This window comes from Pomacea canaliculata, linkage group LG14, assembly GCF_003073045.1.
Source record: "Pomacea canaliculata isolate SZHN2017 linkage group LG14, ASM307304v1, whole genome shotgun sequence".
Taxonomy (NCBI): domain Eukaryota; kingdom Metazoa; phylum Mollusca; class Gastropoda; order Architaenioglossa; family Ampullariidae; genus Pomacea; species Pomacea canaliculata.
Window position 1 is genome coordinate 5,934,147 of NC_037603.1, and position 242,060 is coordinate 6,176,206.

A 242,060-nucleotide genomic window follows, 5' to 3' on the forward strand; every position below is an offset into this window, starting at 1 on the left:
GAGAGTATGAGGCCAAGAGCCAAGCCAAAGAGCAAAGCCAAGACCAGAGCCAGGGGGAGAGCACGAGCAAGAGGCCCCAAGAAAAGCCCAGAGCAAAGAGCCAAAGAGCCCAAAAGAGCCCCCCAAAGGAAGGCCCCCAAAGGGAGGCCAAAGAGGGCCCACGGGAAAAAAGCCCCCAAAGGGAGCCCAAAAAGAAAGCCCAAAGGAAAGCCCCCCAAGAACAAAGGGGGGCCCCCCCCAAGAAAAGGCCCCAAAAGAGCCCCCCAAGAAGGGCCCCAAGAGGCCCAAGAGCCCCCCCAAGGAGGCCCAAAAGGGGAAAGGCCCCAAGAGGGCCCCAAAAAGAGGCCCCCCCCCAAGGAGCCCAAGGGGAGCCCCCAAAGGAGCCCCAAAAGGAGGCCAAAAGGAAGCCCCCAAGAAAAAGGCCAAGAAGCCAAAGAGGGCCAAAAGGCAGCCAAGAAAGGCCAAAGGAAGCAAGGGGAGCCCAGAAAAGGCCCAAAGAAGCCAAGAGGCAAAGAGCCCAGAGGCCAAGAGCCAAGAGCCAAGAAGCCCAAGCGGCCAAGAAAGCCAAAGAGCCCAAGAGCCACAGAAGCCCAAAAGAGCCAAGAGCCCAAGAGCCCAAGAGCCCCCAAGAAGCCAAGGAAGCCAAGAGCCCAAGAGCCAAAGAAGCCCAAGAGCCCAAGAGCCAAGAGCCAAGAGCCCAGAGCCAAGGAGCCCAAAGAGCCCAGAGCCAAGAGCCAAAGAGCCAAGAGCCAGAGCCCAAAGAAGCCAAAGAGCCAGGGGCGTCTGGTGCTCAGAATCCCCGCCCACCTGCCTTCCACCAGGGTGGTGCGACCTGGCCGGGGGGAGGTGCCATGCCAGAATCCCCAGCCTGCCTTCCAGCCAGGGTGGGTGAGCTCTGGACCTGGCGAGGGTGCCGGTGCCATGCCAGACCATCCCCAGCCCCTGCCTTCCCAGCCAGGGTGGTGCTCTGGACCTGGCGAAAGAGGGTGCGGTTGCCATGCCAGAATCCCCAGCCCTGCCTTCCAGCCAGGGTTGGTGCTCTGGACCTGGGCGAGGGTGCGGTGCCATGCCAGAATCCCAGCCCTGCCTTCCAGCCAGGGTGGTGCTCTGGACCTGGCGAGGGTGCGGTGCCATGCCAGAATCCCCAGCCCTGCCTTCCAGCCAGGGTGGTGCTCTGGACCTGGCGATGGGTGCGGTGCCATGCCAGAATCCCCAGCCCTGCCTTCCAGCCAGGTGGTGCTCTGGACCTGGCGAGGGTGCGGTGCCATGCCAGAATCCCCAGCCCTGCCTTCCAGCCAGGGTGGGTGCTCTGGACCTGGCGAGGGGCGGTGCCATGCCAGAATCCCAGCCCTGCCTTCCAGCCAGGGTGGTGCTCTGGACTGGCGAGGGTGCGGTGCCATGCCAGAATCCCCAGCCCTGCCTTCCAGCCAGGGTGGTGCTCTGGACCTGGCGAGGGGGCGGTGCCATGCCAGAATCCCAGCCCTGCCTTCCAGCAGGTGGTGCTCTGGACCTGGCCGCCGGGGTGGAGGTGCATGCCAGAATCCCCAGCCCTGCCTTCCAGCCAGGGTGGTGCTCTGGACCTGGCGAGGGGAGGTGCGCAGCCAATCCCCAGCCCTGCCTTCCAGCCGGTCTTGCCCATGGTGCCATGCCAGATCCCCCCAGCCCTGCCTCCACAGGGTGGTGCTTTCCTGGGAGGGTGCGATGCCCCAGCCAGAATCCCCAGCCCTGCGGTTCAGCCAGTGCTCTGGACCTGGCGAGGGTGCGGGGTGCCATGCCAGAATCCCCAGCCCTGCCTTCCAGCCAGGGTGGGTGCTCTGGACCTGGCGAGGGGGAGGTGCCATGCAGAATCCCCAGCCCTGCCTCCAGCCAGGGTGGTGCTCTGGACCTGGCGAGGGTGGAGGTGCCATGCCAGAATCCCCAGCCCTGCCTTCCAGCCAGGGTGGTGCTCTGGACCTGGCGAGGGGCGGTGCCATGCCAGAATCCCCAGCCCTGCCTTCCAGCCAGGGTGGTGCTCTGGACCTGGCGAGGGGGAGGTGCCATGCCAGAATCCCCAGCCCTGCCTTCCAGCCAGGGTGGTGCTCTGGACCTGGCGAGGGTGCGGTGCCATGCCAGAATCCCCAGCCCTGCCTTCCAGCCAGGGTGGTGCTCTGGACCTGGCGAGGGTGCGGTGCCATGCCAGAATCCCCAGCCCTGCCTTCACCAGCCTGTGGGTGGTGCTCTGGACCTGGCGAGGGTGCGGTGCCATGCCAGAATCCCCAGCCCTGCCTTCCAGCCAGGGTGGTGCTCTGGACCTGGCGAGGGTGCGGTGCCATGCCAGAATCCCCAGCCCCTGCCTTCCAGCCAGGGTGGTGCTCTGGACCTGGCGAGGGGCGGTGCCATGCCAGAATCCCAGCCCTGCCTTCCAGCCAGGGTGGTGCTCTGGACCTGGCGAGGGTGCGGTGCCATGCCAGAATCCCCAGCCCTGCCTTCCAGCCAGGGTGGTGCTCTGGACCTGGCGAGGGTGCGGTGCCAAATGCCAGAATCCCCAGCCTGCTTCCAGCCGGGTGGTGCTCTGGAGGCGATGGGGGAGAGTGCCAGTGCCCCCAGCCCTGCCTTCCAGCCAGGGTGGTGCTCTGGACCTGGCGAGGGTGCGGTGCCATGCCAGAATCCCCAGCCCTGCCTTCCAGCCAGGGTGGTGCTCTGGACCTGGGCGAGGGTGCGGTGGCCATGCCAGAATCCCCAGCCCTGCCTTCCAGCCAGGGTGGTGCTCTGGACCTGGCGAGGGTGCGGTGCCATGCCAGAATCCCCAGCCCTGCTTCCAGCCAGGGTGGTGCTCTGGACCTGGCGAAGGGTGCGGTGCCATGCCAGAATCCCCAGCCCTGCCTTCCAGCCAGGGTGGTGCTCTGGACCTGGCGGGGTGCGGTGCCATGCCAGAATCCCCAGCCCTGCCTTCCAGCCAGGGTGGTGCTCTGGACCTGGCGAGGGTGCGGTGCCATGCCAGAATCCCCAGCCCTGCCTTCCAGCCAGGGTGGTGCTCTGGACCTGGCGGGGGGCGGTGCCATGCCAGAATCCCCAGCCCTGCCTTCCAGCCAGGGTGGTGCTCTGGACCTGGCGAGGGTGCGGTGCCATGCCAGAATCCCCAGCCCTGCCTTTCCAGCCAGGGTGGTGCTCTGGACCTGGCGAGGGTGCGTGGCCATGCCAGAATCCCAGCCCTGCCTTCCAGCCAGGGTGGTGCTCTGGACCTGGCGAGGGTGCGGTGCCATGCCAGAATCCCCAGCCCTGCCTTCCAGCCAGGGTGGTGCTCTGGACCTGGCGAGGGTGCGGTGCCATGCCAGAATCCCCAGCCCTGCCTTCCAGCCAGGTGGTGGACCTGTGCGGTGCCATGCCAGAATCCCCAGCCCTGGCCAGGTGGTGACCTGGCGGGGGTGCGGTGCCATGCCAGAATCCCCCAGCCCTGCTTCCAGCCAGGGTGGTGCTCTGGACCTGGCGAGGGGTGGGTGCCATGCCAGAATCCCCAGCCCTGCCTTCCAGCCAGGTGGTGCTCTGGACCTGGCGAGGGGTGCGGGTGCCATGCCAGAATCCCCAGCCTGCCTTCCAGCAGGGTGGTGCTCTGGACCTGGCGAGGGTGCGGTGCCATGCCAGAATCCCCAGCCCTGCCTTCCAGCCAGGGTGGTGCTCTGGACCTGGCGAGGTGCGGTGCCATGCCAGAAATCCCCAGCCCTGCCTTCCAGCCAGGGTGGTGCTCTGGACCTGGCGAGGGGAGGTGCCATGCCAGAATCCCAGCCCTGCCTTCCAGCCAGGGTGGTGCTCTGGACCTGGCGAGGGTGCGGTGCCATGCCAGAATCACCCAGCCCTGCCTTCCAGCCAGGGTGGTGCTCTGGACCTGGCGATGGGTGCGGTGCCATGCCAGAATCCCCAGCCCTGCCTTCCAGCCAGGGTGGTGCTCTGGACCTGGCGAGGGTGCGGTGCCATGCCAGAATCCCCAGCCCTGCCTTCCAGCCAGGTGGTGCTCTGGACCTGGCGGGTGCGGTGCCAGAATCCCCAGCCCTGCCAGCAGGTGGTGCTCTGGACCTGGCGAGGGTGGGTGCCATGCCAGAATCCCCAGCCCTGCCTTCCAGCCAGGGTGGTGCTCTGGACCTGGCGAGGGTGCGTGCCATTGGCTGGAGGAATCCCCAGCCCTGCCTTCCAGCCAGGGTGTGCTCTGGACCTGGCGAGGGGTGCGGTGCCATGCCAGAATCCCCAGCCCTGCCCTTCCAGCCAGGGTGGTGCTCTGGACCTGGCGAGGGTCGGTGCCATGCCAGAATCCCCAGCCCTGCCTTCCAGCCAGGGTGGTTGCTCTGGACCTGGCGAGGGTGCGGTGCCATGCCAGAATCCCCAGCCCTGCCTTCCAGCCAGGGTGGTGCTCTGGACCTGGCGAGGGTGCGGTGCCATGCCAGAATCCCCAGCCCTGCCTTCCAGCCAGGGTGGTGCTCTGGACCTGGCGAGGGTGCGGTGCCATGCCAGAATCCCCAGCCCTGCCTTCCAGCCAGGGTGGTGCTCTGGACCTGGCGAGGGGCGGTGCCATGCCAGAATCCCCAGCCCTGCCTTCCAGCCAGGGTGGTGCTCTGGACCTGCGAGGGGTGCGGTGCCATGCCAGAATCCCCAGCCCTGCCTTCCAGCCAGGGTGGTGCTCTGACCTGGCGATGGGTGCGGTGCCATGCCAGAATCCCCAGCCCTGCTTCCAGCCAGGGTGGTGCTCTGGACCTGGCGAGGGTGGGTGCCATGCCAGAAATCCCCAGCCCTGCCTTCCAGCCAGGGTGGTGCTCTGGACCTGGCGAGGGTGCGGTTGCATGGCCATGCTCTGGAGCAGCCAGAATCCCCAGCCCTGCCTTCCAGCCAGGTGGTGCTCTGGACCTGGCGAGGGTGCGGTGCCATGCCAGAATCCCACCCTGCCTTCCAGCCAGGGTGGTGCTCTGGACCCTGGCGGATGGGTGCGGTCCCAGCCCTGCCTTCCAGGGTGCCAGAATCCCCATGCCAGAATCCCCAGCCCTGCCTTCCAGCCAGGGTGGTGCTCTGGACCTGGCGAGGGTGCGGTGCCATGCCAGAATCCCCAGCCCTGCCTTCCAGCCAGGGTGGTGCTCTGGACCTGGCGAGGGTGCGGTGCCATGCCAGAATCCCAGCCCTGCCTTCCAGCCAGGGTTGGTGCTCTGGACCTGGCGAGGGGTGCGGTGCCATGCCCGCCAGAAATCCCCAGCCCTGCCTTCCAGCCAGGGTGGTGCTCTGGACCTGGCGATGGGTGCGGTGCCGCATGCCAGAATCCCCAGCCCTGCCTTCCAGCCAGGGTGGTGCTCTGGACCTGGCGAGGGTGCGGTGCCATGCCAGAATCCCCAGCCCTGCCTTCCAGCCAGGTGGTGCTCTGGACCTGGCGAGGGTGCGGTGCCATGCCAGAATCCCCAGCCCTGCCTTCGCAGCCAGGGTGGTGCTCTGGACCTGGCGAGGGTGCGGTGCCATGCCAGAATCCCAGCCCTGCCTTCCAGCCAGGGTGGTGCTCTGGACCTGGCGAGGGTGCGGTGCCATGCCAGAATCCCCAGCCCTGCCTTCCAGCCAGGGTGGTGCTCTGGACCTGGCGAGGGTGCGGTGCCATGCCAGAATCCCAGCCCTGCCTTCCAGCCAGGGTGGTGCTCTGGACCTGGCGAGGGGCGGTGCCATGCCAGAATCCCCAGCCCTGCCTTCCAGCCAGGGTGGTGCTCTGGACCTGGCGAGGGTGCGGTGCCATGCCAGAATCCCAGCCCTGCCTTCCAGCCAGGGTGGTGCTCTGGACCTGGCGATGGGTGCCAGGTGCCATGCCAGAATCCCCAGCCCTGCCTTCCAGCCAGGGTGGTGCTCTGGACCTGGCGAGGGTGCGGTGCCATGCCAGAATCCCCAGCCCTGCCTTCCAGCCAGGTGGTGCTCTGGACCTGGCGAGGGTGCGGTGCCATGCCAGAATCCCAGCCCTGCCTTCCAGCCAGGGTGGTGCTCTGGACCTGGCGAGGGTGCGGTGCATGCCAGAATCCCCAGCCCTGCCTTCCAGCCAGGGTGGTGCTCTGGACCTGGCGAGGGGCGGTGCCATGCCAGAATCCCCAGCCCTGCCTTCCAGCCAGGGTGGTGCTCTGGACCTGGCGAGGGTGCGGTGCCATGCCAGAATCCCCAGCCCTGCCTTCCAGCCAGGGTGGTGCTCTGGACCTGGCGAGGGGCGGTGCCATGCCAGAATCCCCAGCCCTGCCTTCCAGCCAGGGTGGTGCTCTGGACCTGGCGAGGGTGCGGTGCCATGCCAGAATCCCCAGCCCTGCCTTCCAGCCAGGGTGGTGCTCTGGACCTGGCGAGGGTGCGGTGCCATGCCAGAATCCCCAGCCTGCCTTCCAGCCAGGTGGTGCTCTGGACCTGGCGAGGGTGCGGTGCCATGCCAGAATCCCCAGCCCTGCCTTCCAGCCAGGGATGGTGCTCTGGACCTGGCGAGGGTGCCAGGTGCCATGCCAGAATCCCCAGCCCTGCCTTCCAGCCAGGGTGGTGCTCTGGACCTGGCGAGGGTGCGGTGCCATGCCAGAATCCCCAGCCCTGCCTTCCAGCCAGGGTGGTGCTCTGGACCTGGCGAGGGTGCCATGGTGCCCCAGAATCCCCAGCCCTGCCTTCCAGCCAGGGTGGTGCTCTGGACCTGGCGAGGGGGATGCGGGTGCCATGCCAGAATCCAGCCCTGCCTTTGCAGCCAGGGGTGGTGCTCTGGACCTGGCGAGGGCGGTGCGTGCATGCCAGAATCCCCAGCCCTGCTTCCAGCCAGGGTGGTGCTCTGGACCTGGCGAGTGCGGTGCCATGCCAGAATCCCCAGCCCTGCCTTCCAGCCAGGGTGGTGCTCTGGACCTGGCGAGGGTGCGGTGCCATGAATCCCCAGCCCTGCCTTCCAGCCAGGGTGGTGCTCTGGACGCTGGCGAGGGTGCGGTGCCATGCCAGAATCCCCAGCCCTGCCTTCCCAGCCAGGGTGGTGCTCTGGACCTGGCGATCGGGTGCGGTGCCATGCCAGAATCCCCAGCCCTGCCTTCCAGCCAGGGTGGTGCTCTGGACCTGGCGAGGGTGCGTTGCCATGCCAGAATCCCCAGCCCTGTCTTCCAGCCAGGGGGTGGGCCATGCCAGAATCCCCAGCCTGGACCTGGCGAGGGTGCGGTGCCATGCCAGAAATCCCAGCCCTGCCTTCCAGCCAGGGTGGTGCTCTGGACCTGGCGAGGGTGCGGTGCCATGCCAGAATCCCCAGCCCTGCTTCCAGCCAGGGTGGTGCTCTGGACCTGGCGAGGGTGCGGTGCCATGCCAGAATCCCCAGCCCTGCCTTCCAGCCAGGGTGGTGCTCTGGACCTGGCGAGGGTGCGGTGCCATGCCAGAATCCCCAGCCCTGCCTTCCAGCCAGGGTGGTGCTCTGGACCTGGCGAGGGTGCGGTGCCATGCCAGAATCCCCAGCCCTGCCTTCCAGCCAGGGTGGTGCTCTGGACCTGGCGAAGGGTGCGGTGCCATGCCAGAATCCCAGCCCTGCCTTCCAGCCAGGGTGGTGCTGCGGTGCTGGACCTGGCGGGGTGCGGGTGCCATGCCAGAATCCCCAGCCCTGCCTTCCAGCCAGGGTGTGCTCTGGACCTGGCGAGGGTGCGGTGCCATGCCAGAATCCCCAGCCCTGCCTTCCAGCCAGGGTGGTGCTCTGGACCTGGCGAGGGTGCGGTGGCCATGCCAGAATCCCCAGCCCTGCTCCAGCCAGGGTGGTGCTCTGGACCTGGCGAGGGTGCGGTGCCATGCAGAATCCCCAGCCCTGCCTTCCAGCAGGGTGTGCTCTGGACCTGGCGGGGTGCGTGCATGCCAGAATCCCCAGCCCTGCCTTCCAGCCAGGGTGCTCTGGACCTGGCGAGGGTGCGGTGCCATGCCAGAATCCCCAGCCTGCCTTCAAGGGTGGTGCTCTGGACCTGGCGAGGGTGCGGTGCCATGAGAATCCCCAGCCCTGCTTCCAGCCAGGGTGGTGCCTGGACCTGGCGAGGGGTCGGTGCATGCCAGAATCCAGCCCTGCCTTCCAGCCAGGTGTGGTTGTGCTCTGGAACCTGGCGAGGGTGCGGTGCCATGCCAGAATCCCAGCCCTGCCTTCAGCCAGGGTGGTGCTCTGGACCTGGCGAGGGTGCGGTGCCATGCCAGAATCCCCAGCCCTGCCTCCAGCCAGGGTGGTGCTGCTGCATGCCAGTGGTGTGGTGCTGCCCTGCCAGGTGCAGAATTGCGCAGGGTGGTGCCCTGGCGAGAATTGCCTTCCAGCCAGGGTGGTGCTCTGGACCTGGCGAGGGTGCGGTGCATGCCAGAATCCCCAGCCCTGCTTCCAGCAGGGTGGTGCTCTGGACCTGGCGAGGTGTGCGGTGCCATGCCAGAATCCCATTCCCCAGCCCTGCCTTCCAGCCAGGGATGGTGCTCTGACCTGGCGAGGGTGCGTGCATTGCCAGAATCCCAGCCCTGCCTTCCAGCATTCCAGCAGGTGTGCTCTGGACCTGGCGAGGGTGCGGTGCAGAATCCCAGCCCCTGCCAGCCAGGGTGGGCTCTATACTCGTGCCAGCCAGAATCCCCAGCCCTGCTTCCACCAGGTGGTGCTCTGGAACCCTGGCGAGGGAGGGTGGGTGCCATGCCAGAACCCAGCCTGCCTTCCAATCAGCCTGCCTCGCCAGGCCTTCCAGTGGTGCTCTGGACCCAGCAGAATGGCCTATCAGAGGGTGGGTGCCATGCCAGCCATCCCCAGCCCTGCCTTCCATCCTGACCTGCGAGCCCTGCCTTCCAGCCCTGCTTCCAGGGTGGCTGCTCGGAGGGTGGACCCAGAAATCCCATCCCTGCCTTCCAGCGGTGGTGCTCTGAGGGTGCGGTGCCTGCAGAATCCCCGACCCTGCCTTCCAGCCAGGGTGGGTTGCTCTGGACCTGGCGAGGGTGCGGTTGCCACATGCCAGAATCTCCCAGCCCTGCCTTTCCAGCCAGGGTGGTGCTCTGACCTGGCGAGGGCGGTGCATGCCAGAATCCCAGCCCTGCCTTCCAGCCAGGGGTGGTGTCTGGACCTGGCGAGGGTGCGGTGCCATGCCAGAATCCGAGGGTGCAGCCAGAAATGCCTTCAGCCACGGGTGGTGGTGCTCTGGACCTGGCGAGGGTGCGGTGCCATGCCAGAATCCCCAGCCCTGGTGTCTTTCGAGGTGCAGAATCCAGCGCCTTCAGGTGGTGTCTCTGGACCTGCCTTCCAGGAGGGGTGCGGTGCATGCCAGAAATCCCCCAGCCAGCCAGGGTCCCTGGGCCGAGGCGTGGTGCTCTGGACATGGCGAGGGGTGCGGGTGCATGCCAGAATCCCCAGCCTGCTTTCCAGCAGGGTGGCTCTGGACCCTGGCGAGGGTGCGGTGCATGCCAGAATCTCCAGCCCCCTGCCTTCCCAGCCAGGGGGTGGTGCTACTGGACATGGGAGGGTGGCGTGCCATGCAGAATCCCCAGACAGCCAGGTGGTGCTCTTGGCGAGGTGGGTGCCAGCAGAACTCCCCAGCCAGGCCAGGGTGGTGCTCTGGACCTGCCGAGGGGGTGCGGTGCCATGCCAGAATCCCCAGCCCTGCTTCCAGCAAGTGGTGCTCTGACTGGCGAGGGTGCGAGCCGATGCCAGAATCCCCAGCCCCGCCCTCCAGCCAGTGGTGCTCTGACCTGGCGAGGCGTGCGTGCCATGCCAGAATCCCAGCCCTGCCTTCAGCCAGGGGTGGTGCTCTGGACCTGCAGCGACGAGGTGCGGTGCCATGCCAGACATCCCCAGCCCTGCCTCCTTGCAGCCAGGGTGGTGCTCTGGACCTGGCGAGGGTGCGGTGCCATGCCAGATCCCCAGCCCTGTCCTTCTTGGTGCTCTGGACCTGGCGAGGGTGCGTCCATGCCAGAATCCCCAGCCCTGCCTTGCCAGGGTGCTCTGGACTCTGACCGCGAGGGTGCGGTGCATGCAGCCAGAATCCCCAGCCCTGCCTTCTTGGAGCCAGGGTGCGTAGCGACCATAGTTGCCACTGCCATGAATTCCCAAGCCCTGTCCTTCCAGCCAGGTGGTGCGTCTGGACCGTGCTCTGACCTGCTGAGGTCGGTGCCCATCCAGAATGTGGTCCCAGCCCTGCCTTCAGCCAGGGTGGTGCTCTGGGACCTGCGAGGGTGCGGTGCCATGCCAGAATCCCCAGCCCCGCCTTCCAGCCAGTGTGCTGGTGCTTGACCTGGCGATCGTGGGTGCGTGCCATGCCAGAATTCCCCAGCCCTGCCTTGCAGCTCCAGCAGGGTGTGCTTCTGGACCTGGCGAGGTGCCGGTGCCATTGCCAGAATCCCCAGACCCTGGCCTTGCTCAGGCAGGGTGGTTGCTCCATGACCTGGCGCAGCCAGGGTTTGGTCGGTGACCATTGCCAGAATCCCCAGCCCTGCCAGCCAGGGGTTTCTCACCGGCTGGTGCACGGCCATGCCAGGAATGCTTGACTGCTCTGAACCTTGGGTGCGGTGCATTGCCAGAATATGTCGTATTGCTCTCTGGCGAACTACCAAACACGGTTTGTCCCAGCCCTTCTATTGCATCTCTGGACCTTGGCGAGGTGCGTGCCACCCCAGCCCTGCCTTTGCCAACCAGGGCCGTTGCTCGTGCCATTGCTCCCCAGGCCCTGTCTTGCCACCTGGTGCGAGGGTCTACAGGTGCCAATGTCCAGCCAGGGTCCACCTGGCCGAGAATCACCAGCCCTGTCCTTGCGAGCCTGCGCCTTGGCCAGCCAGGTTCCATTAGAAGCCCTGTCTATTGGCGGGTGGTGCCATGCGAAGGGTGCAGAATCCCCAGCCCTGTCTTGCCAAGCCAGGTTGTGTGCTCTGGACTGCCCGAGTCGAATCACCCACCGTGCCATGCCAGAAGTCCTAGTGCCATCCCCAGGCCCTGCCTTCCAAGCCAGGGTGGTGCTCTGACCTGGCAAGGTGCTCGGTGCCATGCCAGAGATCCCCAGCCCTGTTCCAGCCAGGTGGTGCTCTGACTGCGAGTGGCGCTGCGGTGCCATGCCAGAATCCCCAGCCCTGCCTTCCAGCCAGGCCGTGGTGCTCTGGGACCTGGCGACTGGGTGCCAGAACGTGCCATGCAGAATCCCCCAGCCCTGCCTCCAGCCAGGGTTGGTGCTCTGGACCTGGCGGACGTGCGGTGCCATGCCAGAATCCCCAGCCCTGCCTTCCAGCCAGGGTGGTGCGTCTGGGACCTGCGGAGGGCGGCCCGGTGCGAGAATCCCAGCCCTGCCTTCCAGCCAGGTGATGGTGCGACCCTGGTCTGACCTGGGCATGCCGACAGCCCTGCTTCCAGCCAGGGTGCGGACCTGGCGAGGTGCCATGCCAGAATCCCCAGTCCCTGTTCTTGCAGCCAGGGTGGTTGCTCTGGACTGGCGAACTGGGTGCCAAGAGGGTGCTGTTGCCATGCCAGAATCCCCAGCCCTGTCTATTGCAGCCAGGGTGGTTGCTCTGGACCTGCGACTGGAGTTGCCGAGGGTGCCATGCCAGAATCCCCAGCCCTGTCTTGCAGCCAGGGTTGGTTCTCTGGACCTGCGAGGCGCATATATAGGGTGCGGGCATGCCAGAATCCCCAGCCCTGCTTGCAGCCAGGGTGGTGACTCTGACCTGGCGATGGTGCCCATCCGTATGCCAATGCCAGAATCCCCCAGCCCTGTCTTGCAGCCAGGGTGGTTGCTTGCTCTTGGACCCTGAGCGAAGGGTGCGGTGCCATGCCAGAATCCCCAGCCCTGTCTTGCAGCCAGGTTTGGTGCTCTGAGACCGGCGAGGGTGCAGGTGCCCATGCCAGAATCCCCAGCCCTGTCTTGCAGCCAGGTGGTTGTAGTGCTCATGGATACCTGCGATCTTTTGGGCGTTGCCTCGGCTGCCATGCCAGAATCCCCAGCCCCTGTTTCTTGCAGCCAGGGTTGGTGCTGCTCTGGACCTTCTGGCGACTGGTTGCGGTGCCATGCCAGAATCCCCAGCCCTGTGCTTGCAAGCCAGGGTGGTGCTCTGGACCTGGCGAAAGGGTTGCGGGCCATGCCAGAATCCCCAGCCCTGTCTTGCAAGCCAGGGGAGATGTGGCTCTGAGACGCTGGGCGAGGGTGGCGGGATTGCCATGGCCAAGAATCCCCAGCCTAGTCTCTGCCAGCCAGGGTGGTGATGCTCTGGACCTGGCGAGGTTTGCAGAAGTGGGGTGCCATGCCAGAATTCCCCAGCCCTGTCTTGCAGCCTTTTGTGGTGCTCTGGACCTGGCGATGGTGCCGGTGCCATTGCCAGAATCGCCCAGCCCCTGTCTGCAGCCAGGGGTTGGTGCTCTGGAGACCTGGCGAGGTGTGCGTGCCATGCCAGAAATCCCCACCCTGTCTTTGCAGCCAGTGGTTGGTTGCTTCTGAACCTGAGCTGACTAGTGAGGGTGCAACACGGAAGGGCATGCCAGAATCGCCCAGCCCTGTCTTTTGCAGCCAGCGGTTGGGTTGCTCTGTTGCTCTGGAATCCTGCCGAGGGTGCCAGGGCCATGCCAGAATCCCCCAGCACCGTGTCTTGCACCAGGGTTGGTGCTCTGTCTGACCTGGCGGAGGGGTGCAGCGGTGCCATGGACCAGAATCCCCAGCCCTGTCTTGCAGCCCAGGGTTGGTGCCTCTGACCTGGCGAGGGTGCAGGTTGCCATGCCAGAATTCCCCAGCCCTGTCCTTGCAGCCGGGTGGTGCTCGGACCTTGGCGATCAGGTGCTGGTCCATGCCAGAATCCCCAGCCCCCATGTCTTGCAGCCAGGTTGGTGCTCTGAATCCTTGGGCGAGAGAGTGCGGTGCCCATGCCAGAATCCCCAGCCTCTTGTCTTGCATGGCCAGGGTGGTGCTCTGGATCCGCGAGGCGTGCGGTTGCATGCAGAGATCCCAGCCTGTCTTGCAGCAGGTGGTGCTCTGACCTGGCGAGGTGCGTCCCATCCAGAAATCCCAGGCCCTGTCTTGCAGCCAGGGTGGTCTCTGGACCTGGACAGGTGCGGTCCATGCCAGATCCCCATCCCTGTCTTGCAGCCAGGGTGTGCTCTGACCTGCGAGCGTGCGGTGCCATGCCAGAGATCGCCCAAGCCCTGTCTGCAGCCAGGGTGGTGCTCTGGACCTGGCAGGTCGTGCATGCAGAATCCCCAGCCCTGGTCTTGCAGCCAGGTGTGCTTCTTTCCTTTTTCTCTTTTTTTTTTTCCCTTTTTTGCCCCTGCGTTGACCTGCGAGGTGCGGTGCCATGCAGAATCCCCCAGCCCTGTCTTGCAGCATGGTTGGTGCTCTGGTACCTGGCGTGCGGTGCCATGCAGAATCCCAGCTGTCTTGCAGCCAGGTGGTGCTCTTGTACCTGGCGATTGTTTCCCCTTGCGGTGCTCCCCTTTCTCAGTCACCCCTCCTCTCATTGGTTAGTGGACTGTGCCATCATGGGCTTGAGGAAGCGCGTGACCGATCTTACTCACCACACGGGATCTGAATGAAGGTGTTTATAGGCGCGGTTATTCTATGCGATATAATATACCGCTGTACAAATTCTATTATACCTTAATAGGAATAGAGAATTAACAAGAGTCGAAGAGACACTTATTTTTATCGCCCTGTACCTTGTTGTGGCCACCAACGGACCATCATGATATGTGGGTGAGGCATGGGTGACAGTTTGTTTCTAAAACTTACAACTGTTTAAAGAAGGAATTTAGAAATTAAACAATTTACAATAAAAGCTAATGGATAAAAAAAACACAGGTATGTCTGCAACTTAATTATTTTTAGAACGCTTCAGTTAAAGTGTCTTGTTTTTGTTTAAAACTGGCATGATAAATAAAAAAATTTTAACAGAAGCTGGCTGACGTTTATACTTTCATTAGGATGTGTAACTCTACAATTTAATCACAGATTAAAGAGACGAAGCTACCCAGACAATCCTAAAATTACCCCACTTGGTATTGCCCCAGCCCCTGGACTGACATCCCGAGCTCGCACGACAGCCCAAACAGTTCAGCAGTTCTTTTCGGAAAGTCGACGACAATGCCAAAGATCCGTAAACGGAACTGTGTCATTCCTTCCTCTCCACCACAAAAGCGAATAGCAAACTTAACACTCAGGATTTTTTCCAAGTGCCACTCCACCTACAAGACCCACCACCTGACTATGACCTGATTAAAAACCATCGACTGTAAAGGTTTCAATTTGCTAATGACTAGTCGGCGGAAGGTCTGGTTTGCTATAACTGTGAACATCTGGACCACCTAAGTGCTGGCCGCACGCTTTCTAGTGTTCTACCTCTTCCACCTTTCCCTCCTGCATTCCATCAATCCCTCCCACAAAGACAGCCAACACACGAACAACGACGTCTCCCTCGTGCTTGCGGCAGTGGAGCTCTCTTCCTCATCTATTCTTAATAATAAATTTTTCATATTATTGATTCCATGTCTGTTGTACAGTCTCAGCAGTTTGTATGGCGCTGTGTACATATTATGCATGCACACCCAATTCCTCATGTGACCACTGTTACTGTATTACCATACCTACCACAGGTGAGAGCTCTCGACAGAAAGATGGATATTTTCAGGGAATTGATTCTAGTTCTTCTGCAGGCAAACAAAAATCAAGAAACATTCTCCTTGAATTTATATATATATACACACGTGCATTTCGTCCACTGTAGAATAAACACATCAAACGTAATAAAACATTGGTAATTTCATTAATTTTTTTCATTTTTATTTTTTCATCGAACAATTCACACGATCCACACCGATTATAAACCTCAGTACCATTCAACAAGACTGAGTCCATGAAGACTAATCCCATACACAGACACTAATCAAGTAATCACCATGTAATTGAGGGTAAATGTCTGAAATTATGCAACCTTTGTTTGTTTTATACACTAATGCGGTAAACAAACATTACATATTCCAAATTAAGCAACCTGAAGTGGCATATGTTCATTCTTTCAATCTCTTCATATTAATGTTAAATTCGTGCAAGCCCACAGGCTGGACCAGATATTAAAACTAATTTCAGTGGCTCGTGCGTGGTGCATGTCCTGGCACGCTACAACCACTGACCCACACACCCTGCCTCACCGTGTGGTGCGTCACGGTCATCCTTACACAATCATTGCAAATGACCGATTAGATACAAATATAAAAGAATTATTGATTCAATACATCATTGTACCGGTGTAAATGGCTAGTTGTTCTGTTAATAGAAAAGTCTCAGAATGAAAACGAAACGCGTAAGAAGACTAAATGAACAGAAAAGTCATCTTCCATTCTTTAACTTTCACTGTGTATATGTTTGGTAGTAAAAGTTACATCCTGACGCATCTTGTTAAAGATAACAAAAACAGACACATTAAAATCATTAATGTAAAAGTGAGAGACTAACAAATTTTTTATTCTTTTTATAGATTTAATTATTTATATCTGTATCGAGAAAACCTTTTGATTGCGAATAACGTAACTGCCTAAGCCTAGATCCGCCAAGTACCAAAACAAGACACAACACAACATCTTTAACCTTTTATCTTGAATGGATGCTATCATGTATTCTATAATGGAACTATAAAGTAGTTATAGTTTTTATCACTATTTGTTTCGTGCGGCCCGCAGCACTGACTACAGGACACTACTACACCTTATCTGTGTATTATTGTTATCGTCCACGAGAAGAATCTTCGTCGATACAGGCCGCCCACCTTTCAGTAGAACTTCCTCGCGATGGGTGAGGGGAGAGGTTGCACTAGAAAGCGGACAGGCCTGGCATGGCAGCATGCCCTCCCTGCCCATCAAGCCCCTCCGCGTGACGCGGTCCATGTGATCTGAGCCTAACCGATCGACATAAGTATATCTGCACTGACTATATAGTCATGCTTTTACTCTGGCTTGACGTTGGTGCGCCCATCTCCATGTCCAAGAATACCACAGCCGAACGTATACCTTTCCAACCGGGAAGAGGTCACCTAATAATCGTGCGAAACACGTATTGAGCACTCATCCCCTCCGGATACTTTCATGCGAAGTTTTCGCCCAAAGACACCGTAGCATTCCTATTTGTTAATATACAGACTTATAACATGTCAGCGTTCAGTCAACGGCACTTACATAGATCGAATATGCGGTTACCTTCTAGCATATATTGTTCTCCTAGTCACCTTAATTATTATACTTATTATAATACGGCGTCTTTTGGACTTTGCAGCAGCCAAAACACCCGTATAAACCTCAATTACACGTGTTTAGCTCTTAAATAACAGCGACAACATGGATATATATAACTAACCATCTACTCTAAGGGGAGAAGTCAGAAGAGTGGGAGTAGACAACGTAACGCGGCCTTCTAGCGGGACCAAAACACCTTGAGGCAAAATGGCACTTCTCTCTGGTTAAAGAATGCCTCTTGCCAAGCAGACCGTCCCCTTACGAAAGCACCTCGTAGCAAGGAGAGGAGGAATATGCAGATTTAAGACTTTAATTAGACGCCGAGCTTAATTTATTGCTCTTACCTGCATCTCTTGGTATATAGTAGTATATGCATGGGATGCAGGGTAATTGACCTTATATTTAATACCCTCCTTTAGTCTCCTTTAATGGTCTGGTAATGCGTTTCACATACCGTTATTATCCAATTAATGTCCCCACGACTATATATCGCTCATCTCTGACACCAATTATCTTATCCGAGTCCAACAATGTGTAATAGCATATATATATAAGGACCACTACTATAAGACTGGTTTGATGCATTTGCCTGAAGGCCTCTACGCCTCATGATCACAAAATGTCCGTAATCCGGTGGCCTTATTAACATCTCTCTTTAAAAGCACGTTGAATATGAAGTCTGCATGGTTGTCGAGAGAATATATATATCTTGTTAATCATTCAAAACGTAATATATAATAATATATGACAATTTTTAATCTTACCCTACTAACAGACGTTATTGAAACTGTGATATTTAAGTTAGTCAGCTAGTGATCAGTTCCAATTTGCAGCAAACTCTTTGTGAAAAGTTAGCCTATTATGTTCGTCTATAGTAGTGAACAATTACTCCTGATAAAGTAATTAAAATTATTTAACTATGAAAGCATTATCGTTATAATGTCGATCGGGACTTAAAAGAAAATCACACCGCACCACACACACAATACGGGAGGGTCAGGCAATCTCACATATGACGAAGCAAGGCAAGTCTCTTACTGCAGAAATTCCAGCAAAATATTTTCAGCAATTATTATTTTATTTACTTCACCATCACACGGCGGTTGCTACAGTTACTCCAAGCGGGCGGCAACCTACTAGACGCATGCGCATGCGCACATCTACTTCCTGTGAGTTGCAGACGGACATAGTTCGCCGAAGAAATTATATAAGCGTGCTGTCTACTTTATTTCATATTATGGCGCCGACGGACGGCTACTGGGGGAAAGTGACATCAACTATTGACTGGTGTGAAGAAAACTACGTTGTCAATAGATATGTTGCTGAATTTTGTAAGTAATCTGCTACGGTGCCAACAATCCGTAATAACTGATGATCGGCGCGGAGAAGTTTTTGTAGAGTTTAAATTTTGTTTAGCTCGATGACAGGTGGGCATTATTGGGGGAGTTCTGTCTAAAATGATAATTCGCTTGTTTCGCTACCGCGAAGAAAAGCGGAAGCATTACGTGTGCCACAAAAAGCTTGTAACCTATACACGTGGTCACCAAGGACAAACAATAGTACTAGAGGATTGATCTTCGAAGGTGTAGAGTTACAATGTCATGCTGTTAATGACATTAAGCGAGAAGACATTAGCTGTAACTTACTGTATGGGAATATAGATATATTGTTAGTTGAATGATCCATAATCATTGAAATTAAGTTTTAGGTAAATGATGGTGTATATATAAAAGTATAATTCTTCCTGACGAGTTAATGTACCAGGTCGTTTTTTGTCACTGTAGAGTAGAGTGATGACTAGCTCCAATGCTATAGCATTCAAGTTTGCCTTAGACCTATTCATACCCATTCGTAAAACTGAAGAATGATTTTAACAACATAAATCAGGTACCAGGAAAGATATAACAGCTATGTAGTTTATGATGCATCATGCAATATTCTTGGGTAGCTGGTTTAATTGAGAAGATTTCTGCTACTACATCGCTAATCTGTAATTTTATTGTCAACTTTTAATCTGTTTCTTTGTTGGAGTCAAGACTAATTATATTCATATAAAGTAGCCTAATTTGCCTGATTTTACAGGTTGACTAGTCAGATTGGGCAATGTGGGCATGAAACATAAAGTGACCACAGAGATACAAATCACAGTAGTACCAGTTTCAAAGGTCATCAGTTATTTCACCAAAGACCATTTTGCCTTAGTCATATCACCCCACAGCCTGAGTCAAATTGTCCCAGCTATGCCCATTTCATCTCAACACTGTAAAGTCAAATCATCCCAGGACCAAAAGACGAATTGATCACAAATGACACAAGTAGCTATTAAGGTCAAATGTTATCAAAAGCACCATACATTGTTTAAACAATATAGACATGCAACTCTACATGTTTCTGTAGAAGTCTTTCTAATCTGCATGTTTGCACACATACACCTCTCATGCATGCATATAGACACAATATTTAAACAAGAGATTAAAATTCAGAGAAAAATGTAACAAACAAACAAATCAAGGAAATGCCTTTACTGTAGAGAGAAAACTTTTGTTTTTAAATTAACACTTTTACATGAAAAGTAGAATTTATTTTTATTTCAGACTTTGATTAATGAGAGTATAGATGCTATGTTTTTTTGTTTTGTTTTTTTTTTTTAATTTTTAAATTAGTGACTGAGTGGATAGGGCGCTGACATAGGAAGCCAGATTGCCTTTGCCAGTATGTGTTATTTTTTTTTTTAATCTGTTTTTACGCTTTTCTCCAGGGAACACAATCTCAAACAGCATCATGATATTTGCTCCAATGTTTTCTGTTTACTTGGCTGTCAAGCAGAATCTTGAAAAGCCTGTGATCTGGTCCAACATGAGTGTCATTGGTAAGCAAGTGCATTCAACAGTGATCATTTCTATATTATATAATCAGAGATATCATTTTAAGCAGATGCTTGTGTTAATATCTAAGTTAAACAGAGTCCATGCTCAGTAGTCACAACATAAGTAGTGGCTGGTTTTACTCTAGTAAACAATTCTCACAGAATTAAGGTTCGGCATTTCTATTATTAATGTTAAAAATGCATTAATTTATAACACTTAGGAGTTATGTCTTGTTATGGATGTCTTTTTCAAAATTAAAGTAAAGGTGTTAAACATTTTGAAACCATATGTAGCTGTTGTTCTAATTGTTATAAAACATGTGAAAATGTGAAAAATCTTGCATTCATAATATAAAATAAGATAATATAAAAATAAAAAACTACTGTAACCAAGCTAATATGGCAGTAGTCTTAGATGTTCAACATGTAATAATGTAAACAAATAAAACTAGAATTTATTTTATTTACTTGAATTATTTGTTAAAATGTCTTTTGACAATTATTTTAGGAAAGATTAATGTGCTGATCCAAATTTTCTTTCAAGATATGGGCCTGATCTTTTTGTTTCATTTCATTTTTCCTAGTGGTTGGTGTTGGCTCGTGGGCCTTCCATATGACACTCCAATATAGTATGCAAGTTAGTGAACTTGTAGCTTTATGGTTTACTACTCATTCACATAAATATATTAAATATCTTGCATAAAAGGGGATTTTAAAATATAAAGGATATAATAAAAGTTGTCTTAACATTCAGATTATTACCTAGAAGCATTACACCTTTGAACTACATGCACTCACACATGCATGTCTGGGAGCGAAAAGATTTGTAAAGGAGAGCAGTTAAGGATTATAGCACAGGGAAATGCTCCTAATTTTAGTGTCATCAGAAATTTGCTACCAAAATTTGTTTCATGATATGGTTAGCACATGTCATGAAGATTTGTATCAAAGAACATATTTCTAAAATGTCTGATTTGCAGCTTCTTGATGAACTTCCAATGATCTGGGGATCAGCATTTCTAATCTATGGAATGTAAGGGCACATACCTTTATATCTGTATTTAGCATTTGTCATTTGTCATATTTAAAGAAATAAGGTTCTTGATATTTTTTTAGCATTATTGAGTTTCAGACCTCCATTACATAGAGATATATTATGGACATTCAAAACGCATATACATGTATGCAACCTTATCTAGTTTGACATGTATGCAACCTTATCTAGTTTGAGCTAGCTCACACTCAACACCATCCTTCAGGGTTTCTTAAAAGGAATCTGACAGCTAGGTGGACAGAGGAAAAACCAGCTGGCCATCATAAAGGAAAGGACTGACCATATATATACATGACTTGGTTACTGGTAATTAAAAAATGTCTCCATGTCTATTCAGTGCCACTGTTGACCAATCTGGACAGACTGACATAGATCAGCCAGTACCGGTCAAGGGAAGGCTCAAAGGAAAATGAATGTGTCTGACATGCTGCTGAACAATTTTAGGGTATATATATATAGTATTTGTTCAGCTTATGCAGGTGGTGTATTGTATATTTATCTGACTTTAGATTCAAAGGCATGAAATCACATGGTGCTAGAAGGGTTTGTTGCAGATGTTCTGTAAACATTGCTCCAAATGTTCTGTAAGGCAAGTCAGATGTTCGGTAGAGTGGTGGTACATGAATTATTTTCCTTCATTTATCTGCCTTGTTAAAATTGTTAATGATCCTAAAAAGAATTGTGAAATTATGTAAAACGGTAAAAAGATTTGTTTATCACTGTTGCAGTCTAATGATTGAATCAAAAGAAGGCGAGATAAACAAGCAGTTGCTAGCCTTTTTGTTCTGCTATGCGGCTGTTGTGACTGCTGTGAGTAACAATTAATTCTTTCTTTTGTTGATTCATTCCACAACCATGTTTTGTGTGGTCACATCTTTCTGACCTGATGAAGATTGGAAATAAATTCTATGCACTTATCGATTATTTGTTTGTTAAGATCACATACGCACAATATAGTGCTTAAAAATTACCAGTACCTAAGGCAGCGTTTTTCAAAGTATTTTGCACCATGGACCACTTTACTAAAGTAAAAAAATATTGTGGTCCACCAAGGCCTAAAATCACTCTGTAATGTGATTTTCATATTTAAATTGCTGCATTTGTTTTGTTACAGTTGAAAACTAAATTTACTTTTGTGACAGTAGTATATTAATAAGTTTACATAAAATTACATACTTTGCAAAGTGCACATAAAAAAAGGAAGTGCACAGTGATTCTCAGATCTCTTAACTCATCATTGCCAAAAAAATATGGCTTTTGATTAAAGAGGAGTGGGGAGGTAGAATCAACCATAATAGTCCAAATCAAATTATTTTGAATAAACCTCTAATTTTATCCATGTACATATTGTGCTTTTATTCTGCTGATATCCATGCATGTGGGGTTGAGCGTACCCAATTGATAGGCAGTCATATGTATTTTTGTTCCCTGTTATTTGAGAAATTACTGTCATTTTTTAATTTCTATTTTTTGTTTTTCTTATATAGTTTGTGCATTAAGATTTGTAAGTCTAGAACTAGAATGAAATGTCATCCTAAATATGATCGTGAAAAGATATTCTGCAAAATGATCATCTGATGTAGGATCTTAAAGAGTACACTATAAAGCTGCAGTATTCTATTAATTAAAATAAAAATTTCTCTTTTAAAAAGGCACTAGCTGAAAAGGGGATCTGTTGTTTCCTTTTTATACTTGAAAAACCAGCCTGTTTTTATTTGATAAATGAATTTTTGTGTGTATCTGTGAGTTTTATGTCTTCTATATTTCTTCTTTGTCAATATTTAGTATTTATATGCATTTATTATTGTAACTCAAAGTTGTTTTGCCAATTTTACTCAGGTCTACCTTATAAATAAAAATCCAGTCTTTCATGAGGTAAGTTACCAATTTATAATTTTTAACTCCTTTATTCTTTGCTGTTACATGTGGCGTAGTTTTTAAGAACCAAGTTAAGTATAAGTTAAAATATTCTTAATGAGTAAATGTTTTACCTTGTGAAAATATCTTTAAATTAATTATACTGGCTCTTTTCTTGATGGTGTTATATGTTAATGGCTAAATCTATGGCAAATCCAATATTTACTGGCTGACTTTGGATTATTGTATTGGTTGTTTTGTTTTCCTAACAGATTGCATACGGTCTTATGGTAGCAACCATGTTTTTTGCATCTATACGAATACTGCTGTGAGTATACTCTGTTCAGTTCTTATTTTTGGAAAAAGCATAAAAAAGAAGGTCATCTCATTGAGTGGTCTCATTGAATGTCCTAGTATGTGTTTATATTTTTTTATTTGCTGTTTTTGTTGATTTGTTTGTTATTTGGAGGCTGATGATGACTATTACATCACAAAAAATAAAGTAAAATATTTAAGGGCTTAGTGCTGGTGGTGATGGATTCAGAAGTGGCTGATGAGGCCATTCTGGTCCTGTAAGTCTCCTGCATCTGGAGCATACATGAGAAGTTTGGATGTTGCCAAGTGTGGTTATTTTGGCCTTATGTGCTGTAATTTTATTTTGGTGCCATAACACATTTGGCCTCAGCTGTATGGGCTTCCTGAGTGATGGTGCTGCACCAGGTGAAGGGCCAGTTGGTAGGACTGATGTCAAGATCTTTGATGCTGGCTTTGATGTTGTCTTTGTAGCGGTTATAGCATAGTTCTTTATAGAGCAACTGCTTTGGTAGGCGACTGTCAGTCATACAGATGACATGTCCAGCCCATCTAGAGAAGAGGGTTGATGCTGGGAATGCAGGCACACCTCAAGACCTATGTCAGGAATCCTATCCTGTAAACATGAAGCATATAGCAGAGGCAGCTCATGTGAAACTGGTTGAGTAGCTTGTGTGTCCAGTGTAGACAATCCTGGTCTCATTGGCATTGAGTATTGTGGGGAGAACTACTGCATTGTAAACTTTAAGCTTAATAGAAAGGTTGAAATCAATGCTCCTAGATTTTCCATGGAAGTCTTCCATAGGCAGCACATTGTGTGGCAATTGTTTTGTTGACAGTAGAATTTGGATTTTTGCGTCACTTTCATCAAAACAATCAGATGGCTTGTGACTGGTTCAAGGTGTTCCACAACAACTGAGTAGACTGTGTGGCTATATGACTGTATTGCTTTTCAATGCCATACTGAATGCATGAAATGTCCTACAGCATTCTGGCCAGGGCAAAGGACATGTGAGCTGCCCTCAGAAGGCCATGATAGGCTCTCACACCCTCTGCAAACCCATGAACCTCTATTGTATGTTTACACATTCTTTTCTGCATTGCTCATTTTTGACATAATATTACAGATACAGATTTTAAGAATATATAATGCACATTTGACAACCTCCTAAGAGATGATGGAAGTGGGAGAGTTGATAACTATATTAATGATTGATTCATTGAATGTTGTTTCCAGGAAGTATAAGGTGAACTCACTTCTTTACCTGGTGTCTTCTGGGACATACCTATCCGGCTTTCTGTTGTGGAATGTAGACAATATTTTTTGTCATCAGTTGAGGTATGTAGCAACAGGTTTTTTATTCTGAAATCAGGAAGTGACTTCTGTTGTGTCATTTTCATTGTTTACTTGGGAGGTAAAATTCAAGCTTACTGAATGAGGTTACTTTTAATGCTCAAAGCAGTGTCAGATTTTCTTGTTTTGCATCAGTGTACAGAGTACAAATTTTTTTTCATACATAAGTGTAAAAGTACGCTGCTATGTGTGTGTGGCCACAGTTCAAGATTAAGCTATATTATTTCATATGTATAAATATGTTGTGAAAACATGGCACACATTTAAACACATACAAGAAATAAAATGATTCAAATCAGATACACAACACAATAATCTCCAAAAATGCAAACACCAAAATGTCAGGAGCAGAACATGGGTTGTTTCTATGGCAACCATTACTTAATTACAGTTACCAGTGGAACTGGGTCTGGGATCATTTCAATGACAGTACGTTATATGAAAATGCAGCACATTCAGTTGTAGTCCATGCCCTCGAACATGTAGATATAAATTTCTTAAACTCCAAGGTTACTTCCATTTGCACTAAGGCCATCATGCTAAACTTAGCAAAGCACATGATGATTCAATGTCTTCCTCTCCCAGGTCATGTATTTATTGCCCTTGCTGGCTTCTCTGGGAATCGGCTCCCTGTGTTCACCAAAAGAAAATCTTCATGAACACCTCAGTCACTTACATGTATCTCTTTTCCTAACTGGTACTCATTCAGCCACAAATACACATTCAACCACATGTAAGGGCGGTAGCCCTGGTCCGCCACAATATGTATCACCAAAGCAGATGAACAAGCTTTTTGTTTTGAATTATAAATGTGTATTTCTCTATTTGGACTACATACAAAAGGTTTGGTAGGATTTAATAATAATAAATAATAACAATAATAATAAACCCAAGATTTGTATAGTGTAAACTTGCACTTATGAGGAGAATGCTCATAGCACTTAAGAAAAAGAACAAGACATGGACAACATATGAGGGACAGAACAAACAAATAACATATGAATAATGGAAGGATAATAGTACTGATGACAAATAAAAGACAAATACAGAAAACGCAAAGAGGAACCAAGTAACGGACTGAGAATATCATGATTTGCAAAGGAAGATGAACAGGGAAGTAGCATTAAGTGGAAAAGGGGTGGAATGCATAAGGAAGAGGTATATTTTCAGTGCACAGTGTTTTCATAAAGATTTATGAAGTTTTACTTTTATTTGTGTATGACAGATGATATTTTACAGAAAGTATTTCAGATTTTAAGACTGCCCATATTTTTTAAGCATAGTGCATATAATTATAAATTACTTTGCTGCTAAAAAACCCTATGTTGATGCAGTGGTGCAGTTATAATACTGGTTGACAAGAAGAATCATTTAGTGACCAATCACACAGCAACTTTTAGAAAGATAGAGAATGGTGGAGGGAATGGTAGTGTCATTTTCTCTGGAATAAGCATGCAACATTTACAAAGTAAGAAGAATAAATATAAAGAGTGAAGAACATAAATGTAATGAGAAACCAACAGCATATAAAATTTTTTTTTCTGCATCAGATTCATTTTGTCACAGGCATTTTGAGAGATGTTGAATTCACTTGGAACAATGCAATTTCTTGCCTGTCTTTATGTTGCAGATCTTTGAGGCGTGAGCAACTCCATAGTGCAGCCACACCTTTGTTTGAATGTCATGCTTGGTGGCACATTTTGGCTGGAACAGGCACCTACCTATCTCTTGTCTTTGTGTGAGTTCATATAGGAAATTATTTTTATCTTTTTTTCACATGCACTGCTGGAAAAGGCATAGACCCATATTCACTTGTGTAAATGAAAATGTGACATTTTTTTTTAACGGCATAAGCATCAGCAAATAGAACTCAATTAACTGTCCTGTTTACTTTTGAAAATTTAACTATATACTGGTGGGTGTAGGTACATAGAAGACTCCTGCCTTTGTGCAGTATATTTTTGATGCTTCCAGTTCAGGTCGTCTTTTTGCGTTTACTTGCAAAGTCATTCCGAGTGATGGTGTCATATGGTTGAAGTTAAACTGAACTGTAGTCAACACATCCTAAAGCCAATATTATATTAATGTAGAAAAACTGTTGTTTGTTAGGTCTGTATTTTGTTTCATGCCACTTCTTGTGTTATATTAGTATTCAGGGTTAGAGAATTGGTAAAGTACGGGGGTTTGGGGGGGTTTGATGCTCTGTGATGAACCAGCACCTCACTCCGAAGTAGCTGGCCCTGTAAACAAACAAGCAAAAAAAAAAAAACAGGAAAGTAGAAAAATTCACATAAGTATTTGATCATTAAAAGCACATTATTATGAATTCATAATGACACTCTGGTACACTGTATGTTTTTAGCCATACTAATGTGATGAATTAATAAGGAAAAAGTTTGTATCATCGCATTGTTTTGTTTAGGAGTTAAATCCATAATTAATGTTGCTATGGAATGTGCACTGAATCCTCATATTGTCTGTGCAGAGCTCACACACGTTACTTTATTCTGGGGAGATCCCCGCAATTGAAGGTAAATTTTGCCTTATGACATCTTCAATGATCTGTACGTGTATAGATCAAGAAAATGAGAGAGATTGTTATGTGTGATACTTTTATTGAAGGTGGTAATATATGTCCGTATTTCCATGAATGTAAAGTGCAACCTTAGATTGTCTTTTGAGGTATATAGAATTTGTTTTGGAATTATGTTTGCCTAATACATAATTTCAAATTTGCAGTTTCTGTTTGGGTTCTGGCCTTATGTGAGTGTACCACCAGCCAGCAAGAAGCTTAAACAATGAGGAAGATTTCTGCCTTAGGGATGAGTCATCATAATCTTTGTATTGGCTGAACAAGTGTTGTCACTTAGGGCAAAAACCTGTGCTCTTTTTTATTTTGTATCTGCATTATGGAAATATGGACTGAGTAGTTTACTCATTGTTGCAGGGGCATTGATTATCAAATTATCAAAATTGTAGAAACATTTGAGTGCATTTCTGGAAACTTACAGAACAAGTTTTTTTTATTACTTGAAATCCCGTGTGAAACTGTTACTTCTCTTTACCCCAAAATATTAATATTTATCAAGACTATTAGAAATATGCTCACAAATAATTGACCAGAAATCATCACTCGTGAGCTGTATTCTTTGGGAAATATGTTCAGATTTTCCAAACAAAGGGTATTTTTTCATTATTGTAAAAGAATTACTTAAACTAGATGGTAAAATATATGACTTTCTATGAATGTTTTCAAGGCCTGGAACATTAATATAAGGCTACTTAAAATCTCAGTTTTAGAGACCCAGGTATTGAATGCATGACATTTTTTGGAGGAATCTAATATCACCTTATTGGGTGCTGGATAAATGCTCCATTTTATATATGGTGTTGTGTTGATGTACATGAATGTATTCATATGTGCAGTGGAGATAACATCACATATCAAAAATAATGTGATAGCCAAGCCAGAGCAATCAGATATATGACTTGTTGATGAGATATCTTTGCCTAGTATATTTTATCTTGTGATATGCATAAGAGTTGACAGCAGAAGGATCTACAGTGTGGAAGACATGTCTGAGGTATGTTGGAAATAGCATTTATAATATTGTGAGGATGTGGTCCAATATTGATCATGATGAGCAAACACGTTATGAAAGAATGCTTGGAAATGGTTGTATGTAGTTCTGTTGATGGGAGTCAACAAGCCTTATTTTGTAATCAAGCTAAGTGAATGACAAATGAATTGTTTTATTTCTCTAGAGATCATTGGGTTGTCCATTTCATTGATTTGTATTACTGATTGAACTTCCTGAATGGAGAGGGGATCAATAGTTCTTTAAGTGATAAAAACACATGGATTGTTATACGTGTTTTGTCCACTTAGCTAGCAGATAGGGAAGAATTTGTTATGTTGCTTAGAGCCTTTTATTAGGAAGCCTTATCTTCTGTGCAGATATTTGAAGACTAGACCTATTTTGAACTGTGACTCATAACTAGATTGATGTGATGCATTAAATGTATTGAAGTGATTACTAGAATAAAAATGTTTTGTACTTAAGAGAAATTTACTTGTGCTTAAAATAAGCAATATGGCAGTATAAACTTTTTTTAAAACTGTCAAAGATTTCAGCATATTTACCATATGCATGCATTTGATCTTTAGCACATTGAGAGGGAGGTACATTCAGCAAAGGTTGGATAGCAGGAAAACATTAGTGATTTTTTTTTTCCATCATCAGCATGTGTGTACATGTAGCAGCCACCAACTTTGTATTAACAACACTACTTGCCTTGGATAAAAGTGGCTTATGTTTATCATATTTGATCAAATTGATTGTTTTATTTGTTGTTACAGTGTAATTACAAGGACATAATTTGTTTCAGTCATTTTTCTCTTCCTTTAATATGAGGTGTTGAGGAAAGGATGGGGAACTTTTTTCCCTCTGAAGGCCATTTGGATATTTATCAGATCATTTTTGGGCCATACATAATTATTAACTGAAAAATTATATTTGGTCTATCAGTAGTTTCACAGGCCAGACCAAATTATTTCATGGACTTTATACAGCCCTGGGCCTGATGTTCCTCATGCCTGTTTTGAGATGTTACCTGGCTCATTTGTGTATCCACTTCTTACTTTATATGGTGCACCTCCTAGAAAAACAAAAATTATAAGCATATCTCATAATCTAATGTAGGAAATAGAATAGTAATACATTAATGTTAAACAGGACTTAAACCTGTTTACCCATAGGATGATCACCTTTATTTCCAGAAATACCCAGTAAACTGTGGGAAGACCTGTAATCTTGATTCAGGTATAAGACAGTATGTTGGCTTAGCATAACTCCTGTAGTTTTGAGGATTTTCCATTAGGGTAAGAAGGTCTGATAGAAACATTTATCATTTATGAAATGATTTTTTATTTCTTTCATCTTTAGTAGAAAGTGTAAAGTTATCTAAAGAAATCATCAAACTGAGAATAATGCAGCTCTGCCATTTGCCATTTTGTGATGTCAAAAAATATCCCCCAAAATCATGACTGCGCATCTAGGCGCTTTGCTGTTCTTTAAACAAGCTGAAGATCCTGGTTTTCTGCTATTTTAACTAGCCATTTGACTGCATTGTGATGCCGCAGTTTGTATATTTTTAAGTACAGATTTACCACATATAATATATGATCTATAAATCACAAATTACCACAAAGTTTTGTTTAGGGTTTCGCTTTTACAACTTTCTTTCAAGCTTTACCATATAGAGCCTATGATCTATAAATCCTAAAGAATAATCAAGTTTGCAAGTTCAAGTTATGTCCTAGTTTCTAAAACTTTTCACTATAAACAAAGTTTCCTTTTAGTGTGGTTCACATTTTGTTTTCTTTTTAAAGTTTTTTGTGCTTTAAATATGTTTGGAACTAACATTTACTTGTATTTGTGTAAATATTAATGATCATGTTTATGAAGCAAGGCTCAGTTTCAGCGTCTTCTCCACTCCCACCTCCATTTTGACATGCTGGTCAACAAATCTGACTTACTCCTAAAATAATTCTTTGTCTATATCCATGAAATGAGTATAATTAAAAATGCAAAAGTGAAATTTGGACAGCATTTCACATGGGGACAAGTGTGTAGGTTCCACTATCTTAACCCACATGTGTTACACGTGCATTTGTATGTGCACAGTCTTGCAGCTTGTGAGCCTATATGTTTAGAGTAGGAGGAAGAAAGGATGTTGGAAATTCCAGTCTGCATTCCGAGAACATGCCATGATCAGTTGTATGTACAGATGCGAGTTGTTTAGAAATGTAATCCTGCTTGTTCAAGTATTTTTTTTTTCCCGTGCTTTATATTTCTAGTGTTTTTATGGTATTTTCTTGCCTGAAGATTTGTCATAATCTCAGGAGCACTACACAAAAAGGTTGTTCGATCTGAAGCTTTTTCAGAACCACTGGTTGAATTTTTGTATTTTAAAAGAATTTCTTTCCGAAGGATATCTGTGCTTGATGTTTTCACTAATAAATCGATCTCTGAGCCAGAACTAGAAAGGTATACAAAGGTTATATATTTTTTCAGAACATATCTTTTCTTATTAGCTGTTAATTTTTCTGGAATCTATTTTTTGTTATTTATCCTACTTTCTGTTATAAAAAGCATATTTGTGTGAGTTTTGTGAAATATGCTAATGCAGCTTAAAACAGATTTGTCATCCAATGTTTTGTAAATGCATTGATTACATGCAGTTCATTAAATGACATTTTCAACAGTGTTGGTGGTTTTAAGCCAAATGTTATTCTTACCTTATCACCAGCCTTTGGAAACTATGTTAAATTCTTAGAGTGAAATCATTTTCTTAACAGCGGCCCGGTGGCGCAACGGCTAGTGCTGTTAGCGCCTGTCACCAATACAGTGAAGGTTGGCTGCCCTGAGTTCATTTCTCGTCTCGGGCATGCTGTTCTTTCTCTGCACGTGGCATCTGTTTACAGGGCAAGGACAAGCCGGCTGAAAAAGGAGGAGGGTTGGGCGTGGGGCCAGCACCCCACCCGTAAAAACAACCTTGCTACCAAAACATCGACAACAATATATAAACAATATTGGCACCAGTCATTTAACAAGTATGCAACCATAAACAAATTAAAGGTCATTATTATGAAACTTCTCAGACAGTGCATACTAAAATAATCATATAAAAACTTGCAGTAAATCAAGTCAAGGATGTGTATAGATATTTGTTATCAAGATGCTGAATGGTTTGGGTTTTTACATGTAAATTAAACAAGCTAACTTATAATAGTAGCATATTATCATCGATCTGCAGCAGTAATAACACTACAGTATATAAAGCATTAATGTAAGCTTCCTTAGTAAACTAAAATTCTACAAGTCTGGTCATTTTCATCCCTTAATACAGCTGCGAACACTAACACTGATAATAAATTGCTAAAAAAAAAAAATTTTAAAGGCATAAAGATGAAGAGCTGGAAATTCCTGAACATTTCATAGACAACACAAGCCCAAAATGTACATCTACTGGAGAGGAGCTAGTAGGGGAGGTGGATAGCTGAGTGGTTGGCACACCTACATCCACTGCCAGTTTGATACTACTGTGGTGCATCATACTTTCCCAGGTGGTTCAGCTTTTTAACAGGTACCTGGCTTCGTAGAGAGTTGGGGAAGGTCATCAAGGACAAGAAGTGCTTATTCTCACAGGTATGGGCATTATGAAGTTTCTCCTGTTATCCTGCCATGGAGGCTGAATGACCTTTTTCAAACTATACTAAGTGAACTCTGTTATTTTTGCAAGTTGGCTTGACCTCTGTCAAGATCAGAGCTAGTTCTGCTACTGCCAAAGGATGACTCAACCACCAATGACAGAAGCTGCTGGTCACATCATCTATTGGTGTCAGTACTGCATTGTAAGAAGCTCATTGTTTGCAATGACATCTGTTTGAAGTGAATCCAACTTTGATAGAATCTCATGGTGACAAAAGATGTTTGTCTGAAGACATTACTCTGCTATTGTATTAGAGAAGACAAACACCAGTTTTTAAAAAAAATCGCAATAGGCATATACTGGTATAAAAACAAAAATGGCCTATCATCCTTTAACTACCCAGATGTAATCACCTCGACGAGGAGCATGTACTTCATTAACAAGCAACTTATCAACTAATCAACCCATCGTCCCACAGTGTGAATCAATTGGCGGAAACAGATTTGTTTGCTGTCTAGATACCACAATCATGTTTCCTCTAGCAAAAAAAACAACAAAAAACAAATAAAACCAGCAATCACAAACATGGACAGCTCCATCAGCTACTTCGTCTCTCACGACCATTTCACTAGGCTTACAGACCCACGACTACGTTTAAGTCAAAACAGCAGCGTCAACGTAATTCTGCCAGAAGTACCTTTAATAATAAATACAATGTGATTCTGAACTTTTCTAAAATTATGAGAAAACAACTTTAATTTCTATGATGTTTAATGGCTTGACTTTAATCCGATACAACCTTACTACAGCTAATCTTTTGTAGCAACAATGAACGAATAAGGAGTTGATCACTCGTTCTCATGGACTCCGGAACCCAGTGAGAGTAGCCTCCCTTAACCGGATGTGGTGAGATCATGTTTATGGCGTCTGCTTTGTTACTAAGATAGCAGCATCACACAGCTGTACATTCCTACAATGTAAAATGATTGTAAATCGCAAAAATATTGGATGTGAAGCGTGTATTTGGAGGGTTTTTTCAAAAATAATGCGATAGCCAAGGAAATGTTTCGATGACAGCTATCGGAAGTAAGACTGCGGTAAAATATCTTCTGTCAGAGCACGTACGTTATTGTTGATCATTATACGATTTATTTTTATCGACGCAGTGAAAATAGAAATATTTGCCACCTTATATTTTGCCATCTTCGTGTTTGTGACTGTCAGCATGTCTTGAGAGTTGTATAACAAAGCAGCGCCATTATATACTTTAAAATAGCTTGCTACACGACCATAAAACAATAATGTACGTCATCCCTGCAGAGTCGTCAGCGTTATCAGTTAAATAGTCTTATTTTATTCTTGAAAGATATCAAAGGTGATTTAGAGTTCTTAACTGTGATAAGAGCAAGAGACCCTTTCAATGAAAGAGTTGTACACCTATCCTCCTATTCATTTGTTGAAGGAGTGCATACTGACTCATGGTTTTATTAACCATAAATATCTAATGCTTGTAGGAAAATTACCATCCTATCTCATATTGCCTAATGGGAAAAGAGCCAGTGCCTAATTTTAAATCAAAAACAAAAAATTCTGCAGATTTATTATGAAAGCTGCAGTGCATTTCCAGAGCTCTTAACCATGTTTCAAATTTTCAAACATTTCACTGTCCCCACTCCTCTCCTGCCCAAAAAAATCATATAGATACTCCTTATTTTACCTTCAAGTATAGCTTGTTACAGTAGATCAGTCAAGTTGCACAATATTCCAGTAAGAATATCAAAATATGCCTTATATAGCTTAGTTGCAATTAATTAGTTGCATACACTGATAATAAAAAAATGCAGATACTGTTATGAATGCTTGAAGTCATTATATATTGTCACTTATAGCTTTGATTTGCTATGTCTCCAGGGAATATGTAAAAGAGACGTAAAGTCTCTATATAAAAATGAAACTAGATCAGTGAGAGGTGGATTAATCCTGAAAAGTCTGACACAGCAATAAGATGGCTTGCAATGAATACAGTCATGCTGAGGCTGACTTCCTTTCACTTGCTGTTGACCTGAATGATGTGACTCTTGATGAACCCAGCTATAGCCAGCTTCGTGATGATCGTGCTGAGCGTACACGGCAGGCTATGAAGGCAAGTTTTCTTGTAGGGAGGTTTGTTTTGTAATTGTGTGAAAATGCCTTAAACCACATACCTTCTTACAAGCTATAGCATAGTAGTTATAGTGAAGTATCTATATGATTTCCCTCTTCGCAAATCTTAAGTCTCTTTACATGCCTTATCTTGTTATCTCAGCAACAAACAAAAGATGCTGTAGCCAGACAATAAACTTGTTCAAGTTATACAAAAATAAAGTATGTTTGTAATATTTAAGAAAGGTTAAAGTTTTTAGGTTATCTTATTATGAAGTTGTTTATTTATATTGCTGTGCATTGTGTAATAAATTCCACTTATAGTTAAAAGGCATTCAAAGCACTTTTTTAATTAACAAAAGCAGTTGTGATTCTTTTATTTCTGCAATTTGATTGCATGATAAACATACACTTTTGTTGTTTTGTATGGTAATCAAGATATACAGCTAAAGAATGTATACCATGCGCAAGAACAATATACTGATGGGAAAGTGTGGGGCAAAACTCTGCTATTATAATTATTGACGCTTTTCAACTTTCTTTTGTAGTAATAGTTCTTTGTGTGAGCATTAACTTTTTATTTTTCTGGTAAATTTTCAGGCAGCAGACTCTTCTCTTACTGACTGCATTTTGCCACAAGTAAGTTAATCCAGCTGTACATTGTTACGACTGTAAATCTTACATATATACGAAGTTTATATCATTATTTGTAATGTATGCATTTGAGATATTTTTTTGGTATTGATACAAATGCACGAATACACACCTGTATCCAGTTGCATGTAGGTACATGCAAATTTGTATTTTTATACATGCATGATTATTCAACAGCTTTAACGATATAAGTATTTAACGATCTTTATTCGATGAGGTCTTTAATAACAACTTTAAGTAGTCTCGGGAAAAAATAGGATTTGAAACCAGAGACCAGAGACCAGATTGAGAGGGAGATTCTAATTTGTGCATTGAGGAGATGCTAGGGCAAAGGTCAAGTAGCACGAAAAACTTTTGGCTACCTGGAAAGAGTAACAGCAATGATGTGATGATGTGATGGACTGACTTGCAGTTGCAGGACCATGAAGATTATGACGCCCTACAGGCTACAGTAGGCCTATAGTTGGAAGCAAGCGAGTGTTTTTGTGTGTGCCCGTGCATTCGTGCTAAAGACAAAGTTTTGCCTTTGGCACTGTCCTACATCAATGAAAAACTCTTTGGCGGCGTTGGAAACCCCACTCCGGTAACATAAGCATGGAATGCCCGAAACGATTCAACATCCACCCATAAATATCTCCACCTCATTCTGCGACCTCTACAATCCCCTTTGAACAGGGTCGTGTTTTCACAACATTCACCGCCACCTTTATCCAATATTTACAGTTCAATCTAGATTACGAATGATTTAGTCACAAGCTAAAATAAAGGAAAATGAAGGAGTAAAAGAAACATGAAAGCTGAAATTAGAACAACATAGCATGAAGGCTGACAAGACTTTGCATCGCTCAGAGTCACGATGTATGTGCTCCAGAAAGATTGGAGAGTGTGCCAAGGACAAAAACGTTGATGTCAGGTCGTCTGCCTGGCGTAGTTCCAGCATTCATCATGGGCTTGTGGCGAAGTGCAGGAGATGGTGTAGCCCCGGACAAACACGGTGCAGAATTAGGAAGTCGTTCACATGAAAATAGTCGTGTTTGCAGTTTATAGTTTTCTGGGTACAAACACAGCTAAGGAAGAAACATGGGTGCGGGTGAGGTTTCGAAATCTTACAATCATTAAATCCAAATCCATTGTACCGAGCGGACGAAACTTTCCAACCAAAATCTTTTGTGCTTTGGATTTTCAGGGCACTTGCAAAATGCCTTTCCCTGAACTGATTTGTGCTCAAGTGATTGCATGAATGTTTTATCAATTCTTTAATGTTAGAGCGATTGTATGCTACGCTCAAAGAACTGATAAGTCGATGTGTCATTTCCTGTTGAATCGGCTCCCTGGGTGGTTTTCCTTCTTTGTTTTCGAAGAACGACACAGAGAACCTCTTTCTAACCTTGATTCACGACTTGATTCCCACCCGCTGGGATTCATCTCATCATTTCTTAGCCCTTTCTTTGTATGAGCGACAGCCTGAAAAGAATTTGAGCAGCGGATCGATTGTTGTGGGTGGTCAGAGGTTTGCAAGGAACCGCCTGGAGAGACGTTATAGAGTTGCTGAACTCGTTGACATCTCATTCTTCAAAAGCCAACCCCATATCTCCGACATTTAAAAAAATATTTATCGCTTACTTTCTTCGCTGCCCTTTTTGTGGTCAGACACGAGCTAATCCCGATATGATAAGAGTTGCATGACTGGAACCACCGGACCATTTATTATTTTTTTTTAATGATGGAGAATTTATTCCAGCTAGTTGAAGTTTGATGGCGTACTTCACCATTCTGTCTCGTAAGCCCCAGGATGTACTTTGGAAGTCTGTTTGTCGAGGACTGCCTCCCGCCAACGTCACCCAGTGATTACGTCAGCCTTGACTATCGATCTGCAGGGGGACGTCCTCACCCGTCGCCCCCACGCCGTGATCTGAATCACTCAGCAGCGCCGCCGCCGCCACTGTAAGGAAATAAAACGGGAGGGAAGTGAAAAGAGTGGGAAGGAGTGGGTGTGGGAGGGAGCAGAGAATCAGCCTCCGTGCGCCTCCCCTGGCGCGCTTCATCGAGTCGCGCGCTACAATCCAGCAGCAGTTGTGGTTGTTGTAGTCGCTGGCTGTATGTTTTCTGTCTGCCCTTGGCAGCAGTTGTCTTCCCCCTTCTTGCTGCTGGCTAAAGTCTGCCCCAGCGTGACCTCGGTTTTGGACCTTCGTAACGTGTTGTTCGTTCCACGACACTCCCTCAAACTTAAAGATGTCGACGCCGCGAAGCTGATAGGGTAGACAGGCAGCCAGAGGGGAGAAAATGGCGTGAACATTGGTGCTGGAATCTTTGTGGCGAGTCGTGCCAGAGTGGCAGCTGTGGTTTGAACCTCCTCCACACGCGTGTTAGAGGTGAGCGTACTTACTGTATTACTCCGCTTCATGTCAGATTGCATCCCATAATAGCCCGGAGGATGGCGGAGGGAGGGGTACACATGTCAGGCGGGTGCGTTTGTTGTTTTCAGGTCATGTTCTTTGAGGACACGCAGTGTCCAGCTCCAAGGTTCCATACGCTGTTATTCATTCGGCCGCCCTTGCTGACAGGGGTTCAAGGCAAAATCGTAATGTTTACATATTGATGAAACAAACTGCGGTCTCACCATCGCGTTTACCAGTATGGTATTTGACTGTTCTATCTAGACGTATTTTTTTTAAACACAATTGCATGTTGATGTCAGATTAAGTAGTGCAGTATGTGGTTGTGTTCCCAACTATCAAGTGCACATGCTAAGGTGCATGCTGCCATCGGAACAGGGATCTAAAGGGACACAATGGGAGAAGACGTTTTCTGATTCCGGTGGTTGTCACTGCTCCCACATTTCAGGAGAAACTAGAACGATCCTCATCCACCAGGCATTTCATTTTCTCAATATTCCGCGTGCCTTTCTATGCCCTTCCCTCATTCACTATCCTTTCTATTTTCTTCGTACTAGAAAAAAGGCTAGCGGCGTGTGTACGGGCATTTGCGCGCGCTTGTGTGCGCATCTTTCTCACTGTAAGTGTCCCCCTTTCCTCCCGAGCTCCCGTGCATTTTATGTGCACGTGAACATGACGCATACATTGTGTGCACGAAGGTGCCCGCACGTGCCAGAAACTTGAGGAACGCCTGGTGCCTAAACATCGTCAGGGAGATTCGTCATCCATCTAACGTTTAATTGTTTTTGTTGTTAATTTTGTTGTTGTTGTTGTTGTTGTTGTTGTTGTTGTTTTGCTTTTAATGGGTTTTTGGTCGATTATCGACACAGCTTGGCAAGTATTTGAGAGCGTTATGGTCTCCTAAAAGCGACTTAAAGGTCTACCACAGTGCAACTCACATTTTGGGAAATACTACCGTGTATATGACTCGTTCTGGGCAAAGCAAGTTTTGTATTGTAGTAGACCTTTAACAGGCACACTTCAGTCATTCTTATGCTGCTGTGCTCTGATTTAAATTGGACAGGAATGTTCTTTGCTGAACCGCGGCTAACATTATATTGTGTTTGAGAGTCAGGCTATGTTTAATTTTATGTTTAATTGTTACCCCAACCTTTAGGTTGCTGCATGTTACATGACGACTCCTTGTGGGAACAGGCTGACGCAGTATCACAGTAGGTCCTAGTTGGATGGTTAACATTTCATTTCTGACTCTTACGGGTTAAGCGATGTTATGTGCACTTAACCCGGGCAGTTACTTCCGACATCATGTTTCTGTTTGTTGTCAATGTAGTTATGCTGATGTAATACTTGCTGGTGTCGACATAGCGATGAGATACGAAGGGGAAGAACGTCGTCACTCTTAGGAGCAGAGTTCTTCTATGTCTGTATGCGTCCGTGCGTTCTTGCATGTATGTTTGGGTTTGTGGGTGAATAATAATTTATCTTTGGTGCCAAACACATGCATGAGCGCAACGTGTGAGTGTGGGTGTCAGGGGTGGTGTGTATATGTTTTGAGGGAGACAGAAACTGTTACAGGATCGAAGAGCCAGGCCTACCAGCGCCAAGTAATTAAAAGCTGCTTGCACTTTGTCTTATCCCTTCCACCTCTCGCTGTCTGACAGGAATCCGTAGACTGCAAGACACCCTAGCAGGGAGGAGAGCCTTCAACCCCTCTCGCATGAGTAGCAGAGCCACAGAGGGCTGCTGCAATGGGTTAGACCTACACTGCGGAAGACTGTCAATGATCCCATAATTTCTGTAGGCTGAGCATAAGGCCTTGTGCCAGAAGTGCATATCCGTGGTAACGGCACAATCAGTAAAGTATGACCATGACCATCATGCAGGCTGTAACATGTCTGTCTGTGACATAGAACAGCTATGTGACAAGTCCCCCAGCGCCTGTGTACCTCGCGAAAGGTTGAAAGGCAGTTAAATTATTAACCGCATCTCTGTTATTGAGTGTAGGAAACATTGGACACATATAGCAACCGCAGTAGTGTTGTTTATTTGCCGAAAAAGACATCTATAGCCGTGCTTGTGTTGTTTATGTACAAGAACGGCTGTCATGTATGATCTTGTTTCTTGAAGCCCATCAAAGACATCCTTATACTTATTGGTGATATCTCCTTATGCCATACACCGTCAGAAAAGAGCAGTCCTGGAGATGGCTCTATACACCATGGGCTGTAGGAAATAGTCTTATTCTTGATGTCTTTCTCTCTACAGGCCGCCAGGAAAATCTGTTGTTGGTTACGTCGTTGTAGCCATAGAAATTTGGAAATAACTTTTGATGGTGGTTTTGCCATGGTTTAGACTTTAGAGGGTTTCAAACCATAATTTTGTTGGCGATGCTTCTACAGTCTCGAGACCGTTAGATAAAGCTCCTACATGCCAAGTTCTTTTCTATTTTCCTTCAACAGTTACGTTCTGATACATCTCTCATGTCTGTCACATGACTTCTTTTCAAAACATTTACATTTGTCCTCAGTCACATGTCTTTCTTATTTTGTTTGAATACTTCATAAGGTTTTGTTTCGTTTTTTTTTCTTTACCGTATTTGCATGAGATGCCCGGGTGGCGTGGAGAGATTTACCTGTGTGCGTATATTTCATGATTTCATGAGGGTTACTCACCTGCGTACGTATATGTCATGAGGGGGTCATTTACCTGTGTACGTAAGTCAAGAGGGACTCTCACCCATATTCGTGTAATAAGTGGATCATTCACCTGTACACCTATCACGAGGGGTCATTTGCCTGTACGTCAATTACGATGAGTTGCTTATCTGTGTACGTTCCAGGAACGTTGTGCAGTCAGCCGTGACCAAGCTGCAGCAGTGTGCTTGCAGAAGCGCTGGCGTGGCCAGGTGGGACGAAAGCGATACTTGGAGAAATTGCTGGAGAAATTTGAACAGGTAAGCAGTAGGTAGTCCTGTTCTTGTCAACGTCTCTGTCTCTTTCTATTTCGTGTCTTTCTCTTGCCTGTTGCTTGTCTGTCTCGTTTTCGTTTATTCTCTTTACCCACAAACCATTGCATTTTTATCAGAAAACTGTTGGGTAATATCTGGATCGTTGTTTTGAAAGACGTTTAGAGGGCTCTCCAGTTATTGAAGCTTCCCTCGGGGCTCGAGATGTAATGAAGTTCTTTAGCTAAAAATCTGTCCTAGTCCAGCATGCAGTTTTAGAATTCGTTCAATAGCAGTATAGGCAACTAGCTTCTTCGTTTTCATCAATCATCATCATCATCTAAATATTTATGACGGACATACCTCCCACTGACGTAGGAAAGTTTGGCATTTACCACCCTCTCCTCTAAACAAAAACGCATGTGTCAGTTGTGGTCCACTTCTCTGGACACATGGAGCTGCGTGTACACGTACCAAACCTCCGGTCACCTCGCTCAGGACGTGGAACAGTCTGCAAACTACAAAATTATGATTGACCTGACTGGGGACGTGGACTAGAGTCAGCAAACTACAGAATTATGATCCACCTGAGTAGGTACTTTAACTATAGTCGGCAAACCACAAAATTACGATTTGCATGACTGGGAACGTGGAGCTAAGTACAAGGCAGCATTGGCGTTGGCAGTCTTCCTCGGATGCTCACAGGTGACGTGCATAAATGGATGTACACAGTCTCAGCATCGAGGTTGTTAGTGTTTGCAGGTGGCAAACGATTGGTGTTCCAACCGCTTAGCGAACAAGGAGTGAGTGGTAAGCTTGTCGGGGAGGAAAAAGCCAATGATGCGCCAGTAACTCTAGCTATAGAAAATGGACATTGATCCGGTTTCCCAGTCGTAAGTGAAAGACTGGCCTCGCTCTGCTTTGCATAGAGAACCGATAGCGAAAAATAACCTTCGCCCACTAGCATTAGCAAGGGAGCGGGGAGGGAGAGAGTGAGACTGTGCAGTGACAGTAATGTTAGCGATTAGTGATCCTGGTGCAATTTCATTATCCTCCCTGTTGCAGACGGGAAATCGACGTGTCATTTTTCTCATCTTTCTCTTGATGGGGAAGGTAGGCGGTGATGACGGTAGGCGAGAGAGATATTCAGTATTCTCCGGTGGCAATAATTTTCTGTAGGACTGTGACTGCCTGCTGCATGTGAGCTGATGGATGTAATAAATATATCGTGCAGAATAAAAATCCTGCGGGTGTTTGTGTGTGTGTGTGTGAGAGAGAGAGAGAGGTGGTGTAGAATTTTCGCGGAAAGTATATTGACAAAACTCGTTTCATAAGTGTTTATGGGAAAGTACTTATCACAGAAGCTCCAGCAGTCTTGGTCATTAAGAGTGAGGTAATACGACCGTGTCCATTATGATAACAGCAGACTACCCTCGAAGCACTCGTAGAGTGTCTACAACTCTACATAGTGGGTATCTTATTGCTTGACAAACTGTAGTGACAATGCGTCTTTAGAGTAGTGATGCTGACACTAAAATATCTGTAGAGTAGTGATGCTGGAATAACAGTCTATAAGGCTGCGTATCAGTAAGTTGATGTTAGAATCCCAGCATTAAAGATCAGTATTTTTCAGTTTCCCGTCGTCCAAAGAGCATCCTTCATAATTTTTTAGACGGTTTTTTTTTAGGGGTATGAGAGTGGAAGAAGATGACACAAAAGAAGAGCTGTTTTGAGGCTAAAGGTTCTGGCTATTCTTAGCCAAGTCATTGGCTGTCGGGTTCATACACTTGCAGGAAATTGATTCTTGGCGGCGGGTTTGTGGGTAAAGAGAGTAGCGATTGGACAGGTGTGGCTCTGGCGCCGGTAGGACTCGCAGACATTAAGTGGAGATCGAAAGTCGCACATACAGTGGCACAACGAATTGTTAGGGAAGGTTCCACAGGGACAAAGAGCTGTGAGGGAATATTCCACAGCGATAGAAAGAGTTGTGAGGGAAGATTCCACAGTGTCGAAAAGTTGGAGGGAAGATTCCACAGTGACAAAATGAATTGTGAGTGAAGATTCCACAACGATAGAAAGAGTTGTGAGGGAGGGTTTAACACAGTCACAAAAAAGTTGTGAGGGAAGATTCCACTATAGCTTGAAGAGTTGTGAGGAACACGGGACCAAGAGTGGTGAGAGAAGATTTCACGACAGAACAAAGTCTGCAAACGTTGGAGTAGAATTGCTGGATATAGTGCTTGTAAGAGAACTTTTTATTAATTTACCCACGGATATCTCAATCTTCAAGACCAAACAATATGCTGGAGTAAGGTAAGCGAAGTAAGCAAATGAAATCGACTCCCAGAAACAGTTTTTAATGTCGACTAGCCGTTGGCCATCCTGAAACAATTGTTAATGTAGACTACCCGTTGGACGGTTTCGCGTGCAGGGATTATAATAACTGTTCCTGTAGAGTTAAATTAAAAGACTGTCAAACAAGATTCTTTAGATAAAAAGTTTAAGAAAAAAAAAACCCAAAATTTCGTAGACCTTAATTCCGAGTTAATAACGTTTCATTCACTTTTCTTTACAACATCATGTCCCAGTGTGCGTAACATGTGTACATTGTTTGCTTTGCAGGAAGAACGGTTGAGACTCGAGAAGATGCAGCAGCAGGTAGAGGAGGGCGAGCTGCTTGTGGACAAGTGAGTACATGTTAGACCAGTATTACTACGTCGGTACCCAGTCATTGAACACCAGGTCTTCTTAGATGCTGCGCTAATCGCTCCTGTGAAGACAAATACCCTCGCTACACATCTCGTCGATCTTGCTCAACAACAGTTTCTCTTGCTGCAGCGCCAGTCGATCTAGCCTGGAGACAGCGGTATTTTTTCCAGACTGAAGCACGAGGTTACCCAGTTTTAGAGTCTTCCACCTCACAGCATCTTTAGACCTCTGATTTTCTTCATACGTAAGATTTCATCTTCCACATGCGTACTACCCGGCAGTTCCTAGCAGAAGTGAGAACATAAATTATCAGGGAGGCAGAGGTGGCGGAAGAGCATTCTATATACCTTGTCCTGAACACGTTAAACCACTTTATTTCCCTGCACCTACGTTCACATGTTGTCAATTTACATAATTTATTTAAAGCCAGAATATCCTTTTATTCTCACAATTATGTGCATTTCTGGCAGGAACCTGGGTCTACAAAGTAATCACTGTTTATAAAAAGCTTCCGAGACTAACAGAATCCGCAATTAAAGCAGCTGGGCTTTTGTTCAGCAACTTGTTCCCACCATTGTCAGGTGCAGACATGCACGTGCAGAGATAAATGTTTGCACAAACTAGTTTTATTATAAGTCACCTGGTGAGAGGTTACCGCCCATGCGTAGGGTAGCCTCCCCTGCAGCCTGATAGCAGCTTGCACAGACTTGTGTGAAGACATGGAGGTTGGTGGCTGCTTGGTCCTTAGCAAGGCTTTGTAGGTCTAAGGGATGCAACTCTTTATTATGGTTAGTTCCCTTACCTCTCCCGATAGGTGCAGGTCGTGAATGTACATTTCCCTTGCTTACGTTTTGAAACACAGGTGGGGGGGGGGGGAATTGTGTTTTACGCCGTGTCAGCAACTATGGATCACTGTAAACAATGCCACATGCAGAGAAAGAACAGCATGCCCGAGACGAGAAATGAACTCTGGGCAGCCAACCTTCACTGTATTGGTGACAGGCGCTAACAGCGCTAACCGTTGCGCCACCGGACCGCTGTATGAAACACAGGTAACGCAGACACTAAGAACCAGGGTAATGAGCACACGTGCATGCACACACCTGGGTCTGGTAGTCTACCGACACGAGTTGAACAAAAATACCTGACGCGATAACGCTGCACGTGTAAAACAGTTCGACACATTTTTTTAAAGAAAGGGAGACTGGAGTCCCGATTCAGCATCAATATGTGGTGTCAATCACGGAAACCAAGATTTTAGAACTGGATGAGAGTATTGACTGAGAAGTTCTTATAAGAAATGTTGAAAAATTGAATATGCATTAATCTTAATTACCTATCTCGTGGATTTGCTTTTCTATAGAGAAAAAGCACCTTGTTTTTTGTGCTTCAGTTTGAAATCACTTTTTCACAGAGGCGGATAAAAAGTACTTCCGCAGTAAAGGGTACCTAGCACAGACTTCATATCGGTACCCGGTGTGAGCAGTTCCTTAGGGGCGGATAAAAAGTTTTTTCGCCATCACAAGGTATGCCTAGTGTTAACAGTTCGTGGGAAATAATCCGACCATCTCTCAACAATAGCTGCTGCGAAGATATAGCAGTGCTCGCAGTATCCACCCCGGTATCTGTCTCCAACCACCTACAGTTTGTCTTGTTCTCACCGCAGCAAATATTTCAGGTTCAGGCTTTAGTTGTGATTGTTTGCAGAATTCAGTTTTTTCCCCCACGCTATGATATGATGTTAACTCGGAAGTAATCACCAACATCATCCAGTATCCAGACCATTTCTCATCTGTAGAATGTATATCAGTGCAGTCCCATCCACCAGTTTTCTGTTAGAGGGCTATACGTACTCATAATACCTGCTTGACCTTAAAGGTTCCAGTCTCTTTAATAGTCGGCAAGGTCACCTGCATATTGAGGTAGAAGACAGCAGTTGGGGAATATATACATGAACCGGGGGACTCGTATAAGACATAATAAAAAATAGGGTCAGATTTTGGGTAGGGATTGAAGATTCAGGGTTGGGACTGGGATTAGGGTTAGTGTTAGGGTGGGTTGGGGTAGGGTTTCGGTGAAAAATTGATGTGGGTGTTTATCCTAAAAACTGACTATTTTGGTGATTTTTGCGGATATTTTTGTTGGTGAAAGATCAAAATGAGAATAGTTTATGAATCTAAGGAAACAGGTACACGTGAGACCGGAAGCTGCACCCCCCCCCCATCTGTAGAAGGGTGAGGTTGTGTGTGTTTGTGCGCGTGCGTGTGCATGTGTGTGAGAGAGAGGTGGTTTAAAGGGTCAGCGGCCGGTAACAAGGACGAGAGAGAGAGAGAGTGTCGATAAGCTTTATAGTCATTCACACAGACAGCACGTTGTTGTGTTTTTGTCTGGGATTTTCCACTCGTACACCGGGCTCTGCGCTTCTAAGAAACGAAAAAGGCAATTGAGTGGAAAGACATCCGAGTAGAGATCAATACCGCCGCTGCCATGCACTGTATCCTGTCTTGTCCCCCTCCTGCCCCCGCAGCAGTACAGTGCTGGGCCGCTTCAATCATCTTGCTTGGCTATCGAACTGCAGTTTCCCAGGAGAGTCTGCTGGCGACAAGCTTTAGCACATTTCAATGCTTTAGTTTACTTATTTATGAAGCTAATTTTTTAAATTTTGCCTGATGGTAGTAAAACATGGCAACCCACAGACAGCAGGCGTGTGAAGAATCTCTTCTGTGGAGTAGCATGGCGAGGTTCACTTCCACTTGTCTGACAACATTCGCTCACTCATTCGCTTGTGAAGGTGCAGGTGAATGAAGAGTACAATGAGAGGATAGGCACAAACAACCAGCGATGGGACACACAGGCTCAAGGGGCTTCTCAGCGAGATATATATTGCCAAATGATTAACTGGCAAATATGATGGTTTTATATAAAATTGCCGATTATTCAATCACATAGGTATTCTACAAAATTTGTCTGGTGAGCTCACTTGTTATTGACTGTTATCATGTTATGGTAACTGGCTGTTGACACAGTATCAGTCGTAGTTACCCGGTTAATATCGACACTCAGTGATTCGTTCTTTATTTTATTTATTTGTGATTTATCGGGGAATTGAGAATTAATAAGGATCACGTGAACAGCACAGTGCCACATCGAGTATTTGTAATTATTCACTCTTTCTCTCTCCTTTCTGATATGATTAATTAATCGTTAATGATCTTCATACCTAAGGTGCTACTTAAGGCATCCACTAGAGGAATCCACTTTTGTCTGTCAGGAGCAAGTTTAGATAAAATATAAAACAACTTTATTGATCCCCATGGGCAATTCAAGATAGTGCTTATACTAGCATTAATATATACATATACGTGATATCAAAGATATAACAGTAAATAACTTTGCTGTTCCAGGACAGTTTCTTGTTCTTTAGCTTTCTCTCTCTACCTGCTGACTTCACCATATTTTTTTGGTCGACCATGTTTCCTCTTGCAACAGACAATACATATAAAATATATTTATTTACATGACAAGTAGAAAGGCTGCATAGTGTTAAGAAGCCCAGTTCAGACATGCGGGTGTCCGCCTCGTCACCTGCGGTTTCTCTGGCCATGAATCTGTGTCTGGCACCGCCCAGCGCCCACTCTTTATAACTTTTGTGTCTGTGGCTGACAAAGATATCTGGTGAGCTCAATATTGTTCGTATCTCTCTGTTACAGCTGTCGTTTTCTGGCTCGTACCCAATCTCTTTCCTGCTGCTGCTTTTGGCCAGCGATACCCGATTACGTGACGGGGTAGTGGCAGCGGAACTGAAAGAGAAACCAATAGAATGTGTTGTTTGTTCATGCGCGCGCTTGCGTGTACTCTACTGTGTGCATTAAACTCAGACACAAGCTAGATGTTGTTGTCACAGTAACACGTACACATCAATATTTGCACACATACACACAGCCACTCACTCTCTCGGTCTCTCACACACTTTCTTTCAGACGTTTACACTCTTTCTCACACCCCATACTCTTACACACACACATTGGGTGTTGGGTTCAGATCTCGTGTCTGGCCCTACTGTTCTTCCTGTATATGTGGCACCTGTTTACAGTGTCGTCTCTTTTGTGACATAGCTGCTGACTCAGTGTAAAGCACCAGTAGTCCACGGTTTACATCCACCTTCTCCCGCTTCTCATCAGGGTGGAGGCCTGCTACGTAGTACACCTTCCGATGTGTGTCAAGGCTGACATTAGCTGCTGACCTATCAGCCACTCTAACCATGGTGGCCACCGATCAAAGGCTGATGAAACCTGAATTTTTTTTAATAGTAGAAATACAGTGTATGGGAACCAATAGATGTCAGTAGGTCACTCCAGTCCTGAGCTATCCCGTGTTCTGTGAGCTCTGCTATCACAAGATACCCGGTGTCAACCGTTCCATAGAGGCCACAGACCTCTGATCTTTAACCTATACAGGTTAACCTTTTGCCTTAAAACTGTTTCTCGACATTCCAAGCGATGGCACGTGTGGCAAACCGCATGGGTATGGATGTGTATGTGTGTGGATGAGTGGAGACAAGAAGCCCTGGACCAGAGGCTGACTGTGCTGAACACCAGAGCACTAGCAGAATACTCCAGAGGCCGCTCACTTGCTGTCTTACATTGTAGATGTAAAACATTTTATAGTAAATGTATAAGATTAGGAGAGAAATAACACTATTGATGTGTGAACTGCTTGCACAAACTCTATGCGAAGACAGTTGTCTGCTTCATCAGATGGCAGGCGGTTGGGACTAATGGTCCGTTGCTGATTCGCCTTTGTTGTTTGGCGTAGAATGACAGAGATTTTCCGTGATGGTGATTTGTTCCTGGCGACTTTCCACTGTGGGTTTTTTCCTTTCTTTGTCCTTCTCTACCCTCACCTCTTGACCTTTACCTTCGCTTTTCGACACAGAATCTGAGCTTATCTTATGGCAGATGCCTTGGCGTCTGGTCAGTAGCATTACTAGTGCATGGAGTAGGAAGGGAGGCCGGCTTAGTCTACCACACATTATTTGTCTTCTCTTTTTCTGCTAACTTGTGTCTCTTTCTGTGTTTGTATATTTCTTTTACATTTTACCTTTCTTTTTTAAATTTTATTCGTGTTTGTTTTTGCATGTTTTATTGTTTAATTTTTTTTATACTCTGTTAATGTTTTTCTCTGTGTGGTTGCATCTCCATTTCTTATCAGTCTTATTTTGTTTGTATCTGTCTCTATGTTACTATGCTGTTGTGTTGGTCTCAACTCAGTTTATCAGTCTTGTCCTGTTTGTATTTGTCTGTTATTGTGTTGGTCTCGTGTCACCTGTATCTCTGTTATTGTCTACCATCATGTCGCTGTCATCAGATTTCATAAGGTCTTATATATTTTTCTTTTTTCTATGTCATTTTTAACATCGATTGGGTCACTGGGTCATTTTGCCCATTTTTGTGCCTCCTACAATCCGTGTCGTCTGCGAGTCACAACCGGCAACGCCCGTGCTTACCACTGCCTCCCAGACTGCTACTGCCACCTCTCCCCCACCAGACAGAATTAGAACTGTCAACACAGGAGTAAACAAGTATTGCCAAGTGTCAGTAACAAGGGCTTGGCATCAGTGTAGGCGCTACCAGACCTGGGAAACAAACTGTCCATTGTCTGCCGAGGGTTAAGGGCGTGTGGCTGGAGGATGCTGAGGGAAAACAAAGCGAGGGCATTCAGGGCATAAATTAGAGCAAGGTAAAGCTGATATGTTAGTACAGACAAGTGGTTTCATTTTTATCTTGTTTACTATCCTTCTATCGCACACAGGGTCCTCACACACACATCACAGATGGTTGAAAGAAAACTGTAACTTTTGCCACTTTGCCACTTTTGCCACTTTGTGTTAAAATAAATTCGTTGCCTAAGTAAGTCGGATCTACCATTGGTATGGATTTACTATCCGTCAGGAATGTGGAATTCATTGTCACTGCTGACATGACCCTTGACAGACAAATAACATCTGTCTGTCAGTCTGTCTATTACGAGCCACGTAAGATCAGCGCCATCTACTGTGTAGCAAAACAATGGAACTCTCTCGCCTTCCATATCCGCCACCCACCCACCATTGAATCATTTAAATGTATACTAAAGACACACCACTTCTTCAGCATTCCTCCAACGACTATGCCAGTCTATCTTTAAACTTACCTACTCGTCTTCCTCAGACTCACGATACCCTCAGTTCATGTTACCAGATTCTTCTTTATGTTTTCTATTTTTACTTTTTCATTAGTACTTTTATCAGTCATTAGTACTGTTGTTTATCCTTCAGTTTCTTCGTATGCTGTCCATGTCTCGTTCTTGTGTTATCTGTCAAGAGCACGCGCCTTACGATCGTGAGTATGATTGATTATTATTTATTATTGATATAATTACCGTGTCTGCGGGTTTTCCTTTCTACTTTTTCTTCCGGAAGTGCATGTATTTCATGTGTGTCTCATACATGCGCACTCGCATTTGAGTGTGTGTGGGAGAGACCCATGAGCACACTTGTAGTAGCTGTGGTTGAGAGCGAAGCACTCATTAGCCACACAGTCACACAGGGCGGATCACACAGTGAATGAAGTACAGAGGTGGAGTGACAGGTCACACACTATGGAGACAGCATGGCGACCCACACAACACATGTATACACACGGTCACGCGAGGGCATGTGTAATAGGGCAAACTTCCTTTCTTTCACAGCTTCCCTGACTCGCTGTTTATTCTGTGGAGGTGAATATGTACGACTAATGAACCGAGCTTTGTATTTGCATTCATATCTCACTCCACATTCCCACCAGTCCGTCCTACATCCACCGTGAAGTCCACGGTAAGTTCAGACCATTCCTGTCGCTCAGGTCACCCTGTCATGCCGACTGTTAGTTTTTTCAGCCATCCCTGGGTACTCACACTACTCACCTCATTACAGCCGTCAACGTTTTTAACAATCCCAGTCTACTCTCATTACGACTGTCAGACTTCTCATTTCTCCCAGTCTACTCACTTTATACATATTCCAACAACCAACAAACAATAGGTCACGTGGTTGCATCAGCGTGTCATCAACACGACCGGTAGGTTACACACATACAAACTATTTATGCTTTCGGTGATAAATGTGAATGCGCGAGGGCGACCACGCAGTTGGTTCGAATGGACGTGTGTATGAAGATCTTTAAAAGTCAAAAATCATAGTGTGCTTGTTTTGTTGTTTGTCAACATGAGGCTGAGCATGTCAAGGTTTTGACTGAACCCTTCTGACGTGTGTGGTTTACACAAACAAGACTGGACTTTCAGACTCTCGGTGCAAGCTTAGACAGTCGGGGCCATCATCACATGACTAAAGCTGAAAAGTGACTGTCTACAGACGCACGCACTTGTGGCACGAGGCGGGATGCGCGAGGGCCTCCATAGCACTTCGCCTCCGGCTTCAAAGGAAAGTCTGATAAGCTTGGCAGAAAAAATTAAATATTGATTTTGAAAGCGGCTTTGTTCCCAGAAGCCCAGCGTTTTGCGGCTCCTGTCGACACGACATTTATGAACACAAATAGGATTGAAGGGGGATGGTGGTGGTCTTCACACATGAACGTTTCTTTTTTCTTTCGTTCATTCTCTTCTTCTTCCTTTTTTTTTTTTTTTTTTTTGTACCTGGTTAAAACATTAACTTGCTTATCATAGGATATGATCTGACGTTTTTGAAGTCTTCAGAGTGTGGGTAAACATTGCTTCTAGATTTTTTTTATTTTTCTCTTGTTCATCTCTTTCTTCTATTTAGAAATGGTATCACTTCAAGATTCATGCCGATGAATATCACTTAGTTTGATGATAAGAAAAGATAGTATACGAGCTGCCTAAAGCAGTATAAGACTTTAAATTACTGGGATTTGGTTCCAAAAAAACCCGATAATTTTAAAGAGATGGCACAAGTTCTAGAGACGTCTAGAGTAATTCTAAAGTACTTATTAAGACCTTACACTGATAATATCAAAGGACTGTACCAGCAGCAGTATCAGAGGGTTCAACTGAGAATTACTGAGGGACACTAGGTTTTCAAAGGAAATCAATTACAAGATTTTACTTACAGCATTTTCGGGATCGGTTAAAAAGAATTTTCTAGCACCGGACAGACATCACCAGTGGCTCTGGAACACGGGTGGTAAGTACTCACCGGAGTCTCCATCGACTTTACGATCATTCGGCATCAACGAGTGTCTACTGATACCTCATATTCTCTCTCGCACACACCTTCCCGATCCCTGAATATTTTTTCTTTGACGACTCGCCTCGTGCGATCGAAGCCTTCCCAGACTTACCCCCAACCCCCCTCGCCACCTTCTCTTATTTCCCCCACTTCCCGCCATCTCGATGTGGCTGAATAGAGAGCATGTTGCGCGTTTGGACTGGGAGGCTGCTGGAACGTGTCATTGCCGGTCAAAGGTCGATAGTTTGCGCGGACAGCCGCCCGCCGCCGCCATCATTCGATCGAGAGGGAAGTCACGTGGGCCCCGGAGACAACTGTGGCAGCGGCGGCTGCAGTGAAGGTTAGTAGAAACCTCCTCCGCCCCTCGTCTGACAGTGGAGGCAACGTATAGTGAATGGACCTCCGACTAGATTGCGTCACTGTACGCTGGGCATGCGCGCACGCCGTTTCCTCTCTGCGCGTGTGGGGCGGGCGGTTGGATGCACGCGCGGTGCTGCGGCTCCCGGTGCTGCTGGTGCAGCCAGGCAGGAGTGAGAGGGAGTCTGTGGCACAGCCGGTCGCCCTGGCGAGGTTCCGGAGAGACGACGTGTTTCTTGCCGCTAACAACGTATGCTGTGTGTGTGCGCGCGTGTGTGTGAGCGCGCGCCTGCGCTTGTTTGCCCGTGATTGATTCCGAAGGGGGAGTGTGCCTGTTATCGCTGGCTCCCAGTCGAAGGCGGAAGCAGGACTGCGACGACACCAACAGGCAAGTAGCAGACGATATCGATGATGTGTCAAGTTACTACTACACGATAGATACTCTAGGGCTCCGCTACACTGCAACAGGTCGCGTGACAGTGCAGACCGGAAGTAGCTTCAGACTAGCCGCATAACTTTATTATATTAAATTATTATATAGAAATGTTTTAACTCACGTGGCGATAGTGAGAGATTATAATATCATGAGTGGTGGTGCAGCACATCGTGTATATCTGAGTTACTTACACCGGCCATCGCGTTAGTCCGCCAGGTGGAGTGGACTGAGAAGATGCACTCAGATCGAATTTGGTTGTCACTTGTCAGTGCGAGGCTTTGACAGTTGCCATGAGCGACATTGGGACCGCGTTGTTACGAGGTGTGACGGTGTTGCTATTGGATTGTTACAGGTGACGTGAGATTTTGCGAGATGACGGTTTTAGATTGTTCTTCGAATTCTTCTTCAGACGGCTTAGCGTGACGCGAGACTATGTGAGACGAGGGTGTTAGTGTTGGATTGTTAGTAGTGACGAGTGATTATGTGAGACGAGGGTGCTAGTGTTAGATTGTTAGTAATGACGAGTGATTATGTGAGACGAGGGTGCTAGTGTTAGATTGTTAGTAATGACGATGAATGGTGCAAGTGTTAGATTGTTAGTAATGACGATGAATGGTGCTAGTGTTAGATTGTTAGTAATGACGAGTGATTTTGTGAGATGGATGGCGCTATATTTTTAGTAGTGACGCGAGACTATGTGAGACGAGGGTGCTAGTGTTGGATTGTTAGTAGTGACGAGTGATTATGTGAGATGGATGGCGCTAGTGTTAGATTGTTAGTAGTGACGATGAATGGTGCTAGTGTTAGATTGTTAGTAGTGACAAGCGGTTACGTGAGACGAGGTTGCTAGTGTTAGATTGTTAATGGTGGCGCGAGGATGTTAGGTGACCGAGCTAGTCATTGTCATTGTCAGATTGTCATTTTCGATGATGTTGTTTATGTCATATTGGAACCGACATGCTACATTACTGTGTTAGTGTCATATTGTCAGAGGCAACACGCTGCTGATGTCAGATGACATGAATGCCTGCTTGTCTGAGACAGTGTCACAAGTTAGATGACGGTATTAGTGTCGGATTGTCACAGGTGACATGACGTGGTAGCTGGCATCAGTGTCAGATTGAGTGACGCGACGTGTTATTATCAGGTAGTCTGAGGTGACGTGGCATGTCACACGACAGTATTAGTATCAGATTGAGTGACGTGTCACACTGCAGTGTTAGTATCAGGTAGTCCGAGGTGACGTGGCGTGTCACAATACAGTGTTAGTGTCAGGTTGTGTGAGGCTACATGTTATCAAGTAGAGTGAGGGGAAAAGACAGTACCAGTCACGTAGAGTGAGGAGATCTACACTTGCTACAGAAATAATAATCAGTGTTTCGATAGAAATCAGTGAAATAAGTTAAAGTAACTACAGAGGCCGAACTAAATAGAAACAAGATAACGCACAATCGTGTAATAACATGCTTTTATTTACTCCTGTGTGTATATACATGTATACACAGACCGAAAATAATGTAAAAGATGCAGCACGTACCAGAAACATCCTATACATATAACAATATATAGATTCCTATACAGTATGTATAAATGTGTATGCATGTACACCTATAGGTATAGATATTTCTACACATAGGTTGAGCCGGCTAAAGGTTAGGTGTGCAACAGTTCTGGAGTTGAATAGAGGTGCAAGGGATTGAGTTCTCGTCAAGTCTCGGGTAAGCAGACATACACTCGTTATTTTGTGTGACCTGTGGGCCGGCCGCCACCCATGGCACTGTGTCCACCATTGAGGGCCTAGGATCAGTGGCGGGCGCGTTTACGCTGATCGATGCCCGCTGTGGCACGACTGTGTCCGCTGTTCACAACCGGTGGATCAGTTGCGGGAGCACTTCTCGCTGGTCGATGTAACGCCCGGTCTGACAAAATGATATTGAGACTCTCGTCTACGATGAGACCGTAGAGACAGGAGTGGTGGAGATGATGATGGTGGTGGTGGTGGTACGAATGTTCAGTCCAGGTGGCTGACGATGCAGAAATGTTAATCGTTTTTGAGAGTGTTGTGCTAAAAAGCAGAATTAAGGGATACAGTACAACGGAGATACAGAGTTGAAGAGATGTAGAAAATACAGGATGAAGCAGCTACGTAGTGTAAGTGATGCAACACAAAAGAGACAGCGTGTAGGAGAGAGAGTATAACGGAGATACAGACTACAAGAGTTGTAAGAAAGATAGCACACACTTACAGATACAGAGTTTAAGAGATACAGTACATAGGAGACACAGATTATTGGAGTTGTGAGAGCTACAGTGTCCAAAGGCCGTTCTTAACCGTTCAAATATGGACGAACGTTTGACCAGGTCTGGCAAAGCTTTTGTGAGACAAGGGAGTGAGAACTGCAGTGAGTTGGAGATACCGAGTGCAAGACATGTACAATGAGATAACAGAGGTGCAGAGTGTTAGAGATGTCCAGCATAAGAGAAACACGGTGTTAGAAACATAGAGAATTAGAGACACAATGTTAGATATAAACAGTGTTAGAAGAGTGTTAGATAAACAGAGCGATGACGGAGTCTGAGGTACACAGTATACTATATACGCATTTATTCACACAGTGTTCGAGATAACAGAGTATAAGAAATACAGTGTTAAACCATGAACGTAGATCCCCTATCTACGTCCATGGTTAAACGCAGTGTTAGAGACTCACAATGTTAGAAATAACAGCGTGTGAGAGATACAAAGTGTCAGAGATGACAGTGTTAGAATTACACAATGTTGGAGATAACAGAATGTAAGAGATACACAATGTTACAGGTACAGAATATAAGAGACACACAATGTTTCAGGTACAGAAGCAGGGAGAGGAAGGGCAACCCAAGAGAGAGCAAATCACTGCTCACTGTTTAGACAGAGTGTACCACACCCAGTACAGAGTAGCAAAACATAAAATGTAGGCACATTTTTTTAAACCGTTCATTTGTTAATGTGTCTGCGCCGTTTGTAATGTTTAAAGCTCTCTGGTCACATGTTCGTTGGTCTTTGTGTCCAAAGAAGACGAGGATTTGTTCGACTCATTTGCGTTTTTGGTGACTCTGAAGTTCCTGTGTGGAATCGCTGTCTGGACAGATGGAGCACTGTGGCTCCTCTGACCACAACAGGAGTTACTAATAAGATATTTTCATACTTGCTGTTAGGAGGTTCTCTCTAATAGTGTGTATATTTCTTGTCTTACTCTTGAATGTCTCCCACACGTACTTTTTCATTGATGTTTTTTTAACATAAAATCTTCATTTTAAAAAATCTGTGGAATTCAAGGCACAGCAATATTTGTAAAATATTCAAGAGAAACACGAAAACTTCATTTCCATTGTTGTTCTGAAGAACTCGAAATTTCTATTTCAATTGACAAATATTCAATTTTGATGATAAACCGCCACCCCTCCCAAGTTGTAAGAATTTGTCAAAGTTACAATAACAAGGCCTCGGATTTCTGGATCGAGTTCATTCTTCATCTGGATCTCGGGAGAAAGTCCGAGAGTTTCGAAGAAAAATTGTTCTCATATTATCGCCCTTATAAATGGCTCCAGCGGGGTATGATAATGAAGCTGATGGCTGTGCGGTTGCCGGTCGATGTTTAGGGAGACAGCCCCGTGGTTTCCAATTTTGGAAAGTAGCGGACAGAACGCGGCGTCCATTGGTTGAGGTTTTCGCCGGGAAGGGTGAGATGACCCTGGAATGTGCGTCTGATTGTCCGTGCTCTCGGCTACGCATGCGCAGTCAGCCATCGCATTCGAAGGCGCATCCATGTGCGCACGCGTCTAGGGAAGCAGGCTTCGGGAGTCTGAACACACCTACCGTGACCAAGGGATCAATAGAACAACCAATGTTTGAATCTTGTCTGGAATTTTTTCCTGCTCAGTTGACATGTTCTTAATGATAAATTTCGCCATTATAATTGATAATTACTTTGGTGGGAAAGCACTTCCAAAAAGAGATTTGGTAGTATGAAGGGAGAAGGAGGATGAGGAAACCGAAGTACTCGGAAAATACTCCCGATGACCGGCCCTACGAACAGGTCTCACATAGAGCCCGAGACGAGATCTGAACCCAGGGTCTCTCCTGGCAGTAGTATCAAGCGAATGTCTTATCACTACACTTGGGCGCCCTACACTCCGCTATGAAAGCGTTCAGTGTGCTCCTCGTATCATGGCATTTCTCACCTTTGACCTTCACATGGGCTTGGAGGTGGCCAGTGGAAAACCATTTTGCTCATCGACGCTTTTACCTTTGACTTTCACGAGGAGTTGCATGTGGCCAATCGAAAACCGTCTTGTTCATTGATACCATTCTATCTCTCTCACTTTTGACCTTCGCTGGCAACACCAGGTTTACTCCGCCAATCGAATCTTGCAGAAATGGTTCGCTGCTCTGAATCACCGATCCATTTGTCGCACCGCGTGAGAAAGTAAATGGAGAGAGAATAAGGCACGAGAAGGAAGTGGAGCTGGAATCTGAATTGTTGTACATTTGAGGGGTCGTAGTTAGGAACCAAGGGTACCTTCGTATTCGTAGGGTTTGCTTCACCTCCTTTAAGCATCCTCATCCCTGTCCTGTCTAGCCACACCCGAGGACCGAGCTGAGGACGAGGGGACCGCTAGGTTGTGTTGCACTTTAGGCAAAATACTAAGGACTCCGTCCTCTCCCTGCTTCTCCCAGAAAGGAGAGTCAACCAAGTATAAATCCGTTACCAATTAATTTAAAAGTTCTTCTCGTCAAATAGAACTTAAAACTTTTCTTTCCTTGCTTTTTACAATGTGAAGAGAGTTGGTTTACATCCGCGATCGAGTAAAGCTTTTTAGTCATAGCGGATATGGCAGCCGACCCGGTCCTTTCTGTATCATTCTTGACTTCAGATAATTTTATATTTAAATGCAAAATGTGTTCTCCAGTGCATTGTCAGTAAAATTCTGAGTGACAATATATAGCCATGCGATACAATAATTTATATTGAGCAATAAATATTACAACTTCTTGAGAAGTTTGGAAAGCCCTCCTGCATCCTGTGCTCGAGTCCAACCGCAACAAATAACTGTGATTATTGTGAGCATAGAAATACTTTAAAATAGTTAATCTCGATTTTAAATTAAATTAATCTTGGTTAAGAAAAGGTAGCTAATCCTAAACATATTGTTATTTCAGTGTTAGTAGATACAGGTAGCAGATGTCATATGAGTGACCAGTGAGTGAAGACCATAGAAATTTTTAACTTTACGAAACTACAAAGCACATTAATCATCCCTTCCATCAAATAAATTGACAAACGGGCCAAACTCGAAGCAGAAATAGAAAAGTTCTTTCCTTTCTTTAAAAAAAAAAAAGACCAGCATAAACGCAGGCTGGCATGGACAACAACATCTACCTAATGTGACCGAGGCTTGTGAATAAGGAATTTCACTCACTCCCCATAATGAATTCAGAAAGTGGCCGCGTGTCGATCGCAAACGGTTGTGGCCAAAACAGAATATTCGTCTGAACAATGTTTTTTCGTTTAGGGTTAGGTCGTTAAACTATCCCGAGCTGTAGCACTTAAGCCAACCTAATCTCAGCCTCTGATGGCTGGCTGTGATGGTCATTGTTGGAGACAGTACCGAGGGAAATACTGTCAGATGCTTATCTCCACACAAAGCGCGTGCAGCTATCGTTGACCATCTGGCACTCGTGGCCAGCCTTCTCCATCATGCTATCACAATGGAAGACTGGCGACCTCCAGAAAACTTCATAAATGTCATATGAATATGAAAACAGCATGTTAGTTATCGTGCAAACTGCATGTGTATACTTTTGTAGATGATACAAATGTTAATCTGTTCATCTATTACGCCATTCGTTCCTTCAATGATTTCTGTCTGCGCACTTTTCTTCTTTTTCTGGAAAATTTTATTTCTTCTGTCACGTCTGCGCCATCTTGCAATTTCTTCGCCATTTTCAGTATGTTCATCGGTAATGCCGATCTTAGACTCTGATTCCTTTTTTACAATTGCATCAGAAGGTTTTATGATGAGGTTTTATAACAGCAAGCTCCGTGTGCAGCAAAGGCAGGTCGATATTTGTATCTCATGGCACTAAGCTTACAATGAGCGATTTGTGTGCATGGAATAATATTTCTTTCTGCCAACCTGAGGTCACTGCACCAAAGATGTTAAGTTCAGCCTCCATTCCAGCCTCGTGATAACTTTCCGTTACTGTTCGAAGCAGAAATGTACCCAATCCAAGAACGCAAGATTGCATGGCTTGAAAAGGTTGCAGACCACACCTATGATGATGACAATCACCACCATCTCAACATAAATAGCTACACCGCCAGGGCACCCAGTGAACTCTTTGCTTTGAGACCAGATTCCATTTTTATAAAGTATTCTCGGTAATTTTTTTTTAACTCTTTGAGCGAGCCTTTGATGATGGGATAACGCGCTATGTAAATTAATCTTATTATTATTATGCCACATTGATGTTTCTGCCATTGATTCAGCTTTCAATAACAGAATACTGTTGGAGAATAATGTTTCATGACTGTGAGCAGGACGAGTTGTTCAAGAGAGAAATGCCCAGACAGCGGCTGTCGAGAAAAACGGATTCTACTCACTGCCGCCGGGCGGGATCCGGTCGACAAGGCCGACAGGCCGACAAGCCTGCCTCGCTGATAGTTTGACTTGTGGCCGCGCTCATTACACCACCTGATTCACTTATCGGGTCTTTTGCCACCCTCTCGAGGGAAGTGTCCGAGTGTATTACATCCTGTGGAGTCATGCTTTGGAGTCTGGAGAGAAGTCGGGAAGGGGATGGGAGGGGCAGTTGGAGGAAATGGAGGTAGAGGTAGTTTTTTTTTTTTTTTTTTGAATCCGTCCAAGAGTTGGATCGAAACTTTTCATAGCTGTTGCTGGCAGCGAAAGGCGTGTGTCAATGTTGACCTGGGTGCTGCCAGAGCTGCAGACAGCGCGGTGCTTGATGAGGTGGACCCTGTCGTGACCTTTAGGACGCGTCGACCTGCCGGGAGGTAACAAGGGCGGATGATTGGGGAGGTGCGTGGCCAAGGTGACTGGCTGACCTACGGTTGCTCCTTTCTTGTGTCAATGCAAGCGTGGGCTGCTCTCAGAATTCATGCAGACCCCGGGGTAGAACCGCGTGGCTGAATCAACCAGTAGTAGGACGGCGCTACCTGGCTGAGCGGTCAACCACTTTGTGACTGGCCGCTCTCCTCGTGGGGCTCATGTGACGTGGGTGGTTAGTTCCCGCCCCTCTTCCTATAGAGAGGGATAGGAGCAGCGGGGTAGGCTGTGCCAGAGGAGTGGAAGAGAAAGAGGTTAGAAGGGCGCCAGTCTGAGACAGGAAGCGGGTGACGCAGCTGCCTACAGGAGACTGCGATCACCGTGACATTGTGGAGACTGGCGTTGTACTTGTACTTGCACTGCTTATGTCACCTCGCCATAGCCTTCACTTCAATCATCTGTGACGAGGTCACAGAATGGTAGGCGCTGCGACAGGTCATGAGAACTCAGTGTGGCAGCTGCTTTTTTTAGCTGATGTCGCGGCGGCAGTAGACCTTTTTTTTTTTTTTTTTTGCTCTATCCCGTTTGCGTGCCCACCTGCAAGTTTGTCTTTTATTTCACCGCCTCTCTCTTTCTGTGCGACTTCGTGCTCGACTTAGTCTTGTTAATCACATTCTCAATAATTAGTATACATTAGTCAGTAAGTCATTGTCAAAGTAGACAGGTCCAAACCTAATGTCAGCCACAGTATGTGACACAAGATGGAAGAAAACAACTTTAAAAACCGAAACCACACCAAAAAAAAACCCTCCAACTAAGAAAAGGCATAATGATGTTTAATGTCTGGCTACCATAGACACCGCCACACGCTAATGCCGTCTTGAGTATTTGCTGCAACAAAATCAGAATGATCGATTCGGCCTTTGAAGAACACGACGAGGGTCGCAATACTTTTTTTAAAGGGAGATTTTCATGCTTGGTGCTGGCTGTGAGAACCGTAGACAGGTTACCCTGCATGAATTTTCCAGTCACCTGCCGGTGCGTCATTCACACGTGCCGTGTGCAGTCAGCCGTGACCAGTGAAGGAAGCAGACGCTGGGCGCTGAGTAGACGGCAGTGGCACGGCAGCCATTGTGCAGCACCTTGTGGCTTCATTGGCTTTGTGACAGGCCGCTCACGTGACCGCGAGGACCGGAAGTGAGAGCGAGCGAGACTTGTGCTCAGTGTTCATCGCGAGGGCTCCTGTCTGTGACTCATTATGGGTATAGAAGAAAATTTATTAGCACGCTCTGTAGACGTCCCCTTCCCTCTACCATCATCATCATCATCATCATCATCTCTGTTATTATTATTAAAAATAAATATCGTTTTCTGCTGGTTTCTACCTCGACTGGCATTCCCCGCGATAGGGAACACTATACGTACAGGAGGGAACCGCAAGAACAGAATGGAAGGGTGCAGGCCTGTGGCATGGGATTATGTCAGCGTGGTGCTATCTGGTGAGGTGGAGCTGGTCATTGATTTCCTCGCGCATCTCGTTGGCCAGCAGCTCAAGCTCTCGTCTGCCTTCTCTCTTCCCACTCTCTCCAGCCTGCCATCGCTTGCTGCTTCTCTCTCTGTCCGTCTTTCCGTTCTTTCTCTGCATAAGGCATCTGTTTACACGGCTGGTTGTCTAGCCGTGATATAGCATTAGTTGCTGGCTCGGCCTAGAACCTATTCCTCCCATCTTTCCATCCTTCCGTCTGTTAAAATAATAATAAAAAATTATCTGAAGGCAACGAAGCAGACAGTGTAAGAAGAAATAAGAACGCAAAATAAAACACCACAGACTTGAAATTGATGTATAGAATCCCAGACAATCCTTTTAACAGCTGGCGCGAAAGACCCACAGGTGCTTTCACTTAATGCACATGATGCTACTGTGAGTACTTCTTCTTTTTCTACTTTCCCTTTCTCGTTGTTTTTCGCTCAATATTGGCTGTCGTCGTCTGCTTGACATCTGCCTTTCCACACTTCAGATCCTCTTTTCTCATCCATCTGTTTCTGGCTTATCTAACAAGATACCGTGAATAACATTATCCGCATCGTGTTTATCTAACAAGATATTGTGTATAACATTATTCGTATCGTGTTTATCTAACAAGATATTGTGTATAACATTATCAGAGAAGAATCCCCATCAGCTACGTGAAGGAGGTACAACTGTAGTCGTATATCATCACCTTTCGATACGTATTGACATTTTCTTGTCACACGAGCTGTGTAGTAATCACGAGCTGTGTAGTAATAGATGCACCCATACCCGGGTCTGCGTGAAGTCAGAGGACAGTCCGCCATTATCATTCCTGCTGGCGTTGCCAGTTGTCTGGCGGTTGTTAAGACAACAGCAGGGACTAGCTAGCACCGTTCTTCTGTCTCTCTACGAGTGTAAGCTTAGTGAGTCATCGTGAAGCCAGCAGCTTCCTGCCGATCATGGAGCCACATCAGGGGAGAGGGACTGCTCACACAGCTCGATAATCACCTTGTTATAGTCCTCCTCCCACTTTAGCCACTCGATAAGTGAAAGAGAAAACGGCCCAACGGTAGGAATGCCATGTCACCACATACGATGTACCTGTGAGGTCTGTCCTACTCACTGAGGTCACTACACCCTCACCTGGGCATCATTTCTCATTCACCTCATGTGGGACATTATTTCTCAACAAAATAATTCTTTGCTGTCGGCTTTGTGATAAATGTCATCATATGAGGGAACAATTTGTGGAATGCATGCTACCTGTTGTCTCACGTGACTGTCTCACCGGTATAGTGATAGCTACAACATCACCTGTCAGGTGGTCATTGAAATTATTTCTGTGCAAGTGCAACTGCGGATATGTGTAAGCTGCTTTGGCCGAAATAACATTCTAGCAAGAAAGGGAGTAAGTAGGTACTACTGAGCTCTTGTAAGAGAAAGGTGTCCCTCCCCTGTGCAGGAATTTTGCAGGTACCGTCCCTCTGACGTGCAGGTGATCATAAGGTGACAAGTGCGTAGAAAATTTTACATGCTTACCGTGCTGTGCATCTATCGGGCAGCACCTGCATCCGCTGCAGTTTACCTCTGGCAGTAATACTCTTCGTAGATGTCCCGTGCACGTGTACGTTCACGCGCGCGCGCACACACACACCATTCGAGCTAGTGTGCCCGCAGTTGCATGTTCTGTTTTACTGCCTCGTAATTACTTCGTAACTTAGTCGAGGGCAAGTACGTGTATACACTGTGTCTGTCGTGCTGTGGAGCGTCGCTTGTGAATGGAGCTAGCGTTGTAGGTCAGAGGTCAGAAGTCAGGGAACGAGAGCACCAGTGACTTCTCGATGTTCTCAGCGAACCGTGGGAGTATGTGTAGCCTCGCTGTACACCTGTCGACGTGCGCGAACCGATGATGGCGGTTCGGGGTCGGAACACCTGTGCCGTCTCCTGTCCAGGCTCAGTGCCACTGAGGAGATAATGGATGCTCCTTCAGCAGCCATACCTGGCAGGTGAGCTAGTGTGGTGCGTTGCATGTCGTTAGTGTGCTTGTAGGGACATACACGAGTGCTGCTGCTGGGGGCAGTCAGAGAGAGAAATGCTATAATGGCAGTCCTTGGCTCTAAACGAAAACTCAGTAGCACGGTTGCCATGTTGTTTAGGTTAGGATTTTGCAGAAATGTTAATCTAGTATTAAAAGGTACCTACCGCCCTCGGCGAGCGTTTGACTCCCTTTTTCACATGTCACTCCCTAGGTACATTTCACAATTCACTTACAGGTTGTCACTTCATGATTTTCACCTCTGACTACAATTCAAGAACTTTCTGGCATTCCTTTACTTGCTTTACCTTCACCTGCTAATGAAGCACCTTCTCTGCTTATGGAACAACTGTTTGTGATGTTACGTGAATATACTGAACTAATTAACCCGACTTTAATTAAGTATGTTTTAGCGATGCGTGACTATCGCGAGATTCACGGTGCAGTAAGTCCTGTGAGCGTGGTCATCACGTCGCGCCCACGTATTACGTCCGTTGGGCGCGCGACGAAGTAATTCAAGACCTCGCTATCTCTCGTCTGATCATGCCAGCCCCTCGTAGGTCAGTCAGAATCCCTGCCAGAGGTCGTCAGACATCGCATTCATCTGATCGCGTTTCGCGGGACTGACGTGCAGAGATTAGTGAGCGTCAGTCGACACGCCTTGTCCACGACTGCAACTGTTGAAGACTTGTGGGACTGACTGAGGAAAAGTGTTTGTGTGTGTGTGTGCACGCGGTACAAAATGTTTGGAGAATGGTAGAGTAAGATGAGTTTTTTATTAAGATACTGGAATCGGACCATTTGTCAGATGTCTGTCAGTTTATCTGTGTCCAACTGTTTTAGTCTGTCTGCCTGTCTCAGGTGGGATTGGAACGCTAGGCAGGTGCTTCAGACAATCAGATGTCAAGTAAAATCCCCCTGATCTCCGGTATAAGATATAAGCCGCTTTATTCATCTATATGTATGTTTAAGGGTTTTTTAAATTTTACTCCGTTTATTGCCTCAAGGGCTACGAGTTACAACAAATGAACTGTTATTTCTCTCCCTCACCCTTCCTTGGTTCCGCTTAATCTCTTTCTTATTCACGCGCGAGCGCGCGCGCACACACATACCCTTGTGTACCGCTTTTGTGACAAGAGTTCCGTGTTACCGATTTTCTTTTTTCACAGAGAGGCTTTTGTGGAGATTTTTTTCGTAAAGAGGCTCTTGTGCCAATTTTTTTCATAAAGAAGCTTATGCAGACATTGTGCTTGTGGCAGTTGGTCAAGTGCTGCCCGTTGTAGCCACAGCTCGCGGAGCTCATTAGTTGCTGGTCTCGTAAAATGAGGTGTAAGCTGCCTCAAGTGCCGGCTAATGTTCTCTGCCCACTGAAATTGGAGGGGCGGGGGAACAAAAGAAGTTGAACACACAGGAAGTTGGGTACTTTTTAGTAGCCATCCATACGGTTAGCCATTCTTCTGTCAAAGCTTCATTAGGAGCAAACAAGAAACAAAGAAACAAGTCCCAGACTTTAAAATTTTGAAGATTCCTTTTCCACCATCGTCTTCAGATGCTTTCTGTGATGTTTTCTTGTGGCACGCGAAAGAGCACGAGAGAGAGAGAAAGATTGGGGAGGAGGTTATGGACAGAAAGAATGAACGAGAACAACGGCTGTATAACCGCACTGGAATGGCGTCTACTTCTGTTTATTAACATATACGATGCCATAGAAAAGACACTTCTTCTTTCACACTCTGTAATAAGAGTTTATGTTCCTCATTGGCTGGTGCACAGTCGTGGGGCTGATAGGGGCAGAATGAGGCTGGCTATTTGTGGAAACTCAGTGCAGAGTTTATACCTCCAACCACTTGCAGATGGGAGATTGTGGCGAGACTTGTCATGGCGGTTCTCGCCTGAGGGCGGGCGGGCGGCCGGAGGGAGGTTGAATAATAAAAAAAACCCCACTCATTATAACTCAGGAGGTGGGTGGAACAGCTTGGTCCTGAAGATCTACAGCTGCCCATCACAGTTTGTCCCCAGTCCGTTGTTAGTGACAGAGCCGGCAGGACCTGGACTAGGTCTTCACTGACACCATTCTTCTGTGAGGCTTGTTATTCTTGTAAACTGCGCTAATGTTTATTCTTAATTCTGTTTCATCCGTTTTTTTCTTACATTTATTTTTGATCACAGTATGTCAATCTTTATTCTTATTCACTGGTAAAATGCTTATCTACTCATAAGATATAAATATTCATCCATATTCTTATTTACTCGTAAACTGAGGTAATCTGTTTTTATATTGATTACCTAAAAATGAAGTATCGAGGAGATGGTTTGACTGATGTGTATTGCACACAACATGGCCACGTCGATCGTCACCCTTGTCCAATGTTCCGTTATTCCCTCGTCCTCAGGGATGACTATGGCGGCTCACCATCTCGTATTAATTGCCTCCCTTAAGGCAGATTCCCCATCTCTCCGGTCCGATAACCGTGTCACATGAGACACTCGCCATTAATTTCCTGATAGTCTAATTTTCTAGGGCATGTGAGAGGGGACTTTACGCCTGTATCATGTGACCATGATCACCCTCCCCACTCTCCCCCAACCCCAGCATTGGAGCTGTGAGACTAAAACAAGCCTGATATGTGTTCAAGCAATGTCTCACCACCATCCCAGGGTACACAGGAAGAAAGTTGAAGCAAAAGCCATTCGCCATTTTCAGCACTGCTTTGTAGCTAATCCTTCATTTTGAAGAGTTTCCGACCTGATCTTCTGGGGACGAATTCCTGAGGGGAGACTATCAATACAAAGCGAGTCAAATCCAAGATGAGAGCAGCTGTGGCTTCTTGCAAATTATCGCAGGGTTTGGCTCAAGCAGTCGATAAGTGGTCGAACAAAGCATGACAGAAAGAATACCCTCGCTCTCACACACACACTGACACATCACTAACCTTTGCACTGTTATGTTATAACATGGATGTGTGTAGGTCTGTCTGCCAAGACCAACGCTTATAGTCTCTTGCGAAGTTCTCCGCTGTTAGTCTCGGCGAGCCTAAACAATGAATGTGAATAAACCGGAAGCTTTGTAGTATCATGACTCGTTTTAGTAGTAAACTGGAAAAAAATCGTCTGCCAGCAGTCCAGTAATACAAGTTCGTTGTTTTATATTTATATACCAGACATTATTATGTATATATACAAAATGCATGCTTACGCTTTCAGTATACATATTGTAGGCTGTTATTAATCCACCCCTATTCATATCCGTTTCGTGTCGTTAAGATGCCATTTATACGAGTTTTAAATGTCTGGATGTCTGTCTGAATGTCTGCAAAGATTTTTTTTTCTTCTTCTGTCTGGCAAATGTCTTGAAAGATTATTTTCTCTGACACTGACGTGGCGTGTCAGACACTTTAAAGATTAAAGATTTCTGTAAAGCCAGAGAAAAAGAATACTCAAAAGGTTTTAATGGTGCTATGGACAAAGCAAGGGAGATAAAATTATAAGCCTTTATAGGGCAGATGGTTGAAGTTGTTTGAAAGTTGTTGGAGGTAAATGCTGAGACTGACGGGAGAATTATGTTTTGTGTGTGGACAGCCACAAGTTGCTGGTTCTGCTGGACGAGGACGCCACTGTCAGGCGCAACCAGGACCGACATCAGCTTTGTCGCGTGATCACGTGAGTAACCCAACGGATGCTGCAGCAGAGTAGTCTGCCCTTTGGCTGATCTCATTTTGCAAGATGTGTGTGTGTAAAACTATACAACACGATGAAGGCTTATTAAACCATTGGTATTTGCAGCCAGTCTCGGAGACACAACACTTTAAATACTTTTGTCAGCGGTCGTTGTCTTTTGTTCCCACCTGCCTAAATGTTCGTTGACAAAACAGAACCTGTTTAGATTGCAAGTATCGTCTTTACGATTGAACTACGATAGTTCTACTCAACCAGCCCCCTAACCGCCATACTATGGTTTAGTTTGTTTGAGCTTTTGCTGTCTTTTTTTTTTACACTGTAAATTGCACTGTCTGACCGGGCTTTGTCTGCCAAGTGGAACTCGATCGCTTTTTGCGACTCAGGCTAGATAATTTACTGGCAGTAAAATTTTATATTTCCATTCACAGTTGGAAAAAAAGTTTGCTACGCTTTCCCCACTTCCTATAGTATATAACCAGTGAACTTTCCCCCCAAGTCACAAAGGCGTAAAGTCCTCAGAATATGAACAGAGTGCAAACGCACACTCGCGCTTGTCAAATAAAAAGTCTGATGTGTATCTTAATATATCCTTTGACTTTCTTAACCCAAACATGTACCAGACAGTCCTAAAGGGAGTGAATGTTGATATGTGTTGCAGAATCCAACGCGCGTGGCGCGCCTTACCTGGAACGGAAGGTTTCTCAGGTGAACACAGGTGTGCTGACCGACGCTGACTGCCAGGCAGGAGTCGAGCGCCATGTCACAGGCGACCCCACGCCGGGGGACAGCCAGGCTCTGGCCGTCGGGAAAGTGAGGCGAAATCGCCAGGCCAGCAACGATGATGACGGCGATGACGACGATGACGATGATTGTGAGAATAGCGAGACGGAGAGCGTGTCGGGTGGGCAGACGATGACTCTGTCCACACCCGAGGAAAACCAGCCAGTAGACGTGGGAGCCGAGGACAAGCCGCAGGGCCCGACGCCAGAGCAGGCTTCCTTGACCTCCTCGTCGTCATCGGCGGTGCTGCCGGGGGTGAAGTTGCCGGCGGGGGTGAAGAGCGTGCAGGACAGCGAGTGCGAGTCGGTGCTGTCGGACTACTCGGAGCTGGGCGGCCCGCTCAAGGAGCTGGAGAAGGAGCTCGAGCTCATAGACCGTGAAGAGTTGCGAAGGAGCACAGATTTCGCCTTCCTTAGGTTGCGGCTGCGCGGTGCGGGGGGTCTGGGTGGGGATTCTGATGCGGGTACTCCTTGGAGCGGCAGGTCGGCGAGTCGGACGAGGACTACAGTCGGCGCGTGCGCAAACTCAACTTCCTGAGCCTCGCGCAGGAGTTCGCCGAGCTGAAGAAAATCAACGCCGACGCCTGCCCCATAGACTTTCACCTGAGCCAGAGTCAAGGTGCCGGCGGGAGGGGGTTTGTCAAACGGAACAGCCTGTCGGAGGTCGACCAGTGCTTGGAGGACGGGGACGGCTTGATGGGGGACAGCCAGAAATTAGACCCTCGGCTCCTGGAGCGGGATAGTCGAGCGGGCAGCCGGCGAAGCATCTCGCCGGAGACCCGTGGGGGGGACTGCACGGTGGTGAGGAGGGACCACTCGGGACGGCGTGGGGGCGGGGGTCGCAGAGAGGGGAGTGCCAAGCGGAACAGTCACCAGGGACGCCGCAGCGCGAGGGGCCAGCGGACGTGCGGGAGCGACCCATGTCCCAACCTGTGGACGGCGACTTTGAGGTGTTCACCATGGAGACCAGCGTGCCCGCCATGAACTGGGAACTGCTGGAGCAGCAGCTGCAGCTGGCCGCGCAGGAGGAGCGCAGTCGACAAGAGGTGAGCACAGTTCATTCTTGCATATCTTGCATATCCACATCTGGTATTTCATGGTCAGTTTTTCCCACTGTTTATCTTTCTTTCGGTAGGATATTCGTTGATTTTTGTTTTCTTTCTTTCCGATAAGGGCGAGCAATCTTGTTCTTTTTTCCATCTTTTTCTCGTTCTCTTCCTTCCGGGTCTCTCTCACCCAGCTACATCCTAATCCTTTCTCACTAAGGTTAAATAGAGTCTACTGTAGTAGTATCTTACTGACATGGTCAGTGATAATAAAGTCGTCCCTGTTCTGTGATTGTTTTTTCTCGCCAATGATAATGATCCCTTTCTTCTGGCCCTTTTTTTTCTTCCGTCTTTCTCTTTCATTCTCTTTCTCTATTCATCTCAGCAAGCTTGACCTCATCTGATTCTTTGTTCCCTGTCTGCTGCCCTCTTTTATGCTTGAGATCAAGGGAATTACATCTTGTCTATGTAGAACTTTCTTTCATCATATTGTCGTTGATGATTAGGCCATCTCTGTGTCCCTATCATGTTGTTCTCTCTTTTTTCCTCTCTTTTTTTCTGTCCTTCTGTTCTTTTGCTCATGTCTTACTGTCATTTTTTCTAAATCTATTTTCTTTCTCACGAATGCTGTAAGAAGGTCGCAGTGTGTATATATATTTTCTCTGCGTCCTAACCAGGAGTATCTGGTTCGAGACCCACGTGGCGCATTAAATTTCCCTCAGTCTACCTAGCTGTATGGGAATGAGTACCAGACACTTTTGAGGTTGGGGAGTTTGAGCAGTAAGGCCATCACAAGAGAAAAGTGGCGCCTCTAGCAGCTTTACAGAAAAAAGGTAATGGGAAAAACATGTATCGTTACCGATTTACAAAAAATGCCGTCTTCCCTATCTTTAATGAAGCGTGAATCATGTTTTGTCTGGTGTCAGCAGTCATTCATCTGTCAGTCTGGTCTAGAGTGAAAAGTAAGTTTGCTATTACTTACATTTACACTTCCGGCTTGCCGTAAAAAATTACGATGTGCAATGTAAAGGAATGGGAGTGTCGGAGAAGAAGGCAAGAAAATCAGCTTCAAGTAGGCGGATGGTTTTTAAAATTACAAAGGCTTCAGAGTGGGAGCTTCAGAAATGTGTGGTCAATCAAGAAACTATTTTGTCCCGATTAGGATACAGGCTACAATGTCGGTGAGAACTTTCTCCTTTCTTCGTTTCTCTGCTGTTCGTGAAAATATGGTGTTTAAACCATTTCAGCCTCACGTCCCTGACCAAGGTGAGCTACTCCGGCGATAATCAGCTTCCTCAGAATAGGAAATTACCTCCCTTGCACCACTCGTCGCTTCCTGTTAGCACAACATGAATCTGGTTCTAATCCACCTTTCTCTGTGTGTATGTTTGAGAGAGAGAGAGGTTGGGTTGGGATAGAGACGCACGTGTACCCTTAATACAAAACAGTACAATAGACCAGTTTGTTGTGTAAACAAAGAGAAAATTGGACACTGAGAAAACTAACAGAATTCTTGGAAAAAACAACACTAATAATTCCCATCCGCACTCCCTCTTTCCACTTTCCCAGGTGCCTCTCTCTCGCCCCTTTCTCTCAGCGCTCGCTTTCTCGCTTTCTTTCAGATGCTTGGCATTTTTTGTGTGGTTTTATTTGTGTGTTTAATTTAAGAGGGAAAAAAACCATAAAATGTACTTAAATAGTTAAGTACTGATGGCCGAAAATTAAAGATTTTTGAGTAAGAAATAACCTTTTCTTACATCTAAGTTTAAGCTGCTCCTTTCAATATATATATAAATGTAGTGTAGGATCTGACCAGTGAGATTATTGTGAGACATGTCGATGTGTTTCTGACACTGTGAGATAATGTTGATTGAGTGTATCACGGTAAGCTTTTTTGCAATCACTTTTTTTTGGTTATAAAAGAATTTATGAGAAACTTTTCTGAATGCTTTTTACCACTAACCTCTCGAAGCACTAAAATGCAAAGACCAAAAAATGTAGAAAGGCTAAATATGGAATAGATAATAGAAACAAAGTAGATAATAAAATAAGGTTTTCTTTATGAAGTGAAATTTGATTCAAAAGGGCTAAGCCCTTCTTCAAGCATAATGTATGTATGAGAGGGATAAAGGATAATTTACTACAGATGAACATGTGTTACTAGGGTCAGAAGGTGAACATTCTAGCAGGCATAAATTGGCGCACGTGTGGGTCCCTCACCTAAACCCTGGTCACGCGCAGCTTTGTTGCCAACTAAAACTCGATAATGGAGCGTTGCTTCGGTGTGTTTTATTTACTTCATAAACTTTGCTCGCGCAGACACCCCGAGCAATCAGTGCAATCAATGCCCCAATCTACTGGGTGAATATTTCATACATCAGTGAGCGCTGCATGAGTTTAGATTAGCGGATGTCGCTAGTGCGCATGCGGCCGGATTGCACGTGCAGCATGTCGATGCAAGTGTCCAGCAACGCGTGCGTCTTACAATGCAATTTTGTTTTCTCTCCTTCGTACCGCTCTGCACATTTCGATTCTAGAAACATCGTATTCAGAGTCATGATGGTGCCATACGATGGTCCAAAGTCTCGTTGGTCGACTTCGCTTGCTCAAGTTACTCCTTCCCACTGTCCTCGGGCCTAATTAGGAAATAAATAAGTAAATAAAAATCTCCGCAGAAACAGAGGCTGTTTGATTTCAAATCAGTCACGTTTCTAGCTCTTGAAACATCTTTAATTGACATCACTGTGATTTCGTGCGATCGTGCGAAGTGATGTTTCTTCCTTTCCCCACTTTCCTAGTCTTGGAATGAAACTAAATCTCCATTGAAATAGGGAGGACGTTGAGTTTTCCATTTGACATCGTACAGATGCTTCCTTCCTTCCCACCCACCCCACTCCCCGCCACCCGAATAAATCGCTGCAGTACTGATTGGTGGATTCTCTTTTGTGGGGTGAGTGTGCGACGAAGGAACCCAAAGGAAGGCCGCAGCTGCATATCTAAGGCACCTGAAAACAGATCTTTGACATTCACGTGCATCTAGCGGCTCACGTCTCCAAAGTCGTCGAGAAAGCTCAGCTGGAGACAATAGAATTCCATCATGCAAAAAAAAGTCGATCTGCTCATGTTTAAAACAAAAACAATGGAGGAGGGAGCGTTGGATTTCGAGTCAGTAATTTACAGCTGATGAAAACAACATACTCGCATCGATCTGAAGTTGTTTTTCGAAGCGATTTTTAAAACTGTAGTTTTTCCTGATTTAAAAATGATGATGGAAAGGCTCGTTCGTGAACAAATTTTGAAAGTCTGTGCGAACACGGACATTCTAATTAGTCTCGCAGCAAATTCGTCTTCACAAAAATATAAAAGTCATGGTCGCTCATAAAACAACATTAAAAAGCTTGTTGCGAGCTTCTTTTAAGGACATTTTAGAGCCAGTTTTTTCCAATAAACATAAACCAATGCTCTGTTTAGTTGCACTGACTGTCGGTCAATGAAGCCACCTCTTCTCCCTCCCTCTCTCTCTCCCTCCCCCTGCCCACATTTTTTTATACAGGTTTTTACTGTCATAGACTCAGGCAAGCCGAAGACAGTGCAGGTTACCATCAAAGCAACTCATTAAAATCCGACCCATCCCTCTGGTTGAAGATTTCCGGAGCATCATGCCAGACCACACAAAGCCCGTCATCACTGTGTTTTATTATGTATGAGCTTTCATTTCACCTACCCGAGGTATCCCTGCTTTCCGCATCACCTGTCTCGAGCCTTCACGAGCGCTGGGGATTGAACAAGAGAGAACCGTGACATGCGGCTGGTACTCGGCTCTTCCATCATGTCTCTGGCTCTCGCTCTCTGTCCGGCTTCGATTCCGACGCACTTGGGAATGGGAAAAGTGGGGAGGGAACTGTGTAATAGAAGGGGGGATAACGATCGAGGACAACGGAAAAACCGAGTGTGTAGGCGCGTGGTTACTTTTATAACAAATAAAAACAGTCGAACATTCAGGGAAAAAAGGTTCTTTCTCTCCTTCCCCCCACACACAGAAATGCGATGCACCAACTTTGTCGCAGTGCCAACGATTTTGAAAATGTTTTACTTCTACCTTAAGAAGCAGTTCAAAACTGTTTAAAAATTGTAGTAAAAGGACAACGGATTTTAAAATTTGAGCTGACAGCAGCAGACGTGCTATAAAATGCCAAACCTTGGTGACATTAGGCCATCTGGACCAGACTGCTTCCTGCTGGGCAAAATATGCCACTTGAATACATGAGATTATTGTTGTCAGTTACAGCTGCTGATACAGTGCATCAACTAACATTTATGTTAAGCGGATGGCAGTGCCTTTTCTGGAATTGTCAAGCTCTGTTATAGGCGGTTAGACAAACTGGCATCTGGCCTTTAAGAGGTTCTGACAACACAGTGGCGTAGGAAGATGTTCGGCGTTGGGGGGGCAAACTCCCTGCTGACAGTGAACGGCGTTCGCACTCGCACATTTCGTAAAAAGGATTGGGGGTACTGCACGCACGCACGATCTGATCGTCAGAGGTGTTAGAGGCTCCACTTGCCTCAGGGCCCGCTTTTGTGACGGTGATGACCGTCTCCTCTCTACGTTCCCCTTCCTTTCTTCAGTTCTTTGCTCTTTGTGAGGAATTACGTCTCAAATATTGGGGGGGCAAAAGGATATTCCTGCCCCCCCTGTATTTTCCTTGGGGGGGCGGCTGCCCCCGCTGCCCCCCTGGTTCCTACGCCACTGCAACAGTAGCTGTAGGTGGTTGAAAGGCTGGGATAGGTCTGGTCTACCAATGCGGCGGTTATACAAGGAATTATTACCTTTCGTCGCAGTGAAAATGTGGGGAAATGTTGATGACAACGGAATATTCACGTTGCTAAGACTTTTATCTCGCCATTAAAAGCCAGGCAGTCGTCAGTGTTATCACAGGAAATTATCTTGGGATGGCACACTGTCGCCAATGCTTCATCGCTGTTTACGTAGCGAACTTTCTGTGTTGTGCAGAGGAAGGGTGTGAAGAAGATAGCCCCGGAGGATCCAGCTTTGTAGGTACGAGGACAGAGGGACATTAACGAGATGTTAGACCACAGCCAACCTCCACGTTCTCAATACCCGTCTCGTGAAGTTTCTACTTCCTGCTCATTCATATGTGTGTGTGGCAGGCGGTGGGCGTGGGGAGGATAGAGGCAGTCTTATCTCAGCGCCATTCTCAGATCCTTGCGGATCTCTAGTCTCGGACAGCCCTGAACGGCAAAAGAAAACCACTTTCCATATTCATGGACCTTCAGAAGGAAGACTGAGCGTGACGTGAACCTCGCCATTCAGTTTGCTCTCCTTTTATATCGACTTCCTCCTTTTTGCTGTTTGAACAAGGGATGGTGATCACAGCGGCAGAAGGCGCTGTTGTTGGCGTGTGCGTGCGGTAATGCTAGATGCCTCCGGAATTGCGGACACACCCAACCCTCCCTAGGGAACCTCATGGTTAGGTGAACGTCTGGCCGCTCCTCCCGTCTATGTCAGTCAAGTCTCTCTCCTCCTAATACTCCTTTCTCCCTCGACAGACAAGTATACTGTACATACAGATAGCTGATGCTGAACAATGTTAGCACGAACTTCCATCAGCGTCCTCTGGTGGACAGAAAGTGTTACCTCCCCTCCCCAACCTCAGTGACGTCACAGGGCAGTCTGTGGAAACGGCTGAACATGGGAGGACAGACCGACCAGGCTGATTTTGTTCTCATCGATTTCGGTGTCCCCGTGTACATCTCGGGGAAAATGTAGGAGAAAAAAGCTGTCAAGTGTCGCCATTGGTTTAAATCAGCAGTCCAATTGAGAAAGATTAGAAGGACGTGGTGCAGACGCTTTTATTATGCAGCTCACGTGTGGGGCGCGGCCATCCGGAAGTTGGCATGGATGGGAGAGAACTCAAATGCGGCGTTGACTAAAAAAATAAGAATGGACGACATCTCGTTTACCTCCTTGTGTTTTCTATTGTTATTAGCCATTCCGAATCACACTCCTCTCGAAACCATTTTAGAAACACCAGAAAATATGTTGACGAAAACCGCAGCCACCAAAACCTCCCAACAAAATCTCTTTGACGACAGTCTAAGTTATGGTATCACTTATTGCTAATCACAGAACCCTGAAACGGTCAACCGAGCCCCACTAACTAGGAGCTAGCCTTTCTCAACTGTTAACTCAGCGCTGTAGACTCATCGTGAGGGATCATCGATGATGAAATTGGGATCAGTCAGAGGAGTGTGGGTGTGTGTATAAATCATGTGAGGACCTCAATGAGGTGTCAGCAAGATTCTTTTCAAGGCAGCGACGGTAAATTATACTTCCGTGGGGTCAACGCTGCCAATATGTCTTCCACAGAGATGTAGACGGGCGGCCTGGAGCTAGATGTTTGTTATCAAGCGAGATAATTCTGGAGTGAGACCTAGCGAGTTAATGGCCGCTGCGTGCTGCCGCCTATACCATTCATCTAGTCACTCCACTCAATGCCCCAGCCGTGTCTGCATTATTAATACATAAATTATCAAAAAGCATGATATAAGTAGCTAATCTAGGTAATGAAGCCCCCTAATGCGCTTGTTGCGTGTGGCTGTGGACATTCAAGCGGCGAGTAAAATGTCTGAACATGATGGTAGTAGGGATAATGACCGTGATGGTTGTACAAAGAAGCGAGATGATGAACGTATCCCACAAGTCTTTTCGGTGACACACCATGAAGAGTTACATCAGCTTGGGGTGAGGTTTTGTCTCCACATCTTCGTGGTCTGCCATTCATTCAACAGATTTGACTTATGGACCCGAAAAAACTGCGAAAAGCCGCCATTGCCAGACATCGAAGCTCGAGTCTGGACATAGAATTTCGAAAGAGACCGAGATAAAACGAGGAATGTTAATCTCACAAGGTACGAAATGGAAATCTCCATCAGCCCTCAGGAGACAGAAATTTCAATAGATTACTCTCGGGAGCAAAAGGCGGAGGTGACTGTCAGAGGCGGCCTCACGCGCACACATCAAAGCTGCGGGCTGTCTGTGGCGAGCCGTTGGGTTGTAAATCAGTAGATACAGTACAGTCAGGATGGTAACAGGAGTCTGTATGTAGACTACACTTCACAAGTGCAATTTCTTCAGCTTCGCACAGTTGATGTGATAAGTATACTTGCCCTCTTTCCTCCCTCAATCATCATTGCAATAACAATAATACATCATCAAAAGTCGAAAACCTTTCTGAAGTCTAATGTAAAGTTTGCGATGTCAAAGATGATCTCGCTTTAAAAAAAATGCAGCAAACGCTATACCCATGACAAATAAAATAAAAACAAACCAAAAAAGAAAAAGTTCCTAAAAATATCATCATCAGCATCATCATCTCGTGACTGATACTAGCTGATCATCAGATAAGCTGGAATGTCAGTGGAACTGGCTCACCGGTGCCGGTCGATGCGTGCGCCACCTGTGACAGTATGGTGCGGTGTTCAGCATGGACAGGCCACCACAGCATGGAAAGATCGTGTAGAATACTTTTGCATCTTTAAAGCCTGATGGAGAATAGGAACAACTATTGTTTTTGAAATGTTTGGATAAACAAAAATATGTTTGGGAAGCAAACTGAGTAAAAAGGAAAACAAGGCAAACAACCATGGCCCATAAGCTTTAACCTCGGCGAACAAAGGAAGATTTAGCATGTGGTAGCGGCATTGACAGGTTAAAGAATTAGTGGTAAGCAATAGATTTTCGCCAAATTAACTTCTCTAAGAGGTAAATGATGGAGTCTCGGTAAACATGTCTATGGTGGATGAGCAACAGTTTCGGCTAGCAGTCTGGTTCGTGTGAATGACGATCTGTCCAGAGGTACACAGACATTTTTGTATCGGGAACCGCACGACAGTGTCCGTTGTAACTAGGAATAGCATCCTTCGTGTGGGCAGCGCGTGCTCTGATGCATCTGGATATTTAATCTCTATGCTGGAAAAAAGATGATTACATACACTGAAATAGAGGGTGGATGGGACTCTTATCCACAACCCTCATATGGTTTGACGGTGGGTAGGTGGAGTGAGAGAGTGTGTGTGTGTGGGTGGGTAGAGGGGTAGGGAAGGGAGGAGTAGGGCAGCGTTCATCTCCCACCCGGTCCCCAACTCCCATCGGAACTTGCAAGCTGAAGGACACTTGCAGGAAGGCTTCCATTGCCATGGTGGTCCCCGCAGCGAGAACAAACAGTCGCAGAACTCCATCCCCAACATGCGTGGAGGCTGATCGATGGAAGAACATTTATCACACATTTGGATGTGGCTTGCCGCCAGGGCGCGCACGTTAAGGGACTGGGGAGGCGGAGTAGAGTACACATCCCGGTCTCATCTCTGTATCTCGCAATTCAACTCCACTCTCTGTAACGGACCTCCAAAGCAAAAACGAGTTTTGGTTTAGTTTGTTTCAAACCCAACCCAGCATGCTGATCTGTTTTCTGGTTCATTTTCGGTAATGGTTTCTTTCTGTATTTCTCTCTCCTGGATTCTTTTTTTACCGATCTCTCTTTTTCACCATTTCTAATTTTCTCTTGTTTTTTTTTTTTTTATCGTCCTGTCTTCTTCTGAGTTTCGCTCATCATCCCCTGTCTATTCTCTTCTCCCTTAACATGTCAGCATATTTTCCAATTGTTTTTACATTATTGTTTCTCCATCCAATCGCCTTCATCTCTCACATTTTTTCATCTATACCGGCTTTGGACTGCAACTGCAACAAATGCGCGCCGTGCGTGTAGTAGTGGCATGAGCTTTTCCTTGAACGAATTGAGGGAGAGAAGTCAAGGCGCATCCAGTGATAGTGATAGCAGGTGCTGGATTTTCAAACAGAAAGACCTCCGGATGGTCAAAGACTAAAGATAGACTAATTCGGTGACTGAAATTTTGCACATTTTTAGGCGTTATGTTAGCGTGTACAGAGAGGAGGATCCAGACTTTGGATATCAATGATATGAGGAGACTGTACCGGATCTCCTACACAGAACGTAAAAGCAATGATTTTGTAAGAAGCACGTTTGCCACACTTGTAGGACATCATGAACATCTACATGCAACAGTCAAGAAACGCAAGCTGGTCTGGTTTGGTCATGTGACCCGGCATGAGACCTTGTCGAACTCAAGCTTACTTCCTTGGTGCACGTGCGCCCTATTTTTCTATCATCATGCAAAGTGGACGTCGTACTATGTTTTCTGTAGGTGTAGAGAATGAACCATGTAAATTCCAGACTTGTTTACAACATGTGTCAACCTGCCTCCAGCCTTTTGTCGAGGGTCGGGCTGTCTCGCGTTGTGGGTCCGGATGTCTCGCGTCGCGCCACGAGAACTGGGAGTTGCCTTCGCTGTCAGTGACAGAGATCCAGCGAACCTTTGTCTTAGGGAGAAGAAAGTAGAGCAGAGAAGAGAGGTGATAACGAGTTGACAACCTTGTACTGAGTCGAGGGTATGTTTTGTTTTGAAAGTTTGATCTTCGGTCGTTAACGTGGTTTTGTGCGCAGTGTGATCTCCCCTGACGTAGCAGTGTGGTTACGGCTTCCCCACGTAGTCTAAATTCTGCTGTTCGACGTAGTGTATGGATTCTGCTATATGACGTAGTGTGGTTACTGTTCACCCAGGGCTCACACAGGAGGTCTAAAGGATCAGTGAGTAGTGAGGAAACTGTGCAGCCACCATTTTGACACCCACTCATCCAGGTGATGCCTGGTCTCCAGGTGCATGCGATTTGCGTGGACAGTTGAACAGGTAACGCCTACAGAGGTGTAAGGCGCGGAAGAGAAAACCAACTCGGTTCCCTCACAAGCATTTGCCTATAATTATGTCCCTAGAGAATGGTTAGTCATTTGAAGTGCTAAATGATCAGGTAAAGCGAGATTTTTTCCTCCTCACGCGGAGGAGAAGCTGCCTGATTAGCTTCTGCTACTGTGGTGTGAAATTCGCACTGCCTGCAGCTAGCCAAGCGTGAAGTGCGGGAGGTCCAGAAGAGACTCGATCAGCCGAGCTTCGACCTGCTGTGGGCTGACTGGACGAGCAAGACGTCCTGCATCTCCTCCCTCCTCCACTTCCCACACACACGCTCCATGGCTGTCGGCTGCTCCAGCACTCGGTGCCACTCGGAGCTGAGGCTGGCGCGTGCACCACATCGATTGGCGGACATCTCCGTACACCGCCTCGCTAACCCCCGAACTGGGCTCGTCACAGTCCGAGCTGTGCAGCCCCCGGCAAACTGTGGCTACCTCCTGTCTCCGTGCAAACTACCGCCAGTCTCCACAAAGATTGAAAGGCTCAACGCCCATTGGCTGTTTATGCAAACGCCAACCGTTTGGGACAGTGGGAAAAAGAGAGGTAAGGGAGGAGGTGGGGAGGAGCGACGTGCTGTCTTGAATTGAGCAGACGTGAGAACTGTAGTCAACGACGATTTGGACAATTTTTGTTCGACAACCGCCCGCCTGGCTGAGGTCGATATTGTGTCGAGCTCGTGTCGACTTTGAGACGTCTGTGGGGCTTAACCAGCTGCCGCCTACAAAGTCTCGCCATTTCCCTGACAGCGCTGCGAGAGGACCGTGGGTGGCGGCGGTGGCTCCACCTAGTGGAATGTTTACGGTAGTCGGTGTACGCCTGCCAGAGAGCCTGCCAGATTCCTACCAACGCTTCTCTCACCGACTGAAGGTCTAGGGACTTTTTTCTGCCTCGGCAGACGTCTCCAGAAAGCGGTGACACGTTTGGACGAGGTGTTCTTGCAACTGGATCATATTATCCTCGCGACCTTATGTAAAACCCACAGCCTGCGTCTTCTGCATCAAGCCAGCCTCCTGTTGCCTGAGAATGATGTTCTATGTGATCGGGCTTTGCCGAGGGCTTTCACAGAGTTTGTAGCACAGTGAAAAAAAAAGCATCATCGCTAACGAAGTCTGACATCTTCGCAGATTTGCGGGTGGTACACCCCTAGTGTCAGATCTGTGAATGACAGCAATGAAGTATTTTTGTCTGATGTTGGTAAGTTACATAATATATCATACATAGTTACGTATCATTGATATAATATCTATGGCTGGCTGTCAGGTCTTGTATGTCTAACAGCATGCGCAGAAAAAGAATATTTGGAGGATAAATTTATTATATCAGTTTATTAAAAGCAGTTCCACGCCCAACTCTGATCAGTGGGATTGTTTCCGACACCTGTGTTCAAACCTGATTTCTGTACTCTGTCTATCCGCAATAGATGCAACACAATTCACACATGTGACTGACTGACTGCTCTTAACCAATGAGCTGTCACGAGGGAACTGATAACTGAGGACGCTTCATAACGGCAAGAATCGATGTCTCATCTCACTTTCATCAAAATTAAAAATTCTTCAGAAGGTAACACGTACATCACTCAACGGATTCACTTTCTCCTGGCAGTGTACTACTACAGCTTCTATCCACTTCCGACAGGAGCAAAAGACGTTGTATTATCTACCCAAGCTAAAACAAGCTGATATTATCCAACATCACCATTGGAAAAGAAAGATCGTGTGATAGCGCGTGCCCTACCTCCAATATAAAATCAGAGCTGAAGGAGTGAAGGTGCGCACTAGACGAGAACTGAACCCAGGACAGCCAACCTTCAGTGTATTGGCGACAGGTGCTGACCGTTGTACCACCGGCTGATCACGAGACTGGAGTGGATGCTGGGGATGTGATGGCAGTTGTTGAGGTCGCGATGTTAAAGCTGAAGGCGAGAGATCGAGTTTCTAGAGCGGGTATCGAGGAGCTTTGATCATTGTTGAACTGGATGCTGCAGGTCAAGATGTAGAAGTGGATTCCCTGTGACGACGAAGAAATGGATATCGGGTGTCGCGATGCTGGAAGTTAATATTGAGGTCACTATGTCGGAGTGGTTGTCGGGATTGTGATGTCAGAGTGGATGTTGAGAGGTTGCGATGTCGAGAGGTCACGACAGAGAAGTGAATGCCGGAAGTTGAGACACAGGAGCAGAGGTGTGAATGAAAATGTGTTAAACGAATCCCTTCTTGTTAGTGTTCTCGTTAACCCTCGTTCCTTTCTGTTTTCATGTATTTTCTACTGTTGTGTTGCTTTTGCCTTTCGCTCTTCTTTCAGTTTTATTTTCTTTCTCACCTTTTCCTCGCTCTTTTTTATTCCCTATTTTCCGCATATTCTCTCTCATATTATTTTTTTTTTCTTCTTCTTCTTACACCTATCTTTTCCATTTCCTGACAGCGTCCATTTCTTTTTCTTATCTCTTCTCGTCGACTTTGTGTCTCTCCTCGAGAAGCACTTTACCTGTTAAGACCTCTGTCTTTTCTACCCAGAAAACACCCAAAAGGCCCCATCCTTATTTTTTAATACTCTGTGTGTGTGTGTGTAGGGCGGGGAGGCTGAGAATGAAAACATGTGTGAGACTCGGCTGTGACGCATGTTTTCACATTATTTACGACTTTGTTATGTGAAATAATTGAGGCCCAGCATTTCCCTTTTCTGGGTGTACCGGCGTTCAGTTGATCTTCATGAGAAAGATAATGGCAGGAAAGGGTGCGGCTAACAGTCATTGCCCGTCGGTGGGACGGTACACGAGGCGCAGCGTGAGTGGTGTTCGTGCACGTGCGGTGTTGCCGTTAGCATCACACACGGCCATCAGCCATCACGTGTCGGGTATTTCCGTGCCTAAAGATCATCATGAACAGATCAGGGGTCGGCAGTACCACAGCTGCTTTGGTCTGTATGTGATGGCAGTACCCGACACCCATAATACATTTCCAATTAGTTTGGCAGTCGACTCCGTGTGTTGTGCTCCCATTTATAAACTTGACTATGTGAGGGATCAAGTCTTGCATGACGGTCATGTACAACTGTTTTGTGTTGCTAAATATTCGACCATGTGTCTTCAATTAAGTTGGTCTTTATCTATAGTTTATCTTCATACCTCTTCTCCTCATATTTCGCTTTCATTATCATTGCTGCTGGGAGAGCTAGGACAGAGATTGGCTGTCCGTGCATTTGAGCTGGTATAGTTCCTGTAGTCCTCCCACGGTCCCTCACTATCGCCATTTTCAAGAACCATAACATCAGGGTTACTACAAAGTACAGTAGGGGCCCAACTGAGGGGTGCTGCCCAAAACCGGGACCGTTGGCGAGGTGTTGCGGCACCATGCTCCTCGAGGATTAACCAGGACTAAACTAACACTATGTACAGATGCCTTGTAGCACCGATCCTGCTCTGCGGATGTGAAAAGTGGACAGAGAGGAGGATCCAGACTTTCGATAGCAACTACATGAGGAGGCTGTAGCCGATCTCCTACAGAGAACATAAAACCAATGATTTTGTATGAAGCACGTTTGCTACACTCGTAGGACATCATGAACATCTACCTACAACAGTCAAGAAACGCAAGCTGGTCTGGTTTGGTCATGTGACCCGGCATGAGACCTTGTCGAAGACTTTCCTTCAAAGGACCTTGGAGAGTAGTGGACACCGCGGTGGCCAGATAAAGAACCTGATTACGAATGTCAGAACCTGGACTGGTCGTCCTGTACAGGACCTGACTATCACCTGAAGCAGACATTAGTAACGACAGGTACCAGTCAAGGGACAGAGGACTGAGATGATCGCAAACAATAAGTGATGAAATTTCAGTAACATACAGGCTAAATAATCATGATAAACGACAGAAACATAGCACCAACTGGGTTCACTGGAATCTCGCATAAAAGAATCACTGGCAGATGCCGCTAACAGTCAGCTCAAATACTTCTAGAATTAGTGATTTAGCGGACTGGTGGACATCAGCCTCCAGTTGCCTCATGTGTGTCCCAGGCCGGGAGCCATTCTTGACTGGAGACAATGGCGACCAGCAGCGGGACGCGGCCATTGCCTCGCGTGCTGGGGCAGGCGGCTCTCGACGATCGAACTGAAAGCACCAGCATCACTCACCCCGGCAGCTGCCCGTCACAGGAACTGAACTTATTTATGACTGTGGTTGACATGGAACTGATGGCTGGGGAATCCCACATACGTAGAGAGGTTCAACAGTTCAAAAAATGTGTATGTGAACTCGTTATTTCTGCGTATTGGACCTTGACATCTTACTTAGAAATCGCCTGCAGCTCCACCTCGACAACAGACATGATGTGACAGAGCAAAAGAACAAGATTTTTATTTAATAATTTTTCGAAAGGCTCGAAAAAAATTGCCTTCTGACGGCTCCTGACATCAACTTAAGACTCCTACTTCTTTCCACTATATATATAAATACTTTTGGTGTTCAAGAGACTTTAAGTGAAAGACCTGTCAGGACCGCGACGAGATCGTCAAAACAAGTAAAAAAAAAAACTGCTTGCGATTTCCAAGACTGTTAAGAAATAAATTATTTTGTATGTTCTTGAAAGTTTTTTTAGAAGGGAGTCCATCGACTGCGTCACGAAGAACTATCCAGGAAGAGGGAGCAGCTTTGGAGAAGGAGAATGCTGACATCCTTTACATCATTACATCATCTCCAGATAATGTTTAATAACTGAAGTTTTAACTAGATCTTTTTTTGACAAGATGTCAGCCAGATGTCGGTTCATTACCTAGGTAATTGTGTGACAGCCGTGATTGCCCCACTCACTAATGACAAGTAATTATGAGACTGCTGTGAATGGCCAAATCTCAGATAAAATGTAACCCTGTGACTTCTGTAAACGGCCAAATCTCTGGTGATATGCCTCATCATGAACCCGTGAATGATCAAAGCACAGAGCTATGAATGTACATGAATTGCCCCGTTCCGTGCAGCCAGCTATAATGCCGACATTTGCGTGATTCCTGCTGGACTGGGATGGCGGGGTGTCGGCCATGACTGATGGCTGCTGGACTGGTGTGCGGACAGACGGCCAGCCATTTGATACTCGGGGGACCGAACAGTCTGGAGACCGGAGCTGCGGAGTCCACGAGATGCTGAACATAGCAGTTGGCAGTGTAAGGGTTGCATACGGTTTGACATTGTAAATAAACATGACAATCCATGAAAACCTCTACAGCAACAATTTTCTCTCATTAAGAGATTTTCCTTTCTTCTTCTTCTCCCATTCCCCGCTCTCCACTGGAAACGATCCGATTTTGATGGAAGTCATTGTTAATGCAAGCGGTCTGACAAGATCTTTCCATTCTTTATTCTTCATGTCGTCTTCCTCAGGCTTTTTGGACAGTTTGAGTGATTACAAGAGATGAGATATTTTCCTTTCGTGTTGTCTGTCTGTCTTTTGGAGATTGTCCCGTGGGTACGTCTAAAAATGGAGACTGGTCGGTCTGTGGTTGTAAGATTCAAACCATTCTGGTGACGTATTTGAATGTATTACACGATATTTGACAGTGAAATATGCGAGGAAACGAGGGAGAGTGTGGGGGTCAAGGGTCATGCAGAGCAGGTTAGGTGAAGAACACCTGCCCGTCACGAACTCACGAAAACCAAGATGGCCCGGTGCGTGTTTGTTGAAGTCACACGTCAACACAAGGACTTTCCGAAACTTTATTTTTCTTGCACGAACCTACACCACTGACATCTCTCCCCTCCTTCCACCTCGTCCACACTGGCTCTCTGTCTGTCTGCCGTGCCTGCCGTGTTTCTAGAGCTGTTTTGGCCACTCATAATTTTGTTTAAATCTTTGAAAAGGTTTTGTAATGTTTGTTGTGTAAAGACCAATGCTTCCTGTATGTGTTTCTATTCAACTTCTCCGATTTATATGTCCTCGTTGACACTGTCCTTAGAACACACAGATAATGCACCGAGTATTTTTGTTGTTAGAAGGCCCAGGTGATGAGGGGATCTCGTCGGGTATTCAGTGCATCCTGGTGGTCAAAGCAGCTGTTAGCCACTCAGTTGCCTTTACCGAGACATTTAATAATAGGTGGAGAAGATTACTGTTGTATTATCAATTTTAAAAAATTAAAGAAAGGAAGGAGAACAGTGTTATCTGCTTTGAATCCCATGCAGTGTGTAAACCTCTAAGAGTTCGAAAAGAAACTTGAGAGGTCTATTAACAGTTTTACTCTGTCATGCCTCTCCTAACCAGCTCCCCTCACTCGGGAAGAAAGGTGTGGACATTGTAGCACCTCTGCCACATCACAAAGATGGAAAAGCCAGACGCAGGCAGAGTGGATCGGACTCTAGTCAGGCTCTCTGTTGCCCACGATGTCAACTTGTTACTTCGGCACGAGCTGATGGTTAGGACATCGACTGGAGAACTTGTCTTTGATTCCAGTCTCTGCTTGTCCATGTCAGGGAAGCTGAAATCGTGAAGCTTGTCATAGACAGTCACATGGACAGACTGCTTCCACTATAGCCACGCATCCCGAACTTCTAATAATGCAAAAACTGCCAAAATAGGGATTCGATGTTATAGGACACCAAATTAAACAAAATACTCTCATTTACAAAGCTTACCCTCGCCCTTACCACCACCACCACTTTCGTCACATTATCTGTATTTTCATCATTCTCTTCTTATATATTCATGATGTAGAATTTGAGCCGCAATGAAGGTTATGGGAGGGGGAGGGAGGAGTAGGTGTTGCGAAACCCCGGAGGGGCCGCCTCCGTGCTTGCTGATGTAATGGTTACTATGGTAACGGCATGCTGCTGCAGGCGCGGCAGACGGACCGCGAGGAGATCCGGCGCAGGCTGGCCATGGGCACGGACGAGGAGTATTATGGGGGCGAGCGGACCTTCAAGAAGCCCTCGCTGTCGGCTCGCCTACAGGGCGGCATGAACCTCCAGATCTGCTTCGTCAACGACGCAGCTGCCTCTAGTGAGGACGGTGACATCACACCCACGGCAGCGCCCTCTAGCATCCCCGTCATGGCCAGCACCAGCCAGAGCTACCACAACCTCAGCGCCGTCTCACCTGCTGCAGGGCCGAAGGTCAAAGGTCCGACGCCCAGGTGTACAGACACGCGGGTACGTCAAGGGAAAAATTTTAAGAAATAAAAGATTTCAGGTCTAGACTGCCTGCTCTTCCCCTTGGCACTTATGAGATAACGTTTTATGCCTCGTATTACATCAAACACTTGGTCGTTGTTTGTAGAAAATGTAATTTGCAATTAGCTTTCTGCAACCCTTGTTATACAGTATACATCCCATTTTTCTGCCCATTAAAAGTTTTGATAATCATGGTCCGTGCGTGTTCACAAAGGTGTAAATAATGTTGTTGGTGTTCCGGCTATTTGCAGACATCCAAGAACAGGCCTCTCTCTGATCCGGGCATCCTGGCAGCCCAGCTGTCCCTGCCGCCATCAGCACAGGAGCACGAGAGCTTGCTGGAGCGTCAGCAGCGACTGCAGCAGGAAGCCAGAATTGCACTTGCACAGGTCAGAGTCAAGGGGTGGCGCATGTCCCCTTTTGACCAAAATTGCGCTTGAGGCTGATCAGATGTTAGGGGATGCTGCATCTGTTATCTGCCCCAAATTATGTCAAACATTATCATTTGATCCGAAAGATTTGTTGAGGTGAAGATACTGACACAACATTTTAGCTTTGAACATTTACACTAGCGTTTGTTAATCTGATCTGAGTGTGTTAAGTATTACTTATAATCTTGCATTGCCACTCAGTCTCATTCTTTGTCTCAATCTCTTCATGCTTTCTTTCCCTTGTCTTTCACTCTCTCTCACACACACTTTCTCTCTTTCTCTCCCCCCCCCCAACACATACAACCTTGCTCACATACACACATATGCAGGGATGGGCAAGCTACTTTTACCGGCTACACACTACATACAGCTGCAAAAGTAGCCACTACTTTGGGGCTACTTTTAAAATGTAGCCAGCTTCTCTACTTTTAAAAGCGTGATGTTATAACAAGTTAGCTGTAGCAACATACACAAACATCAAACATACACACTAAACACTATTACCTTTACACTTTAGTTCTTTTTTCTCTCATTCAAACACATAAGTCTCTATTTTACACATCACTCTATCTTTCTGTCTCACATACAAACACACTTTCTCTCACACACACATACAATTATATACATCAGTTCGCCAGCTGACATTGTGTCTAATGTGGTTATTACAGGCCAGTAACATGGCACGCATGCAGCTTGAGGTGGAGAGGCAGACAAAGAAGAAGTCTCCTATTGCTGATATAGTAGGTTTCATGTCTTATAATCATCTACTTTCCACTATTACTGGGCATTCAGAGAACATGTGTTACATGTGCGGGTTTTGCATGCAGAGGTGTGAAACCCAAATTTAAAGACTCCTGAGATGTCAAGATTATAGGCATCAACTAACACCTGGACACTAAACTGCAATAAAATGTTTTAGTTAATTTAAAAAAAAATGAGTTCATCTGAGTAGGAGAATGTGCCAATAATGATTGCAAGTATTGATTTTGTGAAAAATGATAGCAAACAGAATTGAAGTCCTCAGGAATGACAATAAAAAGAAACACACAAGAAATTGTTTGGAATGAAGAGCATAGGTTACATGGTAAATATTTCTAAATGTATTGTTTCTGTGTAGGTGGGGCTGCCAGAACTGGCAGATGGTCGGACCATTAAACTGTCAAGAAAGGTTTTGCTGGAAATGAACCTGGCACAGCTGCAGGTCCTTGTCAATGATCTTCACACCCAGATAGAGAGTGAGCAGTTTTCACCTTTTCACACTTATACTTGTGTATGTTTGTGTGCAGGTGGACGAGTAAATCATAGAGTATAAATATGCAAATATTTGATTTTTTAAAATGATTTTATTTAATTATTAAATTATTTTTTTAGTCTTTCATGGTGGTTAATTGTCATGGTGACAAAGCAAAGAGATGAAAGTTGATTTAGTAGATTAATGCTAATAATTGACAACAGTGATGATGATGATGATTGATGATGATTGATGGATTGATGGATGGATGATGGATGATGATTGATGATGATGATGATGATTGAATGATTGAATGATGGATGATTGATGGATTGATTGATTGATGATGATGATTGATGATGATGATTGATGATGATGATTGATGATTGATGATGATGATTGATGGATGATTGACTGATGATTGACGGATGATTGATGACGGATGATTGACGGACGATTGACGGACGATGACGACGATGATGATGATGATGATGATGACAGGTCTTAATGAGGTCACCTACTGATTGAAAGAGACGACTTGCACATGGAGCAGGACTCCATGCTGGTGGATATAGAGGATCTGACCAGGTGAGTGACAGGTGATACAAAATCCACAAATTCACTTTCAGTAACAGAACTTTTTATAAACATGCTGACAGAACGGAGCAATTAAATAATCGTCATCATAGCCCCTTACTGAATAGTGGCATCTCAATATTTACAATGTAGTTACCACACATTTAGTGCTACTGCAGTTTTCAGCATGATAGTCTTAATTCCTGTTGGTGCTACTAAAATATTATTGGGATTAATTTACAAGTATCTTTGGCTTGCCCTGTGTTGTTAAATTCCAAGAGAAAATGTTGATATTTTCTACAATTACTAATCTTTGGTGACTTCTCTTCATAATGATATTTATTTGTATGTGATTGGCATGCTCCGATAGCTGAACACGCCACTCATTTGTCCCTTGAGAAAATAAAGAAGCCACTCATTTCTCCCTTGCTGTAAATATGCAACTCATTTCATCCATGAGATAAATAAGTTGTATTATGCTTTGTTTTTGTTTACAGCTTTGCCCAGCACATGTCTGAAACCAACAACAACAAGGCAAACCTCAACAACAGGAACTCGGCTTTGTCCCACAGCAAGCATTTTAACTGACAGCCATCATATCAGTGCTACACAGCACTACCTTATCAAAGACAGTATGCACTTCACCAACCTTTTTGTTCTGTCTACAAGTGCAGAGAGTTGCTTAGATGAAAGCGTGGTGGGTTGAGTCTTTAAACAGTCATTGAGAGACGAGAACAAGTAAACTTTCTGTCAGTTGCAGAAATCTGATTTCTCGTGTGCTGGAGACCGTTTGTGCACCTAGAGCTAAGATGGATGGTGATTTGTGTCCATGGTTCAGGTGCTCACACACAATGTTCTTACTTTCTACTGTGGTTCATTGACATCTCCTGGCTCACGCTTTGAAAACTGTGCTGACTGCTTACTTACTTGACGTGCTGGCATGTTGTCTTCTTTGGTGATGTATTTTATGTCCCTCATGTACAGTGTAATTGTTGTACCATAGCATCAGTGTGTAAAGTTATCTTCTCTATAGATATCTCAAAACTGTTTAACTTTAACCTCATTAGTTTTATTCCTAACACCACCACCCTTCAATTGGCTTCTCCTTTACATGATGATGAGCCACATGTATAATATTGAGCAAAACAAAATGTCATTATCATCCCAGTCAAACTGCCTGTTTCATAATTCATTCTTGAATAGTTGTACTGAACTATACAGGAGTCTTTCCATCTGTACCCAAACACGCACACACAGATAAACACAAAGAAACGTAAAGGCTCAGAATGAGCGATTGACAATGAAAAGCCAGAAGTTAGTCAAAAGAATGAATTAAAATCCTCTGTAATAATTAGAAAGTACATATAAAATCTTTTCTTGAAATTAGATAGGTTCAAATTGACATTTTCCTCCAAGAGAAAGTTACGTGTAATACCTAAAATCCTGGTTGTGTGAAAACCATAAACAATTTTGCACTATATTTTTGCTAGACATGCTGCTTAAATTGGAGACTCATTTTAAAATACATCTGGATCAGCAACAAAAATGTTAGGCACCTGTGTTTTAGATGTCAGTGTACTTGTTTGCACCAGCGAAGGCATTCGAGTTTGTCCCCCTATGTACGCCAGTTTGTAGGGCAAGAATGTAGAAGATCATATTTTTAGCTTTTTCACAATTTATTACATTTAGGACATAGTTTGAAATATGTGTATGCGAGAACGGTTGGGAAAGTATGTATAAATGTGGATAAAACTAGACTAGAAAATATTTATGATTTCCATTCCAATAATTAAGTTAGTGCAGAGCACAGTCATCTCAACTGTGAAGTGTGCACAAAATCTGTAAATACTCTCAGCTATTACCAGGACCTATGGTGCATTTTTCATGTCTTTACCAGTCTTTGTAGTTTTAATTTAAAACACGTGGCATATCCAGGTCACTTTGGTGAAAGGACATAATATATCTAACACTTTTGAACTGGAGACTCTGTGCACTTGGAGGGTATGTGGGGGAGGATGGGGTATGGTTTTGTGAGGGTTGTGGGGGAGGGCTGTGTGAAATAAGTTTGGGTGGTGTGGGATGTATGAAGTGGGGAAGGGGTATTGTGGGGTGGTAGGTGGGGCTGGTATTTGAGTTGCAGAGGTGTTGGGGAGGAGTGTATGTGCATGTGGGTGTGGGTGTCTATACAAGGTTGTATTTATGTCATTTTGCTCAGTATTTTCCCACAGTAATTTGTCAGTGGCAACAAGTGGTACTAGAGTGACATTATAAGTTGTTTTCACTGTGTTTGGAGAATGTACAAACCAATCTGTAAAGAGTGGAAGATGTTTTTAATGTCTGCAGTTCATAACTTTATTGTATCCGTGATCGTGCCAGAAAAGTTTAAAAAGCTGTATCATTTAAAAAAAAATGTTTAGTGAGCATGACACAAAAGCAAATTTTTCTGTATATCTCTAGGGAAGATTACAGCCCATTTTATATATATCTACAAGTGTGTGAGAGAAAGAGAGAAAGGTAATCATCAATAAATATATAACAGCTTGATGTAACTAGAACTTTACATTAGGAAGGCACTGACTACAAACATTAGCAATGATGTACCACTTCTTACCACACATCTGCTATATTGAGATGCATCAACTGCTGTGTGTGAGAAAAATAAAGCATCCACTAGCTGAATGCCAAACTGATCAGATCTGTGATCTGGAAACATAACTGTCAAAATACGGAGGTTTGTGGTCATGGAATTATGTCCATCAAGTGTCAGATGCTTTTGAAGGAGCATACATTCTCTTGCAGCCTGATTTACTGAAAATATGCCCTTGTAAAAAATAGAAACCCTTGTTTACATCCTAAACATTTGGTTTAAAGTCTTGGAGACAATAGCTCGCTGCCATTTAGTTCATGGCCTTCGGATTGTCAAAGAAGTCAGGCTAGGTGGTTCTGGAAATAATAGTATTAAAAACAAAAATCAAGTGGATGAAGGGTTCTGGACACTGTCTGCAAAGAGTTGCAATCTCTGGAAACAAAGTCTTCTTCATACCAAATAGATTAGGGTTGTGACTACTGAAACACCTGGTGTCTGATATATCTGGTCATTGCTGGAAACAAAAACTGGATTTCTTGAGGAAATCAACTCTGTAACCATGCAAAGATCCATACAGTGGACAAAGAAAAAAGAGTTTGGTGTATTTTTAGCAGCTAATTTTTTTTTTATTTAGACTCCAAGCTTCTGCTTTCGACTGTGAAAAGAAGCATAAATGGGTTAACTTAGCTGGTAAATCTGATCACTTGGATAGAATACCATTATGGAATAATTGTATGTAATGTGGATATTATATGGTGTAAGGATTGCATATTGATGGCATTGTTCTTGGATAATATGTGTGATTAGTTAATATTGACATAGTGAAAACTAAGTTATAGATGAATACTTTTTGGGGTCTTCACCATCACAATCCTTTACAAAATGAATAAGGATTTTGGAAACAGAAAGATCCCCTTTGTTCATTAGAATTTGTCCCTTAACTTTCCATTTGGCCAGTGAGATTTATACATGGGTTTAACAGGTCAGTATATTGTGAGTTAAAACAGATTGCTTTTTAACAAATCTTAAGGTATTCAGCAGGACAGGCACTAACGCCACCAATTACAGAAGTTTAGCCTGACCAATGCATGTGTCCAGGTTGGTCAATAAGCTTTGATCAGTGATTTTTTATCGGTCATATTGCTGTCAGGGTGTCTGGACAGACAGCAAGTAGGTTACAGTCTCGTCTGTGACTGAATGCAGTTAAGTGGCATTGATCCTAAGTGTTCAAAAACACCATTCACAATTTCTACATATCGGTAGGGAAGCAATTTCCTTGTTGCAACACACAAATCACTTTGTTGCTGTTAGTATTTTATTGAATATGGTGTATGCATGAAGGTATCATTGAGAGATTGTGAGCTCTTAATATTGTTGCTGGTGCGAGGCAGCTCAGTGCGAAGTGTCATCAAAATATGGTTTCAAGTAGTTTTGTGTTTACACAAAATTTTTCACCTGTAGCTGGTAGGTATGATGTGGTTGCTTTTATGACCACTGGACCAAGCAAAGGAAATGTAGTTCTTTTAACAGTCTGTAAAATGAGACCATAATGAAAAAGGCACCACCCAAAAGGAAACTAGAAACAATTGTATGAGCTTATATTTCACACATCGCTCATCTTCATCACTGGTTTTTTTTCCTTCCTTGCAATGGTTTCACCATGCAAGGAGTTAGACCCTAGTTCTTGAAAACCTATAGAGGAAGTTGCTTGGTTAGCAGAAAGTCTGAAAGCATCATTTGAACGTTTGTGATACATTTTTGGAAAGCATTGTCATTGCTTAAACGGTAGCATTTGCATAGCAAAGTGTATACATGTTCTGGGCATATTCAGTTCAACTGGCCTCATCCAATCACTTGTTTGCAGCTTGTTATATACTCAGTTTTGCCAGGAGAATTACCCAATCTGTTTTATGTGCGGAATTCCATATTCACTAAAAAAAATACTGTCACCAGTTTTCAAATGTCTTTGTGATGTGCACGGGTGATAGGATGCATGTGTTGCATGCAAGTTATCTGCAGGCAAATACAAAATATTCTGCCCAAAATTTCTCTGCAAGAAAGAGGTACCAACATAGCAACATTACAAGCAACAGTCACAGTTAAAATTCTTTTATTCCTTTTTTTAAAATATTGAAAATATCAATGCTATTTCATTTTCAAAAAGAATGAAAAAGCAAATACAAAGAACTGGTCTATTTTTTACTTTAAATGTTTTTTGAAAATGTTTTATCGGCATTTGGCATGTACAAAATATACAGAAAAATGTCTGATAAATAATATTTTCATATACTCTGACACTCACGTAATATTTTCAAGAGTTAGTCTTGAGTTTTTCCAAAAAAATTTGGTTTCTTTACATTCCACCATTGCTTTTCGTAAAGAATTGATAAAATAACTGAACCTAATATAACCCAAACTTGTGCTCCAAATCAAGCCTGCTTGCTCCACGGCTAAAGAGCAAAATAAATGCTTAAAACTGATTATATTTAAGAGAAAATGAACAATGAAAGAAATATCTGTACATTTTGAGTCAGTGCCAGGGAGTGAGTGAGAAACTTATTAACTGCTGAAAACAGGTTATCACGACAGTCAATAAAATTTCAACACAGTGGCTCTATTTACAAAGTTTACATAATTTGCTGTTAAAATGAAAAATATCAATATAAGATCAATATTTTACTTTATTCAAAGCCTCGCATGTAGATAACCACATAAAATGGGCATGTTTCTTACCCTTGACGTCTGAGGGGTACCTTACAAGACAAAAAATAAAATAAAATAAAAGAGTGAGATACTATAAGTAGTTGCCTATCCAGAATTCACTGAATGACTTTCAGTCGCCTGGGGGTGAAAAGAAGTTATCCAGAAATAAAATACCCAGAAATTGATTATAGGTAGGAACAGAAATTATGGTATCTCAATGATAAAAAGCAACTCCGGCTGGAAACCCCCCAGGTAACCTGCCGGTCCCAAACCTGGATGAAAGAGGAGGGTTGGGCGTGAGGCTAGCAACCCCACCCTGACAAAAAAAACAACCACCCTGCTACAGAAACTGCAACTGCAACACGAACTTTGCGTAGCGCAGTTGCAGCCCTCTACTCCACTGAGGACGTAAAGAAATAAGAAGAATGATACAAAGCTGTCAACAAAAATGTGGATATCGAAACAAAAACTGAAAAAGAAATCCAGTTCTCTACATAAAACCAAAAGAACATCTTAAAATTACAATTCTAAAAGTTAAAAATGAAAAAGGGTGAGGGGTTTGTGTGATTACATCAAGAAAATTTTGTGACATAACGAAGCACTGAAATATTTTTATCACTAAAAGATGACCCTGTTAAAACGTCATGTCACAAGTATTCTGCACTTATGCAATTAAGATTTAATCTTCTTGTTCAAAGTTGCTCTATAAGGGACCAGTTCTGTTACAGAGGACATACACAGAAGTAAAAAGTCATTGCACAGACTGTGACAGTTCCAACTGAGACAGGGAGAGTGTCACAAAATCAAGTCAGATAACACAAACCATTTAATATTTCAAGAAAGGCATACAATCTTGACACACCAAACGCCAGATACAAGCTATAGTATATAAGATGAAAAATCCTCCCAGTAATGTCTTGATACACTTAACACTCTAGTTGTCATGAAGTCCTCATGTCAGAAGCAGGACAATGGTTACATCCTAGGACTGTGCTAAAATTGACACATCACAGATAACAGCACAAATTTATGGCATGGATGAAAGGTCTGTCAAATATAAAATGGGCGATACCATAGTCCTTCGACCAGCAGCAAGAAAAAAGGCAGTGCTGCCTCCTTTATCATTTTATATGTCCTCAATGACATACCATGTTTTGCGTTATTTTATACTTCAGCAGCTTCAAACACAAGACTTCAGGAGCATATGGTCTTTGGTTACTAGAGTCCTGTATTTAGTGTCCCAGACAACAAAAACATTTGTGCGCATACCACATCACCCTAATCTGTTTTAGTAGACTAATGCATAAACATTTCAAGACCTCCATGATTCTATTCATAAGCATGCCTGTAAATTAATGGATGAAATCTATAGGCAGTTTGTGAAATGGAATAACAAATGTTTAAACAACTCACTCTGGAATGTGTAAAAAAAATGTTTCCATGCTGACACACAAGAATCACATTCTTACAATCTTGATTGTTCAAACTTAATCCACCCTTCTGAAAACATGTAAGTATATGTTAGTGTGATGTTAATATTCTAAATCCAATTTTAAAATTCAATAGCTTTAAGACATTTGTAGAATAATATATACATTTTCATTATTGAATTTTTGGATGTTCTTAGACTGCATAGAAGATCAAGGTAGCTCATCTCTAGGATTGTTGCCCATTTTTAGGTCGCTGTACCTTGCATTTCAACCCAGTGAGGATTGTCACTTGGTTCTGATCCCAAAATGAACAGCTCACACAAACTTTTCAAGCTTTGGTATAAACGGAGTAATATTACAGAAAATGTTAAAGAGAGTATTTTCTGTCCTTTTTTGACAGTATGACCAGTGCTAGGGCACTGAAAACCAGATCAATCATTCATACTTAAACATCATTTGGCACATTGTAGCAGCAAACTGAGCTAGAACTTGTCACTTAAGCGATTTTCCTGCAAAAACAAAAAACAATTTCCACAATAAATAAAAAAGCAAAATGCTTGCAAACAGCCATTCTTATTATTTATCATATCAAGCCCATGGATATATGTGCTGAAAATTAGTTCTGCTTTGTCTAGCAACGCTTTTCTATGCCTATATATAATTGTATACTCATTTGGCACAAAACACCTAATTTTATCAATAAAACAAAATAAAATTTGTAATTTTATAGTGAACCCATTTGTCTCGGTGTTTTTACCATTTTTCATACTCTTTAGGGAATTAGCTGCTTCTAATCTTATTTCTCTTGCAATTTCTGAAGGTAATTTAAGAATATTTTAAAATAATTCATCATAATTCATTTTTATATAGATTTCAGTAAACCACTTTACTTCACTCCTTATTTCATTAGCATCATAAATACAGATTCTAACCTCTTTTACGTTTAGTAATCCTTTTGTTTATTTCGTTTCTTTTCTCTTACTAACTCTCTGTCCCTTTAATGGTCATCTAACTTTTGATTCTAGCTTTAATACTGGCCATTTTTTTATCACTTTCACATAAAACGTTTTGTTTCGTTTTTTGATAACATTGGATGCAGCAAAGTGAAAAGGAATATACCAACCAACCTATGAACCCAGTTAAGTGAATTTTAAGAGACTGATTGGAAGAGGAAGACAGACTAAAAATGTCGAATTGTAATTGACCAAAACAAGCTCAAGCAGCAAGAGGTAACTGGGATAAGGGAGCCAAGCCACACCTAGCATGACAGGGGATAGCACTCTTCCTTACTCATCTGACTCGGCAACATTTTTCAGCTCCTTATGGGAATGCCGCTCTTTTGCTGACATATTCAGCTTTCCACCTGCAGTAACACAAAGGGGCAAAATTATGGCAAAACAAATACAGGTATGAAAGAAATCAGGAAACATTTCACGCAAGACCTCTACTAATGTATTCATGACTTCATTGTGGGAAAACTTCATAGGCCTAGCTTGTGCAGCTGGACAATAGAAAATCTGATTTTTCTAAAATATTTTTGTCTTTTGTGCTTGTATGTTTATAAGCATTAAAACTTTTCTGAAAAAAAACAGGACGGATCACTGAAGGAACAGGAAACAATGCATGGATCATATTATTTCTTAGTATATGCTGGTTTTATTCCAACAGCAATCATAACAACTATTCAATGTCCAAGACTTTTCTGAAGATTTTGTGAGTAAACACTGCTACTCTACTACAGGTGTGAACAAAGTAGACCTGCTCACCTTTGGCAACATCTGTCAGGTAAAGAAGTACAGCAGCGATCAAGGCCACTGAGAAAGAAAAAAAATTCTTTAGATGTTTCCGTGGTTAACTCAAGTCAGGAAGCAAAAAGATAAGAAGCAATAACCAGAAGATGAAGATAATCAAAATAATGTTAGTTTAACCAAAGCTTCATTATCAGGAAATGCCAGCATTAATGTTTAATCATTAACTCTGTAAGAAAAAATTCACCATAAAATTATTTAAAACTTAAAGTGGCAGCTTTTACAAAATGCAATCATTTTAATTTGTTGTGCAGCCTCTGAGATCTTCAATGTAAAATGATAATGCCAAAAATCCTGATGCTGACTGCAAAGATACTTACAGCACAGCCATGCCATGAAGAAAACCTCTAGGATAAGGTAGCCTTTAGAATCAACGATGATACCTGCAACGAGGGCAATAACAGCCAGGCCCAAGTTCTGTATCGCCTGCATGCTGTTGTTGAACAAAAGCACATGAACCATTAACACTTACATTTTGGATTTCTTCACTGACAGCTGCTAAGTATTCCTCAGAAGATAACCAGCAAACAGGCCATGCAAGCTATATCATACTAAGAAACTAAATATCTCTAATATTTCTAAAACTATCTCTTATAAACTAATATTTCTGAGGCTCACTTTATCTCAAACAAAACTTGGTACAGATACACCACTTCTATGGTTTAAGCAATGTTGGGGTTCAAATTATTTTGCTTCAAATTACAATTGGCAAAGTGAGAGTTTGTGAAGAACTACCTGTTTTCACAGAGTTGTTGTATAAGAAGCTTGTTTTTGTAGATCAGATAACTCTAATATGGAGTTCATACAGTACTTACATGCCATAAGCTGTTCCTAACTGATTCTCAGGAATAATGAGGGCAACCATAGGCCACAGTGCACTGGCTAGAACAGAGTAGGCCAATCCCATCACCACCTGTGGCAGGAAATGAACAACCAGTATCATGCAACAGATGATAACGGAATCTTCATTTACACGGCACAGCATCAAAGCTGACAGGAATACTCACTGCATTTAAAACACTAACTATACCAATGCTCACACACACATAGGCAGAATATTCTAATTATAACAGCTAAAATTAAAGATGAAAGTCTTTAATTGATGTCACTGTATCATACCATGGCTACATATGGTGTAAGAAAGGTAAAAGCCATCAGCCCATGACATCCTAAGGTGACAGTCACACCAGTGATGACCCAAAACAAGTTTTTCCCAAGCTTGTCAATCAGAAATCCAAACACTGGAGATGCCACAGCTGAGATGATGTACACTAGACTGGCAACAAAACACAACAGTGACAAGTAAACATAGTGTCCTTCTCTTCTTTGTAAATTATCTCATGTTGAACATCCATTCCTAGCTTTGCAATGAGACTTTGTAACAATCAGAATAGAAAACTATGAGTAAATACTGTAAATTCTTTAAGCGCAGCATCAATACATTCTTGCTTGCACAAACTAGACAAGGTTAAACTCACTTAAAATATTTTGATTTATGGTCTGACAATGCCCCTACCTCCTGATGTAAACACTAGTGAGCATAATGGTTCTCCACTCACCTGTTCACACTATTAGCCTGTTCAGGTGTTAGTCCAAACTTCATTTCAAAAAACACCCTGTGTTAACATTTTGAGAAGATTGTCATTTTTTTTTCTTTTGAAATAGAAAAGTGGAGATTATAAAAATATTCACATAATAATAAGCAAAAAGATGAATTCATGAATAAAATAGACCCCGTCACTTTAAAAGCAGATGAGAAAATGTGTTCAAAAATTATACTAGTGCCTATCATTAAAAAAGTTATATTACTTTAATCTAACAAAAATGGTATGCAAATTTCTCCTTCTTTAACAGCTTAAGTTAGGAGATAGTCTGCAGGGGTAACTGAGCTTTAAGGATCTTGATGTCAAGTACCAAATAAGCTAAATAATTATGCAAATGGAAATTTTCTTAAATGTGAACGTTACATACAGACACAGATAAGCATAATCGAATAACAAATATAAGAGGCCACAACCTCAACAACTTACAAGCCAAGTCCAACAAATGGGAAGACAGCCACATAGTATGCCACACATATAATTGAGATCAGCCAGAAAGTCAAGGGAAAATGCTTCACATCCCACAGACGAATTTGGTCTCCTGCAATGTGTAAAGAGAGAAGGTCAAGGGTGTTGACTACTTTCAAAAGATATCTGTTTGGATGCTGGATGCATTACAGCAAAAGTAGGGAGGATGTTGCAAAGACAGGCACTAAACACGGTGTGGAGTGTTTCAGCAGGAGACTTGCAAATGTACTCTACAAAGCGAAACTGTCACAAGATCTTTCAGCAGTGAAGCAAGCAAACTGAACAGGTGGTCAGCTGAAATCTTGCACAACAATCATGACAAAGCAAATTAGGTTATGCGGCAAAGTTCGCACTACCAGTTAAATATTGATAGTTCAACAAGATGGACTGATGCAATCAATCATAGCTTGTAATTCATCTGTAACCAACTCATGAAGAAGTATCTGATGGTAGGGCAAACGTTCACAGATATAGGCGTGTATATAACACTACTAAATAAGGCTTAACGACCTTTGTGTGTATATGTGGAAATGAGTTGGTACCAATTTGATATCCTGCTATCCTATAATATTAAACTCTGTATAAATACTAATGTTGTACTGCTCTTTTGAATGTTGTGTACTTTCTACAGGATTTGCACACTCCAACAGCTGAGTATAACTAATTTCTCTTACGAGATAATCAAGTTTTATGCTGTAAATGATGATGATGATGATTAAAATCATTACTAAACAGCATTATTTGCTTGCATTTTGAGTATTATACTCTTGTCATAAACCACACCCAGACATCTGGGGGAGGGGAATTTATCAGACTTTTACATATTTTGTTGGCATCTGTAAAAATATTGTGTAATACTGATGTATCAAAATTTAAAACCGATTAAAAACTTTGCTGGTATTTTTTTAAAACAGCCTCAACTAATAATAAGTCAAAGCTTAAAGCAGGGACATGAGCAGAAAAACTTTTTGCTTGTGCCCCTTGCTGACACTAGTGTTGTGACTGAAAACGGCAAAGCTTAAAGCATGGGCATTTGTCTGCTGCAAACAAAAAAAAAAAAACACCTATAAAAGGTGAGAATAAGCATATCTTCGAACATCAACATTTTTGCCCAGGTCTCGGTGGAGAAAGCATGCTAAACTGATCCGGTGAAGCTCACAGCAAACATCTCCAGATATGCAGAACTTGGTGTCTCTTTGAAAATTATTAAGTACTGTCAATTTTTACAGACAAACACACTAGTATTCAGATTTGAATCATCTCATGTGAAGGTATGACTTTCAACCTTCTAGCTCTGCAGAAGTATCAAAGAATTTGCAGTATCCAGAAAACCCTCCTTTAACTTGTGTGCATGTTCTTCCTCTCTCTGTTGCCTAGGGAACAGATTTTACTTTGACTTTGCATTTTAATGATAACAACCTTGGCTGAAACACTCCTGGGTGTCCTGCCTGTGACTAGGACTTGCTTGTGTTTGTGCACATCACTGTTGTCCAAAAGATATACAAGCAGAAGGTTAAATCAATGTACTTCACAATTACACTAAACATTCAACTTACAAACTTTACCTGCACTACCATCTTTAGAATCTGAAAATAAAAAGTCAGATAAATCACTCTCAAGAGCCTTCAAAAGTGCTGGGATTCATTTCGGTCACCCCATATACTACACATTGGCGTTTTGATGAAAACGTTGAGAATGAAGAGTCATTGTTATGCTTAAGACTAGAAGGGAAGATTTACACAATTTAACATAAAAAGTTTGCTGATATTTATTACTACTGCTCACGTCTAGACGAGTATAGTCTGCTGAAGCTGATAAGTTACTGATAAATGCTTGTATATGCTAGGAATGTGACCGAGGAGAGAAACAAAGTGGATGAACTTTTCAAACAATTTGAGTAAATATCCACTTAGTGCTGACCTCTTTCCTCCAGCTGAATTCACCAATTCAAAAGTAAAGTCACCAATCTACTTTTTGTGAATTGTTGTGCACTTCCACTTGAAGAGCAGGTGTGTATTTCAAATAGATTACTGTCACCATGATCATCATCTGATGCCAAATGTAAGCATTCTTAGTGCATGACCTGATAAATATAAATTTACACTCCTTTACTAAAATGTAAAATTTATACAATTTCCAAATAGATGAGACGAATTAAAAGACAAGCATTAATAAAATACCAACCTGATCCAACAGCAGCCCTTTTAAGGATGCGGTCAGCTCGTTTGTCCAAGAATGCAAGTGCAAATGCACACAGCAGTGAAAAGACGCACATTACAGCACCTGTGTCAACAGTTCACCATCCCTGTCATTCACCTTGATAACTTTCTTTCATTTCTAACCCACTACTAGAAAATGGTTCAGTGTTAGGATTCTAAGCAGTGGAAAAATGTAAATGTTTGCACTATCTATGCACCCAAATATGTAGTTTGCACACCCACTTCAGATCATGACAATGCCTCAAGTCAAATTTCTTAGCAATTCACCTTTTCTATGGTATAAAACTGCATCAGGGTACATCACAATTCTTCAGACTTAAATCTTTCAAAAACCACTCACCCTACACTATGCCCATCAACATGCCTAGATTCCAAAAAGAATCTGAAGACATATGCACACAAATACACACTTTATCTTCATGTATGTCCATGAACTTTCATTCCATGATAGCATCCGACATCAATAAAATATAAAATACACATTAAACAGCTACAGTTTTCAATATAAATCGAAAAACCACAAGAAAAGACTCTACTGAAACTGAGCATTTGTTATAAATAATATTATGTTTGGTCTTAAAAGGGCCTTACCCACAAAAAGTGCTATTCCCAAACACTTGTATCCGCTGGCATAATTGTGAATATAGCTGTACAGTGGTTGCATGACGTTCATGTTCACAGTGCTTCCCTGTCAGAACATGAAGAAAATGCTGAAAAAATCGCTGGCACAGATGCAACAGCTTACGTCAAAACTAGCAGACAAGACAAACGAAACAAAAATCAATTCTTAATTTACAGAAATAAATCAACTTAAGATGAGTGAATGAAGCTCAACTAAACTGCCCACTGTCATAAAAAAGCAAATTAAAATAACAATAATATAAGGAAACGTACAACACGAGAAAAGCTAAGCTGAAGCCCAAAAACCATGTTGAGTTCTCTGCCCTTGAACCATTTCACTGCATATGTGTTCTGTGCCACAGCCAATGATTCACCACCAATTCTGCCAAAATAAAGTGAAAAAATAAAGAACACAGGTAACAGCAGATGAGAAAACTTGGGCTGCTCTTGACATCAACTATTCACAACTTTTGTGTAAATTAGCATGTTTGTGCTTAACTTTTTTAAAGAGATGTTTGGGATGAACTTTAGTAAAAAGATAAACTTTGACTGTACTCTAGCAGTGAAATGAGACACTAGCTTAAGATACAGATGCACGGTGCTTTCCTTTTTTTTTTCAATTTACGATAAAACTGTATTTCTTCAAAATTTTTTACAGAAGAAGCCAGACTTATTCACCGTTCAAGTTCGATTGTGTATTTAACATTTTTCTCCTAATTCATAAGTTTAAGAGCAGTTCATTTCATTACAAAACATGTGCACAACACACACAAATAGGGTAGGTATATCATAATTACTGTGCAGACACAGCTGACAACAATCTATGTAGTGTAATTAATGTTGTGTTGTTCTGCAGCAACCTAGTTTAAATTTCTTTAAAGAGGAATGGTCTATGCTTCTTCAGTCAAAATTTCTGAAGGAATATGATAAAATTTAGTGGTTTTATTGTAATTAAAAAACATGGGAAAATACCATCTCCTAAGTTATATCCTTACTTTAAAAACCTAGCTGGTTGATTGTGAGGAAGTGATGATGGGAGAGAACTGTAATATGCCCTGAGACTTACAAGGATCACCATGCAGACAGCTGCTACATGTATATTCTGCCAGCAACAGGTGACTTCTAAAAATGGCCTATGATCCCCACCACACAGATGTAAAGCACTTTAATACAAGACTGCTAGAGTTCCCAGATTCAGAAAAAAATCTATGAACTTAGATCTTAAAAGCATACAATAAGTGGATGCACTGTATTCTGATTCTGATGCACCACCCTTCGTTACATATTAACAAACACTTACCCAAAGATGAATCGTCCAAGGCACATCAGCCAAAATAAATTTGTAAGTGATCCAAAGGCAAAAACCACCTGAGGAAAATCCAAACAGCAAAATCTTAATATTGTTTGTGTCATGAAGGTATCATTAAAAAAAAATTATTTAATGAGGCTGTCACATCCCAGCAAGTCTGATAAAAATTTCCTTTGCAGAAGCTCACAATTGTATATACATGTACTTTCTAACTCCTTGCAGAAGCTTACAATATACTTTCTATCCATACCATTTACAAAAACATAATTATAAAGCTTAGGGGGGGGGGGGGAACCTAGCTGCACAAGTGAACAAGGAAGCATTTGGGTCAAGATATACTTGTTTGGCAAATGAAAATGAGAAACATACCAGTATGCATGTAACCAGTATGACTACAATGTTTCCCTTACACCTTTACACAAGGGAGGCAACAAATGATAGACTAATTTAGAATAATCAAAGAGCAAGTGACTATCCCTAAGGTGTCTGGTTACTATCTGGTAGCTAATTTATCCTGTCAAAAACTATGAGGGTTTTACACCCACTGCAAAGTCTGGCTTTTATTTCTTTTACAAACTATAAAGCACATTGGAATGTGGTTATAGACCATAGGGTCACAGAAAATCTCTTGTTGTAATAGCAAATATCATTTCAGTTCTCCATCTGGAATTGTGATCACTCCTCACCCCCTTTTAGACAAGTCTATTGTACCTGTCTACATCTGTCCATGTTAGTCCAATTATTATTAATTATCCAAAAGGATTATTTCCTTTACTTTGCACACATACAAAAATGTCTGACCTCAGTCACAGAGGATTAGTCAACTTCTTACCTGTCCTGCAGTGACAAATAAGCTGAAGATGATGGAACCCATGCGCACTCCAAAGACTCGATCAATAAGAAATCCTCCAAAGAAGCAAAGAATGACATTAGGCCAGGAATACAAGGAGTAGAGCAACATGAACTGACTTTCTGATAGAGACAGGTCCTTGATCATAGTATCTTGCAGGGCTGCTGGGTTGTCATAACAGAAGTAACTTCCTGTACAAATGATAAATTTTTTTTATTAACTTCACATTAATATATCACCATCATCATATAACAACATGATATTCATATACTGTGTGATCGCTCTTATGAAGGAACATGCTCTCAGTGCTTGAAATTAAAAAAACTCGACTACATAATCCTTTCCATTATAATGATGCATATTAATAATCAAAAATTTAAAGCAATTATATAGTTTTCCATAGTTTAAGACCTTTATAATGTCACAATCATATGATTCTAATAATTTTTGCTTCGTCAAGTACATTACCAGAAAAAATATTCTATAAAAGTGCATTAATAAAGATCTGAAATGAATGATCATTAGTAAAAATATTTAAATGCCCTAACTGATGCACAGTTGCTACATGTAAAGTACATGTAAAAAGATGGTATAAAGCATTAAAACAAAAAGGCACATCAGGATCTGTAGTAAGGATTACTTAACATCCTCACACACGTACATCTCAGGACTAATTTACTATAGGGACTCATATGTTTGTAATCTGTGTGAGTGAATAAAATGAGAGGATACATTCTCAATATAACATCTTTAAGTCACAGATGAATTATTTAAGGAATGCACATCTGCACCAAAAATCGATGTATAAGTGAGATAAATGATCCTATATGGACATCTGTACGGGAATAAAGCCAAAATGGAAAAGGGGAGTTACACTACTACACTGCTACCGTTCGCTCGTCTAGCACGTTGTGTAATTTTCATTGACCAACCCCTTTAACATGTAGGAACACTTTTATTAAGACGAATGTTGCCAACAGTAACTTTAAACGTTATTTTGATACATACATATGAACAGCAGCATAACTTAGAAGTTTAAACTGAAGATGAAACTCTTAAAGCAGTTACTGTCGAGTTTCCAATTTCTTTACTTTTAGTATTTTTGTGCAAGTACAGGCAGGCGCTAGCGCTATTGAACGTAAAATTACACAAAGGAATGATCTAAGGAATTAAGTGCCGAACACATAATAACTGCACACTGGCAAATAATCAATGATCGACAAGCGATCGAAGTTCTTACCAAAACTCAGAAAGCACATAATGACCAGAACTGGAAAGTAGCGATGAAGACATCCTCTTGGATCGCATGGATTTCCTACATAAACTTTGGTCTCTGTATCTTCACTGTCTTTAGCAAGCAGCGGCTTTTTTTCGCTTTCCGACATTTTTTTGGTATTAAAATCCCACAGCCCCACAGCCGCCCAAAAGTTCACTGGACTGACTAGAGCATATGACACTCGACGCCTATGAGATCACGAGATCGCCAAAAATAGACCTTTGTTTAGAACCATTTGAGGAATTAATAAAATAGTAACAAAAGACTTTTGAGAATTTGTTTACATGCGAATTATATATTACAATGGTTGACGTAAACGCGCAGAAAACTGGATAGTTTGAAACTATATTAATAAACTTTTTCTCATTTAAGAGGATGATTGCTGATAAAAGGACAATGAAGATTTATGGTGCCATGAAAAAGGCTGGGATGACTTACTCCCCTTGAGCTTCATTCGCTAAGGGAGGCTATTGGCCTCTGCCACTAGAAAGATGATACTTCGTGTCTTGCCAACTTCTTCTTTTCCTTAGCGACAATTGATTGGGGTGTTTTGTTAAAAGTAAGCCTTAACATTCTGTTTTAAATACGCAGACGTTTTTAAGTCGGTGAATGCGCTAATAATCAGAATCATTGGCAGCTGTCTTTCGTTTCTCATCGGAGTAAAACGGACAGCAGCTGAATCAACGAAGTCTTAATCAGAATATTTTGTTTTCAACTACAAATACCTATCTGGAAACGAAAGCACACGTTTTCCTTATTTGTTCGTGACAGTCAAGATATTTTATGTTCTTTAAACTTACTATTTTAAACTCTGTTAGTTATAAGTAATTTATTTCAGTTTCTTTTTTTTATTTTCTCTAGGTATATTACAGTGGCATGATGGCTGATGACAAAGGAGAGGCAACAGAAGTCACAAAGTCTCCAGCGGGATCCAAAGTAAAGAATAAACGCTTTTTTTAAAAAGAAAAAAAAAAACAAAACAAGTTGACATATCTTGTTCTTTGTCTATCTTCTCCTCTGTAGATGTTATTTACAGTTATATAGTTATATTGCCAGTTATATAGTTATGGTTATATTGCCAAAGTAGCAAATTTGCCAGTACTAACGCTTACTTGTTATCAACTAGAGGTCATAGTACTGTGACTTAATAGTGTTTTCTACTTTTTAATGTAATAGCTAACGAGTTGCTATGTCATCCTGCCACACCTCCAGCTCCACTGATAACTGTTTATAGATCTAGTAAAAGTGGATATTAAAAAATCTTTAACTGTTTCAAAAAAATAGGTTTGATAGAAGTGGAGTCATTCTGTTTTAAAAAGAGATGTTTGACTCTTGTCTTTCATGTGCAGCTGGAGTCTCTGAGCCGCGAGGACCTTATAAAATTTGTTAAGAAACAGCTGTTACTTCTCCAGAGGGAACGTACAAAAGCTGAAGGTAAAGCATCGTTTGGCATCATTCATCTCTTTATCCCTCTCAAAAAACAAAACATTTTTTTAAGGTCTTATTCTTGGCTATGCTTATATAGTCAAGATGGCTATGCATTTATCTTCCTTCAAGTGTTTGGTTTTATTTCATGTACGAGTTAAATTTAGTTGTCATGATGACCCATTAGATTAACTCTGTCCCCTTGTTATTTATAATGTTTATATCTAATATATCAGTAGTGTGTTTGTCATGAAAATAGTTTCAACCAATCACCACTGTACCATATACAGTACCAAACTTTTCCCAGAAATCTCATTATTGCTATAATATGCTGGTTTTTCTTGTTTACTTTAAATATTAGTTTCAGATCATAGTGAAATGACATTTCAGTAATCTCAAATACAAATATTAACTCCTGTCTAAGCAAAGCAGATATGTGTGAATTGGTTTTTTTCAGAATAGGTTAAATTTGAGGAATAAAAAGGGGTGGCTCAAAAAGTTTCTAAAGCAGTGTACTAGATGAGAGTAGTTAAAGCTTATTCTAGTGAGAGTAGCTAAAACACAGAATGTAGCAAAAAGAAATTTGGGATGTTGCAGATTTGCAGAAAAAGCTAACCAGTGCATTAGAAGTGACTGGAAATAAAACAGACGACACAGATGAAGTGCAGGTAAGTGTATGACTCTCCCCAGGGACCATGACCAGTCCTGAAGAAAAGAAGCATCTTTGCTCACTCAGAGCAAAAAGTTCAGCAACAACTTTATTTATTTTGTCATCCCCGCAATATTTCTCTTTCACTGAGCATTTCTAGACTTGGTGAAAATTTTATTTTGTTCAGGAACTGAAAAATCAACTTCAGACATTGACAGATGAAAGAGATGAAGCCATCAATGCCTATAACACAGTGCAATGTTCTCAAGAAGCATCTGCAATCAGGATTCAGGTAAATGGGATACTCAGGTGTAGGCTCAGATGTGTTTTCTAGTTCAGTTCATGTTTTGATGAATATCAGCCATATTGATGAAAGGAATGCAGTCATTATTGTCTTCAAACTTTAGAAAGTCGGTGGTCCCCTCACCCAATCCAGATTGAAATTATTCTTAATCGTGTATTTAAAAAAATAGAGAATTAATTTAAGGTGAAGTGGTTGGAACAAATGAAGAATGTTGTGGTGACAAAACGTCTGGAGAATTGTTTTTATCAGTACATAATAATGCTAATATCATTAATTTTTATTATGGTAGGAACTGGAAAAACAATGTCTGGTGCTGGAAGAAGAAAATGTCCTTCTCCAGCAAAGATTCGTGAAACTGGAAAGCAAGAACAAGGTTCTCTCTTTTTTTCTTTTTTTTTTTTTAACCCCTTTTTCTTCTTTTTTTTCTCTCCCCTGCTCCCCTTTCCATCTTAAGATCTGATAAAATATTTATGAAAGTCACGTAAGACATTGTACAGTTCTTGCTTTATCTGCCCACCTCGGTTACATGATATGATATTTGCATTGTTGTTTAATAGGACTATTAGGCCTGCTTGGACTTGTTGCAGGGTTACTCCTCCTGCCCACTCCTCAGTGGCAGGAATGGTAATTTGATTATAAGGGGAGGTGATTATGGTGGCAGGAGAGAGTTGAGCTCAGTCTTTCACATGACATGTCCTAGACTTGGTGGACCATGTTCACTGCTCCAGTGGCCTGCAACTTTTTAAATTATTTTGCATTGACCAAAAATCTTATCACATTAAAAATAGATTAAAACCTATTTTCTATTACCTTTTAATTATGCTATTATTATAGTACACATATATTTATACTTTCATTTTAAAAAGGTGTTTTTCAAACTATGATATAATTACTTTCCCATTTTTTTGATGATACATAATGTAATCACAATCTTCTCTTTTTCATCTCCTTTATCTAGGAGTTAATAGAACAGTTGGAATGCATGGAAATGAAAGATGCTTCACTAAAATCTTCTCTACAATGTATGCAAGAAGAACAGGCACAGCTTGCAAAACAAAACAAGGTACTTTGCTCCAGAGTAACAATTTTGGAGCCTATGCACACATTAATATGAGGTTTGGTTGTTAATTTGTGTTTGTGTGCATATGTGTATGAACAGTGAGACACAGCTTTTCATAATGTCACATACTGCTGTACGATGATTGCACATGGCATGTACATGTTGTTTCCTTAACACAAGACAGTTAGCTTTCCTGTACTTATTGTGTATGACCAAACAATTACTTAGATATCTTGAAAAATCATATATGATTTTACATGAAATTCCCACACATGATGAATGCTAATTATTTACTTCTATGCTAATGTAGCACCTTTTTTGGTTGTTGTTCTCAAGGAACTTGAAGTCGTAAAATCAAATCAAGAAGCGCTGATTGCAGATCTGGAAAATAGTTTGAGGGAAATAGGATCACTAGAAGAAGAACACGAGATCCTGAAACATAAATTAGCTCTTGCAGAGAACTGTATTGAAGAATTGAAAGCAGCCTTGAAGAACAAAGAGGTAGATGCTTTACAGGAGTCTTCAACAGAGGAACAGTTAATGTGCAAAGTAGAAGAGCTTAGAAAACACAGCGAAAACTTGTTTACTGAAAATGAACAGTTGAAAATTGACCTTGCTAGCAAAATAGCAGAGCTGTCAAAGATCAGAAGACATGCAGAAGTTGAGACACTTTCTGAACACCTGACGGAGAAACAGGAAAAGCAGATCTCAAAGGAAGGTGTGAGTGAAGTAAGTGACAGTGAATCCTTGATCTCTGAACTCAGAGTCCAGCTTCAGATTGCATTAGACCAACTGAAGGAGCTCTCATCACAGAAAGAAGCAATGAAAGATTTCTGGAGCAAAAACAAGCAGAAAAATCAGACACTGGCTGTTCAAATGAAGATGTGTCAGAACTCAAGTCCAGGTTGGAAAAATCAAACAGGCAGTTTGAAGCCTCAGAAGAAATTCTTGCACAAAAAAACTCGTTAATTGCAAATCTACAATGTACCATCCAAGAGATGGAGGCGAGAATGAAAAAATGTTCTGAAACAGTTTTGGAGAGGAGTGTTGTGCCAGACAGGATATCCATAATGATGACACAAACAGCAAAGATGAGTCTGCTGAGGATTTGGTGAAGATGGCAGAGCTGAAGGCCAACCTGCAGCTGACCATCGTAGAGCGGCAGAAGCTGTTTGAGGAACTTGCTCACCTTCGAGAGGTGCATGAAACAGCTGCCTTTGAACTGGCTGAACTTCAGCAAGAGCACGACAGCTTGAAGACTGAAGCGGACCAATTACGGGGTCAGCTGGGCGAGTGGGAGCATCTGATGGATATGGTGAGTTAATGCTGATATGCTTGTGTCATACTTACCCCTCCTTAGTCATGAGGAGTATTCACTGTTTGTTACTGCTACTCACTGTTTTCTTTTTGCTAAAATCTCAGTGCTCAATTATTTCTCAGTGTACATTACCGTCCTGTATTTTACCAAATAGATCAATTCTGAGGTCAAAGCATACGTGTTAGTGTTTATGTTCTTGCTGAGACATTAATGCATACATACTAAGGATTGCATAGCAATGATCATACTGGGTATGGTCTATGAGGCAAGGGAGTCAAAAGCAATTTGTGTCACTGATGGAAATGTGTTTTTATCATATATTTTCATGTAGTCCATCACACTCTTTCCAGCTTTTTTTTCTTCATTTTTCACATTCTCATGCTTTTTTATTAGCCACAAATTCCATTGCAGATCAGCCTTGACTTGGCTTCTCAGATTTTCTGTGCAGGCTACTGTACTGTCATACAGGCTACTTTTCCAACATCCTTAGCTACATTTTCACATCTTCAGAAGAAGCAAACAGAACACTAATGTTACCATTGTCAATGGACCTAAGTTAGGTATCAAGAGGTATAGTTTCAAGACTTACTTGGTTAGGTCAGTAAACCTCAGAGCCTAAGTTTAGACACTTTGGGGTGGGTGAGAGCAACTAGAACATTTAAAGTTCAGATGCCGTGATGTAACAGATTTTGAGTGCATAGAGACAGCTTGATAGACTAGTTTAAATAATGTTGAGGCAAAGTGGACTAAATGTCTGTTTAGGTCAAGAGAGAGCGTGACAGCCTGGCAACAGAGCTGGAAACCACCGAGAGCCATGAGGACCACTTTAGGCAGGAGCTTGAGCTGATCATGAACTCAATGCATGAGGCACTTGCTGAGCGAGATAGTCTGCAGGATGAAGTGTTCCGCATGACTGAAAAAGATGGGTTAGTATTGAAGACAGTGGACCATTGTTATCAGTTAGAATATGGTCGTCATTTTTTAGCTTGTATAATGCCTGCTCTTGCTTACATTGAAAATAGATTGCTACCTCAGTTGAGAAGATTTTAAAATATGCTATGTTCCCTGTTAGATAAGGTTTACACTTTGAGAAAGTGTGTGTGCATGCGTGCAGGCACATATGGGTGCATTTAAGAGAGAGGGGAAGACCCAGTCAGTCTCAGTGGAAATTTGTGTATACTTTACATAAGAATGAAGGCTAAAATGAGTAATAGCTATGTAGTGCAGAAACTGTTTAGAAACAAACTGTTATATGGTTGTTATTTGAGCTTTATGCAGGGTGTGGCAACTCCTTGTCCACAGGTCACTAATGGATGAAATTACCCAGATGAAGTCAATGACCACAGGAATTATTGCAGAGCGAGATCGCCTCCAGGCAGAGCTAGACTCCATCATGGCTGCCAAGGGGGAATCCTCTGTGAAGGCAGAGGTACTTGCATGCAAGCTGCAAGACATGCAAACAGCCTTTGACAACCTGGAGAGAGAGAAGGAGTCAACAACAGTTCTTCTTCAGCTTGCCCAGGAGAAAGAGTCACAGATGATTGAGGAACTGGCTGCAAGTCAGGAGAAGATTCATTCCTTGGAAACTAGTCTACAGGAGAAGCAGAATGAGTTGAATGAGCTGCACAGAGAACAAGGAGAGATAAGACAGCGGGAAGAGGCAGCAAAGGCACAGGTCAAGACCACATTGGAGCAGCTGGAGGATAGAAAAAACTACACCATAGAGCTTGAAGAACAGGTCTTTGAGTTGTCCAACTCCTTGACAGAGGCAAAAAAGCGTTGTGGAAACCTGAGGGAGCAATTTGAAGCTGCCATGCAAGACAAGTCAGAGAGCATTGAGTTCAGCCATGAGATTGAAGACCTGCACAGTCAAAAGGCAGAGTTAGAACAGCAGCTGGAGAAGAAAATGGCAGAATTCTTGACCTTGCAAAAAGAGCTGTCTGATAAAACTAAACTTGTTGAGCAAGTTGAAGAACGTTGCACAGAACTTGTGAAGGATCTGGAGAAAGAGAGAAAGCAGATAGCCATTGAGAGGGAAGGTCTGAAAGAAGGAGAAGCAGAAATAATTGCAAAGTTCCAGGAGTTGCAGCAGGAGCTTGGGGAGAGGCACCAGCACCTGGAAAAAGGAGAGGGACACACTAAGGGAGCAGCTGCAGCAGATGACAGACACGCAGTTGGACATCAGGCAGGAAATGGAGTACAAGATGGAAAGTTTTGAAATGGAGTGGAAGGCACTTCAGATGGAGAGTCAGGCAGCCAAAGAAAAGATGCAACAGGAGTTTGAAGAGAAAGTCCAACAGTTGGAGAATGAGTGTGATAATCTTCGCAGAGCCTTGGCTGAAGAAGGCGGTGTCCATCAAAATTACAAGGAGCTGGAAAAGCAGCTTCAACAAATGGAATCTGAGAATGTAGCATTACAGGAAAAGCTTGTTCAGGTGCAGTCTTCTCAAGATACCCTGCTGCAGGATCTTCAGGAGAAAGTTTCATGCCTTCTGAAAGAAAAGGAAGAACTTGGCAGTCTTCTGGAGGAGAAGGTCTCATCACAAATATCTTTGCAGCAAGAATTAGCAGAGAAACTTGCAGTCCTTCAGAATGTAGAAGATCTTAAGGCCCAGTTGGTGCTTCAGCTGGATCAGATTACTGCCGAGAGAGATGGTGCCAGGGCAGAAAGTACAGACAAGGAGACAGAGTGCCAGGCTCTCAGGCAAGAACTGGCCACTGCCATGGAGCAACTTGAAGAAATGAAAATCCAAGTGCTTCAGCTGCATCAGCAGTTAAAGGATGTCCATGTGCAAAAGATGTCATGTGACACCATCATCAAGGAACTTAGGGAAGAACTTGATCTCAAATCAGCTGCAATGAGTGAGGTTGAGGAGGCCTCCAAGAAAGCACTGATCGAACTAGCCAACAATTCCACTGCTACCTCAGAAGTCCAGGCACTGCAACAGAAGTTGCTGAAGGCAGAAGAGACATTGTCAGCACTGATTGAGCAGGTGGCAGAAAGCGAGGCAATGAACAAAAAGCTGCAGCAAGAGTTAAGGGAGATGACAAATAAAAATGCTTGCATAGCATCAGAGAGGGATGAGCTTGTTCATCAGGTAGAATCCTTGAAAGAGCTCTCCTCTGCACAGATTCAGCAGCTGACAGCCCTGCAGGAGGAGAATGCTGACATCCAGTCTCGTCTGGCTAGCCTAGTCTCTCAAATAGATGCCAGTCAGGATGCTAAAACATCCATTACCTTGGAGCTACAGCAGTCTCACAGTGACTTGAAGGAAGTACAACAAAAATTTAGTGACCTGGACAAAGAACATGTGAATCTAACAGCTACAATAGACTCTTTGATAAAGGAAAAGATTGAACTTGAAGGTAGAGTGGAGGAGCTGGACAGGGAGTTGAAGGCTGTGTTGGCAGAAAGCGACAGCCTCAGTGTGACTTTCAGCTTCTGACAAAACAAAAGCTTCAGCTGGAGGAGCAGGTCTCAACACTGTCTGTGGGATAGAAGAGAAAGCCAGATTGGATGAAAAATGTGCTAGTCTTGAGCAGCTAGTGCACGAGAAAGAGCATGGCCGACAAGAGATGTTGCTCGAGTTGGAAGAAAACACAAAGAAAGAAGTAACTCTTTTGCTAGAAGAAAAACAAGTCCTGGTGGCAGAGGTGACCAACCAAAAGAAGCAGTGGGAGGAAGTCTGTGGAGACTTACAGGCTGCGAAAGAAGAAGTTGCAAAATTGAGAGCCGATTTGGCTGAGAAAGATCAGGGTTTAGCCACCCTGAGACAGAGCCTGTACATCAGCTCTGAGAAGCTGGAAAATTTCAGAGAAGATGTTCTGCACCGTGAGCAGGAGCTAGACAACTTACGATCCATGCTAGCTGATAAAGAAAGAAACTTTGAAGAAGCTCAGGTAAAGATGGGTGAAGCATTGAAAGCTCTGGAGGATGAGGTTAAGTTGCAGAAGCAGCTGAGAGAGAGAAGGAAGCAGAGAAAGCCATCTTGGAGCAACAAACGAAGGAGCAGGAAGAAGAGAAGCAGCGCTTGGAGAGTCGCATCGAGGATTTGGAGAGTGCTGTTCAATCACAAAAAGCAGTAAATGCCCAGCTGTGTGCCCAAATGGTATCCACACAGGGGGAGAGCATGCAGAAGTCTGAGGTGAGTGCAGTCACAAACATAGCCGTAAAATGCTGATATTAAGCACATTTGTTTTTCAAATTTTTTATGCTGATGAGTTAGTGACCAAAAAAACCCAGTCTGTCCACCCTGGGTGTATGGATCTTTCTGAAAACATCAGAAGTTATAGAGGGAGAGGATTTGGCTCTGCCATGCAGTAGATATGGGGAACTACCTGTTGCCATTATGTTGTTTTGTTTTTTAGGAATTTTACATTTTGATCTATTCTGTATAGCTAATAGGATTCATGTTTAAATTCAGAGAATGAGCAGAAGCAGCCTTTGTCTCAAGACCATTTTTCAGGCTTTTTGGTTTGTTCTTTTAAATGATAATTCACAGAGAAACTGAGAAGGAATGATGAAAAATGAGGTCTGTATCACATGTTGCTGTTGTTTGCAACGTTTATATTGGCACAGATCCCCAACCTCATAACTTTCTGTCCATGCAGGATGCCACTAGAGAGTTACAGCAGCTGAAGAAGGCTGTTACAGAGAAAGATGAAATGATTGGAAAACTGAAGCAGCTTGCCCTCAAATCTAAGAAGGAGCTTCAAGAGGTGAAGGCAAAGGTAAGTGGTCACTAAATTGTTGATGAGGAAGAGTATTCTCAACTTCTTTATATCCATGCATCAAATGTGTGTGAATAAATCCATGAGTATAGAAATATCTGAATCAAGCCGGCTGTAACTTGTCTAATCAAGATAAAGCTCTTTTGTATTGTCTAAAGATGGAAAAATGAAAATCCTGGTTATGTATGGTGTTTGTGGTGAAAATTTGTTAGTTTAAACGGGAGTTAATAATAGGAAAATGTGTGACCATTAGCTTTACGCTGAAGCAAGATGTCTTGTAAGGTAGAGTGTTATTTAAGCATCTCAGAATTTTAGATGTTCATTGAGATGAAAGATGTAGATTCTTCAACTTGAACTGAAAAATAAAATTGGAATGTACATATTAATATTTCTTTGAAATGCAAAACACATGTTTGCTTACTTCTGAAGTGATGTACATTAATTGTGTAGAGTTGATCTTGCATAAGAATTCTATATGTTATATTTTAATCTTGAGTGTGCTGCATTGATCAATTTTGAAAAAAATGTGCTACTGTCTGAAATCATTTGAATATCAGGTATGATACTTTTCCCCAAAGCCCCCAGATTTCTTAAGTATAGATTGCATGATTGATAGATCATAGGAAATAAAATTATGCTTTTGACAGCTGGAGAGTGCTAACAAAGCCAGGACTGAACAGTTCCACACAACTGCAAGCTCAGAGCAGCTAGTCAGTGAGCTCAGACAGCTGCAAGAAACTAATAGTGTAAGTTCTTGACCTTATTTGTGCATACATGTGTGTGTTGGGGGTGGTGATGTAAGATATTCTTCAAGCCTAGAAAAGGAATTTGTAGAGCTTTTAACTCTGAGCTTTTAACTCTCTGCCTTTCATGGAATTTTTGGCTTTAGGAAAAGTTTTTCCCAAAATGATTCTTCCCCATGCACATACATAAAATGAAGAGTCATTTCATGAGTAGAGCATGTCTGTTATATGCAAATATAGGTGCATGGTTGTTGATGATTTTATTTATATGTTAATTTCCTCCTTTTCAGGCTGGACCACTATAAGCCTTAATTAGATGTAGTTAAATTTTAAAAGACTTTGAAAAGCAAACAATTTTTTTATCTCATTTCAACATCTTTGGCTGAGCACTGTGTAAGTCTACATACTATTGTTCACAGAAGGAAAAAGGCTCACCAAATAATTAGAGCACTAGCATCTGGGGTCAGAGGTGTACACGATAGCCATTTTGATGCTTGTGCAGGATATTTCTCTCAGTTGACCCAACTGTTGAATGGGCACCATAATCCTTAAAATGGGTTGAGAAAGAAAAGACACCCTATTTCAATCCCTGCAGGTTAAAATTAAGCTAAGCTGCTTTGTCCTGGTGGTATAAACTAAGTTCAGGTCACCTTCATTCCTGTTGTAATTTGGGTCTTTTTATTATCTTTTTTTTTACACAGATCTTGCAGCAAAACATTGACAGTTCTTATGATGAGCTGGAACAGAAGAAAGCGGAATTATCACAGGCAAGAAAGATGTGCAAGCCCTTGTAGACCAGTTGGCAGAGGCCAAAGGTCAGATGGCTGAGCTGTCAGAGGAGAGAACATCTCTTAGCCAGCAGCTGGAAATTGTTAAAGAAGGGCTGAAGGTAAGAAGTGAGAAGGTAGGGTTACATAGTCAAAAGGAAGATAATCAAGGAAACAGGTGATTGTGGGAGTTTGTGTACACTGTGTCAGTGGCTAAGGCAAGGTGATTGTGGGAGAAATCACACATTAAAGGATCTGCTGGCATTTGCCAATTTTCATGGAGATATGGTAAGATGAGAATGACAAATGTTAAATATGTAGGGATGTGCACATTTGCTTAAAGAACTGAAAATAAGAGGTGATTTTTCCTTTTGGTGTTTTTTTTGCTTTAGACAAAAGAGAGTGATGCTGAGGAAGTCCACCTCAAACTAAAGGCCTCAGAGATGGAGTTGTCTGCCTTACGTATTCAACTGGAAGACTTTCTAGCAGCGAAGCAAAGGTGGGTCTTCATCGAGTGCTTTTTTTCATCTTGGGGAAGCAGATAGCCGAGTTGTTAGAAGCTGGGTGTCTGGCTGGCAGAGTGGTTCAATACCCCAGTCTCCCAGCTGGCGGGAATGGGTACCTGATTCCAAATAGGGTTGGGCAAAGAAGATAAGGCAGCGAGGAAGAGGAGATCGACACCATCTTCATGTAAAACTGGCCCCCAAGAAAAGCAAGGTCTCTAACACCACACTCCTCAACAACCTGAAAAGGTTTTACCTTTTTTTTTTTTAGCCTTATCTTTTCATCTGTCAATCGCAGCCTTAAATCGTTGAGAGAATGTACCACAGAAGATTGATCAGCAGAACATAATTTGTGAATAAATCACAAATTCAAATTATCAGTATCAAAGTTCCTGTGCTACTTTCAAAGAGATTTAGTTTCTGCTATATGCGGACACTACTTCAGGTGTGTTTATCTTTTCTTTTTTTTTTTTAAGATCACAAAAACATTGCACAGTTTTCAAAGAATGGCTTAGTGAATGATGAAAACTTTTTCTTGAAAAAGTATTTGATGCTTTCTTTCTCATTCTATGCATCATTTGTTTTTGTTTTTGGTATGTCATCAGCTGGAAAGTCTTCTTGTGGAGAAGGAAAATCAATTGGAGGCTGAGTGCATTGAGCACAAAACCAGAATGGAGAAACTGCAGACTGAACTCACCCAGCTTCAGTCCATGCTTACTGCAGCTAAACAGGTCAAACTTGATGTTTGCCGATGGTCCTTTTTTTTTTTAATTTACCTTTTGATTTTAAATGAATATAAAAGTGTTGAGTTCTGCAATAATGCATGCTTTACACGTGCAGGCAGTTTACTTACTAGCAAAGTCACTGATAAGGTGAAATCTGAGTAGGTTAACTCTTCTACTTTGCAATTCTGATTGTTGTTTTAATGTCTGCTTGGGGAGCATGAGACAAACTCTGTTTAAGCTTGTCGAGGTATGGGCAGCAGATTGGTTGTATGAAGTTATATGAGGATAATGACAGAATGTGTCATCTGTATTATGCTTGTGTTGAAATGTTCAATCTGCTGGAGGAACCAAGCAATACAGCCATTTGCTGTCACAGTAGAAGCTTTGCTAAAAGATTTTGACACAGCCTTGAATAACATAATTTTGTAAGGATAGAAAAGCTTCCCTTTCCAGCTGTAACTCACACTTGTGTGGCTAGAGGAGATTGATAATTCCTTTTAAACTTCCATCCCCTAATAATACACACAAGAAGAAAGCAAGGAAAACAAGCATTGTTAGAAAAGGGGAGATGACTTTTTTACAGGATGCCAAACAGAGTGACATGTTGGACCTGGAGATGGCAGACTATGAGCGCACAATCCATGCTCTCAATGAACAGCTGACTGAGCGCAACTCACAGCTGTCTGATGCCAGAGCAGAAATTATACGCTTGGAGGAGAGACTGCAGTTCATGCAGAATCAGATAGGTAGGTCACTTGAGATGGTTGTTGTGTACCAAGTCACTGACTAAAGCTTTATTAGAGTGAGTTAATATGGACCTATCACATACAGAGAGAAGTCAAATTTTTTTTTTTCTAGATCATAAACATGCATTTGGTGATAAAGTAAACAAAGAGTGATTGTTGAAATGCAGGTGGAATAGGGAACAATACAGAAAGATGTTAGAAAGACCAACAAAATGATTGACATTGATGCAGTGATGATTGTAGTGATGGGTTTTTGTAAATAAAAAAGTGGTTTTCTGGTGAGCAGGGAAAGTGCCATAACATTTTACTTAATGGGCACAACTTCCAAGCAGAATGTTGCCAACTCTAGGCTTGCCCATGCCTATGACTGGATAATGCCCCTCTAGCCTAAGGGACTTGGTCTTGCTGATTGTCAGAGTACCTTGCCCAGAAATTTCATCCAGTAACTGACTATGTATGTGTGTGTCTTGAACAGAGGGTCTTGATGAACAGAGGCAGCAGGCAGAGGAGCGGGGTAACAAGCTAAAGCAGCTCCTGGTTAAAGCCAAGAAGGATCTGTCCGATGCAAAGGCACAGGTAATGGATGACTGTATATATGCTTGAAGACCAGTATTGTCATTTTTGCCATTATTATAGAGTATCATATTAACAATTTAAAATGTATCATTGAAATATTGTAGCAGATCTCCAGCTGAGCTTGTGACACAAGACTGTGTGACATTTACATTTTTAGCAAACTATATGTGGCTCCTCAATATTGCTGTAATATGCATCCTGTGTGAATGTAGTGTTAACTTAATGAAAACTGTTATTTTGCAGGAGTCAGAACAAAAGACAGTTAGCAAGGAGCTTCAGGTGCAAATTGAAAAAATCAACCAGCAACTGGAAGACTACAAGGTCAGAAGCCTCACAGGGTGTCACATTGATTTAAGTCACACTCCTTCCTTACCCCTCCCCCCAGAAAAAAAAAATCTTGCCTTTTCATGAGGATAAGAAAAGACAGATAATTTTCCATTTTGTGTTTTCAATGCTGGCGATGGAATTGTCACCAGGTGCAGATGGTAGAACTGGGCTCTGAGAATCAGCGGCTGCTGGACAAACTGAGAACTGCTGGTGATGTCCACCAGCGAACCATTCGCTCATTAGAAGGTCGTATTGCTGCTGTCTCTGAAGACCTGGAAGCTGCACAGAGTGAACTCAGGACTGTCCAATCTGATTATGAAAGCTACAAGGTGCAAGAAACATCTAATTTTTTTTCTGATTTTAAATGCAAGTCTGGACATAAATATTTGTTTATAAGGGATTCTCTGGAGAAAAATTCATTTTCTTTATATGCTTGATTCATCTTCCCATTGAAAGCAGAAGTGAAACAATGATCTAATGCTGATCACTTGTTGTGTGTATATATTTTGAAGGACTGATTTAAACCAGAATTTAGAACTTTAGTCCTGAAATTTGCACAGATTAACATTGAGGGAAGCTGTTAGAAGGCTCATTGTGCAGAGTTACTTCATTCTGTGCAGGTGCGAGCACAGAGTGTACTGCAAAAGACGAAGACAAAATCACTAAATGACTCCTCCTCTGATCTCGAGAAACAAGAAAAGTAAGTTGTTTTTTTTTGGTTTTTTTTTACATTATCATGCATTTATATTTTATGTCTGTGAGAGTGTGCGTGTTTGCATATGCCTGTGTGCTGGTATATATTTATAGCATTAGAAATATGCACAGAAGTCTGTGATACGTGTCTGTGTTCATGCAAGACAGTTTTATCAATGCATTTACAGTTCATTTAAAAATCTTTAAGCAAAGAGGATACCCTGAGCTACCAATGTTATATGAAAGCTTGAAGTCAGGCCGTGACCCTTTTAGATGAGTAAACGTCGCTAGATTCTGGCGTGCTGTGCTTTTGTTCTGATGATCATGTGCTGGCAACAGACACACATACACACAATCAGATGCGCAGGCTTTCATCTTTTTCAAACACCAATAAAGAAAATCAACTTTGCTGATACTCTAGAAGGAGGGTGTGGCCGTGGATACATCTGGGTTAGCGCAGCTTCACTTTCTTGCCTAAGTGGTCTCTCTTAGTATCCTTTTTGCTTTAAGCTATTGAGTAGACTGGTCTAAAATATCTTGCACTGTGTATTGTTATCCAAGTAAACAGTTCCAGTTAACACAATTTTTCACAGGCAGAGACTGGAGAATGCAGTGGAGCACTTGAAGGGAAAACTTCAGGAAATGTCGTAAGCAAACAATTTCACATAATCGTAACACTATTTCATAAATCTGTTTCATTGATTCTGTAGATCCCTTTTGGGTACTTTGCAACTAGTCATCATATGCTTCATTTGCTATTATGATTCTGTTTCAACATTTTTTTCACTGTTCATTGTGCACTGTTTTTTGCTAGCAAAGGTATCCCGTGTTGCCCGGATGATGTCCTGTCTCCTGTAAGGCTGGTAGCTTCCAGTAGAAATCTACTGCATAGAGGAAATTTTATTTGAGGGGGTTTCCTGTCATGGAATAGAGATATTGAGTGGTTGAGCATGAATGAAAGGCCATTTGGCAGACATCATCACAATGTTTTTATTTTTCCAGTCATGTTTATTTTTATATGCTAATTGTTGGGTTTTTTATATATATATCTAGTATATTTGATTGCAGGCAGAAAATATCGGCATTAACCCATGATAATGAGACTCTGCAGGAAGAACACGAGCGATTGCAGCAGCGACACAATAAACTGCTCCGAGACTCTGAACAGCGTGAAGAGGCTTTCCGCAAACGGTGAGTGCACTGTGTGTTAGAACCATGCTCAGATCTGACCTAGCCATATCTTCCCTTTGACAGCATGCTTTGAGATTCAGCTGCTGCTGCTGTTGATGCTAGTGAACCAGAACACGTAAACATTATAATCATGCAACTGAATATTTGCATGTTCTTTCACGTTGATAAAAGACTTAAAAATTATAGTATTCTGGAAAGGTACAGCTACATCAACTCCCTTTGCATATGATCCGTCATGGTGAGTCTTATGGCTTTGACAAAAGAGTGCAACAAATATTTTTGGCCATCAAATTATGTAAAGCTTACCAACCTTCTAGGATGTTTTGCTTTTTTCTTTTTTTTTTCACTCAAGTCATCTTTCAGACAAAATTTGCCTTTTTTTTTAATGTAAAATTACTGTAGGTCATGAAAGAATCATTTTAAATGTTCTAATAATCAGATTTAGCAAAAATTATCCATTCTTACCTTTAGGAAGTAGCATGTTTTGTTCTTTTAGAAAATTCACACATACCAGCTTATCTAAAACTGCTTCTCAAATGTTTATTTCTGAAGTAAAACCACAGTGAAAACTTGGTATGCATATTAAAAAAAAAATAGCAGTTATGAATTAAACATCCTAATGTGAATGAAGATTATACAGAATCAGGGAATCACAAGATACATAGTAATGTTGATGATTTTTATCTGCCAACAATCTGTAAGAAAACACATAGAACATTGATTTGCTCACTTCCCTACAAAGCAATTAAAGTTGAAAAGATTGGATGTCCTTTCATTCAAGCCAGAAAAAAAAAACTTTTAGAGAGATTCAGCTTGTAAATGTAGTATTTATGTCCCCTGTTCCCCAAGGAAACAAAATAAAATCACATTTGTAAAGCGCAAACTTTATAACCAGGCAAGCCACTGTCTGTGGCCTGGGGTGCCGTTTCAGTGAGTTTACCCTAAATGCTCACTAAACTTGTGCCTCAGCTAAACATTTAGGCCACACTTTGCACACTCTCTATAATCATATAGTGCAGCCAGACTTGGCTGTTAGCAAAACATGCTGGGTCATGACATCTATCCTTGCATCATGCACAACTCCTGTGTAAGTTGTAAAAAAATCTTTCAGTGTCATTTGCCCTTGACAGTGATACATTGAATAAATCATTTTTAAATTCTGTGGATCGGATATTTAATATTTAACACAATATTTATAAACTGATGCTGCTTAATAAGTTGCACTTTCTGTTATATGGGAGGTAAGCCTGAAACAGTTTTTTTTTTTTTTTTGGTCTGTCATACAGGGTGGAGGAAATGACACAGGACAAGATGACAATGGTGACGAAAATGGAGGAGCGTGCTGCACAACTTCAGTTACAACTGGATGTTCAAAAAGATGCCTACAAAGTAAAGATTATATTTTCATTCACAATTCACGTCTCAGTAAACCTAATACCCATGGCTGTGCCCACAGGGTAAATAACACGACAATCCCATATTACAGTATTACAAAAGTCCTGCAAGAGTAAATGCTATGGTGTAGATAAACCGTTTGGTGCTACAGTGGTACATGGGTCTACATTTGAGGATCAAAAATAGATTCTTCCCCTTGCTGAGTAGTTTTTTGTCGTAAAATATGTGCAGTGTGTTCCAGCTGCACACCACCCATGTGCTTGTAGACTTGTATGTCAAATCCAGAGCTTGCATCAGTTTAGCAACATTAGAGTTGGAGTCTTTGACGGTCATAGTTTTGTTACGTGTATGATCAGTGGCCGATAGAAATAAGCCCAATTTTGAATGTGTTTATTTTCCTTTTTCTCTCAGGAGCAGCTAGAATCTGTTGAGGAAGAGCACAAAAAAATTTTAGAAATGCTACAAATGCAGCTGGATATGACTCAGGGGGAAAACACTCGGCTTCAGCGAGAAGTCAACAACCTGCAACGATCACTGCGCAGCAAGGATGCAGCAGCAGAGGAGCGGCGCTCACCACCAGGATTTTTTCCGGTGATGACTCACCCTGAGGGTGAACGCCAGGAAGGGGAGGTGTGTTCTGTTCTGCTTTGGTTTTCTTTTGTTGCACCATCTTTTGTTTTGTTCATGTTCTTGTGTATCTTTATTTTGTGGCACGTTCTTAATAGTATTGCCAAAGTTTTGTTTAGCTTGTTCACTTATTAGCAATTCTTTTGTCTGCTTGCATCTCTTGTTCATTATTTCAGTGGCCCAATGAGTGAGGTGTGATGCAGAAATGAATATTGGCATACATAATATTGAAAAGGCTGTTTGTACATGTGTGGGTAAATACAGACTTTAAAAATTTTGTACAGAATATATGCAGTATACTGATCAATTCTGATGGCAAGACAGAGATAAACTTGATAAAATGGTAACTGAAAATGTATAATACTTGTAAGAGACTGAGAATGTATGATGAGTATAAGGGAAAAACTTCCATAGCCTGGTGGTTAGCACAACCAGCTTTGGAGCAGGTCATTTGCTTGAGGCCTCCTTTGGCCTAGGAAAGCCCACCAACAGCTGTCCAGCAGAAATTAACACCTGATTTATCTGGGAAGGTTAAGATAGCAGAGGAGAACGTTCTAGATACTTATGTTGCCTATATGGTCACTATGGTGTATTTTACTTTTTTTCTTTATTATGTTATTGAATGTGTAAAGTTTGCAACAAACAGAAAAAAGTGCCAGTCTAATGTGTCACAATACTGTTAAATAAAGTCTTTGTTATTGCTGGTGATTGACACACACTTTGGCCAACTACTGTATTTTCTTGATCTTAATAGTAGGTACACAACAATGCTGTCACAGCTGCATGTGCATGCATAACACACACACATACAGAGAAACTTTGTCTTGCTGTCATTTTTATGGGGTGAACCTTTATTGAATCAATTTAATTTCACTTCCTTTCCTGTGATGGCATGATCTGTGAGAATGAGTATTTACCAACACTTACAAGTATCAGTTTCTGCCTCTTTAGACAGCACTAATGTTATATATCGTCGTCGTCATCATCATCATCATCATTATTTACAGGGTTCAGAAGTTGTTGATGCAGAGCCTCGTGTCTTGGTAAGTTTTTGTGACTGATCACGATTATTCAGACACCATAACATTTCTATATATGCAAGAAAAAGCAGTCATAATCACATAGATACAGCCTCATGTAAGATTTTTTTTTCAATCTTCACAAGAAAGTCATATAGTGAAGCAAACCTTTTTATACTGAAATATGCAGTGTTTATGACAAAAGCTTAGTCCTTCATTTCAGCATGTAGTTTATTTAATGAAGATTTCGTACTGATATCTTTTTAAATTAAGTTTAAACAGAATTTATGAAGAAAGGCTTAATGTTTTTGATGCAGTATTAAAAACATTTTTTCCACTGAGGTGTACTATTTGGAATAGCTATTTTGTACTTTTTATCTTTTCAATACGCAGACATCACCGTCAAACAAGCTGCCATCCGTTTCATTTGAAAAACTGCTGGCTACACCTTTGGATGAGCTGCCAAGTGAGTCTTTTTTATTATTCAAATCATCAGATCTTAAAACTGAAAACATAACACTGTATATTCTGCTAGTGAAAGTGATAGCTGAGTGATTTGCTGGTGAATGTCATCACTGAACAGTTGACTGCAGCTTACCAAGCTCTGAATAAAGGTCACTAGGCTTATTAAAACCAAAACGCCATTGTTTTATGATTAGTTGCCAAACATGAATGGTTAAAGTCTTCACTTACTATTTTTTAGCAGGGAGAAGACCAAGTGTGGTGGACGAGGAGACTCTGAAAAATGATCTGACTGCAGCGCAGAAGAAAATTGAACATCTTACAGAAGTATTATTTAGTTCTTGGTTAATTGCTTGCTTGCTGTTTGTTGTGCTTGTTCTGTTGCTGTTTAGTTTCCTTTCCTAAATTTTCTCAAGTTGTATTTAATGTCACACATTGGTGGCCTCTGTAGAACTTACACCAGTCAGCTTCAGTGTTTTGATTCTGCCCTCCACTTATAGCTTATGTGTCCTGCCTATTATGCCTTTGTCACTTTTGATGTGCTTTTTCTCTACCGATTAGCAGGTTGTTATCTTGATGTTGGCTGTAGTATTTATTTTGTCAATGTCCTATAAACATTCAGAATTTCTTAGTGATGATCTTGATGTAATTCTCTATTGTCATCATGGTCATGATGTAATATAATCAGGATGTCATGGCATTGTATTTGTGGGTTTTTCCTGCTTCTTCTTCAACATCTTGTTTTGTTTCAGCTTATTTATACAGTTTTTAGGATTTATTATAGTTACCTAATCAGCTTTCATGCATCTTTCACAAGTCATTGACAACATTACCTAAAATGATTTCTCCTCCAGCTGCTTAATGACAGCGAGGAGTCTGTCTCTCGCATGACAGAGCAAGCCAAGATTTTGAAGGACGAGATCCGGCGATTAAACCGCAACCAACAGCGTGACGAGGAGCTTCAGAATCTGGAGTACCTGAAGAACATCATCATGAAGGTCTGCTTGGTCTCAAGAGTCTCCATCTTTTTCATGCCCATATTTATCCTTTTGTTTTGTACCCATATACAGTCCCTTGATGCTGATTTCATGGTTGAGCTCACAGTGAGCTGATTCCACATTCACCATAGATTACATAGATTACCCTTCAGAAAGTGTTACGTGATGTGTACTTGGAAAATCTGGCTTGCATTATATCCAACCCTTCTTAAGAAAATTTAGACATTGAGAACTGAAATTTTGTATGTTGGGAAACTGGTATTTGTTTACAGTGCACTTGGCATGCTTTAGTTAGGAACTTTTGTGACTGAAGTAGATGACACAGTATGCAAAGTAGTCCAAGACGTGACGCATACTTGCAAGAGTTTAAAAACTTTAAGATAGACACTTGTTTTTGTTTTGGTGCTGGTGTAGTTCTTGACGCGATCAGTTGGGGAAGAACGCATGGTGCTGGTGCCAGTATTGCACATGATGCTCAAACTGAGTCCAGAGGAGAAAGAGGTGCTGGAGGCTGTGGCAACAGGTGGTTGAACATAAGTGACCGCAAGTAATGTGTTAGCAAGTACAAGAGCTGTATATGTGTGTGATTTCATTATTGGAAATATCTGCTTAATGTGGCAAAGAACATACACATGAACATACAGTGACTGTGTAACTGTGTTTGGCAGCTCTCTTCACTGGCATGCGAAGCACTTCTCTTTTAACTCACTGGCTCATACACGTTCTCGCTCTCACACACAGACACACACACACGTCAAGTGAAAATGCAGGCACATGTGCATACACCACCCACCACCACAACCACCACCACCACCAACTCCCATGCACATTCACACAGAGACACATATAGAGAAGTGAATTGAAAATGTGCACACACACTTCCCCTAATTTTTATTGAAAGAAGTCTGTTGATTGACAGGAGAGGATTCAAAACATCAGAAGAACCAGCAGGGAAGTGGCTGGGGATCATACCTTCATCGATGGTCGGGGCTGACATAACAGCACAGCATCTCACTCCCATTCGCCATCTCGTTCCTCATCATCAACACTTGCAGTCGACCATTGTTATTCAGGACTGTGATCTGCCATATTATCTGGTACCTCTAATCTGTGATTGATATATGTATTATTTTTTCAGCCTGCCTTAGACTCAAGTGTCCATATTGAATCCCCCAAACTTCCAAATTTACAGAGACAAACACAGATACACTATCTCCTTGAATCTTGCTGAGTTCTATACAAACATCAACAGTGTGACAATTATCTGTTCTTGGGCTTACCTTTGATGTGTCCTTGTATGAAGTGCTAGTCCTACATTATTGTTGGCATACATTCCACATAATCTTAACCAAGACTCCTGAGTCTTTGTCACAAAAAGAAAGGAATATTTCCGACATAATTAAAAAGTGTCAAAAAATATATGTGGTGATTATTTTCATGTAAACTTGTACACAGGATTACAGTAATAAACATTTTGTTTTCTTCAGTTGATGACACTCATGGGAAAATTATTTACTGGGATATCAAATTATTACCTGTTTCTCAGTTCATATTTGTTTTTTGCTGAAATGTGAAAGTTTGCTGTAAATTTCTTTGTTACCCACCCTTCCTTCTCCTCTTTCTCTCTCTTGCTGAGATAATATAAATGTAAAGTTCTCATTATTTCCTTGACCAATGGCATGAAGTGTGGTTATTACTGGAAATGCATTGTTTAGGCATGTTATTATTTTCTGAATGCTGAGTGGTTTTCCTTTTAGGACCATTAACTCTTAATGTTAATGGAAGGAATGTCTTGAAGTTCTGTTTAGTACACCATCCATCACTCTGTCTGAGAGGATCTGGTAATCCAGCTAATCCAAATTAGGGTCCTTGTTGCTGTTTGAACTTCTGTAACAAAATGATGGCTTTTTGTTTGTACAAAGGTTCCTTCTTTTGGTGTACCATTTCCTCTGTAAAAGTTTCTTTCTATTATTAAGCCATTATTTCACTGTGGATTTTATTTGGTGGATGATCTTGACTAGAAATCCTTGTGTAGCAGTACTCCCTTTTAATTGAAAGTACATTTGGTCATGGATAAACATGTTGGGTGCATTTTCTCTTTTTTACTGTTGATCTCAATGGCAAAATATATTCTTGATGAGGGGAAGAATTTATAGGTAACTCAACCTTAAACTGTCATCACTACCAGCAGTTTCTCACCTATATTATTACGTGTTAATCAGAAAGAAATCACTCTTGTGTGCGTAATTTCACTAACACAACTTGCAAAGCACATAATCCTTTTGATTACTTGTAATGAAACTGTTCATTATATGACCTAGTGCTTTACAGATTAATTGACTATTTTGTGTATGTATTGTTGTGTTCTGTTTACAGTTGTTGAGAGTATTTTTGACTCCTTTGGAGCGAGCTGCTTAAATACAGTCACTACTGACACTTAACACGTTTGTTTCGTCACTTGCCGCTGGAAAGTCTCTCACACTGTTCTGCTTAATTTCTTGATAACAATGTATATCGGGAGTAAAGCTTGTAAGGACTATTAAAACAGTTGGGTAAAGCTCATGTGTGTTGATGAGGTTAAGCACAGTGACACTGATGATGGAATTGGGGTAGAGATGTCTTGCAATAGTAACTGCTGCAATTCTATACATGCTAATTTATGCAATTTTTAAACATTATTAATCTTATGAAAATTACAGAGGTAAATTGATTTGAGTTTCTTGTGACAGTGGGGTTATTTTGATCTTGACTTTCTGTTTTGTCATGCTTACAACGTCCCGTGTTTTATGGCACATTTATTAACACACTGGGCTCTGCATATAAATATAGTTGTCATCCGACTCTTGGCCATCCGCATTAACAGAATAGCAGTCAGAATATGCGGTAAATTTCCAGCATCCAGTGAGTTAAGAAACCGTTCTTTCTGAAATGTGGTTTGTAGGGAAAGGATACATTTGCAGGTGGCAAGGCTGACAAACATTTACAGCTAAAGATATTTTGGAAGTTTTTGTGTGTTGTATTTTAAGTGATCTCTTTGCAGCATTGACTGTTTAACAAACATGCACATTCAGCTCGGTGTTTTATATAGCAAGGAAAATCAAATCAGCTGATTGACTTTCAGTAACATGCCCTGCCCTTCTTGCCCCAATCTGTGCAAGATACTAATGATCTCACAGAGCAATAATTGGTATGTTCACAACTCTTTAGACTGTCATTTGTATTGTGTGCATACTACCAAGCAAAGACATCATTAAGCCGTTTGTAACAGTGCATTATCTGGGTTTTTAAAAACTATATGATATGAGTGCATGTAGGAGGCTCTTGCTGTATGTTCGTTGTGTGCGTGGTTGTTTGCTGGGTATGCAGAATGATGTGTAAATATAATTTGTTGTTACGGTGTTATTCATGAGGATGATTTCTGTGTAACTTACCCCTGGTGTTCCTTTCAGGAGTTAAAAAGTCAAGGGGGTATACCTTGACCAGTTTCTTTAACATATCATTATACATGCCTGAAGTCAATCTTTTTCTTGGTTTAATTTTGAGCATATTGCTAGCTTATTCAAAGATCAGAATTTTGGTGGCTTATCATGTACTGCAGTGGGTGTCCTGTGGTGGCTTGTGATTACAAATTACATTTTCATATGTTCACTTACCTTTCTAACTCACCGTCCAGGTACGATCTTGCTCTGTCCGATGTTAGCTGACTTTAAAGAGTTCTTCTCATGAAACAGTTTGGGTCATTCCTCCAAGATAAGTATCTAGATTTTTTTTAACAAATCAAAACTGACCAACTGAGCATATTGTTAACAATTCTTTATTTTGTTGTTTGGACATACATTCTGTACTTGGTAATGTACATATACACTGATGTAGACCAACGGGGTTTGATTAAAAGTGGTTTGAAAAAGTTCTCGATCACAGCTTCATTGTGAGTGTTAATGCATGCATCTTAATATTTCTGTATCATGCTGAGTGTATGTCAATATAACTGAAATGGAAGCTATAGAAAGGCGGAAAGCTTTTTGAATACCTGGGATACTTTACAGAGCTACGTAAAATATGTATATTTTTGACTATAATGTACTGTTGCCAACAAGCCCATGCACACACTCATGCATAAACACAAAAATCAAAATTGGCGTTGAAGACTGTATATATTTCACGCCTATTCAACAAAAGAAAATTAGAAAATGATTTTGACTGGTCTAGTAAGTCTTTATGTCATTATCTCAAACCCCTCTCCCCAAAAATGTCGTAATGGAACTGAAATGTTTGTTTGTGGATCTGCACCTAAAGGACAGGACTAGATGCAATCAAGCACAGCCAGCACCTTCACACTTGCTCCTTTTTTCTTACAAAATCTATAAAAGGTTGAAAAAATAAACATCACCGTTAAAATACGGTTTGTCGTATAGCCTGTGTGGAATAGCTTCCGAACACTGTTTAGCTCAATGTCGTCCAACATAGTGTGGGCAGACATGTCGAAAATAATGTACATGTGGTAGAATCATTTGAGCATCTCGCTATATTGTTATAGATGTAACCAGGGTGACTGTTGTACAAAATACCTTCGAGTGAGGTTGGGCTGTCCGGTGTCAGGTTGGTTGCCCTGCGTTCAGATTTCGGTTCGAGCACTCTCTTTTTCTGCATGTGACTATTTACAGGGCTGCCTTGCCGTGATAGCTTTAGCTGCTGCCTCGGCGTAAAACCAGTTCTCCTACCCTGTCCCCTACTTCTCGAAGACTGAAGTCTCGGTGGCCAGGGGATCATGCAGGACCTGCTCACCATCGCTCGAGCCTCGCCAACTGCAGCATCTATCGATAAGCATCCCCAAAATGACCAGTACCAGTCAAAGACCAACAGCTGGCTGACAGTTCATCTGCATGCACGCACTTTGTCCATGTTTGCGACAGGGTCCTCCACTGTCTGATGACTGACTGTCGGTGTGTAGGCTCTTACACCGGACTGAGCTCTCAGAACAGCTCTCCATCATTATTGAAACGACAGGAAGGAATCGACCGAATCTCTGGGATCCAGAAGTCGATGAAGACTGTCGTCGCCCAGCACATCAAGGTGAATAACTGGTGCTCTCCGCGGTGTACGTGGGGCCAATGTTTGGATGTCATCCAGGTCAGAGGTTACTGTGGCACCGCGACGTCTTGATAACGAGCGTTTGACGAGGTTTCTAATGACGACATCTGTAAATTTACACAGCCATCACTGTCAATATCAAACTTCTTACATAAAAATATTTCCTGAACTGAATGTTTCTAATTGAAGGAACTTTCAACAAAACTGTGATAAACTATAAATTATCCCCCAAAAGAAATAAGTCATAAGATTTTTCGAATAACGATTATGGAGATTTGTAGAAAGTGTTTTTAAACGACATTTATAAATATCATGGTACATAAATAAATCTCTTATTCACCCAGAAAAGCTTTCGATTTTCACACACACACACGTACGTTAAGGCAATATACTGACATCGCACTTCCCTCTTCATAATTAGTGGTTTTAAGAATTTTAATTAAAAAAAATAATTTAAATAAAATAATATTTAAAAGTCACATGCAGTGAAGATATAAAAAAGCTTGCATAACTCGGTCAGTTTATTATAAAAACTGCTTTGTAGAAAGGTATATAAGCAAAGCACAAAACAAAACAGAAATCAGCATTCTCACACTTCTTCATAAAATAATTCGTGAAGTAAAGTTGACTAATTTCACCTTTTAACCTACGCGCTAATTAGCTTCTGCGGCACATCTCTCCACCTTCTCTCTCTCTCACACATGCATCTCACTCGAATAAGCCTATTTCTCTCACTCGTTTTCAAAATATGTACACATATAGTAGAATACAATACGATATAATATAATCATTGTATGTTTAGGAGCAAGAGAAAGAAGGAAAGAAAGAGAAGAAAAGATAATTTCAGACAGCAAAGACCTTGTCAGGTTACAAAATGTCCTTTTTACAGACTTCATCACCTGACGACTTAAAGAAAACCGCAAATAAAGAATCAGCAGATGAGGCTACAAGGTACAAAGTATAAAAAAGCTGAACTGTGAAACGACGCAGGAAATATAAAAAGTCCAATACAAAGCAAACAAAGGTTAGTCACGGGGTCAGAGGGTTCGTAAAGGTAGATTTTTGTATAAAAAGGTAAAGTAACAAAATAAGTAACAGAAGTTAGTGTAGGTTACAACAGTTCTCAAGCACAAACATGCAGTGACGTGAACTTGTAGTGTTAGTGGGTTCGTGAAGTGCACTGGTAGTGTTAGTGGGCTCGTGACGTGCACTAGTGGTATTAGTGGGCTCGTGACGTGCACTTGTAGTGTTAGTGGGCTCGTGACGTGCACTAGTAGTGTTAGTGGGCTCGTGACGTGCACTAGTACTGTTAGTGGGCTCGTGACGTGCACTAGTACTGTTAGTGGACTCGTGACGTGCACTAGTAGTGTTAGAGGGCTCGTGACGTGCACTAGTAGTGTTAGTGGACTCGTGACGTGCACTAGTAGTGTTAGTGGACTCGTGACGTGCACTAGTAGTGTTAGTGGGCTCGTGACGTGCACTAGTAGTGTTAGTGGGCTCGTGACGTGCACTAGTAGTATTAGAGGGTTCGTGACGTTGACTTGTTACAGAATCTGCAGAAAAGAACGACTCCATTGCAACTTACGTTCCCCTCCTCTGCTTCAGGAGGGTCTGAGGGGCGGCGATGTCTACGACTAAACCGATTTATGACAACTGAAAGAGTATGCCAGATATACATGACAGTGAAAAAGTCAAAGGTCAACATGACAACTTCAGAACCTGTCAAATATTTGTAAACTAAACTGTCAAAGTTTCGTGTAACTCACACACTTTGTATCCAACGACTAGTAAGAGAACGTGTCAAAGGATTATTATCGAATCATCGAATTATTCATGAAAACAAAAACAAAAAATTGAAAATTTCGATAAAAATGAAATGTGCACAGATAAACCATTCCTTAATAATCACATAAATAAAACTAAAATATTTTCTAGATGGCGTACTTCATATAGTAGAAGGTAAAGATTTTTTAAATGCTACATAATATAAAACCAAGTACCTCAGTACTCTCTGTGTGAGGACTGCTCACTGTTTAGACTCTAAACTTTAGAGACTGTAGAATTTTTGAACTTAAATTAATCATAACTGTCCGCACTAAGCGAGTGGAATGTACACATTAGTTCATAGTATATCACTTACTTATATCACTGTGTGCGTGACAGTATTAGCATCGCTACATAATTGAAGGAGAACTCTTTGAAGGAGAATTCCCAGCCACCAGCAGGCCAGACAGAGAATACAAAGTTTTTCTCTATTTTTTTTCCCTATGCTAAAAATGTCATTTTGGGGATTCTATGGTTGCAGTCATATTCATATTTATTCATATTTATATATTTCAGAAGATTGGATGCTGCCTCACTTGTCATTTTCAAGTGTAAAGATACTCAAGTGTAGAAACCGTTTGTGAGGGAGGGAGGTAAGACGAGGAGAGGTTTGCTAATGATGGTCGCGATAGGTTCAGGAATGCTAAACCATCCTACAGACATGTGGAGGGTAGGGAGGAGAGAGGTGGAAGAACGCCATCTAAAGTGGGTTTATCATCCGATAAACTGCCTCCAATGAGAAGGACGATGAAAGAAGCTTCGCGAGAATGGCACAGCCCTCGCTCCCACCCCTGGACAACAGTTGGACCAAACGCACAAATACAAAATTCACATAAATCGTTGTCGATGATGATGATGATTGATGATGACAAATGAGGCCGCCAATCGCTAGCCCAATACCTCACCTCTCTTCTTCTCTCTTGGCTGCACGAGGAAGGCGGTGTCCACGTGCTGATGGCACGTGTCGCACGTGCGGGTGCTCATGCTCTGAGTCTCCTTGGGCGCCAACCACTCACCGAGGAAGGAGGTGTCGCCACACAGCGGGCACCCTGTCCAGCGCTCTACCAGCACACCTTGGGAGTGTAGGAGGGTGGTAGAAGAGGAAAAGCGTGTAAAAAACGGTAGAGCGTGAACTGCATCTCTCTTCTCTCCTTTCACTCAACTCTTGCCAACAGCCCCTCCCCCTGCCCCATGCCAGTCTCTTAAACTGCGTCCCCGTGCGCGTGGGTGCAATGGTACAAAGTGGAAGGTGAAAATGGTTCTACAGTTTGTAAACTAATAACAAATAAATAAAAGTTAATTTAACAAACAAAGCATGAACACGACTCACCCGCGTAGCCCTTCAAAAGTTCTTCAAAATCCATCAGCAGAGGGAGCAGGATGGTCCACATGGTGGCTGCCGGCGTTTGGTCTGCAGAGTCGCCGCTGTCGTCACGAATCTGCGTCATCGAGACACATCGATGATGATGATAATCGATGATGATTTTACAGAAATTATAAGTGATAATTAATTTTTCTCTGTAAGCAGTGGCATGCTCAACTTGTGTGTATTTTTGTAGAGCACGTGCACACAGCATCCTCAACACTCCCTCCTAACAATCATGGTCAGGGTAGGGTTAAAAAAATGGTTGGCATGAATATTCTTTTCAGTGAATAAAGTTGAAAAATAAAACATGATAAATGTTGAAGCTCGCACTTCTAGAGATGAGATATTTTGAAAGTGACTGAAGAAGTGAAATCGGAATATAAACAGAGTTAGTGATCATGGTCAGTATGTTCACAGGTCGTCTGCTCACCTCAAACTTGACCACAACTGTGCTTTCGGCGCCGGCTGCCTGCTGGCTGTCCTCCTTCGTCAGCCTCGTTCTCGCCTCTGTGACCTCGATATCATCCCCACTTTCTCTTTCATCCTGAAATTCATTGTCGTCTTTCTCTTTCATAACAGTCTCCTTGTTCTCTATGTTCTCATGTGGTTCTTCGCTGTCCGTTTTCTTCTGCTTCACCCCTTCACCTTGTAGACGACCGTTGAGACCAGAGTCTTTCACTTTCCTCTCTTTGCTGTCTTTTGATTCTGTCTTGCCTTCACTTTTGGAATCCTTCTTCCCGACACTTAAGTTATCTCCTCTTCCTGTCATTCGTTTGTCGTCTCGAGACGCGCTCTTCTCTAAGAAGTAGGTGATGGCAATGCGCACCTTTTCTTCCGAATGATGTGCTTGTATTCCTCCGCCCCAGTGGGCGACGAACACCAGTCTGTGCTTCTCGTGATGCACGCGCACAGTCGTGAGTTCGAAAAGTCCGGGTGGCATGTACAGCGGGAACCGGAACAACGCACACAGACGGTGGCGGCCATGGAGCTCGGTCCACTTTTCCCGTGAGGCCGCTGGCTCGGCGGAAGTGCGGAACCAGGGGATCAACAACTTGTTTACCTTCACCTGCCCCTGACTGTCCTTCTCGATGCTGAAACTGTAGGTAGTCTCGCGCATGCGCTTAGACACCGGATATCCTATTTCCAATCCCTCAGTTAAGAGATTCAGCACCTGCACCGTTGGAGAAAAAAATGGCGTCATCGAGATGTTCTCAGTAATCATTCTCTCACGCATCCATTCCGCATCCACCCAACAATTCGATTCGTTTATCCGGGTACCTCAGCGGCTGGGGTGGTCAGGTCGGCTGGGAGGAGGGACACCAGAAGAGCCTTGATGAGCTCTCTGTCCATCACTCCCTCCACTAGCGCCTCCTTCTTCAGCCGCTCGAACTTGACCTGCGTGAAGCCGATGGCCTTCAAGGAGTCGTCAGGGGTGAAGGTCATGGAGTGGAGGTCGTGGCGAAGGAGCTGCTTGAGAACGTCGAAGAGCCAGGATGGACGAAGAAAGACATATTCTTTGAGGGAAGGAACGCTGGAGAACCACAGCACCTGAAAAGACCTTATTATGCTTAGATGTCGAATGACCTCCTTTGACACATTCGTGACCTTTCAAACGCAATGCGAGGAAAAAAAAACACACCAGCTGCAAGAACATGTTAAACAACAATGTTAACTTGATAATAATTTTTCGTTTCAAATATTTTATGTTAAAATTACTAATAACTCTCATTTATTTAGACATCTTCTGCAAACCTACTACATAAAATAAGAGAAAAAAGAATAGCATAAAGTTCAAAGACATTATCTTACTCGGTTCTATTTGAAGGAAGGAATTGACGAATTTCAATTATTCCTCCTAATACCATTGCTCACAGACTGACTCTAAACCAGTTCTCACCTTGCCGGTCTCGTGAAGGTATTGAGTGATGGACACCAACAGGTGCTTCATGCCGAATCGCTGCGTCACCTCCTCCGAGAACTCCCCCCACCTCATGATGGGCACCAGCAGAGTGTTGCCTCGCTCCTCCACCCAGTTCTCCACTTCCGCCCAGAAGGTGGGAATCTCGCGCATGACGTTGGGGAACAGTTTCCGGTCGTCGATCAGCGCCTCCACGGCCTGTCGCAGCCTGCCGAAGCCGCTGAAGGTTTTGGCGCTGGTGGCGATGACGTCAGTCTGCACCACGAAGCGGGCTTGCAGGAGCTTGACGAGGGCCTTCAGCTGCTCTGAGAGCGAGGGCGAGATGGCGGGACGCGACTCGATGGCTTTGACCCGCTGCTCGATCGCTTGCTGCCGCTGTTGCAGGTGCGCCGAGAGGCGGCGCCGCACGTCGTACGTGATCTCCGCGACCCGCGCAGGGGTCACCAGGTCGCTCTTGGTGCCAACAAGCAGGACCACCAGCTTGTTGGTCTTCGCGATCATCCAGTCGAACCACGAACCCACCTTAATGGTCAGGAGGAAAATTTGTAGAATGAAATCACACAATCTGTTAGATCAATAGTTATTCCCTTTTGTTTGTTTGTTTGTTTGTTTGTTTGTTTGTTTGTTGTTTGTTTGTTTGTTTGTTTGTTTTGTTTTGTTTGTTTGTTTGTTGTGAGTTTTTGTGGCTGTCTATATGCTTGTTAGCTAATTCGCTTCTTAAGGATGATTGTTAGTTACAGTGGCGTACGAACCAGGGAGGACATTTGTGACTGCTGTCCCCTCAAAAAATAAAAATTTAAAAAAAATACTGAGGGAACAAGGATGCGAACTTCGCTCAGTGTCAGCATGGAGACCAAGTCGAGCACCTTCCTACGTCATTGAGTTAGTCGATAATACAAAGCCACTCGTTTACGAAAAGGTATTCGTTTTTCAGTGTGTGTGTGTGTGAGAGAGAGAGAGAGCAAGAAAGAAAGAGACAGAAAAAAATTGACCTGCTGGGTGAAGCTGTCTCCTGAGTAGTCTGGCATGCTGAACGTGAGGATTGTCACCGACGGGTGCTCGTGAAACAAGTAGTGCGGGTACAGGTAGAACGGGTGGCCGCAGAAGTCCCACACGCACAGGTTTAGCGACTTTCCTGCACAATTGCAGACCCACATCGAAATTACCGTTCGCACCCTACGGACACGTTGACATACTAACCTATTTGAAGAGGACATGAGCGAAAAATTGAAAACGGATGTGACGCGCCTCCACTCACCCGGCTTGCCGTTGTCAACGTCGTAGTCGAAGCTGGTTTCGTAGGCGTCCACGCCGGCGGTGCCATCCGACACGTCATCAGAGAGTCGAGCCTGTTGGTCGACCAGCGAGTGCACCAGACTGGTCTTGCCACTCCGGGTTGACCCCAGCACCAGCACCTTGACCCCCTGGTATGTCTGTCAGACAAAGCACAATAGAATAAGAAGCTGAAGACGCTAGCTGCTCACAGAATCCTTCCGCCTGATAGTGACTGGTCAGAAATATGTTTAGCTGAAGAAACGAAAAAGATACAGCAAGAAGGTCAATATATTATATTATCAAAAGCATTTACTTACCTTAACATCCGCTTGAGACTCCTGGAAGAAGTTCATGATCGAGCGGAGGCCAGACTCGCAAACCTCCGGTGGCGGGTAGCACAGAGGGTTGGACTCCAGCAGCAGCTCCTGATGTTTGTCCCAGTCCAGCTTCTTCAGTGTTGCCCACGACAAGATTCGAATCTTATTACTACTCAGATCCAGCTTGTTGGAAAGAAACATGAGATGACCAGGAAACTTGGCCAGGTTATTTTCTGACAGGTCGACTGTGGAGATCCAATGCCGGTTTTGGACCTTCACGTTGAAGGAGGGGATCTTCCCTACCTGCAGAGTAAATTGGAAGAATTGAAATCCTAACTTGCATTATGTAGGAAGTCGATTGTGTATTAATTTCATTCTTTGGTTTGATTTCAACTACCTACATCCTTGCTAAAACATTCAAGCTTACGAATCCATGTCATGAGGTCAGAATTATCTTCCTCCAGCGAGTTCTTGGTCTGTAACATCGCCCAAGAGACAACTACAAGCATCTCTGTCAACAAACGCTCGGCTGTAACTTCTATTTGGACCCTGATTGCATATTGGTCAGCGTGTACGACTGCGTGCATAAGCAACCAAGTTCGACAACTGACTGCGATAATAAGCACATGAGTGAATACGTGTGTGCGTGCGTGTGTGACCTGGTTCTGGCTGGCGTTGAGGACCTCGAGATGAGGAAGCTGGAAGACATCTGTGGGCAGTACAGCGATGCGGTTGTTGGAAATGTCGAGGTCTGTTAGGGCGGCCAGGTGTCGGATATCCCGGGGAACTTCCCTGCACAGCATTAACGAAGCCGGTATGAAAGAAATGTCACATCAATCTTTATTGTCCGAATACACTTAGTCAAACAGCAAATAATTCATTGGTCATAGTCTTCAAATTAGTTATTTAGTGGGAAGTCGTTAGTCCTAAAAGTGGGAGTAAGTCAGGTAACCAGACTTTTGTCCTGTGATCCAGTGACCGTGTGAAATAAAGACTCGACACTAATTATTTGTTCAATCAAACAGTGACTTTTGGCTGCTCCACCCTTACCTGATTTTATTCCCGCTACATCGCAGTATCTGGAGGCGTCGGAGGTTGCCGATGTCTTTGAAAAGGGAGTTGAGTTTATTACCGTCCAGTACCAGCACCTAGGAAAATAACGACATTTAACTGCAAAAGCAATTTAAAGACACCGCCACTGTAAAGACACAACGACATGGAAAGCAGAACCCCACTTGAGGGAGATAATATTAAAAGAATGATTAAAAAAAACCGGAAAATGAAGTGACTTCTATCGGGAGTTCAAACCCTCGCGCAGTCACATTAAAAAAAAGTCACAAACGAAGCCTCACGCACACACGTGCCCAAACTCGCACACATGTGGACACACACACGGACAGTCCAGCCCCGACCTGCAGCTTCTTGAGTTTTTCCAGGCCGGCGGAGGAGTCCAGCAGATTGTGGCTGAGGTCCAACCGCGACAGGTTGCGCAGTCGCCGCACGCACGTGGGCACCTTGGTCAGCTGGTTGCCACTCAGCCGCAGCTCCACCAAGCAGTCCAGGGTCTTCATGGCCTCCGGGAACGAGCTGTCCCCCAACTGGTTGTGGCTCAAGTCCAGGGTCTCCAACTGCTGCAGGTGCATCACGAGGGACTCCGGCACTGTCTTCAGCTGTTTGGAGTAGAAGAAAAGATTTTTTTACTCCTCCACGATGACCAGTAAATTTTAAAAATATTTTTGTTGCCGACATTTTATGAGAGAAGATATCAGAATTACATACAAACTGATGATTAAATTATCCCCCCCTCATACAGTCCTGTCTCCTTTACCTTGAGGTTGGGCACTAGGAGGCGTCTGACAGAGGGCGCCACTTGCTGCATGTTGTCCAGCGTCTCGGTGCTGACGTCCAGCAAGTGGACTGACGCCGGCCGCTCGTGACGACGGTACGGGAGGCGCTGCGGGTGCAGATGTCGTGACTCATGGTACGCCACCTGGGATAACGGAGTGCCGTACGGGCCGTTGTAGGGGGCGCTACCCGACTTCCGGTTTCGGGATTGCGTACCGGCCATTTCATCACTGAGGTTTCATTGGGAAACTACTGTCCTGTCCCATCTGCTTTTGTTTTTTTTTTTTTCAGGACTGTGAGAGTTCTGTCTCTTTGGATGATGTATTGCTGTCACAGTGAAGTGAAGGCTGAGAGAAAATAATCACACGACAAGTCGAGTTCTAGCGTCCAATCCTCGTCAATCAAGTTTCTTGGCTCAGCTTTACTTCACAGGTGTTCAAAGTGTGGAGGATACAGCCTGGTGTCCTGCCTGCTGAGTAGTTTTCTGCACGCTGAAGAGTTCTCGGAGACATTTCTGGGACAGGTTCATTCACGTAAATGTCACGTGACTTGATTAATGCGCATGCGTGAAGGAGCAACAAAACGAATGGGATCCCACATGGACGACATCGTTGAAAAAAGTCTTTGGATCGACCCCAAACTGCAACATCAAAAAAAGGGATCTAATGTAAAGTACTTGTATACTTGTTCAGGCCACCACAAACAAAAACGAAATAAATATTGTCAAGAAAGAGGCAAAGTCTTTTTTCACCTTCCAATCAACTGACTCGATCTCATATCACTCGACCTCATAACGGTTACACGAAATACGAGAAGGTGGGTGAGCAGCTGAGGGTGAGACTTTCTATAACTTTGACTACATATGTATATGTATATGTATATTTATCCATACAACATGTCACGGATCGGCTGGTACAAAAGAAAATGAATGGGTGGGGCACCAAAGACGACAGAGCAAATAAAATCTTTGTATAGCACTTCATGATTTGCTGTGAGTCTCCCCTCACAATGGAACAGCCAGGGTCAAAGGTCTCGGGCAATGACTTCAAAGGCTGTTGAACTCTTTGCAGCAGCTTTCGATGTAAGTGGCACTGAACCCTGACAGGCCTGGAACCTTGGAAATATATCTTGACACCACCAACAGCTAGTGAATTGAGGTTTCAATGACAAATTGAAATTGAAACATTTGTTTCGCTATCCTTTTCATCGGAGTAGAGAATATTTTTCGATCATGTAATTACGAAAAGGTGGTGATGATATAACATCAATGGACAGCAGTGACAGGCAGGATGGAGGTGTACACTTTACAAACTTTTTAACATACTGGAGCGAAACTACAGCCTGACTAAATAGAGCAAGCTAATTTTTAAGTAGACAATATTATATGACTCGAAAATGATGTTGTAAGCATCAAAATGGCTTTTGGAAAAAAAAAAACATAACAAGGTTCCCCACCCCTGATTTAAAATATTGTTGACATTCATGTTTCAACATGTTATACATAAATAGATATGTTAGTTATATCGACACCCTAGCTTGCAAATGTAAAGGGGTGGACTGGTCACTCCACACAGGACCCGCTGCATCCTCCCAGTTGCTCCATCTGGCGACCAGCTGACCAGCATAACTATTCGTTAACTGAGGAAGGGATGAAAGAATGAATGATATTCGCTTGCACCAGACAAGATCACTACTTACACTTACACTACTTACTTTTTTCTCCATCATCCTATGTGTACATTCTTTAAAGATTCGACTCCCAGTCAGGGAGAAAACTCCGAAAAAGGTAGCACGTGACCACGTAGACCCAGCCAGTCGGACCACTGCAGTTCGAATCTCGCTGGCGGTATATATATATACAGTGAGCGGGTGTTTAAACATCGATTACCACATACATCAAGTCACCCGACTGGCATGTGCGGACTAAAGAACAAAGTCTTGTGTGGACAAAAAAACTAGATGGATCTTTCAGTTACCACTGCCTTGGATTAACCCCACAACGGGCAGTGACGGCCGTTAATCCATTTCTGGAGGGTGATAAAAAACTTCCTTTGATTAATTACGACATCATTTATTCAGGGAGGCTGTTGACTGACTGGAGCGGGTTCAGGGTTAGGGGGGGATGGTGTGTATGGGGGAAGTTGATGTCGCCATCTCGTCTGAACGAAATGAAAAGACGTTTTCTTCGTTGGTAAACCCTGCGCATGCGCTGAGACCACGACCTCCACTTCTACTCAAATCTTTTTGTGAAGACCTCTGGTCCGTGATGTCCGGGGATCTGCGGCCTCTTGTGTGATTCATTTTGAGTTAGAAAGCGTATAGAATCGGTGACAGATCGCCAGAGTCGGGTGGATCAAGCTGTCACCCGCCATTGTGTGGTCGCCAGGGAGAGGTACTCAACGTAAGCCTCATCTTCCCGGTGCTGGCGATAAACCGATAAACACTTCAAAGACAGTCTGGCTTACTTCGGACACAGTTTGGTGATAAATGCGAAGTTGAAGACTTTAGGTGCATTAGGCAGCTTCGGGTATCTTTGTGCCGAGCGGAAGAATAAAGAACAAGTGAAATAAACTCGGTAATTCTGTAAATTTCTTGTACACTCGGGTAGGAGGGGCCTCCTTGTGATGACGAGGACAAGCTGAGTAGTGCTCACTATGCAGTGGCATAGGAACTAGGGAGGAAAGTGGGCGGCCACTCCCACCCCCCAAAAAAGATAATGAGGAGGCAAGAATAACTATTTGCCTATCCTGTATCAATACTTGAGATGTGATTCTTCACAAAGTACCAAAAAGGAACAGAAGCCGAGAAAAAGAGAGAAAAAAAGGACAAATCTTTATTTACGAGTTCAACAAAATAAGCAAAAAAGTGAAGTATTTTTTTACTACAAAAACAAGTGTTTAAAAGGGAAAGCCAAAGAGAGAATTAAAGCGGGTATATGTGCAAAGATGTGAATTGATGGTTAATTTGACTGAGATTTTTAACTAATAAATAAATAGTATTTGGTGCAGGATTTTTTTTTTCACTGTTAGTAAATAATAGGTGTTTACGTTGGGTGGGAGGTCTTTGCTTCGTCAGTAATGTACCTGTGAACTTGGTTTACTGTTAGGATGGAGTCCCCTGCCCCTACCCACCAGTCTAAGCCGCTTTAAATCGAGAACAGGAGGAGTGTTGCTAGAAGACATTTCGCAATAAATTGCTATAAAGTCACTCATTATAATACATGAAATTAAACAAAGAAAAGAAAATGTAAATAGTCAGTATAGTTATCATATTGTCCGAGTCATTTCATTTCGATTTTATGTGAAAGAAATGAAGTGACCTAAGACATGGCCCGCAGTTACTACCCACTTCTAATCAAATCTCAGTACTAATGATGAGCATCATGTCATGGACTTCTTGTCTGGTTTTCTTTTTATCTACCACCTACCTTATATCTCAGATTTCTCACTCCCAAGAACTGCAACTCTCTCAACCTACTATTCTACTCTCAACCTCTCCATCCCTCATTTAAACATGTTCATTAATCCCTATTCATCAAGAAACAATTATTTTTAAAGAAACAAAAACTCTAGGTTCAATCACTATTTGTGTTACGCACTGTGAGTAAATTTCTTATCATAAACTTGAAATGTTGTCGCCAGTCGCCGACTGGATTCTGTCCCTTGGCAGTCCAGATAACGCTATCTCGTGCCAAAGGTCACTTGAATTATGTCAAAGGTCGCGTGCAGCGTGGTGCCAATAGGTAGATACGTCTCCAGGCCAGGCAAACAGATCGGCGACATAAATTGAGTTGTCGAACAGCCTGGTAAAAACTGCAGGTAATCTGTAGAACTCTTCATGAAGGTAGAAGTGGAGAGTTCAGGTCCGTTGGCATGTTGTGAGTAGCGTGGTTTATTTATCGAGGATTTAAGCACTTAAACATTTCTCTAGTCAGTTGTCGGGCATGCATGGTAACTACTCGAAAATTGTTTAATGTAAACAACTTTTTAGGCCCAGAGACTGGTAACAAGCTACTAGACATCAGTGAATGAAAAAAAAATTCACAGAAAATTATTAGTTTATTCTTGTACAAATACAAGAGCTTTGTAAGCAAATAAATCACCGAAAGTACCTGTATCAAGCAGATACTTGCTATAGAACAGAAAGTACAGATGGTTGCTAGCTACAAGCTAGTAGTAGCGCTTCATCGTGATATGATTCTTGTTTGGCCAAGAACATATCTTAATTTGGTCAGGGTTTTTTTTTTTTTTTTTTTACAAAGCATTACTTAATTAGCGAATCGTCTGTTGGCTGGTTGAGTGATTGGTTAGGGAAGACATCTTGAAGGAGAATTAGTACCCATAGAAATCCACCACAACGGACAGCCCTTCCATTGGGTGCCGCACCCAAAGTGAAGTGTGTGCCCCAAGAAAGGATTTGAACACTGCGGTCCTGACTGACGTTCTAGTGTTTCAGCACTAGACTGACAGGTCCGCCTCTAAACAGATGACGTCATACTGCACATGACGATTACTACTACAGTGCCGTCTTTAAACAAATGACGTCATAGTGTAAATGACGATTACTACTAGAGTAACAGGTCCGCCTCTAAACAGATGACGTCATACTACAAATGACGATTACTACTACAGTGCCGCCTCTAAACAAATGACGTCGTAATGGAAATGACGATTATTGCGTGAACACAGTAAGTAATGACGATAAGTAACGACTCTACATGTATTCTTCAAACATGGCTGCATCAACGGTAAATTGCAACGGTTTGAATAGCGGAAGCCCACACCAGCAATAAAGTCTTTTTCTCTGTCCTGAAATGCTTTGTTCACTCCCTCTTCTTTCTCTCACTTTCTCTCTTCCATGCTTATAAACACTTTAAAGAACGGAGGAGAGAGAGAGAAATTGAGAGAGGGGCGACAATTTGCAGATCACAATGCAAGGATTACTCTACATATAGGGTTGTCCCACCTCCATGGTAACAAGTCAATCATCGCCTGTACATTGATCATATCGATGTTTCCCCCGAGGCGTGTGCAGGCTGCTCAGAGCGAAATGCGAGGTTTGCCGCACGTGACCCTGACCCGGGGTCCATGAAGACGATGGCAGACGAAGACCAGAAGTTCGCAGTATCTGCGCTGTGTAGCAACGTAAACACTCGGAAACTGCGGAGTCGAAACCAAGGCAACGGCTTACAGCAGACAGGAGACAGAACAACCACATTCACTACCATCCCCCGCCGCCGCCGCCACCACCTCTACCACCTTCCACCACCAAGAAGAATTTTGTTTCGGCGGACACTAGGTTGAGTTCTCTTCTCTTTGCATAAGTAAATACAGTTAGAAGATAGGACTGAGTGGGAGGGCGAGGTATGATAGAGGCACCACCACTAGAACAACCATAAATTGTTTCGTGAGTTGTCTTTAATTAGCTTGATAGAAAAGGGATAGTTCTGTGTGGGGGAACCATTCAGTGTCAGAAGCCAAAAACCGAGAAGGAGGTCAGGTTAGTTTTTAAGGGGAACACAATGCAGCGGGTTTACAAAGTAGCAAGCGGTGAGTTTGAAGAAAAGATGAGTATGTCTGGTATGCAAACACCAGTGTTACGAAATTTCTAGTCTCCAACTGTGTGTTGCTGACAGTTCCCTCCAGCCCCATTTTTATGCCGATCAGACAGGCATTTCGCAAGTGTAAAAATTTCTCTAACAATTTCAGAAAGACTTTTATGAGACAGAAAGGAAGTCAATACCTAGGTGAGCCCCATAGTCACTTCAGGCATTACAAAGCTTTGTGAGAGTTCAGGTAGGTAGGGAGAGAGGAGGGTTATCTTTGGTGGAAGATTAAAACTAGGATGGAATATTCAAGGGACATTAACACTCTAGGAAAATTAAATCGCGGAATTTATGCGAAGCATTGGGAGGAAATAATACATAAGAAGTACGGAAGTCAGCAATCCCTTAAAAAAAAAATTAAAAACCTGTCTTGAGAAGTAATTTATTTTAATGACCGTTACAACAAACTCTCCAACTCATATACAGTCTCACACACATACAGGAATGTGTAGGTAGTACGCCTACCTGTGTCAGGTGTTAGTACTGTTCACCTCCAGAAACATTTCCAAGTGGTGGGTGGTGTGTGTGTACGACAGGTACAAACCAGGTAATGGTCCCAAACAGTCTGTCTCGCTAATCATGCGGAAGCTCTGACAGACATGAATCCTGACGACTCCCACCACGTTTACGAGACCCCCATCGGGTCCCACACAGAGACGTGTGCACATGTCCCGTCCCTCCGTGTCGCGAGCAGGGCTAAAAATAGACTCACGTTCGCCCCTGTGTAGTCAACGTTCGCACGCCGCCGCCCAAACTAATCTCCCTCAGGTCGCCTCCATGGCATCGGTCCCATGGCCGACATCGAGCTGTGAACCCAAGCTTAACATTTTCTCACCTGTTTGTTTAGGCCTAGCTGCCTTCACATGGTTTAGCAACGTTGATGCAGGAATTTAGCTGACAGGTTTACCTAGATACCTATTACTTGACACACCTGGTCTTAATGTCCGTCCTTATCTGAATTTTTTTCTGTCGCCTACAGTTCCTGGTGTCTATTCGCAACCTTATCCCCTCCATACCCTCCCCATAGACCACGGAGTAAATCTCCAACAACCACCCCGTCCATCAAGGTATCCGATGAACCCATGCTGACATTTAACAGTGAACTAGTCACATGCCATGATAATCAGTTCATAAGTGTTGTCATCAAAAGACTGTTCCCATGGACACGACAGAAATATGGGGTTGGTACCAGGGTTAGACTGATCTGTCATGTACTAAGATTAATAAGTGAGTGTCTATTGCGGTTTTTCCACGAGGGTTTAAACAAACTCTCTTCTCGAGACAGTTAATTGGTGTGACGTACGCACTGCCACTTCACTCGTTGCTGGTTCGAACACAACAAACGTGTCTACACGTGTACGGACCCCCTGAGTGTAACATTATCTCCTTTTATTCCTCTGTGTGTGTGTAGTTTGTAGAGACCCCCTGCTTCGTGCGCGTCGCTAGTCAGCGAGTATTTGGTCGTCAGTCATGACCACGTGACCACGCTTCGCCCGTCGCTAAGGAAGGGAGTAATCATTGTAGCGTGCTGCGTGAAGGTAATGCGATCATTTTATCAAAGGTCTCCGTGTGGAATGGACTCTCCTTCGGTCTGAACCTTTCCTTAATTGCTTTCAGTGTCGCTGCCGACACGCACGGTAGAACGTACAGGACTGTACGTGTACTTACAATGCCGAGGTAGAGGACTTTGATTAGCTTGTTACCTGGCATAATAGTTCTTTTAATTGGCTGGCTGTGGGCTTTCTGCTAAATGTTCTTTGGTGGTCATCTTCGATTCTTTTTATCACATGTCCTCGGCCTCCTTCTACGCTAATTGTTGTCTGCTTCTGTCACAGCCAAAAATCTTTTGCTTCCCCTTTCAAAACAACCGCAATATGTATACCAACACACACTCTCTGACACAGAAGCAAAAGAAGGTTCATAGGCAAAACGAAACAAAAAAAAATTAAAAAAACTGTAGCAACAACAACAACAAAAACAGCAAAAAATAAAAAATAAAATAAAATAAAAACAAAAAAACAAAACAAAAATGGAACTCTTTTGAGGATCCTGTAGGCTTAATTTCGAGACAGAATTGCTGCCCTAAACATGATCGACTGCGATGTGGATGCTCTTTCTTGTAACATATCAAAGAGATGCTCTTGTCCAAGAAAATATCATCGTGTGACCCGAGTAAAATACCAAAATACCCACACATCTGTAATATACCAATCAGATGTAAGTAATTGATATTTAACAAATTTAATGTTCATAATTTAAATTTCCAGTAATTTTAGAACACTTTTTTTAAATCACCATCAGTAGTATTAATAGCTCAATGACCATAATTCAGATTTACCTTTATAAATAGCAAGCTGTCGTAAGACATGCGTAATATGCGTATAGATATACAACAGAGGTAAATGAAAACATTTAGTGGCGGCGAGCGTGTTTTAAAAACAAAATCCATCGAGTGCTGCATGCCTAGACTCTTTTGCTAGCAGTTACCAAAACATTCTAGAGCCTGAAGCAGTTAGCAGCAACGACAGCATTATCAACAAAGAAAGAGCAACTTTTTGAGAAAGTTCAGAAGACAGAATTGACTTCCTGTCCAACATCATTTCCATGCTCAACTCTCCTGGTGTCGTCCAAGCTAGTATCTTGTGTCATCGAAGCAGAGGATGTTAAGCTCTCGTTGGGGGTCGTGAATCCAGATGATGACAGTTTGCTGGGGGTCACCGGCTGCCTTCCAGATCCGGAGATACCATGTGGGGAAGCAACGTGGGTACCTGTGTGCTGCTGCTGATGATGATGCTGATGTTGCAGGCATGCCACTCCAATCAGACGATTGTGAATACCGGTGCTGTCGCTGCAGCTGAAGCTGTTTGGTCTGTCGGGCTTGTGTGAACGCCTGCTGCAGCGGCCGTGTCTGCGGTTGGCCGCGGAGAAGGAGAGTTTAACTGCCAGAAGACGGAAGAAGCGACGGTTGAGAAAGAAAGAGAAGGCGATGAAGCTACCTTGGAGGCCGTTGAGAAGGATGTAGCCCCACCACATGGCCACCTCGTTGGAAAAGGAGGCTGCAAAGCCAAAGAGCCAGGTGAGGCCCATGACAGACGACATCTTGGCGTACACCAACAGGCGCGTGCGCTGCGACCGCCGCTGAGATCCTGTGGACAAGGGAGGCCAGTGTACAGGCAAGCGGAGGAACAGCTGGATGTTTTGGTTTGTAAACACGTTGTGTGACTACATCACTATTGCTCACGTGACTTTCCCATCTGACCCATCCCTGCCTTACCTGCCGGTCGTGATTCGTGCACCGTGCGCTCGATGCTGAAAAGCGTGACGCAGAAGCAGATGATGTTGATAAGAAGAGCTGCGGCGACGGGTACGATAAAAACTGTCGACTTTTCCATCCATGCGCAACCCAGCTTGCCATAGCCAACCTGAAATGTACAGCAAGGAGTTAGTCGACACCGAAACATTGATACCACGATTTGTATTCACTCAGTCGCACGTTCTCCAGTTGAAGTCTTGCAGTGCAAAATACCTTAAACTTTCTTCTCACCTGCAGCCCTATCCTTGGAAAGTGGTCCAGCGTGTAGCAGACGACGACCACCAGTCCCGAAAGCCCCCAGCAGATGACGGCATACTTACGGAAGAGCGCACGCGCGTGCCTGGCAGCGTGCACACCCGATGGCGTGGACATTGCTCCCTGGAACGTGCGCGCCATGTGGATGGCTACGGCGCTCATCCAGCAGAATGCAGCCAGCCAGCAAAAGTGGCAGACGGCTCCCAGCACGGAGCAGACGCCCAGGTCTCTGGCGAAGTCGACAAAGTCGACAAGGAGGAGGATCTGTCCAGCGACGAGGCTGCCTGCTAGGGAGGCGTTCATGCGGCCGGCCAGCGTCCTCAGCTCGCGTAGGAGGGCGTAAGCAAGGAGAGCTGCTAGCAGGCACAACACAGAGCACAGAGAGCAGCCCAGGGACACGTAGACCTGCAAGAAAGAAAACTCGAAAAACTTGCTGCCGTTCTGCCGAGAAACGTTGAGGTTTCTGAAGGGAGAGCAGACAAGAGCAAAGTGTTCGCGCAGTTCGTAAGCCTCGGGTTCAAAGGTCAGGTCGGTGCCGACGACGTGCAGCGTGCCGTTAACGACTTTCGTGCGGTTGAGGGCATAGGGCACGGCGGAACAGTTCAAAGTCGAATTGAAGAGCGGCTGGACGCATACGACAGCCAGGTAACTTCGTGGCTCCTCGGCGCTCAAGTGCATCCTAAACACGACGTTGGTCAGTGGGAACAACGCCCTTGTCTCGTCCTGGCTGACGCTGACGTGCAGTTGCCAACCCAGTGACGTCACGTTCGCGGCGTCGATGACGTCGAGAGAGCCGCTGGGACACAGCAGTTCCGGTTCCTGTTCGTAGTTGGCTACGTCAGCTGATGAGGTCAGGTTCAGAAGTGCGCATTCGTGAAAGGATGCTTCCAGGAGGTCGAGGACCATCGTCAAGTTGTAGACCTTGAGCAGTGTGGCATGAAACTCCCTCGTCTGAGATCCACCTGAGGTTGCGATGATGATCGTGTCACATCGGGTCGAGAAATGTCTCTCGTCAAAGCTCGTCGCTGTGGTCGTCTCTCCGTCCTTCCCGACAGTAGGCGACGACGCGCCTGCTATAAATTTCATGAACACCCTTTCCACCCCATCACAAGTTGCTTCAGTGTCTAGGATCATCCGCAGATTCAGCTTCGTGGTTCCTTCTTTGAAGATCTGAGTGGTCCCAGGAACAACGAACGTTTCAGATGGCGCGCACGCTCCCTGCAGGGGAATGAAGCCCAGCGGGCAGAAAAGTGTGCGGCAGACGCGGAAGACGTAGTCAAACACCTCGCTGTCGTCGCAGGTGAAGTCCGGCAGCACGATCCTCTTGCCGTTCACCTCCACTGTGTCATCCTTGGGTCTCTCCCGGGGGAATAACGCCAGGATTCCTCCAGTGGGGAGGTCCGTTTTCTTTGTTTGGGACCTGCCGCGTGCACATGGAAGATCTACGGAGATCGGGGTCACTCCCGTCATGCATTTCAAGCAATGGGGGTTCTTCACTTCCGTGTTGTCGGCGGCGAAGGTCTGGTATGCGTAGCTCTTGCATAGGAGTAGGTCCTCGAACCGGCACGCGCCTCTATTGTCACTGTCACTTCCGTTCGCGGCAGAGGAGGCGATGACGTCAGGAAAACACGATCTGGGAGACGACCACCCGTCGCTGATTGGAGGCCGATAGATGTAGAGGCAGTTACCTGACTGTATAGCAACTGCGAGGTCGGGATTGAAGCCGAAGTTCTGGGAAGAGGTCATATCTTTTATCTTTCTCGGCCATTCTGAAGCGTTGTTACACGACAGACCCTCGGTCCACGCCAACAGCTCGGGATCCTGGTAGCCATGACAACGAGCGCAGTAGGGTGTGCGGAATGTCAATGCCAGGTTGTTTCTGTAGCTGTGCGGGGGCAGACCAGGTTGTGGGTCGGTCTTACTACACTTGGCGTTCAGATCCTGATCGTCGGCTCCATCTGGACACTTTGCTATCATGGTAAACGTCTCGCCCTCGGGTGCGGACGCACGTGCTGTACACAGCAAGCAGACGCGTCGTCTTCCACGCTATGATGTCACCTTTGGTCGTCAGGTTTTCTGAGGAGTACCGCGCATGCTTCAGGAGCGCCACAACTTCCGCTTCTGTCGTGATATTAGACAATGCGAGAAAAAGTTGACGCAGCAGTCTCCCAGCGTCAGACAGCTGTTGTCGCACGCGCATTTAGGAGGGACGTCATTGGTTGAATTAATCATCGAGGGGGACGAGTCTTGCGGTAGTTTGGCTGGCTCCACGAAACACCTGCCCTGACAAGACCACCACGGACAGTCCTGGATTTCTATGCCAGCGAGAGAAACCGATTTGGTTTGTTTGTTTTTGTCTGAAGACATGTCCTCCTGGTCGGTGGACAAGGGTGTCGTGTTATATCCAGCGATTTCCAGGCCACTGATTGAATAGTTGAGAGAAGATCGGTTTGGACCGTTGTTGCTCACCTGCTCATGTTGTACTGAGAACCGTTCAGATGAGTAGTCATCTTGGGAAGTTGTTCCACCATCTTGACCTGTGAAGGACTTTGATGTGGGTGAGATGTGTCTGACTGTAAACTTCTTACTGCTGTCAGAAGGCGTTCTCCACATTTCCGGCTGAGTAGAATGGCTCCAACTTTCTTGTCCATCGGCTGCAAGTCAGTTGTATACTGATCTTAATATTGTCAGACGAGAGAATGTTTAGGTTAACGTGTAAATAATAAAACAACGCACATTGTGTCTCGTGTATTATTTGTTTCTCTCCTGCCTTCCTAGTAGCTGCTTAGCAGAATGGTATCTTAGGGTAGGCAAAGGTGTCTTTTACACTGTGTGGAAATTTTTGCTTTCAGCAAGCCATGGGACTCTTTGATTTCTACAAGCTTTTGCTTATCTACTCAGATCACAGTTATTTCTTGTGAAAAGTTTTGCTAGATATACTCTAATAAAACGATAATTTTTTTTGGAGCGAAAGGCTTCATAGTTTGCTGTTTCTCCTTGTCAAATTCTTAAAAGGGGAAAATCACAATAAAAACTAAAAAAAACAAAAAAAAAAAAAACAACAAAAAAAAAAAAACAAACAAAAAAAAAAAAAAAAACAAACAAAAAACAAACAAAAAAAACAAGAAAACAACACAAAAAGATAAACAGCGTTGTTCATCCATTCCTTCTACTCTATTAATTATACATTAAGAACGATTGATTACCTGTCTGCAGCAACAGATTGATGCAGAAGACAATAATACACTTCATGCCTGGAGTTTGAAGAATCAAGAACCTTGTAGGCAGCGCTGTCGGAGGACAGATCTTTAGTGATGAATGGCTTGAACAGAATTTTAATGAACTATCAGCTGCGTGGATCGCATCTCCTTTCCGGTCCAGCAAGCGCCGTAACCGGACACCGGCAGGCGGCGCTGTCAGATTAGCACTGCGTTCCTGAATGGCAGACGAGAGCACCAAGGGGTTGCTACTTGATCCTCACCGGAAGTTGGTTGGAAAATGGTGTAATGGTGATCTCGTGCTGCTGTTTCACGGTTAGCGACGTCTGCAAACATGATGAGATCGACTCACACACAAATTGTAGAAGATCAGAAGGACGTTTACCAAACCAGCGGTATGATGGTTCCAGTCTTCGGTGAGGCAGCAGACAAAATAGGAAATGTTTTTGTAGAAAGGTGGATAACAAAATTTTTTCACCGGGTCTTGGGCGACTAAAAGCCCTATTGTCTTTGTCCGAAAGAGCTGTGCTTTCATTGCAAAAAAAGTCAAAGATAATATGAGGTCAGAATGAGTTCGTGTTTCGCTGGTGCATGGACGAGGGTTTATTCTTCATCTCGTCCTCTTTCACGCACGCTCAAGGCTGCAGCGATGAAGCACGCGCGTGCACACAACTTTATCTTGCCAGATTCCCTTGCTATCATCGACTAAAAGCAGCGTTTTATGCTCTGCTCTGTTTTTTTACTATTTTTTTTTTTTTTCATTTTTAAAGCCACTGCTAGTCACGAAGTCCCGTCCTCACCCGAAAATTTAATACCTCCTTTTCGTTCGTCCGCGGATACAGTTATGTTTATGTTTAGAAAACATTTATTGAGAGAACTTTCTGCCGCACTTTCAACAAATTCTAATTTTTCAGCAGTCCGTGACTGAGTATAACTATTTTGGTTCTACCTGTTGTAGTCTGGGATTTGGACATACTTTTTGTTTGACCTGACTTTAGGTGCTCGGTGAACGATGGCGAATTGAGAGAGAAGGGCAGTGTTAATTAGTATCTGCTTGGAATACACTAGGTACTGGCAATTCTCAGAGCAAACAGTCTCTTACCTTAACATTAACGTCAAACGCTTTCCAAAAGTCAACATATTGCCATTAGTAAAGTTGGACCGTTAACGAACTTGAAAATTGGAACGAAATTGCAGCCAATCCTCAAACAGAATAATTAGCAAAACAAACAGTTTCAGCGAGACTTATCAAAACAGTAGCCTTATCGAAAACACAGCACTCTCTGACTCAGCAAGGAATAAAATTTGTTTTAAATTTCCACGAAAATAAAGGCGATTATTAACTGTAAATGATTTCAACAGATTGTTTCCAATGGAATCTACATTGTCCTGCTTTTCTGAAACAGTACTCACTAATGATAATGTCAGGCCTTGGCAGTCGTAGAACTTTTTGTCAACACACTTCAAGGTGGTCAACTATTTGCAGGAAATCCAGATCTCGGACTGCGTGGCTGGACGACTTCGCATGTGGATGGATGGATGGAAGGCCAGGAAAGTGTGTCTCCAACGCTTGCGTGTGGCAGAGCCTTTATGGTGGCACCTGATGCAGTTCATACCAATTCCCGCTTCTTTGTTCCACCCCTGTTTCTATCTGTCCTCTGTCCTCTGAATTTTACAATTAGTTGCTGGTCTCTCGTTCTCTCTCTGAAGTATGGCTTCGAGTCTGGCTGTGGTGCTGGTGATAAAATCCTTGTAAAGTGCGCTGTAATTGTAGTTGTTGTCTTCATCGGGTTTATCTAAACAAATTTCCTGTGAGTGGATCTGGACAATGCGTTCTGATCAGTCTTCATTAGCATGTCTTCTGCTTGTTTGTCCGCCAACCTGTTTTCTTCTTTTGATGATGATAATGACGACGACGACTTCGACGATGACGATGATGATGAGGATGAGGAGGAGGAGGAGGAGAAGTAGAAGAAGTACAACATAGCAATGTAGCATATATTTGTACTTTCCTTTAGTGATTGATTATAAAGCATAGAAAATTAAATAACACATAGGAAAGGAAAAGAGAGATAAAACAGAATTATAAAACTCTTAGGCATTTCTTCCTTCTAAGTTTATTTTATTTTGTAATGAATTTTAATCAATTACAAGCAAAACCTATAGCGGGCTTGTCAAAACATTGTCCAGTTCAAATGTTTGGGGGCTGGTAGGGTAAATCACGAGATACCTTAATTTTTTTTTGAAATGAACCGACCTTGAGGCAAATTGCGCAGATAATTATCCAATGCTGATCGTCAGAATACTTCCAAACATCTTTTTTTCAAGCACGGTGCTAAAGCCAGGGTAACACATCACTGATATCAAATAATCTAATATCTAATAATTCCAATTACACTTTTATGGGAACTGCCATTATTTCGGAAGGAATTAATATCATATCAATTTGCCTTCATAAAAGCAGCTTCTGCAACCAAGGCTGCCACGTGTTCATTGAGCGAATGAAGCAGCTTAAATAACATTCAGAAATATCATCATTAATGCCACATATCAGTCGACTTGGACAAAACGTTTTGGATCGACAGGAGCTCGGTGCACGAAGAAGATTATCGAGAGTCCCATGCCGACTCATCGGAGAACTTAGCATCTCCTCGTCGAGAAAAACATGGTATTGATAACAAAACGAATGAACATGAGAGAGAGAAGAAAGAGAAAAGAAGGAGAGAACCGTCCACACTTCACTGAATTGTCCTGATTCTCTCGTTTTCTGTGTGGTGGAAGCAAAATAAAATGCCACACATTACCTGGTCATCTAACAGTTTTTATCTAGACGATGTACGTGGCTGAGTATTCTCCTCAAACACACAAAAAAAATGAATGTCCTCGTTAAAATTATATGCTGACCGGAAACGTGGGGCTAGCTTTTACAAGCCCATATTTTTGGCTCGTATGATATGTATTTTATGTGCACGAGACAAAATCATTATTTGAGGTGAAAACTATTCTGCCGAAACGAATCACGGATAAGAGTCTGTAGTTAACAACAGAGCTGAATTCAGTGTGAAGCTAATGCATTTTCCATATTCTGCAGTGAAAATTATTTGTGAAAAGTATTTTTGGCCTGCCTCTAGAACAATGAGACCATTCTCCTCTTTTCACTCTGCTGGGGAATCAACTGTTGACAGAAGACAGCGGCAAGCATTCCCTCATCCAAATATTTTACGATACAGAGTCCAGCACTCCACTAGTTAATCAACTCCTGACAAAATGACCTGCTCGTGAACTTTGAAACGTCGACGATAACGACTAACGAAGCCTGCTCCCACGTGGAATCACGTGCAAAGGTTTGTTTTGTGCTCGTGCTGTTACCGGCAATCCCCATTCCATTTTCACTCGAAGATAAACCGTTTACACAAACGTAGGCGCGCCTCTGCGTGAGGGTGGGGCAGATTGACAACAACAACAAATGAAAGAAGTGTAATCAATGTCAAATAGCAATTACAGTAATTTGCTAAGATGACGTGTTCTGTTACAGTAGATTGTATTCCGATTATTTTGTCGTTGTCGCAGTCGGTCATGCGTCCCTTGGCTGGTAACGGTCGTTGGGAAGGGGGTGAAGCGCATGGGTGGACACGGCCCCCCCCCCACACTTTTGCCTATTGCGGTCCAGCAGGATCACATGACCAAGCCAAGCCGTCGCTTGACTGTTGTTCTTTTGCGGCAACTATCCATGGAACCAGTCATCATGTTCATCAGATCGTTATCGTCTTCTTAACCGGATCCACACTCTTGAATACGTATCTATACTGGGCAAGGTTGTTTATGAGGCCATATACAAAAATTAAACATAATTACATAATCAAAAAGAAATATTGGTTAAAAGGCCCCTTAAGGTGGCAAGGGTGAAACTGTTCGGTTATGAAATCATTGGATGGGATTTCAACAATGATCATTTAAAGCTAAGTAATAAAGGAAATCGAAGAATATTCCAGGTTTGCTTAATGTCAGGCAACATGAAACCACAGAATGAACTCTTGTTTCCGCTTGCTGTAAATATAAAAAGGCTCAACAGACTAAGAAGCATAAGGACATAAGTGTATTGATGATTAGAGTGCGGGGATGTTTTCTACTGCAGCCTACAAATGATAATTCAGCAGACTTCTTCATTAAGTATTAAATTTGGATGGACAGAGGGATGAATCTAGAGTTGTCTTAACTATTTAATATTGATGAATGGTTCTACTCCAGAAAGTTCTTATTTTTCAATCACCTTCTCTCCCTTCATAGTACAAGGTTGTAATTTGCAATAAAATAAAACTTTATTGCTCCCCAGGGACAATGCAGGGTAGTGCTCTTATTGCGAGTACGAGGATCAATAAAGTTATATTGTATTGGCAAAGGTTCTTTAGCCTAAGTATCTGTAGTTCCAAGCACACTTGACTTTTGCAGTGTCTGTGTTCTGCTTAGGAATCAACATAAATATCACGATTTAAAAATACGGAAATAAGCCTAGATTGTGTTCATTTATCATCTCATTGTTCCAAGAAAATCATGAAAACGAGAAAAGAGATCTTTAATTTTTTTTTATTCTTCCTTGATTGGACAATTCAAGAAAAGTTGGGTGTTTTTTTGGAAGCACCAACATTCTCCTTAACAGAACATGGATGCGAGAAAAAGTTTGCAAACCAATGCCCAATTGTCATAATGAAAAAGATCTCTATAAATGCATAGGTACCAAACCTTTAGGTATTAATTAATGAATGCCGATTTTATTTTCAAATCAGGAAAAACAGCTGTAAATGTGAATGTGCCCAAATCAGAGGTTTTTCCCTTTAGTCATTTTACTTTTTTTTTTTTGCAATTTGAGAATCTTTATCATCTTTTTTTGCCTTGAAGATTTGATTTCAAGTTTTGCTCCACTGTGAAGTATATTTCTAGGAATAGGAGAGCTAGTTTCCGTTTCATCTAATCTCAGTGCCAATCAATTTTTCTTTTGCATGTAAGCAAAATATGTGGTTGACATTCACTGTAGTTTGTGGCCAGAAACACAAAATAAAAGAAAAAAAATGTGGTCCTTCAGGACTAAATCCCAGGGAGAGGCCGCAGAACAGAAAAGCCTAGTCATCAGCTACTACATGCAGAAGAATGTATGCAGGAACATTTCATAAAATCATGACCAAAAGCTTAATCTTGGCACTTCTGTAATGCCCTGTGCCTTCTGGCAGTCCATGTACCTACAAGCATCCACATACACAGTGGCTGACATCAAAAAAGTGATCGCCTCCTCCCAAAACATACTCTGACACCGATCTCTAAATCAGCAACCAAATGTACAAACCAGTGCATGCTACATATCACAAGAATCACAGTCAGAAAATGTTTTGAGATCACGCAGAACTGCAGCAGCCCACTATTTATAATATTCAGAACCTAAAACTTTTAAATATTCACTTCAGATTTTTTTTCAGATGTAGTGCAAATAATGACAATGGTTTCAAATCCTCCTTACTAAGATTTGGCAGACTAAACAACACAATTTCAAACTATATAACTACTAATACTCAAAGTAGCCTTTATTTAGAATTAAACCACCTAATTTTAACATAAAAAGGCAACAATGTAAGATTTTAACTCTCTACCAAATAACAAAAAAGTGCTGATGAAATCTGCACTACATCCGTGTTTTCTAGAGATCCAGTGACTATCCTGTGAGAAAATAAAATAAGCACAGATGTCTAAAAGTGATAAGCATCCTTTAGAAATAAGCATGGTGTGAAAAAAACTACTCCTGCTGGTACTGAATATCCAGACATCACTAGCCTCTATCCACTTGACAAATAGCATCTGTACCTTTTAGATTTGACAAAGGTTGTTAGGGTCTGCATAAATTTACAGTTCTTTAAAGGTTTTCACTGGTCAAGATAGTGGTACATAAATATTCAAGTTCATGTATTTACACTAAAATGAGAATAATGGAAGTAACAATATTCAGCAGAAGTCCATTGTTCTCAGTGAAGACCTAGCATATGTCATGCTGCCTTGCCTAGAGCTTCAGGAGACCAGATGCACCCAGAAAATAACAGAAAGTATTAACTCGACTTTCCTCTAAGCATCATGTTTACAAAAATGCTCTGTGAAAACATGGTATTATTTCTGTTCATAAAAATATTAAAATATGTTAGTGCTTCTTCCACAGAATATTTTTGACTTGTTATAGGTTTTCTTGATATGATTTTCCATTAGCTCTCTGGCCAATAAGCATTTACTCAATGGCAGCCAAAAACAAAATATCAAAAATGTGCTTATCGTAACATTAGAATGACAGAACCTCAAAGCTGTATATGCTATGAAACCACAGTGGTATCCATCTGTTCATTAAAAGGGGGTGTTTGATGATTTTTACCCCACATTCAACACCCAACCCTACTCCATACTTGTGCAAATGTTTTAATATCTCTTGTAATACCATTCTTAACCAGGCAAATATTTTCAAAGATTTGACCAAGTTTGGCAAAGATGGGCATGGTGAGATAAGGTAAAGATCGTACCCTACCCTCTCTCCTCCTTTTTGGTCATTTGGGGAGTGAGGTGAGACCACAGTTGTCTCAGGAAAGCGGTGTTGGTGAGCCACGAGCCTATTTTGCAAAGGTAAATTTCAATATCTTCAACCTCATGCTATTTTACCTTTACCCACCTTTCTATGGAACAGGTGAGTTGCCATGCTACAGGCAGTTACTGAACCAGCATGCCTACAGCTTGACCTCCTACTCGTTGTAGTGCTCTAAACACGTATATCCATTGAGTGTTGAAACGATCACAAGTAACTAATGATTTCCTCCCGGGACAATGTTTGCGAACAATTAATAGATATTTGGTCAACAAGATGCTCATACAAAACTTGCAATAAATAAGTGATATATTTAGTCCCAAAGATGACTTCTTAGGAGATATTTCACGAGATAGATTTATCTCCCAGCTCTCTAGAGATTGATTGCTAGTTTATATATGCTGGTTTGCATAGAAGTCTAGTTATAAGCCTTTACCGTCGTCCACACATATCTTTCCGTGCATCATAAATATCGCACTCCTTCTAGAAATATATATCAATCACAATAAATCTGTAATCGGGCATATTTTTCATAATGTATTTCAATAATCTCTCCTATATAATGGGTGATTGAACTAGGAGTCTCTCTCTACTATATTACAGTCGATCTAATTCCAACTTTCTTCTTGCACACGCGCACACACATGAGTTGAATTCCGTCGGGCATATATATCACTATGCATTTTATTCTAATAGCACCCATTCCTTCAACTGAATCTTCCGCTCCTTTTTTTTAGTTGGGTGTATGTAGTGGTTAGAGTTAATATTACATAAGGATGATCTGACCTCAATTCTAATTTTATTTTAGGGCAGTATGATGTTATCATTGACATAATATCAGTCAATATATCTTAGTTCAGGCGCCTAGTATGCAAATATATTACATTTTGAAATGGAATATAGATATAAGAAGCTGGATGTGTTAAGAAGACATGAAAAAATCCATTACGTTGCAATGAGGGCGTCCTATTTCTGTAGATGCAGTGTCATTCTGAAACCACTATCGATATATCGGTATTTACAAAAATCTTTTCCATTCATAAAAGTGCAAATAAAATTAACCTACTCCTCATCACTCCAATATAATAACAATCAATTATAATAGATCAACTATATCGTATGTCTTTGTCAGGTTTTTACATTGAATTTAGACAGATAGAAAGGAGATTGCATTCTTAGAAGGTGCCCGAACCGCGAAAAGTTTACTTCTGCAAGGCATAAGAAAATAAAGAGTGCAGCCAATGGAAATGAAATATTTAACGGAGAGATTTAGAATGCAGTAAAAAATCATATATTCGCATATCACTCAAAAAGTGACCTTAAGGAAAAAAATTTATATTATACGTTAAAAACAGAAATATATATCTTAGCATATTCTCCATAAAATTAGCAACAATAGAAAATGGCCAATGCCAGCAACATGCAGAGTCTATCCAACAGTGAATTTCAGCACAAAGCATGTCCCCAGATGCTTATGGGTCGGTCTGACATTACTTGAGCATATTCACACATGCCCATTCACACACTCAAACACATATACCCATTAAAATGATCATAACAATGTACAGACCACAAATTTATCTCCATGTATACTTATAATGCTGCTTGAAATAAAGGTTGATGCAAATAAAATAAAAATAAAAAAAGAGTGAAGCCATGTTTTCCCAATACTGTTTTATATAAATAATAGACATTTACAAGCAAATTTTACAGCTGGATCCCACAGAACTTACATACATCTCCACATAACATTCCCCCACATTGAGGTTGCTTTAAATGGTGATAATTAATGCCCCATGAAAATTTGGTGGAAGCAGTCAGTTTATTCTTCTCTTTCTACCAGACTGAACCCCAAACAAGTGACATCTACTCCTGCTAAAGTACAAATTAACATGTTTTGCTTCCTTTTAATATTGCTGCAAAATCATTCTCTAGAAAAGGCCCATAGCTGTGGTTTACATTAAGCTATACTGTGAATGACGAGTTCTACTTTCCATCATCTTGATAATCTTCATCATCAGTGAAGTCATCAGCACTCAGTCCAGGAGAATAGCGCCCTCTCTTGGCAGGAGGGCTTACATCAATATCTTCAAAATCTGTTGGTGAAGGTGAAGAACTCCGAGGAGGGCTTCTTGATGGGGAGAGAGCACGTCCAATACGCATTGTATTCTCTGTGAACCACTTGTTCTGAAGAAATACAAAAGTACTTTAGCCAAATACAGTGAAATCAAAGAACAATTTTAAAAGCTTCATAGATTTTTTTCTTTAAAAAAAAAAAGAGAATGAATGAACTACAAATAAGAAGCAGATGCCGCTGGTGCCAATGATTGGCAGCAGGCACTTGTTACACATTGTTTTGAAGACCAAAACTGTTCATGAAACTTTAAATGAAAATAGCAATCCATAACTTCAATCCTCCAATCCTATAATGGATAATTTTCTAGTATCAATATACGTCAATTCCATGCACATCTGACAGAGAAAAGGCTAGAGACATTGCAATAATCTGTATTCTTATTAAATGCATATTTATGTTATTGAAAGGTCCTCATTATGTCTTACCAATTTTCCATCCTTGCCAAACATATCAACAAAATTGCCGATAAACTCCTTGCTCTTCTCCTCCCATCTGTGCAAGAGAAGATTGCCACGGTCCATTGACTCTTTCCATGATGCAATAAACTCTTTGCCTTTGTCTTTCAATTTCTCTTCCAGCTTTGTATAGTTTTCTTTGATTTTGATGCGTTTGGCCTGCAATGAACATCCGTTCACTTATATCTTCCCTCATTTCCACAAATCCATCCCATTAAGTTTTACATTCCCCTAGCACCAAACTGATAAGTACAATTCTGCTCAGCAATAGTTGACATATCATCAAAGAATCCACTAGTAATCTGAGCTAGGTTCTAGGAGTGTTCACATCTCTTGCCACAAATCCCAGAGGGAGACCTTCTGAACATATTGTGGACAAGATGCTGATGATGCAACGCAGCACAGAAGTTTTCCATCTGAGTCGCACTCTCTACTTCCATTTAATCTGGCTACACATTTGAAATGGAAATGCCCAGGCACTGGTTCAGTGAAAGGCAATTACCTTCATATAGCTGACATTTAGGTCTTTGTGTGAATAGCCACGGGCCAAGTTACGCCGCACATAGACATCATAGTCCTTAATAATTCTTGTGATGACATCTGTGGTTGAAATCCCTTCTGTTCGTTCAGTTGGCAAAAACCTGTAGAAAACCAAATTTAAAGAGTATATAGGACTGAGAGAATCAATAAAACTATTGTTTAAACAGTTTTCACAGGCTCACCCCATGCACACACAAACACACTCTCTCAAACACCAGTCTGGTACTCACATTCCACGTTCCTTGACAAACTTGTACACATCATCCGCTGAGCCTGTTGTGTAAGGAAGATCATCATGAGCAACAAAATCGATCTGCAACAAAATAGGACAATAAAACTCCCTTCTTGTTTATTTTAAAGTTGCATCACAAGTTGTCAGCATTACTCGCTTACACTACTGACATATCTGAAGTTTCAATGTCCAATGATCAATTTAAAGGGTGAGGACAAAATATGATCTTGATCAGGAATTTAACTTGCTTGATCACTTGCGTGTACAGCTGCTAGCAAATGGAAAAGGAATTTGTAGAGCTTTTAACTCTGAGCTTTTAACTCTCTTCCTGGGTTCGCTGGTGAGGTGTTGTTGCGGCCCTGTGCTCCTCAACGAGTAGCAAGGAATAAACTAAACTGTTATTGTGTTTAGAATTACTTTCCAAAAACATATGGCGCCTGAGAACAATATGAAACAAGGGAGAAAACACTTATCTTCATTTGTCAATGATTAATGAAGCAATAACATGTTTACAAACCTTGTGCAACGTTAGGAAGTCCAGGTCCAAAGTCCAAGGTGCATCAACGACAACCTCATCCACATAGCGACAGTGACGTACACCTTCATAGCGTTCAAACTCATTCATTACAGTCCTTCCTTTCTTTTTATTTGTAAGCTCGTCACTGCACACTGGAAAAGTTGGTGAACTCTGTGAAGTGCTAACACATCAAAAACCCTACAGTTTAAGCCTAACTCCCACTTGGCATTCTAAATGAGCGTTACTCTGACAATCCTGCTAGGGTACGATCTGCTCAGTGATGCTAAAATTGACATGCTAGTTCTGAACACAAGTAACATATAAGTAGTTGAACACTTTTACCCAAAATCAGAATAACTTTTATTTAAACAAGACTATGGGTTAGCGCCAAGGAGATTTAGAGACACCAGGAAAGAGTTTTTACTTGATCATGGGATACTGGATAATTCTTCCTGTTAGTTAGTTATGCCCTTCGCCCCTCCTGGTGCATAGGCCATCGACGACCGCCCTCCAACGCCTCCTGTCCTGGGCTACCTGTCACCAGCTACCCCATCCAAATCCGGTGAAGCTTGGTGTCGGCGAGGTCCCGTCTCCAGGTGTTTCTCGCCTTCCTCGCTTTCTCTTTCCCTGGGGGTTCCATGTCAGCGACTGTCTGTGACGTTGGATGTTGTTTTCCTAGGGTGTGTCCTAGCCAACCCCATCTTCTCGCAGGATTTCCTCCTCTATGGGCTGTTGTTTCGTTCTCTGCCAACAGGTCGTGTTGCTTATTTTCTCTGGCCAGTGAATTCTGAGGATTCTGCGCAGGCACTGTTCACAAACGTTTGGATCTTCTTCGTTGTGCCCTTGGTCGTCCTCCACGTTTCTGCTCCGTATAGCAGGACTGACTTGACGTTGGAGTTGAAGAGACGGATCTTTGTCGTGTAGCCTATGCTCCCGGAGTTCCAGACCCTTCCAAGCTTTATGAAAGCGCCTCTTGCCTTGGTTAAATTCTTGTCTTTACATCCGCGTCTGTCCTCCCTGTATTGTCCACCACACTCCGAGTAGTAAAGGTGTCGACTTTCTTCTAGCGGCTCCCCATCCACCTGATGGGCTCTTCACAGTCAGTGTTGACCTTTTCAGGATCTTGGTCTTGCCCTTATGGATGTGTAGCCCCACTTTGTGCCGAGGCTGACTGGATCTCTGATGTCTTTTCTTGCATCTGTCGGTGGCTGTGGGACAGGAGTGCCAGATCGTCTGCAAAGTCAAAGGTCGTCTAGTTGGTTCCACAGAGTCCACTGGATTCCATTTCGCCTTTCATTGTGGCTTGCTTCATCACCCAGTCGATTGCGATCAGGAACAGCAACGGTGAAAGCAGGCAGCCTTGCCTGACCCCTGTCCTCACCTCGAAGCTTCTTGTTAGCTGTCTTTCATGCACTACTCGCACGTCATTCCCTCATATGAGTTGCGGATCAGGTTGACGATCTTCCTCGGGATGCCATAGTGTCTCAGCAGTTTCCACAGCGTCTCTCGGTCCACACTGTCGAATGCCTTCTCGTAGTCCACGAAATTGACGTAGTAGAACTCGCCTCTCTACGTCAATTCTTCCTGTTGGTGCTTATTATTTTCATGTTCAGTGTATGCACGTGATGTTATGTGTTGTAAAAGGGATTACCTCCTTTAATTCATATGCCCTTTAAATACAAACAAGAATCTGCAGCACAAAATTAACCACCTCACAAAACTAAATAAAGAGTCTGTAATGAATCTTTACGCAGGCTGAGTCAGGGGAACAAAATAAAATAAAGTTTGAACCTAAGGAACCAAAGATTTTTAAAAGAACCCAAATCTCAGAAGTAAATGAAAATTTTCCTTTTAGTAACCTATGGTGAAAGGATGGCCAAACTCTATGAGAATGAGCAGACGAGCAGCTAAATAACCATCAAGATCAAAATGCTGTGTTGGTCAGGGGTGAAATAAATCACTTAATTTATATGTCAGTTTTTTATTTTTTATTTTATTTTTATAGAATTTAGTGCAGTGATGGCTGCATAACTAGCTATGCAATTGTAGCAGACACTTGCAATTTATTTTACAGCTTTGTGTTTGTGTGCCTGCATTTTATGTTTGCGGTATAATTGTTAACACTAGTTTTAGCCTAGTTCAAACACTAGTTTAAACACTTTGTGTGAAAATGTCGTTTTTTGCCATGGGAATGTGTGTGATGTAAGTCGAGAAGAGAAATGTTAATGGGTGGTGCTTGTAGAAAGAGAACTCACCTCCCACGATGAGATAAGTGTTTGGAAAAGCCATCTTGGCCTGCATCAGCTGTCGAGCATGTCCTGCATGAAACATGTCGTAGATGCCATCTGCATACACTCGCACTGGCCGGGACACTGCAGAGAAAATTATATATTTAATTAACTTAAAATCAGAAGGCACAGAGCTCTGTAGAGAGTCACAATATAGAGAAATCGATTTGTGGAAAGCAAATAAAAGGAACTAAACATCAGATGGTTCTGAGAGATGTAATGGCATTTTGGTCTGTTCTCATGGTAATGCATCTGACCAACATCAACAGTAAATATGAAAGTTTATAAAGAAAAAAATGTAGTTTCATTAACATATCTAAACTAAAATGAACGGCAATTTGTAGTTAACTGTGTAGTATTTTCACAGACTGATGTACAGAAAAAGGCAGGAAAGCACTAGATCTTTAATAAACTAAAATCTGTAGAAAATGTTCTCTCTCACACACACAGATGCAATCAACATTTATATCAGTTACATACCAAGTCCCTTCTTTGCATCTTCAAAAGAGATGCGAATTGAGTAGTCACAGGCTTCACGATTTTGAACTGCCAGCGATTCGTAGTGGTATGGTGCAGGACCTACATTCTGCCAAACATGACCAAAGGAGTAATTAAAAACACCAAAAATTCAGCAGCACCACTTCTGATCAATACAGAAATAATGTTACTATGTACACAACCACAGAAATATTGTCACAGAGATTAAAAAAATGTCATGGTGTACAGCCACAAAAATGTTTTCATCCAGTCCCCTACCACAGATGTCACTTGTTACACTGCTTTTGGCAATCTTAGTATTAAGAAATTAACATCAATTTTTATAAATGATAGTGCTCTTTTCATCCTGTTTTCAAAACAAACTTGTTGACAACAATTATTATATTAGTAATTGTTATTATATGTATTCAAGAAAAAGTGACATGTGATATATGCAACTTTTCCTCAGATTGCACCCATTTAATAGCTCACATAGCATCCACATTACAGCCACACAAATGCTACCATCACAGAATTAACCAGATCATGGGGTTGTCCTGCATCATGACTCCCATTTTATGGTAACCACAATGCTTCACCCTTGGGTCAATGTTCCCAACAGCCTTTAACCTCAATTGATAGTGAATATCTGAACATGTACTTTAAGCTTTACTGGGGTCAAAGAACATCTAACCCCATAATCAGTTCAGCATTTGCACTTGCAGTGTATTTCTATTTCCTAAGTTACCTTGGGTCAAAACTCAAGTGCTTAATAATTTCATACTGTTCTTGGAATATTGCACACAAAAAAAAGGGGGGGAGGGGGGTATTTAGCAGAGACAGATATTCTGAGCAGCTATTTTCACCCTTTTAAATATATGCTCAGTTCTTTGTGATTGAGTACAAAAGCGTACTTAAATTTAATGCTGATGTCTGATAAAAAAAAAGCCTTCCTGGTATGATAATGAATCACACACTACAACATTAATCAACATACTCTGGCATCTGACTGCTCATGTCTCTGCACTTTTAAGTTCTGATAATTAACATGAATTTATATGGTGCATCATTGCCCTTATGAAGGCGCTTAAAAACGAGACATGGACAGCTTACAATGAAAGGAAGAATGAACAACAGTACTGAAAAGTAATAGCAGACAAACACAGAAGACATAAGTTTTGGGTGCACATTTAAAGGATTTGATGGTGGCTAGGTGGCAGATATGAAAGAGAAGAGCGTTCCACCATTTTGCTGCACAACAGCTCAAACTGCCAATACATGTGCTGGTGACAGGGATAGTTAGCTCAGGGACATCAGACAAAGATTGGAGTTGTCTGGCTAAGATGGAGGGAAAACTACAAAAATAGGCAGGATAGGAGAAACTCCAAAAAAAAAAATCAAAACATGTCAAGCTTGTACTAAATGCGGGCACAGATGGGTAGCCAGTGCAAACAACAAAGGAGAGGGGTGACATGGTCTTATTTTCTATATTTGAGCACCACACGTGCAGTGAAATTCTGTACTTGTTAGAGTTTATGAATAATGTACGGAAGGCAGCCTGCAAGGAAGGAGTTACAGTAATAAAGCTTAGCTAGAGCAAACGCACAGATACAAGTGTTAGCATTTTATTGAGAGAATGTGGCAGATGGTGCTTATCTTCAATGCTCAATGTATGAGGAGTGTCAGATAGCTGTTACTTGTTTATCAAGAGTCATTCAGCAGTAATGATAAATCACTGAGTTCTGATAGATGACGTAAATGTGGTATTGGTTTTGTTCACACTGATGTATTCAGGCAGATTGATGCATGACAATCAATTTCTTCTTGTTTTATTGTCATTAAGTTTCAGTTTGCTTTGTGCCCTCCAATCTTTGACATTACTAATACAAGTTTCTATAATTTTGATAATAGAGTGATATGTCACTAACACAGGCTTCTTTAGCGCTGATAGCAGAGTGAGTTGCAATCAGCAGGTTGGAGCAGTACAGTTGTGTGTCATAGCATATGACTGATGAGAAACATAATGAGACTGGATACATGATGAAAGTGGTTTTGTGTACAAAATAAGCAGAATGAGGCCAAGAACTGAGCCTTGGTGGATCCCTGCAAGAAAGTGAAGGAGGACGTGATGTTTGATCATCAACGAACACAGCCTGGGTCCTATTAGTCAAATCAGAGTTGAACCATTCTAGTGCAGGTTCAGAAATTCCATAGAGGATGTTAAGTCTTGGAATAAGCATAAGGGTCGATAGTGCCAAATGCAGCAGACATATCCAACAGAGTTAAGGCTCATACCTCTGCACACAGGCTCTCAAACACAGCCAAGATATTTTTATGTTGACATCATTAAGACACAAAGGTACATATTATAGATTTACTATTGAGGCATATATTATTGACTTACTATTTCAGGTTGTAGAGAAAGTTTGCTGATCTGGCGACCATTATGTGCACGCTTTCTACCAACAGCAACTTTTTCCATTCCCTTTTCTACATCTGCACTCATGGCCATTTGTGTTTGTCTGCCACATAACAGAAATTTCATATAATTAGAAGACAATCTAATTATTTTTTTCATAACCAGAAACACATGAATAAACATGTATATATATATTGAATGCTTTTTTAAAATAGGACAGATTACAAAAAAAAATCAACAATGTGACTATAATTATATTTTAATAAATGCAAGTATTTACACTTTGAAGTATTATCTATAACTAAGCTTATAGGAAAATATGCAATAGTAATAATATACCAATTTGTGACACAACAGTAAAATAAAGAAACATTCAGTGTATCTGGCTCTGGTGTGAAAGGCAAGGCTGGTTTGAGATCTTAATAAATACTAATCCTTCATTTTCACTCTTATACAGTTTTAATGCACCTTGTTAACTCTTCCTTATTGAGTTATTGTAATAGTTTTAAAAACTACAAATTTATGGTCCATAAGTAGTACATCTCACCTGAGTCTCTGAGCACAAGACAAAGAGCGAGTGTTGTATGCTGGGCCATTGTTCATATTAAAATCTGTTCTGCTTTTAATTTTTTTTAACCTGGAGTTTTTAATTTGTTCATGTTTCTCTTCGCATCCTTATGGGTTTTCTAACTCGGTTCTTTTAACTAACAAAATTTGATAAGAATAGGTTTCTGCTAACAAGCATAGCTTCACTCAATCACTGACAGCCTCTATTTTAAATCATAAGATGAACATGAATCGATTCTACCCACTCAGCATATTCCTACAACAATCTTTGAACGAAGCAAGCTGTGTACTACCTGTTCACAATAGGCTGCGTTTGGACAAGTCACATCTGAGACAGCTTCGACGACCTCCAGAATCAAGAAAAATTATTGGTGCGCGCTGTCGCCTTCCCTAATCGTGCACCACCGGACACGTGCTTACTTAATATATACTTACCACGAGAAATAAAACCCAGTGAGGTGATCATGCCGTAGGTTTAAAGGTCATGATATGTATACTTTGAGATACCGATCAAGCAATCGTCCTATCATTTCATTAACTTTCTCCGTATCTCGGTGTCTGGTTTTGTCCAGTTTAACGCTGCATCAGTTAATTCTTAGGAATCAGAACGTAATTAATTGATTAAACGATTTTTCACTTGTTGTAATTTCCTCGTTGTACAAATTTATACTCAATGGGTCTACGTTAAACTCTCACCTCAAGTTTCGGGCTGTGTGTCAACTAACAGCGGTGATCAACAACAGTAACGTTTTCATGAATCACCTTAGGAGGCGGATGTTGTGACAGTGTGTACTTGTGTACTACGTCATCAACTCACGTGTTGTGGTGATGTGTCAATCGCTCCACCTGAAAGTCCGTGGCCCCACCCTTCACGCTAGTGACAAGCTTTTAAAAAAAAAAAGTCAAATAAATAAATTAAGAGAAATAATGTTATAAAACTAACACAAAAAGAGAGCGGGGTGAAAATGTTTTCATTGACATAACAGAGCCTCAGGAACTTTGTCTCATCCCTCAGGATAAACTCAGTTCTACATTCTTAAGGAATCTTAGAAAACAGCTTTTCATGTAAATAAATACCACAACACGTATAAAATATTGTATTTTATCAAAAATTGTTATCGAACCTTTGTTGGCCACGTAGCATTTTTTTTTTTAATTTTATTTACTTTCAATAGCAGGGCTTCATGGTCAAGGGAGAGAACTCACCTGTACTGTGGACAACTATTCTGCTGGTGATCCCCCTTGTAATTGTAGCCTATTATTATATTTGTTGCGATGATTTTATGGAAAAATATCTTAATATTACACTTGAAGAAAAGTTGTCCACTGCTTAATTACTTAGACTTCATCCTGAAAAATAGTTTGCTGTGGCAGAGTTCTTGTGCCTATGCCCAAGGTTTATCACATCTTGAATGAAAGCGAAAAAATATATAAAAAATTCACTGATTTTTTATAGATGGCTTAATTTCTTATTTCAATATTACATTTTCAGGTAGCGAATACAGTAATCTTGCTTCTACATCGCGGTTTTAAGATATTGCAGGTCAGAATAAGAGATTAATATCGGAGACACGGGGCGGGGAAGATATAATAGGATCGTGATGTTTATGGTTTAGAACTATATAGACAAACTTGGAAATGTTTATACATTTCAAAATATCTCGGGACATGTCGAACTGACAAGGCTGAAAATACACAGACTTTAAATCAGCTCAGCTGATGTAACTTTGGTTACTGTTCGACTGCAAATGACGAATGACCATTAACTTTATAAATCCTAGTGGGCAATTATAACTTGGGAAGTGTTACACCCACACACACACACGCATGCACACAGACACACAGAACAAGTGCTAGTTACAAGATAAGGATAAGGCAAGTGACACATAGAAAACACAACACCCACCCACCCCCACATCTTACATCTAGACCATTTTTAAGACAACATCATCCTTGGACCCGATGTCGGCGCCTGGCAACATCTCTTGCAATGTTCTTCCAGGATGCTCTCTGGCCAAATTTCGACCAGTCTCTGATGCAGATATAAAGGCCATTATTCAGAAAGCCAAGCCAACAACTTGGCAGCTAGACCCAAAGCCCACGAGCCTTCTTCTTGAGTTCTTAGATATTTTACTTCCTGCCATCACAAGTATTGTAGACGTCAGCTTGTCATCAGTCTCTGCTCATTCAAAGAGATGCTGACTTGCTGTGTGTGAAGAACGGGAAGCAGAGGTGTGGACCCGCCCTTAAACTGTGATTGTGCTGAGACAAAGAACAGCTGGCGAGCTTAAGAAGAAAGCAATGTGGAACTGGTTAAGAGGTGTCGAGCAAGGAGCTGATAGCAGCCACGGAGACAGTGGGGGGACTACGTACCTGACTGCAACCTGGTGGCCGTAGCAGCATGGATCAGCGCAGTGCCATAGCTCCAGGCTCATCGGTGCGTCTTCGTCCAAAAGAGTGGACCTCGCCACCCTGGGGCAGCCAAGTCGACCAGTGGAGGGAAAGTCGTCAGAGGTTCACCTTTACCCTGATACAGTTTGAAACAGATTTTCCTTTCTTTGCGAGGTAGAAGCGGTGGGACGGTCTAGCCTCTGCCTGAAGTATTCAAGCATCCTTAAAAATGGACTGAGATATACTGCTAACAACTTTCGTTCTGTTGATACATGTTCACCTCATTCACACGACGAGGAGACAAGTACAACACGCTAGCATTCGTGCGGACTGACACGCTCACACAGGTAAATAAGTTCAAAGACAGATTTATTTATGTTATTTACACATATGGCTAAGACACTTACCTAGTCTACTAAAACCTAGCACCTAAGTACCTAACTCCCTGGGGTGGGGGTTGAGTGACGTGAGCCACTTTCCAGCATGACCAAAGCACCTTGAGGCAAAATGCTACTTCTCTCGTACTCAGGGTGGTCAGAAGTGTAGTCACTTCTGAGGACCGAATCTTGAAGTAATTGTCCCGGTAGTCCAAAATGTATCAGTCAACATAGCTGGTCAGATGAGGCAGAGAAAAGAGTTACATGACTTTAGAAAACGCACCACACTCAACACTTTAGAGGGATCAGTAGCCACCAACGCATTCATCGACAGGTAAGTAGGGTGGTGACGTAAAGTGGGTGGGCGAACAGGGCTTAATCGGTTAAAGTTAACAGTCAAACCTTGTCCCGAGTGTACAAGAAAGAAACAGCAAATACACAATGTGAAAATAAAAAAAAGTGGCATTGTATTAAATACTATATTTGGAAGCTGCTGATGTCGCACACGAGTAATGAAAATGTCGGCTGCGTCGATTCATCTGCGTGCGAAAACGTGTCTAGAAAAATGCTGTAGGTATTTAGCCATTTGATACTTTCTTTCATATCTGGAACATTGTGAGAGGTACTCAATTTTGAAAAAAGAATGACATGCCGTAGTAGCATGGACGTATATAGACAGGGCGGGATATTAGTTCGTGGTTGCATTGTCACGACTGTGTGTAAATATATCTTCCTTATTTTTTTCTCCCTCCGTTCACATCACCCGTTGGATCCATTATTACTTTTTCCCAGTTTGTCAGTAAACTCGGAGTGATTTTCAACCTTAGTACATTGTATGATTCCTGAAGGAGCCACTGTGTGTTTGTGAGAGAGAGGAGAGAAAGAATTTACATGTGTGAGTTTTTGTGAGACAGCTCGACCTCTACAATTTGTAGCTAGCACGCAAAGACTGCTGTATACATGACACTTGACCCCAGCATCATCAACCCCCCTGCTTCATATTACCGCAAAACATACATAAAAAGTACATATCCAGCGAATAACAGATACAACTGATATGAGAAAAATATCGCTAGGTAAATAAGGTGTTTTAATTGTATTCTAATAATTTCCTGATTAGCGTAACACACCCAGTAAATTCTAATACAAGTGTTATTCATTTCGTAAGTTTACCCTAAACTGTGATACACACCTTCCCTCCATTTACAAGCCCCACCAAGGTGCAAACGATTTGGATGGGAAAGAGATAAAATACAATTACGGGTGGAGATCGATAAAGGCCGGGTGGGGGATCGAGTGCTGTAGCTGTCATTCAACCTAATGTTCAAAATCTCTGGGCACAGTATGTCTCTAGGCACTAGCAGAAGGTGAGTAGCAGTCACCAGCCTAGTGGGGATCCTTGGGTCACAAATGAAACCTATGTGTTGGCCATCCACGTAGCTCTTTGTGTGTTGCTGGTCCGTGATCACCAACTTTAATCCTTCGATATAAAGGATAGATAAAAATCGAACACGCATGCTCTCTCTCACACACACAGTAACGCTATTGTAAATATTGTTGATGTTATTTTATTTATATTTCTCCATTGAAACAAACCGAAGGGAATGCTCTCTCTCTCTCACACACACACACGTACGTAGCCTACCCTTGAGATAAAATAGCAAAAGGTGGGTCGATGTATGATATACCTACACCACAGCTGAAAATAACTGCAAGCAAACCAAAGGGAAAAGCCAACGATAGCAAAATGACTCATCCTTTGCTCGAAATTAAAAGACTTCGATGTAGATATCATCAGCGCACCAGCAAGCTATTTATCACCCTCGTAAAGAAGATTCTTTATAACTGATAATTCATTTATTATTTATATTCAAAATGAATATAACTTAAAATAGATTCGAGGAAAAAAAATTCAAAACAAAAAGCTGAATCGAGCATTTCAAATCTCTTTTTCTCATCTTTCGAAAGAGAATTAATTAATTCTCTGTTCTCATGCTTGGTTGATATTCTTCGTGGTCTGGTCGTGAACTTAGCCCACAAATTTCGCATATCATCCTGCCTGGCTCACCACTCCATGGGGTTGAAATGAATGCACCCTTCTTGTATTTCCCACCCGCCAGTCCAGCAGACGACACCGTGCGTGACTTTACTACGGTTGAGTCGTGTTCGCTCGAAAGAGCAGATCACATCCGGGTGGGGCGGGTGAACCACTCCTGTCTGCTTTTGAGGGTTGAGTAAATCACAGGTTACAGGAAAAGATAAGAGGGTGTGTGTGTGCCACGTGACTTAAAAAATAAAACAATTTTGCCTTTTGGTGGTGGTGGGGGGTAATATGGAGAGAGAGAAGAGGGAGGAGAGAGGGATAGTAGGAACTAAATAAAGACGGTGCATTTAGATGGATTCATTCAACATAACATAAAACTCAGTCATAAAAGGAATTAAAAACTTAACACATTCTTTGAATCTTCGGTTACAAAAGCAATGTCAAAATACAATGTCGGGATTCTCTGACAAGCTACAGTTTGTGTAAACATTCAGTACTGTTCTCTGTCCATAAGTGTTCTTTGCAAACATAATATCGCCATAAACTAGGATAGGATCATAAAGGGTCACCATTTGTTTATAAATTCAACCACTGTTGACAGAAACTGGCTTTAACCAATCCATTTCTGTGGCGATTTTAGAACTAAGGTTTAAAAATGTGAGAGAGTGAGAGAAAGTGAGAAAGTGAGAAAGGGAGAGAGAGAGAGTGAAGTGTGTCTACCAATCGATCGATTAATTAATCAATGTGCGCTATTCCCTACAAGCATACATCTGATTATGTTGTGATTATGAGTTTAAAAAGTACTGTGGCTCAGCAACACAGCTGTAAACACGTGGCCACAGTATTATCAGTGCGGTGACTGGTGTGGTCTGACAACAGCTGGTAATGTCACCCCCAGGGCGTCAGCAGGCTCAAAGACCCCCCAGCCACACAACCTCAACCACCTACCCCACCACCTTCACCCCACCCCGTCCTAAACAAATGGCGAACTATGTTGTGTACATCTACGTCTGCACAACAGCCCAAGGCTTCAATATACGTCAGGACAAGATGACACAAACAAAGCCAATGGTAAACAATATCAAACTGCGCACAGGCAAGAAGTCTCTGTCGGTTTCTCATCGGTGACAGTTTTTTTTTTTCTTTCGTCACCTTTCACAATCCTGCTTCTATTTCTCCCTCCCTCTCTCCCCCCATCAAGTGAAAACTGAACATGCTATTCATCAACTGCAACTGAAACTACAAAGAAAAACAAACTGCGAGGCTTGAGGATCAAAGTGAGCAAAGTCAGTTTCTTTTTATTATTTATTAATTTTATTATTTATTAATTTTACTGCCATTCACCTCACTGACACTTTCAAAGCTATATCACACATCTAAGGGTTGTGGCGCGTGGATTAACATTTTTTTAGTCCTTATCTTGAAAGAGAGGGAGAGAATTTTTTGTTTTGTTTCTCGGAATAACCGGATATTTATTATCTCAAAGTCTTTTAGAGGGGAAAAGAATAGATCATATCTGTTACCTCGAGAGAGAGAGAGAGAAATACTGGAAGTCGGCGCACTTATCTCGAGGCAGTGAGCGGTCAGTGTGCACTCACTGACCTGACAGGCCCGGCAGATAGATGTCACCACTGTCAACTATGCAGGTGAGGTGTTGAACGTACCTTTGGCCGACGTTTCGGGTGGAATCAGCCGGGTGTACCGGGAAGTCGATAAGTGCCTCTTCATCGCCGCCACACGTGTGTTCTAACCTGCAAGTGTTACACAATCAGGTGTTATCAGCTCGTTCAAAAAGAACTGCAGGGAGGTGAACCACACCCTGATGTATGGTACACGAATATCTTCTATGTGGTGATGTCACCTGCAGGTGGGCCTTGCCTTCACATGCTCATCGCGGAGTTAAATGCAGGATGAACAAAATTAACGAAAGAAAGAAAATGAATAAAAATATATAAAAAAACAACAGGGAAAGAATGAACGAATAAAAGGAATGAAAGAAATGGAAAGGAAAAATAGAAGGAAGGAAAAAACTTTGAATGATGGATGAGTGAATGAGTATGTGTCCGAATTTTTTTTTAAAGCTTTCTCTATTGTGTGTTGAAAAGATTTGATTATGGACAAAGTGCGGTATAAAGGCGTCACCGCTAACATCAAAAATAGAATTTCTCGCCACTTGGAAAGCAGATCCTGTTGTTACATGGAACATAAAACACTCGCTAATCGTTTTATAGTTTAGTGTAGCCGAGTGGTGGGTTATGGTGTAAGTAAGCAATCTTTCTCCCACACATGCGCAACGAGATGCAGGAAGAGAGCAGGCAGATGTATTGAATGGGCTTAAGCAAATGCCACGGCTGCATCCCCTACAGAAAGCTTCAACGTCGATAAAAGCGGCTTTAAAAGTGCTGCAATCGTCTCTCCCTCCTTCTACTTCGTCCCATTGTTGGTATGGCAGGGAAAGTGCTTCCACCTAAAGGTGATTTCGCACTATGAGGTTATCTATTAGTTTGACCAACTGTAAATAGTTTTAAAGGCTCCCTCAACTTCTATTGGAGCTCTATTCATGTCTAGTTTGTTGACCTTTTACAAGCTCTTGGAGTTGATTTGGTCGTTTATAGATATTGATGAGTTTAATGTTAGCGCTTTAGGCCCACCGACTGATTGATTACTTTGCATTTAAATATGTGTATTTACACAAATTGGCTCTCTGCATGAGACACACCCTTGCTGAAGGTATCTCAGGTCGCAAGTGTAGCTGATTAGAATTTCCAATACGGATCTTCTTGAGGATCCGCGATACCAGGGAAACAAAGGCAGCATGGCGTAATCTCGTCAGGTAACAGGACATGCAGTGCCTCACTCACCGTGCAGAAGACGACTATAAATGGAGTAATAAATACCCTCATGGCTGTCCGCAAGACCCTACTTTGAAGTTGGACAAGAGGTTGAACAAATTAACCTCACGTTGGAAATCTTTAAAAGTTATTTCTGGGTGTTGTAAGTGGGTGGAAGGGGCGATTTCTTCTCCTCCTTCCATTTAAATTCCTCAAACCACCAGACCCCCACGTACTCACCCTCTGTGCAGAAAGGAAAATCATGATTCACAACAATAGGTGTCTAGCGCTTTTCATCAATAAGCGAGCAACGACTCATATCTTTTTCTCCTTCCCTCCTCCTCTCCTCCCGAATAACTTGTGTCAAAGCTGACGTGGTGATACTCACCCTAGGCCATGCCTGTGAATCATCGTTACTCGCGGGAACCGAGATCCGACCGGCCAGCCGGCCGAACAACCAGCTGACCGACTGTTTTTCGCTTGACCTCAGCGCCACAGTTCGAGACCCGGCCAACATCTGTCATTACAGCGAATCACGATGATGATGATTGCAATGAACTGCACGTTCGTCGATTGTCGGCGAGGTGTGTTCGAGGAATTCTCTAGCGCTGAGTCAGGTGTCGTCAGTGAGGAGGAAAGTAGCTGAGGCATGGACGTGTATTGGTGGACAGATGTCTGTGTGCCGAGACTCACTTTTGGCCTCTTGCGAAGTAATCCACTGTTAGTCTCGGCGAGCCGTAACATAGAATGTGAATAAACCGGAAGCTACATGTCGTCTCAATGCCTCGTTTTAGTAGTTAATCTGAAATGTGAATAAACCGGAAGCTATGTCGTCTAATGCCTCGTTTTAGCAGTTAACTGGAAAAAAAATCGTCTACCAGCAGTCCAGGGATATTAGTTCGTGCTGAGAGTTAATGAGTGTCGGCGAGTAAATGAGAGGGTGAGAGAATCAGTGAGTCCGAATAAATTTTAGTGTCATGGTTATGTCATGCTTCCTGTTGGAATTTCGGAGGCTTCACAACAAGCATAAAGCAACCCTAAAACCCATAAAGTATAATTGAAACATCCAAAAGCTTAAAAATCATCATTCCGACATTTTTACCATCTATGGTAACTCTCCAATGTTTCTATAAATATAACTCTTAAAGTCGAAATGGGAACCGGCATTACATTTTGTCTAAGAATTGTGTCTCGTTTTTCTGTGGTTTTTCTTTTGTTTGTCATGCATGCAGCTTAAGAAGCTTAAAAAAAAACTGTCTTCACTGGAAGATTTCCGTTATCTATAAATAACGGTACTGTCGCACTACACAACTTGGCTGACGTCGGTTAACATTGACTATATACATTTTCCTTTTTATCTTTTTGCTTTTCCAGCTTCTCTGCGAGTTTGGCCGTGTTTTCAACGCCATTGTCTGTGTCAATAATCTGTTTCTGAAGCTGTGAAAAAAAGAAAAAAAAAAGACAACTAATTTACCCGTCAATCTGTCGACGCACTGCTCTAGTTCTAGTGTTATTATTTTCTCAAGACTATGTAAACACAGAATCGATTTCCTGATCTGGTATGTCATTGTCTTTATCATTCTAAATCCTTCAGCTCCGTCTAGCCTACCTTCAGTCATTCTTCCAGTAACGTGTTCCAGGAAGCTCGATTGTCCAACGTCAGCGTGTAAAAAGGTATTGAAACAGTTTTACCACTACTAAAGCTCCTTCAGTGATGAACAGTAGAAACAAATGTAACACTGAAGTCTAGAATATAGGAACAGGGCAATAATATATAAGGTATCTGGAAGCCAGTACGTACAGTACATCCCCACGACGGACTTGGCAAGCCTGGACACCAAGAGGTCACCAGTAACAGTAAACAACACCTGCAGTGTCACGGAAAAGCGACTCCCTATCCCAGTTCCCATATCTACTTCCCCACTTCGCCCCTCACATCCTCCGCTTCCCCGTATTCTTCTACATCCCCATCCACACACAGTGCAAAATTGCCTTTAGGTGGAAGCACTTTCCCCTTCCAAAGACAACAACAGAAAAATGGATCATAGCTTTAATATTGCTTCATTGAAGGTCTACTTACTTTTCACCTTTCCTGCGTGCATGTTGGTAACTGAATGCAGGGACAACGACTATATATAGCTCTACGAGATTCAAGCCACTGTATTGAATTCGGGGTCAATCTTGACTTTCTCGTGTTCCATCCACTCCCAAAGACAGTCCAGGCCCGAAAGATCATGAGGACTTCACTCACTTCCTGCGCTAGTTTTTCTCGTTTCACCTTTTAGTCCTTACATTCAACGCTATCAGGAGGTAGACAAATCGTTCTACAAATATAGTTTCCATTTCCATTGGCCATAAGATATCCCTGATATCCCTATACATAGTGCATGAGTCACGTACGTGTGTGTGTGTAGAAGTGAGCGAGAGTTTATCATACAGCAGTTCATGTCGGCAGTGTAAATATATACAATTACCTGTTGATGACCATTGTGACATATGTTACTGTATTCTGCCCTGAATCTAAGCAAAAATTAATGTCTCCTGACAAATAAACTGAACGGAATTTAATTAAACTGAATATTGTTCTTTATCTTCTTTCTTCTTATTTTATATCACTGCAAGTTGTACTGTAATGGAATAAATTCTCGCACCCGTACTTTTCTTTGAAGTTGGTATATGCTGGCCAGAAGCAGCATCTCGTTTGCTTTCAGTAGAAGTGAGGGATGGGACATTTCTACGTACATGACATGCTTATATAGATAAACGCTGAAGTACCCTATCGGGATGCGGCCATTCACTGGCACATCTATGGACTTAGCATTAATTAATGCAGTTAGTCGACTGACTGCACATTTTGATGTAACCTTTCTAGTTCAATAAGCCTCATTCACCTGTAGAAGTTGCCTGACACTAAGTAAACATGAGAATCCGACAGTGAGCGCAACTCCATACTGCAGTCCACCTGAAACTCGTTCTCCATCAGCGACAACACGACATCTTTGTGGATTTGAAGACGAAACTAAACGACCACCAACAACTCCCTCCCTCTAAATCATGCCACGCAAAGACGCGCAGGAGTTATGCGTATAAACACCCGACCCGAGGACCTGGCATACCTTGCGGCGATATCAAAGCGATGGCATTTCTTCTCACCTTTACGACATCGTGCTGCGGTCACGTATTGAAGACTACCTGTCACGTCATTATACACATTTTCCCTCAAAATTACTTTAACGTCCTCAAACTTGAATGGTTAAAGATATAAACAGTATTAAATGGATAAACGCAGTACCTTTAGAAGGGGTATCAATGAACGCTATGAACATTTTCGCACGAATCCTCGTGAACTACTTCTCTCAGCGGAAGAATATCCTGGGTGAAAATAGGACACACCCTAAAGCAACATGGCGGTAGTTGTTGTAAGTTGGCAGGCTGTGTTTCACCGCGAAGATGAACCGCTCCGAAGGCTTTGTTGATTCCGTAATTGCAAGAAGGATATATTCAAAGACTTTACATTTCATTCAGAATATTTTAAAAAATCCTGAGAATTTGTGAGAGTGAAGTTTGCGGTGATCTAATTCGAGCTAAAGTACAGACCTGCAGTACAGCTGTATCGGAAAGTGTTAACGTTTTGAGGACAGGTATGTACAGTCTCAGCAAACATTTTTCGTTGTATAGAACTGTTGATATCATAAATGACACGATCGGTGAATGAGATTTATTAACAACTACACCAGAGACTTAGGTAAGACGTGTATTTTTAAATTAAAGGCAAGTGACTGTAATTTGAATGAGACTGTACTGGGACTACTCAGAAATCTGTAGTCTCTCTTAAAACACACGAACTTACATACACACATAAACATTCGATATTGTGTCAAATGATTCACAGCTGTGCGTGCTACTGTTAACATCCCCAGATGGGCCCTAGGTCACATCATTGTTCAGTTGATTTGTCAACAGAGTTCTGCAGCATGATCCGACATCCTGTATTGACCCGGTTTCTTGTCAGTTATTTTATAGAGCAGCATTTGGGTACAGAGATGATTCTGTCTGCAACACTAACTAGTGTTGGAAACAAGTATTAAAAAGCAAATTCAAACAGAGACAGTAACAGGTCTCATAGAACCGAAGCATGAATTTAATAGCTGATCCCACCAGTGTCACACTTAGTGTTCATTTGTTTCATTTTTTGTGAAGTCACTAGTCTTATTGTTTTATGATGTGCACAATACTAGCATGTTCATACCATAATCATTGTTTCAAGTTTCTTGTTAAGTTTCCATATATTTTACTCACAGTGAAACATTTTTCAGTTTTAAAATTGGTAACTGAAATATGCTCTAACCATTTTTTAAGTATATGGAGCAATGTGGTAAACATAAGAGAGACCATGTATTTGTGTTTTTGTATATCACACGTGCATGTATGTGTGTTTATAGCTGTGCATGTAAATGAAAGAGAGAAAATGTGTGCTCATACTCATTAATCTAAAGAATGCTGGTCAACAGCTTTAGTAGATGCAAATTTATTTCCATTGTATTTCGAAAGTCTCAGGTAGTCAGAATTATAGACAAATATGATAATCAAACAATTAAAATGTGTTATGTTTTCAGTAAATGCAAAATATGAAGAAACATCAGCAGTGTTATAGTGCTATAAAGTTTCTGAACAGTTAAGAATATATCTGACTTAACCCTTTTTTTTCAAAGCTACTGTCATAGAAAAGACTGATGGTGTGTAGCAGTTTTATTTTCCTTGAGTACAGCTCATTGATTTCAGTCTGCAGCCTTGCCATTGCATGTAATCTTCATAAGTCAATAAGTTCTGATTGCTGTTGTAGAAAAGGAATTAGTCTGAAGTTGAGACTGCTGATGCACAGAGCTAAACTGTAAGTTATGGTGACGCTGATGTGACACTAGAAATAAAATGGTGTAGAAAAGAAGAAAAGTGGTGCAAACACAAAATTAAATCCAGAAATAAATAAAATTGCGCTTATAGATGAACAGATCAATATTCACACGAAACTTCACTTAGATTAACATGAAAAAGCGACAGAGATCTAATCCCCTCTAGCCAGTTAGGTAAATGGACATCACTCTCCACCATACTAGTCCGTTCATATGGGCCATCAGGGGAACAATTAGATAAACCAGTGGATGGCAAGGCTTGCCTTTGGTTGGCCTGTCTTAAGCAGAGTTGAAGATGGCCTAGAGAGTGATAATGTTTAAAGGAAAGTCATGTTCTTTTTAGTATATCTCATTTGACAGAGTGAGCACCTGAGGATATCTTAGCTGGAAAGCCGTCTTATTTCTAGAAAGTCTATATTGCATGGAAAATATAGCTTCTGGTGAATACATGTCTCAGTCAATTGGTTATATAAGCAAAGAAGATCCAAACTGAGTGAGCACATTAGTGACTAGGTTGATACAAGCTGAGGAAAGGAGTAGTTTGGAAAACACTGTGATGGGCATGTAATCTGTTGGTAACATGGAAGGAATAGTCTAATTAATAATAATTAAAGAACCTCCTGTAGAAGTTCTACAGTTCTTTTCCACACTTTGCAATGAGCTCAGTTCCCTTAAAAGAGTAATATAAGAAACAAACAGTAACTGAATGAGCACATTACCAACTATGAAGATGCTAGCTCAGAAAAACCCAAGTGTGGTTAGCATTTAAGGCACCAATCACATCATTAGAAATGAAGATTCTGATTATGTGAGCACATCACAGACCGTAGTAAAGGTATATTTGGGAAAATTTCGTCTAAACACTTGTCACACTGATAAAAGGTGCCAAGTGTATAGACTCTAGCATTGTTCTTAAATTTGTTAAAGGCTAAGGCTTCCATTGATCCTGTCATAAAAATCTAGGGCTGCCACTATTCAGCATGAAGATTTATGTGCCAGTTTTGAATTTATGTGGCAGACCATTATTTGTGCATTTCAAGGGACACTGACAAATTACAGCAAAGATATGACATCTTGAGTTAACAGGAACACCCTCAAGGACTTACCATTAGGGAAGGAGATAATCAGATGGCGACAAACCCTGAATGCAGTAGATACGGCTGACAGATTAAAAGATGCCTTTTTCCGAATTCATGTTCCAAATAGCATAGTCCATATTTAATTGACTTTATGAAAATATTTCTGCAAGTGCTTAGGTGTTCTCAAAGGAGCTAATTATTTCTCTGTTAAATTTGTTAAAAAAAAGGTATAGAGTTTTGATCTACTAGTAAAACACTGTTAGTCCACAAATTTGAATAATGTATGTCCATTCTGTTGTTTTGAACGATGTCTGCTGTGTTGCTTCCCTCATCCATCGGGTTTCACTTCCCCTAACACGAGGTGTAAGCGTACCGATAAAAACAAAAGGCTGACATAGTTTTAAGGACTAAATCGCTGTATGTTCTGTTTTCATTGTACACATGCATTTTGGCACAGGGAGGATGTTTGCCATGTGAGTAGCCTACCAAAGGTTATGTGTAATTTAACTGAGTGTTCTGAATTCTGAGTGTAGGCCCTATCCTTTAAGCCATTGCTAAACATTAGAGGAAGGGACAGTTGCCATCAAATGCAGCTCAATTTTCCCAGTAGTCTGTTCAAGTCATATGAAACATACGCTTTTAATTAGATGCTGTTAATAGGTTAGCGATGTCAGTTACACCAGCAAAAATAAATTTTAGGCCCAGTATTTGGCCAGCTGAACTCTCATCCAACTGTTTTTACCTCATTTTTTAAAATTTATTTTTAATTGTCCTTATGTTTTACAATTCTGTTTTTATTCAGTTTTAAAGTTAAGATTTTGGATTAAGCTTATTTTTCTTTCAACTATCTGGTTGTTTGTGAAAGTAGAACTTGCAAGATAGAGATTACATTACTTGCTGAGACTAATGCTCTAATGGTGAATTATGTTTAGATAATGTTTCAGCACTAAATAATGGTGTTACAATAATAGCTTTGATTGCAGCTAAGTTACGCTGCTTTAATTATCTACATATTATCTAATGATGACAGTGAGTGTTTGTAGTTGTTACTTCCTGCTGTAGAGACAAGGCATGTTTTATTATGGTTGTGGTCTGTTTGCTTACGCACCCAGTATTTTGATTTCTTTGGTCCTTTTAAGGCTGTACGTTCTGTTCTAGTAGTACACATTGTCATGGAGAGAATGTTTACCACATGATTGGCCTAGGAAAGATTACATGTCATTTAACTTATAAACATAGACCCTTTTCTTTTAGGTTTCAGGTTTAAAGGGGGTTTCTCTTGTACCTCCATCAAGCTAAGTTATAAACTGTTGTTAACAGTGCTCCTCGCTTTATAATACACTAATAACTATGTCAACAAAAAAGGCATTTGATTGGGGTAGGGGTAAAAGGGGGCTAATGGAAAAGATTAAGAGCTCATGCTAACCATACATTATTTATTAAGTGTTCTGGAAAAGTCAGCAGCTTTGTAGACGAAAAACAAAAAAACAAAGATTATTTGTAACATTTCCCAACCACAGTCCTCCTGCATGCTCCTGGATGGTTTATGTTTATCAGTGTCCTCAACCCACTTTTGCAAGTTTGTAAGTTGTAGTTTATCAGTCAGCATTTTCCACCACTAGGAAGCATGCATAAATCATTCAAAAGAATTCCAAAGTGTTTAAAGAAAAGTTGCCAAAGAGGTCTGAAGATATAACTGCACATTTATTTTGTAATAAACCAGACGTAAAAGCTAATATTTCATCATTCTCAGTGAATTCATTATTGTCAAATGTCAAAGAATTAGTTTGACTTGCATAATAAACACAATAATTAAAGAATTTCTTTACATCAGCAATTGGATCACAGCATTAGGATAATTGTGTGTACTTTTTTACTGTCCATAAAACTCCCAGGGATTTTAAATGGGAGTTAGGAAAACCTCGTCCGTTGTATAAATGGGAAACACCAATCAGTATCCCAAATCTTTAATTCTTCTGCATGCTTCTAGGTTTATTTATTGCATAGTCCTAGGTTTATTCATATCAGCATCATGCCACACTTTTTTCCTCATTATTATTAGTATCTCGCTTTGTGGACAGTTTGTAGAGTGGTTCTGGAGGTCTTTCACATTAGTAAGCCCTGAAATTAAAGGGAGACTACCTTGTACTCTGTTGATGCCCTATTAGGAAGCCCGTAAGGTGGCCTGAGCAGCTTCACTGGAGAAGCATGATACGGCCAACACACAGAACATTGTGGGCAGCATTGCTCTGAATTCTCCTACGTTTGTCCAGCTTAAGAAAAGTCACAGTGACTTTGATGTATATGTTGAAGCTGGGCTTAGCTTTTATTAACTTCTTCAAACTAAACTCATCAGGTTGGGGTGCAGATGTAACGTTTAGTACTCTGTAACGAGTTTGTCAGTCCTGTTGGTTTAGCCATACATCTGCAATATCCACATTTAGATTTGCTAAACATAATTTTCTAAGTGGTGTGTCACTGAAAGTTTGAAGTCTCATAGCAGTAAAGTTGAATACACAGTGCAGACTGTCATTATCAATATCATTATCATGACTGTTGTTTTGTTGGTCTTGTGGGTATATTGCCATGTTGCTTTTTTTGTCATTGCTTTTTTCATGGGATTATATACTTCTGATTAATGGAAGACTTTTCCTTTTATGTGAATAATCTTACAGGAAGAGGGAGGGTTGGTGCTGGCATTTGTATGTGCTATCAAAGTGCAACATTCTCAGTTTACGGGGTTGATTATGTTGATTATGATAACACTAACACTTAGGAGTTAGCATGAGTTGCAATACATGGAAGAATTACAATATATAAAGTGTTTATATATATTTACAAATATAGTATTTAAAGAAATACAGCTTTAAAAAAAAAGAGGTCAGAATGGATATTTGCATTATTATAGCCTTCTCTCGATCTTATGTCTGTTAAAAACACTGCCAGAAGTGATCACTGAAATATTGACTAGCTTATGTGACCTTAGAATACGCAACACAAAACATTTTTCTAGGTATTATTTGACTTTGCATGATAAAAAATATAGGAATGGTGGATCCTTGTTGCTGATATGGGCATATAAATCATAGAGTTGTTAGATGTGCCGTTAAGTAAAAAGCAATGTCTCTCTCTTCCCTCAGTTTCCTCTCTGTTTTTGGGCCATTGACTTCTCTCTTGAGACTAATAATGCTTCTCTAGTAACATGCAGACCAGCTTGAATTTTGTATATGTTTCAAGATCATATTTTGTTGACACCTGTTGAGCTTCACACTTAAAAATAGGATTTTGCTAGTGCAAAGGAGACCTCTCTGGCAAGAAGTGTTTCACATATTTAAGAGGTGAAGAGGGCTTGTGCAGTGTATGACACGGTAGCCCATACTGACATAGAATAACATTACTGAGTAGAGATAACACAAAGTGTATTGAGAATGATGGTAAATGTCAGTAGGTGATAACAGTAAGCTAGCCCTGGTAATGAAATTGATATGGCAGTATCTTAGTGCACTTGATATACTTTAAGTGCACAGACCCAAGATTTACAGTGTTTAGATAAAATGCATTTGGATCATTTCTAAAGTCATTTTTTTATTTTTTGGAAACGGTAGTTGGACAAAAGATGTAATTTTTTGCAAAGTAATAAACCTCTTCAGTCTGCCAGCTGTCTTTATTAGTTTATAATATGTTATATATGGTACTGATTTACGTGTGGGAAAATGGTCTTTTGAACCAGATATCCCCTCACATTTTAGGAATGTAATTTACATTGTACTCATTCTGTCTGGTGAAAAAGTTTTTGTCATGCTGGCTAGAATTGAAAAACAATTTTTCTTTTGCAAATAATACATTGTGCATTTACAAATCAATGCTCTATAAAGGGGGGGGGGAGGAAATCACATTAGAACAAGAACAGCATGGAATTTCTGCCATCTGGTGTTAAAGGTGCTTGGCAGATTTAGTAGTAAGTTGTCACAGGTAGTTAAAATGATTTAAATAAGAGAGAGATAGGTGAGAGAGAAAAAAAAAATAACCATGCAGTATATTAACTGGCAGGCACAGTTTTAACGAGGCCAATATGGGTTACATAGATGTTTGTTTACAGAGAACCTTGTGTAGCCAGTTTTGTGGCATTTTTTTCCATGGCAGACACTTTCAAAATAGACATGAATTTTGTGTGTGATGTTATTAACTTGCTCAGTTATTTGCAGAAATTCAGTATGGACTTTTTTATATCGTTGATGTCAAAAGTATGTTTTCCAGATCAAAGTTATTTCTGATTCTACCTGTCACCAGCAACTCCCCAATTCACCCAAGTGAAAACTAAATGTTCCTCAGTCTGTGTCTGTCCATTTGTCTGTTTGTTGCCCTGTACACACTTCTGTCTGGGTTGTAGGCTTAGGGTGTAACAGATTTGGCTGCTAACGTGGACTTAAATAAATTGATCCACCTTCACAAATACAAGAATAGCAAAGTATTTAGGGGCAGGACATTTGGTACAACATCTCAGCAAAACTTGCAGGCTTATCTCCTTTGCCATAAATTTGCTTTGTGTCCAAGAGGGTTTGACTTGGGGAGCACTTTGTCTAGCTTAAGGCACAGGCATTTTGGATACTTGAACTTGAAAGTGCAAAGCAAATGAGCAAACTGTGACCATAAGCTTAGAAAGGCAAAGTTCCTTACAATTCAGTCCAAGCTGCTTGGCATATCTGGTGAATAGCCATCACTGTTTATTTCTTGCTCAGGAACCTAATCTGTGTCCTTAGTAGAAGAATTTTGGCCTAGATCATGATTTTCCTTTCAAAAGAAACAAAATCCTTCTGAATGTAAATTGTGAAACCCTCCAAACAAACTGCAGTGGTTCTGTAGTAAATAAGTACATACATATTTATATATATTATAATATATTTATTATATGGCTTACTAGAATATTTTCTGAAAGCTTGCATGAAGACAAAATGTAGCAGTGTCAGATTGTAATCTGATCATAATTCTAGCTACACCTTGTTCCTCGTAGGTACAAACTGTGGTTATTTATAGCTATAGCTGTCACTAGGGGAAAGACCTGCTTTGATTAAGAGGGTAAAAATGGGTTCATTCTTTTTAAAAAACATGTCAAACATGCTCTTATTGTGAATGGACTAGAACTGGTTCATACTGTCCATGTTGACATGTGTAGTAGTTAAAAAATAATTTTTGTTTAGGTGTCAAATAAGATAATGTGAACCAATCTGAGCTCAGTTCTAGACAAGTCCTAGACATACTTTAAAACCTCAAATTGATAATGTTAATAAGCTAGCATGCTTTGCTATATCTTTTTGCAGATCAAAATGAGCTTCGGCCTGAGCAACAAGAATAAGCATGATGTTCACGTAAGTGTTGGGTGTGGTGTGGACCATTCTCACATAACTCAGTCTTCGTGTACTGAAGAAAATGCCAGTTTCAGTAGGTCCTAAACATTTGCTAATGACCAACACAGGGCTTGCAGCTATTTCAAAACCTACTCAAGAATTGTCTGTTGTTTTGAGGAAGGAACCAATGCATTCAAAAGCACAATAATAATTACTTACTTTATGTTTGGTTGTTATATGATGTCAGGATTGAGTTAATTGTACTTATATTTTGACAGAAGTTCTGATTAGTTTGTTTTGGCTTTGTCAGCTGCTTTTTATTTGTTTGGGGGATTATAGTCATTTTGTGCAGACATTCTGTGGTTTTTTTTTCACTCTTACCATCTTACCTTAAAAAGCTTGACTGACTTGATTGATGGATGGATTGATTGACACAGGGGAGACAGACTGTCGATCCAGAGGTGCGGTTCACAAAACTGGAGCGCATTGGCAAAGGATCATTTGGAGAGGTGTACAAAGGAATTGACAATCAGACACAGGAAGTAGTGGCCATCAAAATCATTGACCTTGAGGAGGCAGAGGATGAGATTGAAGACATTCAGCAGGAGATCATGGTTTTGTCCCAGTGTGATAGTCCCTATGTCACCAAGTACTATGGGTCCTACCTCAAGGTATGTTGAAACAGTTCTTTTAAACTGAAAAAAAATATATATCTCTTGAAAGTACACAAAAAACAGAGAAGGTCAGGTTCATTGCTTTCCATTCTTTTGCACTTAATGTTAAAAGTTTGTCCATAACAAGAACGGCTATTGGCGCAGTTAAAAATGGCATACAAAAGCTCATCAGAAAGAAGACATACCAGTTGAGAAAGAATTTTTCCTTCTTGGCTATGAAATTTTTCTGTACAACTAAAATGTTTTGTTCGTTGTATCAAAATCACTGAATGATAAAGTTGGTACCAAAAGCATAAAACAGACTGGATGGAAGTGAAGACATTCGCATGATAGAAGAATTAAGAATATATTTCACTCTAATACAGTAAAACCTCCTCATAAATGACCGTAAAATGTTTCTTGCGTATATTTCATATTTAGCCATCGTATTAATGATGACTTTTTTCCAGAAGTCGACTGCTGGGGAAAAAAAAGCACATGTTAAACTAGACTACTACTTGCCAACCATTTGCCCTATATTACAACTCTCTGTAGAAATAATTTAAAATAAATTGAACACATTTGAAAGAAACTGCTTGTTCACTGGTCACTTTGGTCCCAAACCATGGCACCCAAGTCATATCAGCTACCTGTCTTATTACTCCTGCCATAAAACTATCATCTCTACACCTAACACCAAGTTGACCCAGCGCAAAAGATAAATCGACCACTAATAACACAAGTGGCTGTTAAGGGCAAATATTACACAGGGCCATGTGTTTGAACAAGTTTAGCAACCATCTTAATAAAAATGGTGTTTGAAGTCATTGTTCATGGAACAAAAACAGGCTGGTCAATTTTTCGGAATACTTAGGCCTCTCTCTGTTATGATGTGATTTTGGTGGATTTTAGCAAGTCTTAACAGTGAGGTTTTACAGGCCATAAAAGTGCTACTAGGAGAAAGAATAATTTTTATGCATCTGTTTTCTCTGCTTGCAGGGCTCCAAATTATGGATTATCATGGAATATTTAGGAGGGGGCTCTGCTCTGGACCTGATGAAAGCTGGTACATTACCTGAGAATGATATTGCCATCATTCTCCGTGAGATTCTCAAGGGCCTTGACTACCTGCATTCAGAACGTAAACTACACAGAGATATTAAGGGTGAGGCAATTGTTTCTGTGTAAAGATATTGTCATGACCGAAAACACAATAAAAGGCAGGTCAAGTGTTGACACTCTTTAAGTAAATATTAGCCACATAGTAAGAATATTAGCCACAGTCTCTTCGTTCCTTTCTTACAAAGATATTTCTTGTTTTTGGTAATCCACATGCATGCATACACTTGCTGAATTCAGGCAAAAGATTAAGAGTATAGAAAAGCAACATATATTTATATGTGTGTGTTCCCTTTTGTATGATGGAAAGGATCAGGTTAGGTTTGGCCAACTGGGGTGAATTTTTTTTTTTGGCTGTGATAACTGATTGGACAAAGTGAGACTGTTGAAACCTTAAGATGCTGATAGCTTGAATACATGCTTTTGAATACATTTGTTCAGTGATTTTAACTGTCTTCCTGCCTTTGCTCTAAACCTTTTGCATGCAGGAGAATTTGGTAGTGTTAACCTTGCCCTAAATCAGTAGTTCTCAAAGTGTGGTCCACGGACCTCTTGTGGGCTGCAAGCATAAGTCAAGTGGTCCACAGCTCGCAGTGATCGTATCATATGTCAGCAAAGTGATGTTTATCACCTTAATATCTCATTAAAAACAACTAACATTCATCGCATTAACATTTTAATTAATAAAGAACTTTGGGAAGTATGTAATTTTATGTAAACTTATTACCATACTACTTTTTTGAATTGTAATGAAACAAATGTGGCAATTTAAATTTGAAATTCACAGCACAGAGTGGTTTTTAAGTCTTTGGGGGGTCCGCCTTTTTTTTAAATTTTAATTTTGTGATCCACAGTCCAAAATACTTTAAGAACCACTGCCCTCAATAAACATGTACTAAAGCAGGGTTTTTAGCAAGTCTTTTGTTCTCACTTTGCAGATGCTTGGTTTTTCATGACTTTTACTTAGGTTATATGCTTGGTTCTGCCAACTGTATTTGTTTGATATAATGTTCTCAGAATGTTACAGTGTGTTTGGGTGTGCATGCATAAGTACACACATTTTCTAAATATCACCACCAGCAGCACCTTGCCAAGATTTATCCTTACATAGAGATCATTTAGTATGATACATTGATTATTTACACTGAATATGCTCAGGACTTCTTCTGTTTTGTTTTCAGCGGCCAATGTGCTTTTGTCCGAAAATGGTGATGTTAAGCTGGCTGACTTTGGAGTCGCAGGCCAGTTGACTAACACAACTAATAAACGTCAGACGTTTGTGGGTACACCATTTTGGATGGCGCCGGAAGTAATCAAGCAGTCAGCATATGACACAAAGGTCAGCTTCTGCATCTAGTGGTTATGTCTGCTGCTCCTTCCTGTATTCTTTGAATGGTTTCATTTTGTTGCACATTACTGTCCAACTTACACCAGTTCCTTTTGTAGAACCAGTTTTCTCTCTTCCCCAATGCCTTTCTGATGGTCCAGTGGTGCCATGGCTAGCGTCTGTTACCAATACAGTGAGGATTGGCTGCCCTGGGTTCAAATCTCATCTCGGGCATTCTGTTCTTTTTCTGCATGTGGCATCTATTTACAGGACTGGCTGAGTTGCCCTGACATAACTATAATAGCTGGCTCAGTATAAAACACCAATTCCTTCCCACACTCCCATCCGTTATCATGGTTGTGTACTAAAATTTTGAGTCATACTGTTGTATTTGGTGGATGGAACAACTGAATATGCTAAGGAAAACTTCTGACAAAATTACTTATAGAAGTAAAGTTATGATATGCTTGATCTAATTGTGTCTGTTCATGTGCATGTATAGGCAGATATATGGAGTCTTGGCATCACAGCAATTGAGTTGGCAAAAGGTGAACCACCTAACTCTGACCTTCATCCCATGCGAGTGCTGTTTTTGATCCCGAAAAACAACCCCCCGCAACTGACTGGGAACTACTCCAAACCATTCAAGGAATTTGTTGAAATATGTCTCAACAAAGATCCAGAAAATGTAAGCATCATTGATGCTCGGTTTTCTTCATAAATGCTTTACATTCGAAGGTTTTTTTTTTTGTTTTTGTTAGTCATTCTCAGAACTTACATACATTTTAGTCTGTGTCATTGAAATTCCCTGTCCATGTAACAGTGATGAACACCGGATGTTAGAGGAAATTGAAAGGCATGGGTTGGAGTTTACCTTCTCTAAGCCGTGTTCTAGAAATGTTAAACCACTTAAGTTCACTCCCCAGACGCCACCATGAAACATTTATCTTTATCTCTGATCTAGACATAAAACAAAATGTTAAATATACAGCTTTTGAACTTGCAGAAAAGTTATTGGGTTTCTTTTTATTTTGGGACCCTTTTACTAGTAAAGAAATGAAGTAACAAGAATTTTTATGTTACTGTTCAAAGGATATTCTCAGTTCATGTTGTTTTTAGTTGTTTTTTGTTTTTTTTTGGTCTTTTTGTGTCAATAGGAAAATTGCAGAGGTGACAGCAAGGAATTATCATTTTAGAAGATTAATGTTTCAGATGTTTTATTCTGCATTACAGTACATTGAAGGAACCTTGCCATGCTGAAAACTTTTAAGATCTTTCTTTGTCTCTGTCTTTTGTCAGGTGTGTGCCAAATGGCAACTTTTACCTTCATGTGCTACTTGCTCCTGGCTTCACTACAAATGTCAATGAAAGTATTGGTTAACACATTGATTCCTATAACTTAACTGTTGCCATTTTCACTTATCAGAGGCCCTCAGCAAGGGATCTTCTAAAGCATCAGTTTATCCGTCGTGCCAGAAAGACAGCCTACCTCACAGAATTGATAGACCGCTTCCGACGCTGGCGACAAGAAAAGGGTCCTGACAGTGAGAGTGATGACAGTGATGGGTCAGTTTTTGTTATGCATATTGAAAGACTTCATTGTCTCCATTTCACTGCAAATTTTACTTTTTCTGAATCTGTGGACTAATGAACAAATGAGATTTTTCTCTGCATTTTCTGCTGAACTAAATTTCAGATCTTTGCCTCTGTCACGGCTCTACAGTACACTTTCACCAGACAAATGCCCGTTCTTTCAAAAAACAAACAAAACGATTGCCTGAGGCTGCTCAAAACATGTTATCAAGTTGTCGAATGGCTCAGGACAGATTACAAAACGTGCATAAATATTGACTCGCCTCAACACAATACTCTATCGGATTGGCGACAAACGTCTAGCGATGCATACAATGTTCATCTCCAGGCACTTCCCAGATCAATCTCGACTTAATCCACTCTTACCATCTATGTATGAAAATCATACGCCTCACACAGCTTGTTCGTCAACAAAGTTTCAATTTCTATTATCTAGTTTATAATCACACTTGCAGTCATTGAGTACTTTATTCACAGTTTTTCTCCCTTCCTAGGGTTGTTCGCTCTCCAAATGTCTCGCCGACTACAATCCAAGAACACAAACACACACACACACACGATGGCCGTACACACTGGCCGTGTGGGTAAGGCGGTTCCCAGGGTCATGGGGGAGGTAATCCGTGGTGACGTCACAGAGCTCCTAGCCCACATGCTGCTGGGTGCTGAACCTAAACACGTTGATCATGGAATGGTCCTGGGAGGCGATTCTGTTTAATCCAGTAGAGCTCCAACTCTTTCAGTCCATACAACTAAAACTTGTTACTCAAGGTTACACTATACTACAATGTCTAAACTATTTTCTTCAATTTGCACATCTTTCTCTCATGTTTCCAACTTCAAAACCTCATAAGTTCCATTACCATTACCATAAACCGTGTTGCCTGAACTCCTTGTGATATGTGCGTTTTGTGCTGTCGTGCTATGTGCTTCTTTCATGTCCGCTAATGCTTTCTTGGTGCCAGAAATTAACCATATGCTTCCAGAAAACACAGTGTAAAGTGCATTAAGCTTACTTTTAAAGTGAGGAAATGCACTGTAAAAATCTCATTATTTGATATACAGATTTTGTTGGATTAATTTTGTGTTTTGTGTGCACCTTAAATAAACTTTTTTTTGAAAATTGAAAGCATTGAGGTCTGTCCCCTTATTCCTTGTGATAGTTCTAAACCATCTTTTATTTAAAAGCTTACTTGCATAGCACATTATTTTTATAGTGGGTCATATTATGGAAGTAAAATGGTAGCATGCAAAATCTGTGTCGGACCAAATAATTTTCGTCCTTAAAAACATTACTTTTTTTTTTTTTTTTTTTTTTTTTGCCAGAAAGATATGAGAGACCTATGAGAGATGAAACGAAAGATGAAGGAGTTTGTATGAAAAGTCAATGTACATATTGTTGAGGCTGCATGTAATTGGATACAATGTCTTTTGTTGATACTGAATAGGTCAGAGGATAACAGTGAAGATGAGCTTGAAGACTGACTGGATTCTTACAATCAGAGAACCTAACCTGCTAAACAATGATGTAAGTCAAAGTGTTAATGATCTGTTTCTGTTCAGCATGTAAGCCTTGTGTGTGCTTGTTTTGCTTGGTATGGTGGTGCTTGAAGCTAATTCTACGCAGCATGGCAACCGGACAAGAGCAGCTTGCATGGAGTTGTGTTTAGTGTAGAAACAAATGATGAAGAAAAAGATAACCTTGTCCTAGTTTGATTGTTCTTTTTTATGTTAGTAACTCAGTTGTGTATGTTAGATACACTGTCAACTTTTAGATAGAAAACAAAAGGTATGACTTCTTATTGAGTTGCTTTATAGCTCAGTTTTAGGCTGAAGATTGTCTATAAATTGGGACATTTGCCCCAGGGGCCATAGAAACAAGTGGGAACTGGTGGCCATCACTTGGCCACTTTGGCTTCAAAATGTGTTTGTTTGCTTTTGATGGTAAATCTCAGCATTGAGTGCTTGTCTTCTTTGTCTACCTGTATGTACGCATTGTTTGCACTAGTTAACACAGTGTAGATGGAGGGATTTTGTGTATTTCTGCATATGTACAGATCATTTGTGAGAGATGTTCAGATTTAGTCTTTATGCTGACTGAGCCAACATGGCATATTTGTGTTAAGATGATGGTGTCTTGGGACATGTATAAAAAATACTAGTAATGTCATCAGCAGCTGTAGTAAACTAATGGCTGATTAAATCAATAACATCATCAGCCAGCTTTGATAAACTGATGACAAGGAGGCATTGGCTGTCCGTCTTTCATTGCTGCTTCGAGACGTTAAAGAAATAGCGATTTTGATCATGATACGACCAGTTCATAAGAATTCCTAAGTTTAATGGCTTCAGAATAATAACAAAAGTCTCCATCAGAATTTTCACCTCAAACTTAAATTTGTTATACATCGCAAATTCAGTTACCCACTCACAGATTCTCAGTAAAAAGCTGATGTGGCCCTTACCGTTTTATATGCTATGTTAGAAAACTTACAATCACATGTGCACAAGAAGCACTACCGAATGATTAAATGTAGGTTCCTGTAAACTGAATGACTTTGTCAAAATCTTAATCTCATGTCTGTCTGCCTCATGGATCACTTGGATAAACAGTTACAGAATTTTAGCTGCTGTTGAGCAAAATGCTTTTCTGAGAATATCTTTCTTCATCTCAGATTGTATGTCCTTGTCTCCAGCAATCTGTGCATTCTCTAAAAGTGTGTAGAGATATGTTTACGTTGAGTGTATGGCTCTACTTTCACTTCAGTGTAGCTTTTTTGTGGAGTAAATCCTCGGATTTTTCTCAACACATTTTCGTTGGGTCCCAGAATGTTTTCTGCAACTCTGCTTTAGTTTTTTGCAGATTCTAATTTATGGGAGACTTTAGAACATCAGCAGATTTCGAAAAATATACTAGGTTCAACTGTGCAACTTTAGCTTTAGCTACAGTTCTCTGCCCTCTTTTTCTACCTGTTTTATACCAATTCTTGCAGCCCTATGCTCCTCAAAGGAGCAACAAAGAATAAACTAAACTTATACCAATTCAGTCTCCTTTTTTTATTTGCTTGATATCTATAGTTTCTCTCTCTTTTACTTACATGCTTATTCTAGGTCTTTCCTATTTGACTCTGCCTACTTTCCACCATCCCATCAATGTCTTCTTTGCATGTCAGTACTTTGGCTTGTTGGTTTTCTTTGTTCTTTCCATTTCACCGGGCAACTATATTTAAACACAGGCTAATTTAATATTCCTTCTGGTGTTTGAAATAAAAGTGGTTTAAAATTCAGCCTTTTCTGTTAACGGCCATTCTGTTCTTAGGATATACTGAGAAAATATACCTGTGTTTTCTGGATGTATAATACACATACCATAAAATAATTTTGTTAATTGTAGGCAGTTAAAAAGACAGAAAGGGAATCACAGTAATTGATTTAATCCTGACTTTGCCTCTGTCTTCTGACATTCTTATTGTTCATCATTTGGAGGAGAGGATGTATGAACAGCCCGGAAGAATAACTTTTATCCCCGACACCATCTTCAGTGTCCATAAGCTTTCTAGCTGTCCAGCCATCCCTTGTACCAGCTTGCTACTGCCAATGCCAGGGGTCTTGTCTGTTTCAGAATAACTTAGATTTCATTAACCCTTGTTGTTGCCTTTAGCTGTTCTGACTTCTTGCATTGTGTTGTATGTGTAGCATATTTTTCCTCTTGAAAATGCATATGGTAAGTGCATAACATCCAGTAACCTTCGGTTAATATTAAATGCAGAGTGCCACATTCCAACGCAGAAAAGTGTACTTGCCCTTCAGAAATTTAAAGTACTTGCTGAACTGCAATGCAAGTGTCTTATAGTGTGATGTCTTTTGGCCTCATTCTATTCTAAATGCTAGTGTTATCAAGTGTTAATCTGTGATATTTAAACATGGTTGTATTGTTCTTGGGATTGCACAAAGAAAGAATAAGTATGCCACTGATCGTGAGCAAGTGCCAGATGTTTGACCATTTAACATAAGGATGTAACTGATGCTGGAACTGAGATGCCAGACTATGTTGTCAGGCAGCCAAGAATGTGTTGTGCATCTATAAATTGGAAACACATTGAAGGAAATAGTAGAACTAACATGATTAGTGTGTTTTCAAATAAGGCCTGCAGGGTTCCTCAGGGGAAAAGGGGGCACTTTGTGTGTGTAGTTTGCTTTTCAGGTAAAAGAAAAGCAGTGTAAGACCATGCCGACTTTGAGATGAATGCGTTTGTGTGTTATGTAAGTGTTTTGGTTACTGCGTTTTTGAAAGTGCACCTTGTACCTGTTTATTGTGAAGCTTAATTGCACAGCCTTCGATGTTGTTGCATGTCTCGGTGACGTAGAATCACAAGAATAGCTCCATTCCAAAACGGCAAGCGCCTGCAGCCCCAGTTCAGCAACCATCACAACCAGTGGCGCCAGCGCCAACACCACAAGCAAAACCACCTCCTCCCCAACCACTGCCTAAAACCCAGATTGCTGGTGTAAGTGAATCTGTATAAATACCAATATCTACTCTGTGCTTGAAACGGTGCTCTCAAGGGGCCAGCTTGCTTACTCAGTCTGTTAAGATCACGTGCATATAGGCTACATGCTTTTTGCATTCATACACCTTTTTAGATATGCTTTTATATTCTATCAACAGTGTTTAAAGTTTTCAACTTGTTTAAAAAATTACTTTAAGCTGGAAAGCCTCTTGGGAGAAGAGAACATTAAAAGAGATGGTTCTGGAAAGTGATTCTGTGAATACTCTTCATCATTAGGCTCTTTGGTGTCGTTGAATAGAAATCTCAAGATAGGGAGAGCTGCTAAAAAAAAAATTAGCACCATAAGAAATAGCAGTTACATTAATTTGGTAGCAGTTGAGATATTAACTCTGAGGTGTGGTGTTTAAAAAAAAAATAGCAGCTACTGAAAAATGCTGCTGGATACAGCACCTGCACTTGGGCACCACTACAACTGACTCCCCACCAGTACTACTGTCTTTTAATTAGTGAAACTCTGGAAGCTTTGTTACAGAATTATTACTACTGTAAAGAAGAAAGAACAGTATTTTGACACATCACCAAGAACTCTTGCCAGTCATCTCACTCTCTTAACACTTTAAAGTTTCTAGTTGGTGTGTACTAAGTTCTCAGTTGAAGTAGTTGAGTTTATTATTAATAGGCCTATTTTCTCTGTTATTGAAGAGAAGTTTTTAAAAAATTGTTTTTGGAATAATTTTAATCAGAATAATGGTGCTTTTTAGTGATAACTGTAGGCTGCAGCAGTTATCATTTTCAGAAAAAAAGAATAAAAGTTAACTCAAAGTCAGTTTCTAAATGACAACAGAGATGCTTTTTTTCAAATACAAACTTTGATTGTTAAGTTTGCAGCCTACAATAGTCACAAGCATTTGAGGCATTGCCTGTAAATAAGCCCATCACCATCCCTATTCACTGTATATTTTTCCTTTGAAATGATGTGCTATGCACAGAAACTAGGTATAGTGCATTTTAAAAGTGTCATTTCTGTGCTTAGTGTGCATGCAAATGTGAATATTAATGTGTGCATGTAGTCTAGAGGCTTGGTGCTGCAGCATGCACATTGGCTCACTTGTTTACAGGTTGGTGGAAACTTGCGCAGTGCACCTGAGGCATCACCCCCTCCATACTCCCAACCTTCTCTCCCCCCGTCCCAATTTCGATACGAATACAGGGGGAACAGTCATGTGAGTCTTCCACCAGTAGGCTATCTAGGATATATATTTCTCCTTCCTTCCCGTCTTCCTTCTTAATGTATCATTCTGCTGGCTTTTTCTCTCCTCACATTTCATTCTACCATCCCTCTCTCTACATTTGTTTGGCCTGTTTACCTCAGCTTGTGTAACCTTCCATATGGATATGTACTTTTATACCTCTCTTTGTATATATATATATTCATACATTCTTCTATATGGTCATGCTACTGTTCTGTGCAATTTTAATCTACCCAGTAAATACTTTTATTTGTCCATACTGTCCATTGTTTGTGGAAAAAAGTTAAAAAATGACAATAACAAAAGACTGCCTTAGTTTGATGGGTCTGGAATTTATTTCAAAGACCTCTACTGATATTAGTCCCACAGGCTTAAAGACCATGCAAGCATAACATGTTAGGGAGCATGTACAATTGACAGTAGGAAGTGTGTACATGTGACATAATATGGACATGACACATTAGGGAGCATCTACAGATGACACAAAAGGTGGTGTTCTCTCATTTCATCATTCTCTCTCTTGTCACAAAGTTTTTTTAAATGACTACTTGCCCACTTCTACTGTGTCAGCTTCCTTGCCCCTTCTGTATTCCCTTTTCTTGCTGTAAACTTCTAACACACAAAAGATGCTTTTTATTTTGGAAATATGTGATGATATTTAGTGCTTTGACAGTGAGAATACAGAGTATCTTAATTTATCAGAAAAATTTAGTATCAGACATTTGAACGCTGATAGAAATCTGTGCCAGGAGAGCCCTTATGTTTGTTACAAGGGATGTTTAAATTTTTCCTGAAGGAAGAATATGATGTGTACACTTGTACCTCTCTTTGGATACTTCATTGTCACTCCTTCACTCCTGCATATGAGGACTGGGTGTTCAGTTAATACTTTTCTTTTAAAATGTCATGCATGCTATCCATGAAAAGCATTGTGTGTGTGTTTTCTTTTGCACTTTTTCTAACATTTTCTCACTGTATATTTGCTTTTGAGTGTATATGCATTAAAGGGCTTCATGTGAGTGTACACCTGTGTTTGTGCATTTAGACCAGATCATGTTCAAAGTTAGTGCAAATCATAAAGGTGAAAAAAAGAAATATGCAGGGTAAAGTGTGATTGAAAAAGTGACTTGATTCATGATCTTTCCTGATTGGATTACTTTGCTGTCACCAGCTTCTGAATATCTGCTGTGTATAGTGATCACATTCCTTATCTGAGTTGGCACTGACAGGCACAGGCCTGCAACAGTTAGAGGAGGATAATAAACTGTGCTTACAAATTGAAGGATTAATTAAGACCTTTACTAGCAGAACTAATTTAAATCTGTGTAAACAAAAACATTGAAAGGGAGTGGCAGAAGAACAGTACCATAACTGGTAATAGGTAATAGTACCGGTACAGTGGATGCTAGTCAGGGTACTTGAGGATGGTAAGAGGGAGACTTGTATTGTGATTTCTTTACAGTACTTCTTTATTAATCCTTTTCAGGAATTTCCTGCAGTAACATTAGAACATCACTTTACATAAAACATCATCACAGGCTAGAGCTTTGGAAGTATTTCTAAATAAAGAACTGTTCACATACCTATAAGATGTTGCCTTCAAAACTAAAAATGTTTTCTCAAAAATAAGCATTTCACATCAGTCGCAGTTGTTTAAATCAATCTTCCCAGTGGTAGCATCTAACCATTATTTTCAGTTTCATTATTTAAAACAGGCTCACATTACACCAATTCCTGTGAATTTTACTTTCTATTTCCAGGGAGATTAATTTATCATAGACTAAAACATTTTCCATAATGTAACTAATTTTGTTATTTTGGTGGCTGTGGAGCTTTGTGGATGTGTTACTTATAGTTTCTTTTCCTTTGTTTGATTCAATTATATATGAGCTTTTTTTAATTAGTGATGCTGCCTTCTGCAACATGCTTCAGAATAGTCTGCCTTGTGTCTGAAAATATGAATATTTCTGTTTTTGCCCTGCTACCTTACCTGTCCAATATCCATTTCTTTTAACCAGCTTATTCAGATTTGATATGGCTTAGCTTTGTCATCGATGCTGCTGTTAAATGACCTTTTTTCTGAAGACCCTTATAAGAATTTGATCCTTGTAAGTTTTCACTACACTCTTGGTCCCCAGACCTTAGATTTTACATAACTTAATCATAGAAAATTTTACATGCATCTGTCCTCAGTGATTTTAAAATGTCTTTGTTCATAACACTGGCTGTTCTTTGATCATAGAATTGTTAAAGGACTGTCCATGACAATATTGAAGGGCTGTGATTCCCAGTATTATTTACTGACATTGGTGTGGTACTTGTCATCTAGCATTGAGAACTTGTATGGTGCTTGTATAGTACTTACCATGTATGGTGCTTGTATAATACTTATATACCTTCTTACTAGCTACCCTCTTTACATAAATGTCCTTCCTAAATCTTCGTAAAGATCAAAGATCTTTGTAATGTATGTTGTTATCAGATTATTAGTGTTTTGGAATGTCTGTTGTAAAATAGTCTAGCCTGCTTTGTTCAGTTGAAATTGTGATGATGCCTGTGTGTGTGAGTAATATTGCTGTGTGTGTTTGCTTTCTAACAGATTCCCCAGACATCACATTCTCAGCCTTCCCTTCACTCAAACCTAGCAGGCAGTCGAACCGATTCCAACCTCTTGAATATGGAACCTCGTTCTGGCTCAGGAGATGTGTACATTGTAAGTTTCTGGCCCTTGCTGCCTCATCTGGGTGAATTATGTTCACCCTCCCCCCCACTTTTTTTTCTTTTTCTTTAAGCTTCACCATTGTTTGGTTTGTTGGTGATTGTTTTTACAGGCTGCTTCATGAGTTACCTATTGCTGTGATGTTTTTTTTGTGCGTATGAGAACAACCATCTCTTGTAGGTCAGGAGAGCCTTTGATAGCACAGTGCAGCACCATGTCAAGAGCACTTTCAGGCCTTGGTAGAAGATATGGCTGTCTTGGAGTTCATGGCACCCAGCACCTGAGTCTTTACTCATCATCTCTTTTTTTTTTTTTTTTTTTTGTTGTTGCCTTTTTGAGCTGGCATATTTCCTGTGCAAGATGGATGTAACCCAGAGTATTGGCTAGTGTGAAAGGATTTTAATTGCAATCTTAATTTAAAATAGTTAAGCCATAGAAACCTGTTATGGTGCTGAGACAGCATTGCAGTTGCAGTCATTGAAGATTACACAAGGTCTGGTTGGTTGATTTTTTTTTCCGCCCCCAAAAGATAATTGTTGCTTTAGGGCCCTCTTAACTAGTTGCATATTATGACTATATTTGGTCAGTTGTGTGTGTGAGTATATATATAATTTATTTATTATAATTTATTTTATTTTTTTTTGTATTATTTATCAGTCACATATTCACCAATGTATCCTGTTAATAGACAATTTCCTGTTAACGTAATTAATGTTCATCACATTTGGTGCACACCAGATATTACATTTCCTGAACACCAGTTAGAAAATAGTTTGTACACAAAAGGTATCACAAGTATGACCCGTGTACATTAAGCACCTGCAAAAATTTTAAGGGTAGCAATGTCACAGTTCAGGTTGAGCAATGTAACTGTCAGGTATATGTGTATGGTAACTTTATTAGAATCAAAAGAGGGTAAGGGCCTAAAACTTTCATCACACTTCTTCCATATATATATGTGTGTGCACATGCACGTTGTAAAAGCTGAAATGATGACTGGAACACCAACAGCATCAGCAACCATCAAAGTTAAGGGACAGAAGAAGGTGACAGTTTTGAGTTTTAATTATTTGGGGTCATCAGTCTCAAGTGATGGCTTAAAATCAGAAGTACTGTCCACAGTAGTACAGGCAACACAAGGCTCACTAAACCAGAACCTATCTGGAATGGTAATATTTCTATCCGTGCCAGAATTGGGCAAATTTTCTCCTTGGAAATCCTATACACAGGTGAGACTTGTATTCTGACAGTGGACACCTCCATAGTCTTCTGTTTAGGCCATTGGAGAAACCCTGCAGGCAGGCTGAACAGGAACAATTTGATGATTATAATGATTTCTGTACAGAGGAGGATCATTCTCACAAGATGCATGACAATAGATGTACTACAAAAGTCCAAAGAAGCAGCTTACTTTCAAGAAATCAAGAGTCGGGCGCAGTTGCACTAGCTAAATGCTAACGCCTAGCAGGCAACTAAAATGTCTATAAACTATTGTTTAGATGTCAGTCATTAGCATCCAGGTGGCACTTAAACCCAAATACAACAGTTGTTAAAGTCTGCTCTGTACAGTGTTTATTAATGCATTTCATGATTTACTTAAAAATTTGGAAAGATTTTGAAAATTGTATGATTTGCTTTTTTTAAAACATTTCCTGGCCTTTAAAAACATTGTTGATTAATTGATGGCAGCTTTGTGGAAAATAGTATCAATTGGGATGATGTTTGCAAGATTTTGCAAATGTTGCTATTGTGTGTTTATATCAGTTTTATGTTGTGGAGTACTAAGCTTAAAAGTTCATTGGATTGTGTAATTGCAAAATGTCTATTGTTATTTAACAGGAGTGGCATTGTTTGCAGTGTTCTTGACCATCATGTTGGATACTTCATTTTGCTTCTTTTCTACTTTCATCTTATTTCTCTCTCTCTGTTTGGTTCTACACTCTCAGTCTCTTGTGTATGTTTTGCATTTAAGTGTTGTCAGCTGGACTTGCATGCATTTGAGTTTCTGCTTCTTGTCAGAGCCAGAATCAAGGTCCCAAGCATCTGCGTAGCCATTCCGACCTCTCCACATCTCGAACAACACATCCCTCAGTTCAGTCCTCCCAGCCTCCCAGAGTAAGTTGCCTGCTGTGCCCTAGGTATTTTAGGCCACAGGGTGTATACAGCCTTCACCTATGATCCAGCAAGCAAGACTTTTTTTTCCCCAAGAATCCACCTCTTGTTCACATCTACATATCTTCAATTAAACTGTCACCATTGGCAGCTCAGATACATTATACAGGTGACCTTTTCACCTCTCAAAGAATGCCAGACTGTTTTTTGTGCTTTCCATGGCCTTAAAAGTCTCAGATACTTTTCATAGAAGACTAAGCAAGCAAGCACACTGTACAAATTCCTGCCCTGAGTGCAGCATTGCAGTACAGCATTCCATTACAAGGAAGAAACCACAGAAAATAGAACTTCTTGTGTATTTAAAAAGGTGTCAGGAATATATTGTTTCTATATCCAGAAAATACTTGAGAAATAGTGAGCTTATTTAACAAAAGATCTGGTGAAGTAAAATTCAGACCATACTGGAAATTTAAACAAATGGTGCGTAGTCATTTTTATAGAATTACAAATCGGATCAGTATCTACTCCATCAAACTGTCGGTTTGTGGTGGGAAAAGGGTGATGGGGGAAAGTATACCAGCCGAGAAAAGGTTGGGGATTGAAGAGGGCTGATGTACAGACCATAGCTATTCATCCATTAGTAATATCTGGATACACATCCATAGTCTTCTTGTACATTCCCGGATATTGCATGAGATCCCTACTATCTCACATATAAATGATATTTGGTTCCACTTTGATTCTGTTTCAACTTTTGACCTTGAATGGCTTGTGGTGTAGCATCCACTGCAGGAGCGTCCCAAATCCCAGCATGACCTCCCCAACAGTTTCCCCGTCAACAACCACCACCACCAGCAGCAGCAGCCTGCCCGCACGCACAAAGTGCTGGTATTGCCCCCTGGGCCTGTCGTGAGTGAATCTCCTTTACCTTGCTCTTCGTAGAGTTTTCTCTGCACACTTGTAAACTGCCCCAGTTTAAACAGTAGTTACCCAACCTGTATATACTCCCAGGTGCTGTACACTTCTTTACCTTTTCGCATACTACTCAGCTGTGGTCATATTGCATGCTTCTAATCTCAGCTGAAGGAAGATTGCCTGTGCTTGACTGCTCCTGTAGGGTATTTGGTGTGCAAATTGCGCTGTTAATGCCTAATAACATAACTAATTAATTAACCTTGGTTGTTGTTTTTTTTTTGTAATAGAAAACATACTGCTGGGCAGTAACCTCACACTGTGGCACAAGATACATAACATTACTACTTTGATAGAGCAAGTAGGTAGTATCCTCACTCATCAATTTGTTTTTGTTTTTTGGTGTTGTCTACGGTGCTGTGTACATTTTAACTGACAAACTGTACTTCATACATTAAGCACTTCTTTTATTCTTAACTAAAAAAATTAAAAAGCTACGAGTTACAAGCGTCCGTAGTTCACAAAATCTGATGCTTTTTTTTGTTTTTTTTTGTCCCCCCCCCCCCCCTTAGCTTGACAGTGTTCTCTTTTGTGGTGTGTCTCTTTTATTCTCTCACTTTCATCCTCACTTAAACCTACATGTGCGCACACACATATACAATGCACATAATTTACTTTATAGAGATGGGAGCGCCTTCAGCATTCATATGTATACTGCAAATCACTGGCATCTTGAGCGTTCAATTCATATATGTATATGGCAAACTTCAGGCATCTTAGGGAAGAGGTGGTGGGACGTCAGGTGTTCTTTCAAGACATTAATTTCCCCCACTTTATCTCATCAGGCTGGTTACTTTGAACTTAGCACTGGCATTTAGATGGACAAGTCTGCATGTTCTCTTTGTAGTTTATGTCTGAAATATGTATTAGTTGGTGTAGGTGTGAGAATAGCCATTAGGTTTACAGTCGGGTCTGCCACAGACTTGGTGGCATGGCCACTGTGTTATGCGCTTTTCCAATGATTTTTCTTAAACTGAAAGAGCGAGCCAAGTTGTATGTGTGTTAACCCTTGGCATGATACATGTTTGACTTTAACTCCTTATGTATTACTCATTTGTATTTGACATTAACCCTTGATATGCTGACATGTGGGAGTGAGCGAACAAGAGGCATTGTGGAGCAGTGTTCTTGTGTGGATGCTTGTAAATGTGTGTTTGCATAGATGTGGTTATGTGTGAGAGGGGGAAGGGATTCATTTATGTGTGTGCGTAGACTATTAGTGTGAATTCTGGTTGCTGTTACAAACATGTTAATCAACATATACAGTATTTCTGCAATGTTGTATTAAAGATTATTCATATGTGAATACTTAAATGTGTGTGGTCATATATGTAAATAAATAACATGCAATCGTATTCAGATTCCTCAAAGAAAAAAAAATCCTGCCCAAATGTGTTGGCTTTTCCCAGATGTTCTCATTGTTCCCTGCTTGGCCTTGTGACATCCTCACCCAATCAACATATTATTTGGTCATTGGAGTGATGTACATGGTTTACAATCAAGTGTTTGCATCACATGTATTGCAGAAGTATTACTAGCATACAATTATTTTTATCTATTGAATGTTGCCCTTATTATTATAGACAGTGTGGCTACAACATAGTGAGATGTGGGTCATTTAACCATTGTTCTGATGCATGGGTCATGACTCACTGAATATATAAATGAGCAGGTTGTTACCTTTGGGCTTAGGATTTTCTACCCATTGTTTCTTTATTCACCCTATGTCTCCTAACTGAAGATTTAACCCTCTTAATTAAAGTAAAAGCTGAGAGTACAAAGCAAAAACTCACTATGCCTCTTACAAATATAGTTATTATTGTAATATATAAAAACTTGCATATGATGGCATATAAGATAGTTTGACTTTATATATGTGCACAATATATTCCTCCCAGAGATACCACAGATGTCTGATTCTTTTGCTACAAGAGAAATTAGATTCCACATTTTTTAATTTTTTTTTAAAATTTTTTTTTATATTTATTTATTTATTTTTTGCTTAATGAATATTAAAGGCCTACTTTGAGACACCAATAGCAGGCTGTGTAAATATGCACTTTGTGATATGACAACACCATAAAATGATATGTTTGTTACATCTTTATACATATACAGTTGCTTTTCTCACTACCATGTTATATAGTCCCTACGTTGCATATTAAGCATTACATAAATTTTGGACAAGAAGTTCGTCTGCTTTTGAGTGCTTCCCAAATGTAGCAAAGCTTATAATACATGCCATGCCTATTGATTAATACTTGTGAAAGAATCTGTTTCTGTATGCAGAAGTATTCACTTTTAGGATACTCATGAAAATGAGGGAGTTGCTAAAAAGATTCATTTATGTTGGGATAGAATTAAGGGAAAGTGGGGCCTACTGTGAGACAGTTGATGAGATGTATTAATGATATATAGCAGAATATTTTTCTAGTTGGTAATTATAGGTGTTCCTGATTTGTTATAAAAATTTAGCCTGGTTTAGGATCAACACACTGAGCCTTGTGTTTGACTGTTGTTGTCATGCAACTATTGGTTACTCCATGTTAATGCAGTAGTGGTCAGAATTATGCAGGAATTCATTAGTGTCCATTAGAAAAGGATGATGTCTAATGAACCTAGTTCAGGAATAAAATGCTTGGGCCCATGATGAATGTTGATTTATTTATATTTTGATAATAAGATGTAGTACTTCATAGTGAAATACCTGAACATGCAAATACCCATTAAGGGAACAGGACTGTGAAGAAAAAGTTAAAAGGCATTGTTTGGACATTGATCATTTGGTAGGTTTTTTTTTTTTTCTTTCTCCAGCCGCCAAGACCACAGGCACCAGCAAGCCAACAGGTCATCACAAATACACGACCACAGAATTCAGCGAGCTTAGACCGAATTGTCAGACCCATTTTGGACAATGTGAGTCCATTATTGTACTCAGACATGTTTTCATCCGCTGCAATCAGTCTGTTCATCCTTTCTTCATCATCTCAGATGGTGGTTACTCTTAAGAAATGGATGGTGAGAGTGAATAATCTAAAAGGCAGCAGTACATATGTTTGGTAACAAAATGTTGGAGAATATTTGAGATTTTGAAATGCAGTGATAAACTCTTTTCCCCTCTTGCAGCTCCGTGATCAATATCGAGAGGAATATCATCGAATAGGTCGACCAATACCTCTCACTGAGTCTATTGATGAACTGCGCAATGCTTTTGACCTAGCAGAGCAGTCCTGTCCGGGCATGACAGATGATTTGGTGTCTGGAATTCTGACTCGACTAGCTTCGTCATCACGTACAGTCACTGATGCAGAACTGACCTGGGGACTAAGCAAGCTGACCTTATAGAGGTATGGTGATGTGGACACCACACCTGTCTTACATTTTATATCAACTCAGAATTGTTGTGGTTTGAAAAATTCAAAAGAATCTCGGTACACTTTCTGTCCCTGCAGCCATTTGAGTACATGTGCAAGGTTAAAAGGCTGTTCTTACTTTCAGTTCATTTGAAGCATGTCAGTTTCAGTTTTAAGGGGGGAAAATGTTACATTTGACCTATAAAAGATAAAAACAAAGTTAAATTGATTAAATAGGTTTTTTTAAAACTCTGAATTTTCTGCCTAAATATAACATGCATTTTCTATAATTGTTTCTATAATCTGTAATCGTGCTGGAAACAGCGTGACAATGTTTGATATTTACAACATGAACTTTATTGACATAAAATGTATAGATATATGTCAACTGTTATCAGTGATCAAGAAAAAAAAACCAGGTACTGCACTGTATAAAAAAATGATCCAAAATGATCATTTAGAATGAGGTCCTGATTGGTCTACCATCATGAATTTTGGCAGGCAGTCATAAAGTATACTGTGGGAAATGTTACTTTTTAAAAAATAAGAATTGTCTGATTTGTTGTTGTTAAAGGTAAATAAATCCTGTTAGCAAAATTTCTATTTACATTTAGAGTACTTCCCTTTACTTAATGACCTTTGTGCCATATAGATAATAAAATAAAAGCAAAATTTAGGAAGTGCATACTTGCACTCCTAAGGAACATGCTCTAAGCGCTTAAGAACAAGAATGAAACATAGACAGCATATGAGGGACAGGAAAACTAATAACATATGAGCTATAAAAGAATAAACAACTGTACTAACGAAGAATAAAATCAACCACAGAAAACACAGAGGAACCAAATAACAAGAACTGAGAGTAACAGATTTATATGTATCAAATAACTTTGGTAGACTGCAAATCTTGCATGGACTTACCTCATGTACTATCACACATTATTCATACACACAACAAATAATATATCTTGGATAGTCTGCTTATGTCGGTGTACAGGAATGTCTGCTGCTGAGCATTACCAAAAGCTTGAAGCTGTTTGCTGATAAGTTATAGGTCATTGTGCATCTGCATGTGCACACCCAACATTCCCTCTCGCCCGCCTGTCCACCTCTTTAAGATAAAAAAATGTGCATACTTTACTGCTGGTAGTGTTTCATATTTAATGTGATAGATATTACCTGTAGGACTGCTTTTTCTTTTTTTTTCCAGGTAACATAGAAAGGGTTATAGATGCCTTTTTTGTTGGCAAATACACAACCAGCCAAACAGGAGAAATGGATTTCCCTTCCTGCTTGTGTAAGGCAAACAAAAGAGCACATGGCATTGGAGAAATGTACATTGCAGTTTGGCCATAAAGGACAATATGCATGGAAATGTGTGAGTGTGAAAGAGAGAGAGAGGTAAAGGGGTATGGGCAAATGTGATGTGAGATAGGATACATGTTAGTGTGTTTATGTAGAGTTCTTCACAGAGTTAAACTACACAAAGATTTGATGCAGCTGCAGTGCATCAGTCTATAAAACCTGGCTGTGACGAAGATCGTATGGACTTCCATAAACAATGATGATGCACCAACATTCCAACTGTGGCGTTTTCTGTTGTTAATGGTCAAAAGAAATACAAAATTGTGGCTTTAAATGGGAACCACCTATGCTATATATATATATCCACTCACAATATATAGACAAGAGGAACAACTAATTTTTTGGTCTGGACATCATAAGTGCTAGGGCAAGGGTGAGTCAAGTGGTCAACTGTCACATGATTGGATTTCTAGGCATGTTTGTACATTGGTGAAGCAAATGGAATTAATCTGGCTGTAGAAAGGTTGGTGCTGGCCATTGAATTTCTCGAACACTCTTCACACACCTAGGTTTTTGCAAGTGAAAACATTTCAAAGAAATTTTAACAAGGTCTGAGAAGCATGGCAAATGTCTGGTCTTGACATAAATGCTTGCATCTCTGTCAGAAATCTCTTTTTTTTTTTCAAGTTCATTAATGTTAGCAGTGTTTTAGAAACTGACCTTCGGGGTTATCTCAGTCAGTTGTTTTGGCTTCAGCTATGGTGAAAAACTAAATCTGAAGTTAATCTCATGCTAACACTAGATCCTGAATGGGAAAAATGATGAGGAAAACTGAAATGGTTTTCTTGCATTTATTTGTTTAGAAATTGTTCAGCAAGGCTGACACTAGGAGTGTTATAGTACTTGAATGACAAACCTTAAGTCATTCCTTTTCCAAAATTAGGGATCCAGACATTGCCAAAGAATAGTCCATTTTTAATGACCTCATAGATGAAGTCAGATAAAATGCACCCTTGGCTTTTTTTCCCCGTACCTTGACCTCTGTTGCATTCATTTTCCATTGGTTCACATTCCAACCAATCTCTGTTTAGCTTGGAAGTCACAGTACATGGCCCAACATTAGCATCAGTGCATATTCCTATGAGATTTTTAGCTTGACTTCTTCTAAGGAAGCATTGGTGTTTATGCAAAAAGTATTCATATATATATGTATGTGTGTGTTTCCACCATTAATTATTTTGGGTGAGCTAAGCCTATGTACACTTTTGTGGGCTGCTGTTACTGGTTTGGTTTGTGAGAGTAGGAAATGCATGAGAGAGAGAGCATGCATTCTTGCACACTTGCATGCACATACATGGAGAGGATTGTGCCAAAATTGTCTTTGGCAAGGTGTGTATTAATGTTATTACATGTAGCTTGCATTTGGGATGAACATATTTGCACTTTTTATTTGCCCAAGAAAAACCAGTGCTTTTTGTTTTTATCCAATACCTTATTAACCGTTCTACCAGCTAATTTTCTGTCAGTAGAAGCACCTGTCGCACAGTCTCCAACACCTTGTGTCTTTTGCATCTTTCATGTCTTCTGCCTTCGCTGTGGCCTACTTGACACTGTAAGGAATGGATTTGTTTTACATTTCCTACATTTTATTTGTGTGTGAATGTGTTAATTTAGCTTTGCTGCACTTGCCACCTATTGCTGGTGAGGAATTCCACATCAGCCAATTTTTGAAAATCTTCCAGAAAAATTGTCCCAGGGTCATGTAACCAATGTAGTCCCCAGATCTTATTATGTTCTTGTCTTAGACAATTTCTGTAGTTGTTTGAAGAGAGAAGTTTTGCCTGCATATTTTACAGTATTCAAAAAGCATTTTACCTCAAGCATGTTCAGTTGTATCTGACAGACTCTACACCCATAGGGCAGTTTGATGCATTTCGGCAATAATCCAGCTTAGCTGAAAGCAAAGTGCTTGATTGAGAAGTGGTTTGAATTGTGTTTTGCAGATATTAAATTGCAATCCCTCTGTCTAAATTGATTTCTGTGTGTATTGATCATTGCCTGCAAAACGCTTGTCTGTAGTATGGAATACTTCAAGTGAAGCATTTTTAGTGTAAATTCAGAAGGACTACATTTTGAGTACATTCTGTGTAATTGTTATTTTGCATGTGCCTGGTGATATGGAATGCTGCTTTTTATATTGTTTTGGTAGGTTTGGGAGGAAAATAAAAACAGCCGTTGTATATTTTGATATTTCATATCTAGGTTGCTGTGGAAATATGTTGGAAAAGTTAAGCACCAGGGATATGCTATAATCCCAGGTGAATACCAGGATATTTTTTGTGCATAGCTAAGAAACATCACACTTTAGAGGTAGTTTACTGATTGAGGTGCTTATGTGTTTTGTATCCATATTTGTGTTCCAGACTAGGTAGATGAGCTGAAACTGAGGGTGTGTCTAAGTGTCCAGATTCCCCTGCCCAACCCCCAGTTTGTTTGTTTTTTTAATTATTTTTTTTTTGGCGAGTCTTTGAAAGGGTTAAGGGTTACAAAAGCAAGCAAGAAAGGTGGGGTGCCTAAATCAGATGTGCATTGCAATCAGCTTGGAAGAAACAAGGTCTGGATATTTACAAATTGTCTTAAAATAGTAAAAACCTGACCCACGTGTATTATTTTTCTTTACCAGGAGAGTGTTTGTAACCAAGACTGGTGACTGGAATATATATAATTTCTTGCTGAGAATGTATCCAATCCCCACAAATGAACTGTCAAGGATTTGCTTTTTGTTCTGTTATTTGGGACTATATAAGCATGGAGTCCATATTTTGTCAGTTTGCTTTTTAGGTTCTATATTGTGTCAAGTTTTCACCTTTCTTTGGAAGGAAAGGTGGACCAAATACAAATAATAAAAATCTAACAAGGAAGAACAATTTTAATGTAATTAGTTTCCTTCTGATTGATGCCACATCGTTCAGTCTTACGAAGAACATTGGGTAGAGAGTTTCTCATGCTGTTGTTGCCAGATAATGGCATGACATTGTGCACTATCAGCAGTCCTTTACTATCCACTGACCGACCTCCGCCACTTACTGTGATCTTGTTTACTGACTAGCAGCAGTTTACTCTGAATACCAAAACAGACTGCTTGTGGCAAACATTGTTATCCTTTATCATTACAACCATTCCTGATTTGTGTTTTTTTCTGCAGTGATGTTTTTTGTGTGCATACAGCATTGAGTATGATGGGTTAGTCTCTTCAATTTTGTCCCCTTATTCACTAGGATATGATCTAGTCAGCAGAATGTACTTTGCCATGAACACACTACTTTCGAGTAACTATTTAATTTTCTTCTTCCAAGTAGACTCTTTGTCCATCAGGCTGTGCCCTACAGTTTTCTGTTGAAAGCCTTAGTGTCATCATGTTTTGGCTCTTTCTATCCTGATACAAAGTACATTGTTACATCTTTTATTTCACACAGTGTATCTTGTCTTCATATCTGTTTGTTATTCCACCACAGCTTGAGGGAGCAGGAAAACATGTTGAAATAATGGCTGTGCTTATTTCTAGTAATAAAAATATGCCAGCAACAGAACCTTTCACGCATGTAGAGCCAAAAGCTGCAGCCTACTGTCAAATAGTTCAGGCTGAACTGTTTATCAACTTTTTGCACTTGGAATACCAGGTACATATTTTGTCCTTATTGGATGAATGTGATTTCGCATCATTTCGTTTGCACATTCCCTCTTGCTGGATAAACACGTTTGGCAACATTCCCTATTTTCAGGCATGCCAGCTGTGAAGTGGACGCATGATGCTTCCAGAAGTGATCAGTGCGGTCAAGTTTAGGACTCAGGTCTTTAAAGGCTATTGACCGTGCTTGATAGTGGGATTTTTTTTGTGAAACGTTTTGACTGTCATCACTTTGATACCTGGCTAGAAAGGTTTAATTTCATTCTGACCATAATCTTCTGTTTTGAAGGAAAGATGAAGTACTAGGATGAAAGCAAGTCATGAGTCTCAAGAGAAGGCCTGGATTCCAAATTTACTATGCTTAGTCGTAGTCTCTCAGCTGACCAGTTTAAAGTGTAGTGATGGCAACTGAAAGATTTTTAAGAATGTAGTTTGTTTTTTTTAAATACTTTTATAATTTTTTTCATGTTCACACCTGCGTCTCATCAGCTTGTGACAGCAGGATAACAACAGAGTACTTTATTGAAGAGCACAAAGAGAAGACAAATGAATGTCCGAAAGAAAACTGAAATACTTTCTCCACTGCTTAGCTACATTTTCTTTCACATTGCCAGATCACATCAGGGTCCTATTATAATTTTTTTTTAACCTAGTGTTTTTGTTCATTTCCTTGAGAGATATACCTTGCAGTTTAGGGAATGTTTTTAATTAGATCGGTCGGACATAGCCTTCGTCAGATCTTTCAAAAATTGCTGACACTCAGAAACAGGAGGAAATATATATTTTCAGACCTAGCCATTAGTGGGTGTTCTAAACAGGTCTTTTTAATATCAGTGTGTGCTGTGCACATAACTGTCTGATGACTGTGCATATGTGGATGGTGTAGGTGCACCTTTTTATGTTGGCCTGTGTGCTGTGTTCTTTCATGTATGTGTTTGTGTGCTTGTTTACATATGCTGCTAAAATCGAATAGATCAAAGTGGATAGATCACTTTTGCACTATTCAAAGGCAATGGAAATTTGAATCACATAGCTGATTAGTTGTGCCAGAAAAACTGTTATACAAATATATATTATATAAATATTACAGTAATCTACAAACATGTTAAACAAGTTATTTTGGTTAGCTTTGTACATACTGGCAAAAGTTGTACACAACATATTTGTATATATAGCATGTATAGAGCCACCAAAAAAAATTGAAAAGCATACGTGATGACTGATTGGATTTGGAATACTTTGTATATTATTTTCCACCTTGCTGCTTCACTTGTCATGAATGATTGTTTAAAGTGAGATGGGAGAGAAAGAGTTGTTTAAGAACTTCACAAAATGATTTCATTGCATTCTTGCGTGGAGCACAATGTACATGAAGTTGATACTGTACTAGAGATAAAATTTGTCACAAAAATATGGGTCGAGTCAAGACATATCAGTCATGTTTGAGATGTTCATTTTGGGCCATCACGCACCTCTGTTCCTCACTAATTGACTGACGGAATTGTGGTGTTCATCGGCACATGCTCCAGTCCTGGCTGAAGAATCTTAATAATGTAGTTGCACCTCCAAAACACCTGAAAGGACGTTGAACTGGCCAAACATTTTGTGCCATCACTCTGCTTTGAAGTTCTTGCTAAATATTTATTTTCTAATTTCATTGTCACTTGCTAGCTAAAAAAAAAAAAATTGAGTGCCTATGAGGCATGTCAAATATACAAAGTGTCACTGATTACTGTTAGATTTGCAAACTATCACCATTGCTACTAAAGTGGGAAGCTGAAGATGTTAAAGGGAATGGTATTAGCAACAGGGAGTGTCCGAGAGGCCCTTTATATATCCCTACATAACTAGACAGTCTGTGGGTTCATGTATTTCATGGGTCAAACACCTTTATTTTCTTTAAGAAGCATTTCTGTGCACGCAGCTTTATTTCAGTATGGTTTGACAGTCAGGTATACAGACTCTGCATGTAGCTGTTCTTTGTTTCTATCATCATCCTTGTAGGATTTCTTCAAGTTCACAGCAAATGCTGGTGTATCAGTTATCATTGACATTCAGTAGTTATACCAGGATTGGGCTTGTTATACTGGTTTGTATTTAATAAAGCAAGTTATGACAATAAACACTCTGTAATTAGTATGTTCAAAATCTTTGTGTGTGTAAGTGTGCACATAAATTTGTGGTAAAAAGACTTGTGTACAACTCAACAGGGCATTTTAGTCACACCTTAAAAAATTACAGCTGCTTAACTTCATATTTTGTTATCAGATTAAAAGATGTATGTGAGCATGCAATACATGCAAACATTTTGAAAACAAATTATCTCAATCAACAACTTACTGTCCAAAGCTTTAATCTGGACCCTGTGCCACAAGATGGAGGTTCAATTAAAATGTTGCAACGATGAAATCCAGATATAATACACATGTACACAGCCTTATAATACTTAAGGTAAAAAAATAACTGGCATATACCTAGTACAACTAAATATGTTGACCCATTCCTCAGCGACCTATTTTGTACATCCATTTTTTTTTAAAAGAGCTCAAGAATTTTTCATAAATACCTAATTCAATTCATAACGGCCATTTCTTGATCTGACCCTGAACATACTAAATCTTGATTACAAGACTTCAAATAGCTTTCGATAATCATAAATTGATAAAAATGGCAATTGCAACTTGAGGTAAAAGAAAAAAAAGCCAAATGTACATCTGCATAATTCAGAAATTCCTCAGCTGCTGCCTATTTGCTGTTACATTTGCTCACGATAGGTTGATGAGGAATGGTTTTCAGAAATGCAGTTTGGTGAGACATTAAGGTCAGTTATGGGTGATCAAGTCAGCTACTTCAAGCTGTCATGGATTGTTTCATCCTGATGGGTGGAAAAAATGCTGACATGCAAAAAAAAAAAAAAAAAAAAGAAACACACTGGGCTGATGAATTTCTTGCACTGTCAATACTTTTTGCTCTGAAGCCTTTACCTGACCTGGCATCAGAATATCTACCCAACCGATCCAGAAGAAAGTAATAAAACGATTATGCTGAGTTGAAGTGATCACTATTTTATTTTTCTAAAAGGCTGAAATTTTAACTATTATGACAAGAACACATGATAAGCAAAAGGACCTCAATCAACATTATTTGTGGTAAAGATGTACATCAAAAATTTTATGCAAGTATTGGAAGGTGTATGATGTTCGTGACATCCCAAGAGAAACTGTCTAATGCAAGCTCCAAATCTACAACCCAAAATTTTTAAGTGAAATCTACAGCGTTTTGCCATTTTTACATTCACCCTGAATGAGCATGAAAGCTTAAAAGTGCAAAATGGAATGCATATGTCTGGGCTGATGGGGAAGGGGGGAATATGTGGAAGAGAAACTATCACAGGGAATGGGTTCATGTCAGTAAGTGTGCAACAATAACCACTTGATTTTTCCATGACTGCCATTTTCACGTCTTCATTTACACATCATCCTGTAGACCATTTGGCCAAAACAAATCACAGGAATAAACTGCTATATCTTAAATCTGAAATACCTGTTACTTCTTTAAGTCTGCCAGAACAGGACTGTGCGAAAAATCATCCTAGATTAAGTAGGATGCCTTCTTAGAGGCCTTGAAGAAATGTGGCCAAAAACACTTTGTGCTGAGTTTGTCATGTCATGATGTGCTAACAATCAAATGTACACCACACTAATGTATGTTAATAGCTAACTCTAGAGCTTACCTTTGACAAACTTCAATGCTTTTGCCACCAATTAAATTACTGCCCTTTAAAGTAAGTACTCATTGTCTATGAAAAACAAATGCAGAACAGTTTGAAAAGTATGAAAACAAAACAGCAGAATTGTAATAAATGGTGAGATAATGAGACCCCTCCTCCAGCTAATGGAGGTCTTTGTGAAAGAAGTGGGTCTTAAGACCAGCCTTGAAGGCATCAAAACTGGTCAGCATAAAGTGAAAGGGACAAGACAAGACACTACAGACAGTGGGGCCAGAGAAGCAAAAGAAGAGGTATAAAAATGTCTGATTTGATACCAAGCCTATAAAGGAGAATCTGCATGAGACAAGAGTGACTACCTTCAAGACCCCCTGAACACACAGGTGTAGAAGGTATCAGAGAAACCTGGTTTGACAGGTGATCAACACAGACCTAAATGCAAAAAAAGTTAATAAATTTTTTTTTAAAATGCACAACTAATTGTAGATACCACCATGTTCTCAGTGTATACTTACCTCATAATCAGGACAAGATAAAGTTGCAAAAGTCATTTGCAACCCTTTTCTGAAAACTGATGATGCAGGTAAATGGAACAATTATGACTGAGATGCACAGCACTCATGTAGGTGCACATGCAATAAGTTTGAAGCCCTTATCCGAAAGGGAAGCAAGATGGGTGTGTTCATAGGCTTGAGCCTTTTTAGTGGCTAACTCTAATCTCAATATAACTCCCTAACTCTAATCTCAATATTAGGGTGTCAAAAGACATTTCAAAATTATCACTACTGTAAACTGATAAAAGTGTTATTTCATAAAATGCCATCAATCTTCACTGTCATTAATCAAGAGCTACACTGTAGCAAATCATGAGGTCATGGTACCTTTCTTCTAAACAACAAAACAAGTACATGCATTACTATCTCATACCAAGGTATAGAAGCAGGAAAAAACCCACTGCCTTTCAGCAAGTTGTTGATCAAGTTAACTGTCCATGCTCCCAAAACCTGGTACAGCAGCTAATAGAAGAAGGGAAGCAAACAGGTGAGGCTAGTGAAAGCGGGTAATAGAAATATATTGTAGTCATATTCCATCAATTACATAAAAATATGCTGTCAATGTGACTAAGAACATGCATACCAAGAATCATCGGCTCCATTTCCGAACATGACTGGCCCTTTTGGTCTGAAAATTGACAACCATGACTGTTATATTGTCCACTGATCCTCTATAGTAAGCCTGGAGTACTAAACTTTTTGCTCCAAAGTGGGGCTCTGACAACCTTTCTTTGATGTATTCCACCGCTTCCACATTGCTAAAACAGTCCCAAAGTCCATCTGTGGCAAGAATCATAAATTTCGGCTGAAGCTCTTCTAGGTCAAAGGTCAAAATATCTGGTTCAGCTGTAAGGAATCGCTTTTCTTTCAGGGGTAGATCTCCCAAAGCACGTGAGGTTGCCAGCACCCCTGCCACTCGCCACACACCATTAAAACTGACAAACCCTCCAGCCTGTTGAATCCTTTGTCTCTCTTTCATCTGTCAATGTAAACAAGAAACTGCAATAATTATGACATCAAGAATGAAGGTTTAAAAAAAGTACATTTAAAGCAGAGATCTACATGAATGGGCTAGGGCTGGAAGAGATAAGCAGCTTTAGGTACTTGAGAGCCACCCTCTCCAAAGACAGCAGCTCCACAACAAATATTTGCATCAGGATTGCAACAGCAACAGCGACAATGGCTAGGCTGGACAGGATCTAGCAGAACCAAAAAATCAGGTTTTCTACAAAGTACAATCTGTACTTATCGCTTGTAGTACTAATGGTGCTCTACAGATGTGAAATGTAGACAACTTGCTGATACTGAAAAGAGAATCTAGGCCTTTCAGAGCAAGAACCTGAGGAGGCTGCTGCAGATCTCATATAGAGAACACAAAACCAATGACTTTGTAGGACGATCGTAGGACATAAGGAGCCTCTACTTGCAACAGTCAAGTGACATAAGCTGGTCTGGTTTGGCCATGTGACCTGGAACAGCACTTTATCCTTCAAGGTACTAGGAAGGTCATCAACGTTTTGATGGCCAGAGGAAAAATTGGCTTAAAAATGTCAAAGACTGGTTATCGAAAAACAGGTGTCAGTGATAGGCCTTGTTAGTTGCTATGTCAAGGGATAAATGACTGATTACATTCAAAGCATAATGTATTTTTTTCTCCAATCTGTTAACTATGGGCTCTGCTTTGTCTTGCAATTTCCAACAGGAAACTAAATAAATCTTGCACGCCCTTGTCAAAACAGAGTTACCTTATGTGGTTTGTGATCAAAAGACAAAGTTACCTCATGTGGTTTGTGATCAAAAGATAAAGGTATAGTTTTTCCATGCTTGTCACAGATAACACCACGTGAGTCTCCAACATTGGCCACTGCAAGCGTTCCATTCTTCACCAGTGCCAGGAGAGCTGTAGTGCCTGATTAAAAAAAAACAACCTCAAATAAGTAAATAAATAAAAACTTGGAATATGTTTCTGCCTTTATTTTTCTACCTTGTAATCCAGCCCTTAAAGGGTTAAGCATTTCATCATGCATCAAGGTGTCACCATCTTTAGTGAAGGGGAGATAAAACATACAGGTTGCAATGCTGCTGGCCTTGTTTCTTGCTCACACTCTCTGAAATCACATCTTCAAAACATGCTCTGCATAGCAGACTTTGTTAGTTTGGAGCCACCAGTGACCTAATGAGTAAAATAAACATAAAAATACAGATGCCTCAGACAAAAAAAAATGTGAACCAAATGTAGTCTTTGATCTCCTGCTACAGCAGGAGTGAGGAGCATCTGTCATTTGATCCAGCCCAGCCAAAGCAACTGTAGACAACACTCAAAGCTCAGTAAATTCATGACCTTTTTCACAGCAACTAAACTTATATGAAGCGAAACAATAACAACATAAATTTTGTGGGACAAGTAATGAATGTCCATAATGGGGTAGACAGGACACAAACTAGTGCATGACAGAACAGACACATATGCTTCTTATCAGCTGCCAGCAACCTATATAGGTAACTTTGATTTAAAGCTGTAGAAGATCGAAACAGAAAGCTGGTGAGGCAGAAAATTAGCTTTTAATGTATTAGCTGCTACAAACTGATCAGTGAAAATGTGTGTGCGTGTGTGTGTGTGAGAGAGAGGAACTTGTATATAAAAATAGGAAATGTCATTTGTGTGTGTGTATATATATATTATATATATTCTATATTATAGATAGAATATCGCTATATAGGCTTTACACCTCCTGCACTGAACAAAAGGTGAACTGCCTGCTCAATCTAGTCCAGATCCAACAAATGGTATATATTTGACATTTTTTACATCTGGAAACACACACATTACCATGCTCTGCTTTACTTACAAAATCATCCTGTACTTCACCTAATGAAAGTTGTGCATCTCATGGAGACATGAGATACTTTGTCAGGTCCTCAACACAGGAAGGATAGAGGGAAAGAGAGAGAAACTAATAATGATACTAACCCTCAGATTATGGTTACTGTGTTACTGAGTTTACCTGATATTTCCATTGTAGATCTTGCCAATGTCAGGAGTTGTCTGTCCACCTCCAACACCTCTTCTGTCAAGATAGACTTGAAATTTTTTTCCACTCCATTTAGTGAGGAGCGCAATAGTCGGACTTCTATGCTTTTGAACAGGGTCTTCTCCACAAAATCTGCTGCAAACTAAATGACATCAAAAGATTGATTTAAGATCAAAGAAATGTAAAGAAGCTGAAAACGGGCTGCTCCATTTATTACAGTGCAAATAATCTGCCTCATCATACTAGTGAGGATTATTTTAAAATGCTAAAATTCCTGATCACTTATCATCAATGAATGTTTTTCTACAATGCACTCCAACTGGACTGTCTAATGAACATTGTAGTTTATGTAAGCTCTCTGTGTAGCCAGAGTGGTTACCAGCATAGATCACATGACAGAAATCAATATTGTGGGTATGTTAATTTGTTAAACTAGTGGGCACCATCTACATCAGCAATGTAGAGTCTCTATTGTCTCTAAATGGTGCTACTAATAACCAGTTCTGGTCATGTTGAATCCAACACATGGTGTCAACTATGGGAACACTTTGAACACTAGAATAAGCAATGGACACAGTCCCTTCTTTCAGAAATGATAGCATAATATATTTAATTTTATTACACCTGAACAAATTTCATAACTTAATGACATCATCAATTCTATGAAGTATGAGCTATAAAAATTATTTTTCTGGTTTATCCATGCATATGTGGTACCCAGTCCTACTCATCTATGGTCCTCAAACCATGGATTAATGACTTAGCATCTCCTCTTGTAATACATGTAGAAGAAGGAGTGTGAATGTGAATGCTCATATCCTCTGATATTATTATGCCTAGCGCTTAAATATTTATAAGTGCTTGAAATTTTTTGGAGGATGGGGTTAAAGCTCATTGATCCTCTGTTTAGTAGGCAGATGCCTCTATTAATGCAAAGTAATTAGTAATAGTATTGTTCTTAATGCAAATAATGTTTACAAGAAAGACGTAAAGCACCAATTTTTGCATTTTCCTAAAACATTTTCTTTGATGAGCAACAGTAGAAGAAAAAAATAAATACCTCTCCACCATGCCCGTCAAAGATTCCATATACGGATGTTCGTGTATCATCCAAGTCTGTAATAACATTGAACCTGTCCTCCATATGTGGACGTCTGCCTTGTATTGCAAAAACGGCAACATTGTCACGCTTCAGTTCCCAGGATTCACGACCTTTGTCACCAAAAATGTCTTTCGTGACTGGAAAGTTATCACTGATGTTACTATTATGATTGTAGTCCTGCCCGCGGTATTTCAACTGCAGTCGAACGCCAGCTCGATGGACGAATTTCCAAAGGGGCCTGACGTGAGTGGCCGAATTATATAAAATAAAAATCAAAAGAACAAGCACAACTGCCTCAGGGCTCAAAATATAGATTCGCACAAATCTGCTAGCCACAGACACAAGTGTCATGTTTAAGGTAATCGTTGCGTCTTAAACATCTAAAAGGAGTCTGTGTGCACTCAACACTCCCACATCATAACACCGCCATTAGCGTTGTCATGCGTCTTGGAAAAACTGGGATCGGGACAAGTAAGTTGGGTGTGAAATATTAACCGGACAACATCATGACACAGGAATTCTTGTAGGAATATATTTTCCCAAAACTGTTCTAAATATTTACTTAACAAATTTTACACACAAAGTTTATTTCTTTTCTCCCACTGACTCTATCTAGTGTCTCTGTTTATGCACATAGCACTCTCAGTCCGAGTGCACACGTGCTCATTTGTTCATGATAAATATTCGTTAACTTTTAAGAACACAAATATGACTCGTTGTGCCACGATGTTACAACTCAAGTTTGGGGCTTTGCATGGAAGTATAAATTCATTTAATGGATCTTCATAGACTTCTGAGATATTCTTAAAATGTGATATAAAATTTTAACAGTTCCGTACACTCACCATAGAATTAATTAAAGTTATTATTCATAACATGCACTTTTATCAAGTGATCCGTTATAGGTTGATCGATCGATGCTCTAGTCCTATCGATGCTTCATCTGGCACTTTTACATATTTTTCAATTATTTCTTTCGCTATAGCGAACAAGGTTGAGCTCGCGCCAGCAGAGTTCAGCAAAATAAGTCCACGGCGCTGAGGGAAACAAACACGACAATTGCTCGTCTGTTCCCATGTTTTAGAAAAAATCTTTCAGCAAATCACACAAAGAGTGAAACCAAACAACCATTCCGAATTCTTTTTTCGTGCAATCAATATTGTCGCGCCGACTGTTCTTAACGAGCTCTCCCCTGGAGATAGTGGGTGGGGCGGGGGGTGGTTAAAAAAAAAAAAGACAGCTGGCCCACCCAAAATGGCGTCGGTGGCAGACATCGCCTGCTTTTCGGCTAGCTTGCTAGAGTTTTGCTGAATGTGCCAAAGAAAGGCATGGAAGCTTGCTGATTTTTGTTTTTACTCCTAGTTTAGACCAGAGTTGTGAACTTTTGTTGCAGTTAATGATGGTTAATGTGTCTGGAAGACTTAAATCAGAAGTTACAAACTGTTTGACAAGTACACATTCAAGCAAACTTGTCTCCTGGTCGACGACACATTAGCTTCAGCCTGGTTGCCCGAATTGAAGTCGTCAGTCTGCTTCGCCGCATCTCCAACAGCAGTTTTTGGGACAGAAGAAGGTTTCATGATGTCACGCATTTCAGGTTCGTGTGCCTCCAGAATTTTCAGCTTGGATTAGCAGTGGCCTAATCGTGTGTGTTGACAACTGGGACATTAATGGTTCGCCCACCTGCCTCACGAGGGATGGTCGGTCAGTGGATAGGCTTATGCTGGCGATTAGTGTAGGCGCTTCTGTTCGGACTATGAAAACTATGATAGACGTCATTTTTCACACCCACTACTAGTGAGTAAGTTACCGCGGCAATGACTTTCTTTTTAATTGATAAGGTGCAAGAACAGTTTCATGTGACAATGGATAAAACTGAGTAACACGTGATGACTTCAGTTATGTTGTAGTACTTCATTGTGTACGTAACAGGATCTTGTACTGCTAAAATATATATTGAAAAATAGCTCTTTTGTCAGAACTGGTGCGTTTCTTTAAACAATGAAGGAATATAAAGTGGTTGTCTTGGGCAGTGGAGGTGTTGGTAAAAGTGCCCTGACAGTAAAGTTTGTGTCAGGGACATTTATGGAGAAATATGATCCCACAATAGAGGATTTCTACCGAAAAGAGATTGAGGTGGACAGTGCACCATCTGTGTTGGAAATCCTAGACACAGCAGGTACAGAACAGTTTGCATCAATGAGGGACCTGTATATAAAAAATGGACAGGGTTTTGTGATAGTCTACAGCATTACCAGTCGCCAGACATTCCAAGACATCAGTTCCATGCGGGATCAGATCCAAAGGGTCAAGGGAGTCGACAGAATACCCATGATCCTTGTTGGAAATAAAGCAGACTTGGAGCATCAGCGAGAAGTACCTCCAGTGGAAGGGGCAGCATTGGCTCAGGAATGGGGGTGCCCATACTTGGAGACTTCAGCCAAAAGCACACAGAATGTGAATGAACTGTTCATAGAAATAGTTCGAGAAATGAACAGCTCACCAGTGAAGGAGGTTACTGGATGCTGCAGTATTCTTTAAAACTACTATTCTTCATAAGGTGAGCAACCTTGATATAAGTAAATCTATTCCTTGCAAAAGTTACCTTTTAAAAGCTAAGTGTTGATCTTTATTCAGAGCAATGTTTACATTTTTTTTCAGGGATGTAGCAACATGTTCAAATGATATATATTTATACAACTCTGAGTGTATATATAGATATTGATACATAAAATATTGTATGCACCAACATGCTCACAGAGCTTTCTTGTACACAAACATTGTAGAGATCTAGGACAGCTAACCCAGAGTGCTTATTATTTGAGGTTCCAAAATATGTGTCTTGTTACTGTGTGGTACTAAATACTGTATAAAACATTGTGTGAAGTATCACATACCATTCTGTGCAAAAAAATTTCAAATACAGGGAAGCTGTGCAGATGTTAAAACTATTAATCAAAAGTAACCCTTGTTTCTCAGTTGTAATTTTAATATGTTGAACATAATAAGTGGTATCATGTGTTTTAGCTACATAATTACTGTTTACTGAGAATCATACATAGTCTGCAAGACCAGTTTTAGGTATTTGTCAGATGGTATGCGTGCAAAGATCTAACTCAAAGCAAACATATAGGAGTCTACTTATAAAAAAGGGATTTTTCATAATAATGATAGTAAATGAAAAATAGGTCTCAGACAATCAAACTGTTAGTATTAATACTACGTAATTTTATGATAATATTATTAACACTGACTGCAATAGCAAAGTGTATCTGGACATATATTTATGTGTACATATATTTGTACACATTTGCTTGAGTCAGTGTACGCAGCTGTAAGTGTGCACTTTAGATATCATAGCCAGACATACATTCACACAGATTTATGGATGCACATTCATGAATCTGCAGTCATATTTGTTGATCTAAAAAATATCATCAAGTACACACAATATTTTCTTTGTTAGAGTTACATGTTATCATGACTAAGTGATTTGCAAGGCTTTCTGTTTCTGGCTAGTCATTACATATTGGAAAACCTTTCTTATTCTTGAAACTTATGAGTGGGTCCTTGTCCATGTGGCCTGTTTCCTGTGGGGCGTGATGTTAGGCAAGATTGGTTAAGTGTCTCTTCCTGTATTCCTGCATGAAGGCATCAGCAATGAAGAAAATAAGATTGCTGATAGTTTGCAGCTGACCAGAGAAAGCTCATATACACATTAGTTTGGAGAAAGTTGCACTGTAGTTTCAGATACACTTTGTCCTCACAATCTGTAGTTTGTAACTCAGATTGTGGTGAACATTGACTGACAGTGGGAATGTGGTGAAGCATCTGACTACTTTGTTGACAGTTGTGCATGCTTATAGAAGATCATATGCATTCTCTCCATCATCACCTTCAAGAGTATGCACTCATGCAGATATGAACACATGCAAACACACACACATCTTCCTCCCTCTGTTCTGGTAGATGTTGAACTGGTAGGAAGTAGTGCTTCTGATTTTCTTGATAATGTGTCTTGACTCAAAACTGAGCATAAAGTGCTTTATTATGTCCAATGTGGACCTGATAAAGATAAAACAGAGTGTGTATGTGTGCAACAACCCCAACCATAACAAATGTCGAAGGGAAGAAAATAAAATTATTGTTGTTCAGCAGAGATAAGGAAAGATCATTTCATGTTTGTGGCTTCTCAGTGTTCAGGTTGACAGCATTGAGGTTGAAGAACTGAGCGTCATGCTACTCCTAAACTGGGTGGACAGTGGAAGTTATGTATCAAGAAGAACCAGAAGAGAAGGGATGCCACTACTTAAACCCAGGTGACCTGCAGGCAGCAGGCAGTCACTGGATCTTATCAAAGTTGAAAACATTTTAGACCATCGGATAACTCCGTTGGTTTGGAGGAGTTATCTGTCGTGCTCATATCTTGCCTGTCAGTCTTCCCACTACCGTTATCAGGTGTTTCAGACCCATGTGTTCATCTTTGTGCATACTGTCTTAGACTTGCTGTTTGCTACATCTGAAACATAGGGCTGCTGTACATTACCAGTGAGAGCAGAGAGGAGAGTTTGGGTGGGGTAGGGGTGGGGTTATTGAATAGCTCTAATAATAATAGGTTTTAAGAGTGTGTCATGTAGTCATAGACTGTTCGCAGCCTCTATGAATCTTCCATATAGAGCTGGAATCACCTTCATCGAATATGTGATTTTTAGAAACTCTTTGTTCAGGCAGTGGTGGCAGATTTTGGTAAGAGATTGATTTTTATTTCTGTCATCGAGAACAGACTGTTCAGTCCCTCTGTCACAAGTACTGCTATGTGTTGTTGGAGGAATTTTTTCCTTGACAAAAACAAGCCACATTGTTGACATTTTATACAACAAATCACAGGAAGACAGTTGTGCTTTAAGTGAAAGGAATATTTCCCAACAATATTATGTCTGCAGTCTCAAGAAATTCTCTGCTTTAAAATCTGGTTTCTGAAGCCTGCTTACAGAAGTAAAGGATATGTGTTTTATTGACCACTTGGTAAGAAGATTGCCAGCTCCTCAAATCATTTGTATGAATATGTGCAACAATTTAACAATAGTCCTGCCATTCTGCCTAAGACAAAAGCAGACAATCTGTTCATGTTCTGCAATGAAAAAAATCCAGCTCAGAAGGATTGCTGATGAATGCATTTGAAATCGGATGGACTAGGCAGAAAAACCTTATTGCATTGCTGTACGAATGTGAATACAGTTGTCTATACAATAAGGAAAGCAAAATTATCTGGATAGAAGCAACTATGCACGTCATTTAGTGTCTTTTTTCAATAAGATGTCAACATTTATATGCATATATGCAAGTGCACATCTATATGCACATCATATATGCAAGTGCAGATAGTGAACCCTTGGCTTCTGAAGGACTTCTTTCCCCATTGTTTACTGAAACTTCTCTACCAGCTAGTCTACAGATTTCTCTTTTGCATAGTTAGTGGTTTGCTTGGTGTGCAGTCTAACCTGATTGTTAAAACTGATTTCAGTTTGCTGGCTTATCATCTCTCAATTACTTTTTTGGAAAAAAAAACCTGCTAGTGTTAAGAGAGCATCTATGGGAGTGGGTAGAAAAATTGATATTTTAACCATTTTTTTTTCCCAGAAAAAGACCAGATATGTTAGGAGAGTGATGTGTTAGATATGCTGTGTGGGTATGTCTGGTGACTATGCTGTATGGGTACATCTGGTGACTGTTTATCCTGGGTGGATATGTCTGATTATGCTGTGTGTATATGTCTGGTTAGGGTTATGCTGGGTTTGTTAATACCTGTCGTGCGGACATAACATTTTTCAGTTTAGTGGATGTAAAAGGCTCTGGTCTGAGGGCACGGTCTCTGCGTTGGTTCCTTTCTTGGGTGGAGGGGGTCAACATATTTTCCCTGGAGACATTCTCATACCTGTGCTAGTCTTGATCAGTCTTGAACAGCAGTCATACCAACATCTGTTAGCTGCTGGCATGAATACTGAAGTGCTGTTATCCTGTTTCAATAAGAACTGGACATAAGACTTGTGCATCAGTGCTTAATAATTGCACTGAGTTCTGCCAGTGGGAGAAAACAGACTGCTTTGAATGTCCTTCATTTTTATGTGACTCTCCAGACCAGCCATATGCAGCAAACTATAGGGTGAGACAAACAGTCCAAATGTGCTGCTGGCAGTGCATTGACAGCTGCATATTTTCACCATCTGTGACACAGTTTCATAACACTTCTTTAGCAAATAGCAGCACTAAATAAACTTATTTACAGGATTTTCTTACAAGATTTAATGTTAGAAACCAGGAGTCAGGAGGAAAAATATAGTCTCATTAACACTACATTTAGTACATTGTGAACAATAGCTGAGTATTTTTAGGCTTGTCCATTTTCTTTTTCCACCAGCAGCAGCTTGCTTAGCTTGTCGCTGTAATTCCAGAAATGCATGTAACCAACTTGTGAAAATAAATAAGTTTCAGGGAGGTTCATTAGCTTTTTGTGGTAAGTGTGCATACCCTTAGAGCAGAAGACTGTGGGTTCAAAGTTTGCTTGGACTAGTAGCTAAAAGCCCATCTGTCTACTCAACAGCAAATTAATGCCTGATGTATTAGGGAATGTGAAAGGTGGCAGAAGGCTGATCTCATTTTGCACAAGTTGTATCCTAGACATGCTGAATCACTTATACTATAGTTCACCACCCCAACAGCCACTACAGGCCATGAGACCTTTAGCCTTTTCAGCCTTTCAGAGAATGAATTATGATGCTATGTTATGTGCAAACATACATGGTGATTCAAAGAGTGAAAGAGCTCATTCACTTTCCCTTTTGTTGATGCCAGGATGGAATGTGATAAGTGTACAATGTTAGCATAATTACATTGCTTTGATGATGGGAGTAGATTTGTGGTAGAATGTTTAGTTTTGGCAACAAAGCATTTAGCTTAGTTTCATTTACCACTTGGTAAGATTGCCAGCTCCTCAAATCATTTGTATGAATTGCACACAATTGCAAATTATGCAAACTTAGGTTCATTGTGAGATGAGTTATAGCTCATTAGCACGAATTGTGGACTGGTGATTTGAGCATCATCTGTAGGAATTTCATGTTGTTTTAGGTGTCATTTGTGTGAATTGATGACTGTACACTAATGACCATTTTACCTGTCATTTGTGTGAGTTGTGGCTGTTTTATATGTCGTTTGTATGAATCATACACTGATGACTAAATGTCAGGGAGGAAAATGATATATTAAAAGATACACAGACTATATGTAATGGAATTCATACAAAATATACATACACACAGAATACACACAAACTGAGCCACAGCTACATGTACATTCACATGCACACTTAATGTATGTTCCAAGAGGTTTCTGTGTATTGTCGTGTCCTGTGACAGAGGTAAGGGACAGCTGAGTCACAGAGGCACAATGTCTTGCTTCAGACATGCTCAACAGAAATAGAACTCAGGAGCAGACGAACGCTATCATGTCGGCCAAATAGTAACCGGAAATATCATTATTATGTGGACTGGATAAATCCACTTAACGAATGGTGTTCTTTGTTCATCGGCTGGCGGCAGACGATCGTCTGCGACATTACGCGGCTCACCCAGAGTTCATTCCCTTTCCTGTCCATGCGACAAATGGTTGCGTCTTTGTTGAGGCCTTCTGGCAGCAGAATGGACTTACCACAGGACCAAAATCATTCTGGGCGGGAATAGGTCTGCCGTAACGAGATAAATTGATCTGTCGATGAAGATAGGCACTGGTGACAAGGAGAGAAGCTGAGTCACGTTTGTTTCATTGTTTGTCGCTAAGGGAGTAGTCATTGTTCTGCGCTGGGACCTCGTCTGCAATATGTGGCAATGGGAGCGAAAATATTTAAAAAGACCCAAGGAAATGTATTTTGGAAAAACGGATTTTTGTTTCTGAAAGTTAGCATAATAACCATAGGTCACCAGTATCGTGCCTCTGTATCAGTTTAAACCTCAAAATCAAGTTCTGAAATCTGATATAAATGATGTTGTCCGACGTAGGAAGAAGGAAAGAGTTATCGTCAGACACATCTCTTGTATTCTCTTAATACACCAGCGAAGTCGGGCAGCGTTCAATCTGACAACAATTTACATAAACCATAACACCATTACCACAGAAACAAATCCGAACAAAGGTCGCAGTGTTAGAAGTACTAAAGGCAAGTGATATAACTTGGCCACCATCGGTTTTTCCGTTACGTTACGGAACATAACTTCCTATTGAGAAGTGGCTCGCTGTGCATCAGTGCATGTGTGTGTGTGAGGGAGAGATGATGTACAGAAGTACAATTGTTTCATCAGTCCTCCATTATTTTTGTCCAGTGGTAGAGCGGAAGAGTGATGGCAGCGCTCTGTCAACATCGTGAGGCGAAGAGTTGCTAAAGCGCTTTGGCTGTTTGTTCCCTGTCCAGTGCTGACTGCCAGTCCGTGATTCACACTCGTCCTCGACCCCAGACCCTAACACTTAACACCCCTCCACCACTCTAGTCATTCACCCTGTCCCTTTTGTTTTATTTTTCAGTAATCTCTTCCGGAAGTTGCCAGTGCATTGCGGCTGACGTCTGAAATCCCATTAATTCTATTATTGTGAAAAGAAACGAGGCTAGAGGCGCACATGCACGGAATCAGTTACTAAATTTGTGTGTTTGTACTTGCGTGCGTGTGAATCTGTCTTTTGTGTGTGTGTGTTTCTGCGTGCGAGCGTGCGTGTTTTGAGAAGACAGTGATGTTAGAAAGAACAGTGATAGAAACACATTTGATTTCTTTATTATTTACTAGTCGGAATATCCGCGTTAGTCTAACGAAATTGCTAAACAATTGCCGCAATTGGCTCTTCGTAATATAATTTTTACCACTTTGGAACCACAAGTAACATTCAAGAACATTAAACATTCTTCAGACCAACGTACACCAACTGTATGTCATGACCAAATCATAGGCGACAGGAGTAGCCCCCAAGATTTCAAGATGTCATTACTAAAGCAGAGTTTGGCGATGGGCGTGCGGGTGTGTAGCGGGTAGCGGTTAATGATTATGCAAAAATACATCGGAAGTCAGATTCTGGCCAAACTCATCAAGAATATTTTTTTCTTTTATGATCAGGCGATGGACTAAGTTCTGTGAGTGTACTTTGCCGCATTAAAATGTTTACACTGTTCACGTACTATTCGGTCACTAATGCGTTGTCTAGAGCTGTCTGCTGGCGTTGGCTAGCATGTGATTCTGTATTACTGGAACTCGTTGTTGGCAGCTGTTTCTCTGCGGTCGCGACAGTGGCTGTTTAAAACCGAGAGACCTTTGTTTCCGTGACGGACGTGTTCTTTTTTCCTGATCAGTTTTGGGGGACACCGCTGCGGCCAGAGACCCGCGTCAGTTGGTTACCAGCGCCGACGAGAGTGACGAAGCATTAAGCTTAACATGAAAGATGTCGTGCTGATGTCTGGTGTAGAAGGCATGGGATATCTTGCTTGCTGTGCGGCAACTGTAGTTCGATAGTTTGAAGTTGATCGTGGGATTGGGGTGGGTTGGCGTGGGAGTAAAGATATCTCAAACCCTTCGCGTTTGGTCTCCATTGTGTCGTTCTCATAAGCGGGACTGGCGTCTCAAGTGTGCGAACAATGCTGCCAAGCTTTCCGGAACCCGATATCCACGCCATGAAACGAGGAGAGAACAAACTGGGGATAAAAGTTTGTTATCCAGCGTATCCAGCTGTCAGGCAAGCCAGATTTGACCCGATAGTAAGCCGACGATTGTCGGTAACCAAAACACGGCGACGCGCTCCGCTTTTCTTTCTCTACCCGTTCCACTCCATAGTCGGGGTAGTCTCGGTGGTGCAACGGTTACAGTGCTTGTCACAAATACAGCGAGGATCGGGTGGTGTGGGTTCGGACCTCATCTCAGGCACGCTGTTCTTTCTCGGCATGTAGCAACTGTTTACAGGGTCGGCTGCTTGGCCGTGATTTAAATGTAGTCGCTGGATGGGCATAAAACACCAGTTAAAAAAATCAGTCTTCGGTCCCCGTGGATGTCAGATGTCAGGGCTATGTGTCAAGTAGATTTTAGTTTGCTGTCCTGTCTCCGGTACTTGCACTGTGTCCACGCCCTGACATTCATCACCCGGAGCCTCACTGCGATGTTCGTAGGCAAGGCGCCCCAGGTGTGTGTCTCATATTTCGTCCACTGTGTATATATTTACAGCCCATTTCTCTGCTCGGTGTTTAGCCGAGGGCGCTTGAACAGAAGAGCAGTATGAGAAACAACAGTAGCATAGTTGCAAAATACAAACAACAAAGGGTGCAGGGGGGCTGGGGCTAGTGGAACTACTGTTGAAAGAGGTCAGCCTGACAGGACATGTAGGGTTTATTTTATTTTTTAATGATTAGGTCCAAGATATTGCTTCAACAAACATGTGAGCACGGCTTCCCTTCCCTGTGATGCACAAACATCATGCACAGGAGGACCAAATAGGGACATGGTCACGTGTCTAATTACTATATGGTTCTAGCTTCCTGCCAGTGGCCTTGACAACGCAGATGTATCCATGCACTATCATGATGATGGCGACCTCTTTCTGTGTGCTGGTGTTTGTCGGCGTGTACCTCAAAAACGGAAATGGGGGAGAGAATCGCCTGGAAATGGAGAAATAGTATCTCGCACCCTACTAATTCTTTAAAATGAAATCCCGTGTGACGTCCATACTAGATCGTAAAGTAGAATATAAAGTAGTGCATGGAATACTGTGTGACATATTCCGTGAATTCACTGAGTGCTATAGATAGGCGTGGTCGTGTTGCCATCAGGATTTCCTTTCTTATCTGCTCGTCAGAACGGTGCGTGTAAGCACAAACTTATAAATGCTAATGCCGCTACATATGTAGCAGCAATGGTGTGGAGATGAAAATCACTTTGGCGACGAGTGCGGAAACGGATGCGAAGGGTCTTCAGGCCTGATGGCTTCTTGGTAATGGTGTCTTACGCCCACTTGGAAGCTAAGGCCATCTGGTGGTGAGCTAGTTACCCATGTGATCAAGGGGCGCCTCAAGAAAGAGGGATTGCATGTGGCAGGATCTGAACCCAACAACCCATGCTGCCCACTGCCTTGGCGATACTTTTCCATTGTACTTAAAGTTGAGTCAGCCAACTTAAGCTTAAGTTCATGTTTAAGTTCGCTTGTGCACACGAGCCCTAATGGATTGTGAGCTGAAAATCCCACCCCAGAAGCGATGGCTAGTGGAGCGGAACAATCTGCTACCGAGTCCACCCATATTTCAACTGTCATGATGCAGGAGGCCATCAATAAAACCTCCAGATGGGCGACAGACTGGTTTGTGACTATCAACTCAACTACCACCCTCTTCTCCCTCTCAAATACACAACAGACCCTGAAGCTATCAACAACAAAGAGTTGCATCAGGAAGGTAACTTGGCATGAAGCTAGACATGAGGATAGTATGCGGTCTACACATCCAGAAGATGGACGGGCCACAAGAAGACTGCAACTGACCAAGAAACTCTCCGGAACCAAGGGGTGAACCAGAAGCACAACTCTTAAACAGGTCTACACAGGTAACGTTCGCGCGAGCTGGGCGCTGCACACTGTCGACTTACTTGCACCTCCTGGTACTGTCACATGATGAGGACTGCCTGCACGAGAAGGGCCCACATACCTCCAAATTCTGACTTCTCCACAGACACACAGACAAAGCTTTGGTCTGTAGAAGACACATTGGCAGAGACACTGTGGGACGTCAAAGCAAGTATAAAAAACACACTTCAGTTGATGTTAACAACTGGAAACCTGACGGCCATGTTCCTTGACACGCAGCTGAAGAAGAAAAAAAAAAAAAACCGACAGCCTGTAATCACATAGATCTCCACCATTGTAACTAGGCCCTGTTGTATGTACATAGACCCGGCACTTAACATATCCCCCCGCGTAGTCACGTAGTCCCCACGAACGTCAGGCTGGCTCTGCCGTAGTCACGTATTTTACCTTCATGGCCTTATGGTGATCTACTGTCTTGTGCAGTGATATGCCACTGTGTAGAGACACTCTACCTTGTGTAATAAAAGATCGGAGAGGAAAAGTTGCAGAATCCAAAGTATTATTATTATTATGGTCTCGCAAGATGGGTATATAAGAATGATCAAACAAAAAGTTAACGGCAGTATGATTGGGACAGATAAGTACAGTATCGTGAGGGAGGCAGAGTGCTTTTCGCGAGTCTCACCTACCGCCGTGTCCCTCTCAAATTCAGCATCAGAACTTTCCAAAAAAATTCCCATCGAACGGTAAGTCTGATAAGTGTTTGATGAGAACATTCTGAGTGTTTATTGCACTCTCTCAGCTCTCGGGGGCAATGCAGAAACCTGCCATGCCAGCCTGGGGGAAAAGAGAGTGTGTAGTGGTGGTCGGACAAGCAGCTGCTGGTGAAAGGTGTTGAGAAGGGAGTGGGGTAGGTAGGTAGGGGAGGAGTGTCAGGAAAAGTATGACACCATTTTTTGTCCACCTCGCAGGGCGCGTTGCATCATATTTCGTCTTAAATTCTCCAGTAGGGTACAGGGGTTGTAAAGGAGAGAGGAGGAGTAGGCTATACTACTTGTCGATCTTGTGGGATATTTTGACCTTTAGCACGTAGGTTGTAATAGAGGGTTGATAGCGCCTGACAGATGACTTGACACGATGGGCCTGCCACCGCCCTCTTTCTCTAGCTAGCATGTCGGACACGCGAGTAGCCGGCTTTGACACTCTGGATCATACAGGGGTGAAAAATACAGTATTACCACTGGTGTGGCGTGGGTGTGGTGACGATGAACTGGCGTGACTGGTATTCACAGCGGATACGTACCTAGAGCACCCGACATCCGGCTGACCTATCCCGTCACAGCGCTGTTCTTCCTATATGAATATTTTAAAGTGTGTGTATGTGAGAGAGAGAGATTCAAGTAGATAATGTCTGTATACACGAACACACGGAAGCATGCATGCACACTGAGGGAGTTTTAAGAAGATTGCAGATTAAAAAAGAGCATATCGTAGGTCTGAACATGTTGGGGAAATTCACAGAGAGATCCAGTGAGGGTAAAGATAGGTAAAGAAAACATACTGTAGACCTGTGTATATGTTAAGGAAATTTCATACAGGCCCATACGCGCAAGCATACACACACACATATGACTAGACCACTGATATAGCAGTGAACACAATATAGCACTGTATAAATACATTACAACTGACGAAATGACTGAAAAGCACTGTGTGTTTTTGTTTTTAATACTAGTGTTTTCACAAAATTAAACAGTTTTCGGCCTCATTTCAATGATAGCTCACCTTACATATGCTTCTCGCGATAATCATCCCTGTTGCCTCGCCCCCCCCTTTTACCTCCTTCCCTCCGCTTATTACGCGGCTGATTTACAGCTGTGAATCCCAGTCGGTAGCTGCCGCTCACATCATGCAGTGCGGCTGTGAAAACCAAGAAGGAAGGAGTGGTGGGAGCATGGGAGAAGGGGAGAGGCGTGGATGCCCCCTCACACTGCCGATAGGAAAGAGGCATTCTTGCTCGCGGGCAACGCCAGACTCCCGACTTTCTCTAACCCCTTAACCACCTACCCTCTTCCCAGCCACCCACCCCAGGCGGCCTACATGTTTGTGTCCCCTCGGTTTGCTGCCCGTTACAAACCGGGTGTCGGGTGTAGCTGCGACGTCGTCATCATGTTCAGTCTTGTTCCTGACCACAGCCACGAGCGCGGATCAGTCATGTCTAATTTGGTGTCTCTGGTTAGAGGAGGTCTGGATGTTTTTAGATGACATTCTGACAGCAGTGGTGAGGAGTCATGGATGCTGTGGGTGTGTCATTGTGACAGCAGTGGTGCTGACTTGATTGTCCAGACCAGTCACAGATGCTGTGTCATTCTGACACCAGTGGTAATCGCGTTTGCCAGAGGAGTGGAGCACAGATCGATACTACCGGTATGATGGATGTCTGCTGCAGATTAGCCTGAAAAATTACCCACTAAGTGGTGTGTCATCAGAGAGATGAAGGAATGGACAGAGAGGTAATTAAGCTTCGCTGAGATTTTTTTCCCCATCCTCCGCCACCTGCAGACGGCAGTTGACTAGGGTGACTTACGATCCGGGTTCTTTCCTCCCACCAGGAAGATTGTTTACTATGAGTGGTTGACAGAGATGGAGGGGCAGTTCAAAAAGACCCACTTTGTGCGGCAAGGATGTTGAACACATCCAAACTATGGGGAATCCCCACAATGTGTGTAACCATCGGACATGAAACTGTAAAAACACTGAAAGCTGTCATCATACTGCATTTCTCCTCATACTCTCACCCTGTGTTTTCCTATGTCCACTCTGACACTCCTTAACACAAACACACATACACATGCGTGCATACATGTGCACTTCAACTGGCCCAGATGGACACAGACACCACCAGACATTTGAAGCAGTGATGTACGCAGACATCTGATCTCACAAGCGCAAACACGTCTGGAAATGTAGACCAAAACTGTGATGATGCAGATATAAATGTTTGCGATCATGTCAGGGTCTGTGTGGGTAAACCCAGATAACCTGAGCAGGAAAGCTTCATACTGCCCGCCCAGTTTCCAGTCCTAGCTGAGTTTACTAAGGACTAGGGAAGGACATTCCCAAGTTATGGCATCATCAGATTGTCTTTAGTGACAGTCATGATTCAATGTGGTAATCCATGGTTTTTACACACACACACACACGAAGGTGCATGCGCCCACACATGCACACACACTCAATTGCATAGGTAACCATTCCTTCTCGTTCTATCAGCACCCACCTCCACCGGTTTTCTTTCATCTGTGAAAGGTCACAAGGTTACTGAGATGTACTAGAGAGGAAGTGCTGTGAGGGTCATAAAGATGTCATTATCACTTCTGTGTACCTAGCTGCGGCAGTAGAGTTGTTTGACTAAGGGCTCTGCTTTTGGCAGCACTGGCTAGAATGTGGGAAGCTCTTGTTTAGTACTAGATAATCATATACTTATGCAAAAGTCAGATTAAACTGAATCCAGATCTGACTACAGTAAGTCTTCACAGAATCAAATGCACAATGTTCAAGTTCATTGCCTTGTTGACATTCTGCAGAATGATTCAGTGATTGCAGGCAACATTTTGTTTTGATCATCCTTATATGCTTTTATAAAGTCTGAAATCATTGGTTGATGAAATGACATGTTGACCCATATTTTCTGTGTATACTTTCTCTGTATATTTTCTCTGTTTATCTTCTCTGTATATATTTTCAGAAATCTGGGGATGTGAAGAAGCTGTGGAAATTACTCTGGAAAAGCAGTCGTGAGACCTACTGCCATCGTCGTCATCATCATCATCAATTACTGCTGGGTCAGCTGACTTAATCACTGCAGTGGTCATGCTTGTGTGTCTAGTGTGATCATGCAGAACCACACACATAGTGCATTGGCAGTAGATGATGACAATTTCTTCTTATTTTTCTTCCTAATAATGTGCTGCTAGATATATATATATCAAGCATCATTATATTTGCTATTTAAAGAAAAAGTGTAATCCACCTTCACTGTGTTAGAAAGAGGAGGGAGAGAAATGACATCCCCTGCTGTCTATTAAGTTATTTGTCTTAAGCTTTCTACTTGGATATTGTGACCTTTGACATCATACCAAGATCTCAGCCTTCAAGCCTTGATGTGACCTCTTTATTCCTTCATGAAGCATGCAAAATGTCTCCTAGTCTACACCATGGAATGGTGATGGGCAGTATGGTTGCCAGTTGTGGGGAGGGATGGGGTTTGTGGAGATAGTTGGCTTCTAAGGTGACAACATGCAGAGGCATTTTGTAGTGGGTAAAGGGTGGTTCTTTTAGATATACTTTCAAGTGGAGAAGAACACTTACAGAGAGAGAATTTGTGTGCCTAGGAGAGAGAGTGCATGTGTGCAGTTCATGGTCATGTGTGTGCTTGCATCAACATGTGCATGTGAATTTGTGTATACATCTGCAATAATGTAGATAGGATTGTAAGTACCATGGTAGATGATAGGAGCTAGTCATGATTTTCTGTGCACTTCTAAATTTGATTCAGATTGTCCATAATTCTTGTAGAGAAATCTGCTCACAAAAGGGTCATGGTGGATACCCAGGTTAATTTTAAGCTTGTATTGGTCATTAATCTAAAGAGAATCTTTTTTTAGTGCTCTGTTTCTGTAGTGTCTACGATAATGTGGAAATTTATGGGCGGAAAGTGGTCGGTAAAATGCTTCATTTTGCTGTGAGTTCAGAAATTTACCTGAGAATTTGGCTTGCCATTACCAGTGTGTCCTATTCTTTTTCAAATCAAGATAATTCATGTAAAAGCTGTCCTTACTTAGAGATCCAGTAAAGCAGAAAATTATTTAGTAACAAAAATGTAATGAAATGTATTAGCAATGTCAAAAAATAAGATCACTGACATAGACTATAGCGATTTTTTTCTCACTTTTATCTGTTTTCACATTTGTGCATATTTGTATGATTGATTACTTGAATATTTGTAAAAGAATGCGTCAGTGTTGGAGAGTTGGGGTGAGCGCGCATGAATTAATGTTTTCATGCAGTTGCAGTATTGCATGTGCATGTATACATACCTAATACATATATATTTGCATTTTGGTGCTTAAAATAAATACTGTACAGGTGATGCAGAGAATTTGTGGCTTGCCTGCCTGGAAGAAAAATCAAAATATTTTCAGGCTGTACAATATGTATTTGTATGTCTGTACAACTGATAAAACTTGGTTGACATGGTTTGAAGATAAGGAAATTCCTATTTTCATGGATTGCACGTATACCAAAGCCTGCTATTGTTTGTGCTGTCTTATTGTTGACATGCAGTTATTTGCTGTGATGGGTGGAAAGGTTCTTTCTTGCATGAGGCATTTGTATAACTGACCAGGTGAGAATTTGCTGCACTGACCAGGTGAGAGAAGCTGCATGCTATGGCCCTGCTCTCTTTGTTCTCATGTCAGATAAGAGAAGATGAGGTTTGTTTCCAAACCCCAAACAGCCCCTTAGCTGTAGTCCTGTTAGCTAGCTCTGCTTCACCAAACATGTTTCCTGCAGACCTCTCACAGCAGAGTTTGCCTATTGGCTTGTAACCAGCATTACTTCTTTCTCTATTTATTTGGTCTTTGCACATTAATGTTAACAGTTACAGATGTTTACCATTTAATATAATATAAAGTACCTTTAAAGTATTGGAATAAATAGCAAAATGAAAGGATTAGGTTGGGTTGTTGCCATGGCATATATGTATTTCCACTGGGTTTGTTGGATATGTCCAGTCCAGTCATAGTAGAGACTGGAGCTAGTGGCAGGGACGACAAGATATAAAGCTAAGCTAGGTACTATATTTTGTGCCATGGCATGGAAGTAGTGGCAAGGTAGACACAAGATGTTGAAGTAAGCTAGGTACTGTAATTCGTACCATGGTATGAGCAGCTTGATGGGTTTTATTAAATGTCATTTGACACTTTTCACTTTTGTTTTAAATTTATAAGCTTGAAGATCAGTTTATAAAGGTTAAATTATTTCTGCAGACAATTTTGTGCAAGCTTTGTTGTGTGCAAGGCTGGGGAAAGAGAGCCATCAAGTGCAAAACAGTGCATTGTTAACTCAGCAGATGTGAGGTGAGAGGACTTCCAGATGTGGATTGTGAATAATGTTGGATGTAGATGAAAGTAGGAACATTTGAACTTTGTAAAAAGTATCAATGTCACCGCCATACTTTTCTTGCATGTTTTCTTGAATGCATTAGAATCATTGCATCTTGAAATGCTTTTATGCCCTTTTACCATAAAGTGCTGGCATCTTTTTTCTGTTTTCCGAAAATGTTAAAATTGCCATATAATTCTTTTTGAAAAATCTTTTCCACCTGTTTTCTTTAAAATGTTGGATTCATTGTGTTACCCATCAGGAAATGCCAAAAACATTGTCAATATTTTGATTTTAGTTAGTCATGAATAATTGAAACAAATGCAGTTTCTCTTAGTGGAGTGTTTTGTCTGTTTTGGCACTAGATCAGTAGCACTTTTGTATACTATTTTTTTACCTTCAGAAAAATTGTGCCATCATCTGATGCCTTCGTCTACATGCCTTGAGAGTAACTGGAGATCATTATTCTACTAGTTTGTTTTTGTGGGGGTGGGAGTCAGTTTTGTGCTTTTACACTTTTTGAAGATCATATTTCTCTGAATGCGAGGAGCCAGTGTTAAAGCCTTTTTGATTTTGTTTTTATAGTTGTTTTATGGGTAGTCCATAGTTGGTTTACACTATATTTTCCTTGACTTTTCGTTTAAAAAAAATTGGAGAGTGAAAGTGTAAATGTATGGTGACAACCAGTTAAAATACCTTAAGTGATGACAGGTTTCTCAGTCCGAAGTAACAAAATGACACTGTACAAGTATAATAAAGCATCCATTTACCCCTGTATAAAAAAATAAAATATTATTAATGATATAACTGAAAGACTAAATTACCTGGTGTGTTATGGAAGAGCTTCAGTCTCATGTTGCTTTGGCAGACGTGTATTGACCACCTTTTTGAGCCAGGTTTTTGTCAAGCCTACTCAACATTGTTGTGTCTTACAACAGCATGTATGAACATCATGGCAACCACAACAATTAAAAAAAGAGGGAGATGCAGAAAGCGTGGGACTCACATAGTATGGCTGGCTGCATTTTAAATCCTTGGTCTCAGTTTTTTTTATTCTCAATTCATGGAACATGATCTCAGGCCTTTTAATCTATGTACCTTGTGTGATTTGTTTTTCTCTCTCTGTTTTCATTCATTGCTCAGCTGTACAAAATCTGATCATGGGCAAACAGTGACTGTGTCATATACTTGACTAGCCAGAAGAGCATTCTCAAATCTGAATGGAAGTTGGGTATTTTCGTTAACAGACGATCTAGCTCTGATTGCGTGACGCTTTTTGTTTCTAGGTGGTAATTCAGCAATATGGAGCACATAGCAAAGAGGTGCCCCAGTGCGAAGATATTCCATTAGTACACATGCAGAATGAACAATAACACAAGCCAGAAAGTTTTAAACAAGACTTTCTACTTCTATGAGGAGAACATAGAACAGTTTGTTGGGTTTTTTGTTTGTTTCTGATTCACTTCACAAATCTTTGTCCAAATCTTCATTGGTGGCTGTAATATTTCATACTCTGCTACTTTTGCAACATGAATTGTTTGTTTTCCTGGCTTCCCCTGCAATCTGAGATGTGTTGTACTCTCCTCTGTACCTTTGATATTACTTAAGGAATGATTTGTATTTTTATTTTTACTACATTCATTACAATAATGATGCCTTTTATGTGCAGGAAACTGTACAGAGCAGCACTGTATAATCAGAAAATATAATTTATTATGCTTTCAGTATCTTGCCTAGTAGTGACCCAGTTTCACTGTTTGTACCGTGCATATGACAAGCAAGGCGGGGCAGAAAATAGACTGGTTAAGATGTTGACTCAAAACCTTTGTTTTCTTTGTATGCAATTTTTGTTTTGCCAGTATTTTGTTGGGTACACTTGATGCGATGTTGTTCACACTGAAAATGGAGCCATGTATTTGTATAATTTACACACCTCTTATTTGTCAGTTTTACAAAAGAATTTGATATGTGTTTCTGTAAATGCTTTTAGTATGCTGTTTCCCTTGCATCCCACCAAGAAGGATCAAAGACCTTGACATTGTCAAGAGTGTGGCAAGTAAATGATGTAGAAGGGTTTGTTTGTTTGCTTGCTTTTGGGGAGTGGGGAAGGAGTGCTTTGATTATGAAATAACACTTAATTTTCAACATTGAAAGTAGGTAATAAATGCATACATTTTTAAAATCCAGAGCGGTGGTGTTTGTTTTCTAGCTTCCCACCCATCATTAATGTAGACTTTAAAAAAAAATATCATCCTTCATAAACAGTAACAGTAAAATTTTACATGATTTTTTGCATCATTTTGATTTTTGATGTACAGAAAAACCATGAAAACTCAAGGTTTTCATTGCTGCTTTATCAACTTTATTTTAAAGTCATGTGGTTAGTGTACTAGATTTTAAAAGCTGGTGACACTATGTTTTCCATGAGAAGAACAGAAAGAACGTGACAAACTATCAAACTTTTTACTGTTGGCATCATACTTTTTTAAAAACCCTGGGCTTGACCATTGTCCTGCTGCCTATATTTTGACTCCTGATTTATCAGACACATTAAATTAAAAGATTGCTGAAGGAGTTGTTGTGGCTCTGTCTTTTCCATCCATGTTCTGCACTAGTTTTCTACATGGCAATGAGACTTTTGCGGGAGCCATTATTTGCAATGATGATTTTGTTTTTCATACATTTTAATGTGGCTTGAGCTGTAGAAAATGTAGATGTAAGATTTTGATACATTTTTTAAATGCATTTTGTTCTGATTTATTCAGCAGATATTATAGCAAGCATTTGAGACCAGACATTGTAGGAACTGAGTTGAGAAGAAGTGCTACTGTCTAGGCAATAGAGCAGCTGTGGCATAAGGGAAGTAACTCTCAATGGCCACAGTCACATTAGCTATGCCATCTCTCATGTCCTAGTGATGTTACAAGAAATATATTTAAAGTTTGTAGTTATTAGTATATATTTAAAAGAGCTAAAGTCACTATACTGTCAACATTTCTATTGTGTACTAAACACTCTTCAAAACAGCCACTTTTTGTAATGAAGTCTACTTTGTTGTAAACATTCATTTGTTCCGAAATAGACTGATTAAAAAAAATGAAAGAAGTTTTATTATAAATCTTACTTATTTTTGCTATGTTGAACACTAAATTACTTTATTAAAGATTAAGTCATAAAAAGAAGCAAAGTATGCAATGCTACTAAAGGAAAAGGGAAGAGGGGAATGTTTCCTAGAGATAGGAATGACATTTGTACGGCTTAAGTACATAAAGTATACACAGAAAATATTCAGAGAACGTTATATATTGAATGCTAAAGCATGATTTGCACTAAGATTTCATCAGTCTACAAAGGTTACATTATAGCTGGTAGTTGTTTGTTTTTTTGGCGGGGGGCGGCGGGGATTATTTTATTTTATTTTTAATTTAGTTTGGGAATTTAGCATCAAAATTGTGGTAGGTAAATTCCTGTTATGCTTTCTAGCATTGAGATGAATGTATATTCTGTAAATGGTGTGCAATGGACAAAAATGATCTCTGTTTATTTTTGTGATTTGCATTAACCTAAGTAGCTCTTCTACTTTGAAATTTTAGAGTTCACTGCTGAATGTCAACATCCTCAAAGACAGAGTACTTTGAACATTTAGTTGAAAGCTGAAAATATGAAGCAATAATTTATATGATGTATTTCTTGTAATGGGGAAAAAGTGGTGGTGATGGTGAGTGCTGCACTATATTGGTAGGACCAGTCACTTGCTGTGAACAGAAAAATAATCTGAGATTCTACTAAATACTGAATGTGAGGCTGTAAGCGGGCAATGTTGCTCACTGCATGTTAAAATGCTGAACATATGAAGACCAGTTAAGCAGATGTTATATATCCTTCCCTTGTTGTCCAGAACTGACTTGTTTATGAATGTATGCTGTTCTTTTTTGCAAGCACTGTGTGTTAAACTGTTAATGTATGCATGCCGCTCTCTGTGCTCTGTATATCAAGAACTGATCTGTACAGGAATTTGTGGTACATGTATTCTGTATTCTGGCTTTGTATGTCTAGTATGAATTTTATATGAAAGTATGCTTGTCTATATGCAGTCCGTTTCTTGGAGTGAACTGTTTATGAATCTTGCTGGTTGTATCTACGAATGAACTGTACGACAGTATAATGTTCTGTAAGCTCTCTTCCTTGTTTGCTGAGTATTGGAACCACAATGGTCAGCAGCTTTGGAGCTAGTTGTTTCTGTATGTTCACCATGCTTTGAAGCTCATGACATCCTTTAACTGTAATTAACATTTGCATCAGGAAAGTAGCCTAAGAGGTGTGAGAAATATCTTTAATTAGCCCCTGATAACAACCAAAAAAATAAAAAATCCACCTAGCTTAATTGTGCACCTCCTCCATTCCTTCTTCTTTGTTTCTTCTTGCTGGCTATTATTACCTTGATGGTATCAAAGTTTGACAAGATGCATGAATGTAGTTGGAGCTTAAAAATATTTGATCCTGTGTGTAAGCCAGAAAGCTTGTAATTTTGTCACTTCTTGTTCCGCCTTCGAAGCTGTAGCCCAGAAACCTCCGTCTTTCTGAGCTTTGGCTTAGAACGTGCAGGTAAGAGTAGGTGAAAGCTACGTGTGCGATCAGATTTAGAACATACTAACAGTATAACACAACCTGTGTGAGTTGCCATCATGTGCACTAACACTGTAGGAATGTGAATTACAGTTTGGCTTACCATTGCAGTAACAGGTCACTCATAAAAATGATATTGTTCAAGTCGCTGAAATGAAGTTGCAAGATAATAAACATTTCTTTTATGAAATATGTATCTCATTTATTTAATAGTGGCTGCCTGGGAGACTGTTTTCCCATTCTCTCATGAATTTGCATGTACATCCATTTTTGTATGTCTAAATCTAAGTTTTTTGTTCCTGTTTGCATTCTTTAGTAATTGATGAGTTCAGAATGCGGACAGTTTTTCTTTCCTTTGCTACCCCTTAACCTCCATTTCACTTTTAGACACTTTACTGCCAAGTTGTATTCAAGATATTTCACCAAATGTCTTATCTGCCATTGCAATTGTTTTTTAGGCCTGCCTACTGGTACGCAAAATCCATAGCAGCTATGGATGGGTTTTTGGTGGTTTAGGGATGGTCAGCAAGCACCAAATACCCTTCACACCTCTATAGCTATCTTTTGGGCAGTTGGGAAATTTTAATTAGCTTCTTTTGAGTAATGTCTTGTAATGTCAACTACTTTGAAAAGAAGTTATTAATAATTAGTGGAATACATTCTCTGAAGGTTAGATACTGTAGTGTAGCATTTACATTACTTATCTTTCCATTAAAAAAAGAATTAAGCTATATGAGTAGTATCAGTTCTTTCATGAGATTTCACTTTTGAGTTGTCCCCAGTCTTACTCTGACACAACTGGCAGCTTGATTTATACAATACTGGCAGATAAGCATTCAGAATAACTTCTGTTATCTTAGCAACCAGAAATACAGACAAGATTGAAGATTCTTAGTATTCCTCCCCATGCCACAATCTCTGATAGTTCAGTAAATTTTTACAATGCACTTCCCCACTTTAAAGTAGGCTCAATTACTGTTCAGAAATGAAGTAAAAATACAAATATGTTAATATAGATACAAAATAAGCAGCACATGTGCATCAACTGAAGAGCATTAACAACTATGCAGAGACACAACATTAACAAGATCTAACAGTCTTACTTCACTTAGGGGGAGCCAATGTACTATCCATATTTTATCAACACAAAAGGCTAGATTTAGGTCAGGTCTTGATTAGTTTTAGATATAAGATTTATGAGTTGACTTAGGGTTTTAGTTGGCTTTAGCTTTAGGCGTATGTGTAATGGCATTCATATCAAACCAAGTCATTATGCCAAGGAAAGGACATTGAACCACATAGCCTAACTGAGGGGCCGCTGCCCACAAAGCAGGTCTGCCTGTGAGGTGTTGTTGCGGCCCTGTGCTTCCTCAAGGAGCAACAAGACCCATAAACTAAACTATCGTCATTATGACATATTTAACGCCCTCCTAAAGCTTCATGGACATTAGTCCATTGTAGCTAGTCTGACATTTTTCACTAATGTTGCTGACCACAGCATTAAGCACCAATAATGAGCATTCAATCAACCTCTCAAAGTACTAGGTAGCATATGAAGCATCAAGTGTTAATACTACCTCTTTAGCAGGGATGGGGAGTAGCTGTAGCCCTAGCTACAGCTTACTGTAGCCGGCACAAATTTTGTAAGCTTGTAGCTATAGCCAGCACAAATTAAAAAAAGTAGTACGCTTAGTAGCCGCAATAGTACTAATACATTTTAGAAAGTAGCTGTAGCTTGCTACCTTTGGCTTATACTTTCACGACTGTAGCACTCTAGTAGTACAAAGTATAAGTGCCATCTATTGGGTTGTATAGCATTGCATCTATATCCAGAACTGTTCAGCACACGCAGCAATGTAAAAGATAGAATGTTACTTATTGTCGAAGCGAGAGCGCGGAGAAATGGATCTGTCTAACCAACTGTAGCAATGTTCAAAAGTAACAAATGTCTTGTCTTGGCGCGCACGCAGGGAGGAAAAATGATGTTCAACAATGTAGCGATGTTCAAAAATGTCTTTATTAGCGACGGAAATACGAATGTCTGTGCTAGAATATGTTCGAGGGGAGGGAGAATAAATAGCAGGGCTGACAGTGGTGGAGATATAAAAAATCAGACATGGTACCCCGACTCAGTGTGAATTGGCATTAAATATTTTGACAAAATATTTTAGAAAAAAAACACTGTGTTAATTTTAATTCAAAAAAGTTAAAATGTAATCCTCCGGGTGTGTGTTTTTGTTTTTTTGGTGG

The 242,060-nt window shown here is 41.8% G+C and overlaps 11 protein-coding genes across 18 annotated transcripts; 6 read left to right on the forward strand and 5 right to left on the reverse strand.

Moving 5' to 3' along the window:
- Nucleotides 1-17,337: 17,337 nt before the first annotated feature.
- Nucleotides 17,338-27,846, forward strand: LOC112555417 (alkaline ceramidase 3-like). Its single transcript, XM_025223800.1, has 11 exons — nucleotides 17,338-17,499; nucleotides 18,927-19,037; nucleotides 19,619-19,671; nucleotides 20,015-20,067; nucleotides 20,817-20,898; nucleotides 21,928-21,963; nucleotides 22,218-22,273; nucleotides 23,495-23,596; nucleotides 25,242-25,349; nucleotides 26,097-26,142; nucleotides 26,351-27,846. Exons 1-11 carry the CDS (start codon nucleotides 17,406-17,408, stop codon nucleotides 26,411-26,413), a joined length of 804 nt encoding a protein of 267 aa, XP_025079585.1. The 5' UTR covers nucleotides 17,338-17,405; the 3' UTR covers nucleotides 26,414-27,846.
- A 3,897-nt stretch (nucleotides 27,847-31,743) lies between these two features.
- LOC112555846 lies at nucleotides 31,744-65,760 on the forward strand. The gene is made up of 7 exons (XM_025224387.1): nucleotides 31,744-31,947; nucleotides 32,738-32,969; nucleotides 33,569-33,607; nucleotides 38,858-38,971; nucleotides 41,585-41,649; nucleotides 64,869-64,949; nucleotides 65,626-65,760. Exons 2-7 carry the CDS (start codon nucleotides 32,832-32,834, stop codon nucleotides 65,699-65,701), a joined length of 513 nt encoding a protein of 170 aa, XP_025080172.1. The 5' UTR covers nucleotides 31,744-31,947; nucleotides 32,738-32,831; the 3' UTR covers nucleotides 65,702-65,760.
- Nucleotides 65,761-66,639: 879 nt separating this feature from the next.
- LOC112555844 (schwannomin-interacting protein 1-like) lies at nucleotides 66,640-90,574 on the forward strand. 2 transcript variants are annotated; one of them, XM_025224385.1, is made up of 7 exons: nucleotides 66,640-66,792; nucleotides 83,463-83,774; nucleotides 84,047-84,184; nucleotides 84,895-84,966; nucleotides 85,344-85,461; nucleotides 85,959-86,045; nucleotides 86,531-90,574. In XM_025224385.1, exons 1-6 carry the CDS (start codon nucleotides 66,667-66,669, stop codon nucleotides 85,979-85,981), a joined length of 789 nt encoding a protein of 262 aa, XP_025080170.1. In that variant the 5' UTR covers nucleotides 66,640-66,666; the 3' UTR covers nucleotides 85,982-86,045; nucleotides 86,531-90,574. The 2 variants fall into 2 exon arrangements, with proteins under 2 accessions (XP_025080170.1, XP_025080171.1); XM_025224386.1 differs by lacking the exon at nucleotides 66,640-66,792 and adding an exon at nucleotides 77,155-77,829.
- A 196-nt stretch (nucleotides 90,575-90,770) lies between these two features.
- Nucleotides 90,771-103,119, reverse strand: LOC112555843 (major facilitator superfamily domain-containing protein 1-like). Of its 3 annotated transcripts, none has more exons than XM_025224382.1 (15): nucleotides 102,870-103,119; nucleotides 101,612-101,820; nucleotides 100,771-100,838; nucleotides 99,744-99,852; nucleotides 99,441-99,537; nucleotides 98,815-98,913; nucleotides 98,196-98,216; nucleotides 96,592-96,703; nucleotides 96,121-96,177; nucleotides 95,681-95,837; nucleotides 95,377-95,474; nucleotides 94,882-94,994; nucleotides 94,520-94,567; nucleotides 94,044-94,116; nucleotides 90,771-93,262 (listed from the first exon to the last, which is right to left on the reverse strand). In XM_025224382.1, exons 1-15 carry the CDS (start codon nucleotides 103,012-103,014, stop codon nucleotides 93,250-93,252), a joined length of 1,419 nt encoding a protein of 472 aa, XP_025080167.1. In that variant the 5' UTR covers nucleotides 103,015-103,119; the 3' UTR covers nucleotides 90,771-93,249. The 3 variants fall into 3 exon arrangements, with proteins under 3 accessions (XP_025080167.1, XP_025080168.1, XP_025080169.1); XM_025224383.1 differs by having other exon boundaries at nucleotides 94,012-94,116; XM_025224384.1 differs by lacking the exon at nucleotides 98,196-98,216 and having other exon boundaries at nucleotides 90,772-93,262; nucleotides 102,870-103,117.
- A 191-nt stretch (nucleotides 103,120-103,310) lies between these two features.
- Nucleotides 103,311-127,090, forward strand: LOC112555562 (GRIP and coiled-coil domain-containing protein 2-like). Its single transcript, XM_025223997.1, is given in 35 exon segments — nucleotides 103,311-103,464; nucleotides 103,767-103,841; nucleotides 104,255-104,339; nucleotides 104,928-104,998; nucleotides 105,167-105,271; nucleotides 105,573-105,656; nucleotides 106,242-106,346; nucleotides 106,680-107,309; nucleotides 107,371-107,658; nucleotides 108,424-108,587; nucleotides 108,964-109,875; nucleotides 109,991-111,027; nucleotides 111,101-111,621; nucleotides 111,624-111,806; nucleotides 112,273-112,392; nucleotides 113,040-113,138; nucleotides 113,837-113,902; nucleotides 113,935-114,024; nucleotides 114,295-114,400; nucleotides 115,009-115,136; nucleotides 115,714-115,876; nucleotides 116,352-116,452; nucleotides 116,696-116,773; nucleotides 116,929-117,108; nucleotides 117,400-117,479; nucleotides 118,066-118,119; nucleotides 118,541-118,663; nucleotides 119,950-120,052; nucleotides 120,470-120,688; nucleotides 121,693-121,728; nucleotides 122,098-122,170; nucleotides 122,408-122,493; nucleotides 123,021-123,164; nucleotides 123,579-123,687; nucleotides 124,084-127,090. Coding segments are annotated over 34 exon segments (6,483 nt in total). The 5' UTR covers nucleotides 103,311-103,464; nucleotides 103,767-103,781; the 3' UTR covers nucleotides 124,164-127,090.
- A 209-nt stretch (nucleotides 127,091-127,299) lies between these two features.
- On the reverse strand, nucleotides 127,300-137,437 carry LOC112555842 (malignant fibrous histiocytoma-amplified sequence 1 homolog). Of its 2 annotated transcripts, XM_025224381.1 has the most exons (14): nucleotides 136,784-137,437; nucleotides 136,368-136,625; nucleotides 136,006-136,103; nucleotides 135,615-135,747; nucleotides 134,956-135,258; nucleotides 134,622-134,796; nucleotides 134,356-134,498; nucleotides 133,343-133,885; nucleotides 132,724-132,993; nucleotides 131,876-132,616; nucleotides 131,410-131,518; nucleotides 130,985-131,152; nucleotides 129,841-129,908; nucleotides 128,170-128,362 (listed from the first exon to the last, which is right to left on the reverse strand). In XM_025224381.1, the coding sequence occupies exons 1-14, from the start codon at nucleotides 137,021-137,023 to the stop codon at nucleotides 128,303-128,305; spliced, it is 3,309 nt and encodes a 1,102-aa protein (XP_025080166.1). In that variant the 5' UTR covers nucleotides 137,024-137,437; the 3' UTR covers nucleotides 128,170-128,302. The 2 variants fall into 2 exon arrangements, with proteins under 2 accessions (XP_025080165.1, XP_025080166.1); XM_025224380.1 differs by lacking the exon at nucleotides 129,841-129,908 and having other exon boundaries at nucleotides 127,300-128,362.
- A 7,220-nt stretch (nucleotides 137,438-144,657) lies between these two features.
- Nucleotides 144,658-147,950, reverse strand: LOC112555563. The gene is made up of 3 exons (XM_025223998.1): nucleotides 145,950-147,950; nucleotides 145,680-145,827; nucleotides 144,658-145,551 (listed from the first exon to the last, which is right to left on the reverse strand). Exons 1-3 carry the CDS (start codon nucleotides 147,948-147,950, stop codon nucleotides 144,971-144,973), a joined length of 2,730 nt encoding a protein of 909 aa, XP_025079783.1. The 3' UTR covers nucleotides 144,658-144,970.
- A 9,453-nt stretch (nucleotides 147,951-157,403) lies between these two features.
- LOC112555113 (choline-phosphate cytidylyltransferase B-like) lies at nucleotides 157,404-166,253 on the reverse strand. 2 transcript variants are annotated; one of them, XM_025223325.1, is made up of 9 exons: nucleotides 166,127-166,253; nucleotides 164,849-164,966; nucleotides 162,448-162,553; nucleotides 161,935-162,051; nucleotides 159,680-159,831; nucleotides 159,161-159,243; nucleotides 158,893-159,031; nucleotides 158,361-158,549; nucleotides 157,404-157,985 (listed from the first exon to the last, which is right to left on the reverse strand). In XM_025223325.1, exons 2-9 carry the CDS (start codon nucleotides 164,954-164,956, stop codon nucleotides 157,785-157,787), a joined length of 1,095 nt encoding a protein of 364 aa, XP_025079110.1. In that variant the 5' UTR covers nucleotides 164,957-164,966; nucleotides 166,127-166,253; the 3' UTR covers nucleotides 157,404-157,784. The 2 variants fall into 2 exon arrangements, with proteins under 2 accessions (XP_025079110.1, XP_025079111.1); XM_025223326.1 differs by lacking the exon at nucleotides 166,127-166,253 and adding an exon at nucleotides 165,724-166,031.
- A 10,194-nt stretch (nucleotides 166,254-176,447) lies between these two features.
- LOC112555115 (serine/threonine-protein kinase 25-like) lies at nucleotides 176,448-211,145 on the forward strand. 3 transcript variants are annotated; one of them, XM_025223329.1, is made up of 9 exons: nucleotides 176,448-176,714; nucleotides 184,381-184,428; nucleotides 184,845-185,078; nucleotides 186,060-186,225; nucleotides 187,361-187,518; nucleotides 188,009-188,194; nucleotides 188,933-189,072; nucleotides 190,545-190,624; nucleotides 197,457-197,570. In XM_025223329.1, the coding sequence occupies exons 2-8, from the start codon at nucleotides 184,387-184,389 to the stop codon at nucleotides 190,579-190,581; spliced, it is 963 nt and encodes a 320-aa protein (XP_025079114.1). In that variant the 5' UTR covers nucleotides 176,448-176,714; nucleotides 184,381-184,386; the 3' UTR covers nucleotides 190,582-190,624; nucleotides 197,457-197,570. The 3 variants fall into 3 exon arrangements, with proteins under 3 accessions (XP_025079114.1, XP_025079113.1, XP_025079115.1); XM_025223328.1 differs by lacking the exon at nucleotides 197,457-197,570 and adding an exon at nucleotides 193,464-193,602; XM_025223330.1 differs by lacking the exons at nucleotides 176,448-176,714; nucleotides 184,381-184,428; nucleotides 184,845-185,078; ... (2 more) ...; nucleotides 188,009-188,194; nucleotides 188,933-189,072 and adding exons at nucleotides 193,464-193,604; nucleotides 194,726-194,830; nucleotides 199,596-199,691; ... (2 more) ...; nucleotides 203,787-204,007; nucleotides 205,224-211,145 and having other exon boundaries at nucleotides 190,547-190,624.
- Nucleotides 211,146-211,342: 197 nt separating this feature from the next.
- Nucleotides 211,343-217,881, reverse strand: LOC112555114 (protein phosphatase 1L-like). The gene is made up of 4 exons (XM_025223327.1): nucleotides 217,380-217,881; nucleotides 216,293-216,461; nucleotides 215,066-215,196; nucleotides 211,343-214,266 (listed from the first exon to the last, which is right to left on the reverse strand). The coding sequence occupies exons 1-4, from the start codon at nucleotides 217,770-217,772 to the stop codon at nucleotides 213,877-213,879; spliced, it is 1,083 nt and encodes a 360-aa protein (XP_025079112.1). The 5' UTR covers nucleotides 217,773-217,881; the 3' UTR covers nucleotides 211,343-213,876.
- Nucleotides 217,882-218,273: 392 nt separating this feature from the next.
- Nucleotides 218,274-235,213, forward strand: LOC112555116 (ras-related protein Rap-2c-like). Its single transcript, XM_025223331.1, has 2 exons — nucleotides 218,274-219,981; nucleotides 232,768-235,213. The coding sequence occupies exon 1, from the start codon at nucleotides 219,423-219,425 to the stop codon at nucleotides 219,960-219,962; it is 540 nt and encodes a 179-aa protein (XP_025079116.1). The 5' UTR covers nucleotides 218,274-219,422; the 3' UTR covers nucleotides 219,963-219,981; nucleotides 232,768-235,213.
- The last annotated feature ends 6,847 nt before the right edge of the window (nucleotides 235,214-242,060 follow it).

Bases quoted from the DNA above. Each gene is read 5' to 3' on its own strand.
- LOC112555115 (XM_025223330.1), top strand. From the start codon at position 190,565: ATGAGCTTGAAGACTGACTGGATTCTTACAATCAGAGAACCTAACCTG. The intron at 190,625-193,463 runs GTAAGTCAAAGT...TCGGTGACGTAG, and splicing joins CTAACCTGCTAAACAATGAT to AATCACAAGAATAGCTCCAT. The intron at 200,598-203,474 runs GTGAGTGAATCT...TTCTTTCTCCAG, and splicing joins TATTGCCCCCTGGGCCTGTC to CCGCCAAGACCACAGGCACC.
- LOC112555842 (XM_025224380.1), bottom strand. From the start codon at position 137,023: ATGGCCGGTACGCAATCCCGAAACCGGAAGTCGGGTAGCGCCCCCTAC. The intron at 136,104-136,367 runs GTCGGGGCTGGA...TTATTTTCCTAG, and splicing joins AAAAACTCAAGAAGCTGCAG to GTGCTGGTACTGGACGGTAA. The intron at 134,797-134,955 runs GTAAGTAAATGC...TTTGTCTGACAG, and splicing joins AGTCTCAAGCGGATGTTAAG to ACATACCAGGGGGTCAAGGT.
- LOC112555844 (XM_025224385.1), top strand. From the start codon at position 66,667: ATGTCCCAACCTGTGGACGGCGACTTTGAGGTGTTCACCATGGAGACC. The intron at 83,775-84,046 runs GTACGTCAAGGG...GGCTATTTGCAG, and splicing joins CCAGGTGTACAGACACGCGG to ACATCCAAGAACAGGCCTCT. The intron at 84,185-84,894 runs GTCAGAGTCAAG...TGGTTATTACAG, and splicing joins CCAGAATTGCACTTGCACAG to GCCAGTAACATGGCACGCAT.
- LOC112555843 (XM_025224382.1), bottom strand. From the start codon at position 103,014: ATGTCGGAAAGCGAAAAAAAGCCGCTGCTTGCTAAAGACAGTGAAGAT. The intron at 101,821-102,869 runs GTAAGAACTTCG...TCATTTGTACAG, and splicing joins TATGTGCTTTCTGAGTTTTG to GAAGTTACTTCTGTTATGAC. The intron at 99,538-99,743 runs GTACGTTTCCTT...ATGTTCTGACAG, and splicing joins AGCTTAGCTTTTCTCGTGTT to GGAAGCACTGTGAACATGAA.
- LOC112555114 (XM_025223327.1), bottom strand. From the start codon at position 217,772: ATGACACTTGTGTCTGTGGCTAGCAGATTTGTGCGAATCTATATTTTG. The intron at 216,462-217,379 runs GTATTTATTTTT...GATGTCATTTAG, and splicing joins TTGACGGGCATGGTGGAGAG to TTTGCAGCAGATTTTGTGGA. The intron at 214,267-215,065 runs GTAACTTTGTCT...TTACATTGACAG, and splicing joins TTGATCACAAACCACATGAG to ATGAAAGAGAGACAAAGGAT.
- LOC112555113 (XM_025223325.1), bottom strand. From the start codon at position 164,956: ATGGCCATGAGTGCAGATGTAGAAAAGGGAATGGAAAAAGTTGCTGTT. The intron at 162,052-162,447 runs GTATGTAACTGA...TTTTCTCTGCAG, and splicing joins AGATGCAAAGAAGGGACTTG to TGTCCCGGCCAGTGCGAGTG. The intron at 158,550-158,892 runs GTAATTGCCTTT...TGTTCATTGCAG, and splicing joins TAAATGTCAGCTATATGAAG to GCCAAACGCATCAAAATCAA.
- LOC112555417 (XM_025223800.1), top strand. From the start codon at position 17,406: ATGGCGCCGACGGACGGCTACTGGGGGAAAGTGACATCAACTATTGAC. The intron at 23,597-25,241 runs GTATGTAGCAAC...TTTATGTTGCAG, and splicing joins ATTTTTTGTCATCAGTTGAG to ATCTTTGAGGCGTGAGCAAC. The intron at 26,143-26,350 runs GTAAATTTTGCC...TCAAATTTGCAG, and splicing joins GGAGATCCCCGCAATTGAAG to TTTCTGTTTGGGTTCTGGCC.
- LOC112555846 (XM_025224387.1), top strand. From the start codon at position 32,832: ATGGCTTGCAATGAATACAGTCATGCTGAGGCTGACTTCCTTTCACTT. The intron at 32,970-33,568 runs GCAAGTTTTCTT...GTAAATTTTCAG, and splicing joins GTACACGGCAGGCTATGAAG to GCAGCAGACTCTTCTCTTAC. The intron at 38,972-41,584 runs GTAAGCAGTAGG...TTTGCTTTGCAG, and splicing joins TGCTGGAGAAATTTGAACAG to GAAGAACGGTTGAGACTCGA.
- LOC112555116 (XM_025223331.1), top strand. From the start codon at position 219,423: ATGAAGGAATATAAAGTGGTTGTCTTGGGCAGTGGAGGTGTTGGTAAA.
- LOC112555563 (XM_025223998.1), bottom strand. From the start codon at position 147,950: ATGATAGCAAAGTGTCCAGATGGAGCCGACGATCAGGATCTGAACGCC. The intron at 145,828-145,949 runs GTGAGAAGAAAG...TGTACATTTCAG, and splicing joins TTCCAAGGATAGGGCTGCAG to GTTGGCTATGGCAAGCTGGG. The intron at 145,552-145,679 runs GTAAGGCAGGGA...CCTTGTCCACAG, and splicing joins GCACGAATCACGACCGGCAG to GATCTCAGCGGCGGTCGCAG.